At 42.5% G+C, this 236,591-nt stretch overlaps 4 protein-coding genes across 8 annotated transcripts; 1 reads left to right on the top strand and 3 right to left on the bottom strand.

The window, feature by feature from the left end:
- Positions 1–60,552: 60,552 nt before the first annotated feature.
- Positions 60,553–111,334, bottom strand: Slc17a8 (solute carrier family 17 member 8). 2 transcript variants are annotated; one of them, XM_059245445.1, is made up of 12 exons: positions 111,223–111,334; positions 94,440–94,692; positions 87,716–87,834; positions 85,948–86,062; positions 84,616–84,703; positions 79,894–79,980; positions 79,429–79,568; positions 78,517–78,666; positions 77,274–77,406; positions 68,895–69,005; positions 62,785–62,912; positions 60,553–61,021 (listed from the first exon to the last, which is right to left on the bottom strand). In XM_059245445.1, exons 1-12 carry the CDS (start codon positions 111,249–111,251, stop codon positions 60,677–60,679), a joined length of 1,698 nt encoding a protein of 565 aa, XP_059101428.1. In that variant the 5' UTR covers positions 111,252–111,334; the 3' UTR covers positions 60,553–60,676. The 2 variants fall into 2 exon arrangements, with proteins under 2 accessions (XP_059101428.1, XP_059101430.1); XM_059245447.1 differs by lacking the exon at positions 111,223–111,334 and adding an exon at positions 105,770–106,068.
- Positions 111,335–123,720: 12,386 nt separating this feature from the next.
- On the bottom strand, positions 123,721–181,758 carry Scyl2 (SCY1 like pseudokinase 2). 4 transcript variants are annotated; one of them, XM_059245668.1, is made up of 18 exons: positions 181,499–181,758; positions 170,281–170,485; positions 160,474–160,631; positions 157,309–157,453; positions 155,020–155,169; positions 153,794–154,015; positions 152,977–153,093; positions 152,055–152,180; positions 150,699–150,875; positions 147,543–147,665; positions 146,323–146,436; positions 142,998–143,130; positions 141,996–142,114; positions 140,968–141,068; positions 131,326–131,392; positions 131,109–131,204; positions 128,666–128,785; positions 123,721–125,787 (listed from the first exon to the last, which is right to left on the bottom strand). In XM_059245668.1, exons 2-18 carry the CDS (start codon positions 170,455–170,457, stop codon positions 125,128–125,130), a joined length of 2,805 nt encoding a protein of 934 aa, XP_059101651.1. In that variant the 5' UTR covers positions 170,458–170,485; positions 181,499–181,758; the 3' UTR covers positions 123,721–125,127. The 4 variants fall into 4 exon arrangements, with proteins under 4 accessions (XP_059101651.1, XP_059101653.1, XP_059101652.1 ...); XM_059245670.1 differs by having other exon boundaries at positions 131,109–131,201; XM_059245669.1 differs by lacking the exon at positions 181,499–181,758 and adding an exon at positions 181,158–181,382.
- Positions 181,440–191,663, top strand: Depdc4 (DEP domain containing 4). The gene is given in 5 exon segments (XM_059245672.1): positions 181,440–181,983; positions 188,695–188,826; positions 188,828–188,877; positions 191,415–191,440; positions 191,443–191,663. Coding segments are annotated over 4 exon segments (396 nt in total). The 5' UTR covers positions 181,440–181,983; positions 188,695–188,712; the 3' UTR covers positions 191,649–191,663.
- Positions 191,664–202,474: 10,811 nt separating this feature from the next.
- Positions 202,475–225,841, bottom strand: Actr6 (actin related protein 6). Its single transcript, XM_059245314.1, has 11 exons — positions 225,682–225,841; positions 221,554–221,671; positions 220,547–220,615; positions 218,328–218,451; positions 217,076–217,211; positions 216,913–216,969; positions 213,372–213,470; positions 213,196–213,274; positions 206,840–207,011; positions 205,231–205,369; positions 202,475–203,054 (listed from the first exon to the last, which is right to left on the bottom strand). Exons 1-11 carry the CDS (start codon positions 225,747–225,749, stop codon positions 202,925–202,927), a joined length of 1,191 nt encoding a protein of 396 aa, XP_059101297.1. The 5' UTR covers positions 225,750–225,841; the 3' UTR covers positions 202,475–202,924.
- Positions 225,842–236,591: the final 10,750 nt, after the last annotated feature.

Here is a 236,591-nt window from a genome sequence, read left to right as displayed (position 1 = left end):
GAACTCACTATGGAACACAGGCTGGCCTTGAACTCACAATGGAACACAACGGCCTTGGACTCCTAACCTCCAGACTACTGAGATTACAGGTATGAACCCCCATACCTGGCAGAGGATATGGTTTTAAGGGCAGTTTTTAGAGATGAGCATTTCTGTAGCTCACCCGAAGAGACACCAACTGCACCCACTGTGAGGATCCAGACAATCCTGATGCATGTGGTAAACCAAGGGTGTAGCCTTCCTGAGCTCTAGAAAAACTCGACTACCAAACCCATGATTGAAGAAGATAGGAGACTTTTGGATGATACCCCAATCTAAGTTAGAGGACACCAAGAGACATAACCTTCGCTCCAAAGCAAAACCTAAGTCATCGGAGAAATACAACATGGTCAATTTAGCTGCATTCAGCTTGGGAGGTTTTTCTGAGCACAGGGCAAGAAAGGAAGTTTCTTTAGAAGCATTGGAAGTCAGGTCAGACCCTTCAACAGAATCCAACAAGGAGAGAAAGCCAATCTCTCCACCAACCTTCAGGTGTTTTGAATGAGAAGTATCCACCCATAGGCTTATGTGTTTGAATGGTTGTTGTCCGGTGGAGTGATTTGGGGAGTGACGGAACCATTAAGAGGCGGAACCTTGTCGGAGGAAGTACGTCACTGTGGGCGGGCTTTCAGAGTTTACAACTTTACTCTCTCGGCTGGCTTCCTTCCCATGGTTGGTGATGTGATCTCTCTTGCTCCGGCCCCCTGATGCCATGCCTCCCCAGTCATTGAGGACTCTTCTTCTGAAAGTGTAAGCCAGAATAAACTGCTTTTTCCATTATTTGTTTTATGACAGCAAAAGAAAAGGAACCAATACAACTCTCATCCTCAAATAACTGCCCCATATCGTAGTAGACCTTAGAACCCATGAGCGCCCAGGAGCTTTCTGAGAAAAGTTGTGAAATAGGAGCAGCACCATAACCCATACAGAAATGCCTAGCAGTGAAATCATGACTTCCGGGTGAGTAATGTTCTTTCTGAGGGACAAAAAAAAAAAAAAAAAAAAAAATCTAGTGGAAGGTGAAGCCAGAGCAGACTTGATGCATATGAATAGACACAGGCCCTTCCAAAATTCCTGGGGACTATGATTGATTGAGAAGACAGGCTTTGATAGGGAGCTGGAGGCCCCAGGGAATAAGCCAGGAAATGCTGAAACCAATACAGAAATCTCATTCATGCTTGCAAGCCAGTTTAGAGCTAGAGAAATTCAATCTTACCTCTGTTAGCTATCAGTTATATAAATACACATCCAACACACGTGTATAAAACACACATAGAAGTCATGTACCCCAAATGTACATATATATATATATATATATATATGTGTGTGTGTGTGTGTGTGTGTGTGTGTGTGTGTGTGTGTGTCTATAGACTATTTATTGCCCCCAGTTCAAGTAATGACTATTTTGGAGTTACTCCCATCTCTAGAAGAGAATATTCCACAATGCTAAAAGCTGCTAATTGTTCCTAATTTGCAACCCAAATGTATACATTTGGTGCTGGCTCTGACTTTGGGTTTCTCCCTGTACTCCCCTTTCTTACTTCCACAGTTTGGTTTAATCTGGTTGGAGTCAAATTGTCATTATGTTTCCCAATCTGGTCCTGAACTCCTGGGCCTCAAGGGTCCTCCTGCTTTGTGTAGCTAGTACCACAGACATGCCGCTGTTCCCATCATCTACAGTTTTTAACCTTGTGTGTGTTCACAAGGCTAAAATGCATACTTGACGGCCTATTGCATCTCTCTAGCATTTTATAGATGTGCTCTTCTTCATTTCCATTCCTAGACATTCCACTGTATGTTCGTATAAACACAGTATCTTAAATTCAAGTGGCAGGCACATAGTAGCCCCCAAGAAATGTTGGCTCACTTCAACTATTAGTGTTTATTATTTTTCTTGCATAGTTTTGCCAAGTTCTGATATATCTGGTGTGTTCCCTTGGGAATTGGCACAGAGATTACATTCTCTTGTTATCATGAGCCTTTGGATACAATTTGTCATTGGGTCATCCAAGCAAAAGCTCAGTTCCTCTAAGTCTGCATCCCTTGGTTGATTATTGCTCACTGGGGGGCCACAGTGTTGGCATCCCTGACCAGCTAGTGAGAGAGCTGTCTAGCCTCAAATAGTTAGCAGGGTCCACTCAAACCTATTTCACTGGGCTCAACTAACCCCCAAAAGGGGCCTTTAGAAAGGAAACTCTTTAATTTTGGAAATGTTACATGAGTACATGATGTTTATAGTTTGTTTTGGGTAGCTATAGCAAAATGCCTGTGTTTGAATAACTTGCAAAATAAAAAATGATTTATTTGGTTCATGCCAGTGGTAGCTAGATTAGGGCTAATAGCCTAGCAAGAGCATCCTGCTGTATCACAACGTAGTTGAGGGATGGAAAAATAAACTGCCTTATGTAGAAGGGGCCACTAAAATATGATTTTCTGCATATGTACATATATATATGAATTCATTTTAATTTCTAGAGACTTTAAGATTTTAAACACTTAAAATTTTTCTATGTTGAGTTTAATGTTAGTTGTTGCTAGTGTTCACCCGGTCAACACTACACCCTGCCTTGTCTTGTAGTCTATTTCTACAAATAGGAGGTTCCTTCTTGGTGTCAAATGGCACAGGCAGAGAAAGCAGTCTGTCATCCAAGAGTGAATGCAGACACACCGGGCATCAGCCACAGGCGGGTGACATGTGATAGCCCCAAGGAAGCAGACATACTAGGACCAGAGCTAACTGTTTTACCCTAATAATGAATTAAGCAACTACAGACCGAGAGCCTAAGAAGGTTCTGAAGTCAGTATTAAAAGCCCAGATAGCAGGAAGCACTTCCATTGCACATGTTTCTGTACACAGAAATGACTAAATAGAGAATTAGCACAGACAGGGAAGACCACCTCAATTTCTGCACACCCACTCATAACCTCCTTCCTCAGTTCCCCACTCCCCACCCTTGCCCCGGGATGGGCTGAGTGCAGAATGGATGGATCAGCACCCTCGCTGTGTTAATTTAGTCATCCTCAATTAATAATTTAGCTAACTTAATACACGAACTGTTTTTCCTGGAACCCTTCCTGTCAAGGCCCTCCTCGACACACTCCGAGTCTGTTTCCATGGTGATTGTACCTGCTCTTGGTTGACAATAGAGATGGGCCATCAGCATCCTTAGCATCCTTTCCCTCACAATTTCAGTACCATTGCCAACAAGCAATACTTCCTGATTCTCTAGGCGACAAGCCTTTTCTTATTTAATTAAAATATATCTCTCTGATTGGTAATAAGGTTTTTACAAGTTTTGTTTTTTTTTAACACCTTCATTGGCAATATGGGATGGTTTCCAGTTTCCATTTGTCTTTGCCAGTTTTCTGCTGAGGTGTTCATCTTTCTGTTGACTTAGAAGAGATTTTTGTTGTTGTTGTTGAATATATTCACTTTTTGGTATATTTACTATGTGGCTTTTGAATTATCTTTTTTTTTTTTTAAAGATTTATTTATTATGTATACAGTATTCTGCTTGCATGTGTCCCTGCAGGCCAGAAGAGGGCGCCAGATCTCATTACAGATGGTTGTGAGCCACCATGTGGTTGCTGGGAATTGAACTCAGGACCTTTGGAAGAGCAAGCAGTGCTCTTAACCTCTGAGCCATCTCTCCAGCCCGCTTTTGAATTATCTTTAACCAAAAAGTTTTCTATTCAGTGTGGTTAAGTATATTGATTTTAAAGCTGATTTTTACTGCTTGTTATTTTTAGTTTATGTTACAGGATAGACTTTCTCTGAATTGCTTATTGAGAACATCTTGCTATCATTGTTGCCTTATAATTTGTCTTTTGACCCTGACTGTAGTTCTCTGTTGATTGCTTGGTTACATTTTTTAACCAATATCATTCTTTCCTATTCTTTTCAAAGATATCCTGAAATATTCCATCAAATTGTTCTCTATCATAAATTATATTATACTACCTTTTAAATTACACATATACACATATATATTATTTTTGAAAACCCTGTACATATATATATGCATTTATATATATTTATATATAAATATATATATATATATTTATATTTATATATATAAATGCATTTTTATCTTATTGACTCCACCTCCTCTCACCAACACCCCCAGGGCCCATCAACCTGTCTCCCTCTCAAATTCAAGTCTCCTTTTTATTGTTATTATTGATAGCCCATGAGTCCAGTTTGTGCTGAACGTGTGCAAATGGATGTGGGGCTCTCCAATAGGTCATGGGTGGCCTGCCAGCAGTCACATCCTCAGAGAAGACTTACTCTTCCTCCCTCAGCAGCCATCAACTTCTAATAGCTCTTCTGCTAGAGGAGAGGGCTCGGGGACTCATCCTCAATCCATGCTGGACTTTTGATGGGCTTGATCTGGTGCAGGTATTGTACAGGCTGTGAGTGACGCATGCATAGCTACGTCATGGCTAGAAGATGGCATTTCACAGCTCTCCTTGCCTCTCCTGACTTTTACATTCTTTCTGCCTACCCTTCTAGTGTTTTCTGAGGCTGAGAAGGTTGATACAGACCCATCTACAGCTGAACAAGTGGCTCAGCTGTCTAGTGAATTTTATTTATATGACATATTACCTTTTAAAGGTTTTTCTGGGCATTCGAAATGGTACCAAATTTATTTAGAGGAGAGTATTTACAGGTTTTGTAATATTTTGGTTTATTCTTTTGTAGGGCATTGGTACGTCTCCATTTACTCAACTGTCTTCTTACAGTTCAGTTTTGCAGATTTTATTTTCGTCTACCTCCCAACTTGCCAATGGATGCTTCCCGTGTCAGTCTTCTTCCTTTTTCTTGTGTATCGTTAATAACTTCACTTCACTGACTTTATGTTCGTTATTTCACCAAATGACAAACCGTTAGACGACAGGAATCAGCTCTAGCAGGGGTGTGATTTGTATCAGTTACTTTTTCTTTTGCTGTGGTAAAATAACACAACCAGAAGCAACTTAAGAAGAAAGTTGATCTGTCTTACGGTTCCAGGAGCATTACATTCCCCCACACACACACACACACAGAGAAAGCAGACAGAGCAAGAAGGAAGGACATGTGATAAGTATAGACACCCTCAAACCTCACTCCGTGATGACTGCCTCCAGCAAACCTGTGCCCCCTCAAAGTTCCATTCCCTCCTCCAAACAACACAAGGAGGACAAAGTGTTCAAATTCGTGAGCCCGTGGGCGACCTTTCTCCTTCAAACCACCCCTTGCACATGCAGAAGTGACAGCTGTGGTCTTGTGGGAAAACCCCAGAGAACAAAACATGAGGAGATCAGGGATACGGTCCCTGTTCTGAGTTCTTTCGTGTGTGGCCTGGAATGGATCACTCAACCCCGATCTGCTCAAAGCCACTGCTGCACAAAGTTTTCAAACCTGAATTTTTTTAAATCTGCAAAGATTAAAGAGGCAACCTTCCCTAGACTTCAGCACTTGTGTATAGGGTGACATGAACAAAAAATGTTCGCCATACTCCCAAAGTCAGGGGCAGCAGAACCGTCCATCACCATGAGAATGGGTACAATAAATAAACATTATATGGGCACTATGTAGTAATTTAAATTGCTATAAACTGAACAAAACTATTACAAAGTGAACCAGGGCTTCATGTATTCATGTGGATATGTGAGAACCATCCTATGGAACAGAAGAATCAGCTATATGAAGAGCGATATATGTGATCTGATGTAATTTATATATGTCTAAAGATTTGCAAAACGCATCATATTATCACTCCACTGCAGGGCTCAGAAAGCTGTGACATGAGAGCCAGGGGCCTGCTCCGCCCTTTGGTCTTCTGCTGCTGTAAAAGTACAATGGCAGAGTTGAGTAGGTGCGAAACACTCCACATGCTCTGCAAAGCCTGAAATATTATTCACTTGCTCTCTGCCCTTCACAGAAGAAGTTTGCCCTCCCTGCTCTCTTTATACATGTACATGAAAGCAAAGGGCTCTATCACTCAGCATGTGAGTGAGTTGAGTGCATAGAGCATTTCTATAACATCCTCAGTGCCGACCTTACACTGAGCAACAATACAAGGGAGTTAATTATATTACTCTGCTGTTTGCATGTTAGAAATATTTCATATGAAAAGACTGCATGAACTTATGTATACACTATATACAATTATATATCCACATATACATGTGATGAAAATGACTGGCTGAATCCTAATACAGTATAGAAAGCGTGCTCAACTGTAAAGATATGGAAGCTCACATGGAGCTTCACTCTTACCCTCCTAAAAGCTTTGAGAGAAAGTAATTCCTTCCTGCAAAATGTTTCAACAGACATAACTGGGATCGGTGAGGGTATGCTGGATATTTTGAGTGACTCAATGGATATGGCTTTAAGAAGAATACTCTGGGGGCTGGAGAGATGGTTCAGTGGTTAAGAGCATTTGCTTGCTCCTGCAGAGGACCTGGGTTCAGTTCTAAGTACCCACTTCAGGTAGCTCATCATCATCCATTAGTTCAGCTCCATGGGATTCAACACCCTCTTCAGGCCCCTGTGGGCATTTGAACTCAGGTGCACACATGCACACAAATAAAAATGATAAAAATACATCCTTTAAAAAAAATAGTACTCTAGAGGCTAGAGATGACTCAGTGTTTGCTGTTCTAGCAGATGACTTGGATTAGTTCCCTCTACACATGGGGTGGCTCACAACCATCTGTAACCCCACATCTGGGGGACCTGAGCACCCCTCCCCTGACAGGTACCTGGACATGGTGCACACATGTCCATACAGGTTATAGTGGTTAATTTTCTGTTGCTGTGAGAAAATACCACAAAAGCAGCTTATGGATGAAAGAGTTTGTTTGGGTTTATGGTTCCAGAGAGATAAAGGCGCCATGATGGTGGAATAGAGGCATGGTAACAAGCGGCAGGCACAGTGACAGGAACAGGAAGCTGAGAGCTCATATCTCAACCAAAGCAGAGAAAACAAACGAGGAATGGCATGTGGCTTTGACATCTCCAAGCCCACCCCCAGTGATAACCTTCTTCCAGCAAGGCCACGCCTCCTAAACCTTCCCAAACATCACCACCACATGCTTAACTCCTTGAGATTATGGGAGACACTGCTTATTCCAAACACCACATAGGGAAGACACTCATATACATAAAATAAAAAGAAGTATATATATTTAAAAAGAAGAGTGCTTTAATGGAAATGTTAGATGCAGAAGTAAAGCTGTGAACAAGGGAGGAAAAATTAGGAAATTGTTGGTAAACTAAGATGGTTGGTGTACACGCCAGAGTGGCATCTATAAACACCGAGAGGCAGGAACCTAAAACAGTCAAAGGAGGGTGAAGGAGAGGAAGAAGCCTGATAATACAAAGAGTAAGCCTTGGGTCTTGGTGGAAGCAGAACAGAATGTATATTTTATTTGATGTCTATTCCTACGACACTGTAATCAAAGATTTAATTTAAGGCCTGCAGAATGACTTCAAAAGTGGTATGTGCTGTTTGTCTTTATTGTGATATGACACATAGTTGCTCATGGCATAGACCCCCACTTTCTAGTTATCAAAATTCACTTGTTTAGATACTACGTGTCACAGGAAGTTTGTGGTATAAACAGAGACTCCAATTTAGCATATGCCATTTGTAAATGGAGACCTTGAAAAGATGCTGTCCCAATTAAACAGCTCTGGCTGGTGGAGAGCAACTTCAGATCTCGGGAGATGCATGTAAAAGGTGATCATATGTGTGGACTCACTGTGTACAGTCACACACAAAGGTACTGGTAACTGTCCTGTGAACACAGCTGCTGTGGAACGTAGACCTCATGAAGCGTCTGTGGGATTCCCTCTTCAAAGCTTAATGCATCATCGTGACTCCATGGTCAGAGGGAGACTAAGAATCAGTGCAAAGGTATGTTGTTAAGGAGAAAGAGAATGACATCTAGGAAAAAAAACATTTCTAACTGTCTAGGTACTTACCCATGGGCAAATAAACTCCACAGTACATTGACATATCTTTTAGGCATGAATGAGCTCTAAAAGGCTAACTCATTCAATCTTTCTCTGTCTCTGTCTCTATCTTTCTCTGTGACTCTGTGTCTCTATCTGTCCCACTGTCTCTGTCTCTGTCTTTGTCTCTCTCTGTCTCTCTGTCTGTCTGTCTCTCTCTCACTCACTCACTCTCTTTCTCTGACACACACGGTATTCAAGCAAATTGTATTAGTGAATGCAATGACCTCTTGAGCCAGAGTTAACCTTGACAGTCCTCCCATAAATAAGTGGTCTGTTTTACAACCCTTGAAAGGGCTGTCACTGTGACTTGATTTTATGAATAGAAATGTACTCCTTCTGAGGTTAGACTTCAAGTGGGCATTGGATTTCTATTTTTCCCCTTGGAATGCTAAGATTGCCATATCAAGAAGAAAGTGTCTCGGCCAACATGGAGTCCACATGTGTGGAAGCAAAGACTTCGCTAACTTAACTTGGCATAGTTAACAGTAGTAATGCAATTCAATTCAGGCAAAAACACTTAAAAAGGTGCAGAATTAAGACATTAAATTAGAGGATAGAGAAACAGCTTGTCATATGATTATCTACAACCCCTCCCAACGATATGACAAATTGGCCATTGTTTTATCTAGGCTAAAGTGAGCATTTTCTTAAAAGTACTATATTCTTTAAAAAAAACAGCATCTCAATGTCAGTTTCTAACTCATGCACTCATTTATCGTCAATATACATTTATTGACTCTGTCAGACAACCAGATATATGAAAGCATAAAATTTGTCATTATTATTATTATCATAACAGAAAAAAACACAGATCCCAGCAGGAGTATAATTTGGGCATTCATTCACCCAATTCATTGATACTCTATTATGGTCCAAGTTTTGATTTAAGTATTGGAAATACAGTTGTGGGTAAAGCAAAGAGCTTGCTCACATTCCAGCAGAAGACAAATAATACACAAGTAAGCAACGGTGATCATAATAAAATAAAGGAGATAAATATAGAGGGATCTAGGTGGATACCAGAGAAGGTGACCAGAGAAGAGTTCTCTTAAAAGTGGGTTCTTAAAGTGTTGCGTACCTTCGGAGAAGACCACGCCCATTGGGTTAAACCACTCCATTCCATTGGCCATTAGACTAAATGGCAGAATTTCAACAACAGGTCTTTAAACCAAACACCGTTATTTGTGAAGGACAGAGAGAAAGACACACAAAAGCGAACTAAGGCCAGGCAAGGGCTACAAGCCTGTGCTTGGAGTGTTGGAAGAAGAATTCAAGTCCAGGTATGTGGAGATGAGACATTCAGGGAAGGACGCTAAGAGATGAGGCCCAAGCAGGCAGCGCCCCATGGCTGCGGGAGTGTGAAACTTATCCTAAGGGGAAGTCTTTGGTAGTTTTTCAACATGAGTGTGACTCAGAGAATGAGGGAGTCTTTCAGAGGATAGATTCTGCTGTCTAGTATTGAAAGGGGACTGGAGAGATGGCTCAAGAGTTAAGAGTACTTGTTGCTCTTGCAGAGGACCTGGGCTTGCCTCCCAGCACCCACATGGGCTTGATTCCTAGCACCCATATGGTGGTTCACAGTCATTTATAACTCCAGCTCCTAGGGAATCTAATGCCTTCTTCTGACCTCCATGGGTGCCAGGCATATATGTGGTGCACATAAGTAAATTAAAGAAAGAAAGAAGAGAAAAATAAAAAAGTGTAGCCATTAGAGAGGGGGAATGGCGTGTTGGAAGTGGGTATAGGAACGGTACATTCTGAGAGACGTTAAATAGCTCAGATCAGCGGAAGAATGGCCAGTTGAGAAATTGTGTCAGAAAAATAAGTTACTACTTTAGAGATGAAAACAAAGATTTATGTCCATCATTATCCTTGGAAATCAGCTTCAAATGGATTTGACTTCAAAATTTATCAAAACTAGTTGACAGAATAATGGGAAGCTACATTATTATCTTTATAATATTGGGGATTAAGGACTAATTTACTAAGATACAAGTAGGAAAATAGTAACTTTGGCAACATTAACATGCAGCACAGAAGTCAAAACACTATAAACAAGGCTAAAATCTGAAACTAGAAGATATTTTTTAACACAAATAACAGCCCAACCATTAGAACAAACAATATATAAATAATTCTTATAAATAAAATCAGAAAAGATAAACAATCCAAGGCAGAAATTGGCAAAGAATACAAAGAGGATTGACCAAAGTGGAAACACAAGTGGCCAAGAAGCACACACGTGCACACACACGCGCACACACACACACACACAACTAAACTAATTAACAACTAGAAAAATTAAAAATTAGTATAACTAGCTACTGTTTTACTTATGAAGTTGTCTAAAGATTTAAGTTTGATAAGTATACAAAGATGAGGAAAGCATGTGTGAATAGATATTCTCGCACACCACTGGTGAGGGTATGGTGTCTAGTCTCTTGGGAGGGCTCTTTAGCAGTGTGCATTTGAACAAGATGCAACTCCAATTCCTAGGCACTCTCCCTAAAACCTTAACCCACGATGCAAAGATTCTCATTGTGGTTCAGAAACTACAGTTTCTAATGGTGGAAAGTGAAAGTCATCTAAGTGCTTATGGAGGGCAGAATGGACAAACTCCCTGTGGCCTGGTCTCTTACATATTTCATTAAGGAAGTTTGAGGTGGTATTGCATGCCTTGGCCCTGAAAGAAAAAAGTAAAGGAGAGTAGGGTTGGGGTAGGTCATGAGAGATACTAGACTTAGTTACACTGTTACAATGTTCTCTAAAACCTGAATCCACCAGGGTATATCAATTCTCTGAGATACAGCACCATGTCTTCCAATTTGCCAACTGTATATTTGAATACTATAAGCAGGTATATTTATACACTTTGAAAGAATTTTTAGAGGGTAGGAGTGCAGCTCAATGATAGTATAGCAACTATAAGACCTTGTGTTCGAACTAGTAGCCAACTAATATCCGATTTGCCTTAAGGTCCAGTTCACAAGAGGGAGCCCATGCCTGACACTGTTTGAGTAACCAAGACCCTGATACTAGATAGCCCAGAAACTTAGGATAAAACCAAACACTACTGTCTAAAAACATGTGTCAATGAAGTGACTCTTACATTCATAGATCAGTGCCTTATCCAGTCATCATAGAGAGGCTTCCTCAAGCAGCAGATGGGAACAGATGCAGAGACCTCCAGCGAGACATTCTGTAGAGAGATACTCTAAATTGGACATCTCCATAAAATCCCTCCCCTCAGAGCTCAGGGAATCCTATGAACAAGAAGCCTGAGAGACTGTAAGAGCCCGAGGGGATGGAGGACACCAGGAGTACAAGGCCTTTTGATTCAACTAAGCAAGGTGCATATGAGTTCACCCAGACTGAAGCAGCAAGCACAGGGTCTACCTGGGTCTGCACCAGGTCCTCTGTGTATATAGTATAGTTTTCAGCTTGGAACTGTATGAGACTCCTGACTGTGAGAACGAGTGGGTCTCTGACTTGTACCTGCTCTTGGGACTCTTCTCCTCCTGTTGGGTTGCTGTGTCCAACTTCAATATGACAGTTTTTGCTTCATCTTATTATATTTTAGTTTGTCATGTTTGGTTGTTATCTCTTAGAAGCCTGATCTTTCCCAATGAAAGATGAAAGGGAGTGGATCCGGAGGGAGGGGGAGATGAGGAGGAACTGGGAGGAGTAGAGAGAGGGGAAATTGTAATCAGAATATACGGTATGAGAAAATAATCTATTTTCTTTTCCTTTTTTTTTTTTTTTTCAAAATAGGGTTCCTTCGTGTAGCCCTGGCTATCCTGGAACTAGCTCTGTAGACCAGGCTGGCCTCAAACTCACAGAGATCCACCTGCCTCTGCTTCCCAAGTGCTAGGATTAAAGGCATGCCCCACCAACACCTGGCAAAATAGTCTGTTTTCAACAAATAAAAAAAAAGACTGTGTGTTCAACCTAGAGTACCACACACAAAATAAATTAGAATTTTAAACATAATAAAAGTAAAAGTATTTTTTTTAATTGTGCAGCATTTTAGTGCTGGAATGAAAATTAAAAATTTCTATGGAAAAGCATAAAATGCACATTGAAAAATAATAAATTTTTGATAGAAGAAGTTTTAGGTTCAAGGAAAATTGAACAGAAAGTTCCCAGCTACTCTCTACCTCCAAATAGGCACAGCTAACCCCCTACCATCTGCATCCTCCACCAGAGTGGTACATACTTCATGAACTGATGAACCTATATTAACATGTCGTTATCTGGCAAATACCATCATTTGCCTTAAGGTTCACTCTTAGTGTTATATATCCTACAGATTAAATATTCTCTGTAAAGTGTATGTACTTTAAATATAGTGTCAAAGGATACCTGGATCCTAGCACCCAATCATGGCCTCAGATTCAGAGCCAAGAACCCTATGGAACAAGAGGCTTCCAAACAAGTACTTTAGAAAGATATTGCTATACCCAACCCTGGACAACAGTCAATTTTTGCTTCTCCAGGCCTGCAATGTGGACTGTTGTCTATGCTGAGAACTCCCACAGCTCTCGGGCAACTGACAGTTGCTTGATTTCTAGTCCATCAGGGACCATCTCAGCCCCAAAGAGCGGGCCATCCTCTGGTCGGTGACATTCTTCATCAAGACTCTTCTCTCTGTAGACTAGTGAATTACTGACCACACCGTCCAGATAACCATGTCAAATAGATCTACGTGACTTCAAAATGCAGAGCTCTGCTCTTTCTCCTTCCTTTGAACTGGTGACATTAACTAAAATGAGAGAGATTCAGGTGGGTAAGATGGCTCAGAGGAGAAAGGCATTGCTGTGTAGGCCTGGCCACCTGAATTCAATCCCTGAAAACCATATAATGGTGGCAAGAGAGAACCAGCTCCACAAAATTGCCCTCTGACCTCCACACAGGCCTCATCCCCCTACGTGGACACAACAAACAATAATATATTTTTAAAAATTTCAATATAAGAGACTCAAGTTACCCCAGGTTCACTGAGAATAGGAGAAGTTCATCTCAACCCACTTTAAACGGGAGTGGGGATTTCAAAGTTGTATTAGGACTTCGTCTTGAAAAATAAAAATTAGTAACATTCATTTTCTATGTACACATATTACTTTGAATCATCAGGACCCTGTTATAGTTCTTGGGCCTAATAAACTGTGTTATCTTTTATCCTACAAGCTGTACTGTATTAATGCTGTCATGATACAAATGTACAAAGTGGAGAGAGGGTTTTTTAAAAACACATATTTCTTTATGGACAAAACTGGAAAGGGGCAAATAAGGGAAGAAATAACTCAAGGTGGAGAGCCAAGGGGTTGGGCTTGGAGAGAGAGGGGAGAGCGAGAGGGATGGAGGGAGAGAGAGAAAGGCAATTTTGTGTGACGGTGGTTGTGTCCTTATGCAGCTTAGAACTCAGGACACTCACAACATGTTGCCTTTTAGCTCCATCTCTGCTTACAGATAATACATGGACAATAAGAAATAGCCAGTACAGAGTGAGTTCCAGGAAGGCGCAAAGATACACAGAGGAACCCTGTCTCAAAAAACAAAACAAAACAAAAGAAGAAATAGCCAGGAGAATTGCTGGGGGCATACCTTAGTGATAGAGCATGTACTTATAGTGCACAAGGCCCTGGGTTCAAATCCTGGCCCTACCACCCTCCCCCTCAATACTAGGGGGAAACACATTTTTTTACTTCATGATCCATGTCACCAGAACTAAAGGGAAAAGGAGATTGGAAGCGAGGTGGGGAAAGCTTGACCCATCAAGGAAAGAACCTCATTTCCTTGCTTTTTGCCGTGAGAACCTTTAAAACTCTGTCATATCAAGATAAGCATTGCTGCAGCATCCATCACCCTCCGCGGCCTCTGTGAGCCACAGAGCTGGGATCCCTTCCAGAATGTCCCTAAATCACAGCACCACGCTGTGATCATTCCGGGCTTTAATTAAGATGCTGATAACGGAGGTATCCCATCAGCTCTTGTGGCCTGTGGGTCAGAGCACAGAGTGCTGCGCTTTCCACTTCCTGTGCTGATAATGCAGTCGTTAGAAAATGCCCTGTGCGTGAGGTTTTAGGAATCGCCAAAACATTTGTGGGTTTTAATAACCAGTCCTGTCTAACTGAAATGGCTGCCGGCTGTCCATGTGGGGTTTTTCCCAGACGGCAGCAAGATCAGGGGAGCGAGGGACAGAGCCACGCTCCAACTCCAATGCTACTCCTTCTTAGCTGTCCGTCCACGGAGAGGTTACTCATCCTTCTGGGGTCTTGTTTTCCTTATCTATAAAATGGGCACTCACAAGACTTCCACACCACACAGCGCTCTTGTGAGAAGGAAACAGGCAGTTTAGGGGAAGCCTGCGACATTTAGTAGACATGGAATTAGAGTTGGCTTCACCTCTCTCTCTCTCTCTCTCTCTCTCTCTCTCTCTCTCTCTCTCTCTCACACACACACACACACACACACACACACACACACACACACCTCCATTTCTTCTGTTTTCCTGACAGGGTCCTCAGGCCTCATAACCCCTGTGTGTTCTTTACACTGTGCCCTGATCTTGGAGTTAAGCCAAGGATGGTGCCACGCTCCTTCTCCCTCTGCAGGAGAGCTGCGAGCTGCGAAATGCTCCTAGAGATCACTAGAGAGACTACCAAGAGTCTCTGGACAGCAGAGCTCTGTCCTGCCTGGAACCTCAGCTGTGAGCTGGGAGTTACATCAGTCATGTTCGTTGCAACACCGTCAGCCAAACAGAAGGGTCCAGGGTGCAGATGGCACAGGTCCACCCTCTGGTAGGGGGAGGGAGTGACCTAGAGATGAAAAGTGTCTATCGTTTTAGAAAATCAAAGCCAGGAACACAATGACAGCCACCCAACTGTCTTTCCCTACCTCTCACACCCATTTTTAAGGGAAAGAAACACACACACACACACACACACACACACATACACACATACACACACACACACACACACACACACACACACACACACGCCACTTTATTAAGGTGTGGTTGACATAAAAAGATGTAAAACCATCACCATAATCTATGCCATAAACCTATTCATCATCCTCCATGGTTTCTTCCTCATTGTTGTCTTAGTAACATGAACTGAAGGGTCCCCAGGCCTGACTGTCTGCAACACTGCTAGACTGGTTTGAAGAGAACACCTCAGTGCACAGGGGTGCGCTGCTCAGACTAAGAACCCGAGGCGAGTCATCTGTTAGCCCCCTCCCCCTCCTCTCTAAATCAAAGTCCAATTAGGAGGAATTATCTGAGCTCCTTAGCCTGTGCCACTACATCGGTGAACAGACAAGCAGGCCTTATCTACAGCTTTGGTCCAGGGGCGCTTTAATAATGAAGTCCTTCATCATTTTTTTCCCCCGATCTTTCTAATATTTCTGATACTAGTGTTAGAAATGGAAAGCAATAGAGGAGTGTGTAACTGAAGTTGAAAGAGAAAGCTCTCTGAAGTCACCCCTCTAAGGAAAATATTCATGGCATTGAAATGTAGTCTTAGTGTTCGTTCTTCAATCCGTGGTCACCAGACAGTACTACCAAACGGACACGGAGATCTGGCAAATGACCAAAAGGTAGCACACCACTCAGGTCAGGTTTTCTGTGGAATCAGACTTGAACCATTTTGGGAAACTTACTACCTACAGTGCTGCCCTCTGGGAGACCAGAATGTGGAAAGTTTATCATTTATCAATTATTGTTCAATAAGAAAGCAACCTCGGTTTTCATCTTTACAATAGCTTTCTCTTCCGGTGCTCCAGCATTCTTACATCAACCCCTGCTAACTCTGGAGTTTGTTTGTTGACCAAAATCACGGGTATCTAAGAGAAGCCTGCAAGCCATGTTCTTTCTCCGCTACCTTGAGTTACACACTCCGTCTTCCAGACCGACGAGGTACTTACTTGGATTGTCTTAGATCAGAGATGGCCACGGCCCTGGGAGGGTTCGGAGCCTGGTCCTCCTTTCCAAAGCCCAGAAACTTCACTGCTGGTGCTCAGAATTCACTTCTGCTCTGGGGTAAGATAAGGAGACAGTGGGGTGGGCAGGAAGAGGAGAGACTCGAGGAGAAGCCTGAGTGACCACAGGCGGCCTTCCGGCATAAGCTGCAGCATCTTTCCCTTGGCTCCACGCCCCGTGGACACAGATTAGTCATTAACAATCCTTCTCCGCTAAATGGTATAAACACAGAGAGGAACCTCAGAGAGTTTCGAAATTCCCGGCACCATCCAGAGATTGGAGCCCCACAGCTCGGCACAATCCAGAGATCGGAGCCCCACAGCTCACCTTTCCCGACAGTCTGCTGGTGGTTTTCTGAGGGTCTCGGGAGCCCAGATTTCTGCTATGTCCCCTCCCTCACTTGGCAGTCTCATAGTTCTGTTACTTCCCAGAAATGAAAGCTAGAAAAGATGAGCCTGCCTGAGTCTTCTTCCTCCCAGGCTTCCCGCATCAAGTTGTAAGCGATGCCTTCTGATTCTGCCTTTGGGGTGCCTCCTCTTTCCAAGCCGCCCTGCTCCTCTGCTAGGTCGGGCCTACCCCAGCTTCCTTTCTGAAGAACAACGGTAGCCCATCGCTTCCTTTTCTCTTCTCTTTTTCGGTCTTCCAATTGCATTGAGCATGGGCTTTCGTTCGGACGCACACTCAGTAGCCCTCAACATCGAATAAGGCATTTGTTGGGCTTTTCTCAGATTTGGTTTCAACCTGTGAACTGATGCACCTAAAGAAGCTATCTAAGGGGATGTGTTGGCAATCAATTGTATGAGTAGTTAAAAGGTTTGCCATGTGCCCAGCATATAGCAACTTCTCAATCACTTTGCACCATTAATTTTTTTCTCTTCATTACTTGCAAAGAGCATTATCTATTATGTGCCCAGCAACATACTAGGTGACCTAATCAGAACTCCCAGGTGGGTTCTCACCACCTGAAAAGCACATATAAAATGTCAGACATTTGGGAACCCCTTGATCTCCGGTCACCTCTTCCTATCTGGTTTTCTAGGACTTTCTCACATCCTGTATCTCAGGGATCCCAACTTCTGCTCATCTGCATCAAGCTCCTGTCTCTACAAGTTCAAGCACGCTTTTTCCAGATAATCTTTACATCGCCCTCTTTCCATAGCCGTACATCATCTAGCCCCATTCTCCATCTGCCCCACTCTGTCCAACAAACTCCCCTGCCCCGGATGCTTTCAGCCTTATTTCTACTTTAGTTTCCACTCAATTCTTCTATAAAGGCAGAATTTCAAGGAGGCAGGCACAGGAGCAGGCATATTGCTTCATGGTTTACCATGAAGTCTCTCCGGAAAGCATTGCATCACCACTTGTAATTCAGTCAATGAAGGAGCTGAGAAACTAGCAAGTTTTCAAAGTGGCATGGCTGCCATCTGTGTGTGTGTGTGTGTGTGTGTGTGTGTGTGCCTGTGTATCTGTGTGTGTACTTGTGTGTTTGTCTGTGTGTGTGCTTGTATGTGTGTGTCTCTGTGTCCTGGTGTGAAGTCTGTTTAATGGGCGATCTACACTCAAATCTATTAGAAATGTTACATCATAGCTGGGTAGCGGTGGCACACGCCTTTAATCCCAGCACTCGGGAGGCAGAGGCAGACAGATCTCTGTGAGTTCAAGGCCAGCCTGGTCTACAAAGCAAATTCCAGGAAAGGTGCAAAGCTACACAGAGAAACCCTGTCTCGAAAAAAAAAAAAATGTTACATCATGCTTCTCTTTTGCACAGTTAGGTCTTATGCACCACCACCACCACCGCCCCCCCCCCCACACACACACTTTGGTACCTTCCCAGTGTCCTACAGCGCACTGCTCTGACCCTGTCAAGTTTCCTTTGTTTGGAGAAGCATCGTGCCAATACTTCCTGTACTCCTCAACTCAGACCTGCCCCAGCAACTCCAAGCCCAGCTCTTCTTGGTGGGGGAAAAAAAAATCACTTTATGATTTTTGTTCTCTGGCATTAGTGGAAGTGATGGCTGAAGACTTGTGCCAACCACTTGGGTTTAATTCCTAGCGCTGCCACTTATGACCTTGGTGACCTTAAGCCTTAGGCTTTCTCTTAACAGCTCTGGGTCTCAGTTTCTCATTCCTATGTGTTCCATGGAGGGATTTTAAAGAGTAAAGGGATCAATGTGTGCAGGGTGCTGGTATCACGGGGGTTGTCTCTTGTAAGAAGGTTCTCAGCAAAGAGTAGATTGCTAGAATTTTCTCTGGAAGTTTGCCCAACAGGACCATATGCTCCCTAAGTCCAGAGGGCTTCCCCTCTTTTGGATCACTGGTTCTGTACAAAGTAGCACCGGCCATTACATAAGTGCTTTCTCAAAAAATTCAACAAGTATGTGTTTCAACTTCACACCATTAAATTAATCTACCAGAAAAATCTTTTAAAACTTACCTTCAAAATATGTACACCAAACCTCACACCTCTTCACCCCCTCCGCTGTCGTCGCTCCGGTCTGAGCCTGGCTGGTTTCTTCTGGGTTCACAGCACAGGCTCCCAGCTGCTCTCTATTTCCACATTCTCTGCTGCTCATTACGGCACTATGGCTAGAGTAATGCCACTAAAACAAAAGCACCATCCCTAAATGGGCTATCTTTATCAAGCCCCAACCCTCGCCCCTCAAGGCTCAGAGAGTGTCAATAAAGAAGAGGTGGAAAGAATGTAAGAGCTGGAAGATGGTGAGGGATGCCAGGAAATACTGTTTTCTAAATATGACATGGCTATGGGACTGTGATTGCTTGAACCCCATCAATCCGGTCAAAATTCAGTGCAGGCAAATGTCTTAGTTAAGTTTCTGTTGCTCTGAAGAGACACCATAACCATGGAAACTCTTATAAAGAAAACATTTCATTGGAATGACTCACTTAAAGTTTCAGAAGTTCAGTCCATTATTATCATGATGGGGAGCATGGCAGTGTGTAGGCAGACGTGATGCTGGAGCTGAGAGTGCTGCATCTTGCAGGAAACAGGACTGATGGTCACATTGAGGGAAGCTTGAGCAAAAGAGACCTCGAAGCCCGCCCCCACAGTGACACACTTTCTCCAACAAAGCCATACCTCCTAATAGTGCTACTCCCTTTGGGGACCATTTTCTTTCAAACCACCACAGCCAGGGAGTGCTCTCTAGGCCCTGCCCATTACTGAGCCACTCTTGGCAGTTGATAGCTGCTGGAGGAAAGAATCGTTCCTCTATGGGAGTATAACCACTGGTAGCTTTCCTGTACCCCTGTGGTCAGCCTCATACCCCTTACCCCATATGGGCAACACTAACTGGATTTAGTGTGTCATAAAAAAAAAAAAAAAAGACCTGAAGTTGGGAGGGACATAATAAAAGGCCACAGGGGAAGTTGAAAGGGAAATGGGGGTGGACGTGATTATATTTCATCGTGTGTATGTACTCTTGAGACTCTCAAGAATGAAGAAAAACACTTAAAAACATCATACCACTGCTTTGCTCAAAACTCCCGTGGGTTTTCATCTCCTCCAGACCAAAGATCATACTTCTTACTGTGACCTACAAAGACCTACATTCCCCACCCCACCTCCTCTGTGACATCTCCCTAGTGTCTTCAATCACTTGCTCTAGACCCATGGCTTCCTTCCCACTCATTGAACCCATAAAGCATCGTCTCTGATCACCCTAGCTGTTTCGTTGACTGTTTACATCCCTTCAGAGAGGGGAGGGTCACATGACCTTTACCTGAATATCAATCCGCTCTCTAACTATGTTGCCTTAATTGTACACAGCCTGAGGCAAGGAGGGACTAGCGTATATTGAGGATAGAACACTAGGAGAAGGGGGCTCCATCTATTCAGCTGTGAGGAAGCCATCACCCCACTGAGTAAAGACTGTCTGGTTCAGTCTTTGTGGGAGAGTTGCCCACACCCCCATAGGTAACCCCTTCTCACCTATGCTCTGTAAGTAAGCCCAAGGACTTCCTGATTCCCCAGAGGGAACTTTGGTAGAATTGAGGCTCAATTTGTTGTAGGTTCTGTTTACGTTTATTGTTTTCCCCTAGGGGGAAAAAGTTAACAACAAGGCCCCTGTGTAATCTGTTCCATAGCCTGGAATGCTCTTTGGCCAGCTATCTGCCATCATGTCCTAGCTTTCCACTCACTTAGCTGAGAGGCCTCTCTAGACATACAGGCTATGAGTGCATGTTTCTTCCTGCTCCTGCCCATTCCGATCTCCTTCTTCCCTTGCTTTACTTTCCCTCCCAGCACATGACATGTATTTACTTATTTAATGTCTGTCTCACCACACGAAACATGGACAGATAATCTCTGTCTTGCTTGTTGCTGTGCCTTTGAGCTCCAGCTGTGAGAAACAACGTGTGGGTGGGAAGTAGGAGGTCCCAGAGCCCAACCCTGGAACCACAGGCAAATACTCACATATAGACAATAAAATAAATATAAAAACTATTTTAAAGTGGGGGTGGCATCTGGGGAATGGCATTTGAGGCCCTCTTCTAGTCTCCTCATGTATATATACACACATGCATGCATGTCCCCCTGCACACACACACACATACACACACACACACACACACACACACACACACACACACACACAAGCTATATAACACAAGTCATGGCTCGGCAAGAGTTAGACATTTCAAGACGTGGCTAAGAACCTGTTCCTCCATTCTCCATATAACTTAGTCTTGTTCAGTTTATGCTTGTGGATCTGACTGTACTTCTCAAGCACCTGCATCTGATACTCTGCAGCCTCCATTTGGAAACTCGCGATAATTCCTAATAAGAGGCCTCATATTTTTGGTTTGTATGGAGTCCAATAAACGGCGTGGCCAGTCTCATCCATTAATTCTAACAATAGAGTCTCCCTTTTGTTTGGTACTTTCAAGAACTAAAGCAGAAGACTCTCAACCTGGTGGGTAGAGCCAGGCCTGCTTTGAGAGTTTATGACACATACTATTCACAGATTCGGCTGTGCTTGGGAGCCAAAGAACCACACAAAAAGGGATCGCTAGCAGCCTCGGATTTTCCTTCTTCTCACGGCCATTGTTTCAGCCCTAAGTGCAATCAATTGATTAAACTACATTTAACTCATTTTTTAAAAGGCGGGGTGACCCACTTTATGCTATGTTACTATGCGGGTTAATTGGATGTGAAATATTCACGGCAAGTACTCAATAAAAGACATAGTAGAAAGATGAAGGTCACTGCAAGGCTTGAGTGCTGTATTGTGTCCACCCTGCATTTAAAAAAACAAAAGTTGCTGAAAGATTATTAATGGACAGGACAAATGAACACACGAGGGTATATTTAGAAAGGTCTCTGTCTCTTTGGGAAATATGGCTGACAGTCCTTTCGGATAAATAAAGTACTCATCAGAAAGCAAGGCTTTAGGCCCTCTAGCTGTACTCTGCATTCACACGATTCTTTTTGTGTCTCAGAGCTGAGAATAAGCCAGACTACAGAGCAGTATCTGATATCAGGAAAATCATGGAGCTCAGCTTCTTAGAAAAGGCTCTGAAACGGAGGAGCTCACCAACCTATACACTGATAGTAAGCATCCTTCAAGCATCTACTTATTTAAGGCTTTGAACACCACTTGTAGAATTCCCCAGTTAGACACAGCCCACATGGACGCGCTCTCTCTCCCCTGTACTCCCAAAGAATGCCACCATACTCAGAGCACTTCTGTGTTTTTATTCAGAACTATTTATTCCCTTATCTGTCTCCTCCAGTAGCTGACATCTTGAAGCTGAGAACTGTGTTCCACGGCTGCTGATGTTTTTCATCTGGCCCCTAGTCTTAAAATAGTACCCCACCTGCCCTAGGTACTCAATGAATCTCTATAGATAAGGAGAAGAATGAATTGCATGTACTATATAAACAGCGCCTACAAATCAATAAGAGACCAACAACAACAAAGAGAACTGAGTAAGGTATGTGGAGACAATGGACAGAAAAATAAGTAAAATGATCTGCTAAGCATATAAAGACATTTGATCATAACCGGAATAATAATGGCAGATAAAAAGATTTTAAGTGTCTTCTGGATGCATTAAAGAACATCCAAACTCAATTATAACAAGAGGAGTGCAAATTCAGACCACTCTGAGGTGTCATCTTGCAATGATCAGGTGAGCAAAGGCATAAAGAAGTTCACTCACGTGTCAACGTGACAAGGGAACAGCTCTTCCATATTTTGCTGATGCGGATGGAATTCTCCAAGAGAATAAACTGCAAGTGTGCAAAAGCTTTCCCCTGGCAATTCCTCGTCTAGGCATTTATCCTGAAAGATATGCACTCGTGAGTATGAAAGTAGATTTCACTGTCCAGCTAACTTCGCTCTGGCATGTGCCACACCCGCTTGTCAGAGCCCTTGGCCACTCACTTCACAGCAAGCGCTGTCGTCTGAGATCCAGGCCTTTCCCAAGAACCTCCAGACTTGCACAATTCATCAGGCCAAGAGGCAGCCACCTGTGACTACCAGGGTCCTCTGGGACCATACTTCAGCACTGTGGCCAGCATCACTCTGATTAATCAGTGTCCACGTGTAACAGTTGTTAACTATTTGGATATCACTCCTATGTTCAAGGTTGTTCACGGCAACACACAGGGTGCTAGCCAAACTTAGGGAACAGTCTAATCAGCAGACAGAGCCGACTGGAGCCAGCTCTGTGCCACACTGATCGGCGTATTTAATCCTCACAGTCACCCAAAGTGGAGTTATTGTGACAGTTTCCATTCTGTAGTGATAGAGCTAGCACACAAAGAAGTGGGTGGCCATGTCCTTAGAGCTAGGAAGTGACGAAGAATTCTGCCAGGTAATGTCATTCCAAAGCCCACACTCTTAAAATCAAATGTGTGTCGGAAAGGGTTTAATAAAATAAATTAGGATTTATCCTGGGAATGGAATGTCACATACCAGCTGAAGTTCTTTATAATGCACAGCAGAGTGCTAAGCAAGCTGTACTGCTGAAAAGAAAATACATAATAACATAGCCATCCAGTTTGTGCATAACACACATGTACGGATGAACACATGCCTATCACAAAGTGCATATGTATCATATGCAAATACATGCATAAGTGTTGTCGAATATTATTTTGACTAGGTAAAAATGTGTTATGTTTGTTTATGCTGTGGAATACTACTTTAACTGTGTAAAGGTGTGTTACATTTGTTTATGCTGCATTTGTTTAACATGTTAAGGATGTGTGTTTAGCTGTGTAAAGATGTGTTACATTTGCTTCACTTTGCCTGCCTCAGACACCTGATTGGTCTAACAAAGAGCTGAATGGCCAATGGGTATGCAGAGAAAGGATAAGCCAGGCTGGCAAGCAGAAACAATAAATAGGAGGAGAAATCTAGGATAGGGAGGAATGAGAGAAGGAGGAGGAGAGAATGTGGGAAACGCCCTGGGCAAGAAGCCACGCAGCCACCAGCCAGCAGACATGAGAAGCAGTGAAAGACAGAAGTAAGAAAGGAAATAAGCCCCGAGGCAAAAGGTAGATAAAGAGAAACAGGTTAATTTAAGTTAAAGGAGCTAGCCGGAAACAAGCCTAAGCTAGGCCGAGCATTCAAAACTAAAAATAAATCTCCGTGTCCTGATTTAGGAGCTGGTTGGTGACCTAAATGAAAATGCCTGGTACACATAAGTGTATGTAAAAGATCACAGATTGGATGTGTAGAACATGTCTAGAATGATGTCTACAAAACTGCCAACACTAGTCATCTGCCTCTAGAGGATGGTGGATTAGGAAAAATAAGAGCTCTGTGTGTGTGTGTGTGTGTGTGTGTGTGTGTGTGTGTGTGTGTGTGTCTTTTCCGCTATTTGAATTTCATAGCATATCTATGTTTCATAAATTAAACATGTTAACAATATTTAAATGGGTAATGACAAGCACATAAACACTCTGAGACAGAAAGTTAAAAAAGGGCTTAGAGAGAAAGAAAAACAATACACAGGCCAAGTAAGTGCAGCTGAATGTCCAACCCGGTTAGAGGAGGAAGTGTGTGAGGAGCTTTAGGGAGCAGGGGAAGGGCGTCCTCAGGAAGAAACAGGGGTAAGGAGACTGTGACAATTAGCAGTGAGTCACAAATGACTTGGAGGTCACTAGAGGTGCCACTCCAAGGACTCAGGGCAGTGGACCTGTGAGCGAGCTGGGGTCCAGAGTGGCTGGCAGGATGCACATGAGAAGTCAGCCCATAGGTCCCCATCCTACGGACAGAGGAATACAAACACAAACTAAAAATGTCCACACCTCATCCAGTCCGCACAGCCAGGGCTGATAAGGATACGCTCTGGCACTATCCCCAAGAGACAAGGCAAGAAACAATGAAGTAATTGAAGGTTTGGGAGAAAATAGGACCAAAAAAAAAAAAAACGGCTCAAGGAGCTGAGATTGTTGGTTTTGCGGAAGGACAATTACTGGCCGCTACTTGATGACGGCCTCTCCATTCATTGTCGGGGGGAATGGTGACCAGCTGTTCCGTGGCACCACAAAGAGGACAAAGAGGGAAAGGGATTCAATGCAGCGTGAGCGATTTAAATGGAACTCTGAAAAATCTTTGTCAGAGGGAAAAAAAAAAAAAACCCTAAAACTAAAGTTGTTAAGCACTGAGGGAAAAGATTCTGGCAGAAGACTTGGACCTGCCATCCTCTCTCCTAAGGATGCAGAAATCAACCTGGCTTTGAATTCCAGTTCTAAAAGTCAAGCCGTTCCACATTTCTATATGAGTTTCTTCATCTGAAACAGTAGGAAAACACTGGACCCAGAGCAAGACCGTGTGTTGGGAAAAGTTGTCATAGGATTTATGAGAGAGCCTGTGTTTAGAACCCCTACATTTAGAAAGGGACCTAGCATGTAGTAAATTCTCAATAAAGAGTATCTGTTGTTCTGTGTAACAAAGAAGGTATTTAATTCACAACAAATGTCTGAAGTTGCCCTGGCCAGTGGGGTCCTCAACGGGGACCTAAAGGGAGGACCGGCGAATGAGAGGGACAAGAGACACAAAGAATGAGAGCAAGACAGGATGTCTGATCAAGCTCCAAAATTTTATTTTTTCTCTTAAGGCATATATAGGCAGGGACAAAGTGGGGTGCAAGCAGGAAGGGACTTAGTAATGGGAGTTGCAAGCAGGAAGGGACTTAATTATGGGCTGTTCGGTCAGCAGGGAATGTTGCTCTGGGAGTTACCTATCTACCTTTGTCTAACTGCCTAATTGCCTAACTGCAGCTCAGTCACCTGATTTCTGAGAAGAGGTTCTGGTATCTGTGGGAAGAGGTTCTGGTGCTATGGAGACTTGAGCAAGGCCTAGATCTACGAAAAGAGGAGAGAAGCCCAAATATGGCAGCATGGGTGTCAAGGGTCGCTTAGGCTTATGGCTCCCGTCGTTAAGTTCTCTAGACAGATGCGGAAAATGTTCCCCGAAGGTGTCTTTAACTCAAGAAAATATTCCGAGTGCCTCCTAAGTTTATGCACACAGCTTCCACCATGATTCTGTACTCAGACAGGGTCTCACATATTCCAGGTTAGTCTGGAACTTTCTAGGTTGCCGAGGACGACCCTGAGCTTCTGATCCTCTTGCTTTCACAAACACCACCACGCCCAATTCAGGTGATGGTGGGAATAGAAGCCAGGGCCTTGTGCTGGCTAGGCCAGCCCTCTACCAGCTGAACCCCATCCCTAGCCCTGATGCACACTGTACCACAAGGAAGGCGTAACCTTTCTGAAATTGATAGTTGACTAGTCACCTCATTTATTTGCTTGTAAGAACTTCAGTGTTAGCCATTTTTCCCAAAATTTACATTTCCAACAGCTCAGCTCTCTGTAACACCAAAGTAGAAAGCAACCATTTGTTTTGTTTTGTTTCCTAATGGTTTGGACTGCAGCTCACAGTGATAAGTAAATTTCATATTGCAACGTGGTACAAATGCACATTCATCCAACAACGATTGAAATGGAAACCTACAGGAAAACACAACTTCCATTTTTGATCTACTTTGTATCTTCTGTTTTATTTTATTCTTTGTTTTTTAAAAATATGTTTTGATCCCCTAAATTGATTATGTTACCTATCAATTACTATGACCCACAGTTTGAAAAGCTTGCATAGATTTAATGGCATCGGGCAAAGTTTTTGTGTTTTCTGCAGTGCCCAGGAATTCATGCATGTAAGACAAGCACTCTACCACTGAACTACATCCTCAATTAAGGACAACTTTCTTAATTACTCTGAGGATCTACTTATTCATCAGTTAAAGGAGAATTGAATGGTTTTTGTCTCAGTGTCTCACAGAGTTCAGATCAGGATACAAAATAAGTGTGCATAGCCTGTCATTAGAGTAGCTGTGTGAAGTCCCGACCTAAGTTGAGCTCAGGTGACAGTCCAGAGACCCTCTAGCTCTTCTGTGGCACTTAAATTGTCCTCACAGAAGGCAGGCCAGAAATGCTGATGAGAACTTAGGAGCCATGTAAACGGGAACAGAAGTGGAAGAGACTGAGACACACACTGCTGCTCACAGCCTGAACTCAGCTTAAAACTTCACCGCGAAGGGGCCACAGAGAGAAGAAGACAATGTTGTGTATCCTTCATCATGAAGGCGGAATAGAACAGGGCATGTTCCGGGAAAGTATTCGTTCCAAACGGCAAAAATGAAAAACAAAAATGCATTAAACATTTTGTTTCTTAAAGAATAAATATGCATTGGATGCTGAAAAATCAGAGTCAAAGAACTCTTTCTCCCACTAAGCAAAAGATGCATCATTATTGTTCAAAATAAATTGTTCCAGAAAAACTACTTGGGCATTTTACCCTATAAACATGAGCCTACATTAACCTGACACTTAACATTATGCGCCTTGGTCCTGAAGAAACTAAATGAAGGTGTTTTCAAATTCTGTGCTGGATCATGTTTATAAGTTCTAACAAGTCAGGCAGGATAGTCAATGAATGGTCATGGTGGAGGCGGCCCTCCTCCACAAAAGCCATACCACAGCCCAAGGGGGAAGAGTTTATGCATTTGCTGCACATGTACAGAGAGAGAGAGACAGAGACAGAGACAGACAGACAGATGACAGACAGAAACAGACTAATTGAGAAGAAAACAAAAGCTACTGGATGACAGACCTCTGGAAGCAGAAGGAGCAGTAAATATGGAGGCAAAATTAAGATTTTAAAGCACCCAGCACCCAAAGATATAGGATGCCAAGACCACTGTTCTTGTGTGTGTGTGTGTGTGTGTGTGTGTGTCCTAATTTATTTTTTTTAATTTTTCTGTATTAAGAAATTTTCTACTCACTCCTCATGCTATCCACAGACCCCTGTCCTCCCTCCTCCCACCCCCAGCCCTCCCCCCCAAGCCACCCCGCATCCCCACCATGGATTACTGGCTTGGCCTCCATGGCTTACTCAGTGTGTGTTCTTGTACAGCCCAGGACCACCTCTTATGGGTAGCATCACCCAAAGCGGGCTGAGCCTTCCACTGATCATTTAATCAAGAGAATGCCCAGAGACATGCCCATTGGTCAATGGAGAGAATTTCTCCATCGAGGTTCCTTCTTCTTTAGTGACTCAGGTTTGTGTAAAGTTGACAAAAACTGATCAGGACAACCGTCATGCTCCAAATACAGCCGGACACAGAAACAATGCTAATAGATAGTATCTGTAATAGGAAATCTAATTACACTTGGTTTTTCATGTAACCCAAGTTCTTTGTACTACTGAATTCTTCAGAAAGTGCTGCACATACATGCAAGTCCTTGCAATCCCTGCTGCCTTTACTGTGCTTATTCCGACTTTGTTTCTGGGAAGTAGAAGAGAATTAAAAAGAATGCCTGCCCTATCCAACCTTGAATGATGGGCAGATTTCCCAGGGAGTAGCAACTTCTAGAAAGTTGGGCTTGTAGGCACAAAGTACCTAAATCTTAGAAAGGAGTTTGGTACCCCAAGCACAGTGTGAGAAACTGCTGAGCCACAGGAGCCCAGGCCGGGATAATGGGTGGCCAAATGATGGATGGTGTGGATGATATCTTCCAGTTGGAAAGACTTTGGCTGCAAGTAAGATCTTGCCACAACCCTGGAAAAGAGTCCTGATGAGAAACAAGTTTAGTGATTAGAGAGAGGGCTCCATGGATAAAGCACTTGCCACACGAGCATGGGGATGGAAACTTGGATCCTCTAGGGAGGCAGAGCAGCCTGCCTGCCTGTAATCCAAGTCCCTGGAGCAAACTGTCCAGCTAGACCGAATCCCTTCTGGTTCAGTGACAGACCCTACCTTAGGAAATAAAGTGGAAGGTGGTCGGGGAAGACACCTGACTTCAACATTTGACTTCCACACACACAGGTGTTTGCACTGCATACTTATGCATGCGTAAGCACACACATACACACACACACACACACACACACACACACACACACACACACACACCCCATATCCTTGCTAGCATTTGGTGTTGTTGATTTTCCGGGTGCTAACCATTCTGACCGTCTTGAGTCTTTGGTAGATGTCAACCTGATTGCTCATCCACCCAACACCTTGGAGGTAAGTGTACCCTTGTGGCTGTAATCTTGCCTCCTGAGCTGTGCTCTGCTTCTTCCATGACAGGTAAGTTTTCCCTGGTGCAGCCCACCAACCAGACCCTACCCTTTGGGTATGTACTCCCAGGTTGCTGTCGTCCATGGAGGGCATGGACAGTAGGCAGAAGGTCAGCTGCTCGTCTGATCTATGGGGGATCACATTTCAGAACCAAACGCGGGCCCTTACGACTGCCGTTTATCATCGTCCGTTGTACCGGGAAGACGTGGTGCTCTGGGGAGACACCCGCTGCAGAATGATGAATCACTGCAGATCTGTGTCAACCCAGCCCTCTCTTTCCTGTTCCGAGGCAAAGGAAGTGAGTGTATCTGTATCAGGTCTGACAATCAGATAGCATAGATGAAGCTGGAAAGACCAATGGCCTGCTAGTTTATCAAAGCTCATTTTGAAATTGCTATCCTTCCCTGATATTGTATTTAACAAAGGCAATAAGATGATCATTAGAACAAGGCCCGGCATTGCTTTATTAAAAAAAAAAAAACTGGATCATTACTCATTGTATTTTAATTACCTAGTTTAATTTTGTCATGGATGCCGCCTTTAATTTTCTTCCTCTGAAGAAAATTCTTGGAAGTTGCTCCCATCATTTCTGATTTTATTACCTATCTATGAAAATTATATACTTGGCTTATTAATGCTTTAAACTGATTTTTAATTCAGTCCTAACATCAATCTCTATTAATCATTTTGGTAGTATTGGCTTTGTGAAATCATAGTCGATGATCAACTACAACTACTATGGGTTTTTTAAAAATTAATAACTAATTTGTTAAATTACTACCTTTAAAATATGAAGCACCTACCAGCAAATGTGTACTTCCCTGTACGTAACTGCTGAGCATATTTTATCAAAAAAAAAAAAAAAAAAGAGTTTCTATCCATATAATAAAATAAGTGAATGTGTCCCTTGTAGCCATACACAAACTCTAAAGTTATCGTAAATGGAGTCCATTTCTCCTCGGGAGATGTACCAGGAAGTGGATAGGAGGATTAGAAAAATGAAGCTGGTCCATGGGCAACAGTGGAGACAGAATATATATATATATATATACACACATATACATATACACACACACACACACACACACACACACACACACACACACACACATGCATATATATGGCCAGTGAGCAGGTGAGGAGAAATCATTTCTCTCAGCTCCTTCAAAAGCACAAGATATCCTGTACCCTGCATTTAACAGACCATATTTATGAACTCAGGAACCTCAATGCATTGTCTGATGAGGATGAGGGTAGCTGTGGGCACAACCCCTTCCTTCTCAGTCCGTCACGACTGCACTAACTCATTCATTCAGTTGGTCCATATGTACAGAGCCTCGGCTCTGTGGCAGTCCCCGCCTGTTCAACAGTGCAGAGTCTGATGTATTTCCTGTCTAAATACATCCCATCATCTAGTAAAAAGACTGAAGTGGAAAAAAAGTATAAAATTTCAAAACAGCTGAAAAGAACAGAGGTCAATATTAATTTAAACCTCCATGGCTTTAAGTAGGAGAATCAAAGAAAATTGGATAGACATCGGTATTCGTTACTTTTCTCATCACAGAAGCAAAACACCTGGCAAAAAGGAACTCAAGTATGGGAGGGTCTCTTCTGACTCATAGTTCAAGGCTACAATCAATCATGGCGGGGAAGCCATGACAGCCAGAGCGTAAGGCAGCTGGTACATCAGGTCCATGGTGAGAAAACAGAGAGAGATGAACGCTGGTGTTCAACTTAACTCCTCCTCCTTAACTCCTCCATAGGGACGGTGCCGCCCACACTCAAGGCTGGTCTTCCCCTCTCAGCCCTTTCAGGAAACATTTGCACAGAGACTCAGGGCTGTCTCTCTACGGTGACTCTAACTCCCACCAGTTGACAATGAAGATGGATGGTCACGTCATCCTGTTTGTCATGTCTTGACTGCCACTGTCACATAACTATCTTAACACTTACACAGACTTTTCAAGGTGGATACCGCTGTCTTTGTGCACAGATAAGGTAGCTGACACTGGGTAGGGGCTTGTCTAAAGCCAAAGGTTAGCAAATCCAAATAGTGACCTTTGGACAGAGGCTCACCAGTCTGCCGGTATTGCACTCTCTCTCTCTAGAGAAATCTCTGGGAAGGAGTTTGGTGGTGGTGGTTGATTTTGATCTTTGGGGGGGGGTCTGCCATCCAGCTCTCAAATAAGTCATAGTCTTAATTATAAATGCCGGGTCTTAGCTTGGCTTGTTTCTTGCCAGCTTTTCTTAACTTTAAATAATCCCATCTACCTTTTGCCTCTGGGCTTTTTCCTTTTCTTACTTCTGTAAATCTTACTTTCACTCTTACTCTGTGACTGGCTGGGTGGCTGGGTGGCTGGCCCCAACATCCTCCTCTTCGTTTTCTCTTGCTCTTTCTTCCTTTCCTCCCAGATTTCTCCTTCTATTTATTCTCTCTGCCTGCCAACCCCACCTAGCCTTTCTCCTGCCTCATTATAGGCCATTCAGCTCTTTATTAGACCATAAGGTATTTTAGACAGGCGAAGTAACACAGTCTCACCGAGTTAAACAAACACAACATAAAAGAATGCAACACATCTTTGCATCATTAAACCAATGTTCCAGAGCATAAACAAATGTAGCACATCTTAAAGTAATATTCTACAATAGTTTGTCCTCCACTAAGAACCAGGGGCTCTAGGATTCCCTGCCAGGCAGTAAGACATGCCCACCAGCCTAAGCAGAAAACCCCACAAGACAGTGTCCCACATCACTCTTATTTATTATTGGCCAAAGTCATCTAAGCGCCCACCTATGCGTGCTCCCATTCTGCCCCTCCTGCCTAGCTAATGGAAGACAACCTTCATGGTAGCTGGATTGGGAGAAGGCAATCATGGTTCCTTCCCGATTAGATATCAGAAAACAAAACAAACAAACAAACAAACAAAACCCACAGTAACCCGCATAACTATGTGGCTGTTCTTACTGATCTCAGTAATTGTCACTGTGCTCCATAAATACACGAATGAGAAGGTGAGAGGAGAAAAGAGCAAAATGATAGGAAAGGGGGACTAGATCTGGACCTTGGGTCCTCTAGTTTCCCACCCACTGACTCTCTCTCCATCACACTGTCGGGTCTACAGGAGTCTTGGATCTTACCAGCCCCAGTCCGTGGTAATTCTCCAATGTCTGAGCTCAACTCCTGCATTAACCAGCACAGCAGAAGGAGACAGGCCTACGGAATATCAGTTTATTTCTTAATGTTTCATAGGGTTTGCCAGGTACTTTTAAACACTATGAAAATGGTTTTCATGTATAAATGATCTCCATTTCTTCTGAACTATTATCTCAGACATCATTTATGTTGCCCTGTCATTAATGTTCACATGACAAATTGCTTCACTAAGTTTATTGATATGCCTTTTTATGCTAAATATATAATTCTGATGTCTCCCTCTTTGCTCTAAAGAAACTTCCAAGTTTAATCTGCCTAATTTTAGTTTAATCCATTAATCTATTTTACTCGATCAACAGTTGTGTGGGAAATCAATAGTTTGATGGCCTTGCTCCTCCTTCAGAGGGCTTTTGATTTCCTTCTTCTTCATCATAACTGCTTTCTCTACACATTTACTAAAGTGTGTTTCACTATGCATATCTTTTGGAAGTAAGAAGCATATACATAAACATAATGAACAGCTAAATCATCTTATTGTAAAGATTATAGGGTCTGAGGCTCAAAATACCTCTAACAGCAGAAAGTGAATAAATTATGCTTTCTGAGCCTCAGTTTCTACTCCTATATAGTGAGACTAAGAACCCCCATGTGAGCCGAGCGGTGGTGGCACACGCTTTTAATCCCAGCACTCGGGAGGAAGAGCCAGGCGGATCTCTGTGAGTTCGAGGCCAGCTTGGTCTGCAGAGCGAGATGGACAGGCACCAAAACTACACAGAGAAATCCTGTCTTTAAAAACCAAAAAAAAAAAAAAAGAAAGAAAAAGAAAAAGAAAAGAAAAAAAGAACCCCCACGTGGCATGTTTATGAAGATTGAGATTATATATAAGAAGCCCCTGGCACTGCCTGGCATACAGTTTTTGATAGTTACTACTTATATTTTGAAAGGTATCTAACTATACAACGGAGCTTTTCATCCAGTTCCTGAGATGGGTTGGGCTGGGTACCAATGGAAGTCAAGACATTTTTAAAAGCTGAAATTTTAAATTAATTTCAAACTGCTTCCTCTCCATCTCCTCTCGGATTCCTAGCCATGTTCCATCTCCCCTTGTTGCCTCGTGGTCAGGCCCTCTTGTCTAATTATAAACTCAATTTTGGCTTGTTAGCAACAAAGATTTTTCTCAGGCTCTGTTCTATAAACAATACCAAGAAATCCCAGATGCTTTGGAAACCAGAAGGGATCTCCCAGTCTGCAGTTTCGTTTTCTTGGTTCCCCCCCCCCTTTAATCTGAAAGATACCACAAATGACCGTGGCTTTAGAACTTGTGTATTTATTTGGTATCAACAGGCACAGCACACTAAGCTTTTCTGTTCTACAGCAGCTTCACATTGTCTTGCAATACTCTCCTCCTTACCTGCCTCACCTCTGGCAAAGTCTTTGCAGGCTGAAAGGAATCTCATTCCCCATTTATGTACTGTTCCTAGCTCAGTGGCAAATGTGTACAATAGATGCTCAAAAATATTTGCTGACTATCACACAGATACTCGATGCAGTGTTTATCACAGAACTATTCACAACAGCTAAGTTATTAAACTGACCTGGTGTCTATCAGTGGAGGAATGGATGAAGAAAATGTGATATGTATACACAATGGAAATTTTTCCAGCCACAAAGAAGAGCAAATTTATGTCATTTTGCAGAATCATGGATACAACTGGAGATAATCATAGTAAGGGAATTAAGCCAGCCTCAGGAAGACAAATATTGTGTTTTCTTTTCCATGTAGTTCTTGGATTCCATACAGACACATTAAATCACATGTGTATACATGACATGAAAGTAAAAGCATACATGTCTAGGGGACCCAAGGGGACTGATGGGAAGGAAATGGGAAAGATGGGAGAGCATATAAGGAATATGCCCAATGTAAAATAATACATACTTATATGAAAATTTCTTCTCTAACACAGTACCATGTGTAATGAATATATACAACAAAAATTTTTAATGAATTTGTTGCATCAGTAACTAGAACAGTCAATTAAAAGCTATGAATGAATGAATGTCACTCACTAAGTCTACTTGAGATATATAAAACTTTAAAAACAGTATCAACTTAAACATTATTTTTAACCTTAAGCTACAAAACACAAGCTTTTTCAAATCACAGAGGCATACTTGCAGCTAAGACAATGACAATTTTATTCATGACTGTTCTTGTGATTATTTTCAAACAATATTACTAACACAAATGTATTGAGTTCAGAGGGTGTTCTCGCATGGAGTCCTGGTTCGGTACTATCTCTCTAGTGATGGGAGCCTGAGCTCTGTAAAGCCCATGGGTGAAGGCTGGTCTGCGTTCTTTCTGGGGCTGAGGCACAGCAGCATGACTAAGGTAGGAGCCCTGAGGGGAGTCTTGGGAAATAATGCTTCCCAAACTAGACTCACAGGTGACAACCGAGTGTATTTGCTGAAGGTGCTCTGAGTGGACTTGTTTGGAAGATTTGTTCTGGCATTCCCACAGGTACCCAAATGTGCAGGTGTGGAAGGCCCTCATGTAAAATGGCGTAGTGTTTGCCTATAACCTCCCCCACACTGTCCTGTATACTTTCAATTAGCTTGAGATTACTTAAGTACCTACTACAACATAAATGTTGCTACATTGCATTGTCTATGGCATAATCACAAGATAAAAAATATCTATATGTGTTCAGTTCAGATAAAAAATATTTTGTGTTATGGTTGATCAGATCCAGAGGTGTAGAACTGATGGATCCAGGGTACCACCATGCTGCCCCGTGTGAACTGTTCCATTCCAGGGTGCTTTCTCTGTCATGCACAATGTTTGATCCCACAGATAATCAGTTATCCTCCCTACCCCTTATCTAAAATCCAGTCTCATGGAGCCTTTCCTTGTGTATAATGTAATTTTAATATAAATTTAATGTAATTTAATATAAATTTGAGGTGTCCAGGCTTGGATAATGGAACTTGGCGCTCTCTGTCTCCCTCCTTATAAAGATACTCCATCTATCTTCACTTACCTTTATAAATACCCAGATTTCTTCTATTCTGCCTTCTCTTTTTAGCGGTCCTACTTCTATCCTAAACCCTAATAACCCATAGAGCTTTTTTTCCTAAACAAAGGCATTCCCTTCACTTAGAAGATTTTCATATCAACTGGTAAAGAGTTTCTTTTGTGACTTGAGAAGAAATTTCTAATTGATATCAAACAGCGATTCTTGCCTTTCTACTTAGGACTACTGAATTTTAGCTGGGCACATAGACACTCATAATAAAAACTGTCTGTCTCGGTCTCCCTTGCAGCTAGGTGTAGCCGTGGAATAGATTCAGAATGGATGTACATGACGGTGCATGGAGTGTGTGTGCCCTTGTCTTCCTTTTACCTCCTGTGTGATGGCTGAAGTGATGACGGAAGCCGGAGCAACACCATCAAGGACAGTGTAAGTGAAGAATAAGAAAACAGATCTGGAGAGAGAACGCAGTATATAAATGGACCTGCGTTCAATCCCCAGCACCACTCTCTCAACACACACACACACACACACACACACACACACACACACACACACACACACACAAGCATGATGTTATCCCATTGGGGAGGAGGAGGAGGAAGGTGGATGCTTAGGGCTTGCTGGCCAACCAGCCTCGCCTACTTGGCAAGTTCCAGGCCAGTGAGGAACCCAGTCAAAACAAAACAAAACAACAACAACGACAAAAAGGTAGACGATACTGGAGGAAGAACATCTGAGATTGTCCTCTAACATCCAAGTGCCCCAGTGCACAAGGATACACACACACACACACACACACACACACACACACACACCACAGTGAGAGACAGAAAGCCTGAGTCACACTGCAGAGCTCCTTTTCCATCATTACACCAAGGAGGAACGGAGAGGAGGCACTTTTCCTTGTTTAGGCTGTTTTATCAGTTCTCGGTGGCAGGCGCTAGAACAGTCCCCTACCTAATGCTAGTCAAACACTGGCAAACATCAGCAGCATCAGTGGATATGATGACAAGCATTCTAATTGGATTATCTGTTCATTTATTTCCTTTCTCTTTTTTGTTTTGCTCTTTCATGAAAAAATCACCCCACGGGCTTTTAACAAGTCAACAGACCTTTGCTGTTTTTGTTACAAATAAGAAAATTTGCATTTTACATGCACTTAGCTATTTTTCAACTAATTCTAATTAATGTAGCATGCTTCTAAATTTAACTTTAGCTTACATTGAAGTTCCATTTAAATGTTCTGTTTAGATTTCAGCAAGCTTACACGTTGTACTCCCTCAAGACTTTCCTCCTTTTTTTTTAAATAATAAAATGTCTTCAAACATTCAGAAACAAATATACATATTTTAAGCCTCAAGGAATCAAAAGCCAGGGATGGGCAAATGGCTCGGTGGGTAAGACGGCTTCCCTGAAAACCTGAGTTTGAATTCAACAGCACCACGTAAAGCCAGTTGTGGCTGCATGTGCCGGTAACCCCGGCATTGTGGGGCAGAAACAGGCAGATTTTAGATACTCACTGACCAGCCAGCCCAGCCCAAACGGCATTGTTCAGGTTCGGGGAGAGACCCTGTCTCAGAGAAATGAGGCTGACAATAATACAGAGAGGCACTTTATGTCATCCTTTGGCTTCCAAACATATACATAAAGGCATGTGCGCCTATACATACACACACACACACACACACACACACACACACACACACACACACACACACACACGGTGGGGGGGGGTGCTATGGTAAGCTTTGTGTATAAATTATTCCTCCACACATTTCTATATCTCCACAGCCTATCTGGTCATAAACCACATATAAAAATCTTTGTATTTTCAAACTTTTGGTTAGTAACAATCTCATGAAGGTTGTTTTTCCTTTTCACAAATTCGGTCAGTGATGCAGGAAGATTTTTATGTTTAACCTTAGGTGTCTCGGTTTGAATATCCTTTAGGATTCTATCTAGTAAGAGAAGTTGATGTGTTGTGCTGTACACACATTTTCAACTTTCAACTTTGTTAAGTTTCTCTTCATACTGGCCCTACCTGTTTATACCCCATTTCACTACATCTCTAGCATATGGTATTGTCAGGGTTTTTTTATTTTTCTTAATATAATACGTTCAGAATAACAGTTCTCTCATTTTGATTTGCATTTCTTTGATTGTTTTTTAGATTTCTTTGCCATTAAGGTTTTTTATTCAATTATTTTCTTCTAATTTTTTTTATTGCCTACTTTATTACTGGGTTGTTTGGCTCTCGGTTGATATGTAGCTATTCTTTACATATCTTTTGAGATATATGTACTAACAATATCTTCTGTCTTTTAATTTGACCCACAGAATTTTAACATTGCAGTGTTAACTCCTTTTCCTTCTGAGTTACGGTTCTGTCTTCTGATTAAAAATTCCTCTTTTATGAGAACATTCTTTTTTATTTTAAACCAGTCATTTTAAACTTTTACTTTTCAAACACAGGGATTTGATTTTGGGGGAAAAGTAAATGAAAATTTTAAATGTAAAAGTTCTGATTCTAAGTGTAACAAATGATAGCATTTTGAGAAATTGTTAGAAGAAAAAAATAAACTTTTGAAAAAGTAGAAAAGACCGAAGAAAATAGAGGCCAATGTAGTAGAAAGAATTCTGTCATGTGTGTCTGTGTGTGTCTGTATGTCTCTGTGTGTCTGTGTGTGTGTGTGTGTGTATGTCTGTATGTCTGTGTGTGTGTGTGTATGTCTGTGTCTCAGTGTGTTTCTGGATGTCTGTGTGCTCGTGTGTGTGTGTGTGTGTGTGTGTGTGTGTGTGTGTATGCCTGTGTCTCTGTGTGTGTGTCTGTGTGTGTCTCTGTGTGTATGTCTGTGTGTCTCTGTATGTCTGTATGTCTGTGTGTGTGTATGTCTGTATCTGTGTGTGTGTCTGTGTGTGTGTGTGTGTATGTGTGTGTCTCTGTGTGTATGTCTGTGTGTCTCTGTATGTCTGTATGTCTGTGTGTGTGTATGTCTGTATCTGTGTGTGTCCGTGTATATCTGTGTGTCTGTGTGTGTGTGTCTGTGTCTGTGTGTGATATGACTTTTTTTATGTCAGATTTTAAGTCCTTTTGGACCCTCTCCCCATTCCTTCATGTGACATGATTGTGATGCTCGGTGCTTGTGTTGAAATCAGCTCACACCCTCCTGAGGCTCTGTACACACTCGTGTGTTCTTCCAGCCTTGGCTATTTGCCTTTCTGTCCAGCAGTCCCAAAGATGGCTCATGTCCCAGATACTGCCGTCACCACCTCATATCCTAACGTCTCCAATTTTCTCTCCTCAGAGACAAGGTCTGGTCGCGGAGCACAGATTGAGTATGACAGAACCCCACTGAGACTGCTTCTCCAAGCCAATCATTGCTGTCCAAACGAGCTGTCAGTACAAAAAACAAGTCAGGGAGACTGGGTGCCAGTGCTTGCTGGCTGATGTGGGACAGCCACTGGGTGATCGTATGCAATCACTACTCCTCAGAGCAGCAACTGTGGAAGAAAGGAGGCAGGAAACTAATCTGCAAGCTCACGTCCATCCGCTGCCTCATCCATGAGCCACTTCATGGCACTGAATTCAATTTTTGAAGAAGTCAGAAAAAAATGCCCATGTTAAAAGACAGAGAAGAATCTGCCAAGGTGGGTACGACAAGACCGGCCCCGCAGATATTAGCACTCCATATCACAGCAGATCATGATTCAGCACTGTGGCAAAGGAAACAATGGGAAGGATCAACTTTAAAAACACCCCATGGGATGGCGTAGCGGAAGATCCATATCCCCATGCACACACCCCACCTCGCAGATTGTGCAGCTCTGGGCACAAACCCTATGGAGTTCGGGTGGTGATGTTGTGTGGGTGATGAGTTCATCAGTTATAACAAATGTGGCATTACGATGGGGGACGTTGATGATGGAGGAGGCTGCTACGTCAGGGAAGGCATACGTAGGAATCTCCTATAGCCTGCTTTTCACGTCGCTGCAATGTTCAAACTGCTCTAAACCTTAAAGTCACTTGAGGAAAACACAATTTGAAACGACCAATTTAACTTTTAAATTTGCAACTGTCCATATATTAGCGAAAGACACTGGAGGGGGAAACACGGGAACCACAGTGTTTGAAAAATGTGTATTTTTTTTGAATTTCTGGGATCTGCCATCATACTTTCTTCCCCTACCACCACATTGTCCTAATCAAGAATCTGTTTGAAGTCGTTTGAGTAAGCAGAATGAGCGTCTCTAGATTCCACGCTCACAAAATTCACTTGGCTCCCAGAAGATAACTGCCTGTCAGCATCAAGCTAAGCTGATGAATAACTGTGACAACACCACACACCAAATTAGCGAACTGGCTGGCTTCAAATCGCTCTCCCAGCGCCCGCTCTTGTCAAGTATTTAATTGCGAATGGAAACGATAAGTTATTCCTCTTCCGTCACTTAGAATAAACACTTACAAGCTCTCTGATACTACACTGTATTTACTCTTTTGTGGAGCCTCTGGTGACCTAAAGGACCTGAGGTCAGGGGATACGTTATGTGAGATAGCTGTGAGTTTCTGGAAATGCTCAAGGTAAACTAATTTAGCACAAGCGGGAAGAAAGGGCATGAGAAAGAGTTCTGAAGTTAGACAGAGTTTGGTGTTGAATATTGACCCCACTTAAAAACTGCAAAATTAAGCAAGTCTCTCCTTTTCTGAGTCTGTTTTCCATCAGTCAGATGGAGATAAAACTATCAACTCCACAGAACTGCTCTGAGAACTGAAATTATGCCTATTAAGAGCTAGCCCACTGCCTCGCACATCACTAAATGGCTTACAGGCTTGGTCCTTCTAAGTCCAACAATGGCTGTCTACCAACCGAAGGTCCAATAATCCAGTAGTTGTTCAGTTCATGAGACTGAATGTCTCAAGTGGTCTTCAGTGTGTGCAGGAATCCAGAAGATGTAGGCTCTAATATCAGTGAAGGAATGGACTTGCTAATGAGGGTAAGAGCAAGCCAGCAAAGAGAATGAGTTTTCTTCTTCCATGTCCTTATACTATATAAGCTGCCAGCAGAAGCTGTGGCCCAGATTAGAGGTGGGTCTTCTCATCTCAAAAGATCCAGGTTACAACTGGGTCCTCCCACTTCAAATAATTTAATTAAGAAAAAATCCTTCATAGGTGCCCCCAGCCACTTGGGTTTTAGTTAATTCTCGATGTAGTCAAGTTGACAGCCAAGAACAGCTATCACAACCACTATACAGAAAAATGATCAATAATCAAACAGTATTTTTTTACTTTAAGAATATTGTTGCCGAGCAATGGTGGCACACGTCTTTAATCCCAGTACTTGGGGGGCAGAGCCAGGCAGATCTCTGTGAGTTTGAGGCCAGCCTAGTCTACAGAGCGAGACCCAGGACAGGCACCAAAATTACACAGAGAAATCCTGTCTCAAAAAACAAAAACAAAAAACAAAAAACAAAACAAAAGAAGAATATTGTCTTGGTTAGGGTTTCTATTGCTATGAAGACCATAGCAACTCTTAGAAAGGAAAATATTTCATTGGGGCTAGCTCACAGTTTCACAGTTCTAATCCATTATCCTCATGGCAGGATGATACGGTGTTGGAGAGGAGCTGAGATGTCTACACCTTGATCCGAGGCAGCTGAAGCAACTGTGCCACACTGAGAGTAGCTTGAGCAAAGGAGACATCAAAGCCCACTTTCACAGTGACACACTTCCTCCAATCAGGTCACACCTCCTAAATAGTGCTACTCCCTATAAGGCCATTTTCTTTCAAACTACCACAAATATTAACCAGGTATTTCACATTTAGCAGTTTCTCATGAGAATATCATTGGATTGATGTAGAAATATTTATGAATAAAGGTTGTGACATTATTTTAAACTCACAGAAACAGAAAGGGTAAAGGTGTCTGTCCAACAATGGAAGACTAGCTTAAATGTTACTTCATAGACACATCATCAGAGACATTATACAGCTATTGAAATTACTCTTTCTAAAATCTGTTGATAACATGGAGAAATATTCAAAATATCAGAAGATAAGACAGACAGGTTGGCACATGCCTTTAATCCCAGCACTCAAGAAGCAGAGGCAGGTGGGTCTCGGTGAGTTTGAGGCCAGCCTGGTCTACAAACAGAGTTCCAGGACAGCCAAAAACCCTGTCTCAAACAACAACAACAAAAGTACCAGAAGATAATACACAGGGAAGCTTGTCTGAATTCCAAAGCCTAACAGAAAAAGATGTTTTTACTAATGTTAAGTTTTTTAAGTGGAATAAACATGTATGTATTTGTTTACATATAAGCCTATAAAATAATTAGTAGGGAAGAAAAAAATAATCTAAGACAAATAGGCCAAGTGTCTAACAATGACAAAGAGGATTGTGGTAAAGTATTGTCTTTTTATATTTTAGATATCATATAGATAACCTGTATCATCATGAGTTACTTTTATTGTTTACTTATGCTTAGGCCAAAAATCATGTGCTCACCTCTGACCTTCCTCCTTTTTCCATAACCCACATCTAATCTACTAGCAGAGATGTCCACTATCTACCTTCAATCCTGATGCTATCCACTCACTTTTTACCTCTTCACCTTTGTTGATCCAACGTTCCAAAGTTGGTCGCCTGGATTCTGCCGCAGCCTTACTTTGTGTCTTTCTACCTACCTGCCTGAAGAACGGGAGGGAGGGCATGTGGAATTGTGGGGAATAAAATACCCACTTAGAAAGCAAGACATCGAGAGGGACCGTCTCTGATGGGGAAGTTGGGGCCAATGATTAAACATACTTCTAAGGAAGTCTGCCACACATCTGAAGTGGCTTTCCTAGTCTGTGTTCAAGTGGCATATCATCAGCTCACGTTAACCAACAAACCGCAGAGTAAAAACCTCTTCTCCATGGTAACGTTGAGTTGGGGAAGTGGTGCTTTGGCCTGCCCTGTGGTTAGGTCCATCCTGATAGTACGCAGGGAAAAGTAGGAAACAAGATGGCATGTGAAGAGCAGGAAATGACCAACAGGAGTCCTCGGAAAGCTAAGGTAGGACTCTGAATGCAGAGTCTTGAGCCACGGTATTTCAATATGAAGTGCTGTGTTTATATCAGCCTCCCCACCACCCCCACTAAGGCTCAAGGAACATTCTGGAAGAGGCGGGCATGGAAATATTTTAAGACTCAGAAGCTGTGGAGGACTGGTGGGGAACAGGATCTTCTAGACATGACTGAGCCATTGCACTCATGAACAAGACCTGTACAAGATCCAGCCAGCCAATGTGCCAGCATGGGGAAGATGAAGCTTTACTTGACTCTACTTCTAGCTGGGAAGCCACTGGCAATGAATGGCTGCTGAGGGAGAGAGGGTAGGTTTCTTCAGGCGTGTTGCCTTTAGTAGGCTGCCAATGGCCGGGTGGACAGCTCTATACCATGCACACATGGGTAGCACCGATTGGACCCAGTGGGCTGTTTAAGAAGGAAGATTAGGAGGAGGAAGAAGAGCAGAAGGAGGAGGAGAAAGAAGAGATGAAGTCAGGAAAGGGCATGGTTGGAGAGGGCCCAGGAGAAGTTGGAGGAAGAAGTGCAATATGGATATGCTCAAACTATATTGCATATATGTATGAAACTTCCAAAGACCGCATTTTAAAATTTTAAATGTAAAAAAAAATGTGTTATTAGTCCAGATACTTAAACGTCGTATTAAATTTTTTTTTTAGGAGTAGTTAAGGGGGAGGACCTGAAAATCTAGAGAACCTAAGGACAGTCACTCAAGAGTGTATTTACATTCATTTAGTAATCTACTGTCAAGGAAAAGGTTGAATGTTGCCAATGTCATTTTCTTTTCAGTGCTGGGGACTGAACCAGAGGCTCACATATGCGAGGCAAGGGTTTCCTCGCTGAACCACAGCCCCAGAGCAGCACACAGTCCTCTAATTGCTGTCAGGTGACGATGACATGAGCAGGCATGTCGTCTCACTTCCTTGTCCTCTGCGTGTAACGTAGCATCTTCCAGAAAACAGGTGCCCAAGATCACTTATGAGGTAAGTGGGCAGGGAGCGAGGGGGAGAGTTTTCAATGGTAGGAAGGAGGGCCAGCGCTTCCCCGAGGAGGGCCAGTGCTTCCCGGGGCTATGCCCTCCCCAGCCTAAGCGCTCTCCTGTGTTGACTCACCTGCCTGACATCAGACCCGGAGTTCCCTAGCTTCTGCTCCCTGCTGTGGTTACAGCCTGTCTCACAGTTACATGGTGGGAAGAGGCTCCCTAATGAAGCTGGTAAGAGGACAGATGTTCCTAACGTTTAAAGACTATGTTCATCCGACCTTGCTCTTACGTCAGCTGTCCAGATGCCTGGCTAATGAGAAGGCGTAGGGGGCACCAGGGGCTAGAAACTCCAGGAAGGCGTCTCTTTTTATTCCGTTACTTGAACAACCAGAACGACAGGCTGAGTCCAAGCAAAGTCATTACCTGGTGAATTCAGGCCTTGCCACAAGCGGCTCACCTCAGCGGCTTCTTTATTCCTTGGTAATTAACCTGGCATAGGTCTATGGAGTTTTCTCAAATGTCTTTGAGAACATTCTCTTTCATTTAGTCATCCTAACGCATATTTGTTGAGAACCTACTATGTGCAGGCACCTTTGCTAAGTGTCCCGGCCGGTAGTATCCCAAACAAAGCCACTGTTCTCATGGAAGTCCTGTTGCCTCGTAATCAGGGCAGACGAGTAATCCGTATTTCACAGCACAAGAAATGAGGGTTCAGAGAGGCCAAGGGCTCTGTTTGACCGTAGCCTCGAGAATGGCCCAAGCAGAGGGCTAAAGCGATTAGGTTCTGACCCTTGCTACTATAAAGATTATGCCTTATAATGGAGTGTTCTGATGAACTACTTTATGATATTTTAGTTTCTTCTCTGCTTATAAACTACTTGTTAATGTGTCACAAACATTGGGAAGGTTCTGGAACCCTCCATCCCCGGTGGCCTTGTGCTTAGAAGATCCAGTCCAGGGAGAGAGGTGGACCCGTCAGGAATGGGGCAGGCATCCTTGAGTTCTTTCTCTCCCTCCAGTCTCTTAGGAAATGTTATCCAAAATCCACCTCTGCCCACCATTGCTACCACCTGGTTTAAACTGCAGGAGCTCTCATCTGCATTACCAAAGAGTCTGGCCCGCCCTGCCCTTCCTTCTCATCCGCCACTCAGCCAGCGGATCCTTTTCATATGTAGTCTGGATCCTGCCATTTCTCCTCCTGACACCTCTCCAGGCTCCCTCTTCACTGGAGGGCGCCATGTCTGTCTGTACGGTGGTCTGTAAGGCCTCACACCGCCTAGCATCCATCTCACTCACCTCAGCATCCACCATTCTCCACTTGGTGCTCATGTTTCTAGTAAGAGTGTTGTGCTCAGTGTCCCTCACATCCAAAGGGATTTTTCTACCTCACAGCCTCCGCCTCTCTCTTTTCTATCTTATAATTTTCATCCAGGATGTCTCCATCTCCTCGAAGCCTTTGTGTGAGGACTGCCTTCCTTTACCACTGCTCCTGAACTTGCCCCTGGATGCTTCTAAGCCCCCTTCACTTGCTCTACATTTTTCCCACCACATTCATCACCCTTAAAAAATGATCATTATGTCTATTATCTTTACTTCTCCACAAATGCAGGAATTTTTTTCTTTTAAATATTTATACATTCCTAGAAGTTAGAGTGTTATGCCTGCTATTACTAGATATCAACCATTAAATACACGCTGTCATCGTGCCTGTCATTATCAACCATTGACGAATGTCAAAGGAGAGAAATGATGAGGCCCTTGAAGACAGAGCTTCCCACACCATCAGTTAAAGAAAGGCCACAGACTTTCATAGTCAAAGATGACTAAGATTTGAATCCCGGGTCCGCCATGTACTCGAAACCTTGGGCAAATTACTTAACCTCCGTGTGTCTTCATCTCTTGAATATTACACGGGAAAGATCAAGCCTGTCCCAAGAGGTTGCGGTACAGGTAGTGCTGACACAGAAGTGTCAAAGGTCTTCTTTGAACTGAGAACAATTAGTGTTCAATCTCTCAAACCAGCGATTTCTGTTTACCTCAGCCAGACTTTATTTCACAGAGGTTCTGAGTCTGTTCTTCTGCTCCCCGGGCGCTGGTCAGACAGCTGTTCCATGAAGAGGTGGCTGACAGAACCTTGGGCCTCCTAAGACATTGCTTCACCCTTCCTCATAGCTCAGCGAATCTGTAGCTGCCCGTTACTGAGCCCTTTGAAAGCCTACAGATAATAACGGGAGATAAATAAAACCTTTGCCACTCTCCGCTGCCTCGGTGTAATACAAGAGCTGCCAAAATGAGTTGCAACAGGAACCTTTGAACAGCCCAGCAAATGGTATGTGCTGATAAACGTTTATTTAGAATGAAGCGCCTTTTCCGGGAATTTCTCAGTAATTACCCAAATGTCCCAAGACCCTCTTAGATGGACATTTGGAGTTGTTGACCCTAAGCTTCTCATCACCAGCCATTCCCCTTAGTTTCCCCCACAGTCTCCCCCACATAAATCCCAGGCTTCCAACCCTTTTTCCCCTACCAAATACACTGATGCATTACATAACCATTTCTGTGTTTTTTGAAATGGTCTAACGGATGGGCCTGGTCAAAGATCTATACTCATTGGGACTCTTAATCCCCATGGGTTAGGCTCACAGTGCAAGCCACACTTCCAGCCAAGCACAAAAATGTCTGGTGTTTTATACAGACTGAGCCAGCAGCCACTTGGTTTAAAAACATGTTTACTCACTCATTTTACATATATTTATTGAATACCTACATTCTGCTGGGCACAATTCTATGTGCCATAGATGTAGTCGTAAAGGGGACACACAAGTGATTCCTCCCCTTTATGTGCTCTCCACTCTAACGAAGAAGATCGAATATGTACCGGAAGTCCCTAAATGGAGCCCAGTCATATGTTTGAGCTTAACACAGAAGCCCAGGGAAGCTGATGCGCAGGAGAAACCCAAAGAAATGGAGCCGGAACAAAGTGAAGAGGGTCCGAGGGTGTGTTGAGGACCAGCTTTTACTCTAAATGAAAAGAAAGCCATTGGGAGGTTTTTAAGGGGAAAAAAAATAAAGCATGATCCAATCTTCCTGTGTGTGTGTATGTGTGCACATGCCATGCAGAGACCAGAGCAGGACTTCAGTGTCTTTCTCTATTGCTCTGCCTTACTAGGTAGGGTCTTTTTTGGTTTTTGTTTGTTTGTTTGTTTGTTTGATTTTTGTATTTTCAAGACTAGGCAGGGTCTTTAACTGAACCAAGAGCTCTTTGTTTTGTATGGGCTAATTGTCTGGCAAGCTCTCAGGATCCAGCTCTCAGTATACAATTCTCAGTATCTACCTGCCTCAGCCCCTGTCCAACCAATGCTGAGGTTACAGGCATGCCTAGCCATGCACAGCTTTTTATGTGCATTCTGGAAATTAAAACTCTTTGTACTTGCAAAGCAAGTATCCTTAGCCACTGAGCCATCTCCCAAGCCCCCATAATCTTTCATTTTAATAATCATCCTTCTAATAACTGTAGGAACCCAATGAGATATTTCTATCATATCCTTAAAATACTGAAAAGGGCCCATGGTACAGTAGTCAAAAACTTTCTTGAAGAGGCAGGCTTAAGCATTGTTTACATATAATGTCTAAAAAACAGAAACAAACCAAATTCCTATCAACTGATGCATAAAAATAATGTACAGTGCATCCATACAGTGAAATATTATTCAGCCAGGAAAAGGCTATAGTATAGGTGGACCTCAAAAGCACGCTAAGTGAAAGAAGCCATACCCAAAAGACCATACTTTGTAGGATGCTACTTACAAGAATGGTCACAATGGGCAAACCCATAGAGATAGGAAGTAGGTAGGGAATGGGAGGATGATTAATGAGTACAGTGTTTCTTGTGTGGTGATTAAAAGTCACACACTCAACATGTGTAACATATCTCATCTGTTGTTGTTGGGGGGGCTTGTTTATTTGTTGTGGTTTTGGTTCACCTTTTTATTGATTTATTTCATGTGTATAATGGTTTGCCTGCATGTGTGCCTGGTGCCCAAAGTGATTAAAAGAGGGTGTGGGGTCCCTGGAACTGGAGTTAGTGATGGTTGTGAACCACCATGTGGGTGTCAGGAGTCAAAACTGGGACGTTTGTGAGAACAATGCTCTGAACCTTTGGGTCATCTCATCGGCCTCTTGGTCTTTTGTTTATTTGTTTGTGTTTGTTTTTGTTTTTGAGATAGGGTCTTGCTGACTAACTTGGTACTTGCTGTGTAACCCAGACAGGCCTCAAATTCAAGACAATACTCCTGTCTCGGTCTCCAAGTGATGGGATTAAAGGCATTTGGGAATACGATCTCAGTTCTTTTCTATTTTAAAATATTTTTAATAATTCTTTGAGATTTCATAGAGTGTATTTTATCATATCCACCCATATTCTTCTTCCTAACTCCTCCCACATCCACCGCTTTCCATACCTTCCCCAACTCCATATCCTCTTTAACCCAACAAGTCCAATTTGAGCTGCCTACATTCTTCTGTAGAACATAGAAGACACGACGTTGTGAGACTATGAGAACGGGCTTCAAGAGGCCCCGCAGCTCCTCTTGTCTCTTGCTCATAACACTGACCCAAGTCCACCCTGTTAAGATGCCAGGTTCACCAGAATGGAGTGTGAGGGTTCGGTCACACAGGGTGGAACAGGGGAACCACAGTCCACAGGCAGCATCAAATACCTGTGAGAGGCCAACTCACAGCCCAGCATCAGATGATTGCAGTCACAGGACTGAGCCCAGGGCAGGCCAGCAGAAGAACCATCTCCCTGAGCACCGCCCCGATTCCTGACCCAGAGAATTAGGAGCAAGTAAATAGGTTTGTGCGCTGAAAACAGAGAAACTTAGCGGCAGTTCGTCATGCAACTGAAGAATAATATACAGCTCTTCAGGGTTGTTGTCGCAAATATGTTGATGAATTCACCCATAAAAAGCATAGTCTTCAGCAGTTCTAAAATATGTAATATATATATACATATACATATACATATACATATATACATATATATACATATATATATATTACGGCCTTTATCAGAGAGAAAGAGAAGCTCATGAAGCTGTGTTGGACCAGTGGACCTTAGAAACCCCTCCTCAAAGTGAACTCTTTCATCAAGCATAATCAAACCACATGGAGCCACAAGCCCTAGAAAAAAAGAAAAGAGTCATTTGACTCAACTCCCATTTCAATGAAGGATTTTAAAATTCTCATAGCAATCGGGATAATATTTATTATCAGAACTGATTATGAAACTTATTCCCAAAGAAGATTTTAAAATGAAACATCCATGAACTCCACAGTGTTCTGATCCCATGAGGCGGAAATACCAAGGAAGCATTACATCATTCTTAAAAATGTAGACTGAGTGATGATCTTTGACCATGAACCCTTGGAAGCAACTTTGAACAAATGGAAGTCTTAAAAACATGAAAAGCTATTTTGTTTTAAAAAAAAAGTTATATAATTAGTAAAAAGCTTACTCATGCTGTGCATAATCATTTAACCCAGAGAGAAACGAGATTCACTTTGATTATATAAATAGCCCTATTTTGAACAATTCTTTAAGTAGTAGTATTTAGCCAGTCTTTATAACTGTTTATTCCCAGTACCTCAGAATATTTTCCATGTCTCAAAGACATTTCCATTATCTCCTTAGAGCAGTGCTTCTCAACCTGCCTAGTGCTGTGGCCCTTTATTACAGTTCCTCATGCTGTGGCGACCCCCAACCATAAAATTATTTCATTGCTACTTCATACCTGCAATTTTGCGACTGTTACGAATTATAATGTAAATATCTGACATGCAAGATATCTGATATGTGACCCCCTCCCCACAGGTTGAGAACCACTGACCTGGAATGTTATTCATCGTGCTTGGGTACATACTGTAATCAAGTGTTGCATAGTTTGAGAAGAAACTATGCCAGAACTTTCAAATTGAGTTCAGCCTTTTAATTTCAGTGGCTTATCATTGCCATCTGGAATGGTAAGGATGGGTCTAAAAGGGATATTACCGGAGATATTCTTACCTGCCTAACTACCTGTGACTACAAGCCACACTTCTGTGACCTAGGAAAGGAGGGAAAAGGTGGTGCAGAGAAGGCTGAGAAGACGTGAAAAGTTCAAATGAAGGAAGGAAGCAGTGAAAACGTGATAGGGAATAAACAAAAAGAGAAGAAAAAGAGCTAAGAAGGAAGACTGGGTGCTTGAGTCAAAGAACCGGGCTTCCAGAAAAGGCAGCTCTAGCTACACGTTTTTGTCTGCAGCTCACTCTGGGCCAACTTCAGCCTCTGTTGCATCAAGTCAACACTAAGAGTACAGCAGCTGGTGATGAGTACGGAGAGAAATGAACAGATCCGCTGACATTCCGATCACACTGTCTGGATGTGGTCATGAGTCTCACCCATGCGCCACCAAAAGGGAAGTCTGGAGGTCTCACCTCAACACACTGGAAGTTTCTATCGTACAGGCTCCTCCATGCAGAACACCAAATGCTTATCCAGCTTCAGGATGCGACGACATCATTTTTCCTTCCTTGTGATGTTCCTCAACAAGAGAAAGGTGCAGTAACCAGTGTGGGAGCTTCACCAAACATTCCTACTGCCACACTGGCTTTGAAAGAAAAATGAATCGTGCACTGACTGAGGTTTGATGCTGTCCATCTCCATTAGAGACAGGTGCTCCTGAGGGGTTCTACCATGTAAATGGCTGACAAGGTCAAAGTTCTCCCATGTTAATGGTATGTCTTAGTGGTCAAAGTTCTCCCATGATAATAGTATGTCTTAGTGGTCAAAGTTCTCCCATGTTAATGGTATGTCTTAGTGGTCAAAGTTCTCCCATGTTAATGGTATGTCTTAGTGGTCAAAGTTCTCCCATGATAATGGCATGTCTTAGTGGTTTCTTGCAAACATTATTTCAGAGTCTGGGCATCATATTACAATACTCGCGTATTTACAAAGGGGGAGGAGCTGATAATTATACTGGGTACACATGTGTTTAAAGTGCTTTTAAAAGGCCTGGAATTTCAGTCACCTGCCTGTCTATTTCAAATCTCACTCATCTGTCTGTCTATTTCAAATCTAAAGAAATGCTCTACAAAGCCTCCTTGAAATCAGTTCCTCTCTTCACTGACAATGCTTTGGGCTTGTGTTGACACCGTGCCTCCCAGGGAGGGGGTCATAAGACAGAAAGCATCTGTTCATCTCATAGCTTGGTACCAAGGATATAGGGCTCTTTCAATCCACCTTGAGGGCACCCTTTCAGGGACCTAAGACCTCCCATTGGACCCCACCTACTAAGCTCCACCCCCTCTGATAGTGCTGTGCTGAGGAGCAAGCCCTTAACACACAGGCCTTTGAGGAACAGTCAGACACAAACCAACACTGTCTGTTCTGTTATCACAGCTAATAAATGTAACACGTTACTCAGTGGATGGTAGACAATGTCGACAGGCAAACTCAGGAACTTTCCTTTGAGAATACCTCTCATGGACAAAGGCAAGGATTTATAATCAAGAACACCATTGTTATCATTTACAATGATGAAAAAAATCTAGAACTAGCAACCTAAAACAGCTAGCCTGGATGCCTAACGTGAAACAATTTTAGTCCGCCATTATATAAATCACATCCCCACTGGTGAGAATACAAAGCAGTTAGAACTTGTATTTATAAATGGTGGTAAAGTAAAAATAGTACAGCCGCTGTGGAAAATTGTTCGGCACCTTATTAAAAGGTTAGATACACATGTATTCTGTAACCTAGAACTACTTGCCAGAAAAACACATGTGCACAAGAAGACAATAGTGTTTATTGGAGCTCTATCCATAAAAGCTATGCATACACTGAATAAATAAACATAAATGTAAAAATAAAAATTTTAAAAGTAACATGTAGAGAGTGTTAGAAGACACCAAATGCCCTCTGCTGGCCTCGATGCACATGAATATGTACACACATCACACACACTTATGCACATACATTCATACAGATACATACAGGAAGGGAAGGAAGAAGGAAGGGAGGGAGGGAGGGAGGGAGGGAGGGAGGAAGGGAGGAAGGAAGGAAGGGAAGAAGGAAGAAAAGAATAAGGAAAAGTTCATTGCATAATGAATTGGAAAGAACAAGATGTAAAACTGTGCATCTTAATTTTATTCAAAAATATGACTATGTAGAAAAGATATTGAAGGCATATGGGCTTGAATGTTAAGAGTAAGTTTAATGTTGGTAGTTAATTTTTATTACCTTCAGTATATTGTTATGTGTTTTGAACTTTTTCTATAAAAACTAAGTATTAGGGCTGAGCATGATTATGCACACTTTGGATCCCAACACCCAGGAAATAGAGTCAAGAGAATCTCTGTGAGTTCAAGGCCAGACAAGTCTAGATAGTGAGCTCTTGGCCATCCAGGCCTACAAAGCAAGACCCTGTCTCTAAAATTAAAATAAACAAAACAATATATATTATATTTTCTTAGGGGCAAACCTTTGTTTTCAAATGTCATGTATTGTATGGTCTATGTACACAAAAGCTCAGCATAGGTGAGTCTGTAATCAGGATATATTATATATTAAAAAAAATCTATTTTCAGTAAAAGGAAAACAAACAAACAAAAACAAAAACACTCAACTTGGTTTTCTTTGAACTCTCCCTGATTTCCAGTCCCACACCCTGGTCTCAATGCTCTTTCTAAATTATCCAACAGTCTCCTGACAGACCATTCTCGGAATTCTCTTTGTCCCAGCCCCATCCAATGGTCTCCTGACAGACCATACTCTGGATTCCCTTTGTCCAACCCCATTGTTTCACCTCTGGCTGTTTCCTCCCTTTCTAGGGAGTAGAATTCTATTTTTGTCTCACAAATAAGATCTCTTCTCTTCTGAACTGAGGGTTTTTCTGCCCCCGGGAGGCTTAGTTTCCTCCAGGCATCTTCTTGTTTGTATTGCAAAGTTTCCGCATCTGTGAGAAGCTCCTTGCCTGGATGTCACTAGAGCAAGGAAGGCAGTAAAAATCCTGCCCTTTATTGAACATAAACCACCTGGGGGTTTTGCGATCACCTGGGCATTAAAACGACTCTTGTCAGAATCACTATGACCCCCCACGTTTGCTAATGTCAATGGTCTGTTCTGTCTTTTCTTACTTGAACTGGGAAAGGCTTGGGTACAACTGCCCAGCTCTCTCCCATGTCATGCCAGCTCCTCTCGGCTGAGGGCCACTGTCTGGGTGGCCCCTACCCCACCTTACTTTTTCCGTTCCTTCTACCGGCTCCAGCTCATCTTCCCGGGCTCTTGAAGTTGAAGCTTTCTCAGGATGCAACTGTGTCCTCTGTTCTGAAGTCTTGATGACCTCACCGGATCTCATCACTGTATACCAACCATGTGTGACACGAAGCTGACTCATGAAAGGCAGCTCCTGCTCTCACTTCCGCCCTGAACTCCAGGCTGTGTTTACACTGCCCACCCAACAGCACCAATAGACGAGTAGACCTCCAAACTCAAACCTAACGTCTGATTCCTCCCCCACCCCTCCCCCCACCATCAGCATATCTACTCCTCCCCTGGTTTCCTGCCTCTCAGGAAATGTTCCCTCTTCCATCAAAGTTTGTTCAGAACCCAGGTCTTAGAATTCCTAGCCACTCCCCCATGACCGTGCATGCACTGGCAAGATGCTTAGTCATCCCAGGGCCTTTTGTCTTATGTAATCCGTGTGCTTTGTGATGATTTAATCTATGTGCATGCATGGTGTAGCTACAGATAGAACCTATAAAAAGAGGGTTCCACCTATCCCTCCCCTCTCTTCCTGCATGATCTTTCCATAGGCCTAAGCACCTCCTTCTGTTCCCTTCCCTTAATAAACTCTTATAGTGGGCATTGTTGTACCTCATGGTTTTCTCCAACAGTAAACAACACCACTTAATAAATAACACTAGCCACCTTAAGAAACTTGCTGATTTATACATAGATATAGATATAGATATAGATGTAGATGTAGATGTAGATGTAGATGTAGATGTAGATATAGATATAGATATAGATATAGATATAGATATAATGCCAAACATTGTCCCCTCTGGAAGTCTTTATTCCTGCTTTCACCTCTGCCTAGAACCCTTGTCCAAACACATTCTTGACTCACAGCCTTCAGTTCTCTGATCAAGGTCCATGTTAGCCCTCAATACTTAATAAAACACGTTCTCCTTAGCTCTCTCATCCCTTGTGCCCTAGTTCATGCTTTTTCCTACCAATCTCTGACATGTGGTGATATATTAGTCAGCCACCTACTTTTTATATCTGTCCTCTAAATGTAAACAATGCAAAGCGTGTGTGATAGGATTCTGCCCCCACTCCAGCTGCATGACCGCACATGCGCAGTTCAGGAGCTAAGCAAGGGGTCTTGCGTCTTATGTCATCAGTGTGTGCTGGTGATTACATGCATATACAGCGTGGTCATGCAATCATGCAATCAGCACACGTGTGCATAGCTCTGTAAGCTTACCTGTGCATGTGTACAAGAATCCTTAAAGAGCCAGACACAGACTCCTCCCCCTTCTCTCTGCTCGGTTCTCTCCTGCCCCCACTCTCTCTCTGTCTCTCTGTCTCTCTGTCTCTCTCTGTCTCTGTCTCTCTCTCTGTCTCTCTGTCTCTCTGTCTCTCTGTCTCTCTCTCTCTCTGTCTCTCTCTCTCTCTCTCTCTCTCTCTCTCTCTCTTCCCCTCTCTCTCCCCCTTTCAGGTTTAACCCACCTCCTCCTCCTTGTAATTACCATAACTACCCGGTAGCTGGTAGCTGGGGAAACAGGAAACAGGCGCCCCTGGCTCTGGGGCCTCACTCCAGCTGAGTGTCCCTGAGAAGAGGAAGCCCACCAGCTCATCTGGTTTTCACCTGTGCCTGTCCTTGGGCCTGGACTAAACTGCCAGGCTCCTTCTCTCAGGGTTTTCCCTTCACACTAAAATAAGCAGGACTCTGTCCTGACGCTGAGAATACCATTGTCTGGAGATACCGCCACATAGAGAAGCTGAGGAAACCGAAGCAAATATGAAGAACTAAGTCGAAGATTAAACTAAAATTAGGCCAAAATGTGAATTTAATCCTAAATTCGATATTTAATTAATTCACTCATTGGGTGAAATCTCATATTTAATTAGTCTGAATTAAGAATTAGGGCTGCTGTTTAGTACAACGATGTAGCATGTGTTTACCGTTTATGGGGTTCTATGTTCAATCCTCAGCACAAAAAAATTAAAAAGACTAATTTATTAATCTTGGAAAAGTTTGTTTCTGTGTTTATGTATGAGCATCTGCATGTATATAGGTGCACCGTGTGTCTTCCTGGTGCCTTCAGAGGCCAAAAAAAGGGTGTTGGGATCCCTGGAACAGAAGTTACAGGAAGTTGTGAGCCATGAACAGGGTGCTGAGAACAGACTCTTGGCCTCGGTGAGAGCAGTAAATCTTTCTACTACTGAGCCACATCATCTACATCTCCAGCCCCAAATTTATTAATCTTATTTGAAAATTAAGGAGCTAGATGTGATGGCGGATGCTTATTATCCTAGCATTCAGGAAACGGAGGCAAGAGGATTGCTATGTGTTCAAGACTAGTGTTGGCTACAGAGTGGGTATCAAGACTCCCGGGACCATATATCATTATTCCCACCAGCAGTGAAAAGGGTTCCTTCTGCCGACATCCTCACTAACATTTGCTGATTTCTCGATGACAGCCATTCTGACCCTGGCGAGACAGAGCTCAAGGTGGTTTGGGTTCTCATGACCCCGATGGCTAGTGAAATGTTTGCTAGCCATTTACATCTCTTCTCTCCAGAACTCTCTTCAGCTCTATGGCTCATTTTCGTACTGAGTTGTTTGTTTTGTGATGCTTTTGTTTCCAGTTCTTTGTATAGTCTAGATATTAACAGTGTATGGGATGCAGAGTTGCCCTCAAATCCAATCAGAAAGCAGTTGCCCCCCTCCCCCGCCCCGCCCCGGATTGTCAAGGCAGCACTACATCAGTAGAAATATCTTCTTGGCAAAGTGAAGTGGCTCTAGGTAAGATACTCAAAAAGGTCTTTTAAAAACTATTTAGTTTATACTCATAGACGAATGCTGCCATAAGCCTTAATCAAATGGGTGTCTCTCTGCCATGAGCGGTGGTGAGTGCAGAGACACGTAACTGTGCAAGGTGCTGAGAATAAGTGAATATGGAGTGCTCAACCATAAAGACGTTTATTCCGCTACCTCTAAAATGCATGAAACATTGTCTGAGAGGGGGCAGAAAAGTTGTAAGAGCCAGAAGATAGGAGGGAGGGCTATGGAACGCTGTCTTCTGGGCGGGATAACAGCCATTCCGATCATCCACGCCATTCAACCGTGCTTATCATCCACTGAGCCTGCATTGGAGTGGCCTTGTCAACAGCCGACCACCCCTGGAGGAGGAGATCCAGGGGCCCTCGAAATAGAATAGTTAAGACATACTATTTTCAAAGGAGTTTTCCCAAATGATTTCTGTATTTTCATAATGTAATTTTTATACTATGGCATCTCTATTGTTACACTTTTATTTTTCATTATCTGTCACTTTAGCGTAGCATATTTTACTTGTAGTCATAAAGGGGAAATGAGTGTTTTACACAAACATGAGTAGAAAGTGTCAGGCTTAATGAGCAAAAAAAATTGATACATAGCTATAAAATAATTAAGTTCTAGTGTTTTCCACTAATACACTATAAATATCACTTTATTATTTTTTTTTTAGCTTGTAGCAGTGCTGAGACTCTGTAGCTAACCTCTGAGCCACACCCTCAGCCCCCAGACACTGCTTTACTGTAGCCGATTATTTTAGAAGTAAATCTATAGTCAGTTTGCTTTTCTCTCTGGTGTAGCATGTTATTTTTAATATTCTTTTGTATATATGAAATAATTATTCTTAGAACTTTCTTGAATGGGCATGTTAATATATCATTCTTTTCATTCATTTTTGTATATTAGAATTCCTTCCTCTGTCACAGATTAACTAAAATAAAACTTGTAATATTTTTATAATCACTACCACCCCATTTGCTTGTTTTGAATAGGAATCTCAAATACACGTATTTTTTTTTCTTAAAAAAAAAATACAAGGGTGAAAACTTCAGCAGACAACCAGAAATATTTTTATGAAGACAGCAGAAATGAAATAAGAGCCAAAAAAATTCTAAAACTGAAAAAAAAAACTCAGATTAGGAACACAATGGAAAAGCTTGTAGCAGATGAGATCTTGCTAAAGAGAGAAATAAAAAACAAAACTAAAGAAAATAATTCAGAAGAAGATATCTTGATGGACACATAAATGAGCAAAAGGTTCTGAAGAGATGGAAGTCTTGAGTTGAGAAAGCAGAAAACAAGCAAGTGACATGTTAGTGGGGGGATCCCATAGGGAGAAATGTTTAAGTAGGGGAAAGGAAGGGGAAGAGAAATGGGGGGGCAGGCAGTGGGAAGGGACAACCAACGTAAGGATGGATGAAAAAGCCGTGAGGAACCCTGATACTTGGTAAGCTAATTTAAAAATAAAGCGAGGTGTCATGGCACTCATCTTTTCTTAATCCAAGCATTCCAAAGACAGAGGCACTTAGTTAGTTATTTGTTAGTTAGTTAGTTAGTTAGTTAGCTAGTTAGTTAGTTAGTTTGTTAGTTAATTATATGTGCTTGAATGGGAGATGCCTTGCATGGCTAGATAAAGCTGATCTCCGATGTCATAGGTTAGTGAGTGAAAATTTCAGTGCCAGCATGCGCTACCTCCCTATGAGTTGCTGGACAGGGTGCCCCCTGGGGTCTCTGAAACAATACAGGCAATTACCACTGCTGCCAGCTGTCCACCAAAACGAGATGGTAAGATCCCATTGCCAAAGGCACTACGTATTCTCAACCCAGGACATACAGAAATCAAGTTGGAACGAAGCTACACGCTTCCTCCTACAGGCTACACTTTACAATGCTAGAAGGTTCCATGCAGGCTGCCTGCTAGTGGGGAGGTGTGGGTGGGGCGCTGTCAACAGCTTATTGTGTCCTACACTCAAACTGCCAGTTGAGATGTGGTTACTTGTGCATCAGTGGTATGGCAATTGTGGGGGCAACCAATAACTTTCTGGTTGGAATTGAGGTCCACTTCACAGTAGGAAATTCATGCCTTGCACTGTAAAATCGGCCAAGAAATATAGGTCCTACTGAGGAAGCCACTGCTACTGCTTTGCTAAATGGAAGGATGTGCCTATCGAATTGCCTTCTAAATCATATTTATGCCTATGTATTAATGTAGCTGTCAGCTTTAGTCAAGAGACGGTAACTTCAGAGATGCATTACTGATCAAAGCAACAGCTGAATGCTCAATCATAAGTGTGACATCTATATCACCCTCTCCAAGATGCAAGGAGCACTGTGGAAGAGGAGGCAGAAATAAATACAAGAGCCAGGGGAACGGTAGAAAGTTGTGGAATGCTGTCTTCCAGGCACGCTATGGCTGCTGCACTCTCAAATTCATGGCAGCTAGAATTACCTGCACAAGATCTGTACAAATTTGAGACAAATCCAACATCCTCCCCATTCACAGAGTAGGGAGGAACTCACAAGGGCCCACCCCTCCCGGAGGATCTACAAGTAGTCACTGGTTGCTAGGGGAGAAGGGACATTTGTAAGTGCCACTGATAAGGTGCCAGGCTCTTGTAAGCAGGCCTAACAAAAAAGTTTTTGGATCCTAAAACAACAATAAAATTAATGTAGAAGGGGACTAGATGGGAGGAGAGAGACGATCAGAAAGAGGGTGCATGATCAGAGTATTGGGGTGATATGATCAAAAGACATTGTATGTGTGTGTTAATGAAACTGTCATAATGAAACCCATTGTTATGAATAATTAATATATGGTAATAATTTTTCAGATAAAGCAGCACCTTGAGAGATGATGGTGGAGTTTTCCAAAGCTGTGTCAGACATGGATCTACAAATGGAAAAATAAACTAAAGGAACTTGGCAGAGAAAAGAGAGAACTCTGGAGGTTTTCTTACATCAAGGAAGTCTCTGACAGTTCTTGCTTGAACAGAGGATGACGTCATTAAGCAAGAAAAGATGAAAGAAAAGGAAAAACAGGTTTGTTGAGTTTGAGAGGCTGTGGCATGAAACAGAAATGCTGGGCTCCATATTGGATTTAACAACCAGGAAAACCTAACAATAGTCCATTGTGTTTAAAACACTATCAATTCTTCTTCTTCTCAATTTCAGGAATAGCCAAAGCTGCAACTATTTGTAAAAGTGCAATCAAGACTTTATTTCAGTAATCCAGCATCCTCAGGACCCCTCCTGCTGGAGAATCAACACTCCATCTCCAAAGGGTAGCTCTGCAAATGGACAACAAGGGCAAGATGCACAAAAGCTGGCGACTGTCACTTGTCAACGCTGTTCAAGTATAATTAGTGACCCTGTGCAATCTGCGTGGAAGAAACATCACCACAAGGCAACATGCTGTATAGCATTTAATGCCATGGTCCAGCCCACCATTAAAAAAAACTACTGTACATGCAAGTTATAAGCAAAACGTGGTATTTCTGCATGACGTCACCACTAACAGATTGTGTCACAGTCTACAGCACTGCCTTCATGATCATCATGAGGCTTTTCCATACATATAATTATTATGCTTAATTATCACACAAAGGAATAAACACTGGCTATTACTTTCTAGTTTTGTTTTGTTTTGTTTTGTTTTTTTACTTAGAAAACAGTGCAATTTTCATAATAAACTCTGTGGCCAGTGGATGAAAGAACACAGCATTCTTTCTTTACAAATGACATGGTCGCCCAGGAGTTAAAGATCATGATGATGTGACAGCTATTTTTTCTTAGGTACTTTATGCCAGGAACTGCTCTAGGGGACTTACATGGATTCATGCAATAAGGAGATTTAACAACATCTGATAACACAAATTATATACAAATAATCAAAAGAATATTATTTAATGGGAATCAGCCATTCTCTTTTAAAGTCTAACATTAGTCTTTTTATCAAGCACATTATAACTCCTTAAGTATAACAAGGGACCAGAAATAAAGTGGGACAAACTGGAGAAATATGATACTATAATATACTACAAGTAAATCTGTATTTTTTCATCACATTGAATTTTCCTTCTGAAAATATAAACAAAATTTTCAAAGCAGGAAAATAATTTTATTTTCTAATAACCTCTGATATGCCACCATTGCATTTTGAATTCTATCTGAGAGTTTCATGTTATTGCCTTACACAATCACAGATGAATTTTCCAACACCAATTACAAGCCCGGTGTCTCGGACATTTTGACTGCAGAATTTCTGTGAAACTACTGCTATCTTTTTATTTTCAATGAACATTCCAGGTACATTCATTACAAATATTTTGGGCATAACGTTATGCCATCTGACCACACTTCCTGTTCTACTCACTGTCAGAGAAAGCTGGCCACACACGTTTGCTTAAACAAGACTCTTTCCAGAGACCAGTGGCTAAAACTCTCCTGAGACCACTTCTTAGATTACTAAATGTTTTAGGGGCTAATAGTTAACTTGGGACATTATTTGACAACATTCTTGATACTGTAGAGGGTTTAAATTTAATAGCCAACTCTTCATATACATCTTTTGTTTTGTTTTGTTGTTTTGAGACAGGGTTTCTCTGTGTAGCTTTGGTGCCTGTCCTCTATCTCGCTCTGTAGACCAGGCTGGCCTCGAACTCACAGAGATCCGCTTGGCTCTGCCTCCTGAGTTCTGGGATCAAAGGCATGAGCCACCACCACCTGGTCCATATACTTCTTTTAAACCATTCCAGGAAACTGAGCTATCTTGCTTAGCTTTATTCTTTGTTGTTTTGTTTTGTTTTGTTTTAACCAGTCTGTGACTTTTAAAGAAAAAAAGCTATTGATTCACCAAATTGTTTGGTCCATCAGGTAATATAGGACCTTAGTGGTTTTGAGTCTAGAATTTTATAAGTTTGGATCCCCTCTGCCCCATTAGTCTAAATATTTACACACACACACACACACACACACACACACACACACGCACGCACATCCTTGACCAAACTTGGAATTGCCCACAAAACAGCTGATTCCGTTTTCAGTTTTTGTCATTGAAAATGTCCCCACACTGAGCTAAAACTCCCACTCATCTGCCAGTCTCAGTCTTGGCCTTGAGAGGACGACCTGGGGCGGGTCATCCTATTCCTTTAGCGTCCCTAGCTGTAAAATGGGTACAATAACTACGTGTAATAGGGTGCGGAGGTTAAGTAAGTATGTTCATAAAGCACCTGGCACAACAGAGAGACTCCGTGAGTGGTTCCCTTCATTAAGTTGGGGAAACTCTCCTCTGCACGAATATCTTAGGAGATGTGCTGACAACCACCGTGTACTCGTCTCCAGGCCAAAGAGGGAATTCCTTCAAAGTCTGTTTGAGCAACAAGCTACTCCTTATATTTCTAGCCATTGCTTTCTGAATAACTAGTTCTTTGAGAGAACACTCGAGAGCCAACAGCCACCCTACCCCACCCCACAAAAAATATGATCAACTATTTTACCAGCTGAGAGCAAGAGCCATTCTCTTATCTCTGGAAGAAGGCATTTCTCTTTTCTTCTTTTCTGCTGTTGACTTAATCTCCTCTCCCCACTACCTCCAGCGTCCCATGATTTGGCCCCCTGGCAAGCCGAGGTATGGGAAAGGCAATGGGTATGGATGCTTCTGGTTGTAAGCTGAGGAGAAGCTGGGCGTTAGGATGTTTCTGAGAAGTCCTCTTCTTCATTCTGGTAGGATAACGCCTCTTCCCCGTCAAAGGCAGCTTCTCTCTGTTGTCTCCACCCGCTCCTCTGGGCCTCGCAATTCTGGATGGTGGCTCCGTACGACATCTTCTTTCTGGGACTTACAATAGCCTCATGGTTGAGTTCTGTCTCCTCGGCTAATTCATCTTGGTCAATGATTCCACATTTCTCCTCAGAGAGACTCTCCGGGTCAGCCCAGTCCTGTTTCTCCCCAGAAGCAAAGACCCCGTAGAAGACGACACCGCTGTAGTGTACCAGGGCTGCTATGAGGAACACGTTCTGCCATTCCTCCCGGGTCTAAGAAAGGAAAGAGCCAATTACTGCTTTAAGCAGAGAGATTACCGGTGAGCCCTAGAGTCCTTTCCTGGGATGAAAACATCCACTCCTCAAAGGCTACAGTGTGCTTCTGGGTAGACATATGATAGAGTCAACATCCAGAATCTATACTTAATTTGAGTGCTTGAAAATGAAAATGAAAGACTACAATGAATGCCAAGATAATATATATATATATATATATATATATATATATATATATATATATATGTATGTATGTAAAAAAAATACAGGTCACATGTAGTTGAGGAGATGGCTCAGGGGGTTTAAGTGCCCTGGATGTTCTTACAGAGGACCCAGGTTCAATACCTAGCACCCACATGGTGGCTCATGACTATCTGTAACCCCAGCTCCAGGGGATCTGATGCCCTCTTCTGGCTTCCATGATATATATGGTATATGGTATACATATACACAAGCAGACAAAAAACTCACTCACATAGAATAAATGTAAATATATTTTTAAAGATAAAAATAAGTTTAAAAACTACAAAGGGCTGGGCGGCGGTGGCACACGCCTTTAATCCCAGCACTCGGGAGGCAAAGCCAGCAGATCTCTGTGAGTTCGAGGCCAGCCTGGGCTACAAAGCAAGATCCAGGGCAGGCAACAAAACTGCACAGAGAAATTCTGTCTTGAAAAACAAAAAACAAACAAACAAACAACAACAACAAAAAAGGTTCAATAAAAACTAAGCACCACACCCTTGAAGATTCAGGATTTATAGACTATGTTTATGGGTGTTTGTCTGTGTAACACATGTGTGCCTGGTACCCATGGAGACCAGAAGAGGGCATAATGGTTAAGCGCCCTGGATGTTCTTATAGGGGGCCCAACTTCAATTCCCAGCACACAGAGGTGGCTCACAATCATCTACCTATAATGCTAGCTCTAGGGGATCTGATGCTGGAGTTACTAATGGTTGGGAGCCATGTGGGTACAGGGAAGAGAATCCTGGACCTCTCAAAGAGCAACAAGTGTGCTGAGCCTCTGAATCATCTCTCCTGCCCCCTTGAGGGTTCTTTTTTTATTTAAATAACATTTTTTCATTTACTTTATATACCAACCGAAGTTTCCCCTCCCTCCTCTTCTCCTGTTGCCCCACACCACCACCACCCCACACACCCCACCCCACCCCGCTCCTCCTCAGTCTCCATTCAGAAAGGGGCAGGTCTTCCATGGGCTTGAACAAAGCATGCACATCACAGGACCTAGCTCCTCACCTTGTGCCAAGGCTGGGCAAGGTGGTTCTTAAGAAAGCCCATTAACGTCTTGTTTATTTTCTCCTAAACAAGGAGGGAAGCTGTACCACTACTTCATGTGTGACAGGCTAAGTAATGACTGGACATGGGCTAACCCGTTTTAGCACTTAGAATCATAAAACAGTCTTAAATAAAACCTCCATTCCGGGTTGGCTCGCCTGAGTTTCTTCTTTGTGTCTCTAAACAATCTCTATGCCCTTTACTTCTTTCCTCCAGACATTTATTTCTCAGCTTAGAAGATGTAGAGCTAGATAACAATTAGTCCTGGTGCCATCAATAAACAATGGAGCAAAGGAGGGAAGGGAGGGGAAGACGAGGAGGGAAGAAGAGAAGGAGGCAGTTGTCCGAGACTCAATCACAGACAAGGATACACATACACACCGGGGTAGGTCACTGAGTTCTCAGGTTTGTGCAGTGCTTCTGCCCTGATGTTGTAGCCCCACAGCCACAAAGGAGGTCATTACCTTGTGCTTGGTCATGGCGCCGACAATGAGGGGACAGACCATTCCAGACAGGGTTCCCACTCCGTTAGAGATCCCCATGAGAATGCTGGCATAGCGTGGAGCGATGTCCAGGTGGTTGACATTAAAACCTACGGCAGAGCCCAAACCTCAGTATCAGAGAGGAGAACAGAATTCCTAAGACCCTTGGGGAAATGTGTGGCTTGCCCCCAGGTGCAACCATTTGATCTTCTCTAGTATATGTTTAACAGATATTCTACCAAGAGGGCCGGGCTGGACATTGCCAGGCTGTGCCTACACAAAGCAGAACTGTCCGTGTTGATTAGTGATGCTTCTACAGCAGTGAGAATTATAGAAAATGTGCCCAGCACATCTGGAACTCTAAAACCCAAAAACTCTAGACCCTTAAGAGGTCTAGAATGTATCCATCTGAAGCAAACAATCAAAAGCAATAGAAAAGAACCTTATCTTCCCATATGGTCTCTCCCAGTCCACCACTAGAAATCCTAAAAGTCCTCCATAAATGAGTCTGCCTTAGTGGCCACCCACATAATTTATTTTAAAAAATGACATTTCTAACTATTCATAATTATTCATATGTTTATTTTCATAAACATAGACGAGACTCTGAATAATTTACAAAGGATTTTCATGTTTCAAATGTATATGTTTGGGTTCATAGCTTATTTCCATCATGTAATCAAGTAGAGGGATAATATTGCTATTTATCTGTAACATGCTGTGACATGACACAGGAGAAATACAGATGTGAACACCTGTGGTGAACAACTGCACTATTCTAACCACACAGTTCCATGGTGAGGACACACTATTCTAACCACACAGTTCCATGGTGAGAACTTCACTATTCTAACCACACAGTTCCCTGGTGAGAACACACTATTCTAACCACACAGTTCCATGGTGAGGACACACTATTCTAACCACACAGTTCCATGGTGAGAAAACACTATTCTAACCACACAGTTCCATGGTGAGAACACACTATTCTAACCACACAGTTCCATGGTGAGGACACACTATTCTAACCACACAGTTCCATGGTGAGAACACACTATTCTAACCACACAGTTCCATGGTGAGGACACACTATTCTAACCACACAGTTCCATGGTGAGGACACACTATTCTAACCACACAGTTCCGTGGTGAACAGCTGCACTATTCTAACCACACAGTTCCATGGTGAGAAAACACTATTCTAACCACACAGTTCCATGGTGAGAAAACACTATTCTAAACACACAGTTCTGTGGTGAACAGCTGCACTATTCTAACCACACAGTTCCATGGTGAGCACTTCACTATTCTAACCACACAGTTCCATGGTGAGGACACACTATTCTAACCACACAGTTCCATGGTGAGAACACACTATTCTAACCACACAGTTCCATGGTGAGCACTTCACTATTCTAACCACACAGTTCCATGGTGAGGACACACTATTCTAACCATACAGTTCCATGGTGAGAACACACTATTCTAACCACACAGTTCCGTGGTGAGCACTACACTATTCTAACCACACAGTTCCATGGTGAGGACACACTATTCTAACCACACAGTTCCATGGTGAGGACACACTATTCTAACCATACAGTTCCATGGTGAGAACACACTATTCTAACCACACAGTTCCGTGGTGAGCACTACACTATTCTAACCACACAGTTCCATGGTGAGAACACACTATTCTAACCACACAACACTTGTTGGGCTTCTGCTCTTCCAGGGCAGCATCTCCCTGTCTCCCCTGCACTAAGGTCTTCTACCAGAGAGAATGTTGCTGGAAGCGGTGAAATGACAAACACCCCCCTGCATTTCCACTCTCAAGAGAAAGGTGTGAATCAAAAGGAGGAGGAGCATGGCTAAGCCTTGAAAGAGCCAAATCCCCAGAACCCGAGTCCACCCATATAGCCCAGTTCATTAGACCTCAGCTCTGGTAGCTCACCTCAGATGCTAATCTGGATTTAACTCTCTTGGCCCTCAGTTTCTCCATCTGTAAACTGCAGTGATCATTCTTAGAAAACCATTGCACGAATTAAACTAAATAACAAGGGATGTTAAGTACATGGTAACTAGAAGTGAAAGCCAAGTTCATGCTTTTCTACTTCTAAATTGTTCTGATTTCACTTTTTATTTATTTTATGTATTTAGAGATTGTGTCGTAAACTCACAGAGTTAAGCTACCTTCTCGCCTCAGCCTCCCGAGAGCCTGGAATCACAGTCATGCACCATGTCTAGCTACATGGATGGATGTAAGGTCCAGGCAGCCGTCTGTCCCGTTGCCCACTGTCTTCCCTGCACTAGTGAAGTGTCTGGCCTATAGGAATCATTCAAACGCTCGTGTTTATTTTCCAGTTGAAGCTACTGAAAGTACAGCAAAGGATGATGGGTATTGCTCAGTCATGCTTCTGCTTTGTTTCGTTTTGTGAGGTACCTTTTACATATTAAATTTGTCCTTTGACAATTTAAAAAAAAAACAGAGTTCAATTATTTTATTTCTAGGTATGTGTATGTGTGCATGTGTGTGCACATGAGCACAGATACCTGCAGAAGCCAGAAGAGGGCATCAGATCCCCTGGAGCTGGAGTTACAGATGGTTATGAGTCTCCTGACGTGGATGCTGGCACCAGAGCTCAGGCGCTCTGCCAGAGCAGCAAGCACTCTTACCTGCCGAGCCGTCTCTCCAAACCCACCCCGTTCTCCAACAGTTTCATCCAGGTATATAACGCACACTGACTACTCTCACCTGCATCTACCCCGCGCTCCTCTACAAACCTCCTTCTCACATTCCTGTTGGTTTCGTTCTGTGACCTGCTGAGTTTGAACAGGCTGCCTGTCTGAACACAGGATTGGAGCTGTCCACTGAAGCCTGCTGGGCTCAGCGGTGAATGTACAACAGAAAACAACGCTTCCCAGCTCCCAGAGTCTACCAGGATAGCTAAGAGTTGAGGAGCGAAGGGTAGGGCCCCACCAGCCCTTCACCCATTCACGACTGATGGGTGGTTTAGTTTTAATCCCCTGTTCTGTGGGGGAAAAAAACACCTGAAAACAGATTTAAAAGAAAATTGTCATCTAATCTGGGTAATTTTTCTCTACTTATATTCAAGGAGAAATTTTTAAAAATGTGTTCTGAGTTCGAGGCCAGCCTGGGCTACCAAGTGAGCTCCAGGGAAGGCGCAAAGCTACGCAGAGAAACCCTGTCTCGAAAAAACAACAACAACAAAAATGTGTTCTGTAATAAATACACCTTCGTGTTCAGCTCAAAGTACCAGACAACTGGAACACAAAACAGCTGCAATATTAGTTAATCTTGCTGTGGTTTGAAGGTAATTAATACTTTATTAGAAAAGAAACTAGAGATAAGAGCCAATTAGTGTGATTGTTGAGCATTCTGTTCTGAGACAAAGCCAGCCTGGACATTCGCATCCAGCTAAAGAGAATTTGAGGAAAGCTGTTTCTATCTATACACTGCTGGTGTTCAGATGGGAAAATCACTGAGAAACTGAGACATTGATAGATTTTTGTAGCACATGAAAATATTGCATGCAGTTGGGGCGGTGGGCAACTGAGGAAGACTGGAAATAGGAGACGTGGCCTTCCCTAGGGAAGAGCATATCAGTTGGTTGTCTAATACCAAACAGTCAGCCATGAAAACATACATACAGGTAGCATTATATGGACTGAACAGTTATATTATATAGGAATATATATATATGAACACAGTAAGAATTCGTTTAAAAATTAGGCCATGAATTTTAAAGAGAGTGGGGAGTTGCATGTGGAAGGATTTAAAGCAATGGTTCTCAACCTGTAGGTCGCGACCCCTTTGGCAATATTTACATTATAATTAATAAGAGTAGCAAAATTACAGTTATGAAGTAGCAATGGAAATTTCATGGTTGGAGGTCACCACACCATGAGGAACTGTATTAAAGGGTCACAGCATTAAGAAGGTTGAGAACCACTGCTCTAGAGAGAGGAAAGGGAAAAGGGGAAATGTTGCTATTAGATTATAATCTCAAAAAAAAAAACTTTTAAAGGGGTAAAAAAGTGGTCAACATGGGATAAATGCTTTAAGGCAGTTGCTGTGATTGGAAGAATGGATTTGTGACTTGCTTTATTTTAACCTCTGCTTGAGAATTAATTGGTGATCCTGAAGAAAAGAAGCAATACAAACTTGGAGGTTTTCATATCTCTGAGGACAGGATATGAACCTCTCTTGTATGGTAGACTCATCAAGGGAAGCTTTTCCTCCCCATCCTACTAGAAACACATCTGGATTGCTGTATTCTTGCTATTCAGCATGTAGATTGCCACCAGGAAAGACGGCACACACTTGTAATCCTGGTACTGGGAGGCAGAGGAAGGAAGAGCCAGAGTTCAAGGCTAGCGTGAGCTACATAAGAAGTCCAACATCCAGCTGAGCTACATAGAAAAACTGAGGGTGTCGCTGGGTGATAGAGGACTTGCCTAGAATGTACAAAGCCCTGTGTTCCTCCCAAAAACTGAAAGGAAAAAAAAAAGTGTGGATATGAATCTGAATCACTCTGCAGAGCTTGTTGGGAAAGCAGACTCTCGGGCCCCACACTGGACCTTTATTATTCAGAAACTGTATTCTGTTAGGCCCTGGGTACCTTCTCTGTATGTGAACGTTTGGGAAGCATTGAGCTCGCACTACGCAAAGTAATTGAACAATGATAACAGTAAGTACCTAAAACTTTGCTCCTCATCCAACATTGTGATAAGACCTTTGAGTAACTTACTTTCCCTAGAACATAAATTCTATGAGGGCAAAAAATTGGAATTGCTCATTGCAATGTCCCCAGTGCTGACAAGAACTGTGACGTGGTCATTAGTGTGAGAGAAGGAAGGAAAGACCTCGGGCGCCCTCCCAACAACCTACCGCTGTGTCGCCAGCCTCCAATCTCCAGATCAGAATTTTAAAATTTCAGCAAGTTATTTATACACAAAGAGAAGTCAAGAAAGATCTCAGACCCAGTTCTGTGTACTTCCAAACCCAAATTCTTGGCTTCCAGCTCTTTCTTTTTCCCTAATATACCCACTAATAAACTCTGTTTATTTTGATAGATACTTCAAGCCTCTGTCTTCAGGTAGTTTGGGAAACAGATTCAATATTTCCCTGTTCTGGTATATTTCCATTCTGTTTGATAGTTAAGGTAGCCAGGGATAAAGAAGGACTTGGAGACAGGCAGGTCTGTGTCTGCCACTAACTGTGTGACATTATTATCATTATTATTATTCAGTAAAATAATGAAAAACTCAGTTAAATGTTGCTATCATCATTTGCTTGAAAATGTTGTGGGGCAGATGCAATTATAGAAACAGATAACCAGTTTTACATTTTCATTGGGCTCCACATAGGGATTTTCTGGAGTCTGTAAGGATGGTACTTTGCACACTGTCCTCTCCATACCGTAAACTGTCTGCTCCTGTCAAATGAAGATACTAATAACATCAAAACCCCCTAGGGTAGTTGTGAGAACAGCTGGTAGAGGGTTTTGAGCATCCTCAGCATCGAATCCATGCTTGATCACAGTAAGCCCACATGATCATTATTATTATTATTCCTACGTGTTCTGAAGGATTTCTACCCCACCTCAGATCTGCACATTCTTGTTTGGAAAATTAAAGGAATGAAGTAGACAGAAGCTCATTGAAAACTATAGAAATTGCCCTAAACACTCCCAATGTTTGTGATCACATGTCAAATGGCCTGGCCATTTGAACTAAAATTACCAATCCTTTAATGGGAAGTGAGTCTGTCAGGTAGGGTGAACTGGGGCTAGCCTGGGATACATGCCTGGGTTCTGCTTATGCCTCAGGGAAATCAGCTGCACTTATGAATTTTCCCCCTGACAGAGTTAGTAGGGATAATCCCAGCTAGAATGGGCTCTAAGCACATTCCTGGTGGATCATATGTCATCCCACTTGATGAAACTGTGGCCCTGTTCCTTAGGAATCCCTGGGCTGCTAAATAAAGGTGCTACAATTTCCTTGTCTTCCTTCCTCCTAAGACTTAGTGAATCGACATACTCAATTCAGAAACCCAGAGAATGTTTTACCTGAAATAGCAAAGCCACTAAATCCTACAGCGAGCACCAGGAAGGAGATAGCCACTCCTTTGGTGTGGGAAAAGCCAACCACCAGAAGCAGGGTCGCCTCCATGCCGAAGCCTGCAACAGAAACAGAAGAAGCGTCGTGTTTCTGTCAGTCTGCCAAGCTGTTGAGTTAGCGTGTGAACCTAACCCATATTTCATGAACCCGAGTTTTTAGTGCATACATCCTAGCTCAGTATCTACAATATTCCCCAATGTTCATGATTGCATGACCATGCCATTGCCTAGGTGTTCTGTGAACTTTCTACCTTATCCTGGTGAACCCTGAACAACAACAAATGGTCCCAGTATGTTCAGTGATGGTCCCAGGATGAGAGGTGTGAGTAGTTAATCCTTGGGCAGTTGCTCCTGCTGGTCTGAATGCTGTATATACAGCCCACTAACTCCTTTTGTTCACATAAGTGTGGCATTCTCCATAAAAATAACATGACAACACTCCTCTAATATTTTCTTCTAAAAACAAAAAAACTATAATAATCTTCTGAAATAAAAGTTCCTTAGTCAGGCAGGTATGGTGGCTCAGGCCTGGAGACTGAGGCCAAGTTAAAATGACCACAGATTTAAGGATCACCTGGGCTATATCACGAATTTAAAGTCAATCAAATAGTGAGACCCTGTTTCAATAAAAAAAAAAAAAAAGAAGGACCAAGCAGATTTCAGTACTTAGAAGGTAGAGGCAGTTAGAGCTCTGTGAGTTCAAGACCAGCCTGGTCTACATAGTGAATGCCAGGCCAGCCAAGGCTACATGGTAAGACCCTATCTTGAAAGGAAGGAAGGAAGGAAGGAAGGAAGGAAGGAAGGAAGGAAGGAAGAAGGAAAGAGAGGGAGGGAAGGAGGAAAGGAAGAACAGAGAAGACAAAAGGAAAGGAGGGGAGAAGAGGAGAGGGGAGGGAAGAGAGGAGAAGAGAAGACAAGAGGAGGGGAGGGGAGGGGAGAGGAGGGGAGAGGAAAGGAGAGGAGGGAAGAGGAGAGAGAATGCTGCTGATAGCCCAGTGGTAGAAGGCTCACCTGCCATGCACAAGACTCTAGGCTCCATCTCTAGTAGGAAAAGGGAAGGAGTAAATAAATAAATAAAACAAAGGGATGTCTCAGTGCTAGTGAAGCCCAAGTCAAAAACTTCCATTTCACTAGTTCACCGAGGCTTCAGGCCTCGGAAAAAGGGTGAGACGCTTGCAGAGAAAGTAGAGTAGGGGGACATACTTCCTGTTCTTTTCATCCAGAATCAGTGATTCCAGCATAAGAAAAAAGAGATAATTATAAAGATGTGTATTCCCATCAGAGAGAGGGAGAGGGGGAGGGGGAGAGAGAGAGCGAGAGAGAGAGAGAGAGAGAGAGAGAGAGAGAGAGAGAGAGAGAGAGAGAGAGAGAGAGAGAGAGAGAGTAAGAGAGCGCTCATCTAACAGCAGACAGAGAGATGACATAAATACCACGTGCAGTTCACAAAGGGTGGGGAGTACTTAGAGGCTTCATTCTGGAAACTAGCTGCCGAGTCCACGCATCTCCACATGATGATCCTACGGTTACTTCCGGGGCAACATGGCAAACCGAGTGTCTGTTCCTCTTGCTTTCACGCCTACGGACCCAAAGCAAACCACCCCTCCTAGGTCTTCCTCCCCTTCTCTGATTAGTCTCCAGCCTAGCCGTGTTTAGGGCCTCCTCAACGATGGAGTCAGAGAGCCTGACTTCAGATTCTGCCTCCAAACCGTGACTCGTGGACCCTTGGAGTGGTTATGGTATCTCTTCAGCTCCTCGTATTAAAAGCAGAGCTGACCAGACAGCCGAAAGGAACGCTGGAAGAGGAAAGGAAGTTGGGAACGCAAGACACTGAAGTAACACATGGGTGCACACGTGGTCGCCAGACAACCAAGCAGAAGCGTCAGAACCAGCCGGGCGGTGGTGGCGCACGCCTTTAATCCCAGCACTCGGGAGGCAGAGCCAGGCAGATCTCTGTGAGTTCGAGGCCAGCCTGGACTACCAAGTGAGTTCCAGGAAAGGCGCAAAGCTACACAGAGAAACCCTGTCTCGAAAAACAAACAAAAAAAAAAAAAACAAAAAAAAAAAAAAACAAAAAAAAAAAAAAAAAAAAAAGAAAAAGAAAAAAAGAAAGAAAAACCAGAAACCAGTAGCATCAGAACCACCGTAGACACTCTTTAATCCTCAGTTTTCACATACAATTCCGTGTATTCAGCCTCGGAAGTTACTATCAAATCTTACCTCTGCTTTCTCCATCTCCGCCTTTGTCTTAATTCAGGGCTCTATCACCTGTCACCTGATTGGTGGCCTTCCCTCTGACTTCTTCTGACTCATTTGCCACACAGTCTTCCTAAACCACGTGCTCAGTGGGACTCTGTGTTTGCCAGGGGCCCCGGCATCACCAGCACAGTCTAGTAACAGCCCTTCTTGCTCCACTAGTTCCCTGTCCGCCAATCTCTCCTCTGCTCCCCGTCCTATCCTGAAGCGGCCTGCCGCGGAGCAGCAACACAGCCCTCCAGCTGCTTCCCAACCCACAGCATCCTCAGCTCCACCAGTAAAGCCGTCTTCCTCCTCTTTCTCCTCTTCCTTTGCTCTTATTTTCTAGAACGTATCAATCATGCCTTATAAGTTTGTAATTTGCATTTTACCTCTCCTACAAAATTATACATTTTTATGCATGCTAGACAAGCTAGGTGGACACTCACCACTGTGTTACAGCCCTAATCCTTGGCTTTTTGCAACAAGGTCTTGCTATGTAGCCTAGGCTGACCTGATGCTCTTCTGCCTCCACCTCCTGAGTGCTAGGATTTATGGGTGTGTTTCACAACCCCCAGCTTACAAAATTGTACACTTTTTGGCATGTGTGTGTATGACTTGCACATGGTATGCATGCACGTCTTTGTGTGTTCCCGTCTGTGGGTACACACGTGTGCACAGGCCTGTGGAGTCCAGAGGCTGACACGGGGTGTATTCCTAGACCACTGTCCACTTCCTGAGGCAGGCTGTCTCACTGGACAACAAAGCCCACAGTTCAGTTACTCTAGCTTGCCAACTTGCCTCAGGGACCCTCTGCCAAGCAGACATGCCTGCCCAGCTATCTTCTATGTGAGTGATAGGGACCTGAACTCTGCTCCTCACACTTCTATGGTAAGAACTTTATCCACTAAGCCATTTCCCCATCCTAGAACTACACTCTTAACACAGAACCAAGCTAGCATGTAATAGGCACTGAACAAATAACAATTAATTGGTGCCAAGGAAAGATAATGGGATAAAAATACAGAATCATATACTGGGCTGGTGGGAAAAAGCCATCAATGGTCGTATCCAACAGTGGACCCTACATGGTGCAATAAGGCCTGCCACATAACACATAAACATTGGTGCAAAGTGGCATGGATGTTATAGAGGTAACAAACCACTCCCTGATTGGATGTGAGGCCTCTTCCATAGGAGGAAATTTATGTCTGATTGTAGCTGGAGAATTTCTCTCCAGCTCCTGCCAAGTCCCAGCAGTCCCGGAGCCCACTTATAAAATAAACACACCAACTCATATTATTTAAACTGCTCGGCCATTAGCTCAGGCCTACCATTGTCTAGCTCTTACTCTTATACTCAGCCCATTTCTGTTAATCTGTATGTTGCCACGTGTTCCGTGGCTTTACCTGTTGCCTCTACATGATGTTCCCTGAAGGGCAGCTGGTGTCTCCTCCCCCTGCCTTCCTCTCCTTTTCTTCTCTCCTCTCTGTTAGTCCCGCCTATACTTCCTGTCTGGCTACTGGCCAATCAGTGTTTTATTTATACAGAGCAATATCCACAGCATCTGATTCTGTAAATCTGGTCAAAGTGCTTCACTAAGGAGGTCATAGGTCTTGGGGAGGAGCCTATTACTGCTGCTTTGCTAAATGGACATTTTATGAGGCTGCATTCTTTCATGCTTATACCCATAGACTAGTGCTGATTTTTGTCAGAAAGGCTTTTTTTTTTTTCCAGCAGATCACTCCCTACCCACTCCAACACAAGGCTCAAAGAACATCACAGAAAAATGGCACCAAAAAAAAAAATGTTCGAGCTGGAGGAGGAGGAAGGCTGTGAAACACTGTCTTCTGGACTTGTGACTATTGCACTCGTAAACCGGGAACAGCTGAAGCTACTTGGAAAATATCTACACAAGATCAAGCCAGTCAACATTCCAATGTAGATGCAGGAGGGGAACTCCTAGCTGAAAAGCTTTTGGCAATTAATGACTTCTGGGAGAGGGGGAGTCATTTTTCTTCAAGAGTATGGCTGTTGGTAAGCTATCCATGGTCCAGCAAATAACTCGCACCCATATGCATGTAAGCAACCATAATCACACTCCATGGAAAATTTAAAAAAGACATAAAAGAAGGAAAGGGACATGTTAGTAAGAAGGAGAATTTCTGAGAAGTAAGACATGAATAAAAGAGAGAATTAGGATGAACTTGATCAAAATACATTATACATATGTATGAAATTGTCCAAAAATAATTTTAAAACAAAATTATTTCTATAGAGAGAGGGGGGAATGAAATACTGTTAATTGCTTTTCTAAATTCATCTTTTTTTTTTCAAAGCTACTATAGAGAAGGCAAAGCATTAGTATTTCTTTCAGTCGGAGATCTAAGAAGAACCACCTAAGGGTGAAAGCATCATGCTTTTGAAACCGTGGATTTGTGAGCCAGAGAGATTGCTCAGTGGGTACAGGACTTGCTGCCCAGCATAGGAACCCGAGTTCAGATCCCCAGTATAGCACCCACATGATAGCGAGGCATGGCAGTGCACATCTGCAACCCCAGCACTGGGGGAGGGGACACATCTGGATACCAGTGGCTCCACCAGCTAATCAGCGAGCTCTGGGGTGAAAGTCCCTGTCTCCAAAATGAGTTGATGAGTGATAAAGAAAGACACCTAACATTGACCTCTGTCCTCCGTACATGGACACACACAAACATACACACACCCCCATGCACACACATACACCATCTACACACAAATATTTTGGGGGAAGGAATTGAGCTTGGGATATAATAACTCAGGGATAGATGCTTGCCTGGGGGCTACATATGAGGGTGGGATTAAAACTCCAGTCCAGACATTAAGCCCTTCTGGTGAACAGTTTTAGAACTAGAGCTCTACATTTTCATGGCAAAAATGGGTTAGATCTGTTCCTTGGTTTAAATCAATTTCCTAGATGACTTTATGTTTACTCCTTCAGAATAGGGCATGTTACAGTAACAGTGAAGGTCCATTAAGGGAAAGCTAATATGTTTCCTTGTGGTTAAGAGAATAGAATCTCGGGCTGGAGAAATGGCTCAGAGGTTAAGGGCACTGCTTGCTCTTCCAAAGGTCCTGAGTTCAATTCCCAGCAACCACATGATGGCTCACAACCATCTGTAATGAGATCTGGTACCCTCTTTCTGGCCTCAGGGATACATTATACATAATAAATAAATAAATCTTAAAAAAAAAAAGAATTCTTAAAAAAAAAAAAAGAAGCCGGGCCGTGGTGGCGCACGCCTTTAATCCCAGCACTCGGGAGGCAGAGGCAGGCGGATCTCTGTGAGTTCGAGGCCAGCCTGGGCTACCAAGTGAGTCCCAGGAAAGGCGCAAAGCTACACAGAGAAACCCTGTCTCGAAAAACCAAAAAAAAAAAAAAAAAAAAAAAAAAAAAAAAAAAAAAAAAAAAAAAAAAAGAGAATAGAATCTCTGCCCTGAGGGGAGATGTAAAATTCCAGTTGGGCAGGTCAGTCACCTGGCTAAGAGACCACCCCTCAGAAAGCTGGATCTACCTTAAGCTATATTGAAAAGGTAGGAGAAATAATTACCCCTTTAATGAGGTAATAATATATTTTTAAAAATATAAATATTTTTATTAATTCTTTGAGAATTTCATATAATGTATTTTGATTATATTTACCCCAACTCCTCCTTTTAATTCCTCCAAAACCCATCCCTACCTTCCTACATCAACTCTGTGTCCTTTTTAAATGTTTACTAATCTGTGGTTTAATTTGTGCTGTCCATACACTTCTAAGTATGGAACCATGCACCTAAAGCACAGGCAACCTACCCCGACCAACACCCTTAAAGAAAACTGACACTCCTCATACTGGGAACCAAAGATAATAAGAGTTGAGACGCCAAAAACCTACTTCAGAATCCTACATTGAAAAAGGATCAGTGACCATGAGGAACTCCCAGATAAGCAGATTATGAAGCAAGGAAATACATTCAGGACCTAGATTTAAAAGTTACCAACATGGATTATTGGCAATTTGGAAGGCATATTTTAAGACATGGGAGGCATTTTCAGAAAGAAAATTGAGATTCTGAAGAAGAACCAAACAGAAATGCTGGAAATGAATTAGTTGGCCAAATGAAACACAGTGAGAAACATCATCAACAGATATGACCAAGCAGAAGAGAAAAACGTCAGAGACAGAGGACAGGGTCAAGACATCAGACACATGTAAGGAAACAAAACTAACTAAGCATAATCAAAATCCTCAAGAACTCTAAGATACATTCAAGAGACTGAACCTAAGGACCCACAAGGTAAAGGGAGCAGTTGAGATAAAGTTAAAAAAAAAAAAGAATGGAAAATGTATTTGATAAATTTATAGCAGAATGGTTCCCAAATCTAGAGGAAAAGTAAGCATCTAAACACAAGAAGTATCTAGACCCTCAAACAGATATGGCCAGAAAAGAACCTATCCACATCATGTCATAGGCAGATGTTAAAACTACAAAGCAAAGAAATGATATTAAAAACCACAAAGGAAATGTCAACTTGCCTACAAATGGAAGCATATCAGAACATTAGATTTCTTGCCATCAAACCTAAAACTCAGGAGAGCATCAGATGATGTTCCAAGACCTGAAAGTAACTTCCAACCAAGCTTGCTATATCCAGCAAAGTAATCTTTTTAGTTGATGGAAAAATCTGAAGATACCAAGGTAAACACAAACAGCAATAGGACAATCATGTCAACATTGAAGAAAATACTGAAAGGAATACTATACTCAGAAGAAGAAGAAAATCTCATTTATTCATCTGTAGATTGGCCTACTCATGCTTCATGATCCAATCACTTCTCAATGGTGCTGCGAGCTGGGGACCAGATCTTCAACACATCATCCTTTGAGGTCATTCATATCTAAACTCTTGATGCCTGGTAGAGACTAGTGGGGTAAAAAAAGAATGTGAGCAGAACTCACAGTGAAGAGGATATTAGTGAACAACATCACAGACACAAGATATGTTCACATCTGTCCAGGACGAAGGTGAGCTAGTTCGGAATGAGACAGAGGAGTGAGATACCTGCTATTTCCTCAGCTTCCAGTTGCTGATGTAACAAATGGCCATAAGGCTAACAACTCAAGACAACACATATCATCATACAGTTGTGTCAGTCAGGAGTCCTAAGTAGGCCATTCTGAGATAAAAGCAAGCTGTCAGCAAAGCTGTGTTCATGGTGAAGACTTTAGGGGTGAATCTGTTCCTGCCTCTGCTGGCTTCGAGAGTCTGCTCATGATTCTTAGCCTGTAGCTGCATCCCTCTGGCCCAATTCTACCGCCATGACCCTTGACCCCCTGCTTCCTCTATTAAGAAAACTTGTACCTAGGTTAGTGCATAGCACTGAAAGTGTTTGAGAGTGCACACTCCAAAAACAAACTAGATGAGCTCAGAAAAAAATGGAGAGGTTGAAAAGTGAATCGGTATAAACATCGCAGAGGTTCACGACTAGTTTCGCTGACTTTTTATGTGATATCCTTTGTGTTTTACCCAAATATATATGTACACATAAGTTGAAGAAAAGAAGAAGGAGGAGGAGGAGGAGAAGGAGAAGAAGGAGAAGAAGGAGGAGAAGGAGAAGAAAAGGAAGTAACCTATGTAAGCAAATAATAAGTGGAAGGATGTGTGGAAAAGATAAACAGCAAGCAGATACATAACCGGAAGTTATATTACTTTGGCTTCAGAATAGAAGGAAAAAGTGTTTCTTGGGTTTTAAGTGTGTCCTGATCCATCAGCAACCAACTAAGTTGTCCTAACCCCAGATTGTACTGGCTACATGGCCACATGGCAACATTGTAGGGATATGGCAAACAACACTCAACTATCTACAAGGAGATGGACTCAGAGGTCTTCAAGATCCATTACAATGTCTAGGCTCAGTCTGACTGAGCCTGACGGAGCCCAATCTCAGAAGCTACCCAGACTTGAGTTGAGTTAGTTCTTGGATGGGAGACAATGGGCTGCCTCTAAAGCTGGCTCTGCAATTCTGTTTGCTCTAAGTCTCCAGAAACCACTTGAGCCCCTCGGCACAGTACCTCCACAATTCATGATCTTTCTGACAGCAGTTGTGGTTAAAATCTTCCTGCTTCTTAAATAATCCGCCAGTTGTCCTCCAATAGGCACCACAATGGTCATCACCATGTGTGGGACAGCTGACAAGAGACCCACCTAGAAGGAAAGGAAACAAAGACCCAACTTAAATTCTTCTGAGAGAGCATCACAAGTCCCTGCTCACCCCCACTACACAGCCCCACAGCCATTACCAACTTTAACCATCTACTGTGGGATCTCAGGAGGTCTGAATTTCATAATCATTAAGAACAAATAGGTGATGATTCTGTGTACGGACCAACTGTCTTCCCACCCAACTGGAAGTTCCATAGAGCCAGAGACAAGTCTTACTTATCACAAGGCTCCCGTATCTAGAACAAGGCCTAGTGGAGAAAAAACATACTTGGTATCCACCATCACACGCCTCTGCTGGTTCTTCCAGTCTCTGCTTGACAGCACCTGAGCTAGTCAGACATCTACCTATGCCTGGCTGCAGCTCTTTCTCTTGAAGAAAGGAAGCTTTATTGTTTCATGATGATTATATTGTTCCACTATCAAAACCTCCCTGATTTTGATGTTTCACTTTGATGTTTCACTATCAAAACCTCGCCTCCCAGGCGACCTAATGATGATGGCTGGAGACACTGAAGGAGCCTCTTTCTAAACTATCCCAAGCAACCGTTACTGCTACATTTACCATTATGAAAAAAGGGACTGGTCTGAAACATTAGCCTCAATGTTCCTTCTGCTACCCAATTAGCAGCTTATTGCATCTATTTATTTGGGGGGAAGAGGTCCGGTCATAGTACACATTGCTGAGGTCAGAGGACAACTTCCAGGAATTGATTCATTCTTTCTACCACCTGAGTCCTTGGGGACCAAACCCAAGTAATCAGACTTAACCATAAGCACCTTTACCTGCTGAGCCATCTCGCTAACCTATGAGTAGTTTAGGAAGAGAAAAACCCACTCCATCAAATACTTTTACCTTTGAACTAATATTCAGTGTTTGCATTAGCTTCAGAAGCACCCTGAGTTTAGATAGAGGCACCGTCATTAAACACAGATTAATACATCTTTGAGCCTTACTAAAAAGAAATTAAATAGTCTACATGTCGCAGAACTTTGTGAATGATAGCCATTTTAATTATTATATGATGTAAAGTTATTCTCAATCAGATTGAGACAGTTCAAATTCAAGAGCATTGGAAGCATCTGTATGTTTACCTTACTGATTGCAAACCCAAAGACCTCTTCAAAGTAAGCAGGCTGACTTATTAAGAGCAAATAGAAGGTCCAGCTTCTGCAGAAGTTGGCCACAATGATTGCGTAGACAGGCAAGGATGTGAAGAACCTTTTCCATGGTGTGTTGAATTTCTAGGGAGTGAAAAAAGACCATGACCTTTTGAGTGAAGTGTAAGACGGTGTACAGAGCACTGAGGGATAAGTGTTCACAGATAAGCACAGGGAAAACCAGAAATGTTAGGAACACAGGCTTGTTTCTTCAACAGAAAGGATGTATATACCTGTTTTCCATCCAGAAGGCTGGGAGTGGATATGATTAATAACCTGGTGATCTATGCTATCCATAGGGACAGGCATCACCCAAATCTCCCAGACTACTATGTTTATCACAGACCCTCCCTCCCTAGACCTTTATCTTGAGCATTGCTTCTCAGTCAATAGAACCCGTCCTTATGGAAGATGTCACATGTACTTTATAGCCCGGTGACCTCTACACTATCTGCATGACTGAGACCACACCAGATCATAGAACCCATCTTCATGGTAGAGGTCACATGTACTTTGCAAAAAGAGTTCCCATGTAGTCATACCTTAAGCTTTATTGTTCACGTGGTATTAAGATAATTGTTACCAGGAAACTTTTTTCCAAAATTGTACTGTACTTAAATATGTCTAAAACAAACTGCCCAGTGTCAGACTCTAGAAGTTTGAGCTGGCAATGGCTGGTTCAAAGTGCTGAACTGGATTTCCTTCTTGCCTTTTGTGGGTCATTCCTCTGTCAGCCTTAGTGTTTGCAGGGACCTCCCCACCCCACCACGCCCCAGAAGGTAGCACAGTCGTGCAGAGAAACAGATGTGGGGAAGAGAGCGGACTTCACCTTCCATCTGTACTTACACTCGGACTGGCCAAGTTGGCCCCTTCTCCTATACTTGTCTCTATGTACGTCTTTTCCGAGTTGGATATCGTCGGGTGAGCTGCTGGGCACTCATAAGCCTGCAGCAGCCAAAATATGTACCAAATAATCCCGAACATACCTGCAGACAAAAAAACAAAGGCTCAGTGGCGCGGCCTCATTGGCTTCCATCCCTATGGTTGTTCATTGTTCTGATAATATGTGTTCACTCAGAAGTATCTTGGTGGTTTTTAATCTTCTTTGATTGGGACTCAAAGGAAGGCACTATTCTGCTTGTTTTAAATGCCAAGTTCAATGTAAGTATTAAATTGATCACAAGCAGGCTTCCCAATTGTATAATGAACTTCTCTTTGTATTTCTATTTTCACAGAGCAAACCCTTAACCGTATACCCTAATACAGTAAAATATATCTATCTGTGTCACCCCAGGAAACCAAATCACTCACCGTAGATGTAAAAGACAGAGGCCCAGCCAATGTACTGCACCAATACTCCCGCAAGGGGCATAGCCACCACTGCCCCAGCGTAGGAACCTGGAAGCAGAGAAGATTGAGGGACACTGACCAGTCATCACACAAGCCTGGTTAGCCCAGGCAGAGCGTGTGTGGTGAAGTCCGCGTCAGATGGCTCCATGACAACAGTCAGGGGATCCCAGGGGACGTTACAGCTGTTGTTAGTGTGCAGGAGACTAAGGCCCCATCTCTGCGACGGAGCTATACCCCTGCCCCCAAGCGGGCCTTAAAACAGAGAGTCCGGGAGAGGAAAGTCTTCAGGATGCTCTTTGTAATGTCACTGGGAGACACACCCAAGGATTAGACAAAGTTTGCTTGGCCACCACAGTTTAGAATGCCATGAGCAAACAGAATCCGGAGATGAGAAAAGGATAAGAAAATGAATAAATTTAAAAATTTATAAATTAATAAAATTAAATAAAAAATTAATACAGCCAGGTGAAAGGACCAAGCAGATGCCATAACAGGCTGCTCAGTCTTCTCTCGGAGATCAGGCCTCAATTTCAGTTTCCTGAGACTTGAGCAAGCAGTTTCTGGGAGGGCCATGAACAAAAGACTGCTCAAAGTTCAGCCAGATGTTTACTGTCTGAGGCCCCTCACCAACTTAGAGTTATGTGCAGTACTTGCTTGGCCAGCCAGCCCCCATGGTGGCTCAAGGACAAAGCCTGGGACTTGTGCTGGACTGCCCCCAAAGTAATAAATTGTAACCACCAACCAGTAAATTCAAAGGTTACATACCCTCACCCAATTAAAAGAGAGCAGAGATAAAAATAAACCAATCCGAGTTGCACCCGTGCAAAACTCCCCCAACCCCCCTGAAGGGCTTGTGGATTTTGCCTTTAAAAAGCTAGCCACACAAAGAAAAAGCAAGTTCCTCCTGGCCTCATGACTACGAGTGAGTGCTTTGGATCGAGCTTCCCTGCCCGCGGCTTGTAAACAAACAGAAATAAACCACGCTATCGCATTCTGTACCTAAGGTCTCTGGTGGAATCTTTGGGGTCACAATCTGGGCATAACACCAGGCACAGTGCTGGGTGCTAAAGATGGAAAGAACAGGAATGTGGAGCCTGTTTTCAGAGCTCCCAGGACCCCACCTAGATGCTTTCATAGCCTTTTCAAAAATAAAAGAACACACACACACACACACACACACACACACACACACACACACACAGGAGTGGGAGGGACTTCTGAGTTCTGTTCTCACGAGCCACATTAATTTCCTCTCTCCCCCAGTTTCCTCAACGCTAAAACAATGGGCTGTGACTTCATGTCTTCTAGTCTCTTCCAACTCCAGTATCTTTTAAGACTAAGAATGGATTAACCTCAAGCCTAAGTTCCTTTTTAATGACATTTCCCCTCGACTGTTCTCTGAAAGAAAGCCACACCTTAGCTGGGAAATACAATAAGGCCTGCAACCTTGACCAGGTATCCTTCCTTGAATCAAACCATTTTTGAATCAGCCCTTTGAAGGCTGTAAAAGCCACTCCGAGAATGGGGAGCGGCTACTAGTCACTCTCATTTTGCTGGCAAATCAAAATGAAAGGTCTTGTCAATCAACTGTCATTAAAAATAAGGCCAAGGGTCACACCACCCACAGCATGTGGGCAGTCTTCCATCTTCTGGGGTTGGTTGCAACTTTTGTAGGGTGGAGATACACTCTGGCAATCAAGAGGATAGACAAGTAGACGTCTCAGCCAGGCACTCTTTCAAACTAGACACAAAACAGGGACACGGACACTATCTCCCACCAAACTCCCAGGGGATAGTTCATGGCAACAATGATGATTTAAAGGAGATAAGGAGACAATAAAAAAGAAAATTAATGGGGCTAGAGACGGATCAGAGGTTAAGTGTATTGGCTATTCTTCCAGAGAACCCTGGTTCAATCTCTAATACCTGCATGGAAGCTCACAGCCATCTACAAGTCCAGTCTCAGGTAACCCATTGCCACCAGGCATGCACATGGCATATAAACATACGCACAGACAAAACATCCATACACATAACATAAATCATTTTCAAAAGAAAAATAAGGACACTCATATTAATAGAGAGGAAGTTTGATTTTTCTCCTTGGTAAAGAAGTTCAAATCAGCTTATCCTAGGAAGGACATGATAGCTTGAAAGAACTGGGTAGACAGGATGGGTTAAGGCCCCTGCCACCAAGCCTAAGGACCTGAGTTCAATCCCACATGGTAGAAGATGAGAACATCTACATATGCCCTGGCACGCGCGCACACGTGCGCACACACACACACACACACACACACACACACACACAAATAAAAATAAATAACAGATAAATAAATAATTTGAAAAACAAATCAGATTGCTGGGTATGGTGGTGCACACCTTGTAATCACATCCCTAGGAAAGCAGAGGCAGGAGGGTTATGAGTTGGAGGCTAGAAGGCTGGCCTGGGCTACACAGCCGAACCCTGTCTCAAAAAACCCTCCACAGATCAAATTCCCACAGACAATTTGAACAGCTGCTTATGCACCAAACCATCCTCATAACTGAAAAAAACAGCTGAACTATGCAAGGAAATGCTAAGGAGGCTTAAAGAGAAACAAAATGAACAGCTTTAAGAATTCTTTAATGATGAATAAAAAAATCGGATATGTGGGGTCATGCTGATAAAAATAATGGCTCACAGAGGCGGTGAAGTGGGAATTCAGACATTTCGCAAACCAGCTCCACAAAGAAAGGGACTTTAGTTCCTTTGGTAAAAAACCTAAAATCCAATGGTTACCCAGACTGTAGCAGTAACTGGCATTCAGTGACCCAATCTTCTCTCGGTGGTTGAAAATGAACCCCAGGTCAACAGGAGGGTGGGATGTTTTGTATCCTTTTAGAATAAGAACCAGGGAACAGAGCTTGGTGATGCACCATGGAATCCCAGCACTCTGCAGATGAACGCAGAAGGATCAAGAATTCAAGGTCCGAAGGGACTGTGAAACTCTGTCTCAAAAAATGGAGCAGGACTGGGGGAGATGACGCAGAGGGCAAAGTACTTGCTGCACAAGCGTGAGGATCGGAATTCGAACCCCCCAAACCTTTGTAGAACTGGCATGGTGGTGAGCGCCTGTAATCCCAGGGTTCCTGCACCAAGATGGGAGGCAGAGGCGGAGAGGCTGGAAGCCTGAAGTCCTGCTAGCCTGGCATGCGCAATAACAAAAAACGACAAGAGACCCTCTCGCACACAAGGTGGAAGGTAAGACTGATACCAGAGGTTTCTGGGGCTGGGCAGACTTATGCACATGTACCATAGCATATGCGCACACACACACACACCACCACCACCTCAACCACTGCCGCCACCACCTACACACATACATGCATACAAAAAATAAAAACCAGTAGTTAAGACTCAAAAAACCAGGGGCTAGAGAGCTAGATCGCTCAGCAGTTAAAAGCACTCTCTTCCCTTGCAGAGGACCCAGGTTCGTTTGGTTCCCACAGCACACGGATGGCTGCTAACAGTCTTCAGTAACTCCAGTTCCAGGGGATCCAGTGCCCCTCTTTGGCCCCCTCAGGCCCCAGGAACGCATGTGGTACATGGACATGTGCAGGCAAAACATTTACACAATAATATATTTAACTCTTTTATAAAAGAGTCAAAAATTAATTAGAAGTAAAAGTAAACAAAAATGTTTACAAAACACTTCCTAAGAACACTTAAATAAAATGTATTCTAAACATAATAATTATAACAGTAGCTTTTTTCATAGTAAATGATTCTTTTTAAGGCTGAAACCAGTTTTGGAAAAACTTATTTTCATAACCATCCTATAATGCAACAATAATGGTCTGTCTGTAGAAAAATAAGTCATACATACCTAAGTTCTAATCCTGACTGCCTGGCCATATTGTAACTTCTGTGGACTAAGGTACTTTTGCCTTCCTGGGCCCCTTCCTCTATAAAAATAAATGCACTTTATAACTGTGCTGGTGGCTCTCATTTCTCTCGCTGGTCAGCACTGAGATAACCCGACAGGACACTGACTCCTCCCAGCCATGCTTAGAAGAGAACCTTGGTGATATAAAGTTCAGAGACCCAAGAATTGAAGTCATGTCAATACTTGGGGACCTCTGGTCTGCTTTCAGATGAATGGACTCCACTTCATTTTCTATCTGGAATACAATGCCCACAACTAAGTCTCTCGGTGACAATGTGTACATGACAGTTATGGGTAGTAAGGAAAGTCCCATATTGTGAACCAAGCGGTCTCAGCTCAGCTCCATGACTGAGGACCTTTGCAACCTCAAATTAGACATTGTATTTTTGTTTCATTATGAACGTGGGTTCAGAACTTGGTAATCCCATCTCTTCCACTTTAAAATATTTTATTATACTCTTATCTATTTATTTTACGTGCCTATGAGCGGCGTACATAAGCCATGGCACAGGGTGGAGGTCAGAGGACAACCTATGGACTTGGATTCTCTTTTTCTACCACATGGGTCCCAGGAACTGAACATTCCAGGACCTGGGACAGCTCAGTGAGCTTTAGACCCAACACCAGCAACTATCTATCTTACACATTCTGTCATGTGGGGAAAACAGGTTCTTTTGAAGATTCTGTGCAGACTTCTCAGTTACTTGAAGCCAAAAAGCCCTCCTAAACCAACTTATGATTCTAACATGCTTACCACAAAAGGAAGTTGTGGCCAATCGGCTTCTCTCCAGGGGAGGCGCCCACTTACTCCACATCCCATGGCAGGCTGGGTAGGTCACACCCTGGCAGAAAGGTTAAACATGGGATAATTGAATTTTATTCCAATTCCTTTCCGTGTTTAAAATGCAAATGCTGCTGCTTCACACAAGCTACAATATGAAAATACAATTTGTGTACATTGCCAAATATAAAGCCTATGTTCCCTTCAAGTATTAATGCTGAAATCTAATCCCCGGTGTGGTAGTGTTTGAATATGGGCATTCAGAATAACACGGGCACCAAGGTGGAGGCCTCATGAGTAGCATTAGTGTCCATACAGGAGAGACCCTGGCAGCACTTTTGCCCTCCCCTTGATGTGAGAACACAGAGATGACTATCAGTCTGTGACCCAGGAAGCAGGCCCTCATCAGTCACTGAACATGTTGGCAACACAGAGCTAGGACTTCCCATGCTCCAGAACCATGAGAAACAAATGCCTGTTGTGTGTGGTGCTGTGTTACTGACCCCCAAACAGATTTTAATTAGTTAATTTTTTTTTTAATTTAACTAAATTTGACTCATAACACCAATCCGGATATTCAAAAATATAGTTCAAATATTAATGTGGTGGAAAGTCAGAGAGATGTCGTATCTGTATTTCATGTTATTAAAGAGTATGGGTGTAGGAAGTGACTTCCACAGTCAGCCAGCTCATCTCCTCATTTCTGGGCACAAAATCTGAGGCTCGGATGCCTTAAGACCAGGTTTTAGCATTGGTCTTTGCAATTATGAATGTCGTATTCTTTCTGCCACATCAGTAGTTATCAAGGTGCAGTGTATGTCCTTCCAACAGGACTAAAGTGGTATTGGAGACTCAACAAACTGAATGTTTCTGTCTTTTCTTCTTATAGAGGGTAACCGGGGACTGAGCACGAGGCTTTGCACATGCCAGACAAGCGTTCTATCACTAATATACCCTTAGCTACTTTTAAGACTTATTTTGCAACAGGGCCTCCCTAAGTTCCCTGGGAAAGCTTAAAACTTGAGATCCTCCTGCCTCAGCCCCTTCAGTAACTGAGATTACAGGCCTGCACCACAGAGCCCGACTACATTCTTAGTTACCACTGGTACACATATATCCTATATGTGATGTTTTATGTCAAAATGTAACCAGCATACCCAAGATGTGGTTTCAAAGGTGCAAAAAGGGAGTCCTATACAGAACCTGAAAAACTGAGAAAAGGGGTTTTCTTCAAGAGCTGAAAATTCTAAAATACCATGCTTTCTCTGGCAAGGCTGAAAACTGTAAAGAAAATGTGTCTCCTACCTCCACCAGACCCTGCAAAATCCTCACACACATGACACAGCCGTAATGTACCCTGGCTGCAGAAGGGATGAATATGTTCAGAGTTGATGTCAGGAAGATGGCAACTCCAAAGACCCTAGGGGACCAAAGCACTGTATTATTGGACAGGATGACGGTGGATGCAGTACTTCCGTCAAACATCAGAAAACAGCTTAGAGGTTCATGAACGGTCATGATGGAAATTAAGAGAAATTAATTCTGAGAAATAGACAGTATACTAGAATCTATTATGTCCCCAGCTAGTCCCTAGGCCGCTTTGATTCTCAGCTTCCAGTCCATGGACCATTTGTGGTCACATTCCTGAAAGCACAGGGATGCCCAACTTGCATGAGGCCCTAGAAGGCCACAGGATGACTGTGCCAAGGTGAATTTCCTGTAGACCTACATCCAACCAGGTTTCATCCAAGTGACCCTTCCTATTTGTGACTTCTGTGTGTTTGGGGCTGTGCCTCCTGCTTCCCACTCTGCTCTCCATGGACCAGAAGAGGATACTGACAATCCAGGAAAGAGCTGGAGACCTGTGACCGAGCTGTGAACTTGTCTCACTCCGTATCTCCTCACAGCTACTTACTCTCTCCACCTTACCAACACACACACACACACACACACACACACACACACACACACACACACGCACACACACACACATGATATATATACATATATATCAATCATATTACAGCCCAGGATATAGTTACATTCATACATTCGTGTAAATGAGACCAGTTTTGGAAACCAATACTTAACTCTCATAGATAATGTATTTAGGTGTTTTATTGTCTTTCTATTCTTTAGTTATATTCTCTTCTGTTCTTCTCTTTTTCAAATAAAATTCCTATTGGTAAATCACTATCACCATCTAAGTTGTGATTTCAGAGACTGAAAATAAACTGCCTTACAAAATTTGATATACTTCATGAAGATGACTTATGCAATGTCTCATGACAAATATACTGGAAAGACCTGGATATTTGGTCCACTCTTTTTCTGGACCATGATTCCGTCTATGGCATCTCCCCGAGATGGACACACTCTTCTCATGGAAGACATGTAGGGACAAGGAACTCACTTCCTTCATAGACGGTTCACTCTGTTCTGGAGGGACTGCACCCCATACCACTGCTAAAGCGTTTAGAATGTCACGAGCATCTTGTGGTGTAAAGACAAGTCCTCAGTGATCACATGACAGCACACCTGCTATGCTGGTGACATTAACATAAACACACGGAAGTACAGAACGCCACTACCTCCAAAACACGACTTAATCTACTGTCTCATTTCTCAGATGAGGAAACTCCCCCAGAAAAGGGTAGGAAGTGGTTCAGTAGAGATAATTCACTGATCCAGTGAGGGATCAAGTACGCTTCCCCTGACTCACAAATAATTATTCTTCTTACCACATAATTACTTAGTGAGCTACAAGGTAAATTACATTGGGGGGGGCAAGCAAACAAAAAACCAGTGCCATTTGGGATCAGTGTCTCTGAACTGTATCTGCCTTCATGGTTCCTGCTCTCCACTCTGCACCCCTACTCTGAGAACAAGCACAGAGACTTACTTAATAGAGGCACAAGGCCCTGTTATAGCCTAGGCAGTATTCATCGCGTCCACTATTCTTTTTTTTTTTTTCTCTCCCCAGAGCTGAGGACCGAACCCAGGGCCTTGCGCTTGCTAGGCAAATGCTCAACCACTGAGCTAAATCTCCAACCCCGGTGTCCGCTATTCTTACCGGTTAGCAGCAAACTTGTTTGAAATGAAGCCACCGGGAATCTGTGTCACAATATAACCCCAGAAGAAAGATCCATGGATAAGGCCCACCGTCTCTGGATCCCAGTTAAACTGCGCCATCTGAAAACAAGAAGCAGACGCAGTTGTGTTTGCAAGGGACAGCTGATACCATTTGTCACCATGTGACAGCATGTGGGGTCTTCCTTTTTCCGAGGATATTTCTGGAAGACGTCTTGATTGCTTGGGGTACAGCAGTGGGAATATGAAACAAAGGGTCCCTGGTCTTACACATTTACCTTCTAGTGAGAGGGAAGAGATGCACAAATTTAAGTACCTACCCACACGTGTGTAAAATGTGACATACCAAATAGCCATGTGTACTAAGGAAAAAATAAAACAGTTTGTGAAGGAAACAAGAAACACGTTCTGGAGTTAGCATGTGATTTATTGGGTTGTTCAGATGCCAGTGGGCTGACAACCTAACAGTAACTACACTCTTAGATCTCTCAAGTCCTTTTATTCTTTTCATCTTTTTAATATTTTTAAGAGCTACAGATGTATTTTAGTGGTTAAAGCACTCAATCTCCAAAAATGGAAAAAAAAATTATCATTGTATTGTCAAATGTATTTTGCTGGGGATGTAGGTCAGTGGTAAAGTAACTACCTTGCTGTGTGAGGCCCTAGATTTAATCCCCAGGATAAATAATAAACAAACAAATACTTCTTTTTGTCATTGTTTTAAGACAGGGTCTCATTATGTAACTCAGGCTGGCCTCAAACTTGTGATCCCCCAGCCTCAGCCTCCTGATTTCTGGGATTGCAGATATGCACCACCATGCCTGGATGAGTCTCAATTCTACCGGCTGTTAACTGTCCATGACACCATGTCCTTGTCACACTTTTCTCTCTGAGAAGATGGTGTTTCTGGTCTGTGAAAGGAATGATACCTATCAAAGAGCAGGGACTTGCTGAGAAGTAACTTTAAGAATCACCTAAGTCCCCCTGAATAATAAGGGCCAAACAAGAACTCGAACACTTTACTGACTAAGATAAGCAAATGGCCAATAGCCATACAGATAACCATTGGGAATTGGTAAATATCACTAATCTTCAGGGAAATACAATTATCTCATCATATTTGTTAGGATGGTTTATATATCCCCACACTGAGGTTTGTGTGTGTGTGTGTGTGTGTGTGTGTGTGTGTGTGTGTGTGTGTGTGTACATATACAAAGAGGAGGCAAAGGAGAATTGGTGAGAATGTGAAGAAACCGGAATGTTCTGTGCTGCTGATGGGAATGAGGGATGGTGCAATCATTCATAAAACAGTATAGAATTTCCCCACAAACTTAAAAACCAAAATAAAAATGTGACTCAACATTTATGCTTTGAAGAAGTATTTATCCAAAAGATATCAGTACTCTCATGTTCACAATATCTGAGCTATGGAAACAACCTGGATATCCACTGACAAATAAATTTGAACCGTGTGGCATGTGCTTTCAATGGAAAGAGGACATTATGTAATATTCAACAGCCTGGGTGGAACTGGAAGACGATGTCAAAGGAAATAAGCCAGACATATAAAGAGAAATCCTGGATGATTCCACCTACATGAAGTATCTGAAATAGCCAAATTAATAGAATTAAAGGGGGAATAGTGATTTTTCAGAGACCGGGGGTAGGGAAATGGAGAGTTATCAATCAATGGATAAAGTATTTCCCTCAAGCCAGTGAATAAGCTTTGGAGATCAACACTATACCTACAGTCAATGAGAATGCCTTGTACACTTAAATTTTTATCAAGAGGGCTGCTCTCAGTTGGACCAGCTGGCACAGGCCTACAGTCACAGCCACTGAGGAGGCTGAAGCAGGGGGATCAAGCTTAAGACCTACTTGGACTACAGAGTGAATTCAGGGCTAGCCTGGACAACTTAGTGAGAACCTGTCTCCAATGAAGAGTAAAATAATGGTGGGAACTATAGCTTAGAGGTTCTTTCTTAGTTCTTTCTCTACCCAAAAAGCTACCCACAATCAAAGACCTGCCACCTGAAAATGCAACTTTATTTGGAAACTAGGTCTTTGCAAGTGTGAAAAGGTTGAGGGTCTTGAAATGAGATAGCCAGAATTATCCAGCTGAACCCTTAATCTAAAGACAAGTGTCCTAAAAAAGGGGGAGACAGAGGGAAATGGGAGTCCAAAGAGAAGTCACATTGGGGATGGGGCTCTGGAGATGAAGGCAGTGACGGGGTGATTCAGTCATATGCCCGGTGCTCCTGCCATGGCCAGAGATGGCAAAGTCAAGGAGATACTCTCTGCAAGGGATAAGAGAGACAGGAGCTCCTGCCAACCCTTTGACTTCTGACTTCTGGTCTCCCCAAAACTATGAGAGAATAAATGTGTGTTGTTTTAAGATACCAAGTTGCGGTAATGATTGTCCTAGGAAGCTCACAGAGGTGCTTAATAGAAATAACCTTATTGATTTATTTTTTAATTTATTTATTTATTACGTATACAGTGTTCTGCCTGCTTGTATGCCTGTAGGCCAGAAGAGGGCACCAGACCTCATTACAGATGGTTGTGAGCCACCATGTGGTTGCTGGGAATTGAACTCAGGACCTTTAGAAGAGCAGCCAGTGCTCTTAACCTCTGAGCCATCTCTCCAGCCCATCTTACTGATTTATAAACAGTCCTTTTCGTTCCGTTACAATAAGGGCCGTGAGGGCTAGCAAAAGATCGCCAGGAGTGGTGTTTTGTGTCTCCCTGTTTACCCTCCTTCCGAGGGCGTTCTGTTTCCCTGGCCATAGGATACTTCCTTTCTGCCTGTGGCAGCTGATGGACACCAGAAGAGAGAGCCAAACCACGGGATCACAGGGTTCAGTTGTGGGGACAGAGAGAAGCCAGGTAAAAAAGCAGAAGGTAGTCTGTGAGGAGACATGGGAAACTGGAGCAGACTGGGAGAAGCAGTTGAGAGAGCCTGTGAGGCACACAAGCTAGAGACCTTAGCAAAGAACTTTCCAGTTCTCCCCTGAGGTAAAACAGTCTACATCTCCCACGGGGGCTATGTTCTTCTCAAGAATTACCCAAAGATGCCTTTCCTCCCTTGGGAGAGGGCATGCTGGACCTCAGTTCCCAACCCCCAAGATGGATCACCCACACCAGCTTCCACAGCCGACCTGCTTTCTGCACTTCATGGGATTCCTCTGGAGTCTTCTGCAATCCTCTTGTCAATCTGAGTCATTCTCACTGAGCTTCTAGTCTCTGTGACCAGCATTCCCTGACCAGGGCACAAGGACATCTTCTCCAAGGCCCAAGAGCTAATGAGCAATGAAGTCTGAAAGCGGCTCTGAGGAGAAGTCCATCACTGAAACCCTAAAGACTAAAGTGAGCAATGAGAAATAGTTGCAGAGTTCCTCAGTCTCCAGTTGTTTTTTGCTCAACATATGCCAGAGACAGTAACTGCGAATGCTTTAACTTATAAATTTTCGAGGAAGGAGTGCCAAGGGTTGAACCCAGGGCTTCACCTACGCTAAGCACATGCTCTGCCCCTAAGCTGCAACATCACAGCAACTCACGATGGTAGACTAAAATGTCACTATCCACACATCAGCTAAATCATCCCGTGTGACAATTGTAGAAAGCATGCCACGGACGTATTTGAAAGACTTAACCTGTTCACGGCAATTACCCTGCCCCACAAATGTGGCTTCCAAAACTATCTGTGGAAAATACCTAAACACCGAAACAGAAACACCAGCCATTTCTGGCTGATACCTAACTTGTGCTGTGTGGACAAGAGAACAGCCTGCCATACATTGGTGTTGCTTGCTAGAGTGTGATCAATTGTTGTTGTTTGTTTGGGGCGCGGTTTTTATTCTCATTATCAAGGGGATGGTTATTGTTTGGGGTCCTATTTGGGCATCAGACTTTTCCTTTTTTTTCCCTCTCTTTCATTGGTTTTAGGTTTGTTTGTTTGTTTGTTTGTTTTGAAACATGGTCTTGTTATATAACCTAGTTTGTCTTTGAACTCACTATTTAACTGAAGCTGGCCTTGAACTCAACCCTGTCCCCCTGCCTCAGTCTCCTGAGTACTAAGACTGTAGGCATAAGCCACCATGCCTAGTTCCTAAACTCCTACTCTTGATGCCAGACAGAATGATATGAAGCATATTTTAGATCTCGATCAGACCCTCTAGGCGACGTTACAGAAACTGGAGGGCCCACGTGAGCATTGCTCCTTCATGTGATCAAAATGTCTTCTCTCTGCCCTAATTTCTCACACTCGATTGACCCATTGGCTTTTCAGGTAACAGACGCAAACTGCATGTCGTTTGTGCTGCAGCAGGCAAGTTCTAATCAGCCAGCCTTGCTCTCAAAAGGCTGAAAGAATGCATGTGATACACATCTGAAACCCCACCAACAGTCCTTTTTTAAAATGCATTGAATGTTTCTCTCCCTTTGTCTCACCTCCTCACTCCACCACCATCCCCCCAAATAAACAGGCTATCTTTTTCAGACAGACACAGATGAGGCATCAAAAGCAGACTAAAGCATCTCCATGGTGCTGCTTTGCTCTGGCAGAACAATCTCTGAGAAAGAAAGAGGAAAGCCTGCATGCCGGCTAAAGACCTCTTTTTCACGAACTGACATCCAATTTCCCCAAGCCAGTCCTTGGCAGGAGACTGTTCTGGGTGATGCTAACAGATGTGACATCAAAGAGAAGACTGCCATGTTGTCAGCTGAGGAAACAGTACCTCCCATGTCCCTCCCTCAGAGTCACACAGCACTCAGAAACAGTCCAGGCTTCATGTTGCACAGTGTCTTCTTACTACGAAACCATGTAAGCAACACATGGCTTCCCAGACACCAAAGTGGGAAACTCTGATCTAAGCATGCATCCAAACCAGACATCCAGAGAACTACCAGGTGTCTCTCCGAGAAGGGCCAGTCTCTACCACAGTCACTTCATGCCCGTGTTCAATTCAGTGAAGCAGGCAGTTACAGGGCTGTCTACAGGGACATTTGTTCATCCTATAATTTATGAGGCCTACCTAGGTTAGAATAAAACTAGACTTATGTTTCTAGTATTCATTACAAAAAACAGTTTATTAAATAACATCGGTGCTTCAACACATCACCACCAGCCCGAGAACTTTTACCAGGCCTCTTTCCATTGGACAGTAATCATTCTGAGATCTGTGGAGGAATCCAGTGTATCCGTGAACTCAGATGGGGAAAAGACAAGGGCTTTTTTTCCAAACTTAATATATAATATTTTTATTAAGAGTTTGTTTTCATGAAAATATTTTGCAAAACAATTTCTTGATTTGTATAGTATCTGGGGTAAAACTTTGGAATAGAATGCTCTGGGATGAGTTGCTTTGGTTCGAGTTTCTAGAACATTCCATATCCCTGGAATTCCATGTAATGCAGCAAAGTTGTAGTCAAGTGTTTTAGTAAACCACAGAAAAGTCAGTACTTTTACCTTCACTACCTGCTGACTGAAATTTAGAATTTCTGAAAATATAAACACAAGTTAAAAACCTGGTAAAATTAGTCCCACTACTGTGTCCTGAGTGACAGCCAGAAACATGTTCAAATTACAGCATAGTTGTTGCCATGATCACAAAGTGCAGTTTATACTTCAATTAAAATTATAGCAATTTCGGAAACTTTGCTAGATTTTGCATTCGGATGTACTGGTAAGAAAGCCCATGATTGGGCTGGAGAGATGGCTCAGAGGTTAAGAGTACTGACTGCTTTTCCAGAGGTCCTGAGTTCAATTCCCAGCAACCACATGGTGGCTCACAAACATCTATAGTGAGATATGGCGCCCTCTTCTGGCCTGCAGGGACACATGTAGGGAGAACATTGTATACATAATAAATAAATAAATCTTTAAAAAAAAAAAAAAAAAAAAAGCCGGGCGGTGGTGGCGCACGCCTTTAATCCCAGCACTCGGGAGGCAGAGCCAGGTGGATCTCTGTGAGTTCGAGGCCAGCCTGGGCTACCAAGTGAGTTCCAGGAAAAGGCGCAAAGCTGCACAGAGAAACCCTGTCTCGAAAAACAAAAAAAAAAAAAAGAAAGCCCATGATTCTATATCATAAATTTAAATATGTTCTTCTACATTTTAATATAATCACCTCCCTTTATAATCCTTTGTCTACTATGCTAAGAATTTCAAACATTATCTTTGATCAAAGGTTCACCAGGTTGTTCACAGGATTCAAAGGGGTTTATAGCACAGAAAAGTGAGGGTCACATGTCTCAGTTCCTAACACACCATGATTCGTCTGTCTGTCTCCCTTGTTGTCCTTTACATACAGTGTTCCTTTTTCTTCAAACATCCTTCTTCCTACCCCACCAAATCTGTGTCTGGTTCTGCCATCACTTTCTCTGGAAAGTCACAACACCAAAATCTTGGTATGCTCACTCCTACAGGAGCCTAAGAATCTAGTGCAGCCATATTAACCTAGTAAGTGGCACACCAAATTGTCACATATACTTACATATGTCTCCTGGAGTCCAAGGTCCCTGTTGGTGTCATTAAGCATTCTTTCCCTGTCACCATGCCAGGGCCCAGTATGAGGTTGTCACTCTATATGTTTGTTACATCAATTCATGAATTGCTGTCTTTGCTTTTACACAACTATCACACACACACACACACACACACACACACACACACACACACACACACCCTCCTGCTTTAGCTCCATACTGACCTGAATTTCTGGCTTCCCATCCACATACACAGTGCTATTGTTGACCATTTCCACGATGGCCACTCCAAGGTTGCACCGAATCCCGAAGGAAATGCAGAATCCCAGCCCACTCATGATGGCGATGATGTACCGCTTGGGGATGCCACAGCAGCTGCAGTCACAGACTGGGAGACGTGGCCTGGATGTCTGCACGGGCCTTCCTTCTTCATCCAGCTCAATGTTATCTTCTTCTTCATTGGTCCCATCGATTTTTCTGCATCACACAAAGAATGGAGAGAGAATAAGAGCCAGTGTTCAAGGTGAGGGAGAATGCACAAAGTAAAAATAAAAATGGGGCCATGGAACAAATGGAAGAACCCCATGGAAGGGTGCAGCTTGTATTTTAAAAGTTGTTACCATCATCGTTATTATTAAAGGAGAGAGTAATGGCTAAAATGACTAATGCTCTGGACATTGCATTGGGCTTTCATGGCACCAAATCATCCAGACCTGCTGGGGTTGGCCGTGTGCCCCTGTCATCTCAGCATGGGGCAGTGGGGACAGGGGGGTCTCAAGTGCAAGCCTGAGGAACAGAGCAAGTCTGATTGCAGCCTGGACTGCAGAGTGAGGCCTTATAGAAAGAAGAAAAAAAAAAGTCTTTTACATTTCATTCAAACACAATGAGGCAGAGTACCCTTGTGGCATTTATAGAGGAGGAAATCTCACTTGAGGAGGCTTTCAAGCCCAGATTTCAAATTCTATGTCCTTAACAACATGACACCATGAATTCCTACTGAAAGAAAAATGGGACAACCACATGGCATGACCCAACCATTTGGGTCACAAAACCTTTATTTTAAGGTCACATAAACTTGTTAAGATGATATACAGAAAAAAAGCCACTTGCAGAATATTTTCACTGACTTCTATAGGCTCAAGGGATAGCATGTCCTTCTAACTAATTACTGTGTTCTAAAGCAGTGGTTCTCAACCTGTGGGTCGTGACCCTTTCACAGGGGTTGCATATCAGATACTTATATTACGGTTCATCATAGTAGCAAAATTACAGATATGAAGCATCAACGAAAATAACTTTATGGTTGGGGGGGGTCACACATGACATGAGGAACCACTTTAAAGGGCTGTAGCATTAGGAAGGCTGAGAACCACCAGTCTAAAGCAATAAAAGTAATTGAGCAAACAACACTATCAATTATGAAAGGAGAGTTGTTTGTGAACTGAGGAGATGGTTCAGTTGGTAAAGTGTTTGCTATACAAGCACGAGGAGACAAGTTTGGGTCCCCAGCAGCCACAAATCTAGACGTTCTAGAGCACGTCTGTAATCCCATTGTTGAGGTAGGAGGTAAAGGCGCGTAGACAAATTGATGAGTTCCAGGTTCAGCAAAGACTCTACCTCAAAAATAAGGTGGAAGGCAGACAAGGAGGCTCAGAAGGGAAAAGTACTTGCCAGGCAAGCCTGAGGACTTGAGGTCAATCCCCAAGTGCCCCTGGTGGAAAGAGAGAACCAAGTCCTAGAGGTTGTCCTCTCATTTTGACATGCACACAGTGGCAAGAACATGCACGTGCTCGCTCTCTCTCTCTCTCTCTCTCTCTCTCTCTCTCTCTCTCTCTCTCTCTTCTCCTCTCTCTAACAATGATATTTATAAACAAACACAATAAAGAATAAAGTGCATAGTTATTAAAGAAGACACTCAAAATCAACCTGACCTCCTCTCTCTCTCTCTCTCTCTCTCTCTCTCTCTCTCTCTCTCTCTCTCTCTCTCTCTCTCTCTCGCACACACACACACACACACACACACACACACACACATGGATACACACATACAACACAAGAAGAGCTATTTACAACCTGTGATACTATAATCCTTCTGAGTGTGATTCTCAGTTTTCATCAATTAATATAAGTAGCTAATATAATTAGTAACAAAATAGTTAATTTCCAAAACAAAAGTTCCCTTTCCGCACTGATGCATACAGGAGATGATTTTCACAGCTTCTTTTGCTAAGATTCGAAGCACATATATGGAAGAAAAACAAACAATCCTTGGATTCAAATCAGCAAAGCAGACATTTACTAGGCGCCTACTGCATGCCGGGGACTGTGCTGCTGGCGAAGAATAGTGATGAATGTGCCCTGTTCCCCACACTCCTCCCGCATTTACGCTGGTAGGGAAGGAAGACACACACGTACACAGTGATAGTCACTGGGTGACACACTGTAGTGTGATCTGAAGGTTTTCATAACCTGGCCCCCTCCCTTTCTGTCCACAGATAGCACGTGGTCTGAATGCTCCCCAGACACCCCCACTCCCTCCTCAATTTCCCTCAACACTTATCTCCCATGTCTAGTCCTGTCTTACAGTCTACTTCCTGGAAGACCCCAACGAGTATGCGCATCCTCTTGTACATGGTATCTGCTAAGATATCCTTCCCAAGGAGCCACACAACAGTATGGGGGTCATGGAAGTAATTCAAATGGTCAAAAAGGGGTAAGGATCCCCAACTGAAGAAAAGGTGGTCTCTTTGAGTAGCAGGACCCAGAGCTGCCTGACCTGAAGCCATTTCCTTATAACACAGCCCAGGCATAGACTGGGTGTCTAGATCTGGGAGGACACTGAGCACTGGGCCGAGTCTCCCTTGTGAAAAGTGATAGCTGACCTGCCGCTTTAAGAGACCACAGAGTCAGAAGCAAATGTAGCGACCTCTTGATCTGTCTGTGAGTCATTTGCTCAGCCTGGATGGTGGTGGGAAGACATCAAACTGATGAGGATTTAATTTTTACCAAGTAAGGGATAAAAATCAGATTGACTTGTTTCAAAAATATTAAAAAAAAAAAAATAGTGGGAAGGTGTAGCTTAGTGAAAGAGTTCTTGCCTGGTATGTATAAAGCTGTGGGTTTCGTTCTCCACGCTACCAAAAACAAAAACATAACAATGATAAAGTTAAAAAATAATTATACCAGGCCTAGTGAAACATACCTTTACTCTCAGGACTCTGGAGATAGAGAGAGGTATATTTCAGTGAGTTCAAAGCCACCCTCGGTCTACATAGTGAGTTCCTCAACAGCAAGAGCTACGTAGTATAACCCAGTCTCAGAAATAAAATAAATTACTGGGCTTTTGTTGTGTTTTGTTGTTGGTTTAGCTTGGTGTTTTTATATAGGCAAGCTCAAAGAGGAAGACTGAGAGACAAATCACCAGATAACCAGACAACCTATATGTGATGCCTAGCCGTGTGACTTTAGGCAGGTACCTTGGCTATTATGAATCTCCCATTTCTTCTTCTGTATAATAAATATAATATATTAGCCAGGCAGTGGTGGCCCATGCCTTTATTCCCAGCACTCGGGAGGCAGAGCCAGGCGGATCTCTGTGAGTTCGAGGCCAGCCTGGTCTACAGAGCAGGATCCAGGACAGGCACCAAAATTACACAGAGAAATCCTGTCTCAAAAAAACCAAATATATATGTGTGTGTGTGTGTGTGTGTGTGTGTGTGTGTGTGTGTGTGTATAATATGTTACAGAACTGTTAGTATTTTACACTACAAAGGATAAGACATTACAGCCAGTAAAGGAGTAAACATTGACTAAATGAGAGGAGGGTCTGTGCCATCCTTAGTATTTCATGTGTTGCTCTAGCTTCTGCTTTGTTCATTTTGTGCTAAGCACATTCTCTGCATCACCTGCCACTGTAAGATTTTACAATCCTCTGTCTGAATGCTTACTACATCAATTTAGAGAGTTTTTGCTTTCTTCTGTGTAGGGGGTGGAGAGTAAATATTCCACATCATGCATGTGTGCATGAATGAATGAAGACCTGCCCTACCTGGTGGGCTGTGAGCATGCAGAGGGCGGGAGTCATCTCCTTGTCTTTAGTTCCACAGTTCCTGGAGACAATGAATCCTCCTTCAACAGAGTGGAATTGGAGGTTAGCCCCCATCACTCCAGACTTGCAGCCCTTAGAGACACAGGATGAAAAATCTATTCATTCCCGCCCCCAAATAATCTCTACAGGAAGGATGGGGGTACGTTTGGTCAAGAATAAGGAAAAAAAAAAAGAATTCCATTCTTAAGGAATAGAGGGCTTTAATTATCCGTAATAGCTGTTTCCACCGCTCGGGTTTCTCTCCATCTTTGCCTGTGGTCCTTCTTTTAGATTAGAGAGTCTTCATTCTTCCCAGGAGGACAGCCAGCATTGTTGATTCTCCAAATATAGAAAACTGCAGACGGGGCTGGGGCCCTTTACGCGCTAGGGAGGTTCCTTCCATTGTTCTCGTGTGCAATTGTCCAGTAAGCATCTAAGCCCTGGGGTCTGACTGCGCAAGATATTCTGACCAGCCTTCGAGCATTTTCAGAACAGTTAACTCGTCAGCGAGTCCAAATGTTCTGTGGAGTGTGAAGAAGGTTTTGCACTTGGGAGGAAATTGCTCAATATCAATCACACACACTGAGTAGAGCACACAGATCACTTAACGAGTGTTTAAATTCCACTCACTTGCCAGTTTGGGGCAAGTATTTCTGGTGAGATCCCAAGTAAGAGAAGGGTAAGTCCTCTCAAGACTGTGTTGTGGACTAAAGGAGTGTATACACACACACACACACACACACACACACACACACACACACACACACACACGTGTGTATATATATAGTTATTGTTTGGATGTAAAATGTTCTCTGCAGGCTCATATGCTCAAACACTTGATCCCTGGATGTCAGTGTTATCTGGGGAAGTTGAGGAACCTTTAGAAGGCCCAGTTGGAGGAAGAGACTCACCAAGTGGCCTAAACCTTGCGGTCCAGAACCCAGCCCTGCTTCCTGATCTACCCAGATGTGAGCAAGCAGCCTCACACTCCGACCTCCACGGCCACAATCCACTCCGGCCACCACGCCTTCCCCACCATGTACCTTCAAGCCGGGAGCCAAAGAAGACCTCTCCTCCCTTTAAATTGCTTTTTGGAGGGTATTTGGTGACAGCGGTAATCCAATCAGCAAGACGTATACTTTAAAAATAAAAGTTCACAGGTGCCTGGAGGGGGAGTGGCGGTCAGTGCCTTCAACTTCCCCTGTCTCAGCGAATAGCCAGCCACTCACTGAGCATATGGGAAAAACAAACAAACAAACAACAATAACAGTTCTGGGGCAAACGTGCCTCTGCAAGAGGGCAAATAACACCGATTAGTAGGACAGCCAGGATAAAACGCCGCAGAAGGGGGGCTTCAACAAGTGTATTTTGTCACAGCTCTGGAAGTTGCAGGTCCAAGGTTAAGGTTTGGGCCAGCCTGGTCTCTTCTGCATCCCCTGCTTTGGCTTGCAGATGGACTCCTGCCCCTGGTGTCCTCACACGGCCTTTCCTCTACACCTCCATGTCCCTTAAGTGTTTCTAAATGCCTCCTTATGAGGACACTGACATACTGGATTAGGATCCACCATACTATCCATCAGTTTCAGAGATTCCGAGGTCAGTCTATGCTGTTTTGTACTCTCTCTCTTTGCTGCCCCCTCTTCCCAGCAGGGTTGCTGTTTCTGCCCCAGTGTGAGTGTTTGAAAACTTAGTCTCTGTGTGTCGTCGCTGCTTTTCATTCTAAGACCTTATGCCACTGGTGACATGCCAACAGCTCTGCAGCCATATCTGGCCACATCTGGCATGCGTGGTGTGCATGTGCGCAGCTGGAGAGTATTTGTGGGATCTGGATTAACTGCCAGAGTTTAAAACTCATAGGTTGGTCTGGAGATAATGGAGTTTGGGTTTATTTTGAAAATTTTGAAGACCTAGAATTGTTAAGTCCACACTCTCTCCTGGCTGCAAATGGGTCTCCCATGTGTTGCAGTCCCCACTACTCCCTATTGCCATACTATATACTCACAGGACACTTACAGCTAAAACTCAAAAGAAAAAAATATATTTAGTATTTTTAACCCACGTCACTGTCAAAAGTAGAAAAATAAAAATCACATTTAGGAGCAGATAAATTCAGTAAACTAATGTTATCCACAGCTGCCCAGTGTCTTAACTGCCTCTTAAGATTCTGATCTTGAAGACAAAACTGCTTTACCTGGAGTCTCAGGTAGTCTCAGGAGGGGTGAAGAGGAGGAGGGAGGAGGAGGAGGGGGGAGAAAGGAGGAGGAGGAAGAAGAGGAGGGAAGAGGAAGAGAAGGGGGAGGGGGAAGATGAGGAAGGGGAAGGAGGAGGAGGAAGAGAACGAGGAGGAGGGGGAGGAGGGTAAGAAGAGGAAGGAAGGGGAGGGGAAGAAGGGGGAGGAGGGAGGAGGAGGGAACAAGAGGATGGCAGAGGCAGGAAGAATGACAAGGACAGTAGTGGCTGTGCAATGGAGAAGGGGCCATGCTCTGTGGTCACTGCCAGAGGACTTGGAAGCAAATTATAATTGGTACCAACAGACAGGAAGAGGGAGTAGTGATGTTCCATCCAGAACAACCTAGAGGCATCACATAGCACGTTGTACACTGCTTTTCTTCTGCAGGTAGAGCACCCAGGCTTGGACCTGCTTCCCTCACTTCCAATCCACTTTATCAGTCTGTTGATTGCAACTAAAGCCCTTTGAGTGACGGAGCGTGCTGCTGGATGGAAGTGGAGAGCGCTTCTGTGTGTTGATACATTAAGTACGTCTGTGTCCAAAATAAACACGGCCTGTGTGGGTTCTTTATGTATTGCACTTAAAAGAAGCATTTAAAGAATTTAGCTATTATAGATATGCATTGGAGAATTTGGAAAAATACTAAAAAAGAATCTTGAGACCAGAAAATAAAGCCAGGGACAGTGGCCTACGCCCTTAATAAAAGCTACTCAAAAGACGGATGAGAGGACTGAGCCCAGGAGTCTGAGACTTGGCAATAACATAGGGAGATCTGGTGGGGTGCTGTGCAGGTCCTGTCCCATGAGCCTATGACCCCAGCTACTCAGAAGGCTGGTTTAACGTCAGCCTGGGCTATTGGCCTTGTCTCAGCAGCAGGGTAACAACAAACTTCCAGGACTAGCGCATAGCCCTAGAGTAGAGCACGTTTCACAGGAGCAAGGCCCCGAGTTCATTTGCTGGGAAGAGAAGGAGGAGGATGAAGGAGAGATCCGCCTGGCTCTGCCTCCCAAGTGCTGGGGTTAAAGGCATGCGCCACCACCACCCGGCTCCTCCATCACATTTTCTTATGGACCAGCTGTCTTTCCATAAATTGTAGCTCAGGCTCACCCAAACTCCTTGACTCACTCTGCTTTTAGAGAGCGCTGCCCCACAGAGGTAGACTAAAATGAAGCAAGAGGGTCAGGGAAGTGGGTGAGGGAAGGGAGGTGAGCTAGGATAGCTCTCCTGGGAAGAGGGGTGTGCGAAAGCCAGGAAAGAAGTGCCAGAGAGCTACATAGTACCCAGTGGACTGAAGTAGAATTTCTGGGGACACTGTGAGCTTTGGTGAAGTGTGATCTGACATGGCTTAATAGAATCACCTGGTGTAGCCTAAGGTCATGCAGATAAAGGATGTCACAACAGTTGGGACCCAGGCTCACTTGATCTCAGAGCATCTTGAATACATAGTTCTTTGTTGATGGGACAGTAAGTCATGTGTAGCACATCTGTTTATTACACAAATGCAACACTAGCCTGCGTGAGGCCCTGGGTTCAATTCCCAGTATCCCCCTATGCGCGCGCGCGCGCGCGCGCGCACACACACACACACACACACACACTCATACACATGCATACACATTCTCACACACACTCATACATACACTCACACATGCATGCACACGCATGCATACACACTCATACACACATACATTCTCACATACTCACATGCACGCACACACTCATACACACATACACTCACACACACAGTCATACATACACTCACACACACACTGGTGATGTCGCAGAAGCAGAGTGTAGAATAATGGCCATCAGAGGTTAGGAAGGGAAGAGAAAGAAGGGGGGCATGGGAGGACAGCAAAGGAGGTGACCATAGTTGATAGTAACTTATTATCTATCTTCTAAAGAGGCTTTCCCTAATGCAAAGAATGCTGGATGCTTAAGGAGCTGGGAATGCTAAATTACCTTGATATGAAAATTACATTGTAAATATATTGAATCACACACTATATGAATATGCACAATTATTGTGTCAATTAAAAATAAAGTGGCAAGAAGAATTTGGTCATAGAACTTCTGGTCTGAAGCCCAGGCTGCATTACCTGTAAGGTCTGTGCCCTCAGACAGTTTACTCAACCTCTTGATTTCTTCATCTATAAAACTGAAGCAGTAGTAGGGGCTTTTAATAGTATTAAATAAATGCCAGTGTCTGGAATATGGTATGCATTTGCCGTAATTATTATCTTTTTATAGATGAACAATCATGGGATGCCCTCATCATCACTGAAGCTGAGCACATTTGCATGCCAATTTGGGGACATGCCTTCCAAGTCCAGGGCCTTCTGTGTCCACCAGACACTCCCAGGCTCCACTGTAAGAGCGGGCATCTTCGTTCACTCCACACTTCTAAACTATTATTATGCCTTTGGCTGAGCAATTGTTCAGCAGCTTCTTTCCAGAAGCCACTCCCCGGGAAGAGCTAATGATGCCTGCCTGTAATCAACCTCATGCGTGAACTCTCAAAGGCTCCCCTGCTTGGCGGCCACTCCCCTAACCAGGAGGAGCAGTCCATGATTTAAAAAAAAAAATCTCAAGAATTCCATTGAGATGGCACTCTCAGTCTTAAATATTATGGCAGGACTGTGCCTATAATTCCCTTCCCCTGAGGAGTTAACAGCAGGGCTTCTACCTTCCCAATGCCCTTGTAAACAGAAAACCGCTCTTGCTTTGTTTTACTGTTCAGCTTAGATGCTATCACCTGCTTTTATGCGAAAAGGCGGAAATGTCCCCCGTCTGCTGGACTCTTGGAAGGACACTTTGCAAACAATCATCTTACAGACTCGTGGCAGAGCTGGTCTGCATAATTATGACGCAAAGACAGCTAGCGATCACAGCTCAAGTTCTAATCTTCCCTCTTTGCCCTGCCAGCAATTTCCCCCAAGCCGCATCCCCCCCTCCCCCGCCCCCGCCCCATGAACACACTGAATCTTGGGTTTGGCTTGTCTATTCTAAAGCCATCCCATATTATGTCAGCAATGACACTGTCCAGCATGTGTTTAGTGTGCTCTCCACCTAGCCTTGCGCAAGCTGTTCTATGGTACAGGTCTCCAGGCAGACAGTTCTCAACCTGTGGGTCGCGCCCCCCGCCTCTGGGGGTCGCATATCAGGTATTTACATTATGATTCATCGCAGTGGTAAAATTACGGTTATGAAGCAGCAGCGAAATAATGTTATGGTTGGGGGTCGCCACAGCATGAAGAACTGTGTTAAAGAGTTGCAGCAGCATTAGGAAGGTTGAGAACCACGGCCCCAGGCACTTCTCAAAGAGCCTCAGACGCCCACAGTTCCATTTCCAGGTAAGGCTGTGTGACCTGGAAGTTCAGTTATGAACCTGAGCCAGCTGACTCGGTACACTAAGTTCTCTCCATGTGCGTCATCCTGCCAAAGTGTAGAAACAGCTCGTAGGATAGACATTTCCTATTTTCAAAAAAATGATACATTTTCAAAAAAAGCAATCAGAGGAAAGTTGCTTAAGATTAAATATGTTTATAATGAGATAGGAAACAAACACTCCTTCTTCTTATTGATGAAATCTAACGGATAATAATTGAGGGCAAAATCTGACCATACGTCACTCAGGGGAAGAATGAAATCATGGGACCTCAGCTTAACTGAGGTTCAAAGTTACCATTTCTGATGACTCAGTACTTTGGGTCAAGTCTTCACAAACTCGAGGGTGTGGCTACAGAGGTGACCCTGGCCCAAAGTCAGCGTTTCATTCCTGACATTGCCAGATTTCTCTGCTAGCCCTTGGGTGAGCTCATTACACTGTGAGCTATCTTTGCACATTTAGAATGAAGTGAGGGCCACCACAATAAGATGCCACCTGGAGCGAGGGCAAGCAGAGGGACGAAACACTCCTTTAAAAACATTATAGTCATTTTCTATATTTGTCTGGTTCCTGTGCTATCACTGAGACAAGTTTTCATCTGCACTTGATGCTCTGGCATCTCAGAGGGAAGCCTTTCTGTTTTTAATTACTAAAGGAAGAAGGCTGCTCAGTCCATTCCTCTTCTGGGAGGACCCCTGATCCGGAGTAACACAATTACAACTCAGCACCAAGAGGAACATATGGGGAAAAATACAAGAGATGGGAAGAATCTCAGACACCATCCAGATTACCCACAAGTGACCTTTTTAAGCACTAAAGCTTTGACATTTGTGTTAAAAAAAAAAAAAGTAAAAGAAGAAGCCAAAACACATTTTTCACATGAGGACTAGAAATAATTATTCAAACACACCATATATATATATATATATATATATATATATATATATATATATATATATATTCACATTTCCTATATTGAGAAATAACACAATCATGTTACTGTGCACATAAGGACTACTGATTAATTCATCCACAAAACCTGAGAAGACATTTACTATTATCTAAAAAAAAAAAAAAAGAACAAATGAAAATGTGACAATTCATTCATACATGGCAAACTCTCCTGCTATTAGGAATATATTTTACATTAAAATATTTATTTGGGGCACAGACTAAAATCTCTTTGAATTCACTGACAGTCTTTAAATTTTCCCACTGCCCCTACATACAGTTTTCTGTCCAATGTTTTAAGTTGCCATCTTCAAACTACCTCGCAACCACTCTCCTTTTTGAGAATGATATTATGAAGAGCCGTTTCATATATTTTTGTGTTGTATATTTTGTGTTTAAAACCAAAAGGAAAAAAAAAACTACTGCAAAAAATATTTGACTATCAGAGTGAACATCTCAAGTTATTTCAGCCCAAAGCACAACTATATCATTACTATTGAGTTAACATGAAATACTGCCTCCAAAAATTCTTTTTGATTTGATGACAAGCATAGCATGTATAACAATACCACCAGCTGTGAGTACTAGTCTTAACAGGTAAACAGAGTGCTTGACTTGGTGTTTTCCGAACTTGAGCTAACAACACTCCCACCCCCATCCTGGTGTTGGGGATGGAACCCCGGGACTTGAGCATGCTAGGCAAAACCCAGTACTTTCTGATGCATCTTTTTGTCTCCAAGCATAAATTTGGCTCTAGAAGAAACCCCAGAAACCATCTAATGTGACCCACCCCCTTTCCCATTAAAATGCGGTTTTATAAACACAACGCAAAATATCTCAGACGGTGGCAATCTGAGGGCACTCAGAAATAAGCCTCAAGTTTGAGTTCAGAGTTTACCTTCGTAAGATCCCCAGCGAATCTCCCACAGCATTCTTCACGCCTTCCTTCCCAGGTTTCAGAATTTTCTCTTTGAAGGTATCAAATGCTTTAAATGGCATTTTGAATCGGGGTGAGGGGCACCTCTGAGCCCTCCGCAGGCGGCCTCAGGAGCTGTCGTCCTCTCTCATCTCCAGCTCAGGGGCATTGTGCTTGCCCTTGAGAAACACTCCAAATTCAGTTCTCATGGGGGGAAACTACTTGAAATCAGAAAGAAGGGGAAGCCCAGCCCAGGTGTTCCAAGAAGAGAGAAAACCCTCTCCTCTTGCTCCAGAATAAACAAGGCTGGGGTGGGGAAGTAGGTGGGGAGGGGGGGAGGGTTGCTAGTTAGGAATCCAGCCCCTTGCAAAAGCTACAGGCTGAACAGCCAGCAGCCTGTGGCCGCTGTCTTGGGCAGCCACACTCAGACTGAGCCCAGCCCGTCTCCCTGGCTGCAGCTGGAGAAGCTGAAATGTGCTCCGGTGCACATGGGGTCCTGAGACCAGCAGCAACAGCAGCCTCGGAGGCCAGCTCCAGCCCCTCCTGCCTCCCTCAGCTTGCTGCGGCTGCTGTCAGCTTCTTGCCCGGAGTGATGCTGTAGAAACCAGCACAACACCTGCCCCTTTATTAATGGGCTGTCAGCCAGGGCAGGAGCCCAGAGTGAAGTTTATGAAACATTTACAAGCCCTCTCCTTTTCTGAGGTCCAGCCCCACACACAGGCTCTCAGTCACCACTTCATGCCTTTTATTCCCTTCAGGGTAGCGGGAAGGCAGCTTTTCAGCAGTGGCACAAGCTTGGATGTTGTTCAAGGAACCTGCTGCACTTTAGGCTCAGTGCATACCCCAGGCCACAGCGTCTATGAGGGGTGATGCACAGATGCCTTTAGGACTAAGCAGGGACACCTGAGTTTGTCCCACAGCCTGCTCTGACTTCCTTGTCACTTGTCTCAAGATAAGTAAAAGCTTCATTGCAGCACCTGAAACTTCTCCAGGGACCCTGCCCCCCTGTTCCTTTCCCTCTGCTCTCCATAGCAACCCTAGCTAGAACTCAGCGAGCTCCCTTTTGCTTCGGGGGTTTCCTCAAGGGATACCCCTTGCCGAGGTAACCTTTCTTGCCCCTTCTACACAGCTTCCAGAGATTCCTGTCTCTCAGAGGCATCGTTTCAAAGCCTCATAGACTGGGAGAACTGGCCGTCTTCCATGCCACCAAACTGCCTGGACCTGGAAGATAGTGGTTGTGGCCTAACCACCTTCTGGGCCTTCGTGTGGAAATAGCCAGTTGCTTCCACATTACGGGCTTCAAGATGATGCCTCCATTACTAATGCTGCCGTGAGGAAACAGCTTTGTCTTGGAAGCTCTGATGCTCCAAGCCCAAGATTGCTGTGAGACACCCCATGCGTGGGTAGACCCTCAGGATCCCAGCAACTATTTCCACAAGGCTGCATGTGTTCTCTACACACTGCAGTCCAAATCCTTCTCCAGATCTGAACTGGCTTCAATTAGCGGTGGGTCTTAAGAGGCTCAGGAGAACTAGTGCCTCCCAAAGTCTTCCTGTAGTCAAAGCTGTATTATGCACTCCCCCCACACACCATAGTAATTGCCCTACTGTGGCTTATGTGCAGTGATTTCTTGTTTTTCCCAATTGTAGTGACGGGAAACTGAGTCAAAACGAAGTTAGCTGGGTCTGAGATCACACAGCTCATTATTAGCATACCCAAACAGCATTGTCTCTTTCTTCCAAAGTGGACAGTACAATGAGTCTTTGTAAAATTTACCAACTTGTATACTCATCTCCATGAAGCCATTTTAGAATATTTCTATCACCTACCTAGATCTCTCATACTCACTGTTAATTTAATCTCTATCCACACACACACACACACACACACACACACACACACACACACACCCCTTCTGGCCCTTGCCAGTCACACATGTACTGTTTCTGTAGATTTACCTTTTCTGGCCATTTCCTATCAATAGAATCGTGTGTGATTTGGTCTCTTGTGGCTGGCTTCTTTCAGTATGTGAGATGTCCAACTGACAGCATGTATCAGTTCCTTTTTGCTGTTACTGACATTTCATTATGTGGATATACTGTAAATGTATAACATATACAGTAACATTTCATTGTATGGATACACCACACATTGTCCATCTATGGATTTATTGATGGGCATTTCGCTATTCTTATTTTGATTGTTAAGAATAAAACTACTATGAAAATTTGTATATGACTCTCTGTTTTTATTTCTCTTGGGTAAATGCTTAAAATTCCTAGGTGATATGAAAATGTACATTTCACCTCTTAAGGAATCGCCAAATTATTTTCAAAATGGCCAAAGTATTTGACAGTCCCTCTAACACATCTGATGGTTCCCATTTCTCCATATCCGTGCCAAGGTTTGCTGACGTTTTTCAGTATAGCCATTGCAGTGGGTATAACAGCATCCCACTGTGCTTTTGATCGGCATTTCCCTGATGACTGATGACACTGACCATCTTTTCACATGCTTAGGAGCCATTGGCATCTTTTTGTGTGGGGGGAGGTGAAATTTCTATTCAGACACTTTACGTATTTTAAGTGGGTTTTGTCTGTTGATTAATAATGCCGTGGGTATGTGTTCTGGGCACAGGGTCTTTGTGAGATAGGAGTTTTGCAAATGTTCCCTAGTCTGTTTGTCTTTTCACTTTCTCCCTTCTCTATATATGTTGAAGTGATGAGGTAAAAATTGACCCATTTTTTTTTCTTTTACGAACTTTGCTTAAGCTGTTCTGAGTCCTCACAGGTTTTCTCCTGTGTTTCATTCTCTGAGCATTATTGTTTCAGCACTTAAGTTTGAGTCCATGGCCCCTGTTGAGTTCATCTTTATGCAAATTCGTCATGTGAAGATCCAATTGTTTTAGCATCGTTTGTTAGGAATGCTATTCTTTCTTTTTTTAATGCATGTGTGTGTGCATGCATGTGAACATGTGTGCATGTGCATGTGGAAACTAGATGACAGCTTTGTATCATCCTCAAGACACCCTCCACCTCCTCTGAGGTAGGGTTTCTCACTGGCCAGCAGTTGACCTAGTAAGCTAGACTAGCCAGCCAGCAGCTCACCTAGGAGGCTAGACTAGCCAGTCAGCAAGCCCTAGGAACCCTCTTGCCTCACCTACTCACTGGGATTACAAGTGCATACCACCGGGCTGGGTATTTACACATGGTTTCTGAAGACTGAAGTCAGGTCCTCATGCTGAAAAGCAAATGCTGTAACAGCCGAGCCATCCCCTCAGCCCAGAAATGCTCCTTCCCCCAATGAATTGCATTAGCACGTTGATTTTAAATATCAATTGAACAAGACTGTGAAGATCTTTGCACTCTGAATTTTGTTCCATCAATCTGTATGCCTACTTAATACATCAGTATCACACTGTCTTGACTCTCGCGTTATAAGCTTTGGATGAGAAAAATGAAAAGTCCTTCAGTCCTTCAACTTTGCTCTTTGAAAAAGTTGCCTTGGTCCATTCTAGATATTTTGCGTATGAGCTTTAGGAACAGCTTTTCAGTTTACACACACACACACACACACACACACACACACACACACATACATACACACACACCTGCCCAGCCCTGTGCTCTTAAAGGGATATTTTCTTGTCACCAGCCTTGCTAATACAATCCTGCATGGTACAGAGCCTGAAGGCCCCAGGAAACCACATGTCTTCTACCATCTATCCCCTCAAAGATCATTCATTTGTCCAAAGCAAAGGCAAGCCAATAAAACATGATAAGTAGTCTCTTCCACAGAAAACACCCCTTAGCAGAGCTTCTATGTACTCTCCAACTCCCAAATAGTTTCAGGCTACTTATATCTTACATGCTGGGAGCAGAACTCAGCAAAGACCGCATGAGTCTCTAAGGGCCTGGTCTCTGAGAGCACCAGCCATTCCTGCCGAAAGCACTGGACATGAGTCTGTTGGTGCTGTGGACGGTTGATGATAATAATCACTATGATGTTTGGAACATTTTCCAGGTGCCAGACTTCAAGCACTTACTATTCACTGGTTCATTTAATCCCCACAATGACCCTGAGTAGGCTCTATCATTATGTGGCACCCAATGAGAAAATCGAGGCACAGAGGGTTTAAATAAACTTGCTGAGGCTCACACAGCTAAGAAACTTAGCTGCTGGGATCAGAGGCCTGGCTTTAGAACTCATCTCTTAACTCTGTATAGACCTGTTGTTTGAGCATGCAGACAGTGTTCTAGTTTGGATTGGAAGTGCCCACAAAAAAAAAAAAAAATTGCAGTTAAATTATAATCTCCAAAATAAAGATATTTAAAATAGGCCTAATTAAAATGAAGTGCTGAATGGTGTTGACATAATTTGCAGAACTTTATCAGGTTTTATAACTTTATAAGTAATACAGGAAAATATTTCTCTTACAAACTTCTGCATCATTAACATTTTACTAAAAAATGTAGAAAAACAGTCTGTGTATGGCTATGACTATACATGTTAAAGTTCTATTTGAAGGAAATACAATTCATATGAATTTTTTTGTTTTTAATGTTTGAGACAGGGTCTCACTATGTAGACCAGGCTGACCTCAAACTCACAAAAACCAACCTGCCTCTGCCTCCCAAGTGCTGGACTAAAGACATGTGCCACCACCACACGGCGCTGTATGGAATTTTTTAAAGTTATATTGTATCTCAGTGAGCCAGGGGCTGTCTCCCTTTGCTATAATTCAAAACTTAAAGAGTTGTACTTGGTTCTACCAATTTCCATTCATTGTGACACACAGGAAACTTAATTTTTAACTAATTATCTTTCAAAATTGTGTGCTTTCTAAGTCATATAGTTATACTATTGATTCCACTTCATAATTTTTTTTTTGCTATAGGATACTAAAATTCCCATTGAAAGATGGGGGGGAAAGGCAGCTAAATAAAGAACTAAACAGCAAACCAATAAAAAAGCATTTCTCTATGGCCTCTGCTTCAGTTCCTACCTCTGGGTTCCTGCCTTGAGTTCCTGCCCTGACTTCCATCAGTGATGGATTGTAACCTGGAAAGTAAGATTAAATAAACACTTTCCTCCCTCACAACCCAAATGTGTATGTGCTAAAGGCCTGCTCCTCAGCTTGGTGTTACCAGTCCTGAGGAGGCAGGGCCAAATGGGAGGTCTTTAGGTCATTTGGATGCGTGAAGAAAAATGTGGAGCCCTGATCCTTTCCTCTTTTTCTTTTGTTTCTCAGCCAAAAGGTAAGTGATGTTGTTCTGGTACATACTTTCACCGTAACATTCCATCATAGACTCAAAGAAAAAGGACCCATTGATCATTAACTAACGCATACAAAATCAGAAGCCAAAATAAATGTTCTCATTTATTGGTGGGTTACATTAGCTATTCAGCTGTAGGAGCAGGAAGTTAGGACTCACATGACCAAACTTCTCAGGACTGAGCTCATTTTCTTCACAGATTCTTTTCTTCCTTTTCTTGAGGGTCTTCTGGGTGGCTTTTTAGGTGACAGTGATACCGTGTAAACAATGGTATTTCCCTTAAAGAAACAAAGAAACCTGAACGAGGGAAGAGTCCCTCCGGTGTAAGCGAGGATGCAGGCAGCAGCCTGCAGCCTGCAGAGAAGAGTGGAAGAGGACTTCTATGTGACAGGGGGGTGGCAGAAGCTTTCAGGATGTGACAGTGAAGCCAACCAAAGCACGTGGAAACAAGGGCATCGTGCAGAGCTTGCAGTGTGTGTCCTGTTGTATGAACTTGGTCATGTGGGAATCTGGTGCACCTTACTGCGCACCTAATGGTAGTTAAGTTTATAGAAGTTTTTTTTTTAAATACAACAGGGTGCTAGTGTTCAAGATTGCACCCTAACACATTTGTTTTCATTAAAGTGTTTGGACTGAAATTAAACTAATAGTAAAGTGAAAATAAGTTAACACATGTGGTGATATATTGTGTACCCCAATACATTATGTACCCAATAAACTTATCTGGGGATTAGAGGACAGAGCCAGCCACTAGATTAGACATAGAGGCCAGGCAGTGATGGCACACACCCTTAATCCTAATGGGAGGCAGAGATCCATCCGAATCTCTGTGAGTTCAAGGCCACAGTGGGAACAGAGCCAGGCAGTGGTGGCACAAGCCTTTAATCCCAGCACTGGGAAGGAAGGAAGACGGCAGGACACAGAAAGGTATATAAGGTGTGAGTAAACAGGAACTCGCTCTCTTTAGACTGAGGATTTAGTAGAGGTAAGAACTTGTGGCTGGCTCTGCTTCTCTGATCTCTCAAGCTTTCGCCCCAATAGCTGGCTCTTGGTTTTTTATTAATAAGACTGTTTAGCAATTCCCGTTACAAACACAAAGCATTGATTTCCTAGATCCTGACTTAGGATTTTTACCATCGCCCCCAGACTGGATGAGATACTCCATCAGGAGGCTAATCCTTATCTTTTCAGTTTCCTGGTCTCACTCTTAGAAACTAGAATAGAAAAGAGGGTATAATAGAGATCATCAAACAAGCAATCATTCCCATTTGACAGATAAGGAATCTGAAGTCTATTCAAGAATTTGTCCAAAGTTAGTGCTTTTTTTGTGAAGCAATATGTAAACCTAATGACAAATTCTGTTTACTCTGCCAAACTTCTCTCACCAATTTCACTGGAGTCCAGTCAGTGCTGGAGTTTGATTAACGTGGACCTCAAGAATTTACTTAGAAAAAGACTCTCTGGGAGGGATGGAGATGCCATAAATACAGTAGTCATGTATGAAATTCTCAAAAAAGTACCCATTTTAGGAGTACTGCTCAGCAGAGAAAAACAATGACATCATGAAATTTGCAGGAAAATGGATGGAACTAGAAAATACCATCCTGAGTGAGGTAACCCAGACTCAGAAGGACAAACATGGTATGTACTCACTCATATGAGGATACTAGATATAAAGCAAAGGGCAATCAGACTGCAACCCAAAGATCCAGAGAGGATACCTAGCAGGGGGGACCCTAGGATGACAGTGGCTTATAATAAGTTTTGGTTTTGCCCAATCACTGGGCAAGCTTTAGTGAAACATTTCACTATTAGGATAAGAATTTGTACTGTATCAAGCTGATGAAAGAAAATGTTGCCCGTACTTCCAGTAGGGGAGGCTAAAATCTTTTTACCTTATATATTAGCCTATAGAAAAATGTCTCCCGTAAATCAAACAGTGAAGAGGAAGATGATTAGGAATCTCACTTACACAACTTAAGTAAAACATAGCTCAATGAACAGATGAAGATAGGTTTCTTCAGTATCCCAGAATGTAATCAATATTTATATGCATAATTCAGCTATCATTTGGCTTAAAAGGGCATAATGGGAAATGTTATCATTTTTACTATTTTCTACAGAGAAAATATTTCACTGTTTAAAATTTTTTAAAAAATTTTAAAAAAAAGAAGAAGAAGTTCTGTGTCCAGGCCAGCAGTCACATGTTGTATGAGCCACACTCTCCACTCAGCATCTGAGAAGTTGCTGATGTTCAGCCCCAGGCTGGCAAATGAGACGGAAAATGTCCGAGAGTTTCTTACTCCTCTGCAAGGCAAAGGAACCTGATGGAGACCGTACGAACAGAAAACACATTTAGTACATCTTATCCGCTTCGTGATTCCTTCTACATTTGGCACATCTTATCTGCTGAATGATTCCTTCTATGAGCTATTAAGCTTCTAATAGTTAGTGCTCTTAAAAAAGAAAAGAATCCATTTTATTATAAAAAGAAAAGGGCTGGAGAGATATCTTAGTGCTGCTCTTCCGGAGGACCCAAGTTACATTGGGAAGATCACAACCACCTGTAACTCTAATGCCCTTTTTTGGTCTCCATGAGCACCTGCACACACATGAAACACACACACACACACACACACACACACACACACACACACACACACACACGGGGTGGGGGGGGGAGGGTGGCGCGGCAGGCCGAGGAGAGACAGAGAAAAAATTTTTTTGTTTTTCAAGACAGGATTTCTCTGTGTAGCTTTGCGCCTTTCCTGGAACTTGCTTTGTAGCCCAGGCTGGCCTCAAACTCACAGAGAGCTGCCTGGCTCTGCCTCCTGCGTGCTGGGATTAAAGGCATGTGCTACTACCGCCCAGCTCCGAAAAAATTTTTTTTAAATAAAATTATTTATTGTATTCAATTTATAAAACACTTTTAACTTCATACTTTCCGCTTTGTATCCTTTTACGCTTTGTAATGTCACACAGAACTTCCCACAGGCACACCACTGCATCTCATGTTGAAAGCAAAGGAATGGAGATGGCCGATGACGTGCATCAGGCAGACATGGGACAAGAATCACACTCGCAGGCTGGCAAGGTGGCTCGGGGAAAGCACTTGTTGTGCCAGCTGGATCCATCCAGTTCAATCCCCAGAACCCATGTTAAAAAAAAAAAAAAGTCTGATGGTACGGCACGTGTCATCCCAGCATTCCTCGGGAGAGATGGGAGATGGAGACAGGAGTATTACCCAGAGGCCCATGGCAGGATGGCAGGAACAAGACAGACTCTGCCTCAGCAAGGTGGAAGAAGAAAAGGGACTCACAAAAGAGGTCCTGTGACTTCCAAATGAGCACCAGTGGCATGTGCAAACATGTGCCCCCCCCCCCCGGTTTTTTATAAAAGAACTCGTACTTATGAGCCAAGGGTAGTGGCATGTGCCTTTAACTCTACCACCTGGGAAGCAGAGGCAGGAGGAGGGGCCAACCAGTCAGAGCCTGTCTCAAAAGCAAAAACAAATAAATCACTGCCCTGGTTCCCTTGCTTGCTGCCTTTGGTTGTTTCTTTGTTTTGTTTTTCGAGACAGGGTTTCTCTGTGTAGTTCTGGTGCCTGTCCTGGATCTCGTGCTGTAGACCAGGCTGGCCTTGAACTCAGAGATCTGCCTGGCTCTGCTGGGATTAAAGGTGTGCGCCACCACCGCTCAGCGACCTTGGTTGTTTAAAACATATTTCTCATTCCCGTTTAGAAGGCATCACTCTCCCCAACAAAATACAGTGATATCTTACACTACTACCTGGTGGTAATGACAGTGGGATCTCCTTTCTTTCTCCTGTTTCACCAGCTGCCTGTGGACTGTGAGCAAACACTGGCGGGAGGTGTGCTGAGCTCCTCCCCACCCCCTTGAAGAAATGGGAAGATTTTGGCTCCTTTGACCATGTATCGGTCTACCATAGGGGGAAAAAATTGGCTTTGCCGAATGACTTTAAAAATGTCAAAGATACTTAGGTGGCATCCAAAACCAAAATAAATTATAAAATCTAGTAAATTTAGTAAATTCAGTTATGTCAATAATAATCCAAAATGAAAGGCTAGAAAAAGTCGAGATCGCAAGGCATATTGAAATGTTTTTGTCACCTCCACTTTTCAATTTAGTGAGAGAGAGAGAGAGAGAGAGAGACAGACAGACAGACAGACAGAGACAAAGACAGAGACAGACAGACAGACAGACAGACAGACAGAGACAGGCAGGCAGGCAGGCAGCCTGGCAGACAACTTGAGTATGGAGGTCAGAGGACCGCTTGCCTGAGCAGGCTCTCTCCTATCACGTGGACGCCAGGCATCAGAGGCCATCAGGCGCCTTCCCTGCTAAGCCATCCCACTGGCCTGCCTCTGCTGTGCCGGAGGTACAGGCACAACCCTGAGTGACCAGACCATTTTTCTTAAGGTCCTGTTCTAACCACAAGTCAAATATCCCTGATGACCAGGTTTTCCACAGCCTATTCATGTTCCAAGAACCCACCTGGAAAACAGGCTGATCACTTGGGAAACAGTGACATCTTCTGGTAGTTTGTAGATGAAATAGATTCATTCACAGCATACATTTCCCTCCAGAAAAATGAGCCCCTGTTTTCAAATAATGTTATTTATCCTATCTACATACCTACCAAAACCCTGTGAATTCTTAAATTTCCAAAATACTCAGACTGTTGATGGTGAGCTACAAATAACACTGTTGATTGTTTATTTTTCTATTTGATTTGTTGTTGCCTTAATACAACATAGTTTAAGCTAACATTCATCCCTCTTTTCCTTTATCATCAAAAGTTATTGGAAGAGAGCTGGGGCGATAGGTCAGTTGGCACAAGTACTTTGCCACACAAGCATGAGGACCAGAACTGTGATACCCAGAGGGCACAGTGGCCAGCTGTAACCCCAGCACACTGGAGACAGGGTAACCCAGAGCAAACTCTCTCAAGTGAGAGATGCTGCCTCAGTGTAAGACGGAGTGACTGAGGAAGACAGCCAGTGTGAGCCTCTGGTATCTATACCCTTATACAGGTGCACCCACCCACACATGTGAACACACGCATATACACATGCACACCACACCCACAACGTACACACAGAAAAAGTTACTTGAAACCAGGTGTCATGGTTCACACTTGTTATCCCAGCATTGGAGAGACAGAAGCAAGTGGAAGGTCAGGATCTCAAGGCCAACCTGGGCTACAATGTGAAACAGAAGCTATTTGGCCAAGCGATACAGTGGTGCACTCCTGTGATCTCAGCACTTAAGGAGGCTGAGGCAGGAGGATCTCAAGTTTTAGTCCAGCCTAGAATACATAGCAAGGCTGTGTTAAAAAAAAAATATAGTAATATTAAACAAATTTGGTCAACTCAACATGACCTCCAATTTTAGAAGGACTTTGGGAGTTATCTAGACAAACCCCATCCCCAGTATCTCCGATTTAATCTGATAAAGTGTGATTCCCCAGTAACCACTGATAGCACAAGCACTCTTTTGAAAGGGCTCTACGTACCCAGGCTCGGGCCCTATCTCCTCTTCAAGAGCTCACCTAGGTGCCTGCTCTCTGGCTCCCAACCACAGCCTATGTGGCAGTTCTTCAGACTGACTGCTTACTCAACTACCTGTACAATTGCAAGTACTACCTGTACTGAGGGCAAGGCTACAGCCTGTTTATATTCATGCCCCAAGATTCTCACAATTCCAAGTGCGTTACACCTCAGAGGCTTAGTTTCTGAAGAACGAATGCATTCAAATTGTGCTCAATGGGACATTTATTTTTCATTCCAGCAGTTTGAAGGTGTATGCCCATTGTCAGGAAGCTGTGAAAGTCCAGGGCACACGCCAGGGACTTGACACACTTCACTACCGGACCTGTGCTTGGGAGATGTGACCCTGAATTTGCCTGAGAAAACCTGCCTTGCTTTGGGAAAGACACATATTTAACACTCACTCTGTGTAAATATTTGCTCTAATTCCAATGCAGGAGTGTCCAGGAGCATCACGTGATTCTATTTTTAAGAAAGTAAATCATGGCCTGGAAATGCAGCTCAGTGGTTGAGGGAGCATACTGCTTATGGGGGACCTAAGTTTGGTTTCCAGCACCCACAATTCTGGCTCACAAACACCTGGAACTCCAGAGGATCTGATGTACTCTTCTGGCCTCCAAGAACACACTCATGTGTACAAAGACACCCAGCACACACATACACACATAATTTAAAATATTTATATAAAAAAGGAAATCACAGCAAAGAAGGATAAACACACACACACACACACACACACACACACACACACACACAAAGCCAGAGGGTAAGCACTGACCCCTGTCATATAGTGAAACCCTGTATGTTCAGTATAGTACCCTGAAAATTTGGCCGGCCCTTTTTGCTGTCCATACCTGATTTGCTAATTAAAGATTCTAAAAAGAACAGAGTAATTAGTGAGTTGCTTCGAAGCACATTTACTCACGTTCGTTTCTCTGCTGTTGTGATAAAAATGGCCTGACAAAAAGCAGGAGAGGAGGGGTCTGTTCATCTCACAGTTCCGGGTTATAGTTTATCATGGTGGGGAAACTAAGGCAGGAAACAGCTAGTCACATCATATCCAGTCAGGGGCAGAAAAAAAAAAAACCAAATGCTTCCTTGCTTCTGCTCAGTCAATTTCTCTGTCTTTACACCATTCAGAATCCCCTGCCTAGTGAATGGTGCTCCCCACAGTGGGTTGAGTCCTCCCAGGCCATTTACTTAAGACATGTCCATGGGCCAATTACATGCAGACAATCCTTCACTGAGACTCATCACCTGGGATGACTCCGGGTTGTATCAAGTTGACAATTAAACCTACACTCCTCATGAGCTGAAGCCTGACATTTGTCCTTCCTGAACTCAAAGCAGCTATCCCATGTCAGAGCAAGTCAGTCATTCCTGGCACCCGGTATTGGTTTCGTAACACAGCTCAAAGCTAAATGTGACAAAGGTAACAGCCCAGGGTCCAAACTCAGCCACCCAGGCACAGAGGGCGCAAGTGGGGTTAATTCAGAACTTCCAGAGAAGTGGATGCTTAATTTGGAGCCTATTCATGAACATTTCTAAAAGTAAGATTTTGAAGCTTGCTCTCTGGTGTGTGTGTGTGTGTTGATGCTGATAGAATGTCAGTCACAGAATCATAATGGCTGAAACTGAAATGGAAAATAACTCCTTAGATGAGGACCCGTGAGGTTGCCAGCCTCCGTGGGAACCTTGCCCTCTATTTACAAGAATGACCTTGAGTAACTAACTGGCCTTCATGACCAATGCCTGTAATCCCAGAACCCAAGAGGCTGATGTGGAAGGTCACGAGTTCAAGACAGCAAGACTTTGTCTCCAAATAATTAAGTGAACACAAGGAGAAGGTTTTTTTTTGTTGGTGGTGGTGTTTTGTTTTGTTTTGGACAATTTTGGCTGTTTAACTCCTGAACAAACAAGCAACTTTGGCCTAATTCACAAAAGAAAAACCAACAGCACACAAATACACCTTTATCTGGCTCCAAAGTCCAGCAAGTGCATGCTTTTAGCACGCCTTCAGCATACCTCACTTCGGCGACGGTTCATCACCACAGTTAGAAAGGCTAGCAGGCTTAGACACCCAAGTAACAATTTAAACTTGCATCGCTGCCGATTCTTATGTTCAAATTCCGGATATGTCTCTACACTGTACCTTTGCAGAAAAGTCAAACACTGGGTTTATTAGCAACCTAGACCACTGCACAAAGGGACATACTAAAAAGGGAGTGTGGTGGCAGTGATGGTGGTGGTGGTGGCGGCAGCGGCGGCGGCGGCGGCGGCGGCGGCGGTGGCAGCGGCGGTGTTGAAATTATCAAATAGATCTAAAGCAGCCAAACCATAGTTCCACTACCATCAGCACATTCCAAGCAATTTCACAATTGTTCTTCCTTTGAGGTGCTGTATCTCTCTGCTGCCCATGAACTTACTACGTAGCCCAGGCTGGCCTCCAGTGCACGGTACTCTACCCGTCTCAGCCTCCCAAATGCTGGGGTTGCATACCTGAGCCACCATGCCCAATTCAGAACTTTTCAAAGAGGAAGTCTTACTATAGAACATGCAGATACTAACTATTCCATGCCTTTTGCTAGAGTGCACGTATACCATGGACCCACTTTAAAATAGTTTTTAGAGCAGAATCAAGGTCGTGCAGGAGACAGGAATCACACTAATTTTTAATATTAAAAAAATTTTAATTATTCTTTGACAATTACATGTATAATGTATTGATGACTCTCACCCATCAAAGCCCCCCACAAGTCCCATTCTCACAGCCATGGGTTTTTTGTTCATTTGTTTAGTTTTGTTCTGTGACCCACTGAGTTTAACCAGGGCCATTCACATAAGATGGGTGGAAGCTATCTAATGACTACATTAACTGAAGACAATTCCTCCTTCATCAGCATCCATCAGTTGTTTCCCAAGGAGGGGTAGGGCCCTGAGAACCTCATAAACAAGAAACTGTTAATAATCATTAGCTAGAAGCTGGCCAACTAAAAGAGTAAGACGAAAAAAGACACCCAAGCAGCAGGTGCTTTAAAAAGTGCTAGGCACTGAGGAAAAGGTTTCCTTTTATTTTTTTATTTTATTTATTTATTTATTTTTGGTTTTTGGTTTTTCGAGACAGGGTTTCTCTGTGTAGCTTTGCGCCTTTCCTGGAACTCGCTTTGGAGACCAGGCTGGCCTCGAACTCACAGAGATCCGCCTGCCTCTGCCTCCCGAGTGCTGGGATTAAAGGCGTGCGCCACCACCACCCTGCAAGGTTTCCTTTTAAAGCAGAGTACCAGAGATGGGGAGGCTCAACCCTGCTACTACACTCCCAATTTGTTTCCACCATAACGAAGAATTTGCTGGAGGGCATGGGCCAGAGTGGCAGAGTTGGATCTGCCCCACAGTAGCTCAGAGGCACCTCAGCTCCCCTGCTTAGAGCTAGGTTCCCTTAAGGGATAGTGCCCTCTCCTGATGAAGCCTCCCTGCTTACAGCCAAGCTCCCATGCAGAGCTCCAGTGCCCTCTCGTGATAAAGCCTAGTGTTTGTCAGCAAAGAGGAAGTCTAGCGCATCCAGCTCTGGCGGAGTTTGGAGCTTGGAGTGAAGCTGAACCATGCCAGTTTGCTGCTGAGAACAGCTCCCATGCATAACTGCACCATCTAAGACAGAGGCTGCCAGCTATGTGTGGAGACCGAGTAGTCTGAATTGAAATGTGCTAAACGTAAAACACGTGTAAATTCTTGAAGAGCCAAAAAGCAATGAAAATATCCCAGTGATTTGTTTTATCAATCCATACCCAGACAGTATTTTGGGAAAAGTTAAATATGAATTTTACTTTTTAAAATGGGAACACTGAAACCACACATGTGGCTTGCTGCTGTGGAATAATCCTTTTGTACACTGTGAAGATTTGTCACTAGGACTGGTTTAATGAAAAGCTGATTGGCCACTAGCCAGGCAGGAATTATAGGTGAGACAACCAAACTAGGAGAAGGATGGGAAGAAGGGAGAAGTCAGGGGCGACACCAGCCAGCCACCAAGGAAGCAAGGCATGTAGAAAATGAGGTAGCAATAAGCCGGGCGGTGGTGGCGCACGCCTTTAATCCCAGCACTCGGGAGGCAGAGCCAGGCGGATCTCTGTAAGTTCGAGGCCAGCCTGGGCTACCAAGTGAGTTCCAGGAAAGGCGCAAAACTACACAGAGAAACCCTGTCTCGAAAAACCAAAAAAAAAAAAAAGAAAATGAGGTAGCAAGCCATGAGCCATGTGGCAAAGCATAGATAAGAAATATGGGTTAAGTGTAAGAGCTACCTGGTAACAAGCCTGAGCTATCGGCTGAGCATTTATAATTGAGCCTCTGAGTGATTGAGAGCAGCTCTGGGACAGGAAAACTCCACCTACAGCTCATAGCCTAGGTACACACTCCAGGTTGCAGGAACACCTGGAACTTGGAATAGAAAACATTTCTAATACCCAGCAAGCACCATTTAGTGAAATGGCTGCTCCTGCTGTACTCTCCTCCCCAGGTTTACCAACTTTAATTCCATGACATTTGGGTGATGCCAGATCCACTGACCGAGGTCCCCCAGTCCTCTTCACCTGTCATTGAAATCAATAGCCCTGACACTTGAGTTTGCCCAGCAACTTCCTATTTTAAGACAAGAGATTGAAATGCTTTGTTTCTGAAATGGACTTAAGAATGTCTAGCAATTTAAAAATTGGGTTCATAAAGAAACACATTAGCCTAAATACAGGGCAACCTCACAACAGGAGCAGCAATACCACCATTCAATTGATAGAAACAACGTAAATTCCCATTGATAAAGTGGGAAGAACTGTAGGAACAACTCTGTTAGAAACATAAAGCACAGTTCTCAATGAATTTTTTTTTAAGGCAGGCTCTCTTGTAGCAAGTTTGGCCTTGTATTCTTGCAGCCAAGGATAACCATGAAATTTCTGATCCTCCTGCCTCCAACTCCAGATTGATAAGATTACAGGCATGCACCACCACGAGAGGTTTATATAATACTGAAGATAAACCCTAGGGCTTTGTATACATTAAGCAAGTACTCTATCAACTGAGCCCCAAGGGGATTATTTATTTATTTATATTTATTTATTTATTATGCATAGTGTTCTGCCTGCATGCCTGCAGGCCAGAAGAGGGCACCAGATTTCATTACAGATGGTTGTAAACCATTATGTGGCTGCTGGGAATTGAACTCAGGACTTCTGGAAGAACAGCCGGTACTCTTAACCTCTGAACCATCTCTCCAGCCCCAAGAAGCAACTTTTAAAAATAATTTTAGCCGGGCAGTGGTGGCGCACGCCTTTAATCCCAGCACTCGGGAGGCAGAGCCAGGCGAATTTCTGTGAGTTCGAGGCCAGCCTGGGCTACCAAGTGAGTTCCAGGAAAGGCGCAAAGCTACACAGAGAAACCCTGTCCTGAAAAACCAAAAAAAAAAAAAAAAAAAAAAAAAAAATTAAATGTCGGGGGAGGGCACACCTACATCGGTGGGTAGGTATGTGAATGGAAGCTGACACCACCCACCCTCCTTTGAGACAGGCCTTCTCACTGGACTAGAGTGCTCCAATTAGGCTGGGCTGCTTGGCCTGCAAGCCCCAGGGTCCTCCTGTCTCCACCTCCTCACTACTGGGATTTTCCATGCATTCTATTGACCGAACCATGATCCTCACACAAGGCAAGCACTTTACTGATAGAACTATACCCCCATCCCAATAATCAACATTTAAACTAGCATATATTAATTACACATAACAGGTTTCATTGACATTTCCATTCACGTACATAATTTGTCATTCACGCCCTTGTTACCTTCTCTAGCCCACCCCCCACTCCTAATGCCCTTCTGCCCAACCACCCCTTTCCTCCAACCCTACCCCCATGAGTGTTTCACTAGGGTTATTTACAGGAACATGGGGTTTTATAATGGCTACACCACTAGAGTTCCACTCCTATGGACTATGCAAATGTCTCTCCCTTCCTCATTGACTATGTGTGAGTCCTCAGGGAGGGGAGGCCAATAAGCAACATTTAACACTTGAAAGTTACTTAAGAATTTATATTGTGTTTTTCAAGTAATCAACCAGCATATTTAAAGTCATATAGAGATGATTATATTATTTCCTTCTAATAAGCAGTTCAACACTAATATCAAGTAACTTTATAAAATAAAAAGGCTGGAGATATGACTCAGTGCTTAAGAATGGTTAAGTGGTTGCTTTTCCAGAGAACCTGACATTGAATCCCAGTCACACGATGGCCCGCAAACATCTTAACTCCAGGCCCCAGATAGCTGTGGTGACTTGAATGAGAAAGGCTCCCGTAAGTTCCTATATTTGAAGCTTGGTCCCCAATTGATACAACAGTTAGCGAAGGATTAGGAGGGGTGGCCCTGTGGGAGGTGTCACTGGGTTGGGCTTTGAGACTCCAAAAGCCAACACAATTTCCTGTACGCTTGCTTACCCTCCCTCCGTCCCTGTCTCCCTTCTACCTCTCTGCCTCAAGCTTGTGGGTCAGGCAATGTGTGCTCAGCTACTGCTCCAGCACCATGCTCCCACCATGATGGGGGACCGCGAGTCCCCAATTAAACGCTTCCTTTTATAAGTTGCGTTGGTTATGGTGTTGGTCATGGAATAACTGAAATGGGATCCAGTGCCCTCTTCTGGCCTTTCCCGGCACTGCATGCACGTGGTGTGCCTATACCCGTGCAGGCAAAACACCCAAAAATAAAAATTTCAAAAGAATTTCTCAGTAAACAGTAGCTATGGAATTGTTACAAAGAAATGTTCAACAACAATTTTATTCCATATAAAACATTTCCCAAAAGAAATATTACTATTGTGTTTGAAACAAGTCAGGTGAAGTTGTGAATGTATTTGACAAAAACGCCTTTTTCTTTCTTGGATGAATCCTTGGCATCCGACCAGTCCTTCTGAAGTCAAACTAGACAGGTGCCAGGTGTGAACGCCGACCTGCACTTCTGAAGTGTGCTTTTCACTGGATGCTGTCAGCACTGGTGATGGCGGGAAACTACTTTGTAATCAACTACTGCAGAGTCCGTACATCACGTGCACATGTGATTAGGTTTCAATGAACATTCAGCCATTTAATAAACTTAGTATCAGCACACTAAACTTCATATGATTTATTTTAAATGATTGCTGGTTCCAGATAATTAAAAACCACAAACTGTATGGCAGCAACTATAATACATATACAGTTTTTTTTTTAAGGAGTTCTTTATCACGTAACAGTGGAATATAATTTTTAAAAATACAAATGACATTTATAGCATAAGGCTCTGTGGTAGAATCAGCAAATTAAAGATAAACATCAGAGAAAAGTTCTGAAAAGTGAGGCGTGTCCTGTTAGAATTGACTTCTTCCTTTCTAACAGTGACTGATTTACAGACACTAATAGGTCCAAACAAAAAGTTTCTGGAACTCCTAGAAAATAATTAAACTTTAGTAGTAGTAACTAACAAGGTTGGACTATCATGGCAAGCTAACATTTAATCTGTTGGTATCCAATGGCTCATTTTTAGAGTTTATTACACTCAAAACAATATGGCAGAAATCTCAAAAGTTTACTCATTAAATATAGTTTAATTTTTTTTTTTTTTTTTACAAATCTCCTTTTGAAAATGTAATTCATATATGCTGCAACTTCAGAAGTTTGAATTCAAACTCAAGTATGAGGGCAGTAGCCAGGAAAGCCGTATCCGGGTGCTCTGTCTGTTTTCTGTACAAGTCAGTACATGGCTCTCCTGTGATACAACATGAAAAGGTGATCCTAAACATATTCAAGTAAAGGCAGAAAATACATTGCTAGTTGAGGCAGATCATGCTAAAATATAATTCACAATGATTAGTTTGCACATTTAAGATGGTTAATAGTTTTAACCAATGAAATTAACATAAATTAGATTTGCAGCATTTTTACTGTCTTTTGTATGAAGCCTAAGATGCTTTGAAAAATAAGACTGGAAAAAGCAAATGACCCACCACTTTCTCTTCATGTTACCACCCAGTCATAGAATTGCAAACAAATCAACACAGCATCAGGATTCTTCACATTACATGAGGAAAAATGAACACAAAGTAGATAACTGGTGAATGGCCAGTTACCATCAACTCAAGCTTTTTAATAACATGAAGATTTACAAGCCAAAATAAACATCTGATTTAAAAACTGCTACTCCAGATAACTCGGTTGTCCTTTTGCACTTTGAGACTGGTAAGAACTGGATCTTTAAAAACCTGAAGAGGAGTTTGTCAGAGGAGAAAATCCTCCTCAGTGCTTTAAAACAATTCAACTGGTTAGGATCCACACAACTCCTGCGCTGGCTGGCATGGAAGCAGGTGTTCTGTCAGAGAAACAATCCATCTGCCCAGAAGCAGTTTCCTCCAGCCAGCTGCACACTGGTAGACATCTGCTTACCCATGATTGAAACTGCCGTGACCCTCCACAGAGCAGCTCGGGACACCTCACCCGAAAAGATCTTTCAAATCATTGCTAGCTGAACTGCTACTGGTCATGGTAGTTGGTGGCTGTGCAAAGTTCTGTGGGTTAAAGAACGGATTACCCTGCATCCCAAAGGCAGCCTGTCCCATCACATTCACCTGTGTGCCCATTGCTGCGCTGCCCATGCCTGGGGAACCTTGAGGAGGTACAAACTGATTCAGCCACTGATTTGGTTTCTGTTGGGAGAGCTGGTTCATGCTAACTTTGGGTTTCTGAGGGCCAAAGAGATTATTAAGGGCAGACATATCAGCTGGTCTCTGTTGCACCTGCTTCACAGCAGCAGGAGGACCGCTCAAAGAGCTATAGTTTGACAGAGTGGGCGGGGCTCCCAGAGTCAGTGTGCTCACTCCAGCTGTGCTCACTCCAGCTGTGCTCGTACCGCTGAAGAAGTTCTGGTTCGGACTGACCGGCATGCTGAACCCTGAAGTCTGAAAGCCCATGTTGGCATTTAGGCCATTTGTCAAATTTCTCTTTGTATTATCAATTGGTGTAGAAAACATCATGTTGAGGCCCGTGGAAGGAACAGACGTGAAGGTACTTGAAGCAGAAAGCTTAGGAGTGCTAACAGAAAGGCTGGTCAAAGAGGTCATGTTGTCCATCAGCGTATCTGTCAAGTCCTTAGTCTGAAAAATAGGAGTGAATTACTTTCCCTCCAAGAAACACAAATTACTTTATTAGTAAGCACTGCACAGAGCACATGCTAACTAGGGAGCACTGGACAGATGTGGTACATGCTAACTAGTGAGCATGGACAGAGACCATGATAAAGGACAAATTACAGTTAAGCTGATGATCTACACCAAGTCAGTAAACCACCACCTATGCAGCACATAACGGCTCCTACTTATTTTTGTATAGTTTTTGTAAGCAATACTGGCAATCGACTTGATGACAGCCATGGTAAATTTAAACTACAATTATGTGAAATGCCCCCAGGCAGAATTGACTCTTTTCCTTAAAACTGTAGCATAAAATAATAGAAAATTCTCCCATTTATTTTGAATTTCATCATTTTTCTCTATTCTATAGGTACTACAACAAAAACTCTACCCAGTCCAGAATGATGCCATGGCACTCATCATCATACTTCACTTCTAGCCAGAATCTCAGACAATCTCATCCATTACTCTGAGACTGGCTACAGAATCTACAGTTAGTCCAACTGAGACCTAACTATCTGAGCTTTCTTACAGAACCCCACAGAGATACTGTCGCCCCCTGAACATCAGGAAGCAATTCTAAGAAAACGATGCCCCCTTTCCCCAAAGGTTTCATGTTTCTGAGGGTTATGGATAATGGTTATAAGGTAGGGGGTGGAAGAAAACATTAGACTCGGTACTCCCCTAAAAAAAGGGGGTGATGGTGGATAGGTATAGGGTATTAAGGTAGATTATTGTATATACTAGTAAACTAATCTAGTAAAATATCAGCCTTAGATAATTGCACTGCTATGGATTCTTGCATATTGATATAAATGTAAACTTTTTATATTCTTATTCCAGATAATTTGTATGTTGATACAAATACAGAAACATATTTGCTGTAATGTACATATATTTCTACTTTTATTTGAAATGTTTTGTATATTGATACAAATGTAAAATTATATTTGTCATACTGTATGTATGTTCTACCTCTGTTTAGGATATTTGGTATATTGATACATATTTAGGATTATTGTCATATTGCATATTGTACTATACATTCCTATCTCTGTTATAAATATCTTGTGTATTGTCACAATTTTGAAGTCATTGTCCTTTTACTGTACATTTGCTTACAGACTGTTTACCCTGTTTACATGAAGCCTTAGTCTTTAGGTTATCTAGATTTATAGACTTACAGATTTATAGTCACCTATGATTGTCATCTCTATAGTTATATGTTAGTTAGGTTCTCCAGACTTACAGAAACATATGTCAGATGGATAAGTAGTCTTCAAACACTTTATAGACCTGGTGAATATGGCATTTAAATGTTCTGATAACTTGGAATTCTGTTGATGTGAGACATGACTGCTCCTGGAAGCACTGATTTGATCAAGAGAGAATGTTGGGCTTCTGAGGCATTTCTGTTTGGAAGTTTGTCGTCTTCTTGGCACAAAATGGCCTACTGGGCAAAGAACTGCCCTTGCCTCGACTGCTGACAGTAAAATGGTCCGACAGATACTCTAGGCTGGAGCCAATTTGAATGCACCAATGATGCTGAGAAACTTTAGGTGACTGTCCAGGCTGCCAGCTGTCTCTGTCTATTCTCGAAAGACTCCCGAAAGTTGCTTGCATCCTTCTCCCATTTCTCAGGTATTATTATATTCTTTCTCAGGTCTTTGATGGGATTGGAGACTAACAGTTATAGTTACAATCTTCTTGTATCTTAGCTAGAACATATTAAGTATTAGATTCAGGTTCTTCAGGATAGGACATCTTTTGGAATAATCTTTGTAACATGCCATTTACCTATGCTCCAGACTTCTCTGGATTTCAGTATGTGTCTCTTGTTTGACATTGTTCGCATTGGTTGTAGTTCCATCTTGTCTAGGTCATTATCCCTTATTCCTCCTGGACAATATTGGATAATCATTCCTATTCTATATAGTTTTGTATTAGGTTAGAACATTTTTAGACAAAAGGGGGAGATGTAGTGGGTAGCTGTTCCAGCTTTGACCTGGAAGTACTACCCCACTAAGGCTTCAGTAACTGTCACGCCTACAAGGCGGGGCTGAGACAGGAGCCCTTAAGACCAGAGATCCAGATGTGTCGGCTCTCTTGGTTCCTGGTAATCCTGAATGTTGGATGGAAGACCAAGCTGATTCTCCAGAGAACACTGCTGAATTGTACTTCACCTCTCCCGGATTCTGTAACCTATCCCATTACTTGTTGTAAGTAAAAACCCCAAATAAACCCCCCTTTTAACCACGTGGAGTTACCTTAATACTTCCACCAATAATTCTCAGTTTTGCCCCTTAGCCCACACACATTTTTTCATCTGAGGAAGCACTGTGGTGATTAAGACATAGGGAGAACAGGTATAGTAAGTTAAAATACTTCCGAGCCATACCACTGAGTGTAAACTCTGCAGGCAGGACCCGTCCCCAGGGCAGCAGCACCAGTGTCTGAACAGTGCCCAGAACACAGAGGGAATCAATGTGGTCAGGCGATGTTGATGTCTCTTCCTAACCCAAAGCCAGTTAGAATGGAAAAGCCAGAAACAGGCAGATTCTTCCATCTGTGAAACACTTAAGGACGTGAATAGACTATTCCTGATAATGGCACTACTAGTTCACATCTTTTCTTACAAACCACCTAATCACCCCATTTCCTCTTGGGTAACAGCACTGAGACTAATCACTGCATTGGGGCAGGTTATTCAGGAAGCCTAAGTCACACTCTTGAGTTACTACTTTATCACATCATCCTTTAAACGCATCTGTACAGACACTAGTTGCTCACCACTCTGCTCCTCACTACTAAGGATGCCTGAAACTACGCAAAAGGAACGCACCTGTTTGATGGGCGCCATGGGAGTGTGGACTTGGGGCTTCAGCGGCTGCTGGCTTTTCAGCTTCTGGGCCTGCTCCTGTTCTTTTGCCAATTTCTGTTTTTCTTCAAGTGTAAGTGATGCCTTAGAGCAAAGCAGAACAACAAAGTCAACCACAACTTTCTACTCCATCTGCAGAACAAGATTTCTAAAACAGGAGCTAGACTCCAGTGTAGCAGCACACACCTTTAATCCCAGCACTCGGGAGGCAGAGGATCTCAGTGAGTTCAAGACTAGCCTATCTACAGAACAAGTTCTAGGACAGCCAAGCCCTCACAGAGAAACCCTGTCTCAAAAAGAAAGGAGCTAGAGGGATGGCTAAGCAGTTGGAAGACCTAAGTTCGGACTCCAGAACCAAGTACAGCTAGACACAGCAGCACGCATCTGTGATCCCAGCCTGGCTACACAGCCGTGAACAAGAAACCTCATCTTGTCTCAAGGCAGAAAGCAATCACTGACACCTGAGTTTCCTCTGACTGCCACATACACACCACCACAGGTATGCACGCGCGTGAACACGCATGTGCGTACACACACACACACACACACACACACACACACACACACACACACAAGCAAGTGAGATGGCTCAGCAGGTAAAGGAGGTTGCCACCAAGTCAGATGCCCTGGGTTCAATCCCTGGGTCTTCCATGGTGAAAAGGCAACATATGACTCTCACAGTTGTTCTGACCATCACACCAATGCCCTGGCATGCACACACACACACACACACACACACACACACACAATAAATACATAAATATAATAAATTTAAGTAAAACATGAACTGGGGAGCTCAGTGCTAGAGCACTTGCCTAGAATTTCCAAGGCCCTCAGTTCAATCTCAATACCACAAAAATTTGTAAGTAAATACATGACTAAGAAAGCATTAAATAAACATGCTCCTTTGCTATGAATGTCTGCCTCGAGTTGTGTGTCTTTATACTCCTATTTTGCTAAACAGCAAGTTCATAAGACTTTCTTTTACAGTTCTGTAAGTCTCGGTGTTGTCTATTAGCTCTATACACAGATAATTGTATTTTGTAAATAAATACAAGAATGAACTCAATGGTAGTAAGAAATTTATTTTGACTTATTGGATATAAACCAATATTTCAATCGGAAAGTATTACCTAATGGTTTACTATTCAAAACCATAAGGACAGTAAATCTTTAAAAAGGAAACAGAACAAAACCTGTACTCAGATTTTAGGTGCCTGCAAAGTAAAATTGTATCTAACTGAAATTTTTCTTTAAAATATCATTCCCCACTAATAAGGCATATCAACATTATATATCGTTAGTAAAATAAATCAAGAAGAGTCCCACATCATTTTTATAGGATTCTTGCCAAAAGTGTGTAGCCTGGGCTGGGGAAACGGCTCAGCAGGTAAGGATGCTTGCCATCAGGTCTGATAACCTGAGTTTGATACCTAGGACTCACAAACAAGGAGAGAACTGACTTCTACAAGCTGTCCTCTGATCTCCATGCGCACATCATGGCATGTGCATGCCCACATATATACACACACAAAGTAAAAGACTAAGTACAGGTATAACCTTAGTCTAATTGTGAAGAAATATCAGGTAATTCCAAACTGAGCATCATGCTACCCAATACCTGATGGGTTAGTCTCTGAATATGTCAGGGAAAGAGAGGTGTGGTGTCCTCTAACTCCTGCACATAAAAGTGAAGGCAGGAAACCAGGAAGTCAAGGCTAGCCCCTGGCTACAGAGCAAGTTCAAGACTAGCCTGAGCAATATCAAAAACAAAACCCCACCTTGAACGAATATCTGAAGGCCATAAAAGTTAGGGATCACCATGGAATAGAAACCACAGAAAGGATAACAGCCTGGCATTCATACTGACAGCAGTAAGAAGAGACTTCGAACACTGAGAAGCTGGGGCTGGAGAGACGGCTCGCTGGCTAGAAAGGGTCACCTGCTCTCCCAGTGGACCCGAGTTCAGCTCCCCACATCTGCATCAGGCAGCTCACAGCTCCCTCTAACTCCAGCACCAGAGGATCCAATACCTGCTCTTGCCTCTGTGGGCACCTGCACTCATGTGTACAAACCTCCCACCACTACAAATACACACAATTAAAAAAATAAAATTGTAATTAGTGATAAGCAGTAATTCAGGAGGAGAAGACAGGCAGCAAACTGCAAGTGACGGCCAGCCAGGCAGAGTCAAGCAATGGAGATAAGGCACCGTGTGTGTGTGTGTGTGTGTGTGTGTGTGTGTGTGTGTGTGTGTGTCAAGTAGCAAAAGAACTCAAAACAGCTTACACACATTCCTTCCTAACACAGTTCATAGAGTTAGACTACACAGCATTTCCCAGCAAATATATACAGTTTATAGGAAGTCTCACAATAGAAATATATTTTTTAAAGTAGAGAAACTTACTCTTTTCTGTTTATTCTGCAGCCCATCTTCTTTATTTTCTGATTCACCACCAGTTAGAAGGTCTGCTCCAATGTTGTTGAAGACCTTGTCAATCTGCTGAAATACAAGTCCAACACTTGAAGATACCCCAATAAATGTCATTTTATTCCTTAAAGATTAAAGGACTCTTAAATGAGACACTCTCAAACATTTTCTGTAAAAATAAATGTCTTCTTACCTGACTTCCAGCATGGGTAACGCTTGTCTCCTCGGAAGCGTTCATTTGATTTCCTATGTCCAAAGACCTACAAGATGGACAGAATTATGGAAAGGTAGTTAAAAGAAACTAACTTTATTCCTTAGCTCAGATTTTCCCACTATTTTCTATGGTTAGTCTGCTTGCACAAATAACAACATGATGATGATAACATCTAGGTCCATGAAAGCCTCGTGACCTGAATTCAGCCCCCAGAACCCATGTAAAAAAGCAGATGTGGTGGCATGCATCTGTAAATCCAGCAATCCTACAGCAAGACAGGGGGCAAAGACCAGAGAATCAACTGAAGCTCTAGGGCCAGCTATCCTGTAGTATACAGCACAGCAGAAACAGAAACCCTGTGTAGGGTCCTGGCCCCCAGTTTGAGTAGCTGTTGCCTTGCTTGCTGACCTTGACCTTGATGTTCTCCCTATGCTAATTCTCTGCCAGTTTCCACCCTCCTGAATGCTTAAGGGAAGTTCCTTGTTTGTGTATCCTGCATATTGAGTGTTAACAGCTTAGATGCAAGATTGTAAACATCAGTAGCAAACTTCTGCCCTCTGCGGTTCTCCCATTGTGCTGTAAACCTGTATTTAAGGTTTCCCCCCTCTTTCAATAAATGGCATTCTGCTGAGGCGAATGACCCGCTGTCTTTTGTCTCTGTTTTTCGATCCACAGCCCCTCGCTCGGACATGGTGAATGGGTGGTGGTAGTGCGGGCGTTACTGCTACAAATGGAGGTCCCACCAAGATCCGAGAAAGAAGGGACAAGCTGATAGACACCTGAAGGTAAGGCTGGCCAGCAGTTTCAAGAATAGAAAAAAGAGAAGAGAAAGGTGAATTGATATGGGTGCAGCTAGCTCACAGTTGCTCCTCAAGGAACAGTTAATTGGACTGCTGAGGTGGCAAGGCACTGTCATTAAGAGCAAGATGGCTAAAGATTTCATTCAAATCCTCCAGAATGTTAGTCCTTGGTTTCTGGTCTCCGGAGGATTTAATATATCAGACTGGGAACAGATTAAGATTGACTTACAAAAATATTCGCATAAAGAAGGGCCTGATTCCATAGCCTTAGCTACTTTTTCTTTGTGGCGCTTGGTTAAAGATGCGTTGCTTAGTGATATTAAAGTTCAAGAACAATTAACCGAAGCTAAAGCTGTGTTGGAGGAGTCTCAGATAGAGGAGGCTCTGAGATCCCTTCAAACTTCCAATGTTTCTGACTCTGCAGAGTCGTTTTCAGAGGGTGATGATGTAGAAGTCAGATTAGAAAAAGATACTAGATGCTTAAGAGGGTAATCACAGAAGAATTCTTAAAAGGATAGACCTCCAGCCCGTAACCCTAACTTTTGCAACACAGAGGTCCTTCCTTCCGCACCCATAGAGGGGTTAACGGGGGGGGGGGGGGGGGGGGGGGGTTATCCGGTTATAGAGACTCAAAATGCTGAAGGTCAGATTCAAAGGGAACACAATCCTCTAGATTTTAAAAGCATTAAACAGCTTAAAGAAGCTGTAATGTCATATGGGCCCCATGCTCCTTTTACCACAGCTATACTTGAATCTTCTTCTGCCTTAAATTGTACCCCTAGCGATTGGATGCAGTTGTGTCGTGCTGCTCTCTCTTTGGGGGAGGATTATTTAATTTGGAGGAGTGAGTTTCAAGAACATTGTCAAACTACAGCTAATAGAAATGCCACTGCAGGTTTTCCAGCTCGTAATCTTGAGATGCTCACAGGTACAGGGCAGTATACCACTTTACAAGCACAGATTTTGTATGAGCCCGCAGTTTACGCACAGATTAGCATAACCGCTACCAGAGCATGGAAAGGGCTGCCCAATAAAGCTGCTGGTGAACCATTATCTAAAGTCATTCGGGGTCATCAGAACCATTTGCAGAGTTTGTAGATCGCCTGCTTCAATTAGCAGGGAGAGTATTTGGGGATGTTGATCAAACCATGCCAACAGTAAAGCAATTGGCCTTTGAAAATGCCAATGAATATTGTAAGGAGGCCATTAGGCCTCATAAAAATAAGAGCTTAAATGATTATCTTAAGCTATGTAGAGATACAGACAGGCATCACATTATAGGACAGGTAATGGCTTCAGCCATTAGTGGGAAATACTCTGGAGGAGTCTGCCAAAAAACCTGTTTTGGATGCGGCCAGCAAGGTCATGTTAAGAAAAATTGTCCTCAAGCCCAAGCAGTGGCAAAGACACCGGGACTTTGCCTCCATGTCAAAAGGGCCGTCACTGGAGTAAGGAGTGCCAATCCCAGGGAAATCCGTTACCGCCTTTGGGAAACGGGCAGTGGGGTCCACTCTAGACCCCCACAGCCAGGTGTATGGAACCCTGGATACACCTGTCCCAACCTCAGTTTCCCACCATCCCAACCAGTTCATTCCTCGAAGGAATCCCTTTCTGTCCAAGACCTTATCAGAGGCACCCCTGGAAGCGGAGGATTGGACCTCTGCGCCTCCGCTAGAGCAGTATTAACACCTCAGATGGGCCCCCAGGCTCTCAGTACTGGAGTCATGGGCCCACTACCTGCAGGGTCTTTAGGCCTGATTTTGGGCAGTAGTAGTGCTCTTATGCAAGGTATTAAGAGTAAGTCCAGAAGTGACAGATAAAGACTCTGAAGGTGAAATTAGAATCATGGTTGAGGCTGGTAAGGGGGTGACAATTATTCCCCAGAGTGCTTGCATAGCACAATTGCTTTTGATGCCTCGCTTCCAAACTAATAATCCTTTTCTTAAACCACATAGAGGTGAAGGTGGATTTGCCTCTACGGGCCCTCTAGCCTGCTGGGTTTCCACCTTAGAACAAAGACCCATGCTAAACTTAAAAATTAATGATTGTAATTTTCAGGGTCTCTTAGATACTGGTGCTGACACTTCAGTTATCTCTATAAAACACTGGCCCAAAGGTTGGGCCCTTAAAGATTTCACCTCTAACCTACAAGGTATCGGCACAGCTCAGATGCCATTACAGAGCAGGCTACTCTTAAATTGGAAGGATGAGGAAGGTCATGTGGGAACTTTTCAACCCTTTGTGCTACCTGACATTCCAGTGAACTTGTGGGGACGGGATGTGTTAGACGGTATGGCGGCAGTGCTTACTACATAGCCTGTACAACAGATGCTGAAGCGTCAGGGCTACTGCCCAGGCACAGGCTTAGGAAAAATGTTGCAAGGAGATCCACTACCTGTGGCAGACAAAAGCTGTGTTACTAGATGTTCTGGGGATACTAGAGAATTAGGGTCTTTTCCATAGGGGTCACTGTACAGCAGCCTTCGATAATACAACTGATAAAAATCACTTGGAAAAGTGATGACCCTGTGTGGGTGGAACAGTGGCCCCCTACTAAAGAAAAATTGGAGGCTGTGAATGCATCAGTTAAGGAACAGTTAGATGCTGGGCATATCATTCCTTCCACTTCACGTTGGAACTCACCTATATTTATTATTAAGAAGTCAGAAAAATGGAGGCTATTATAGGATCTTAAAGCTGTAAATAAAACCATGCTTCTCATGGGAGCAACACAGCCTGGCTTGCCTGCCCCTGTGGCAATTCCTAAACATTGGCATTTAATTGTGGCTGACTTGAGGGATTTTTTTCACCATTCCTTTGCATCCCGAGGACAGTCCTAGCTTCGCCTTTAGTGTTCCATCAGAAAATCTCAAAGAACCTTATCAGAGATCTCAGTGGGTGGTCTTGCCCCAAGGAATGGCCAATAGCGCTACTATATGTCAAATTTATGTGTCTTTGGCCATAGCATCAGTTCAAAAAGTTTTTCCAGATGTTCATATAATTCACTACGTGGATGATATTTTATTGGCTGCTAAAGATAAAAAGTTTTGATGCCTTTTCTAAATTACAAGAGGTTCTTATCCTGGCTAATTTACAAATAGCCCCAGAAAAGGTACAGGTATCCTTTCCCTATCATTATTTAGGTCATGAATTGTTAAGAACAGGCATATGTCCACAAAAAAGTACTCTGCCTATGAATCAGCTATGCACCCTTCATGATTTCCAAACCTTTCTGGGAGATATTCAATGGCTTCAGTCCACTTTAAAGATCCCAACAGGTCAACTTCGTCCTCTGTATGATGTCTTAAAGGGCGACCCTGACCCTTTATCTGCCAGTGAATTAACAGCTGAGGGGCGTACAGCCCTACAATGTGTGCAAGAGGCCCTGGAGCAGGCTCATGTGCAATATATAGATCTTTTTCTCCCTTATTGTATTTGATATTTTGTTTTTCTCATTCACCTACTGGAGTGTTTTGGCAAACAGGTCCTATTCTATGGGTACATTCCCCAGCTTCTCCAGCAAAAACCATTACTCCTTATCCACAGGCTATTGCTCAGATTATATTTAAGGGAATCAAGATCAGTGTTCAAACTTTTGGTAAGGAGCCAGATATTGTGGTGACCCCATACACCCAGTCTTAAATAGCATGGTTGCAAGCTAATGATAATGACTGGGCCATATTGACATGCTCCATGCAGGGTCAGTTTGATACTCACTACCCCTCCAATGATGTGTGTAAGTTTTTTAAATTGCATCCTGTTATATTTCCCAAGATAGTACAGACGACTCCTATTCCTCAGGCCCGTGTGGTATTTACTGATGGCACTTCACATGGTTTTGCTGTGGTAGTTTCTGCTAACATAGTGAAGAGAATGAAAGTCCAGGGCACTTCTGCCCAGATGGCAGAGGTACAGGCACTGTTGCTTGCTTTACAGATGTTTTCTGATGAGCTTTTAAACATTTATACTGATAGCCAATATGTGGCACATGCAGTTATGCCTTTGGAGGCAGCAGCCTACATACCATCCATCTCTCCCATTCATGAATACTTATGCAAGTGCAAGAACTCATATGGTCCTGCTCACATAACCTTTATGTGAGCCATATTAGAGCTCATACTCAATTGCCTGGACCTCTAAGTGAAGGTAACCAGAGGGCTGATGCCATTGCTCATATGGCTGTTACATTAGTTTGTTCTGCCTTTGAAAAGGCTACTCAGTTGCATCAATGTTATCATCTTAATGCTGGATCTCTTCGTCATCATACGGGCATAACCCTGGAACAAGCCATCCAGATAGTTAAATCATGTCCTATTTGTGCTGAATTTTTACCTGTTCCTCATTTGAGAGTTAATCATTGAGGACTTTTACCTAATCATGTGTGGCAAATGGACATCACACACACTTTGGAAAAATCACAATATGTCCATGTGTCTATTGATACATATTGCTCTGTAATTTTTGCTTCTGCCCATTTAGGGGAAAAGGTTAAAGATGTAAAGAATCATAGTCTTCATGCTTTTGCTTAGATGGGAGTGGCAAAATGCATAAAGACTGATAATGGTCCCGCCTACAGCAGTACAGGATTTTCAAAATTCTGCCAAGATTTTTCTGTCATTAATAAGACTGGTATTCCTTATAATCCTCAAGGACAGGCTATAGTAGAACGCTGCCATCATACCTTAAAAACATATACTGCTGCTGGGTGTTGGTGGCACACGCCTTTAATTCCAGCACTGGGAGGCAGAGACAGGCGGATCTCTGAGTTCAAGGCCAACTTGGTCTACAGAGCAAGATCCAGGAAAGGCACAAAGCTACACAGAGAAACCCTGTCTTGAAAAACCAAAAAAAAACAAAAACAAAAAACAAAACAAACAAACAAACAAAAAAAACACATATTGCTAAAGTAAAAAGGGGGGGAGGTAGGGGCTCATCTCTCCTCTCCACATTCTATTCTTTCCCTTGTTTTATATATTTTAAATTTTTTATCAGTGGATTCTGCTGGAGTATCCACTGCAGATAAGCACTGGAGGACTCCTGTTGCAAATCATCCTCTGGTGCAATGGAAGGATCTTTCTACTGGCACTTGGAGGGGACCCGATCCAGTGTTCGTGTGGGCCCGGGGTTCTGTTTGTGTCTTTCTGCAGGACAATGAGGTTCCTCTTTGGGTTCCTGAGCGCTGTGTACACCCTGTGGCTGCTGCTGAAGCCCAATATGGCAGAGACCTATTGGGCCTTTGTAAAAAACTCTCCCCTTCTGACGTCAATGGGGATTGAGAGCCCAATACGGCCGGCCTTGGCAAGCATTAACATAAGCCTAGGAACTGTAGCCATGCGGTTGGATTCTCCAGAAGGTAATGAATGGTAACTGCTTGTTCAAGTATGTTTGAGAATGTGTCACCCAGACACCTTAGAGAATAAGGATAACCCTGAAGGTCACTGACCTCCATTTGTTAACAGTAGCATGCCAGCTAAGCCTTTTCACATTTTGCAACCCTCTTCAAGCTGGTGTAGTACCTACTTTTCAGGAGTGGCTCTGTGCAACATTTAATGGCCTCCTGAAATTCATCTAACCACTTTTGAAGATACCTTAAAATTTGTGAGCCTGAATGTAGGCATTATGAGACCATTAGTTCTGCTCCTTTTGAGCTGTCTGTTTTTTCTTTATGGTTCTTAGTTGTTCTTTTGCAGAGCTGCCAGCTAAAGTCATGCAGGGATCAAGAAAAATGGGCCTTGGCGGTTCGTGTTCCAGGAGTTGTGTCTATGCCAGTAGATGCTCACATGCTCCAGAAGAGAACTTGACATCACTGCTGCTGTTGTTGCTGTTATAGCAGTGGCGGCCACTGCTACTACTGTTTATGGGATTGCCATTTCATATTGGTTACTACAGCTAGCACAATGGAGACCCTGGCAGCATAAGTAGCTACCACAGTTAATTACTCTTTCATTCTATTGGGCATGATAAATTTAACTCAATAGTTATATACATTTCGATTGGCTTTGAAAGTTATAAAATTTATAAACTCAAGTTCCATTTGCTTTTGGGATACCATCTTATGAGGACTCCAATTTGCAGTAAGGCTCGAAGGAAGGAAATGGCTCAATTACCTTTAGCCTACTGGCTACAGTGGGTTAGGACTTCTGTTGGTCTTTTCTGTATCAAACGCATAGATTGCAAGCCCAGCGCCACTTTGAGATCTTTGGCAGCAGTTAACTCTACAGCTCATGTGGTTGAGTCTGTATGATAATGAGTATTCAGAGACAGGTAATGCCTGGGAGGCGCTCACCAACCTAAGGTGAGAGCCTGTGTGGCCTGGGCAGGCGTCTCCATGATGGGTAAGGTGACCTGCCGACATCCCACGCAACCTAAGTCAGAAGCTCATTTTTTAGTAAAAAGGGGGGACCTGTAGGGCCCTGGCCCCCAGTTTGGGTAACTGTTGCCTTGCTTGCTGACCTTGACCTTGATATCCTCCCTATGCTAATTCTCTGCCAGTTTCCACCCTCCTGAATGCTTAAGGGAAGTTCCTTGTTTGTGTATCCTGCATATTGAATGTTAACAGCTTAGATGCAAGATTGTAAACATCAGTAGCGAACTTCTGCCCTCTGGGGTTCTCCCATTGTGCTATAAGCCTGTATTTAAGACCTCCTCCCTCCTGCAATAAATGGCATTCGGCATTCTGCTGAGGCGAATGACCCGCTGCCTTTTGTCTCTGTTTTTTGATCCACAGCCCCTCGCTCGTACATGGTGAATGGGTGGTGGTACCGTGGCCATTATCGCTACAACCCTGCTTCAACAATGTGAAAGGAGAGAGCCTCCTCCTCTGAACGTGCAGTGGCTTGCATGCATCAGCAATCATGTACACACACCACAAACACTCGTATTCTCTCTCTCTCTCTCTCTCAAAAAAAAAGATAAACAAATAAATAAAGACTTTGAAAATATCTCTACATTGGTTTTTTTGTTTGTTTGAATTCAACATTTAGGATTTGGGCCAGCAGGCTTGGAGAGATGGCTCAGCAGTTAAGAGCACTTGCTGCTGTTCCAGATGGCCTACAATTCAGTTCCCAGTACCCACATCAGATGACTCCCACACACCTGTAATTCCAGATTCCGAGGAATCTAATGCTCTATTCTCACATAAACACTGGTATACATACATTCATATAAGAAGTCAATAAACCTTGGGGAAAATATTTAGACCAGTGTGGGAGCCCATTTTCAGGTTTCCTAGTGACTTTACACAGCAGGTCTGCACAGAGAGGATGAATGGACCACAGGCCTGAGTACAGGTGTTTTGTAACTAGCGAGGGGGAGGGTCTTTCGCTTTACCCCTTGGCATTGTTATAAATAGACCTTAGGAATTAAGTTTTGGCCAGTGGATAAGGATCCAGGCCCTCCTGAGTCTATCTTGTGTCTTTTCTGTTTTCTCTTCCCTCTCTATTTCTAACTAAGTCTTTTATCCCTTATTCCTCAAGAAATCCTGGGGTAAGTAAGTGTGGGGACTGGTCTCCAACAGCCTAGCAAGATGGCTCAGCAGGTAAAAGCACTTGTGTGTGCCAAGCCTGCCAAGCAGATCTCAATTCCCTTGGACCTACACAGTGGAAGGGAAAACTAAGTCCTACAAGTTGTCCCCTGACCTCCACACATGCCATGCATGAGCGACTCATATGAATCACATACACCTTAAAAAAACAAAAACCAAAATATCTTTTACTTTAAAAAAAAATTAAGATTTACTAGCAAAAATATAAGAATTAAAAACTTTAAAAGATTAGTGAATATACCAGTATTCCATGATACAAGGGAAGCCAGTTATTACTATTGAAGATTTTAATATCACTGTGAGACAGGATGTGATATAGGCTGTTGATTAAATTGAGAATACAACAAGAAATGTTGTAGCCACTGTGATATGACCAGATGTATGGCTTGAAAAGGAAGAAGGACTCACACAGGAAAAAAAGACTGCCTGGCCCATCCAATATAAATACTAAATATTAAAATTTTGTTTCAGGCTGAAGGTATAACTTAATGGCAAAGTTCATGTTTAATATGTGCAAGGCTCTACATTCAATGCCCAGCAACAAAAAGTAATTGCTGTTTCCACCTAAAATGCATTAATTTTATAGCTTTAATGCATCAAGCCTCACATACACCTACAACACAGGGAACAGAGACACAAGGGTTGTTCGGCCTACTACATCATGAGTATTCACTCCTTGAAGTCTTTACCTTACACACTGGGACAGAAGAGTTACACCTGGGGACCTTGCTCATGGTCATACACTTTGCTGATTTTGAGATGCTTCTTGGGGAACGCTAAACTCACGTGTTTTACACTGGAGCAAATAGAGTAAACTTTTTGACTTGAATAAAATAGTTCCAATGAACAACCTCCATCTTTGTCTTTTGAATACCAGTGTTTTCTGTAGTAATTCTTAAAAATCCTCTAAAAGTAAAGGGGCAAATGCTGAAATACTACATGCTTACATATTTCTGGGGCTAGAGAAGAGATGAAACAATCGTAATATTAGGGGTTCACAGATCCCAAAAATACCCATGCCCTTGTTCTTGTTCTATGTCCTTGATGCCGACAGCATATTTTCTCAGAAACAAAGTTTTCCTCAAGTAGAAAAAGTGCTAAGATCATATTATATTCCATATCCACACTTTCAACAATGTCCTATTGTAATGATTTCAAGTTACTAATCTGTTGGAAAATTTTTAAATGTTTCATGTATAATCAAATGAAAATCCATCAATCTCCCTACTCAATATTCTGGAAAACCAATCACGAGCTGTCCTGGATCTCACTGCTCACCTCTGCTGCTCCTGCATCATGTGAAGCTGCTCCAGCTTAGTCCTGTGCTCAGACTCCAGTCTGCTCAGCATCTCCTTTATGACGGCAATGAAAGAGCTGAACTGGCAGAGTAAGAGATGGATATGGTGAGGATGTAATTAGTTAAGACAAGTCAGTAAGTTAATCCTAAGTCTCCACTCCCCAGTGGAACAGGACTCACTCAGAGCACCAAAGACACAAAGGCAGTCCATTTAAATTCAGAACACAAACACAAGCTTTCTGTCTTTGTACGGAAATGACATTATGGCTGATAAAGCGTTTAAGTTCTGGGATTTTAAATTTTATTCTATTTTATTTTATGTACATGAATGTTTTGCCCGCACATATGTATGGGCACCATGTGCACGCCTGGTGTCCACAGAGTTCAAAAGAAGGTGTCAGATCCCCTGGGTCCAATGGTTGTGAACCACCATGTGGGTACAAAGAACCAAACTCAGGTCCTCTGCCAGAGCAACAAATGCTCTCTCTCTCTTGCCCCTGGAAATGCTTTAAAACATCCTCAATCAGACAGAGAAAATGACAAAGACTCGGGATCTGTTCTGGGTATATTATCCTATTCTTCATATTCAGTGTTTCCCATTTGCCAACCCTAACCTGATACCCAGGGTAAACAGGAAGCATTAAATCTAGAAGCAAAGGTCAAAGGCTTACTTTACTACTTGAGATACAATGTTCAGTCTAATTAACTGTACATTTCTTCTCCTTCACAACTCTGCCTGTTCAGAACTCTTCTCCATTGCCCAAACCTTCCTCTCCCCCAGCTCTTCATTCTCCATTGCTCTTATTCACTTTTCCATCCTAATTGTAAGTCTTCCCTATCTACCAGTGATCCTCAAACAATGACTTTGCTCAGCCCTTTACATGTTTCATTAGACACCAGGTTTCTATTGTTTTCTGTATTGTTTTCACCTGTGTTTGTAATATAATAAAAGCACATAATTCAAGTAGCAAAAAGAAAAAGAAATTAAATACACATAAAATATTCCCACCTGATTGAGATTAAGGTTGTTTTCAATACTCAGGGGAATGAGATGAGGCAGTACTTTTCCAGCCAGCTGCTCTTTGGTGATTCCCAATTTCTTATGAGTAAAAGTACATTTATAAATACCTGAGAGAAAACAGTGTAATAAACTTTAGAAACCATGAACATACGGTATCTATAGAAAGCCATTAGTAACAAATCTCCTCCTCTTACAATGAGAATGCTCTCTTCCATGTGGACCACAGTGACTCAGCTGCACTATCAGCCCAGATGTATAAAACACCATGGCATATTTCTCCTGTGCTCTTTTGGTATAAGAACACAGAATGGTTGGGTGGTGGCGGCACACGTCTTTAATCCCAGCACTCGGGAGGCAGAGGCAGGAGGTATCTGCGAGTTCGAGGCCAGCCTGGGCTACAGAGTGAGTTCCAGGACAGGCACCAAAACTACACAGAGAAACCCTGTCTCAAAAATACAAAAGCGCACACAGAATGACAACACAAAACGAAAGGCTTGGTTATGATAATCCAGCAATCAGGTTACAGAATAATGCCTTACCCTGAAAGCGTCTATTTCAGAACTCTATGTCAAGGTGTTTAAATATAAATACAATGAAGAACAGTCTACACTTTCATTTCTTCTGATAGTACAACTCAGTGTAGCAGCTTGGCCTCTTGTACTTTATACTACTTTATGGAAGAAAATTACACACTATCACATCAACCAAAATTATCTCCTTCCCACTCCCCAACCCTAGGAATCAAATCCAGGACTTGCCCATATGAGTCAAGTGCTAGAGCCTCAGCATTCTATTCTATAAATGTCAAGAGTCTACTTCTTTTGCTATTAAAACAGAAAAGTTATATTGTAGCATTTATCTAATCATTTTACAACTCCATAATGTCATATACACAAAAATAGAGTGCAACGGTTTTACAGAATGAACATTTTATTACGAAACTATTATATAAGATAGGATGATACCAAATGACATGAAGTTTTCAGCTACCTAAAATTCCCATGAGGACTGCAGGCTCCTTGGAGGGAATCTGTTGTAGGAAGGGTAGGATATCGTCAAGGACAAACCATTTATCCAAGTACTCCAATATCTTTCCTAAACACACTAATGAATTCACACGGACCTATTAAGAGAGAAATGGAATGTAAGTTTGTCAGGTAAAGTTTCTACGTGTAAAATGAAATACTTTAAGTATAAATTTAGTCTTCAAATAGACATATGCTAAAAATCTCAATATAAAGTAGATTTTATAAGCATGGCTTTATTGACATAAGAAATTTGATGGACAGTGGTGGCACACCCCTTTAATCACAGCACTTGGGAGGCAGAGAAAGGCAAATCTTAAGTTCAAGGCCAGCCTGGTCTATAGAGTGAGTTCCAGGACAACCAGGGCTACACAGAAAAACTCTGCCTCGAAAACCGGAATACAACAAACAAAAAAATAACTAAACAAAGCAACGCACTCATTCACTGATTTCCCACGTTACAGAAAGCACTGCAGACTGCTTCAACCAAGATCCTAGTAGATAAACAAGGACCAGCTTCAGCCGGGAACAGTCGCTCATGGTTGTCCCTCACGGCTCACTCATTCCTTCCTATGGTGCCAGGGAACGAGACCCTTATACCTATCACCCAAGCTGTCAATGGCGACAATCCCAGTCCTCCAGGACTTTAAAGGCTTTTATATGTGTTTATAGCAAAACTTAACTATAAAAGAGAATATATTCCATCAATAGCCAATTTCACAGTGACTCAGCTACTTAAAGGGAGGTTTAACTCATTCTTAGAACTATATATTTTAACTGAAATTGTCCATATTAATCTATGGCCATTCCACTCGGGATGCTTCCAGTCTTCTATGAAATTATCCATGTCTGTCTTACACAAAACTTTATACTTCTAAATACATCTTTAATATACTTACTAAAATTCAACATTTGTGAGCTCCTGTAAAATTTTTATATTCATTCAGCTTTTGATATACATCAGACCCTAGATTTAGCTGGAACTGGTTGCATTTATTGAATGATTTATGTGGGTGGTTGTGCGCATACTACAGTGTGCATGTCAAGTCAGAGATGACTGGCCAGAGTCTTCTTCCAGCAAGGAGATTGTGGGATCAAACTCAGGTGGTCAGGTGTGGCAGCATGCACTTTACCTGCCAAGTCATCTTCCTGGATATTTAACTAGCATTTGTTACCACAGGATACCTCGGCCAGCTCTGTTGTCACAGGACTGTAATCCCAGCTATTCAGGATGGGAGCAGGAAGAGCTCAAGCTCAAGGCCAGCCTGGGTAATTCAGAAAGACCATGTCCTAAGGTAAAGAAGTGGGCTGGGGCTTGGCACAGTGATGCATACCTATAACCCCAACACTCGAGAGGTAAAAGCAAATCAGAATTCAAAGGTCAGCCAATATAGGAAGTTTAAGGCTAGATTCAGCCTGGGCTACTTTAAAAACAAAAACCGCACATGAAGCGGGGGATGGGGGGGGGACGACTAGGAATACAGTTCATTGGGAGTAATTTTCTAGCATGTGCAAGACCACAGATTTGGAACACCAAGTCCCTCCCCACCCGCCCACCCAAGCAAGAGTACCTTTAAGTCATGTCCATAGTATTAATTAAAGCATATCAATTAAACTCCGGTCTAAAAAAATCTAAGCAGAAAATAATTCTACTGATTAACAGTTGTACAGGAAAATGAAAATTTATCCATTTGTTTAACTATTTTCTGAAATTTAAGCAGAATACTATGAATTCAAAATACTATCTGAAGGTTTAACCTGTTCTCAGAGTCAGTTTATTATAGTAAAGAATTAATGCATCTATTGGATATAAATCAAAAATGCTACTTTAATTTTATTTTCCTTTACGATGCACAAAACATTAGATAAACCACAAATATACCTCCCAAAACACTGTACCTAGCTATGTACTGTTTTTTCTTCATTTTCAAGCAATTTTAATCAATGATTTACGATTTAGATATTTCCTAGTTAAAATTGCCAGACCCTTAGAGAATAAGTCTATAAATACACTACAGAAATTCCTATTTGCCACACAAAGGTAAGCTGGGAGCATTGGAAGTTCCATGTAAAATGCGTTTTTAAAAGTAACATATAAAATGCAAATTCATTCCAGAATTATTACTCTAAAATGTATTCACTGTACATCCTCATCAGCACCGTCTTTTTTTTTTTTGATTTATTTATTTATTATGTATACAGTCTGCATGTGTCAGGCCAGAAGAGGGCATCAGCTCTCATTATAGATAGTTGTGAGCCACCATGTGGTTGTTGGAAATTGAACTCAGGACCTCTAGGAGCACAGTCAATGCTCTTAACCTCTGAGACATCTCTCCAGCCCTAGCACCCTGTCTTGAAGGACCAGGGCCAGTTAGCACTTTTAGTAGGCACAGACACCAATGGGCACTAGTGTAGATCACCAAGTGTCTTGCACCCTACTTTTACACACCCCTTCACATTTATACAGAACCGAAGTAGAATACTTGAAGACTTGTATTAAGAGAAATTTATAATGGCATAAATAAACCATAAGGTTTCTGAAATGGCATTTTAAAAACTGAGCTTTTACCATCTATTTTGAAAAGTCAATCATAAAATCAGGGCTTCCTAGATGTATTAGGACATGCTCAAGGCCATAGGCAGTAACAAAAGCAGGATAAAACCCATTTCACTCCATGCTTGCATTTCAGTAATGGCTTTCTTCTACTACTTCAGTATTTATATCTTCCATATCAGAGCTTTTCTACCAAGGAACATCAACTGAAATGGAGTAGATGTCTAGAAAGTACAATTGTGTCACATTGCCTTTACCTGTAAGTCTATTCAGCTACTAATGTGTATTCTTCTAATTCACACACCACAAGATAAAGATGGATGGGTAAAATGATCAAGCTTTATAAAAGGCAAATTCATTAAGTTCTGGGAGATAGAAATTTCATAAAGGGCTGAAAAGAGGGTTCAGCAGGCAAAGGAACTGCCAAACTGACCATGTGAGTTTGATCCCTGGAACCACATGGTAGAGGGAGAGGACCAACTCCCACAAACTGTCCTGACTTCCACATGCTCACTACAACACTCAAACACATGCATGCACACATGATCTCACACACAAACAACACACAGCAAATATGTGTAAAAATAAGTTACATGAAAAAATTTATAATACTATATATAGGTTACCTACAACTAAGACAAATTCCATAAATAAACCATAAGCTAGTTATCACTCAAGGGGAAAATGCTGTCAACACTGAGCAGTGAAAGATGAACATTAATATCTAACTACTTACAGCCAGGGAAGATGTTTGTAAACAGGCATTTTTAATTCTTGGAATCAAAGCATTTTTCATGGACGGGTAGTCTATAAGATTTGCAAAAGTTGGAATGATGTTTAGACAGAGCTCCTGTTGAAAAAATAAATTGGATCAGTCTCAAGGAAAGGTGCTCGGCCTCCTCTCACATACTGGGCTAACTTGTCACAGTATAAAATGAACTCCCATATGCTTTACATTATTTAGTCCTTACAGCAATTTTTTAAAAAAATAAGTTATAATCACTTGAAAAATGGCGTGCTACACAGGGCTATAACCACAACTAGTTCTGTACTGTTTTGTTTTCCCTTGAGACATGGTCTTTATGTAGCCCAGGCTGGCCTCAGTTTGCCACCCTCCTGCTTTTGTCTAAGTCCTGGGATTACAGATCAGATTACAGGCCAGCACCCCCAACTGTATGGGGCTGTAACTCCAGAGAGCTGAAAGTAGAGGCAAGTACAGCTTCCACTTGTCCTGTGATTAATTACGAGGGGAAAAATTCAACCTCACACTCTTAAGTAAACTTGGAGAAAGAGAGAAATGCATCAAAAACGTGACTTAAGTACATGGTATGCAAGGCAGTACCAACCTATAATCCCAGCCACAGTGTTTGAGACAAGATATCATGTAGCCTAAGCTAGCCTTGAATTCCTGGTCTTTTTGCCTCTACACCTCAAGTGCTGGGATTACAAGTATATGCTACCACACGGAACTCCAACTTTTTTTTTTCTTTTTTAATTGTGTGCCGGAATGTGGGTTTACACCTATGTGAATGCAGGTGCCAGGAGAGTCCAGAACAAAGTACTGGAACTGGAGTTACAGGCAGTTGTGAGCAGCCTGACATGGGTGCTGGGAACCAAACTCGTGTTCTCTGTAAGGTGGGTGGGGTGGCACACATCTTTAATCCTAGCATTTAGGAGAAGGGAGCAGCTGGAGGGAGCTCTGTGAACGAGTCCAGCCTGAGCTACACAGTAAGACATCTCCAAACACCAGCACCTACTGTTAGCATCTCTGCAGCCCCTACTACTCTTTAGTTAAGTCAATCTACACGAACAACAGTGCATCAGCAGGGCAATACAATAAACACATTCACTACTGAGTATACACACAACATGAAGATTGAATTCTGTAATATGCTTTACTATTTCTTTCTCCTACCTTAAGACCATCATGAAGGAAAAACAAACCAGGTACTGTACCTGGATCTGAATGGAAGGAGCCTCCAGAGCTCTGTAGACCATGGGCAGGACACTGTTCTTTATCTCATCGGGAGGGGTTTTTGTTAGGAGCAAATCCATTTTTTGTAGAAAAATTAACAAAATCTGTGTGAGAAAAGGGAAGATGTATCAAAATCTAGAATCTTTAAGAAATTTAATATATGTTAAAATTTAGTATTTTCAGAAGAATAAGTTATGTATTTTGACACTCACCATGTTGCTAGCCTGAAGGCATGGAAGACAAAAACACACACATCAAGTCTCTTACATTTCTGTAAGCACAACACTTCAAACTATTTACAACTTACTCATTTAAATAAAGACTAGCCTCCAATATGTCTACAGTAACATATTACTTCACTAAGTTTCAACTATCCAGAAAACTACTAGGTTTAAAAAAATAAAATAAAAGCAAAGTTAGATGTCTCAAAAGGGAAAATGTTATCACTCAGTTTCTATGCAAGTAAGAAATGAAAAGATCCATAAGGAAAATTTCTAGAAATAAACATTTTTAATTGTTCCTAATATTTTTTCCTAGCTGCCTCTTCATACCTAAATTGTAAATAAACAAACCAAAACACTTAGATGAGTTTTTTTAATTATGTATTTGTATACGTATGATTGTTTTGCCTGCAATATGTTTGTGTCTACATGGACACCAGAAAGCGGTACTGGAGTTACAGATGGCTGTGAGTTGTCATGTGGGTGCTGGGAATCAAACTCAGGTTCTCTGGAAGAGGAGCAGTTCTCAGCTGCTGAGCCACTGCTCCAAGCCCCAGAATACTTAGTTTTGCCAATGCTCAATTAAAAATTTTTCAGGAGGGCTTATTAACTGAAAAAGTAAGAGGAAAAAGAATACCAAGTTACCTTAGTTTGGTTTCATGGTGCTGTAATAAAAACCATAACCACAGCAATTTAGAAGATAAAGGGTTTATTTGGATCACAATCCCAGGTCCAATGTCTAAGAAAGTCATGGCAGCAGGAACCTGAAGTAGCTAGTCAGTCAGTCTCTCTCTCTCTCTCTGTCTCTCTCTCTCTGTCTGTCTCTCTCTCTCTCTGTCTCTCTCTCTCTCTCTGTCTCTCTCTCTCTGTCTCTCTCTCTCTGTCTCTCTCTCTCTGTCTCTCTCTCTCTCTGTCTCTCTCTCTCTCTGTCTCTCTCTCTCTCTCTCTCACACACACACACACACACACACACACACACCTGCTTGCCAGTGCTCAGGCACACAGACACAGAGACAGACACAGACAGACACAGACACAGACAGACAGACACAGAGACAGACACAGACACAGACAGACAGACACAGACAGACAGACACAGAGACAGAAACAAAGACAGACACAGAGACAGACACAGAGACAGACACAGAGACAGACACAGACAGACACAGCTCAACTCTCTTTTTCATTTGGCACAGGACATAGCCTATGAAATTGCTGTTGCCCACATAAGCACAGCCCCAGGAGAACCTGATCTGGACAATTGTCACAGTGAGAGTCTCTTCTCAGAGTCCACACAGTATCCAGCCAATCAAACTTTAGCATCATAAAAAGAATGGGGTCAAATGGGGACTGAGATCATGTGTCTTGGGATTTGGGCACGACTGAACAATTTAGGTAGTGTGATGCCACCAACTTTTCCTCTCGACACCATGACAACCGAAGGGAGCCCTGCTTTAAAGCTTATGCCTCTGTCCTGTGACTTGTCCCTGGTTCGGAGGGACACCCCCACAGCCTGCCTTCTAAAGTCCCCTCTTTAAGGAAGAGAAACTGAGGGTGAACTACAAGAACTGGCAGCAGGCCTCGTGGCACACCTTTAATCCCAGCACTCAGGAGGCAGGGGAGTGTTTGAGGTTAGCCTGGGCTACATAGTGTCAAGTGAGTCAGAGCTATGTGGTGCAAACCCATCTCAAAACAGGGGGGTAGGGATAGCCGGGTGATGGAAGAGGAGGATCGCTCACAGGCATGCTGCTCGAAGGCGTCCTGATGATATTTAACACCTTACATGCTCATTTTAAAATCAAAAGACAAATGCTGCCTTTTCAAGGAAGATCTACAAAGCGTCACAAAGCCATTGCATCAGAATTAACAGCTGATGACTAAGCTACCGTCACCCAGCAGCACAAACACCTAATGGTATTTAGTATCTGCCCACAACTCTCCACTTGAGAAATGTGGACAGCAATAGCTTTCACATGATAATGACGAATCCGTATACTAGAAAGGAGATAAACCCAGATCCACAGCCAGGCACGCAACCCCACTGTTCTTAAACTTAAGACAACTTTGTTTCTGACAAATATACACTGTAATAAAACCTATATAATTTATTTCACGTACACATACACATACATATAGAATTCGCATTTTTCACATGGATATACAGATTTTATACACACACACACACACACTATTCCCAGAGGAAAGTTTATTACCAAAAAAATAAAGAGAGACAACGGACACAAATCATCTGCCAATTCACTACTGGAATAGCAAACCAAATAAAAACATCTAAAACTAGAAACATAAATGTTTTTCCAACTGCTATCTTTCAATAGAACTATGTAACACATGCAAAATTTGATTACAATTCAATGATTCAAATTTATGCCAAGTAGCTTTCTGTCTAGTAAAAAAAATCTTATACTTACCTCAACTTTTTTTAATCATTTAAAATTTTTATTTTTATCTGATGTATATGGGTGTTTTGCCTGAATTTATATCTGTGTCTGGCTCCCAGGATCCAGACTTCGATCCACTAGGACAGGAGTTACAGATGGTGTGAACGACCATGTGGGTGCTGGGAACTGAGCCAGGTCCTCCGAGACAGCAGCCAGTGCTCTTAAGTGCTAACCCATTTCTCTAGCCCCTACTTACTCAGTTTTTATTTTGTTTTGTTGAGACTAGGTTTCTCTGTGTAGTTGTGGCTGTCCTGGATCTCACTCTGTAGCCCAGGCTGGCCTCGAACTCACAGAGATCCGCCTGGCTCTGCCTCCCGAGTGCTGGGATTAAAGGCGTGTGTCACCACCGCCTGGCAACTTACTCAATTTTCAAAAGCTCAAAATGTCACTGATTTGTTTTTTGTGGTAGTAGTTCTCACTAGAACTGTATAAACATTCAGAAGTACTCACAACATACCTGGATTGGCTCCTGCTGTTTAAATACAGGACCAAGTTCAGGTAGAATTAATCTGACATATTCTTCTTTGGTGCATTCCTCAGCAATCAGTAAAACATTAGGCAGAACAAAGGGGACCATATCCGGGTTTACAAACTCTGAAGTCAAAGCAGGCAAAATCCTCTGCACGATGACACGCTAAAAGGGGAAACAGAAACTTTATAAAACAAACGGATTTCAGAATTTCAGTATTCACACTGCAGTGTGAAGTGGCCATACAGTTCATGGCTGAAACTAAAATATTTTTAGAGAAAAAATAAGACTCTGTTGCTAGCTACAATAAAACAGCACAGGCTTGCACTATCAGGAGAACAACGGGATACATGATCATCCCCCTTTAGCAAATCTCTAACTAGTGTTCACTGAGTGTTTCTCCTCTTAATCCTGCCATTACTACTGATTCCCATCACCTAGCTAATAGCGTTATCCTGACTTTCTGTCAGTTCACAGATGGCAACCCTGCCTCTGTTTAGTCTAATGGCCTTCGGAGGAATGACGACACTGTTTTCTGTTCACTCTCCAAAGAGCCTACATAAAGGGTAGACAGACACCGGCTGTGACTGGTGAAGCTTTGGAAGTGATTAGTCAGGAGTTCATAGTTTTACAAATAGCATCCTCCTTAGCATTCATCAACTACGTTTTTCTTTTTAAGATGGTGTCTCACTACGTAGTCTGGCTAGCTGAGAACTCAGAGACCCACTGCCCTGCCTCCCAGGTGCTGGGAGGAAAGATAAGGCGTGTGCTACCAGACCTGGCCTCCTCACCGCCTTTAATAATAGTCTGCATTCATTGTTTAGTAAGTCAGAGAACGAGTGAAGGAACTGGGGAGGTTTGAACTGGAGAGGTTTGCACCAACACAATGCATCCCTTAACTACGGATGAGGCAGTGGGCTCCACTGTGGCTGTTTACAGTTGACATCTTTTTGGACACGTAATGTCCAGCACAGGTAGCCTTAACGCAGGTAGCCTCCTAATTTTTTTGTTTTGTTTGTTTTTCGAGACAGGGTTTCTCTGTGTAGTTTTGATGCCTGTCCTGGATCTCACTCTGTAGACCAGACTGGCCTTGAACTCACAGAGATCCGCCTGGCTCTGCCTCCTGAGTGCTGGGATTAAAGGAGTGCGCCACCACCGCCTGGCTAGCATCCTAATTTTTTAAATCCTATTTATTTTTGTACCATAACTAAGCTTTTATGTTACTGTCATTTATGTAGCTCAGGTAAAGTTGTTTTATGTCTTTGGAAGAGTGGTTTATAGTAAATCAAAGTAAACATTAAATAAAAATCTCCTGACTACGTAAAAAAAAAACTGGTAACAAACCTTGGGCAGCTTTGGTAGAACCTTCGGCAATCCTTTGAAGAACTGTGATTTCTGAAGATTATCTCTTTGGAATAAGGTATCAAAATATTGAAGTGTGACTGCACCAACATCATCAAAAAAGGGAATCTAAAAGGACGAACATCGGTTAAAATTACTCACATCTAAAATGTCCACAACAAAGTGAAAAAATATTCAAAAACATTCAGCAGTACTCTAAACATTACACTAAAAAAATTCTAACTAGAAAACTCCAAATAAGAAATTAACTTTTCAAATTCAAATCAGCAGTACCTGTGAGTCAGCTGAGCAGGAACATTATTTATAAATACTGAAATTTCAAACAGCTTGAGAATTGAGTCTGGAAAGATGGCTCCGCGGTTAAGAGCATGTGCTGCCTTCCCAAGGACACGACTTAAATTCCCAGAATAAACATGGGACAACTTTTGAATTCATACACATACCTTCACACGGACACAGACACACACACACACACACACACCCCTTCACACGGACGGACAGACGGACACACACACACACACACACACACACACACACACACCTTCACACAGACACACATAAATACACCATTAAAAATAAATAAACTGTTTAAAATAAAATACCTTGGAAGCATGATGAGTACTAGTTATCTGCTAAGTTAAAGACCATGCTTTAACTTCTCTGGGCATCCAGAATGTCTGCCTCTCTAATTGTAAGTATCAGGATTTCCGTGCATTTAAAATCTTGATTTTCTTCACAACTATGTGCATCAATTACTTAGCTATTTCACGCTAAAAGCTGAAGTTTTAGTACCCTCAAGAACCCAGCATCTAAGAAGCGAGTGACGCAGTGTTGGTCTCCCCTGTGTCGCCTTCCTCCAATCGCAGTCTCTGCCCACCGTCTACTAGAACCTCGCTGTACTCACCTTTGTCATCTGATCTGCGTCGGGCCTTACAGTCGGAGTGACGTTTAGCAACAGTTTCACGTGATCACGAACTTCCTCAGGTATACTTGTAAGGGAGCTAGATCCTAAACGACTCAACTATTCAGAAGAGCAAAAACACATGAGCACAGACATTCTCCTCAGTCCATCTGCTGACTGCACAAACACTAACTTTTCTTCCAACATAGCTAAAAACATCTTTAATACTGGAAAGTATTTCCATTGCTAAAGTAAGATGGGCAGCATTTTAGATACTCTAGTAAATGCCATGATGAAAGTTGTAATGACCAACTTTCAGAAACCTTTACAGAAATTATTTTTACTGAATTGATTTTACACAAAGTACTTTTAGGAAGGTTCTGCAGACACCATCTCCTACAAAGGAATACATGAGATCAAGCCAGTCAACACTCCAGCATGTGGGAGAAGGACTCCTGCGCCCTCACCCGTGTCCCAGGAGCTACGGACAGCTGCTGGGAAAGGGAAGTCTGTTCTAGGGATGGCCCCTGACATGCCTGTAACATGCCTGTAACATGCCAGTGGATGTTGAGTATATGGCCGGCACAAACCAAACTTGATGGGTTACTACAAATCAAAAACGGAACAAGAGTTGTGAGGGCAGTTGGGAAGATGGGGTGGATCTGGGAAGATTCAGGGGAAGGAAAGGAATGAATATGATCAAAATATATGAAATTCTTAAAGAAGTAATAAATATATTTATTTTTAAGAAGAATTTTCTGTCTGTATTTTAGAAAAAAAAGCCGAGGAGACATGTAAACAAGTACTGACAGACAAATACCTGATCCAACTGTCTACTGAAACTCTTGTAAATATCTTGCTTGTTGACTTCAAATATAGGTTTTCCTTTATTAAAGACAGCATACATAACAGTTCCTAAAGAATACATATCACTGGCTGTTTCACAGCTCACGGAGAGGATGTACTCGGGAGCCAAGTATTCAGGATTTGGAAGACACAATGACGGTAAGTTTGGGTCCCACTCTTTACAAGGAAACTTGGGCTATAAGAAGACAGAAACAGGATGACAAGGTCAGAATGTCGAGTAACAGCGAAGGCTTTACTATTTTTAAATTTGCATTGACCTGGCCAGGTATGGTGGCGAAGCCTTTAATGCCAGCACTCAGGAGGCAGTGCAGGTGGATCTCTGTGAGTTTGAGGCCAGCTTGGTCTACAGAGTGAGATCCAGGACAGCCAGAACTATACAGAGAAACCCTGTTTCAAAAAAGAAACACCAACAACAATTTGTATTGAGTCAAGCAAGTGAAAATGCTACTACCACCTTTAACTCTAAAATTCCCAAATCACCAAATCCAGAAAATGCATTCGATAAACACCTAAGCTGTAACTGGGGCCCTGTCCCACTCGATGTCATAAGGAACCAATCAACGCAGGGCATGGCAGGCCTAAAGCAGTGTTTCTAAGTGTGAATGGACAGGTATCCTGAATCCCTGGGAAATTAGTGCTTGGGAGCAGAGAAGTGGAGCTCCCATCCCAGCTGCACACTCGGCACCCACCTAAACACACTGTCCCCATACTAAGTAAACGCATGGAACCTTAGAAAATAAAAGATAATAAACAGAATGTAATCTATGCACGTATGAAATTGCCAAAGGACAAATTCAACCAATTTCTTAAATTAATAAAATACTTCAATAAATGTCAGCACATAATCGCTGTTATTGCCCCTGTGACCCGAGGAAGATCCTATATTCTCACAAATAGGCACCTGGTGTTAAGAGTTACAACATCAGTTTATATATTTAGATTTCTAAGGAAGAAATTCCTGTTTAACTAAGTTGACCCTTTGCTGGAGACAGCTACAGAATTAATCATCTGGAGAATACTCTCGGGCACAACCAACCCCGGGAGTTCTCTCTACAGTTAGACGTACTCTGGTAAAGAGTCTCACACTCTACCAGACTGCTGACATGTTCTAGTTCACTGCAGAGCCTATCACAGATTTCCAGGATTTAAAACAAATCCAAACAGGAAAGCCGTCATTACCTCTTGTTCAGAAGGATTGCTTGATGACACACAAAAATCAAAACCCATTATTTTCCAGGCTCCACTTTTATTCAAAATTATATTTTCAGGAGTAACATTTCCATGAACCATTTTCACACTGCTATGCAAAAACGACAATCCTTCAGAAACCTGGAAGTGAAAAAAAACAAAACAAAACTACTCTTGAAAAAAATGACTTTATATTGAACACAAGACCTGCCGGCTCCCCTAGTAGTTTTCACAAGTCAGCTAGCAATCAAACTAGTGAGGGAAATCTTGCAACAAACTCAAGCACATCTATCTATTAAGAAGTTCTTTTTTTAGCTGGGTGTGATGGCCCACACCTTTAATCCCAGCACTCTGGGAGGCAGAGGCAGGCAGAACTCTGAGTTTAAGACCAGTCTTGTCTACAGAGCGAGTTCCAGGACATCCAGGGCTATACAGAAAAACCAGTCTCAAAAAAAAAAAAAAAGGGGGGGGGGAGGTTCCATTTTATAATAACAGAAAGAGAAGTTTCTGCTGCCTAAATTTATTCATTTCCAGAGTTTGAAACATAAAAATTCTCATTTAGTAACAGATAGTTAATATTTTTGTGCAGTTACACTTAATATTTAAAATCCAACTTTTCTAAGTAGTAAGTACTATACTTAGTTTTTAAATGTTTAATGTGCACTCACTGTCCCACTGATTAAATGTAATGTCTGTGTGAAGTTGACTATGGAGCCCGGTAAACAAACAGAAGGCTGTCTGTACAGGAAGGTCTGGCCAGTGAGTGCTCTCAGACTTCCAAGAAACCTCTGTTTCCGGTCTCTTTTCCTGGCTCCTCCATTCGATCCCCCAGATGTTTCTTTAGGGCTCTCACGTTTGCATCACCCACCTGCTGACTGCTCCCTGTGGACCCAGCTGGGCCTCCGCTCACACCTAGACTTCCTTACCTGACCACTTTCTCTCCCCTCCACTCTCTTGTAAGCCTGAGTCTCACTCAGAGCAACCCGAAGCTGAGTTTCTACCCCAAACTTAGTTCACTTCTCCTACAATGCTTTCCATACTAGTTAATACTCACTTGTTTTCTACTTGCTAAGGACAAAAGCCCAAGTTATCTCCTGGTTTTTCTGTCTTTTTTAGTTTAGCCAGTCAGCCAGCCATGGTGGTACATGTCTTCAACCCCACAACCCCAGTACTCTGGAAGCAGAGGCAGGGGGATCTCTGTTGAGTTCAAAGGCCAGCTTGGTCTACATAGAAAATTCCAGGCCAGCCAGGATTACACACTAAGACCCTGTCTCAATAATAAATAAAACAACATATATGCAAATCATCTTATTTCCACTTTAAAATATCCCTGGATACACTGCAGGGTCCCCCACCTCCAATAAAACAAACAAAATCAACCATTTCAAAATGTATTAATGACCAAAAAACTACAGACCTCTCAGAAAGACAATGGAGACATTTCAGGACATAAGTTCTCCCGTCCTGGATGTAACATCAAAAGTACAGAAGGTGGGCATGACGGCTCCTCAGGTAAAGGCACTCACTGTCAAACCTGACGAGCCGAGTTCCACCCAGAACACACAGGAGAACCTATGCCCACAAGCTGTCTCTGACCTCCACACATGCCCTCCCCACTCAACACACAACGAGAAATCAGAAACTGTTTTTAAAACAATAAAATCTTTCAAAGAAACTCAGAATTTCCTAGTGAGTCTACTTCACGGTGCTAAAGGTTTTCTTTCTCTGGAAGGCAGAGGAAAAAAAATCGTAAAATTGAAGCATGTATGAGAAGACTAATAATATCTCTCAATATATTCTAAATTTCCTTAAAGTTATTTTATCCTTACTAAATATCTTTATTTTCATTTTTAAAGTTTTGTTTATGAAATGAATTTACAGGATTCAAAAGAATTAAAAAGAACTTATCCAACAGCCAATAAGTGGCCTTCCTCAAAGGTTAATATATATATATATATATATATATATATATATATATCAGTTTTATATATTTAAAATAACTTAGCAAGGCACTGTGGTTCAAGGCTAGTCTGGCTTATATAGCAAGTACCAGGCCAGTCAGGGCAACATAGTGAGCCCTGGTTTGTTTGTTTGTTTATGGTAGTACATAAAACAGAACTTAAGCCTAATGATAAAAACAACAATTCTAAGTTACGGAAATAATTTTCAAATTATTGTCAAGGGCCAAAACTACATAAAACAGTTTACATGGTAGATAAATTTGAAATAGTGAAAAATTGTAAGGAAAAAACTTGTTTCATATTAAATGAAACTACATACCTGAAGCAGGCCATACTTAGTTTCTACATCATAAAGTTTATAATCCTTAATGTCTGGAGATATTGAAGAGGGTAGGTTTTCCCAGTTACCAAGAACATTGGCTAAACTGGCAAACACTGGTTCTGTACAAAATGCCAAGCAATCCCTGTTTCAAAACAGAAAAAGAGTTACTATCATTGTACACATTATACAAATTAAATACAAATGAAATAGCAGATAACCTATCAAGTGTTAGTAAGAAACTTTGTGGTTTCTAACCCAGCATGATTATGACACCCCTCAACCAACAAAGTCACATTTACACACAAATCACACTGGATAAATGCTTCAGTCTTTTAAATTAAGTTCTGTGACAACTGAGATACACTTTATGTTAAATTTTAAAAGTCAGGAGGTAAACTATTTCAATTTTTCTTTTTAAATGATTGCCTAAAAGCCAAAAAACTGACTCAAAAACTACTCATTAAACCTATTATACACTTACACGGAAGGCTGTAATTCTCAGAATATGCTCAGAGAGAGCTGCAGCTTCTCACGTCTGCCACAGGAGCAAGTGGGGGGGAGACAGGTCCCCAGTCTTTCTTCAACCAAAACTGCTTCATTCTATCTATTCTGCCCACCAGTTTGAAAGGATTCAATAGTTTTTAAGTTTCAAATACTGTTTTCCTGATTTGTAAGATTTTAATGTTCAGAGAATGTTCCCAGGGATACTGACTATGCCCATGTGAGAGAATGTTACCATGGATACCAACAGTCTATGCCCATGTGAGAGAATGTTACCATGGATACCAACAGCCTGTGCCCGTGTGTGGTTACCACAGTTAGCAACAGTCACATACTGATCACCTCAAGCTTGGAAGACAGGTCAGATCTGGCTAAGCCCTAGCTTTCCTATTTCTTGTCCTGGTGATGCTGCACACTGTCTCTCTGAGCCTCTCTCTGTCCACTTGTCCTGGAGGGCTATGGTAAGAACCAAATGAGACAATCGTGCAAAACATAAGGCAGAGCACCAGTGGCTGTTGTGCATGCACACTAAATTTAGCCCTGCCATCATAATTACCGGGCATTCAGGGCCCAAGTCCCAACACTTTAGGTCTTTATGCTTAGCAATGAAAACTTACAGAGGACCAAGGCTAAGCCAAGCTGCAGTGCCAAGATGCCAGTCATTTCACAGCGGCTATGCACTCTTCTGTGTCTGCCATATACTGCTTAACTTCTGCTCTGAGCCCAAGCAATGCAGGATCTAAAGCTATCATCTCAATCTTAGTAATATGTTTAAAGTGAAGTTGTTTTCTAGAAGTGCCCCTCCTCCTATCATTAATGTTTACCACAATCTCTAATAAACCTCACAACTAAATGTCAGGAAGTAATCTCTGAATTGTGTCTCTTCCTGATGACAAATAAATTCCTAATTTTAAAGCCAGCAAGATGCCTCAACAGGTAGAACTTGTTATGCAAGTACCTGAGTTCAATCTGACCTGAGTCAACTGACCTGAGTTCAATTCCCAGAACCCACACAACGGTGGAAGAACTGATTCCACAAAATTGCCCTCTGACCTACACCACACACATCACGACATGTGTGCCAACACATCCATATCACACACACCCAAGTTAATACAAAAAATGTTTTTAAGTTCCCAATTCTTTTTTTTTTTTTTTTTTTTTTTTTTTTTTGGTTTTTCAAGAAAGGTTTTCTCTTTGTAGCTTTGTGCCTTTCCTGGAACTCACTTGGTAGACCAGGCTGGCCTCGAACTCACAGAGATCCGCCTGCCTCTGCCTCCCGAGTGCTGGGATTAAAGGCGTGCACCACCACCGCCCGGCGAGTTCCCTATTCTAGAATGTTTAAATCACTGTCTAAGAAGCTATAGGGATAAACCCTTCTCGCCTCAAGAAACTTCAAATGTATTATGAGATATAAGACAAATAGATCACATTAACATAACAAAGACATTTTTATAATAAGAGATGTGAGCATACTTCTTGGTAGGCACAACATAGTATGATAAACAGACAGCCAGCCAGAGCAAGCATAGGCTCAGAAACCAAGCTCCTAACTCCCAGGTCTGCCATCCAAGCCAGAGTTTAAAAAGTATTTCCAGCCCTCTAATCTGTGTAATTATAAAGCTTACATGAGTTAAGGGACGCAAAGCATCTAGCACAATTTTGCACATGGTAAATGTCTGTGTCTTTGTATGCAGTCGTGAGCGGAGAGCGTTCCTGCGGATTTCAAACAATGAACTTTCAGAAACAGAACATAACACAGACAAAAGGAAAGCTGCCCCAGCTAAGGCAGATGGGATGCTTGGAATCCTCTAGTTGCCTCCTCCTGCCTTATCCTTACGTCCTAAAGAACACATAACACAACTGGCTGACAACGTAAGACTTTCTGAATTAAGACAGAAACAATGGGCTAAGGAGGAGGGAGGAACCAAGTTTGAATAACTGATTATGAATATGTAGAAAAATTTTCAAAGCTAGGGTATTTAAAGGATTGGTCCAGTCAAGATGCATAAATCTTATTTTCTGATTATCTCAGCAACATCTCCCAAGCTAATCTTTAAGTAAAAGTAATGGTAAAATAAGTGAGGACCACAGACTGGCATACTGGGCATAAAGGTTTAATGTCCAGAGCAGCACTTGACACACATGCAAAGTGATGGCCAAACAATTAGTGAAAAGGAGACCGCAAATCCCAGCCAACAGCAAGACCGTCTACTTTCAGGCAGTGGCTGTATTCCACAGCTCCCCTGGGTCCACTGTGACTCCTCGAGGCAATTGCAGACTCCTGACGATACGGAAGTGCTAACTCCTCATGACACTCGCAGAGGCTCGCTCCCTCATTAGAGCTCACTGGCTGCTCCTCAGAGGACCAGGCTCCCTCCGCTCCCTGCACCAAAGGGTGCACAACCACCGTACCCACTTCCAGGGTGACGCCCTCTTCTGGCCTCTGCGGGCTGTACACACAGTGCACATAAACTCACAGGCAACACACATACACATAAAATAGACACACAATAATATAAATTCTAGGGTAATAAATGGTCCATAAGATCCCAACACTTACTTTTCAAGAAATTTTGTTGATAATATTTGAAATAGACCAAATAGTTACTTTTAACTCTTTATTCAGGACATTTCCTGTAGGAATTTTCAAAATTTTACCTTGACTCTTCTAAAGGATGCTGGACAGTAAGAAGTCGAGGGTGGCGTAGCCGGGTGAGCTGCTGGACTCCTCGTTTTAAAGAATCGATGATTTGATCCTTTTCAAATTTTTGATATTTATCAATCAGCTTTTTATCAAAGACAAAAACAGCCACTTCCTAATTAAAAAAAAAGTAGCTAATTTTATTAGAAAATATATGAAAGCAGTAAAATCATATCTGAGTGACCTAACAGTCTATAAACAAATAACTAAAACTAGTATCATGGAAATTTTAGCAATACTGCAATAACAAACTGATCAAAAATCTAAGTAAAAACATAAATAAATCTGAACATATTTAGAAGTATAAGACCCCAGGTCCTCAAATAATGAGAACATTGGGAAAGCCCCATCTTGAAATTGTCTTGTAAGACATCCACACAAACTATGTAACACTCATTTCCCCTATGTAGTACTCTTAAACAAAAGTGTTTCAAAATTCAAAATGCTGCTCATAATAACTCTCCAGCATTAAATTTAAAAAATGTTAAAGAGTCTCATATAGCCCAGGCTATGTAGGTTAAAGAGGCCTCTACTTTGTCTGCCCCTTTCTGAATGGAGACGGGAGAGGAGCGGATGGGGAGAAGGGTAGATGGAAGGTGGGGAGGGGGGGAGGGCGGAGGAGAGGGGGAAACTGATCAGTATGTGAAAAAATGTTAATTGAATAAAATGTTTAAAAAGGATGCCTCTACTTGAAGGGCACTGGGTCTACAGGTCTGTACCACCACACCCAGCTCCAACCAATCTTGTGAAGAACTCTTCACAGGCTCTCGTTAGGAATGATTATTTACCCAAACCCTTACCCATTTGTAAGGAGCTCTTCCGTGTGAATGACCTATCCTCCTTCCTCTCCCCGTCCTCTATGGCAGTCACTGGACGGTCCCTAGTCAAGGAACCGTTCCCCCACTTCTCAGACCATTAACAGTTTTTTCATTTTTTGGCTTTATATTACACACACACACACACACACACACACACCACTAAAGCCTACATCCTCTTTGCCATTTTCTCAGAAACACAAGACAAGCAAGGAAAATTGTTCTATTTACACAGTCTATGTGAGTCTAGAAACAGCGCCATCAACAGGTGACCGCCTCTCCAGAAAGCTGAGAGCAAATTGGCACAGAATAGTGGGTGTTTGCCAAGACTCTCTGATCTTGAGTCTTTAAAGTCCCCTTCAAAAGCCTCAAATTAAACTGCTCCGTCACTATCAAAAGCCCGGAGTGCCTCCCATTCTACTAATTTGTCTCTTCTAATTATTTTCTGGGCTTTTGGTTTTTGCTTAGATATTAGGATTACTGTTTTTACAAGTTAGTCTGGAAGCCTAATTCATCTCAAGACTTTACTGAAAAATCCCAAATCAATAGTTTTCTCAAATGTAACAAATTGGACGCTCCACATACATAGAGGTTAAGGACTTCAGAGAAGGAAAGCCTTAAAGAGAGGCGACACAGAGACAACCTAGGAACTCCAAGCACTTGAAAACCAAGACATGGGCCATAATAAAACAGAACACAGCACTCAATATACTTATACAGGTTCAGACCAGAGTTTTGAGAAGTTTCCCTCCCAACAACCAGCTACCATTGAAGTTTTCAAACAGGAAAAGGGAAGACTTGATCCCTGAAGATCAAATAACACACTATAGAAAGAAATGGCCACAATCCCTGACACACTATAAGCATCATGGAATACCCCTAACTTAAACACCAACACCTATCCTTTGTTTCTTTTCTACTACAAGTATCAGTTTTCTGCTAATACTCATCTGATCAATGCTATACACCTGAGCAATGATCTGCACATTCAAGATCAATAGCATCTGTGAAAGAAACAGGTAAGTGCCATCGTGTCAATTTAGTAGGGACATTAATATATTAGGATTGTGTAAAATGGCATGGTATAAATCTAATGCCACTCCAATGTCAAAGACACTTAATACCCGAGAATGTAACTAACAGTGGTTAAGGGTCCGATTTCCAGGGCCAGTAAAAATGGCTCTGTGGTTACAGCCACCTGTCTCCAAACCTGTCCATCTGTGTTCGATCCCTGGGACCAGTGGTGGAAAGGCAGAATTATCATAGTATGTCCTCTGACCTGCACATGTGTGCCATGGCAAGTGTGCCCACATTCATTGTCTGTCACCCCTCTAAGCAAATATAGTTGTTGTTTTTTTTTGTTTGTTTTTTTTTTTAAAGAATCCAATTTCTTGAAGCATGCAAGTCCAAACTGGAATACCACTCTTGCCGCTTTTTCTTACACTGACCTTGAACTCAAATCCTGGCTATTGTTATTTCAAACCACAGTACTACAGGAGGAAATGAAGTGAGGAATAAACTTATGCAACAAGCCCTCTAGCTAAACTTGCAGGCATTAGTCTACCAAAGACTGAACATATAAAGTGTTTCTCAAGTCAGCCGATTAGTTACAGAAACAGGGAACATTTGCAGTTATGTGTCACGTACTGGGCTAAGTACTTTTCAGGGATTATCCAATTCTTCACAGTAGCCCATCAGACATTTTATAGTCGTCCCATTAAAAAAAACGACACTGGCGAATGAATGTTGTAAAGACTCCACAATAAGAAAGATGAAGAGTCTGAGCCCAGGGCATCTAGTCTTTAATTCTAGAGCAAACACACCATTCTGTCAGCTCAGAAATAACACAGGATAAATAAGGAGAATTCATAAGATACATACCTTTGGGGTAGGTGTCAATGAAGTTGAATGACAGCTTTAAATTTTATATACAGGTTGCATAACCCTTATACAAAGAAAACTGTTTGGGACCAGGGTTGTTCCTGATACAGACACAGGATGTTACAAATGTGTGAGCTCTCTTGAGGATGGGATGCACGCGAGTCTAGGCATGAAGTCCACTATGTTTACATACACTTTACACACAGCCTGAAGAGAATTCTTTAAACAGTATTTAGGCACTTGTATTTTAATGCAATCTGCTACATGAAATCAGGTGTAGAATTTTCTACTTAACGCATGTCACTCAAATTGTTAGAGGTGGAACATGTTGGGTTTAGGTTTTTAGACTAGGGATGCTCAAACTGTACATCTGCAACATCTTACCTCTTTGACTATTAAGAAATACAGCACAACCAGAAAGAAAAAGTCTCATAGGATCCTAACTAAATCTAAAAACAAGTGGCCTCAAAGTCTATGTTCCTACCTCACTGTTCACTTGTATTCATGTGGAAAGAATTATTTCAGTAAGTGCTCTTCTACAACACCTTTTATAAATGCATCTAATTTAAGTGTGTTTTTCACAGTGTCTTTTTAAAACGTATCACATGAAATGGCTCTGGCACTCACTCTTGCCATTTCCCTGCTCTTACAGAAGAACACTCCAGTTAAGGAGGAAAAAGGAACAATTCTATCAGAAGATCCTAAATTTCCTGCTCTAGGTCAGGGGACAGATTCCTCCCCCACAGATCACAAGAGCTTATCAACTAGCTTGAAAACTTTTCTTCTTCAGTTAATTACAATTAATCAATTTCAACAAAATTGTATTGTTAACTGTGTCAGGCCTCTTGATAACTCTGTAAATTAAATACCTATACTTTTAAACTTTTGACTGGAGTATATCAATGTCATTCCCAGCTTATATTTTTATTATTTTACTATCATATTGAGCAATCCTAATTTGAAGATCTGAAACCTAAAATGTTCCTAAATTGAAACCTGGATGTTCAGAAAATTTCAGAGTTCAGATCTGAAAGGTACTCAACCAGTAAAGTCTACAAATATTCCAAAACCCAAAAAAACCTCTAAAATCTGAAATACTTCTGGTCACACAAGCCCATGAAATGGCGATTAGTCAGTACTCGCCATTCTGCTAACACTCACCACTTCCATAAAAATCCCTTTATCTGTGGCCTTGCAGATATTCCAAGTTTTTGTAACACAAAACAATGTAATAGACTTTAGCAATGTCTTAGACCTAAAAGATTCTCAAATGTTTAGTGTCTACCAATTATCACTGAAGACAAGCAATTAGCACAATTTTTATATTTATTTTGAATTAACTTTTTCATCGTATCAGTATACAAAGTTTCAAGTATACAAGAAAAATGAAACCGTATTATTCACTACATGATTAGGCAAGAGAAGCTGGGTGGGTGTGGCTGGCACACACACCTGTACCTCTGCACTCACTCGGCTGAGGTAAGAAAGGATCACCAGGTTGAGGTGAGCCTAGCCTAAACAACAAAACCCTCTTTCAAAAACACAAAAATTAAAAAGCAAAACAAAAAGCTTGGGCACAGGGTATATAGGTGGCACACTCACATGTACTCATATGCATAAAAATAAATAAATCTTTCTTTAAAGTGAAAATTCAGAAAGTGGTATTCCATTGTTTACTCACTGCATACATTAAAAGTACTGTTTTCCCCTGTGACTAGATTGGGTTCTGCCCTAGGGCCTATGACCAATGTTATTATTCTAAACGAGCATCTGCTTAATGCCTGGACCTGTAGACCAGAGCACCTCTCAACCCCATCAGAGAAGCTTCTCTTTGCAGTAGATGGCGATTAATAGAGACCTCAATTGGTCAACATCTAAAGAGTGTAGAGACTATGCAGTGCTCAGCCACAAATGAGGCAAACATGTCCCATCCCTCCCTCCCAAAGCTCAGGGAGGAACAGGTGGTGTATTAGTCAGGGAATGACTTCCAGGCTGCAGTCCAACAAGGGCTGGCTGTGAATGGAAAGTCCAAGAGTCTAGTAGCTGCTCAGTCCCCCAAGGCTGAGTGTCTCAGCTCTGGGACTGCTGGGGTTTTGAAAGAAATAAATGTGTTGATGGAGGTGAGGGCAAGCAGGCCAAGACCAAACTCCACTGTCCTTATACAGGCTTCCGTAGAAGGTGTGGCCCTGATTAAAGGTGTGCCTTCCAGCCTCAAGATCCGAATCACAAGTGTTTCCTCCAGTTCTGGATTACAGTTCATTCCAGTTATAGTCAAGTTGACAACCAAGAATAGCCATTACAGGTGGGAAGATTGTAAGAGCCAGAAGTAGTTGGTAACACCAAGGAAAGTGTTTTCCAGAACACAACAAGGCATATGAGCTCCCAGCAACTTCAACAGTGTGCACAAGACCTATGCAAGCTCCAGGCAGGCAAAAATCAGTACAAAGAGGGAAAGTGGGCATCAGCTCCTGCCACCAGCCGAGGAGCCAGTGGCACTGGACAGCTGCTGGGAGAGGGAGAGTCCGTTTTCTCTGACAGTGTGACACCTGGGAGGTCAACCCATGCCAGAGTAGGCCCCGCTCCACGACTAGCTGGGAAACACAAACTGGACTGCATCGGGAAAGAAAAACAGGAAGAAATCTCAAAGTTGGGAAGGAAGTGATGCGAGGTGGGAGAGGATGGTTATGGGAGGAATTGAGAGAATGAATGTGTTCAAAACACATTGTATGAAATTCTCATAGAATAAGAAAATTAAGTACTATTTTCTTATTAGCCTAACTTTAAATAAAAAACTATAAAATTATTGGGGAAAAAAATGGCCAGGTGTGGTAACACACTATAACACTAACGCCCCAGAAGCTGAAGCAGGAGGACCTGATTTATAACTTTTAAAGCTCCTTGCTTACCGTAAAGCTGAAGTCTGCCAAAAACAATATAGTTCAAGAAATAAATCTAAATTATATAATGGAGTGTGCAGCCATCTCAGAGCCACCAGGGATGTTTGTTCAAACTCATTTTTTTTTTTTTTAAGGTTTTTTGAGACAGACTTTCTCTGTAACAGCCCTGGCTGTCCTGGAACTCACTCTGTAGACCAGGCTGGCCGTGAACTCATAGAGATCCACCTGCCCCTGGCTCTGTAAAAGTATGCAGAGAGCGAGTAAGAGAGATGTCTCGGTAAATAAAGGCATTTGCTGCCAAGACTGGTGACCTAAGTCTCACGTGGTAAAAGGAGAAAATCAACTCCCTCAAGCTGTCCTCTGACTTCCGTGTGCACACGCACACAATGTAATTTTTAAAATCTTAAGTAGAGGCTAGGTATATAAAGAAAACAAATTATCATGTTTTAATTACTTAAATTAGGAGCCTTGAAAGTTCTAACAACCCTAACACATAAAGCAATAGCATACCAATTTTAAAGGATGTATGTATGCATATAGTAAACACTTTTCATTTATACAGTTTGGCACAAAAATTCTCATTCTTAACTATCTTTTTTAAAAACAATTCAAAGATCAGAAAAGCCAATAAAATAAAAATAAATAATTGTTCCAGAAAACTTCTCATATATTCTTTAGAGTACGTAATATGTTTGAAAAGAATATCTATGTTCAGATAATCATTTTAAACTAAACATGAAACTCTAGAGACTCAGTTACTATACAGACTCAATGAGATAAAAACCTTAAAAGTTTAGGAGATAATAAATATTTCACTGAATTTTCAAAACTTAAATAGATACTCCGCCCAAATATCTGGAACTAAAAAGAGTAACTGTGACAAGGTTGGTAGGGATGTAGAGACTAACAGCTGGTCAAAGTCTACAAGGGTCCAACCACTGAAAAAGCTGGTACAGAACATACAGAGCAGTGTTGGATTCCACCAGAATGTGTCAGGTACATCTGTGGTGGTTTGAAAGAAAATGGCCCCCAAAAGGAGTGGCACTATTAGGAGATGTGACCTTGTTGGAATGGGTGTGGCCTTGTTGAGAAAGTGAATCACTGTGCAGACAGGCTTTGAGGTCTCATATATGCTCAAGCCACACCCAGTGAGACAGACCACTTCCTGTTGCCTTTGGATCAAGGTGTAAGAACTCTCAGCTACTTCTCCAGCACCATGTCTGCCTGCATGCTGCCTTGCTTCCTGCCATGACCATAATGGACTGAACCTCTGAACTGTAAGTGAACCACCACAATGAAATGTTCTTCTTTATAAGTGTTGCTGTGGTCATGGTGTCTCTCCACAGCAATAGAAACCCCAACTAAGACAACATCTAAGAGCATTCCAACAGTTCTTAGGTAAAGAAAAACTGCCAACCCCATATGACAGCATACACCAATAATCCCAGCACGAGGAAGACAGAGTGAGAAATACTATGGGTTGAAAACCACGGGGTTGCAGACACCAAAGACAAATAACTCAAAACTGTATTTCCATTTGGTTTTGTTTGCTTTGCTTTGTCTTATTTGTCTTTTGCTTGTTTTGTTCTGATTTTGGGGGTTTGTTGCTGTTGTCTAAGACAGAGAACATAAGCTAGGTGGGTAGAAAGGATCTGGAAGGAGTTGACAGGAAATATGATCAAAATGTATTTTGTGAAAAAAGTTAATTAAAAAAACCCAGAAACTATGTCATCCACACACACTGGTTTATCCAGATACTTCCCACTCCCCAAAGCAACACATTAAGGAAAGAATGGACTAGAGCAAAGCCTCCTGGGAGAAGCCAACTCACACATCATCAACGGCTGACAGCAGGCTGCGGCTCTGGCATCTGTGCCTGGTCTCCTGCTCTACGAGCAGCAACAGAAGCTTCCACCTCACTTTAACATGTGAACCCTAACATCAACACCAGCCCCTAAACTCTCTAGTGAGGCATAAGACACTAATAAAAATGTGTTCTGTAAGTCTGGCATGGATTTTCATCTTATTCATAGTCACTGCATAACAATGTGTTAGTCATCAAAGTACACGACAGTACCCCCCAAAATTATACTGCCTAATAATATCCAAGTTGTCATAGTTTATTAATGACACTACGATATTCCTACAATGAAGAAATCAATACTTCTTACAATATATCTTAGTCATTCAGCAATATATGGCTGAAAATGGCTACAGTAGCAGTCTGTACTAATGCTGTAGAAGACTATCCATTTACAACTTCATTACGATTTCTCAGCTAGGCCACACTTAGTAACCACTCACTTTTCAGATAGACTTAGTGAGTTGAAAGAGAAAACAAGGTTCAAAACTGACAATTGAAATCAATCATCATTTAAGAGAAAGATCAACTTTGGATCTCAACAGATTTCCAACCAAATGGCAATAAAGAAAAGAAAATAATATTTCTACAGAAATTTAAACCTGGATTTTGGTTTAGTTTTGCTTTTCAAGACAGGGTTTCTCTGTGTATCCCTGGCTGTCCTACAACTTACTCTATAGACCAGACTGGCCTCAGATTCAGAGATCCGCCTGCCTCTGCCTCCTAAGTGCTGGGATTAAAGGCATATGCCACCACTGCCCAGCTAAACCTGGATATTTCCAAAAGAAACTGCTAATAAACTGTAACACCAATTGCGGTACAATTGCCAACAAGCCTGAGGACCTGACTTCCAACCCCAGGACCCACACAGTAGAAGGAAAGAGCCATCAAATACATGTTGTCCTCCACCACAGGGGCACAGCTGCATATGAAAAATAAACAAAAAGTTACCCATATTTCTTAATTGTAACAGGAGCTGGCGCAACAGCTCAGTGTTTAACAGCACATACTGCTTGCTCTTCCAAAGGACTCAAATTCGGTTCCAGTACCCATGTAAGGAGGCTCACAACCACCTGTAACTCCAGCTCCAGGGGCTGTTGCCTCTGGCCTCTGAAGGTCTATGCATTCATGTGCCAACACCCACGGCACAAATGCACATAATCAAATAATTAAATAACCATCCTTTACATTTCTAAAAACATCTCCTGGTGTCTTAAGCCAATTTTTTCAATATAACTCATTCAAACTACTCCATTAAAATAGTTAATTTGAAAACATTTTAAAACAAGACATATACCCAAACATACAGCTTATTATATCCCACAGCTGTACCTCTCTGGTGGTGGTAAAAGCTATCAGGTTTAACAATACACTCAAATAAATAAATATGGACAAACAAAATAAAAATGAGAAATCTATTTTCTATAATTCTATAGACTAGAAGAGCAAATAACACAGCAACTAGGCTGAGGTACAACTCTGGAGAAGTCCTCACCAAACACATCTGAAACCCATATTCCACTCCCTAATGCTATTACCCAACAAAAGTACTACGTAAGGCATACTTAACGTTGGCAAAAATTAACAGGGTGTTATGCCAGTAACTACTGAGAGACAGTAAAACAATTGACAGACTGAGAGTTTATCCTAAAACATACACTACACTGAATATTACCATCTAACATGCTAACATGACAAATTGCAAGATGATATACAAACGATGAATCTGCAACCAGGAGACCCAGGAGGTTTGTCAAAGCATTTGCTCTGATTTCATAAAACAAGCCCTGAAGAGTCCACTGAAGACGCCATCAAAGGCTGGAACGATGGCCAGCGCATAGAGTGCCGGCTGTGAGAACCTGAGGACCCCAGTGTATCGCCCGCAAGCAACACGTGCCTGCCAGGGGGAGGAGACAAGTCGATGGATGCCCAGAGACGACTGGCCAGCCAGCCTAGACACCCAGTGAGCACTGGGCTCAATGGGAGGCCCTGTCTCCAAAGATAACCCAGAGAGTGACTGAGGAAGACATGCCATTGCTGACCTCCAGCCTCTTCACACACGTCCACCCAAACCACACACAAAGACGTCATTCAGAACTACTGGCACTCCTTCTTATAATGCCCACATGTGGGTAGACAGGACATTCAAGTTCTAGGGCATCCCCAACTACAGACAGCTGGAGTATGAGGACAGCCTGAACTAACTGTCTCAGGGGAGCCATTCAAGAACTTTTGGCATTTCTTAATAGAAAAATGAACTCACTCTGGTATTTGGTATGTGTAGTTTTTCATATTACATTAGTAACTAACCTGTTTTGTTGACTTCTTTGTGCCATTAAAAATCTTCCATGCCAGCCCGTTGCCACCACTGGCAATGTGTCGACCCACATCAAATTCTCTAGTGACAGGATTTCCCATAACAGCACTAGTGACATCAGCTGTTACTTTTGTAACAGTACTCTTCAACTTATTAAGCATGGACTCCATGGCTGCAGTACTTGGTAGTTCAAGTTACCTAGAAACACAAAAAATTATGGAAAAACTGAAAAGTTTTTACTTGTCTTAGGCACACATTCATAGTAACTTTTTTAAATGTACCCCTCCCTGAAAAGACCACTACAACACCATATAAAGTTGTAAGATGACTTTTTTGTCTTCAGAAAAATGTAACCATGAGTAGAAATTTTAGTCCAGAACACACTGTTCACAGTAAAAACAAAATAAAAACTTAAAGAACCCAATGTCTCATTCAGCAATAAATCGTGTGTGTGTGTGTGTGTGTGTGTGTGTGTGTGTGTGTGTGTGTGTGTGTGTTACTATTGAACCCTGAAATGATCTGAGACCATTTAAAAGAAAAGTAGTGCTTGGTACAGTGATGTGACCCATAGTCCCAGTTACTCATGACACTGAGTCAGGAGAATCCCTTTAGTCCAGGAGTTCAAAATCAACCTGAGCAGCATTAGTCCGAAATCATCTCAAAACAGCAAACAAGCCGTGCCCGTGGTTCACACCTATGAAACAAGCTCTTGGAAGGCTAAGGCAGGAGACCTGCTACAAACCGAGCCAGTCTGGCCTACAGAGTGAGACATGCCTCGGAAGAGGAAGAGGAGAACAATGATATATATTGTTTGTTTTTGCTCTTTTGGGGAGGCCCACCACCCAGCTCCCAAATAGATCACACAAGGAGGCTTATTCTTAATTATAAATGCCCGACCTCAGCATGGCTTGTTTCTTGCCAGCTTTCCTTAACTTGAATTATCCCTTCTACCTTTTGCCTCTGGGCTTTTCCCATTCTGTTATGTAAATCTTGCTCTTACTCCGAGGCTCGCTGTGTAACAGGGTGGCTGGAGTCCTCCTCCTTTGGCGGCTACTTTTTCTTTCTCCCAGATTTCTCCTTCTATTTATTCTCTCTGCCTGCCAGTCCCGCCTCTCCTTTCTCCTCCCTTGCTATTGGCCATTCAGATCTTTATTAGACCATCAGGTGTTTCAGACAGGGAAAAGTAACACAGCTTCACAGAGTTAAACAAATGCAACATAAACAAGAGCAACACACCCTAAAATAATATTCTATGCCAGGTGGTGGTGGTGCACGCCTTTAATCTCAGCACTCGGGAGGCAGAGGCAGGTGGATATCTGTGAGTTCGAGGAACGGTGCCAAAGCTACACAGAGAAACCCTGTCCCGGAAAAAAATAAATAATAATAGTAATACTATTCCGTAACACAACGATGAGCAGCAGAACAGAAAAACACTGATGGGGGGGGGGGGGGTTAAAATGAAAAAAAAAAAATGTACAAAAGCTAGGGAGATGGCCGAGTAGGTAAACCGTGTCACACAAGCCCGACAACCCTAGAACACACATGAAAAACAGCTACAGTAGAGAGCATCCATGCTTCCAGCACCGCTACAGGAGAGACAGAGACAGGAGGATACCCAAGAGCTCTGGGCCAGCTAGCTGGGCATAGAGCAAACAAAAAATACCCTGCCTCCAAGAGACAGAAGACTAGAGCCAGCCCCGGAGGCTGTCCTCCGGCCACCACTGGCACGCCACAGTGAGCCTTCTCATTCTCTTCCCACCCTCACACCTCCTCCTTCCTTCCTTCCTTCCTCCCTCCCTCCCTCCCTCCCTCCCTCCCTCCTTCTTGCAAGCCACACACAAATAGATAAGCATGGGGTCATAAAATGTACGTAAATTTTATGAGACTTTGGCCGGGCAGTGCTGCACGCCTTTAATCCCAGCACTTGGGAGGCAGAGCCAGGCGGATCTCTGTGAGTTCAAGGCCAGCCTGGGCTACAGAGCGAGATCCAGGACAGGCATCTCTACACACAGAAACCCTGTCTCAATAAATAAATAAATAAATTATGAGGATTTGATATAATGCAGTGTTTTTGATGATCATTTATTAGTAATTGCTTAGTAAACATAATCATCAGTAACTTTTTGTTAATGATTAACAATTGTTACATTTAACGTTTCTCATTTAAAAATGTTATCTGCTGTCTCAAGGAAGTTTTCTTCAAACTAGAGCATCCCTAAGTCTATAATTACAGGAAATTTTTTCAGAGAAGACATGGGCTTAGTGTGGGAGGCCAGCTCCCACCTTTTGACGGGTTCTTATGAGAGAGGGATAAGAAAATATTAGAGACCTACCTAACGGGAAGGAAGACGGAAACACAGGACAGTTTCAGGAGGGCCTGGATCAGCACCCTACAGCCTTTTCCGTTTATTCAAAAGAGCCAAGGGGTGGGGCAAAAGACCTCCCCCTTGCAAGATCAAAGCACACCGCACAGCCACGTGTAGACCCTTCCAAACACCTGGTAACCACGCCCATGGTCAAATCATCCCCTTATGTAGCCCTGCTGGGTAAAGCAAGCTCCAATTCTTGGACCCTGAGTCAGTTTTCACTAGGAACCTCTGTGGGTCTCCACAGCTTAGACAATTCAAAGTAGAAGTTTCTAACCTAAAGTCAGATAAAGAATTCAGAGAGCGAGCCAGGCATGATGATGAATGCCTTTATTCCCAGAATTTGAGAGGCAGAGGCAGGTGGATATCTGTAAATTCGAGCCAGTCTCGTGTACATAGAGAGCTCCACGACAGCCAGAGCTACATGGAGATTCTGTCTCAAAAAAGTAAAGAAAAAAAAACCCAGAGAGAATTGGAGGTATCATTAGAACCCCATGTTAGATTTTGTTTATTTAAGCATTGAGAGATAGTCCTCAGCATAGTTTTATAAATCATTTTTTTTAAAGATTTATTTATTTATTATGTATACAGTATTCTGCCTGCATGTGTCCCTGCACGCCAGAAGAGGGCATCAGATCTCATTACAAGTGGTTGTGAGCCACCAGGTGGTTGCTGGGAATTGAACTCAGGACCTCTGGCAGTTGGTGCTCTTAACCACTGAGCCATCTCTCCAGCCCTAAATCTTTTTAAATGATTTCAAATTCCATCAGTTTCCTTTCTAGCCCTAAATATTTACACTGTGTATTAATATTACTCTATCAGCTGACTATAATGAAAGAGAAAACAAAGAGTAAGTCTGCCCTCTTCATTTGCAGCACCAAAGACCTGTAATCCCCAAATTTAGAGATGGAAAAATATTTCAAAAAATAATATGCAGTTCTTTTCCAAATTTCATCGAACTATACAAAGTTCCAAGAACTCAGTAAACCACAGAAAAGGATAAAACACAAAGAAAAACATGCCTAAAACAATCACACGGAGTAACTCAAAATCAGGGACTAAGTCTTAAAGTGTCCACAGAAAACATGTCTCGGAATTTACACCATAAACTGTGGAGGTACAGCATAACTGAACGAGGTCTGTTCAGTGCTGAAGTACTGCACTGAGGCTGGAGAGGTGGCTGGGATGGCTGCTGCTCCTCCAGAGGACCTGGGTTCAGTTTCCAGCACCCACTGGTGGCTCACAACCATGCTTAATCCAGTCCCAGGAGATCCAACACCCTCTTCTCTGTGGCCACCAGACACACTTATGGTGCACACACATCCACATTCAGGCAAAACACTCACACATAAAACAAATCTTATTTTTTTAAAAAAAGTAATAGTTTACCACAAACTACATAGGTTAGGAGAAAAACTTTCAAAAATCAAAGTAAAATAAAGACATCCAGGAAAAAATAACTTTTAAATTCCAATGAAGAGGTAGCAATATCAAACTACTTAAAAAGAAAGATTCATCTATAAGCTGCTTAGAGGAAAATACACTAAAAATACAAAGGTATGTGAAAGTCCAACAAAATGGCAGAGATATACTAATACAGGCACAACAGACTACAACACAAATAGGACATTTTATAATAACAAAGCTATCAATTCACCATCAACTGTGAGTGTCTATATACCCAAAAAGACAGCTTTGAAATAAATGCAGAAAAAAATGGACAGAATTAAAAGAAAAAAAAATCCACCATTTTTGTTGGCGACATCAAGAGTTCTTAAGCCTGGCCTTGAGGCACAGGCCTGTAATCACAGCTACCTAGAAGCTGAGGGAGAGGATTACAAGTTCAAGGCTAGCCTGGGAAACTTAGTGAGACCCTATCTCAAATTAAAAAGTAGAAAGGGGGCTACAGATATAGCCCAAAGGCAATACTTATCTAGCATGTAGAAGGCCCTAGATTATTCTATCCTAGTAACACTAACACACACACACATACACACACACACGGGAGTGGGGGTGGTCTAGCTCAGTAACAGACAGACCAAATAAAGAGAAACATCACACTATTAACTCATGACTAGGCATAAAGCTCAGCGGCAGCAAGCGTATGTACCTATGTTCAAGACGCTGAGTTCAATATCTGGTACCACACAATAACAAAAACTGTAGGTCCTATACATCTCTGGGATGATATTTACCTAAACACCATGGCTCGGATTAAATAAAGCACAACCACACTATACAACAATCTAGAAATTAGATCTCTGCAACTATTTCAGCTCTTAAAATCTTCAGATACCATCAACCTAAAAACACACAAAATGTATTTATTGGATACATAAGCAAAATATTTGAAGACCATTGGACTAAAGGAGCATTTGCCTGTATTCTGCTTGCTCTGTTAGTTATATTTATGCAAATATAACCTACTTTTTGCTATTAAAAATTTGAACTACGTAAGTGGAAATAGATTCACTTTCCCTTTTTAATGTAATGCTGCATTTTGTAAGCAGTCAAAAAATATTGCTATTGGCCTTATGAAAACACTTATTTGCTGTGCCAAGCTGCTCTCTGTGAACATCTGCTGCTGACTTTGATAAGGTACAGGAATACAAAATCCTATTCAAAACCAACTGATTCACTCTTCTAGCTCTGCCAGACTAGCACCACATGCATGTTCTGCACATCATTATACAGCAGGATACAGACAGATGTAAATGGAAATATTTCTGTTCTTTAGGTGATCAGTCCTGCAGTAGACCAGACTGCCAAGATTCCAGCAATGAATCAGAGAATGAATGTGCCATGTTATAGAAACATTAAGAGGAGCTTAAAGGGCTGGAGAGATGGCTTGGGTGTTAAGAGCACGTCACTCTTGCAGAGAACCCAACTTTGGTTCCTAGCACTCACATGGTAGCTCACAACGATCTATAATTTCAGAGATCTATCACCCTCCTCTCTCTTCCATGGACACCAGGCACATGATACATATACATACATGCAGGCAAAATACTCACATACATAAGATATAAATAAATCTAAAAACAAAACATTTAAAAAAAAGATGAGCTCAAAATGTTTCAGGTGGGAACAAAAAGGGGCAGAATATTAAAGAAAGGACTATTGTGTGTCATGATACAGAAAAGATCATAATGTACACTGAAAATGACAAAAATACTTAGGATGAAAACAAAAGACAGTTTCAAAATCTGATTTGATGTTCAAATCTGAGGTACCTATCGAGCATCCAAACAGAATCAACACTAATTACACAGGCAGGTGTTGGAGCCCACCGAGGTTTCCTAGTGGCTTTACCCAGCAGGACTGCATAAGAGGATGATTGGACCACAGGCCTAGGTACCAGGGGTTTGGAAGGGTCTACACTTGGTTGATTCTAGCAGGGGGAGGTCCTTTTGCCTCGCCCCTTGGCATTGTTATAAAAAGCCCTTTGGTATAAAGTTCTGGACTTGTGGGTTTTGACCCAGGCCCTCCCGAGGCTATCCTGTGTTTCTCTTTCCTCTCCTCGTCGTCTAGGTATCTCTTTCTAGCTAAATATTTCCCACTTCTCCCTGCTCAAGAGTACCTTGGTTGTAAAAGTGGGGGCTGGTCCTCCACAGGCAGGAGACACAGAAACTAATCAATCAATTATTGAAAAACCCCTTATGTGACTGATACCATTCTAAGAAACTGAGGGGAGGGGAATAAAGGAAAACGAACTATGAAGGATTCATTCTTCAGACAAGTGATAAAATGTTACATACTTGACATGCAGTGTTACAGAGCAAAGTCATAGGGGCCAAAGACTTCCCCAGAGTAAAGTTAAAGATGCTTGTTTTTAAGGTGTGCAGCAACGACTAGAGAATGGGAAGGATACAGGATAAAAACAAAGCCATTCAGACAAAAGCAGGAAGAAAATATGGCAAAGAACACCAGAAAATCCAGACTATCCAGAGCAATGAATGATAAGAACAAACCAGGTTCTGAGAAGTCACAGAAGGCTCCCTGGCATTGCATAGATGACTAATCAATTCATCCAACAGAGCAGAAGATACACTGGGTGGAGGCTGGGAGCATGGGAAGGCTGGAGAGACCTTCACCATGTATTCAGAGATGATACACAGTTTAGAAGGCAAAAAACCAAGAGAACCAAGGAAACTACATGTGGAAACAGAGACAGAGATGGCTAGCTACATAGAAATGTCTTTTATAATTATGAAATAACTACGTTATGCAACTTTGTTACACTTCACATTTCAAACTGTTGAACCAAGGAAACAGCAGTGAGGAAGGACAAAGAAAAGATAAACAAGTTCTGCTTAGAGTAACAAGAACCTAGTGACTTCACAAAGGGACGAGACAAAGCCAAGACTCCCAGTCTTCACCTTCAATCCAGTTCCAAACTCCAAGTGGAAAAGAAGCCATTTACCAAGCCAGGGCCTTTGTGTAAGTGTTGGTAGGGGAGGGAGAACTCAATTTTGGATCTGTATAATTGTGCAAATGACAATATAAGGAAATATAGGGTTTTTGATACAGAAGCCCCAAAACTGAGACAGGTGTCTGCACTGAAGGAAAAACTTTAAGCACCATGAGTAAGTACAGAAGACTGTTGCCTTGGGAAGGGTCATCCAAAGAAACTCAAGGAAAAGCACATAGCCGGGCGGTGGTGGCACACGTCTTTAATCCCAGCCCTCGGGAGGCAGAGCCAAGCGGATCTCTGAGTTCGAGGCCAGCCTGGGCTACAGAGTGAGTTCCAGGAAAAGCGCAAAGCTACACAGAGAAACCCTGTCTCGAAAAACAAAAAACAACAACAACAACAAAAACCAAAGTAAGTGGAACAGGCGGCCAAGGGCAGGATTGTTTTCAGTGAATCTATGTATGAAATACAGCCTGAAACAAACACAAAACAAAATGAAAGCAGCACAGTAAATTACAACCTAAACTTACATGAGATTTGGTTGGTTGGCTTTTGCTTTGTTTACTTGAAACAGGGTCTCACCATTTAGTCCTGGCTGGCCTCAAATTCACCAAGATCCACCAAGCTCTGCTTCCTGAATGCTGGGATTAAAAGTGTGCAGTGCTAGCCTGGTAGAAACTTGACCCATGTAGGTTGGATCTTTTCTAAAAATGATAGCTTTTCAATTTTTATTTGATTAATGAGAAGAGAAATGAGCTGATTTTTTTCCTAAAAGACAAAATTATAAATGAGAGGAATGTTTGTTCATATCCAAGCCATTTCTTCACATCCACTAAGATGTCACCTGAAACTCAACCATCTTCCCCCTGCCACTTAAAGCTCAGTGACTATGAATCTGAGTGAAGTAACTTCAGGCTTGGTCCCCAATGTCTCCCTCTACCATCTGGCTTCAACGGAACCAAGAGGTCAATCTGCTGTAACACTAGACTGCATATACACCTGGCAAAAGTGGGTAGCATGTTACACAGGGAATTAATTGATCATGAACACTAGATACAACCAAAAAAAGTAATACGTAAAATAACATTATGCTAGAATAACTCTTACATCTCAAATAACTAGAGTCCTTTACTGCCCAAGAGTATTAAAAACTACAACTAGCTTGCATTTTTGTTCAATGTATTACAATAAAAATGTTACTTAAAATAAATTTGACAATTAAAATACTTGTACTTACACAGTGTTGGGAGATGAAAGCAAGGGAGGGAGAGGGGAGGGGCAGATGGAAGAAGGGAAGGAAAGGAGGAGGAAGAGACAGAGAGAGAAACCCATCATGCCCAGTGGCAGAAGGATCAGGAGCTCAGGTCCTGTCTCAGCTAAACAGTTAAGTTCAGGGCCAGCCTGGTCTACATGAGAGCCTTCCTAAAAACCTAGGCCTGCCAAACTTGACCCAAGTTCCATCCCTAGGACCAACATGGTGGAAGAAAATAACCTACTGCGGTAATTTGTCCTGACCCCAACATGTACACCATAGCACAAGTACCAACACAGTGCACATACCAAATCAATGCAATTTTTAAAAAATTGTGTATAAACTTAAAACAAAGGGGACAGGAGGGAGGGAGAGGAGGAAAGGAAGGGGAAGAAGGGAAGAAAGGGAGGAAGGGAAGAGGGAGGAGGGAGGAGAAGAAAACAGAAGGAAGGAAAGGGAAAAATCGAAGTGTAATGTAGCACAATGTGTGAAAATGAACTCGTGAAACACCTAAGAGTTCTACAACACAAAGGTTTCAAACTGGTAAACATCTAAATCCCTGGGTAACCGCATCCTATGAACTGTCCCGACTCTAAGAATAGAATCAGAAACTGCAGTGTGTAAGCTGCACTTAGAGCATCTGGGCCTTGATCAAACTCTCTAGATGATTCTGACACGCAGCAATGTACGAGAATCGAAGGCTTTACGTATACAATAGCCAATACCAATGCTATTACTCTGTGTAATGGTTACCATCGCTTGTCAACATCATTGGACCTGGGGTCAACTAAGGTGGGTATGTGAGGGGATTTCGTGGAAGAATGAACTGTGGGGATGAAGTAGGCAACTCCTTCCAGCAGCAGCCCTGATCTACAGAGATCGGAGGGTAAAGCAGGGCTGATTTTCCCTGCCCACTTTCATGCCTCGCAGGCGACTAAATCTACCCTGCTCTGCCACTGCTGTCGCCGTTCCCTGCTGACGGCAGAACCCAGACTCTTCAGCCTCCCAACCGAGACTGAAGCAAGCTGCCCTCCACGAATATTCCAAACCTACACCAGAATGGGCCTACAGATACGCAGCCTTGGGGACTGAACAGCTACCAGGTTAGGCACTCTAACATGCATACAGCCAATGTTGGAACTGCCTAGCTCCTATTGAGGAAGCCAACCTAATAATCGTCTTTACAATATACTTTGAACCCCAACTAATACATTAGTCTACCTAACCTAATTTCTAATCTATGAAAAGGGAGGGAAAGTCACCCACACTTCCTAATGACTGTTGTGGTTATTAAAGATAATGATACAACTAGAATACTTAGTACATTTCTGGTGCACTTAGTAAGCACTCAGTGAATTCACTCGTTTAACAAACATTCATGCCGTATCAGGAGATGAGGGACATAACTATAGGAACCCCGAGATGGTGTCCTGAGAACACTTAGTGAGGAGAATTTATACTGATCAAGTCTCCCTGAAGTGAACAATGTGATAACAGGCATTAACCGGAAGCATAGGAAAAGAAGAGCATCTCCAGGCTCTCGTGGTCACTGCTGGGAAGTATAACCAACAGCCACGTACTGGAAGGAGGAACAGAAAGACAAGACAGTAGACACAGTGACAAGGGAGGAAAAGAATGCCAAAGGCAGTGTAGAGATGAAGCTGGAAGAGCACACAGAGGGGACAGCTGTGCAGGGCTTTACAGAGCAAAAATTTTCCAGGTAATTCTAGAACCAATGAGAAGAAGCAATTGTGATCAGATCTATAGTTTGAAAATATCGATTCTAGCATAGAAACTCCAAGAGTTAACAACTCTAGATGCTAGAGACTTAATGGAGTGGGAGAGAAAAGATGGTGCATAGAACTAGAAGGGAATGCTGAAGACGAAGACAATGGGAACTCAAGAAATGTTTAAAAGGTAAAGTCAATAGGATTTCATAAGAAATGGAGAAATAGGCATGATAGAGACTTGACAGATTTCAACTCCTATAGAAGGGGATAGAAACACAGTAAGAGGACCCTACTTTTTCCTTGAGAGGATAGATCACAAATTTCAACTACATCAAAATGGTATTTCCAAATACAGAATGGATTTGTATGGCAATGTCCTATTGTGTGGAATTACAACACACGAGTATTAGTTGTTTACGGCTCTTACAGACAAAATGAAGAATTTTCCCACATGAGTAAGGTATATCTGAACAGAATAAAGCCCCATATCTTCAGTTGGGTTCCTTTCCCTTACACAACCCCCTTCTCCTCCAGCCTTTATTAAGGAGGGAAAAGCCTTCAAAGATGAAAAGGAATCTTTCTAGCAATCACCAGTCAGGCAATGGTTGACTGACTTGCAGCATTTTTGTTAAATTACTTCTTCCAAACAGAGGCATACTACCTAGATAACTTAAATAAAGCTTTTTAAAGTGTCACCACACAATCCCTGGATTTGATGTGCAAAAACCACAGCTGGAACTTACAATCAAATCACTTGTAAGTCGCTGCCCTGGAGTCTCATCAATCCTGTTAGAGAGGCAGATTTGGTAACAGTGGTGGCCTTAATTACTGATCACAGGCAACGTGTCCAGTTGAATCCCAAGAAGTTTCTGCAAGCTTTATCTGTCTAAACCTTTATCCTTTCTCTGTAGCTTAAACAAACAAGCGCACCGGAGCCCCCGATGGGGATTTTATTCTCACAAACCTTATCTGCCCCACCCACCTCACACACAATAACCGTCCAGTCCAGAAAGACAACTACCGTCTGAGAAGGGCGAGCGGAGTGCGGGGGCCTTAGTTGGTGACCCAGGTTACCAGAACCGAGTCTCAGAAACAAGGGGGCCTGTCTCACCAGTCCCGGTGCAGTGTCCAATTTCCCAAAAGGATAGCGAGATCTCCACCGCGGAAACCCGAGCTCCGGCTCCGGCTTGGGGAACTCTCCCAGGAGCCGGCGACCCCGGCACCGAGTCTCCCGTCGCCCGAAGGCCTCGCCTGGAGTCACCGGCCTCTGAGATCCGCTCCCTCCCGCTTGTCGCTACCTGGGTCGGTCTCCCCGGGCCACCCACCGCCGGCCCGCTCGACCCGGCCCGTCACTAGGCAACAGTCGCTAGCCGCGAGGCTCGGGGAGGCCGTAGCCCACTTGCTGGCCGCAGACCCGGGTCGCCCGGCGCCCGCGATCGGTGGGTCACTCACCTCGCAGCCGGCTACCTGGAGGGGCGGTGCTGGGGCCCGTCCCCCGCCCGCTCCCTCAATGCCTCCGGGCTGTGGCTGCTCGGGCCGCGCGCCTGGCCGCCACCGAACGCTTACTCCATCTCCTCCGCCACTCCCGCGGCCGCAGAACCCCGAGACCGAGGAGGAGTAAAGGGGGAAAGGGAGGGAAGGGACCGGGGAGGAAGAGCACCGGAGGGGGAAGAGCACCGAAAGACCTGCCCGCTCCTACATGACGTCACTTCCGGGTGGCTCGGAAGGGGAGGGGCTTGGCTTCCCTCCGCCCCCCCGCGAGGCGGCGGGGGCGGGGCTCCCGGGCCGTGGGGCGGAGCCCGGGCGTCCGCCAACCGCCCTACTTTTGACTCTCCGGTTCAGAAGACTTGGAAGACCGGACGAACTTCCCAGGCCCAGGCTGGGCAGGCCAAGTTTCCGGAGCCATAGAAGGGGATTCTCCAAGAAAGCGAGGACAGGTAGCCAAATGCATAATGGAAATGGGTGACAGAAGCGGCTGGTTGGTTGGACTCTGCAGCTCCGGTTCTGGCCCCACCCCTTTCTTGTTTCCCAAACCACCTGTCCTGGCAGGTCTAGGGACTGGGGTACTGAGCACTCAGCCTTCTCTCTTACTTTTGTAAAGTGCCCTTAGAACTTCAGGAAAGCCGTGCTCCTCACACGGGGCCGTGATGAAATGCACATTCTGATGCAGAGTTAGGATCGGATATTCTGCGTTTCTGCGAAGTTCTCAGATTAGCCCAGTGCCGCTGTTCCACAATTACAGCAACCAGGACTCTTTATCCTGCTTGCTTGATGAAAGAGGTAAATTGTTCAGAAAATATACCTGGACTTCACTGCTCACAGCCTCTCAGTCTCCCCGCTACCCATTCAGGTAGCCCCTCCGTGGTCCCACCACCCTCATGCTGCCCTCTGTCTCCCCTGTCTCTGCTCTGCCTATGTTTCAGGCTAAAATGTCTTAAGATGGGCAAGAGGACAGCTTCTATTACAAGAATTTGAAGATGATGGAGTGTGTGCGTGCGTGCGTGTGTATGTGTGTGCGCTGCCTAGGAGTATTTATATGTTTGTGTGTGTACAACTGTATATATTCTTGCCAGACATGCATCAGGCTAGAGGTTAACCTTAGATGTTGTTCCTCAGGAGCTGTCCTTGTTTTTTGAGGTAGAGTCTCTCAATAGAACGTGGGGCTTTGCCTTTCTCCATCTCCCCAGCTCTCAAATTAGAAGCTCTCACCACCAACCCTGGCTTTTTATGTGGGTTCAGGAGATTCAACTCAGGTCTTCATGCTTAGAAGAGAAGCATTTCACTAGCTGAGCTCTGTCTTTCCAGCCCCAAAGTGATGGACTTTAATTTCTGTCATTTTGTCATGAGCATCATATATCTTATTGTGTGTTGGCAATACTGCTTCTAATTCTTCATAGTCAAGGAAGGAAGGGCATAGATTCATGTATTCTACTCCCAAAACATCTAGAAATAATGTTCTGTATCTTTCAACTTACTCCTTTTTCATTCTTAATTTTCTTTTAGTTCAAAATTTATTGGGGTGGGGAGAACTAGTGAATCATTATATTAAACATGGACCTCTTTTGGAGTGATAAAATGGTCTGGGATTAGATGGTAGAGGTGATTGTACAATGTTGCCAATGCACTGAGAAACACTGAATTGAACACTTTGAAGGGATCCTTGTTGGCAAGCCTAATCCTTTGCAGATCTTGTGAGGGTAGCCACAGCTAAGTTCATGAATACAGCCATGTCATTCTGGAAGATAAGGTTCCACTGCACTCTTCCCCATCCTCTGGCTCTTACACTCTTTCTTTCCCTTCTTCTATGATGTATCCTGAGCCTTGGGGGACAGGGGACAGGTGATAGATGTCCGGTTAAGGGCTTATTCTCAACACTCTCCCCAGATGAGTCTGCAGGGACCACTGTCCACTGGATATTGTAACTGTAATTCTTGCTTGATAACTGTTTTATTCTATGTAATTTTACTATGTTAAAGTTAAAACCTTCCTTTTTTATTAGACAGAAAAGGGGAAGTGCTGTGGGATGTGTTTCTGTACGCTGTGAATATGTGCTGCTTTGATTGGTTGATAAATAAAGCTGTTTGGCCAATTGGCGAGGCAGAATAAGGTTAGGCAGGACATTGGAATGGAAGAGACAGGAGCAGAAAGGAGAGTAAAGAGAGATGCCAGCCCGCCACCCAAGGAGCCACAAGATGCCAGCAGACCGGTAACACCATGGCCATGTGGCAACATATAGATTAATAGGAATAGGTTAAGTTATAAGAGCTAGCTAACAAGAAGCCTGACCATAGGCCACACAGTTTGTAAATAATATAAACCTCTGTGTGTTTACTTGAGACCAAGCAGCTGCTGGATGTGGGTGGGAGAGATTTGTCCCGACCACGGGGCCAGGCAGGACTGGAGAAACTTCCGGCTACCGTACGTTGGGGGCAGGCAATACCCACAGAAGCCAGAAAAGGATGTCAGATCCCCTGGAGCTGTAGTTACAGACAGTTGTGAGCTGGCTGATGTTGATGCTGGGAACCAAACTCAGGTCTTCTGGAAGTGCAGCTAGTTCTCTTAATCACTAAGCCATCTCTCCAGGCCCTTTCAGCAAACTTTAAGCAAGACACACACACACACACACACACACACACACACACACACACACACACACTTGCTTCTGAATTCTCTCTAACACTATCATAGGGGACATGCCACACACACTTTCTCTTGTTATTTGAAGGATCTCTCTCTCTCTCTCTCTCTCTCTCTTACACACACACACACACACACACACCACACACACACACACTCTTCTGTAGTCCCTCTAACGCTATCATGGGGGACAGCTCACCACACTTTCTCCCATATCCCTTCTAGTGGTATCATGGGAGACATATTACACAAACTGTTTAAAATTTATACTGAGAAACTTTATGTTTTATGTTTCTCATTTTAAAACTGACATGGCCAAGGTTGTCTAGAGGCTCAGAACAGTAATCAACTCTATCATACTGACTGTGTTAACCTTAAAATTATTAAATACACTGACCCTTTATTTTGAAGCCTAATCTGTCTTTTTAATGATAATTTAATAAAGTTAATAGCTGTATATACTGTTATAGACTGCTTAATTCTTTTGAAAATGAGAGATACATAAATCAATTTTATTAAATTAAAACTTAGACTTGAAGTTGTGATTCAAAATTCCTAAGTCCTCTTTTCACAGGCCAGAAGAAAATTTATTTAAAATCCTCTAGCACAAGAGACTGATGAGGAAAGGATTGGGGGCCTTATTCATACAACCAGTGGAGCCCAAGCTGTACCCTCCAAACGCCATAGTTCACACTGTTCTCCAGATTTCTAAAGAAGGAATGAACTATCAGGGTTTTGTTGTTAGTTTTTTCAGAACTTTATAAAGAAGAATGACTTTTTTAAAAATGGAGTTTTAAGATCAGTTTAGGTTCACAGCCAAATCGAGTGGAATTTTCACATTTATTGCTAACCCCTCTCCCACTGTATTAGTTAGTCTTGTTATTGATATGAACAAAATACACAAAAGCATAACTTAAAGGTGAGAATATTTACTCTCAACCATGGCTTGAGAGATTCCAGTCTTGGTGTTCGGCTGCATTGATTCTGCATGTGTGCTGAGGCAGAAAACCATATTGCAATAACATGTGCCAGAGGAGGCTTGCTCACCTCACAGTGGACAGGAATCAGAGAGGAGGGCACCAAAGATTGGGCATAACCTTCAAAGGCATACCCCAGTCACTCACTGCTTCCAGCGAGGCTCTACCTTCGAAAGTTCCCAGCACCTCCCAATATAGTTTCATCACTTGAGGAACAAGCAATTCACATGGGAGTCTGAGGGAGACATTTCATATTCAAACTACAACACCTACTGTCAGTACCCTGTACTGTACCAGAGTGGCACATTCGTTAACAGTAATGAACTACATGGCATGTCGTTATCACTCAAAGCCCATAGTTCACATGAGAGTCCGTGATTGGTGTTCTATGCTGTATAGGTGTGAACCAATATAAAATGGCATGTAGCTATACTATGCTGTCGCAGACACTCCTGTCACTGTCCTAAAAGCCCTCTGCACTTCACCCACTCATCCCTCTCTTCATTTAACTCCTAACAACCACTAATATTTGACTGTTTAGCAGAACTGGCTTTTTAGATGTGCTAAAATTAGTGTGTGTGATGTGCTGATTCTGCGTCTGTGCCCTACATAGTGATTACATCAGGCAACACAGGTGAAGCAATATGGCCCCAGAGCCCTGTTTACTTTAACAAAAGACATAACCAGCTAAACCAGAAGTTTGTCTATTCTCCCAACAGAAACAAACAAATTCAATCCCAGATCTTAATCTTAGTGATCTAAGACCATCCTTGTGAATATATCCATTGTCCATTGTACAAACTCCTCCAAAAAAAATGCATTGCTCTTTCCTGTTCTCAGAGCAATGTATCCAGGATATCTGTGGTTTCACTCATGTTTTCATCTACTTGTCTTTCAATCCTTGTCATGCTACTGATCGTGGAAAGAAACACACACACACACAATCACTGGGGCAGTGTCGTGGTTAGGGCTTCTATTGCTGTGAAAAGACACCATGATCACGGCAACTCTTATAAAAGAAAACATTTAACGGGGCTGGCTTACAGTTCAGAGCTTTAGTCCACTATTGTCATGGCAGGAAGCATGGTGGCGTGCAGGCAGATACGGTGCTGGACAAGGGGCTGTGAGTTCTACATCTGGGTCCTCAGGCAGCAGGAAGGAAGAGTGAGTCAGAAAGAATAAGTGAGTTGAGCTTCTTAAACCTCAAAGCTACCCCCCACTCCACCCTCACCACCCTCCCATGACACATTTCCTCCAACAAAGCCACACCTATTCCAACAAGGCCACACCTCCTAATTTTGCCACTCCCTAGGAGCCTAAGGAGGCCATTTTCATCCAGACCACCACAGGCAGTCAGGAAAGATACAGCCATGTTTCATTAATGGTTACAACCTTTATTGCATTTTGCCAAATCATCACAGAATCAAAAATATACAGGGTGCCCAAAGAAGTTGTGTAGGGAAGGAAGAAGGAACTAGAAGAGACTCGAAGGAAGACTGGTATTTAGAGTATATTGGTATTTAAAGCCTTAGCATCCATGACCCCTCTTCATAAAATAAAGTTTTGCACTACCCTGGATATACAAAATGTCTTGGTTTGGGTTTTTATTGCTGTGAAGAGACACCACGACCATGGCAACTTTTACAAAGAAAACATTGAATTGAGGAGGTAGCTTACAGTTTGAGAGGTTCAGTCCATTGTCATCCTGACAGGGAGCACGGAGAAGTGCAGGCAGACGTAGTGCTGGCTACATCTTGCCTAGAAAGCAGCAGGAAGTTGACTGACTCACTGGGCCGTATCCTGAGCATAGGAAACCTCAAAGCCCGCCCCCACAGTGACACACTTCCTCCAACAAGGCTGTACTCATGCCAACAAGGCCACACCTCCTAATAGTGTCACTCCCTATGAGCTTATGGGGGGTCAAATACATTCAAACTACCACACAAGGACACAAAATATAGTATAAAAATCAGGTTTTTACTGTTAATAATAGATATATTTTTAAAGTTATTTGCTATACTGTGATTTTACCATTTATTAAAGATGAAAGCAAATTTGCTTACTAGTGAAATGTAAGTTCTTGTTTATTTATTTATTTTTTTATTTTTATTTTTTGGTTTTTCGAGGTAGGGTTTCTCTGTGTAGCTTTGCGCCTCTCCTGGAACTCACTTGGTAGCCCAGGCTGGCCTCGAACTCACAGAGATCCGCCTGGCTCTGCCTCCCGAGTGCTGGGATTAAAGGCGTGCGCCACCACCGCCCGGCTCTTGTTTATTTTTACTCAAGACAGAGCAGTTGCCCAGCATGATCTAGTTTCAATCCCTAATACAACCAAAACATTAAATAAAGACAAAATAACTTTTCCTATGACTCCCTCTTGAGGGCATGGAGTACGTCTAGAAATGCTTAAGTAAAGTTGGATATAATTTGTTAGAACAGACATTACTACTTTCTACTTATTGACCCTTTCTCTGTGCTAAACAATGTCTTACACATTTTATATTTATAATTTCACAGTAGACCCATAAGATGAGGGGCACAACTCTTATTTTAGTTTGGGAAAGTGGGAATCAAAAGTATTGCATTGAAAAGGGGACAGAAGGAAGGAAGGAAAGAAGGCAGAGAGGGAAGGAAAATTGTCATGCTGGTGTGGTTTATGAAATATTTTTATTTCATCTTTGTTATATATGCACATGATCTAAAGCATTCAGAAAGGCCTACTGGTTTTTATTTTAAAAAAAAGAACCATTTTTTATGCTTTTCCCCTCACCCATCTTCTCTCCTCAGAGGTAGCTATTTGCACTCAGGTATGAATAACATGTTTATATTGCTGCTTTATGAGAGTTCAGTTTGCGGAATATATTTTCTACAATGTAAAACATGGTGTGGTGGTTTGAAAGGAAGTTGCCCCCATAGACTCATAGGGAGTGGCACTATCAGGAGGTGTGGCCTTGCTGGAGGAAGTATGTCTCAGTCACTTCCTGCTGCCTGCAGGTCCAGATGTAGAACTCTCAGCTTCTTCTCCAGCATCATGTCTGCCTACACGTATTGCCATGCTTTCCATCATGACAATAATGGACTCTGCAACTGTAAACCAGCACCAGTTAAATGTTTTCCTTTATAAGAATTACTGTGGTCTCTTCACAGCAATAGAAACCCTAAGACACATGGGTTGGGCCATTTTCTTTATTGTGTCAATCAACAAATTTAAATTTTCCCTAGCATAAGAAAATTCAGCCAGGCGGTGTGGTGCACTCCTTTAATCCCAGCACTCGGGAGGCAGAGGCAGGCAGATCTTTGTGAGTTTGAGGCCAGCCTGGTCTATAGAGCAAGATCCAGGACAGGTGCAAAGCTACACAGAGAAACCTTGTCTCGAAAAACCAAATAAACAAACAAACAAAAAAACAAAACCAAAATTCATTATATTACTCATAAAGTCACTTTTCTAAACAATAGTTTAGAAATGGAATAATTTTATTATATTGTTTGGACATGTGTTTTTATTTGTTAATCTTGATTTCTCCCTCCCCTGTGAAGGAGGTCGGGAAATAACAAATGTCGTCGCATCCTGTTCAATGTTTATACTTTCTACTCTGTAAAAACACCTTGGTGCCTCCAGTTGAAGTGCAAACTTCCCAGCTAAGGAAAGAGGAAGATCTTGTCATTTCTGTCACACAGCAAGCGAGAGAGGGAGGTGATTCCCAACTTAAGTCTACCTGAGTGAGTGTAGCCAAAATTATACATTGTCAAATAATTCATAACTAAAATACTCGACCATGTGTTTGTCCTTGATACTTTAAGATATGAGAATATATCTGTAGTACAAGCTGATCTCGTTTCTGGTTTATGAATTAACAACTGACTTTTCAGCTGGGCACACACCTTTAATCCCAGCACTCAGTAGGCAAAGGCAGGCAGATCTCCGTGAGTGTGAAGCCAGCCTGGTCTACATAGCAAGACCTTGTCAACAAAAAAGGAGGAGGAAGAGAAAAAAAAAAGGAGAAAGAGAAGAAAAGAGGAGGAGGAGGAGAAGGATAGATAGAAAGAAAGCAAAAGGGGAAATCTGAATTTTCATTTTATCTAACAAAGCCAGTACTGGTTATGAAGTATGTGATCATTAGAAATCAGAGTGGATTCATGTGTGTGGTTCCATCCTCTCCCATATCATCCAAATTTATCATGTTCACTTTATGATGCTAAAATAATGTGACCATCACAGTTTCTACTAGGTTGTTTATTCTCTCCCCACAAGAATCCAGTCTAGTAGAGGTGGTAGACATGAAAGAAAACAATGCAGTCTCCTGAGGCCACCATCAAACCCGCCTCCTTCATGGAGAAGAGTCCCAGGGAGACCTATAATCTGAATGAGACTATCTTCATTTTACTCCCAATTCTAAGAGATTTGTTGTTTCTAGTAAACCAGTAGCTGGGAGATACTAGAACCTTGGCTTTGGTTGGGATTCCAGCAGAGTGCTAACACGTTTTCCCATGTGAACCAAATGAGAAATAAACCTCCAAAGCTGAGGAACCAGTAAGTTTCAGATCTGGGAAGGGTGAGGTGGTGGAAGATTTGTGGAACCACATAGTTGACGGCCATCCTGCTCACATATGGAAGATTTCTCTATTTCAGAACAGGACAAGAAAGTCCCAGAAAAAGGCCTGGGTCTCCCCTGCCTCTGAGCCAGGGACAGCATAGGGGGTACCAAAAAGAGTGGGTTTCAGATGCCTCTGAAGTCTGCTTCCATTAGCCTCTAGTTAGAAAGGGGAGGTTATCTGAAAGAAAAGGCAATCAAACTGCCCTTACAATCCTCATCTGTGATCCCAAGACCTAGAAGATAATGAGTCCCACAGATCATGAGAATGCACTATTTTCATCTGTTAGGAGAGAAGGAAGGGGGGAGGAATAGATACTCAAGGATACAAATTCACAGAGGGTTGGGGGCATAGTTCAGAAGTAAGAGTGTATGCCTAACATGCACAAGGCCCTGGGTTTGATCCCAGCTCAGGAAAGAAAATTATATATCGTTCAGGACTCCATTCAAAGAAAATGTTTGAGGAAATACTTTAGTCAGAGTACAAATAAGTAACTAGAGCCCCGAGATGGGGAAAGATAAGAAGAGGCAGAAAAACCAGGAGGCGATGTCTTTGCTCTATTGTTTGTTTTTGCTTCTTGCCCACTGTGTATGCACACAGGCATTCCCAGTAGATATGGTTAAGATTGTGGGGATGTGCAAAAGTTAAAGAATAATACAGGTGTTGTATAATAACTATATGCTAATAATCTTATAAGAAATACCAATCTATCTCAACCACCATAGGAGGTATATGGTATCTCTGGGCTGGAAGGGCAACAGATGTAGAGAAAGGGATTAAAGACCTCCTACAGTCTTTGAGTTACAGGAGACCTGGGAGTGAGTGGCTGGCTCCTGAGTTCTCATGTTATTGGGGTAGGTAGGCAAAGAGAAAATATTAGGCTAAACTGTAAGTCTGGGATTGTGGAAAAGTTTGATACATGTTGGTCTAAGAATCTGAAAATCTCTAAAACTTAAAATTTAGAGACTCTCATGATGCTTGAAATCTGTGCAAATATTTCCACATTTGAAAAACTCCAAGATCTAAACTACCTCCAGTTCCAAGCATCACAAATAACAGGGAGCGAACCTGTCTCTTATTTTCAGATAATAACAGAACTACATCCATGTCCAGGAAAGAGAAGGAGAGCCACTGACGGATTGAAAGAGAAAACATTAAACACTATCTAAGAAAATTGAAAATAAATAATAAAAAGTGACCACAAATAAAAGTGCTTTCAGTTCTAAAATATAGTAGGTATGCAGATGTGTGTTGGTTATTTGGGGAGAAAAAAGCCATTTTCTCTGTCATTTGTTCAGTAAAATGTTCTAGAGCAGTGCTTCTCAACCTTCCTAACGCTGCGACCCTCTAATACAGCTCCTCATGCTGTGGTGACCCCCAACCATAACATTATTTTTGTTGCTACTTCATAACTGTAATTTTGCTGTTATAAATCATAATGTAAATATCTGTGTTTTCCAGTGGTCTTAGGTGACTCCCATGAAAGGGTCATTCGACCCCTAGAGGGGTTGAGAACCATTATGCTAGAGAGACATTCACTCTCAGAAAACAGTTTCTTCCTTGGATTTAAAGATAAGCTTGATTTTGTTGGGTTTCAGCCAACTGTGCCCAAGCTCGAAGTAAATGCTAACTATGGACTTATTTGTTGTGCATTTTTCTTCCAGGACCAACGACTGGCTTACCACAGCAATTGACTGGAATATTTCCCTGACCAGTTCATTGGTACTCTTACTCAGCAGTTAGGGCAAAGCAAAACTGAATTAACAAGATGTAATATTCAAAAGAAGATTCTCTTTGAAGTCCTAATAAAATATTACCAACACAGATCCTGCCTGTTAACTGATAGATATACTGACATTCATTTAGGAATTATGGAACTTCTAGATAACATAGTTTGAATTTTTAGAGATCTATTTTTGTGTATATGTAGGGTGTAGGTATGAGCACCTGAGTGCATATGCCCAGTAAGGCCAGAAAAAGGAATTGGGTCCCCTGAAGCTGGAATTAACAGGTGCTTATAAGCCACCAGAGTGGGTGCTGGGAACTGAATCCAGATCCTCTGAAAAAGCAGTAGGCATTCTTAACTACTAATCCATCTTTTTATCCCCAGGCTGTTTAAATGTTTATCTTTCTTATAATAAAACATTTTGAGGTTAGAGAGTTGGCTCAATGGTTAAGATCACTTGTTGCTCTTATGGAGGACCGGGGTTTGATTCCCAACACCCACATGGCAGTTCACAACCATCCGTGACTCTAGTCCCAGGGTATCCAACACATTCAACTGACCTTCATGGGCATTAGGCACACACATGGATGCAGACACTAGTCACATGCATACATGCAGGAAAAATGCTCATACATATAAAATAATAAGCTTTTTTTTGATACAGGGTCTCACCATGGAACTGAGGTGGAGCTCACTATGTAGATCAGGCTAGCCCTCCAATTCATTGAGCTCCTCCTACCTCTGCCTGTGCTGGGATCAAAGGCATGTGCCACCATAGCCAGAAAATAAATCCTAAAAAAAAAGAAAGGAAGGAGGCTGCAAATCTAGTACACCACCACAGCATTTGAACTGGCCAAGTAAATAGATGACATACACTATCATCATTTTTAAATTTTTATTTTATTATTGTAACTGAAAGTTTTCCTGTGTCTCGCCCAGTCCACGGCAGCTCAGACCCAAGTAGACACACACGCTTATATTAATTAAAACCGCTCCGCCATTAGCTCAGACTCACCACTGACTAGTTCTTACACTTAAACTCAGCTCACTTCTGTTCATCTATATGTCACATGTGTTCCGTGGCTTTACCTGTGTGCCATTACATGCTGCTCCCTGGATGGCAGGCTGGTGTCTCCTGACTCAGCTTTCCTCTTCCTAGAATTCTCCTTGTCTGTTTATCCCGCCTATACTTCCTACCTGGCTACTGGCCAATCAGTGTTTTATTTATCAACCAATCAGAGCAATACCTATTCACAGCATACAGAACATCCCACAGCATATGATTATTGAGGAGATGCATGTGCCATGTCACACATGTGGAGAGCAGATCATAGGACAACATTCAGGTATCGGTTCTCTCCGTCCACATTTACCTGGGTCTGGAGATCAAACACGGGTCACCCGGCTTGCACAGCAAGCACCTGGACCCACTAAGCCACCTCCTCAGACCCATCTTTTATTATTTTTTTAAAACTTGTATTGTTTTATTTTTCATTTTCATAACACATGTAACAGAAAATAATCAGACAGCAGAGACACCAGAAGCAACACAACCGTACCTAAAGATTGTCGTTGTAACAATGGAGAAGATTCATGACGGTTCTTAATTTTATGACTATTGCATCCGATTCTGACACCTGTAAGTTGCAAGCGCGGGTCAAAAGAACTGAAATAGCAATCTTACAATCTCTCACCAGATCTTTCCTTTAGGAACCACTCAAACTAATACTCATTTTTCTTTTTACGGTGTGATACCAGAAGAGTGGTCCTGGAAACTCTTGCCAAAGCAGAACTTGTAAGCCAACTGGTTATCAAAAGCGCAGCCCGAGCAGCTGCTCTGGCCTCGGCTGGAGTACCACTCCGAGCCTTTCAGTCTATCTCAGTGTTTTCCCTGGGCACACGTACTGCTAAACTATTTGTGTTAAGCAAAAAGGCAAATAATTTACTTCATTTACTAAATACTTACAACGTGCAAAGCTTTAAGGAATGACTAATGTCTCCTCATGGCCAGTAAAGAGAAGAAAGCGGACTTAAAGCAACCTGGGTATTTATAAGTATATTGATTAATGTATTCAATCAATTTATTATGCATGGCTAAGCATTGTTCTACTGGCTTAGACTATAATCTATCAGTGAATAAAATGCAACAACCCAAGCCCTCAGGGAATTTATACCTAAAAGCTGGAAGGCAGATAATAAAGATAGAACATCAAATCCAACAGAATGATAAAAAGTGATAAATGTCATAGAACAAAGGAAAAGAGCAATTTACAAGGGATGATGGGGAAGAGGTAGCCAGGGGCTGACAGTTTAACTAGTGTGACCAAGGTTGAGCTCAAGAAGGAACAAAGTCTGAGCAGCTACTGGAAGGGGAGTGAGTCCACTAGGCAGCTGGGAGTCGGGGGTTAGGATGAGAGAATCGCTTCCAGAACAGATGTCCTCAGTGTGATGTGTGCATGGGTACTGAAAATGGCAATTAGTGAAAAGCAGAACGGATGGGATGAGATGAGATGAGAAAGATGGCAGTGGGTACCCCAGGCCCAGTGAGGCCGTCACAGGAGTATCACTGGAGAGTTTGAGCCACACAGTGCCTGACATGACTGGCATTTATGAAGACAGAGGGTAGATGATAGAGAAGGGATAAGAGCAAGCACACATTTTAGGAGGCATTGAAATGATATGGGCAGGAGGTGCAAATGAATTTGCCTCTTCGTGTACATGACATGGCTGCTTTGAAGGGCATGGTTATTGGTTTGGTTCTTTTGTTCTTTTTCCTACTGTTCCTGCCATCACAAGTGGCAGTATTGTAAAGAACCATATTGGTTCACTTTTTGTAGTACGCCACTATGAGAGAAAGGGAACTTGGTGTGAGCTAGAGGAAGTTGGGGTGTAGGACCCAGGAAGCAGGGTTCGTAGAGATTAGACTAAGGAGGTATTTCAGGAGCCTGAGTTGGGAATCTTTATAACAGGGTGTACGCCTGCTCCTGTAAGAGGCTATCTCACTCATGTTTTCTACCGTCCAGAGCTGTTTTCTTGCAGCCATACCCAGGACCCACTTCTTCACAGTTCTCTGGATCCCAGCTCCAATGCTTCCCTTCAGAAAGGTGAAAGCGTCCTTTACTGGCCAAAACAGCTGCCTTCTTTGCTCCAACCTCTGTCCTGCTTTATGTTTTCTTTTTGCACATAAATCCATACCTAAAATGATGTATTTGCAGATGTATTTTTCATTGTCTTTCTGTCCTCTGAGATATAATTTCATTAATAATGATATTAATAATAATGAATAGTATATAATATAATTAATAACAATAAGCATATTTACCACCTAGAACAGGACCCTGCACAAAACAATCACTCGGGTTTTATGATTGATTAAGTGGACACCTGCAAGGCTAAGAAGCGCCTATGGGAAGGGTGTGGGGCCGGGGGTACCACTCAGTGCTATAGCAGTTGCTTAGCACATGTGAGGCCCTGGACTTGATCCCAGCAACAAAATTTTAAAAAGAAAGGGGGAAAATAGAGTCTAAAGTAAAAGGGAAAGGCAGCCTGAGATTGGGGTGAAGGCGCTGTCTGGACATGAGCTGGCCCTGGTGACTAAGAAGGGGTGGCCTCTGTGACCGTGTGAGCAGAGGAGGTATAGCCCCCAGGCTAGCGCTGCTCTCTTGAATTACCTTTGGCACAACTGAAATTGGAAAAGGAGTGTTGACCCAACTTAGAAAAATGTTTCAGTGTGTGTTAGAGCCACCGTGGACGAACAGAACATCTCATGATGATTTAAAGCTCTACAGGCAAACAGCATCATCAAAGTATACGTAAACTCTATTATTCCCAACGAGCATTTCTCTAACAATTCATTAGCCTAAGTTCAAATAGAGTACATGGCCGGGAGGCAGTGGCACAGCACTTTAAACCCTGAGCCAGGCGGATCTTTGTGAGTTCGAGGCCAGCCTGATCTAAAAAAAAAAAAAAAAAGAGTACATGAATAAAGGTAGAAAATTGAGTTTAAGAATATTAAAAATATTTCCTACTCTTTACATTACCATGCCTTCTACCACCCACCCTCTCATCTGGAATCTTCCTCTACCATTTACCCAAAAATAGATGTATTATTCTTTCCTATGTTGAATTCATGACAAAAAAAAATCATATTAAGTATTTGAGAATCCTTGTTTTTATGTAGTCACAAGTTACCTTATTGGATGTGCTTAGTATGAAAATTAAGAAGTTTCGCCAGGCAGTAGTAGTGCACGCCTTTAAATCCCAGCACTCAGGAGGCAGAGGCATGCAGATCTTGTGAGTTTGAGGCCAGCCTGGGCTACAGAGCGAGTTCCAGGACATGCTCCAAAGCTACACAGAGAAACCCTGTCTCCAAAAAAAAAAAAAAAAGTTTCTATATGGAGAAGATCCAGATGTCAAGTACTGAATTCAACTTACTCCTTTATTATTATTACTAGTAGTGGGGATTATATATATATATATTATTTTTGAAACATAATTTTATGTAGCCCAGAAGTGCCTTGAGTGCACGTCTATGCAGCCAAGAGTGATCTTGAACTCCTGATCCTCCTGCCTCTATCGGCCTCTTAAGTTCTAAGATGAAAGGTGTATGCCACCATGTCCTTCTCCTCCTTTATTCTCAAGTGATTATTGTGGTCAAGTATGGTAGATGTCAGTAGTGATTATGGGAGCCAGGGAGATGGCTCAGTCAGTGTCAGGACCTGGGTTTGGCCCTTCGCCCCCACTCCGAGTATCCACTAATAGGATGGAGAAGGGAGGATCTGTAGGTCTTGCTGGCCAGCCTAGCTAGCTAAATCTGTGAGCTCCAAGTTCAATGAGAGACTTGTCTCAAAAAATAAGGTAGAGAGCCACTGAGGAAGCTGACCAGCGCCAATCTCTGGTCTCCATGTACATACACACCCATACATGTACACGCAACACATACAGACACAAATTTAAAAATTATGTAAAAAGTTAATAAAGGTGGTAATATTAAGGATTTTTAAATTATTATTTCTAAGATATTTTTCCCTGTCTTTTTTTTTTTTTTTTTTTTTGGTTTTTCGAGACAGGGTTTCTCTGTATAGTTTTGGTGCCTTTCCTGGATCTCACTCTGTAGACCAGCTGGCCTCGAACTCACAGAGATTCGCCTGGCTCTGCCTCCCGAGTGCTGGGATTAAAGGCATGCGCCACCACTGCCCGGCTCCCTGTGTCATTTTTTAAAGTCCTTTTTGATCGCCTTTATTGTTAAGAAGGTAAAAGCATATAGAGAGAGACAGGGTAATTTGTCTGTTCAGGGTAACTGTTCAGGCTGGCCTTGAACTTGCTATGTAGCCATGGATGCCTTCAAACTTGTGATATTCCTAGTTCCACCCCCCAGTGCTGAGATTAGAAAAACATGTACCACCACACCTGGTTCAGCATATATACAAAATTTTTATTATCTATTTTGTGGGTATGTCTGTGCACATGCATGTGGGTGCTCTGTGATGGAGTCCAAGGAGTCAGCATCTCTGGAGCTGGAGTTACAAACAGCTGTGGGTTAGTAACGGTGCTCACTCGAGTCCACTCTAAGAGTAGTACACGCTTCTACTCACTGATCCAGCTGTCATGTTTCCATCCTATTTTTAAATAACAGTTTCCTATGGGAAAACTAAATACCACAATAGGTTTAGTTTTTAGCACCCACCTGATGGCTTACAACTCTCTGTAACTCCAGCTCCAGGGGATCTGTGTAGGCAGAAGTTTCTGTCCTGCAAGCCACTCCCAAGTAACCACACAGAGGCTTAACATTAGTTATAAATGCTCAACAGATAGCTCAGACTTGTTACTAGCTAACTCTTACATTTAAATTAACCCATATTTCTTATCTATGCTTTGCCATGTGGCTTGGTACCTTTTTTCAGTACAGCATGCCCATCTTACTTCTCTCTGTCTGCTCGAGACTCCCCTGACCCTGCCCTTCTTCCTCCTAGCATTCTCAGTTTGACTTTCCCGCCTAAACTTATCCGGTTCAGCTATTGGCCAGTCAGCTTCTTTATTAAACCAATCACAGCAACATATATTCACACAATGTAAAGGAACACTCCACAGATGTAGATGAATTGCTAAATGGTCTTATTAATAAAAAATAAAACACAGAGCCAGAAATTGGGGTTAAAGCTGAAAGATCAGAGGAAAGGACAAGCTACAAGCCAACCTCATCTCACAGACTTTCAGTCTCCAAAGAGACCTACTTCCTGTCTACCCATGCCTATATGCCTTTCTGTTCTGCCATCTCATTTCCTCTATGCCCGGCTATATCACTTCCTCTTCCTGCCCAGCTCTGTCACTTCCTGTCTGTCTGTGCAGATCTCCAGACCTTTATGGTTAACTAGTGTTAGAATTTAAGGCATGTGCCACCATGCCTGGCTCTGTTTCCAGTGTGGCCTTGAACTCACAGAGATCCAGACCGATCCCTGCCTCCTGAGTGATAGTATTAAAGGCAATGTGCTACCATTGCCTGACTTCTATGTCTACTGTAGTGGCTGTTTTTTTCCTCTGATCCTCAGATAAACTTTATTGGGGGATACAGATAAAATATCACCACACACAGATCTGATGCCCTCTTATGGCTTCTTTGGATTCTAGGCAGCACACTCATTCATGAATGTGGTGCACATACATACATGCAGGCAACATACTTCTGCACAGAAAGTAAATAAGTGTTTTTATAAGTTTTTAAGTAGAAAATTTTTAAAAACTAAATATTTTAAAATCGTAAGTTTCTAAAAACCATAATTTCACCCATTCTCTCTCTCCCCTTTTTGGCACCCAGAGTTCTTGTCTTTCCCCCTTCACTGTTTCTCACTCTCACTGTTTCCTTGGTCTTTACCACACTGGTTACTTCACTCTCTGGCATCATTCTCTTTATATGGCATAGGTTACAGATTCAGTTTCTGCTGAAAGTTGCACAGAAAAAGACAGCATTTTGTAATCATATTTTGTCACTAGACATGAGGAAAATGGAGTTTGAAATATTGTGGTGATATATTGTGCACCCCAATAAATCTTATCTGGGGATCAGAGATAGAGCTGGCCACTAGATTAGACACAGAGGCCAGACAGTGGTGGCGCACACACTCTTAATCCTATCATTCAGGAGACATGGTGGATGCGTGTGTCATATCTGCCTGCCTTCCTGTCTGACCCTAACAAAGAATTTTGTCCTGTATTTATTGAACATCCCAGAAAACACAGTATGAGGAAAGAATGAGGAATTATTTGCAGAAAAATTTTAATAGAGTTTTACAAGGGACTTATTCCTATTGACCCAGAATAGCACTCAAAACTTCAAACAAATGATGCTTCCAAAATTTATGGTGGATTTTGTTTACTTTAATTCAACCTATTGACTGGTTTCAGTAAATGATTACCACAAAACACACACACACACACACACAGAGTCACTTATACCTATTCTGGGTTTGGACATGTCAGAATAAATACATAGTTAAAGATTAAAGCTAAGTGTTTAGCTTAGGTTGTAAAAACTGATTACCTGGGTGTCCAAACATCCGAAGTTGGTTACATTGTTTCCTGAAAGACCAGTTAAACAAGTTGAATACACAGTCGGGGAGCAGATTGAGTACATAGTTTTAAATGGTCTCAAAGCTTATTTTTAACTTAGTTGCAAGGTCTGGCAGAAGCTCAGTTTCTGAACCGAAAGGTCTTCTCAGAAAGCCATCTCCACAGTGTATTTTGTGAAATATTGTGCATTTCTGTGCATATGCATTTTTCTAGTGAAAGATTCATACTATCACCCAGATTATCAGTGGACACTGGGACTGGGCTAGGGTCAACATTGTGGTCTCTTCAGAGACACAACAAAGTTCTGAATTGACATATATGTATATATTTTCAAACCTTGCTTTTCCTTTGTTGATAAATTATAAATCTAATATCCTGATGTTCTATTACAATAAGAACAATAAGCTATAGGATTTCTGGGTTTCTTCCAGCTTGAAAAAGCAGAAAACAAAACATGATACATTGACATAATGATACAAAGATTAACTTTGTGTGTATGTGTGGTTATTTTCAGAATTAGGAGTTATTAATATACTTCCAATGGGTCAACTGAGAGGCTAGTTCATGATAAATTAGGAGAGCATTGTAAATGTGCAGTCATACCCCCACCTCACCCTCCGAGGCAGGCGCAGAAATCTTGACAGGAACTGGTAGGAAATCTCTAGTCATCACTATGACTGACTTGGACCAATAGTCCAATGGTATTACTCTGTCATTGGATCCTCTACTTAGATTAGACAAGCTTTAAGCAAATATCTTTTTGAGCCTCAGTTTTCTCTTTTCAATTTCTAAATTAAAATTATCCCAAATTTGATCATCTCTGAAAAGAAATTTGTAAAGAATAAAACTAACAAAAGATAAAAAATAGGGCATGGTGGTGCGCACCTTTAGTCCCAACACTTGTGAGGCAAAGGCAGGAGGCTCTCTGTGAGTTCAAGGCCAGACTGCTCTACATATGAGTTCTATACAACCAGGGCTACAGAGAGACCCTGTTTCAAAATTTTAACTAATTAATGAGTTAGTTAATTAAAATAAAAATAGAACGGGACTGGAGAGGCGGTTAGGAGTCCCTGCTGAACAATCAAGGAGACTGGAATTTGAATCCCAGCACCCATATAGTAAATCAGGCATCCTGCACACCCTATAACCCCAGTTTCAAAGGGAATGAAGCTTAACGGATCACTGGGGCTTCCAGCCTGGCTGAGAAAACATGAGTCCTAGTCGAGAGACCCCGCCTCAAAGGAACAAGTGAGGAAATAAGACTCCCAACGTGTCTTCTGGCCTCTGTGTGCGCACAGGTACATGCACCCACATACACATGTAGTCACACATACTCAAACTTACCAGGCATGGTGCCTGATGCCTGTAAATCCCAGTACTCAGAAGGCTAAGGTAGGAGGGTAGCCATGAGTTTGAGGCCAGCCTGGGCCACATGGGACTCTGTAGACCAGGCTGGCCTCAAACTCAATAGATCCATTTGCCGCTGCCTCCCAAGTACTGGATTAAAATTGCATATCTTAACTACTAACCCTCTGTCAGATATACAGCTGACAAAGGTTTCTACCACCACCACCACCACCACCACCACCACCACCACCACCACCACCACCACCACCCCCCCATTCTGCAGGCTGCTTCTTTGAGATGATGGTGGCCTATGCTATTCAGAAGCTTTTTAATTTCACAAGGTCCCATTTATCAGTGGTTGGTTGAAAGTTCTTTCCTGTGCCTCTAAGTTGATACATATTCCCTATTTTTTCCTGTAATAGATTTGGGAATCGAGTCTTATGCTGAGGTCCTTGATCCATTTGTAGTTGGGTATTGTCCAGGGTAAGAGATAAACATCTAGTTTCATTCTTCACACAGCTATCTATCCTTGTGTTAAGGCATTTGCTTTTTCTATTTTTGACAGTTCTGACCTCTACAAATACAAGACTCCATGTGTTCTTGTCTGTCACTCATATAGTCCAAGCAACCTATCAGACCCATTTGCTAATGTCACTGTGTTGTGTGACAGTATTTGGGAAGAGGCATAGACAAATGTCACCCAGATAGGGAACAACAACAGACCAAAGTAACAATATTGCCAAAGTCCAACCTGGTGAACCAATGAATTTATTGGGGTTAATTACAGGAATATGGGTGAGGGATACATAGAGGAGCATGGATGTTTCAAAGGTAGCTATGTCACTGAAAAGCCCACCCCAGCATGACTAATAACTCAGAAAAAGCTGATACCTTGGAGTGTTCTACATAACTTGCAGGTCAGAGTATCTTCCTCAGCAGGCATTACTGTTTACACATGCTGGGGTGGAAAAGGCCTTGTGAATCTGCTAAGTTTTAAGGACTTTTTGAGACTTTTGAGTTGTTTACTGTTTGAGTCTTAATGAGCCTCTTTGGTTTTTGAGTTTTAAAGAGCTTCCCTCAAGGATGGCATGTTTTAACTCAAGGAAATTGCCATCTCATTGTTTAAACTGGAAAGCAATTGCTTCGGCAGTGCCGAACTCAAAGCCAGGGCCTTGAGCGTGGCAGGCAAGTGTTTTGTCACTAAACTTCATATCCTAATATGTTTACTGTGGGTCACATAAAAGAACGTTTAAAACAAAGCACTACGTCTTGGCAGAACAGTGGTGACCACAAACACTATAAACATCTTCACTCCTTTAAACTTATACTAAGTAAAAAATAAACATTATACATACATATTTAATATAGGTCTTTCCAACTTTATTATGTACAAATAAGAATAACAAACTTTAAATAAAATACTTAGAGGTTACTGCAGCCACAAACCCAGATTGTGGAGATATCCAATCTGCTGGAATAACAGACCCTCCCAGTGCAGGAAAGGAGAACTAGGTTTGATCTGTATGTAAAAGTTTATGGTTTCTGCATCACAGGTGTGGCACAAGTCACTGACTGAGGACATTTTTTTACCTGCTTTTCAGTCTCTGAATGTGGTAGCAGGGAGGCAGGTGATGCTGCCTTTACACCCAGAATATTATCAAGAAGGTGAAACTTTACGATAAACTTCCTGGCAGGATTCACAAAGAAGGGGCAGCACAGCTGGCCTGTGGTCAGAGTCAGTTGACTTTCAAGGACGTGGCCATCAGTTTCTCCAAGGAGGAATGGGAATGCCTACACACTTCTCAGAGGGATTTGTACAGAGAGGTCATGTTAGAGAACTACAGCAACCTGGTTTCGGTAGGCCTTTCTAGTCACCTGTCTTGAACAAAACAAAGAACCCAGATGGTGAACACAGAGGAAGCAGAAGGCACAGAACCAGACTTCTCAGGTGGTCCAGAAAGGTAAGTGTGTAAAGATGCTTCCCTTCAAATCCAATGACCAGAGTTTAATCCCCAGGACCAGACAGTGGAAAGAGGCTTCTAAAAAGTACCATCTAATCATATGCATAACACACACACACACACACACACACACACACACACACACACAGTCAATATTAAAAACAACAACAACAACTTAGTTCTAAGAGCAGAATCTTACCAGTCTGCAATCACTTCAGCCAATCACAGTCAAAACTACTTTACAAAGGATCTTCTAGGCAAAATTGGCTGGTGAGAGATTTAAATCTGTTTTCAAGGATGAAGAATGAAACACTCTTCACTTTCTCACGACAAACAATCTATTCTCAGACACAGTGTAAGCACTGTTGGAGTAGTCTACTGAAATGTGGGCTGAACCACGCTTTACTATAATACAATAACCACCTACCTAAGACACCTGTAATGTGAACATCAGCCATGACTCAGAATATTTATATAAGTTGAAGACTATCTTACGATGAAAAGTAACACAGTCCATAACCTCCTTTAAAAGGAACTTTGAAATTAACGTAAGACTTTCACTCAGAAATGTTTCTTAAATATCAAATTTCTCTTCACAGACACTGTGTCCGTTTTCTTCATAATCTTCTCTTGTAACCACCATATCTTCAAAGTCATCATTTTCTGATATCAATTTTCCACCTTCCCAGGAGTAAGTAATAGGGCTGAAATAGAGATGACATAAATGAATGCAGCAGCCAGCTGACAGTTTACAGAGCAAACATTGACAGCAAACGAAAGCCGGCAAGTTCTGCTCAACTCAGTGGCATCTCATTTCCGGTGTCGAGATGAGCTCTTCCTCAGCGGTACAGAGCAGTGGACTGTGTCCCCTGTGACCCCTCTACTTTTGTGAAAACCCCAGTACATGACCAAAAGCTGGAGATGAGTAAGGGGAAAAATGTTCTAACTCTGGACCTAAAGCGAAGATGTGTTAACCCTAATGATTCTCACAGCAGCCACGGGATAGCCAGTCCCGCTGTAAAGCAGGGAACAGGCGGCGCCAAGGTTGCCCTGCTGCTGTGCCATGTGGACGGACCTAGCAACTGTCTCAGCGTCCCTCAGTCTGTACTGTTGCTGCTATAAGACACTGCTAACAATCACACAGTAGGACAGATGGGAGGTAAACTAAGTGAGGCACTCGGTTTGGCTTTGCTGTCTACAGCCACGGATGATTTGTGCTGACTCAGCTCCATGCTTCCTCTTCCCCAGCTGAGGTCAGAGCAGGTGGAGAGAACGGTCTTTACCTCCTGCATTTGCAGATTTTGTTAGCAGGGTTATTTTTGTCTTTATGTTTGTACCTGCGTTTGTCTTCTGAAAGGAAAGATGTGCAATCACAATTCACTGAACTAAAGAACAAATGCTAGCTGTGCCAATCCCTTGGCCTCAGATGTGTGTGCGTGCAGGACAAAAAAACCACGTTAACAAGTATACGATTGTTACTGCTGACCAAATTACTCCAGCATTTAACAATTCTGTAATCCTTTTACCCAGTAGCTACCAATGCAAGTTTTATAGGTGGTGCACATCTGTAATCCCAGCACTTGGGAGCATGGGCATGATTGCCAGTTTAGGGTCTGTTGGGAGTACATAACAAGCAATACCGAGACTCAAAAAACAAAAACAAAGGAAAATAAAAAGTGATGTAGATGAGGGCCTTCTATTAACTTCTATTGGCTTTGAAAAATACTTTAGTGTTTAAAAAAAAAAACCTTTCAATTTAATTAGAATAGGATCTTATCTGTAACTCTGCCACTAATACTAGGCAAGCTTTGAGTTAGCCATGGTACGGTGGTGCACGCTTTTAATCTTAGAACCAGGAGGCAGAGACAGAGGCAAGAGTAATCCCTATGCATTCGAGGCCATCCTGGTCTACAGAGTGAGTCCGAGGCCAGCCAGTGAGATGATCTCCAACAAAGAAAGAACTATTGTTGGGCAGGTGAGGTAGCTGGCTCACTAGTTAAGTTCTTGCTACCTCAGCCTGCAAATCCAAACTTAATCCCTGGAACTAGGTAGAAGGAAAAAACCAGCTCCTTAGAGCTGTCCTCTGACCTCCACACACATGTTGTAACACACCCCAACCCCCGCCGCCAAAACACATACGTAACAATAAAATAAAAGCTCTTCTGATTCAGATAACAGAACTGGGCTTTACTCTGGCCACTGCTATGAACTGACCACATGAATCAGGGGCTCACAAGGTCTTCTCTCTCCAATGTCCAATGCAAAGCTCTGAGTAGGATGGTGTTTAAGCCCATTCCCACAGCTCTACAGTCTACCTTATCTGCTTACGTTGAAAGGATACTACCTGCCCTTTTTCATAAAGAGTAATAGACATTAAAAGAGATTTCAGTTTTTTTGTTTGTTTTGTTTTTTTAAACAGTCTCACATAGACCAGGCTAGCTTCAAAACTGCTCAGTAGCTGAGCTTGGCATTGAATTCCTGCTTTTTCTATCTCTGAGTTCCCAAAGGTGGGATTACAGGAAAGCATCACCATACCTGTCTTTACAAAAATTTTTAACGAAAAAAAAAAAAAAAAATCTAGTCAACTCTAAAAGTTCACTGAAAACATTTAGAACTTAAAAATCCTTGGAACTAGGACTCACACATATGGAAAGAGCTCATGTCACTGAGAACATATCGTGTGTCCAATGTTGTGGTTGGCACTTTACATGGCATCTCTTATAACTCACTTAAGATTTAAATTTTCATTTTTGAGAGAAAGAAACAAGGATCCACTAGGGATGAATCGGCCAGGATCCACACAGCGGCAAGCTTTAAGCTCACATCTTCCACAGCCACCTTCCCGCGGCTGGCTTTGCTGTCTTCTGCACCGACACTTACTTTTCAGGCAGCACGACAGAAACATCATAATCTGTTGGTGTCAGACAGCGGACTTCTGAGTACACCCGATCTCTGAATCCCGGGAAAAGTGAATTTCCTCCCGTCAAGACAATGTTCTTAAAGAAGTGTGGCTGCATTTCTTTAAAGGAGAAAAAGGAAAACAGTGTGAGAAAACCGACTTGTCGGCCGGGCAGTCGTGGTGGTGGCGGCGGCGCAGGCCTTTAATCCCAGCACTCGGGAGGCAGAGGCAGGCAGGTCTCTGTGACTTTGAGTTTTTCAGGAAAGGTACAAAGCTACACAGAGAAACCCTGTCTCAAAAAACCAAAAAAAAAAAAAAAAAAAATGAAAAGAAAACCTACTTGTCCCTGGAAAGACGGCTGAGCACATAGGCAAGCAGCAACCAGGGTTAAGGATGGGAAACTACCTCGGGGTCCACTGTTAAGTTTTTAAAATTGTTCTGTTTTCACTATTAAAGTCTTCTTGCTGTTGTTCAGACAAAGACTGGCTAGCCTTCTCTAGAATACTGGATTATGGACATGTACCACCACACCTAGCCACACTTTAAGATTCGTGGTAAGGTGACGGTTCACACAGGTGGAGACACTAAAGACAGTAAAACATGACCTCACAAACCTTCACTCTGGAAAGTTAAGGCGGGTGAACTACTCCTGATTATATATGCATGGAAGCCACATATAAATAACTTGCTGCACCAGACAAACATTTGGATATTTATCATCCTTCTCTCCTCAAACCAAGGGGGTCTTTCTTAGAGACGAGATTATAAACTTCTGCACTAAAAAGGCCTTCCTCGGTATGTTTAACTTGTTGGTTCAAATTTCCATGTTCTCAAACTAAAACAAGATACATCTGTTACATAATACTAACCTTTGATGGGGAAAAACACTCAATCTACAGCCTTTACATAAAGAATCTAGGTATGAACGAACACACTAGAAGTATGTGATGGCAAACACCAGGCATCATAAGGTGAACCAGTATTAACCCTCAGAGCAGCCAGGAGTGGTGGCGCACGCCTTTAATCCCAGCACTCGGGAGGCAGAGCCAGGCAGATCTCAGAGTTCGAGGCCAGCCTGGTCTACAGAGCCAGTTCCAGGACAGCCAGGGCTAGACAGAGAAACCCTGCCTCGAAAAACAAAAAAACAAAAAAAACCTTTACATTTTAATTCTATGTAAATTTGAGTTAAAACTTTCAGTGGAGCCTTAAAGTGCATGCCTAGAATTTTAACATCCAGAATCCTGAAGCTGGGAGGTCATGAGTTCTAGGCCAGTCTGAGCTACATAAGATGACTGTGCCTCAAAAATTAAAAAATAGAAACAGCAGATCTTTCTAAAATGAACAGAACAATTCAACACTTAAGATATGTTCATGCTTAAATAGACCATAATTATTTCTGCAAAATACACTTTATGACCCAGAACCAATCAACCAAGAATCAATTAAGTGCATTATAGGGTCTGGAAATGTCTGCTGACAATACAGGTGTCACTGTTCGAAATTAAGAAACAGTACTGTGATCGTGAGTACTGTGATCGTGACTTTTCACAACTACTCCTCTTCGCGGTTTTACTCTAATCGTTAGCGTACCTTCGGGTAGGTTCTGGATTGAATAGACAATCGCCTCTGGGATCCCCATCTCCTGAATGCCGATGTCAGAAGGGTTGAAGAGGATCTCGGGAACAGCAAACCTCTCGTTGGCAAGACGAAGGATCTGTTCCCCAGACTTGTACTTCCCGCTCAGCACCATCTCTTCTCTCGGCTGAGAGCAAAGGAAGACAAGGAGTCTGAGCTACGGTACTTTGTTCACGTGACAGATAACAGTTAGAAATACATAATGGTAGTGAAGTAACCATGTTCTTATTAGATGTCTCGAGATTCCCAAAAGTTAGAAAAATGTTTTCTTTCCTGTTGTCATAGCATACAAATAAAAATTAGCTCAAGAGGCAGAGACAGAAAGATCTCTGAGTTTGAGGCTAGCCTGGGCTACATAATGAGTTCCAGCATGGCTGGGGCGAGGGTGGGGTGGGGGGGCTGTCTAAAAAAAAGGCTACTGTGGCCATTCAACCCTGCAGCCAATCTACCAGCTTTACTCCATATGTTTTTAAAAGAAAGGAAAGGAGAACACAGAAGAGGAAACCATAGTTGACCTGTAACAGGGCAGTGATTCCACTGCTAACTAAAGACTATGCAGCAACAGCATCTACCCTCCTGTGTTCCTGCCCCTGTGGCTGCCTGTGCTCCCGCAGATGGTTCTAGACAGAGACAGACAGAGACAGAGACAGAGAGAGAGAGACAGACACACACACACACACACACACACACACACACACACACACACACACGTAGCAGTAAGTAGACTCGGTGGCCTAAAAAAAGAAAACCATGCTTTGTTGGGAAGGAAGAGGATAGGGAAGAATAGGAGAGGAAAGAAGGGGGAGTTTCGAAAATGCATTATACACATGTATGAAATTCTCAGATAGTAACAAATCAATTGATTTCCAAAAAGTTAGGCAAAGATATTCTTTCTACTCACTGAAATGTCCCCTATAACGCCAACTTGTATTGGGTCTATAGCAGACACAAACTGTACATGAACTATGTCCATTCTCTCCTTCACGTTCTGCTAGCCCACCCACTCGGTGAGCTGTGATCCTGAAGGGGCCGGAAAAAGAATCTCCTCCTGTTACGTCCGTGTCATTAAAATGTCAGTCCTGTTCAGCCTTAGAGTCATCCTTTCTTCTAGATTCAGCTATAGTCCTTCACTTCATCTAGCTGACAGATCCAGTTTCCACCATAACAGTACATTATATAAGTATAAACATACTCGAAAGATGTGCAAATTTATGTATTACTAATGAGGAATATATATATGTTTTAACAAAAACGTTTGTGTTTATTTACATATATATGTAAAATTTACATTTATATATACAAAATTGTTTCCTTACTACATATGTGGTCCTTCCGAACCTATAGTGTTCATGACATAGCTACTACCTAGTATAGCACACACTATCTAGTCTATAATAGCTATTCAATAAATTTCTGGACAATGGCATGCAAAAATAATACATGCCATTAACTGCATTAGACATTTTATGTGCCTTATTCCACAAGTTTCACATAACACTAAGACGGGTACATTGTCATTTCACTCATGATATAATTAGGCTCAGGAAGGTCACGTGACTAGCCAAAACATACCAGAAATATTCCTTTACATCATAACCTGGATATGAGTAATTCAGCTTACATTTGGGAACACTCTGCTCATAACGAATTTTAAACAAAACTTTCCAGAAAATTACACAACATTCCCAGGAAAACAAGGAAACTAGAAATATAAACCACTTCTAACCCAATTACATAATTGTTGTAGCAATAGTATCATTCTCCACAGAATTATGTCTGAGGTAGAATGGGAAATATTCTTTATAAATTCACACATGAACTTACAACTAACGGTAAGCCTGGCATGGTGTATACACCTGTAATCCCAGCACTTGGGACGCTCAAGCAGGAGGACTGTGCAAGTCTGAGGCCAGTCTACGCTACAGTACGAGACCCTGTTCAAAACACACACACACACACACACACACACACACACACACACACACACACACACAGACAGGCACACATGCATGCATGCACATGCTGACATTAGATTCAGTTTAAGGATAACTCATTTTGTCAATAATGGAAAACTCCCTGAGACCAAGGCAGACTGGAGGACATGAAAGGTTTCTAGCCTGTTTAAAGCCCTGATTTCGGGAGGATCAGGCCGGCTGACCAAACAGCTAGCTGGGAAAAGAGCCAGCACACAGTGTCCTTGCTGAATGTCGGTGCTAATGCCATCAGTCATTTAATATTTAATCTGGAAGTACAAGTAGTTTCTGCTTAAGAGTACAATTCCAAAACTTTTTCTGGACACAGACCAAGAGATTTATAAGGCAGCAGTGGGGAGCTGGTTAGGAAAACCTATGATTTAATATATGGCCCTCATACATTTATTTCTAGTACCACTAAAGAGACCATCAGTTCGTGTCATAATGGTTCTGCAGAAAGTGGTAATCACTAAGTTAAAGGAATATTCTCAATTTAGGTTTGACCATTTACACTTTAGCAGGCATCCTCTTTCTGAGAAGAGATAAAATTAGAAGTTCTGTTGTTTGTCATTAACCTTCTATTATTGACCTTAGTATGTTTGTATGTTGTTATCGTTCCTTCTACCAGCAAGAGAAAATCAAAGCCTCAGGTTTCCCAAGCTTTCCTGACTAATGTACCCCAGTTCAAATGACCAATATCCTAAGTGTGGTGGTTTAAATAGGAACAGCCCCTATAAGCTCATAGATTTGAATGCTTTGTTACCAGAGAGTGGCACTATTGGGAGGTATAGTTTTGTTGGAGGAAGTGTGTCACTGGAGGTGGGCTTTGAGGTTTCAAATACTCAAATCAGGCTCAGTGTCTCTCTCTTCCAGCTGGCTGCTGACCCAGATGTAGAACCCTTAGCTAACTCTCCAGCATGTCTGCCTGCATGACACTATGCTTCCCATCATGATAATGGACTAAACTTCTGAACTGTAAACCCCAATTAAATGTTTTCTTTATAAGAGTTGCTGTGGTCATGGTGTTTCTTCACAGCAATAGAAATCCTAACTAAGGCACTAAGTATGAAGGCTCACAAACATTTTTCTTATTTCATGCAAGTGTTTTCTAATTTCATATTTTTTTTTCTAGCAGGAAACAACAAAATAAAGTACTAAAGAAACTGAAATTTTATATTTAAACTTACTATATATCCATTAACTTTCATATAAATGACTAAATATGATTGTATATAGGTATAAATTTTAACATTAATCAATAAAGAGTAAACCATTCTTTTTAAAAACTATGCTTATTCTGCCGGGCAGTGGTGGCGCATGCCTTTAATCCCAGCACTCAGGAGGCAAAGGCAGGCAGATCTCTGTGAGTTCGAGGCCAGCCTGGTCTAAAGGGCGAGACCCAGGACAGGCACCAAAACTACACAGAGAAACCTTGTCTCGAAAAACCAGTGTGTGTGTGTGTGTGTGTGTGTGTGTGTGTGTGTGTGTGTGTGTGTATTCTAATAGCTCATCTAGCAAGAGCCCAATTCAACTAACTTTATGTTCTCATCTGGTAAAGTGGACATTACATATGAAAATCACTAACAATTAGTGTGGGAGCCTAGGAAGCCATGAGTGTGTAAAAAGTGGATGAAGCCCTGAGTGTGTACTGTGGACATGACACAGCCACGTCAAGGATCAATGCCTCAACACATAGGAACTGGCAAAGCCTTCCCCACATGGTCAGGGCTGAAATGGCAAAGCCTTCTCCACATGGTCAGGGCTGAAATGGCAAAACCTTCCCCACATGGTCAGGACTGAAATGGCAAAACCTTCCTTCCCCATGAGGGTCAGGGTTTGAACGGCAAAGCCTTCCTCTGATCCAAGCAGGAGTGATTCCTAAAAATTGACCAGTGTGTGCAAAAACTAGCAACTACAGCTTCCTCCACTCCAACGTTTACAGCCAGAGACTGCTGTAACAGACACCTCCCAGCTGTGCTGAATAAACACACTGAGGTTCCAGATTGCTGTGGTAGTTAGCGCCACTCCACAGTGTACACAGCCCAACCTACCCCAGCCAGATTCCCGTACATTCTCCACTCCCTGGCCACCCCGACTCAGGTCAAGACACCGAGCCATACAGCTCCCAGCGAAGTCTATGCGAAGTTAAAGAAGTGCCAGCCTAACTAGACTTTGTTCACAGGTCACAGGTCAACAAAGACCTGCCAATAACCTTAACAGCACTTCCCCCCAACACTGCAAAGACGAACTACTACGACAGTGAACTACTGTGCAATTTTGAGAGCAACCTCAACAATGCAGGCCCAGCAAGCAGGTGCTGGTCAGGGAAGAGACTGGCAGAGTCAAGAGGATTCTGATAATCTAATGGAGGTCACTCACAGGGCAGGAGGAAAGTTCCTAAAAAGACAAAGATTCCTAGTTGACTGACTGTTATCCAGAAAAAATGAAGTTTTCTGACTTAGGAACTAGAACTCCTAGTAAGAAGAGAAACCATACAGATTTTAATGTTTATTTACTTTTTAATTATGCGTATAAGTGTGTCGGGGGACTATGCACATGGGTGCAGGTGTTTAAGGAGGCTGGAGTTACAGGGTGGCTGTGAGCCACCTGACATGGGTGCTAGGAACCGAACTCGGGTCCTCTGAAGAGTAGTACATGCTTTTAACAACTGAGCCATCTCTCCAGCCCCAACCATACAGATTTTTAATGCCCTCATGACTCCAGGGATCTGTCAGGTTATGCAGTCCCCATTTCTGCAGAAACAGACAACTTTACCACGTGTCTCATGTTCTCCCAGCATCTCTTTAATCACTAGATTATAATTACATATAAAAATGTGTAAAATTAGATAATGTATAAAAATTAGACATAAAAATGATCAAGTGTGTCTAACGAGACAGTTCCACAGTCTAAATGTTTGGGACAATTTTCCTTCCTGCAATTTAATCTGTATTTCACCTCTGTAATATGGAAAGAGAAATTTCAGGCATGCTAAGTACAAATACTCACATAAAAAACAAATACCCATTAAGTAGCTTGATGCAACTTTACAAATAAATTATTCCTTTTAAAATATGATGTTCATCATTCACACACAGTCTTTTGAAACTGTAAAACTAGGTTAGTGTTATATTCTATATAGACTGCAGGTATGCATATCTTTCTATAGACTGCTTATTAAACATTACGTTTTTGGGTGAATCCATGCTAATCATGTAGTTCTACTTTGTTTTCATTACTATTTATTACAAAAATATACTAAAAATTGTCTTCCTTATAGTAGACTGTTGCCAATTTCCCACTATTCTAAATGAATACTATCATGTCTCCTTACGCTTCTTAGTAGAAAATTTTAACTTCCCAAGAGTCTCTAGCAAGCCATTAACTAGAAGGTCAGACTTCACAGTCAGCAAACACAGACTAGTCTTTTCCTGAGCTGATCAGAGACAAGGGGAAATTATCTTGATATTCAAGATAAACTGCTGCTTACCACTGGGAATGTGCAATGGAGTTTGTCCTGCACAACAATCTAATTCTACTGGAACAAACGTGAGTAAATTCAGTCGGGTCATCCACAGTAATCTTTTTCACAACAGGAAAATAACCAATTTCTAACTGGATTTAAAAGTATTTTTGTTGTTGTTGTTGTTTTTAAAGACAGGGTTTCTCTGTGTAGCTTTGGTGCCTGTCCTGGAATTCACTCTGTAGACCAGGCTGGCCTCGAACTCAGATCTGCCTGCCTCTGCCTCCCAAGTGCTGGGACTAAAGGTGTGTGCCATCACCACTAGGCTTAAAATAATTCTTAAACAATATTATTTAATATAATACAGACAATGACCTGTTTTCTCTAAAATTTATCACATGTTATCATTTGACTCGTTTCTTTTCCTAAATAAATTCAGTGAGAAACTCATTAATTAAATGTATGCACTTGTGTCTTAAAGACTGGCTACCAAACGGACTGCCTGAAAGAAGGCAGTCACTGTAAGACCCTGTCAATCCAGCTAGCTGTGAAGTGCTTTGCAAATCTGGCTGAGGTCGTCATCACTTGAGAAGATATATGGAGGATTTTGTTGTTTATAGTTACCTTACAGAGGCTGGGGAGATATAGCGTAGCACTTAAGAGAACTGGCTTCTCTTCTAGAGGACCCAGGTTCAGTTCCCAGCACCTATCTACACAGTGGCTCACAACCGTCTATAACTCCAATTCCAGGTGGTCTGACCACCTCTTCTGGCCTCTATGGGCACTGCACAAGCATGCTACACAGACATACATGCAGCAAAATACCCATATGTGGCAAATAAAAATATAAAACAAAAAAGAAATTTAAAAATTACCTTACAAAAGCCCTTTTTAATTGTACTGAAGTCAGGTAAAACATAGTCAATCATCACTGTATTATCTTCTCCTTTTAGCCTGAAAAAAACAAAAATAGATTTATAAAAATTTGTAGTTGTTCACATCACCTGAAAATCAACTTCCCACATATCAGATTACATTACATTATACATACTTTGCGATATCCATGTCTCTGTAAAAATCCTGAGACACATAGCAAACGTCTTCTTTCACTTGATTAATCACGTGAGTTTCATCCATAACATGCAGCTGCCTAACAGAGACAAAAATATCTATGTGAGGGCTGGCAAGGTGTTTCAACATATCATGACACTTGCCCTCGAGCTTGATGAGATGAGTTCGATCCCTGGGACCTACAAGTTGGAGGAGAGAATCGACTCCCACAGGTTGTCCTCTGACCTTCATGCAGGCATGTACATGCATATATACCATGCATCCCCCCCAAACAAACGTAGTTTATAAATAAAATTTGAAATGAGATGCAATTGAACCTAACTTTAAAGTACCACTTAAATTTCTTTTAAAGATTTTTAATGCAAACGTGTATTTTGCTTGCATGTATATCTGTAAACTTGTGTGCAGTGCTCACGGAGGCCAGAGAAGGGAACTGGAACTAGAGTTATGAACAGTTGTTAGCCTACATGTGGTTGCTGGGAATTGAACTCAGGTCCTCTGGAAGAGCAGCCAGTGCTCTTAACCACTGAACCATCTCTCCAGCACCTAACTTATTTTTCTAGGGCTGGTGCGTGGAATTTTAAGAAACATTAAAATACTATGGTTTTTTTTTGTGTGTGTCTAGGTGTCGAAACAGTTTTACACTGTTGTCCAGGTTGGTACATGTCATAGTTAGGGTTTCTGTTGCTGCTATAAAACACCAGGACCAGAAAGCAAGTTGGAGAGGAAAGGGTTTATTTGGCTTACACTTCAGCATTGCTGTTCATCACTGAAGGAAGTCAGGACAGGATCCTGGAGGCAGGAGCTGACACAGAGGCCATGAAGGGGTGCTGCTTACAGGTTTGCTTAGCCCACCTTCTTATAGAACCCAGGATTAACCAGCCCAAGGATGGTACCACCTACCATGGCCTAGGCCCTCATCCATTGATCACTAAATGAAAAAAATGCCTTACAGCTGGATTTTATAGAGGCATTTCCCCAATTGAGGCTCCTTTCTCTGATGACTCTAAGCTTACATCAAGTTGACACACAAAACCAGCCAGTACAGGACAGAACTATGTGGCCCAGGCTGGCTCTGAAATCATGAAAATCATCCTGTCTCAGACTTTTGAGTGCTAGTGTTACAGGTATAGACTACCATGCCCAGTTTGAAATATTAATTTCTTGAATGTGTAAAACAAATCTTAACCTTACAGAACATTCTCATTTTATATTTCATTTGTACAGTGTTCTTTTAAAGAGCATCATTTGTATAGTGTTCTTTTAAAGAGCAAGTGTTAGTTCAGTCATGTAGAAGGGAAGAATGCCTTCCTTGTCTTTTCTGATCATGAAGTATCATGAGTCAGCACACAGTACACAGAATATAGACGATCTGAGGAGTAAACCATAGAAAATACAGAAAACGGGAATTTTTTTTAATGAGGTCATTTCCTTTGAATATTTGTCTTTGCATACAGACTTTATTATTATAGCTACGTTTATTTTATATTTCCAATTAAATATTACCCCACAAATATTTTCCTGCTATTATTCTTTTTTGTTTTCAGACAGGGTCTCAATGTGTAGACCCTGGCTGTCCTAAAACTCGCTGTGTAGACCAGGCTGGCCTCAAACTCAGAGTTCTACCTGCCCCTGACTCCTGGGCATATGTGCCACCATGCCCAGCTACATTAGTCTGCTGCCACTGACTGAAAGCTGTAGAGCTAAGCCACCGTGGAGCCAACCTCTGGGAACTGAAGACATAAGGAACCTCATAAGGAACCTCCCAGATTAACTTGATTATCTTGCATATTTTGTTACACTAACTCAAAGCTGACCAACGCAATATAGTGCATTTGTTTCAATTTGTTTCTAAGATTTATGGCAAGCTCAGTCCTTTGTATTTCTAAAGCTTTTGACTATATATGAGGTTTAAAGCTTTTCTAGACTTAAAAGCCATCTAAATCTATCCTGAGGACCACAGAGGTGGCTCAGTGAGAGCATAAAGGTACTTGACACAAACCCCACAGCTGAGAGTCAATCTAAGATCACACATAACAGGAGAGAAGTGACTCCTAAGAGCTGACACACTGACACACACACACACACACACACACACACACACGCACGCACGCACGCACGCACGCACTAAACTAAACACATCTATCCTGAGAGTGGTTACTAGAGCCTGGCAAGGCTACGGAGGAGGTGGAGCAAAGAAGACAACAGATGTGGCTAGGGGGAGTAACTTCTAATGCTCTGGAACAACAGGACAACTATGGTTCAAAATACTTCAATTTTTCAAAATGGTCAGTAAAGATTTTTAAAATTCCCAACCCAATTAGGTGATACCCTAATTATCCTGATCTGTATATAGAGATAGATAATGATATATGTCATATATATATATCAACACACAGTGCCCATTGATTATACCTATATGTATTTTTAAAATTTAACAACATACATACCTTGAAAATCTCAAATTTCTTCTTATTTATTTATTGTGTGTGTACAAGCAGACACACGCAGGTGTGTCATGGCACGGGTGTCAGAGGGCAACTCTGTGAAGTCAGCTTTTTCCTTCCATCAGTTGGTCTTGAGGATCAAACTCAGGTTCTCAGGCTTGCGGGCAAGCACCTTTTCCATCCAAGCCACCTTACCTTGCCAGGCCAAAACATAGTTCAAAAGACCCTTACCCTGTTCTTCTGCTCAGTGACTTTCCGCTCACACAGATGTGGTCACTTTTACAGTTGATTGCGTCATGCTCATGATTTGTATACATTACTGAACGCTTTTGTTCAATTATTTTAAGTTGTTCATAGGAAAACGCATACTTTGCACACTTTGTTACTTGTGCTTCAGATGTTTTCCTGTGTTTATTTTTAAACTAAGTCTTTTGTGGAGGGTGGAGTTGAGACAGGGTCTCACTGCGTAGCCCAGGGATAGCCAATGAACTCACTGTGTTGCCCAGACTAATATTGAACTCTTCATCTCCCAAGTGCTGGGATTATAGGTATGTGCCACAGTGCCTACCCCTGTTATCTCAAATCCTCATTGGCCTTAACCTTTTCTCCCTTTCCAGTTTGTGTCTTCTCACCCGACTGGGAAGGGAATTAAACACAACATTCTGAAGTCAAGCCCAGCTGACCTGGTTCAATGGTACATAAGATTTACATAATATTGTAAATGCTGTCCAGGAGTTTTGAAATTTAGACTTACACTTTAAGCAAGGGAAGACAGGTTTAACCACAGCAAAAGGAACGCATCGATGTTATGAACTTGGTAATTAAGAAAAAGCATAGCAGCAGGGCGGTGGTGGTGCACACCTTTAATCTGCACTCAGGAGGCAGAGGCAGGTGGATCTCTGTGAGTTCGAGGCTAGCCTGGTCTACAAGTGAGTTTCAGGACAGCCAGGACTACAGAGACCCCCGTTTTGAAACCCCCCTTCCCCTCAAAAAAAAAAAAAAAAGGAAAAAGAAAGTCAACCTCTAGTTGGGCATGGTGGTGCCATCCTCCCCAAGTTCAAAGCCAATGATTACCTGTAGGATATGATCTCTTTTAGATGGTTCGTTAAGAGTTTTCCACCCACGTTTATCCTAAAAGAGAATTCAACTTTGATTCAGTTATCACACAGTTCACCCTAATAAATAACAAGAAATTGACATAAGATTGTAAATAAAATGAAAATTGCACATAGCTCACCGAATAATTGCTTCCTTTTTCTTTTTACTTCGACAGTAAGGAACGATGTGTGTGAAGGAGTAACCACTGTCTACAATGATGCAGCATAACTCAGAAGGATTATCTCGGAAGTATCTGTGTGCACTGAGAGCACCAGCTGTTAAAAGGGTGGTGAGGGAAAAAGGAACACGTTAAAACTATCATTATTTTAAAACAGAAGAAGGAAAGCAGCCAACTCAGGCAGACACAATAACAAAAAGCTGCCTTTAAGCCAAGCGAGATGGCACATGCTCTTAATCCCAGCACACGGGAAGCGGAGCTCCAGGGCAGCAAGGGCTATAGAGAGAGACCTCACTTCAAAACGAAACTTAACACACAACATCAAAACCACACAAACTAACAAAAAAGCCTTTAATTTTTAAGAAATTTGTTAACTCATAATAGCATTTATAACTCTTTTTTTAGATTTTATGTATTATATATGTATGTATATACAAACGTATTTAGGTTTTTTTGAGACAGGGTTTCTCTGTGTAGCCCTGGCTGTTCTGGAACTTGCTCTGTAGAGCCCCTGGCTCTGCCTCCCCAGTGCTGGGATTAAAGGTGTGTTCCACCTGGTCCAGCTTGGATTGTCTTTCTAATTTTGTGTATGTGTCTGTGTGTGTGTGTGTGAGTGCAAGTGTCTACAGATGCCAAAGCACTGGAGTTAGGACTGATGGTAGCTGCCTAGCACGGGTCACGGGAAGCAAAGTTGGGTCCTCTGTAAGAGCAGTGGGCACTCAACCACTGCGCCTTCTCTCTAGTCATTTCGTAACTGTCTTAAAATCTCAATGTTTAAACTTTTAAAAGTCACACTTACATGGCAAACAGAAAAAGGAAAGAATATGACCTGTCGTCACTGCTGACTTTGTTTGGAAGGAGGGAAAGGAGACAGAACTAACTCTACAGGTTAGGTGGACCTGGAACTCACAACTTAGCCTCTTTTTACTTTATGATGGTAGACTATCACTCACTTGCTTAGATTGGCCTTGAAAACACATCTAATCCAGGCCAACTGTGAATTCTCAGTCCTCCTGCCCTACCCTCCCAAACTGCCAGCCAGAATTATAGGCCTGTGCCACGAGGCCAAACTAAAATTCTATGCTTCAAATAAAAATTCTGTTTTATTTCCTTCAGATCTAAAAACTGCCCCCTACTACTCAGGATCTTAAGTTTCTTTACCCCATTCATAACCATACTCATAATTTAATTTCAATAAAACTTTTTAACTTACCATTTACTCTTAATACTGCTTGGAACTGATATTCTTCAAATAGAATTTCATTCATTGATTCTTGAATTGAAGTGAAGTTAAAATACGGTTCTGTTATAATGATATTAGTATCTAAAAAATCAACCTATGGGAGAAAAAAAGATCCCCAAAGTTTTATAATCTATATGGATAATCAAATTTGTTTTATATGTGTTATGTGTGTGAATATATAACAAAATTATCTAATCTTCATAAAAACAATACTGACTATAATCCTCATTTAATACATGAACCAAGTCATAGAAAAACTGAATATGTTACCCAGGTTCATACAGCCACTTAGGGCCATAGCTAATATTTCACCTCAGGAGAAGCTAGTTATAATCTTATCTCAATAAAATAGAAACATAGGACTGCCAAAGTGTCAAACCATAAAAGACAAAAGGACTGATGTAACCCAAACAGGGGAGCCACTGTTACTGTGTTATTCACAGAAAAAAGGCAAGAAGTTTCCAGAGACCTTTCTGGAGAAAGGTCTGCAAAAAACTCAACAGGATTGAACTTGAACTCAACTTGAACCCTGGCGATTCAAAGTTCCAGTTCTGGACCCAGGACACCACCTCCCCAGTGACGCTGTTCTTATGACAGTGTCTACCAGCTGATCCAGGGTCCTTTGTCTTCAGTGCTAGCCTGAGTGAAGGAGACGGTGGTGCAGCTTCCTGGCAACTAGACATCTTAGTTGGATTTTTCCCTTGGGCTTTTTGCCCTTTCAACATCCTATTCTTGAGGTAGATTAAAACTTAAGCATCCTCTCAGTTGGTCTATAGTTATAGTTGTTAAAAACATAAAATCAGGGCTGGAGAGATGGCTCAGCAATTGAGCACTGGGTGCTCTTCCAGAGAACTCAGGTTCAAACCCCAGCCAGGGGATGTGATGTCGTCTTTATACTACATGTCTGTGGTGCATAGACATGTATGCAGGTAAAACACCCCTACAAAGTAAAACACATCAATTGAAAGAAAAGAATCATGACACTCTCAGGGACTGGAGAGATGGAGCAGTGGTTAAGAGCTCTTGCTGCTCTTCCAGAGGACCAGAATTCAGTTCTCAGCATCACGGCTCACAACCATCTGTAACTCTAGCTCCAAAGGATCCAACACCTTCCATGGTCTCTGTAGGCACCTGCACACATATGGCATATGCTCACACAGATACAAACATACACATATACACATACACACACACACAAATAATAATAAAAATCTTTAAAAAAAAGTTCTTATAACTGCCATATATTCAGATGTATAAGCAAACATCTTCTTGTGAAACAAAAGGGTATGGTGTATGTCTGATATAGTGGAAATATCAGGCTGAGGAGGCAGCTGAGTGCTGGAGAAGTCACCCAGCATACAAATGTAGCTGGAGTTTTCTCCAGTCTTGCCTGACCCACAGTTAGGACAAATCTCTCTCACTGGCCAGTCCCGCAGCCGCTCAGACCCAACTGAGTAAACATAAAGAGACTTATATTGCTTACAGACTGTATGGCTGTGGCAGGCTCCCTGTTATCTAATTCTTATATCTTAAATTAACCCATTTCTATAAATCTATACCTTGCCACATGGCTCATGGCTTACTAGTATCTTACATGTTGGTACTCATGGCAGTAGATGGTAGCGTCTCCTGACTCAGCCTTCCTGTTCCCAGAATTCTCCTCTCTCCTTGTCCCACCTATACTTCCTGCCTGGCTACTGGCCAATCAGTGTTTTATTTATTAACCAATCAGAGCAACACATTCACATCATGGAGAACATCCCACAGCACACAAATGTCATGGGTTTGATTCCCCGGCTCAAGAAAGGAGAGTAAAAACAGGAAGTCAAAATTTACTATTGACCTTCTCACAGATTATCTGCACTCCATTTAGGCTTCAACTTGGAGGTTTTAGTTATCTGCATTTTCTAAATAGTTAGAAGACCACACTAGGTGTGATGGTGTATGCCTTTAATACCAGCACTCAGGAGGCAGAGTTTGAGGCTAGTCAGTTCTACATAGCAAGTTCCAGTCCAGCCAGGGCTACACAGGAAGACCCTGCCTCCAAAATTAAATCAATAAAATCTAGGAAAATCTATATCCAAGTGCCTTAAATGAATACAATTATAAGTTTATAAATGTGAACTCCGATTTTTTCATTTGAATTAAGATACAGAAGTAGAATTTTAATACATACTCTAACTTGTTACCTGATACATCTCTTTTCCAAAAAGATAATCCCAAACTTGTCGCTGGACGTCCCAATTCACCAAGTAGCCCTAAAGTTAAAAATAAAACAACAAAACCCTTTAGTTATCAGAAATACTTTAATAATTTTTAAACATAAGGTTAAGGGTGATGCTTGAGGGAATGGAGGAGCTTGCCTCACAAGCCTGGCGACCTGCATTCCATCCCCACAACTGACAGAGACAAAAGAGAATTGACTGTAGAAGTCTGTCTTCTGATCTCCACATCCAAACCGTGGGATGGCATGACATCCTGCTCATACCACACTCCCACACACAAACTTTAAAAAAATCAGATTAACCTGTTCTAAATCCCTGAGCTCTAGCTCTGGATGGTCACCTTTTCCTATCTAATGTTGTACAACTGTCAATCAATAATAGAGGTGCTGTTCTACTTTTAAACATTCAAAAGCTTACGATGAACCATACCTAAGATGTCATTGATTCCAATAGTGCACCAATCTATAAGGCATGTATACAACCTGTTTTAATACAAATAAAATTCAGTATTCTAATGAGTAACTAAATCATGGTTGTTTTTACTAAAACAATTTAAGTTCAGTTTGTCATTTTAATTAGATCTTAATTGAAACTGAAACAAACTTTTGTAGCCATCTGAAAATATTTTCACTTGTACCTCGTAGCTCCAGCCCCAGGCTGACACCTGTGACCCTGCCAGCACCTGCCTCTCCTCCACATACACACGTCATTAAAAATACCGAGTTTGATCCCCAGAACCTGTAGTGGCTCACACACTTTTAATCCTAGCATCCCTATTGGAGAGATGGGAAGGGGAAACAGGAGAGTCCTGAAGAAGCTTCAGAGTCAGCTGGCCTAGAGTACACAGCACAAAGACAGGAACAAGACCGACTTCAACAAGACAGACAGTGAGAACTCTGGAAAGCTGTACTCTGACCTCCCCTGCCCCGCCCCCCAACACATATGCACACAATAAAACATAATTGCATTACCTTTTGAAAAGGAAGAATGTAAAAGAGTCCTGAAGGGTCTTTTATTTCATCAATCTGGTTAGCAGTAAAGGTTTTAAGACGCGCTGTTTTTGATCTGAACTGACAATTGGGAATAACCCTAGAAGCAAAGAAATAAAGAATTATCTTCCAAATACTTAGTTTCTAAAAAGCACTAGCACTCAGTCATCACCCCTGTGTTAAAGGACTACTATATTCATAAACCAGTGTTTCTCATTGTCTCCAAGTAACTAAAAGAACGCCTTTGGGTTGTTGTGTTTAAGGCATTGGGGTTCAACAGGTTCCAAACTGAACCCTTGTCTTTCTCAAAGGATCTTAAAGAACCCTTAGGGATAGCTGTGGTCTTGCTGTTGCATAGATAAGGGCCAATGATGTGGCTTCTTTTCTTTTTTACTTTTATTTTAACTCATTTGGAGAATAAACAAAAACTTAATGAAAATTAAAGAATGAACTCCCAGCAGCAGGAAGAGAACTTAAAAAAAAAAAAAAAAAGTCACTGGGCCATTTTTTTTTTTTTTAAAGAAGTAGATTGAAGAATAATACAGAAGTATAGCATGGAAAATAAATATCAGATATTTTACTATTTTATAACTACAAGTTAGTGCAGAGGCTGCCCTTACAAAGCATCTCAAAAAGAGATGTTCCCTTAGCAAGACTGAAGCTTTTTGTCTCTGGCAGTCCTTATTTCTAGCTGGATTTTTTTTTTCCAGCTTTAAAGTAGACATTCTTAATAAAGTTAAAATTTTGTTTCCAAGAAGGTAGATTCTCAATCACCACCAGTATTCCACAGAGTACAAAATTACGAACTACTTAAAATTGATTTGCATTTATTTTCTGTGGGTTTGTTTTTTTTTTTTTTTTTTTTTTTTTTTTTGGTTTTTCGAGACAGGGTTTCTCTGTGTAGCTTTGCGCCTTTCCTGGAACTCGCTTTGGAGACCAGGCTGGCCTCGAACTCACAGAGATCCGCCTGCCTCTGCCTCCCGAGTGCTGGGATTAAAGGCGTGCGCCACCACTGTTTGTTTTTTAATGAGACAGGGTCTCACTTCTGGAGCTCTATGATGCCTGGAACTTGATATGTAGACCAGGCCAGCCTCCAGCTGCCTCCCCAGTGCTGGGATTAAAGGCATGCACCACTGTGTCAGGCAGACACTACCTGTAAAGATGGGTGCTCACTGTCCCCTTTTTTTAATTGTTGCTGAGTTTTAATCCACAGCAGTCCGAATCAGCAACTGCAACTCCCCCACTACCAGCAGCAAGCATTAGCAAGGGCCATAGCCAGAGGGAATTTTGTTCCCTCAGGCTCCAACTCTCGCAAAGGTAGGAAGGGAACTTAACTAAACCTCTGTCCCTCTAACGAACTCAAGATTCAAAGGTTGAGGTGGAATTCTGCCTTCAGAGAGGCTGAATAGCAAGTAGCTCACCACCTCTCCTTGCTCACCTCCTCCAAAAAGCGCTCATGCTTCTCTTCACCCTCCACTTAAAAACCCCTTTTCACCTGGCTCCTCCCTACCACTTCCTGTCAGCTAGTTGCTGACTCTAACGACAGGTGAATTTTATTTAATCAAACACATCTTTGCACCATTAAACAAATGTTCCAGAGCAGAAACAAAAGTAACACACCTTAAAACAATAGTCTACAACAGTGCTAACCTCCAGGAGCTCACAATCTAGATAGGAAGACAAATCACAGCCAGGATCGTGTGTGTATGCATACACTCATACACACATGCTATAGAGATATATCAACATGTTCTTTTTCTGCCTGTTTAAATGTTCTTGGGAGGCATAATTTTAAGATCAGCATGGTGCTCTATTGCCAGATATTTGGGCACCTGGGGCAAGACCATCACTGGAGCCAGGAGCTGGAAACTGGCCTGTACAACCCAGTGAGATACTGTCTCTCAGAAGAAACTGGTGTGGCTCAGTTGTAAAGCACCTAGGTTTGACCCTAATGCCAAAAAGAATGCCAGCAACCAAAGAGAAGCTGCTCTGCTGCCAACCTCAGGGTGGCATGCTAATAGACTTAGCCAATTGGCTATTCTTGACTAGTTAGCTTGCGGAATTCCCTTCATACACTTTATTTTGCTAACTGTACAGCATCTATAAACAAAGCTTAACATTCCTGTACTTACTCTTCTGAAGTATCTTTAAATAATTCCTTAAGTGCTAACAAAATGGCTGTCAAAGAATATGAACAATGATACACACTGATGAATGTTTGCAGAGAAAATCACAATTTATGTTCATATTCTTCTCAATTTCTTTGTTATTATATACTAAGATAAAGTAAAAACTATCACAATGAAGATGGACAAAACAAACCAACAGAAGGAAAAGAGCCTAAGAGAAGGCACAAGAATCAGAGACTAACTTATTCGCACACTCAGAAATCTCTCAGAAATACTAAACTGGAAGTCATAAGCACAGAGGACATGATGCAGACCTGTGCATGTGGACTTGGTCTCTATGAGTTCATCTGAGTTATGCTCATGTCGATTTAGAGGGCCATGTTTTCTTGATGTTCTTCATCCCCTCTGGCTCTTACACTCTTTCCACCTCCTCTTTTGTGGGGTTTCCCGAGCTTCAAGAGGAGGGATTTGATGGAGACATCCCATTTAGGGCTGAGTGTTCCAAGGCCTCTCACTCTCTGTGTAATGTCTGGCTGTGGGTCTTGATTTCTACCTTTAACAAGATATCAGGTAGCCAGGAGTGGTAGGTCATGACTATAATTCCAGCACTCACAAGGCTGAGACTGGATTGTCATGAGTTTGAGGACAGCCTAGACTACACAATGAATTCCAAGGAAGCCCAGGCCACAGTGTGAGACCCTGTCTCAATAAAGAAATATAAGGGGGAGGAGGCTGTAATTCAGTGGTACAGCACTTGCCTCGAATTTGCTAGGCCCTTGATTCATTCTCGAGCACATTTAAAACAAAACAAAAAAGAATCCCTTTCTATGTGCTATTCACATGCATCTGTTTCCTTATTTATGTGTATGGGTATTTTTCCTGGATGTGGGATCTCCAAGGACTGGCATTGCAGACAATGGTTAACTTTCATGTTGGTCCTGGAATTGAACCTAGGGCCTCTAGAAGAGCAGAAAGAGCTCTTAACCATTGACCTATCTCTCACTGGGGAAAAAAGAAAAAAAAAAAACACCAAAAAACAAAACAAACAAAAACTTACATAGAGCCTTATTTTAATAAAAGTCTTCCACCAGCACTGAAGCTGTAAGAATTCAGTCAAACAGACTGGCCTAAGTATTACAATGCTTGCTCACCATACAAGGGCTCAATACCTAGCGTTTAAAAAAGAAAGAAAGAAAGAAAGAAAGAAAGAAAGAAAGAAAGAAAGAAAGAAAGAAAAAAATTATTCGGTCAAATGCCCACTTAGGCCTGAAGTGATGGCCCTCAGCTGTAATCCTAGCACTCAGGTGTGGGCAGGAGGATCTGAAGTTTAAGCACCTGAAGTTTAGCACCAGGTGGATTACACCTGGTGCTCGTGCTACGGGGCAGCTGGGGGTGTGGCTCTGTGGTCGGGTACTTACCTATACAAGGTCCTGGGTTTGAGCTCTAGCACTGGGAAAAGCCTATTATGTATTCAAACATACATTTTACGAAACACATCTGAAGATGCCACTGTAGTGTCCCTGGTTCTACCAACCAAGTCATTCAAGTTGGCTGCCTAACGCCTTCAAATTCCCTGGATTCCAACGGTGTTGAACGTTTTACCATTTTGGCGGTTGGGGAGCATTGAACCTTTTGGGGGATCCGATGAAAACCTGTAATTGCACTTCTCCAGAAGGCAAGCATGCCCAACACGTTGGCCAACTATTTCTGACATTTCATGAACTTTTGTCTTTGGTTCCCCCTCAGTCAACCTCGAGAAACCTATTTCCTGTTATCAAACGAAACATACATTCCACTTCCGGAACCCCGCAGCCCTAAACGAAAATCAAAATCACTTTTCAGCTCAGAGCAGCAAACCCCCCAACCCCAGCTGCAAAGTGAGCATCCCCGGACGCAGGCGGGAGCCGCGCGAGGGCGTCTGCGCATCACTCAGAGTCGGAAAGCACAGCCTGGGAATCCCTCGGGGACGACGAACACTTACGAGACACTGTCATGGCTGTAACCGATTTTGGCGTTGTAGGCTCCGTTATCCAGCACTAAAGTCGTCATTTCGGGACCCACCACCCCGCAGCCCAGCGGCTTTTACCCGCTTGGGTCCCCTCTGCGCGGGCTTCTTCCGGTACTCTATGGTTGAATAGGGGCGGAGCCGTAGCGTAAGCTTCCGGGTTGCTCTGGCAACGGAGTACGCCGGAAGTCAGACAGCGGAGCAACTCTCCCTGTCCGCGAGCATCCAGTTTTCAAACCCATCCGTTTTTAGGGAGCAGCGACATTCAATAGTAGAGACTACTAAGTACTTTTCCCTCCCTTTTCCTATTTCTCTTTACTGCGCACACTGGCGAATGAAAGCTTTTTGTCACCTCTGTGGTGGACTGTGTGTGCGTGCCTCTGTGTGTGTGTGTGTGTGTGTGTGTGTGTGTGTGTGTGTTCAATTAGAATTGTCGAGACACGCCTGTTCTTGAAGAATAGAGTAGAAAACCATATGCAGCGTGGAACTGGATATGAGGTCTCTCCAGGCCGACCTTCATTTCTTGGCACTTGTCATCAGGTTGTAGGATTTGGTCACAATAAATTATGTATTTATCTGCCTTGTTTGTTTTTGTTTTGTTTGTTTTTGTTCTGTTTTTGTTTTTTTAAACTCACAGTTGCACCCCCCCCCCCCAACTAACCCTCAGCCTACTCGGCTCTTCAGGACTTAGTTCATGTATCCTATCCACAAAGGACTTCCCGACATCTGGCATGCTCCCTCTCTGTTCTGATTCCTGGAATTAGATGTCCTTCCTGCATGTTTCTATAAAATGGAAGGCTTGTGTTTCATAATGTTAAGAAAAAGGATTTTGGAGCCCGGCATGGTGGCGCATGCCTTTAATCCCAGCACTTGGGAGGCAGAGGCTGGTGGATCTCTGGGAGTTCAAAACCAGCTTGGTCTACAGAGTGAGTTCCAGGGCAGCCAGAGACGCATAACAGACAGACCTTGTCTCAAAAAAGAAAAAAATTGGATGGTAATCTAAACTCTGCTACAAAATGGCTGAATACTTTTGAGTAATGACTGATAAAAAGGAATGTACATCCGCTGCGTAAGAGTAAGCTGTTCCAGTTTATTTACACATATTAACTAGTCTTTACAAGTCCAGGAGATACACAGCTAAGAGTGTAGCCTCTAAATTCAAGCTGTGACTATGACATTAAATGTTTAAGCAACTTAATCAGCCTTGGGTTATCTCAAGTACAAAATAAAGTAATATGAGTCATACTATGTTATATAATTGTTTGATGTTAGTGTTAAAAGTCAAGTACCTGTCAATAGATATTGTTATCTTTTCCATTTAATATTTATTTTGAAATAGGGTTTAATGTAGCTCAGGCTGGCTTCAAATTTACCCTATAGAAGGGTGTTCTTGAACTTGGGATCTTCCTGTCTCTACCTGCAGGAATTCTGGAATTACAGTCCTGTACCACCTTGCCTGGATTGTGTGGTTCCTTAGGAAAAACCCAGGGCTTCATGCATGCTGGGCAAGCATTCTATCAATTAAGCTGTCATCATTTTCTTTTAGTATATGATCATCCTCTGTCAATCTGCCTAACTGTCAAACTCCTTCAAATCAAGCAGTCTATCTATTGACATCTATATTGATTTATATTAAAAGCCAGGTGGTGGTGGCACACACCTTTAATTCCAGCACTTGTTTTTTTTTTTTTTTCAAGACAGGGTTTCCCTGTGTAGCTTTGCGCCTTTCCTGGAACTCACTTGGTAGCCCAGGCTGGCCTCGAACTCACAGAGATCCGCCTGGCTCTGCCTCCGAGTGCTGGGATTAAAGGCGTGCGCCACCACCGCCCGGCTTAATTCCAGCACTTGGGAGGCAGAGCCAGGCTGATCCCTGTGAGTTTGAGGCCAGCCTGGTCTACAGAGTGAGTTCCAGGACAGTTAAGGCTACACAAAGAAAGGAAACCCTGTCCCACCCCCCCAAAAAAAGAAAGAAAGAAAGAAAGAAAGAAAGAAAGAAAGAAAGAAAGAAAGAAAAAGAAAGAAAGAAAGAAAGAAAAAGTTAATTAGGTGTGGGAGCCTGTTCTTGGGTTCCTCGTGGCTTTACCCAGCAGGTCCACATAGAGGATGATTAGGACCAGGGACCTGAGTGCAGGTGTCTGAGATGGTCTGCACTTGGCTGTGCTGGGGGAGGAGGTCTTTTGCGCCACCCCTTGGCGTCTCTATAAAAACCCTGGGGCAGAGACAGTCAGGGCCCGTTGGAAAAGGTTCCAGGCCCTCTCGAGGCTACCCTTTATTTTCTATCTGTTTATCTCCGCAAGATTCTCCGCAATAAATTCTTCTATCTAATATTTCCTGCTGCTCGCACTCAAGAAAACTCTGGGGAACTGTGGGGGTGGTGGGTAAACGCCCACAATTAGGTGTGGAAATGAAACCCAGTGGTAGAGTGCTTTTAAAGGTCTTGGGTTTTGATCACCAGGAACAAAAAAAAAAAAAAAAAAAAAGGAAAACTGAATGTCTAAAGTTAATTTTTTTCCATCATACTATTTTTATCCAACTCAACACTGAAGTGATAAGACCTCAGGCTGAGGCAGGAGGATCACCTCTTCCCGTCCCACCTGGGCTACATAGCAAGTTCAAGGATGTCACTATGTGTAGCGTTCTAGTCTCAAAACCAACAAAATAAAAACTCCCTCCAAACAAAAAAGGGATCAGCATGTTTACTCCAATCAAGTCATACAAATCTTTTAAATCTTGTATCATACAGCAGCCATTATTTCTATTTGTTCCTCATCCTTCAACTATGCTCTTGCAATCCTGTTTCTACCGCGCTCCAGTTTTTTCTCATTTAAACTTCTTTCTGCCTTTCCTCACCATTTACGGGCTTCTTGATCAAGATGATTCTTATTCTTGGCTTTAGTTGTCATTGAGTACAGGTGCTTCCTAAACCAGAATTTTCCATCTGAAATGTTTCAACTCCTAAATCCCAAGGAAGCCTTAAAGACAGAAAATTGAACAATAAATATCTTCAACAATCACTTGTCACCCACTTTTCACATCTCAGTTATTGACGTTCTTCCAAAATCCACCCAGTGCTCCAAGCTAAAAACCCCAATTACTGTCCACTCATCTTTGACTAAATCTCCGGAATCTATGATTCATCTTGCTTCATCTCTACCGACGCTTATCTCTTGCCTGAAATAATGCCACCAGCTTTTCTCAATGCCCTTCCAGCCTCCATTCTCTTTTCTCTTCTGAAATGAAAGCATAATTAGCAAGCATTTTTATAAATCAGAGCTCTGATCAGCCTCCTGTGATGGTTTATATTGACTGCCAACTTGACAGGATATGGAATTACCTTGAAGACAAATTTCTGGGCTTGTATGTGAGGGATTAATTCTAGTTCGGTTCATTGTGATATGAAGACCCATCTGAATTTCCATACTGAAGTGGTTAACTGCTTTCTGGTTCGTGGCTGTGGATACCATGTAGATGGATACCATACTTGCCTCCATCACCTGCCACCATGACTTTCCTGCCTTGACTGTACCCTCCAACTGTGAGCCAATCATAAACACTTCCTCCCTTAACTGAATTTTGTCAGTTATTGTTATACAGCAATGATAAAGGTAAGTGATACAGAATATTGGTACCAAGAAGTGGGACTGTTCCTGTGATAACCTAGCCGTATAACTCTTAGGCCTTTGGAACTGATTTGCAAGAGGAGTGTGGATAGTTTTGGAACTTTGGGGTAGAAAAGCCCTGGCATACTATAAGCAGAGCATGATAGTCCATTCTTGAAGAATTTTTGAAGACCAAAATACCAAGAGAAATGTAGGCAGTGATGGCCCAGATCATGAGGATTTGGAGGAGAACTAGGACACTCGGAGGGGACAGGGCTAACGTTCATTCATCTTATGTCCTGACAAATAATCTAGCCATTTTTCTGCCCATGTTCTCAGAGTTAATGTGAGGCTGAATACAGGAGTAATGGGCTAATTGGTTGGCAGAACTCATTTCTAGATAGGTTAGCATTCCGGCTGTGAACAATCATTGCTTACTTCTCTTACCTAGTCTATAGCATGTGTGTGTGTGTGTGTGTGTGTGTGAGAGAGAGGGGGGGGGCAAAAAGTGAATTTGAAAGACATGTAAAATGTGCATTTTGGCAGGAAGCTTTGCACTGCAAAAGTTATTCCGAGGGCAAGACCCCACCCACTGAAGGCTCCATCTCACAAAAATACACATTCATTTGAAGTGAGAGCCCAAACGGAGAGCTACTGAAAGGATCCCATGCCTCAAGGATAGCAGTTCTCAATCCGTGGGGCTCGACTCCTTTGGGTGATAGAGGCAGGTGGATCTCTGAGTTTCAGCCAGCCTGATCTACACTGTGAGTTCTAAGACAGTCGGGGCTAGATAGAGAAAGCCTGTCTCAAAATAATTTTCATTACATGTATGTAGTGTTCGGGCACATGTGTCTGTAAAGTGCCTTTATCTGCTGAGCCATCTCCTCAATCTTATTTTACAATCCAAACCAGTAATAGAGGTATGGTAGTAAATGCCTAACAACTAGATCTCTGAGGATGGAAAGAAGCCTTGGTTTGTAGTGTTTGGTAATTTTTATTATGCGAATAGACTACCATTATCATAGCTGATTTCAACCCATACTGCAGTCACAAAACAAGAGTCACAGTTGGGAAGATGTAGACAATTGATTCTTAGGAGCAAGCCGAACCAGCTTCAGCACAAATAAAAGCTCTGGCTCTCTTCACCTTCACACTTTGCACACCCCCTTCCCATCCTTTAGCACAAATAATTGAAAGTGTGTAAATCCAAATTTTCTTATTGTTTTCTACATTTTAAAAATATTTTTATGTGCTTCAGTGTTTTGCTTGCATGTATGTCTGTGTGGTGGTGCTAGATCCCCTTGAACTGGAGTTACAGTTATGAATTGCCATGTGGGTGTTGGGAATTGAACCCAGGTCCTCTGGAAGAGCAGTCAATGTTCTTAACCACTGAGCCATCTTCCCAGCCCTTTTAAAAATGTAATCTTTCTTTCTTTCTTTCTTTCCTCTTTTTCTGACTTTCAAGACAGGGTTTCTCAATGTAACAGCCCTGGCTGTCCTCGAACTTGCTCAGTAGATGAGTGTGGAAGGCCTGCTCCCACCTTTTGAAGGGTTCTTATGAGAGAGGGATAAGAAAATATTAGATAGAAAGCGAGACCTAGATGACGAGAAGAAAAATGGAAACACAGGATAGCATCAGGAGGGCCTGGATCAGTACCCAACAGCCCTTTCCATTTATTCAAAAGGGCTTTTTATAACAATGCCAAGGGGTGGGGAAAAAAGACTTCCCTCCTGCAAGATCAAAGCACACTGCACAGCCAAGTGTAGACCCTTCCAAACACCTGGTAACTATAACCATGGTCAAATCATCCCCTTATGCAGCCCTGCTGGGTAAAGCAAGCTCAGATTCTTGGACCCTGAGTAAGTTCTCACTAGGAAACCTCTGTGGGTCTCCACAGATGAGGCTGGCCTTGAACTCACAGAGATCCACCTGTTTCTGCCTCCCGAGTGCTGGGATTAAAGGCGTGTAAATCCAACTTTTTTTTTTTTAAAGATTCATTTATTATGTATACAGCATGTATGACCGTAGGCCAGAAGAGGGCACCAGATCTCATTACAGAGAGTTGTGAGCCACCATATGGTTGCTGGGAATTGAACTCAGGACCTCTGGAAGAACAGCCAGTGCTCTTAACCTCTGAGCCATCTCTCCAGCCCTAAATCCAACTTTTAAAAGAGTGTTTAAGCATAAGCATCATCTAAGTCTATAATGAATATATATAAGACTTAGGTTCTTGTATTAATATTATTTCACAAATCTATGACCTATGTGCCCGTTAAGTTTTTGTTCACTCTGCACAAACTAGAGTCACCTGAGAAAAGAGAACGTCCTTTGAAGAACTGCTTCTGTCAGACTGGTTGATGAACCTGTCTATGGGGTATTTGCTCGATTGCTGATTCTGGGGGGGGGGGGGGGTTGTGCCATTCCTGGGCAGGTGGGCCTGGGTTGTATAAGTAGTTGAGCAAGCCAGAGGAAGCAAGCCGGTAAGCGGTGTTCCTCTTCTGTGGTCTGTACTTCAGATCTTGCCTCCAGGTTTCTTCGTGGAGCTCCAGCCCAGGCTTCCATCAATGATGGAATGTAACCTCTCACCCAAAAAAACCTTCGCTCACACAAGTTGGTTGTGGTCAGTGTTTTATAATATCAACAGAGAGGCAAATTAGGGCACTGTTCATTATGAATTTGTTAGGACAATCATGTTTCCAACTTTTTAAAAATTATGCTTTTTTTTTTTTCTTTTCTTTTGTGGTCCTATGGATCAAACCCAGAGCCTTGTGTATTCGAGGCAAGTGCTCTGCCACTGAATTAAAACTTATAGTCCGCAAGTTGAAAGCCAATTAGCAAACATGTTAATTAATTTTAAAGCACTACTAAATTTATACTAGTTTGAGGTACTGTGTGTTCTCTCAGGGAAGAGCCAATGTGAACCGGTTATCACTTATTTTCCATAATGAAACTGCAACCGTAATTAATGACAAGTTCTATAGCAGTTGCTATTCTGAGAAGGAACTTTCGTGCTGTTCTAACTACAACCTTAGATCACCAACCGTTTATAGCGGTGACTTTCACACTCCAGTGCTTTGTCATACTTGGGTCCCATCTGTTTCACTCACTCTTTCCCGCCTAGTGAGTTACCGATAGCTCTCATTCTGTTGTGTCCCACAGCTCTTTTCTGAGTCGCTTTATTGGCTTGAGTGATTTTTACATCATGGTGAAGGCTCGTGCCACCCCTGGGCTCAGAAAGGCTCAGTACCCTTCCTTTCCTGTTGTGTAAAATTCTGACAAGCTGTCTTTCAAACCCAAGTCTTTAATGCCAAAGTCAGTTATTTTTTTTTTTCAAGCAAATTAAAGTGTCTTGTTTGTCTTTTGAAATAATACCTCTGGATGAAAAAAAAAAAAAAAAAGAGGAACGAGGACATGACAGCTGTGGGTATGGTTGAGGAGAAACTTTTATTGCAGAGATGAGGAAGAAAACAGCCAGAGGGTTCAGATTGAACCAGGCCAGTAGAATGATCTGGGCCGTGAGAGGAGACTGGGGTACGGAGAACAAGCAGACCAAGAGGACCCAGTAGCCAAAAATCTCTGCGGTTATACAGGGATCAGGCTGCGGGAAGGGAAGCGAAGCCCCGCCCCTGAGCAGGAGAGGCTCAGGGTAGGGGGCGTGGCGAAAAGTGCTGGGAGGAGCCACCGGTATGAAGACTTGTCCTGGGTTCCTTTGAGACCCGGCCACCTCTACAGCAAACCCTTCTGTTTTCGTGAAGCTTTCTGTTCTTTGTGTTCCGGCAGTGCTCTGCTTTCTTCTAATAAGGATAACGAATAGTAACACCAGTGTGCGTCAAACTATGTGCACGATCTCATTGAGGCCTCACAAACTACCCAAGGTGGATACTATTATCTCCTACAGGTGAAATAACAGCCTGGAAAAGCATTTCAAAAAAAAAAAAATCTTGCCCAAGTTTACACAACGAAAGTGTCTGAGGCAACACTTGAGCTAGAGTTGTGACAGCGCTGGATCTTGGTCATGCGACTCTACATCCACACTAGGATGTTCGCTCTTTGGCAGCAAAAACAGTTTTTACCTTTCAGTTTAGGCAACCCTAGTTTTTTTTTTTTTGTTGTTGTTTTGTTTTAAATATCCGAAACATGTTTATGGGGATGGTTTTCCACTTACCTCAGAGTGCTTTTTTATCCTGACATCTTTCTGTCAGCCTTGCTCTTCCTCCTGGAGGCAGGCAGAGAAGAACAGGGGAGCTAAAATAGGAAAAAATGTCTGTACTTGGGGCTAAGGGCTGGGGTGGCTTTTCAGCAGCCTGGGCATCTCACAGCCCTGAACAAGGAGTTGGGGCTCCTCAGCAGGAGCTGCTTCCTGCTTCCCCTCTCCTTTCTGGAGAGGGATGGAGGCGTCCCTTTGAAGAGGTGTCTTGTTATAGGGAGGTTGTCACTACCAGAAAGCCCCAGATATTTTTAAAGGCCTTGTTTTATAGTATATGATTAAATGTTAAAGTGATTCATCAACCCACATGCTATCTTTTCCATTTTCAAGGTGCGCCTTTCTGGCTCTCTCTCTCTCTTTCTCTCTCTGGCTCTCTCCCCCTCTCCCTCTTGTTCTCCACTCAGCCTCTCTCATTGTCCTCAAGCTCCAGGCCTTCTAAGGCCCTTCAGTCCCAACCTGCTGATTGGCTATTACTGCAGGCACGTGGAGTCATCGTACTTCCACATCCCCGTTTTTCAAAACAAGTCAGGTCGTTAGATTATGCATAAACTATCCCCCCAAACCCATAAACCTTCCTGAGACACCCTCGGGAGGTAGTGCAATTTCTTTTCCTTTTTTAGACATAACTCTCTCCTCACTTATGTCTCTGAGAAACACCGAGTTGTGGCTGGGTGACATGGAGGGATAGAATGTAGCAGCTTTTCCTATTTCAACAATTTCCTTTTTTTTTTTAATAGAGAAAATTTCAAATGACTTTTACATACTCATTTATTTAGATACAAAAACCTAGATAAGCTGATATGATTACCCTATATTCTTCTACTGTTTTATATCTCAGCTGTATTTTTATAATTCTCTAGTTCATTTTCATTTTCCCTAGCTTACTTTGAAAATAATCCTTTCACACACACACACACACACACACACACACACACACACACACATCCATATCTGAGTTGACTGAAGGTGCAGCGATTTCCCGTATCTGCCTATAACTTTTAAAAATTCCCATTAAAAATGAACAGTTATTAACTTTGCGTGGGGGATAGCATTCTGTCGCTGGGCTACACCCCCAGCTCTTTGCAGGTTTTTGTTCTGTTTTGTTAATCTCATCAAGTCGCTCAGTTCTGGCCATGAACTTGCCTTTATTAGTTACAGTTATAGGCATGCACTGTCATGCATTTTTAAGCTTTTAAAATTAAGTTTTCACACTATAGCAGAGTTATATTTGACATTTGAGTTCTATGTCCACATAAAACAGGTGTATCGGGTGGGTAGTGGTGGCGCCCGCCTTTAATTCCAGCACTTAGCGGGGAAGAGGCAGGTGGAGCCCTGTGAGTTCAAAGCCAGCCTGGTCTACAGAGTGAGTTCTAGGACAGCCAGAGCTACACAAAGAAACCCTGTCTCGAAAAACCAACAAACCAAACAACAACAACAACAACAACAAAAAACCCCCAAAAAAACAAAAACAAAAACAAAAAACAAACCCAGGTGTATCTCTCAATAAACCAGAAGATAAATGTCCTTTTAGGTATGTTTTTAAAATCAAAGTGGTCCAAAAATTTTTTAAAGAGGCTAAAGATTAATTTCACCCATCTCTTTCCTCACTTTTACATATACATGTGTGCACTCCAAGTGCATATAAACTAAAACTTCTAGCGTAGGCAGAAAACTGCTAGAGTCAGAGCTATTATGACTCTGTAAGAAGCTCAGGGCAGAGGAGGAAAGGTACCTGTGGGTGTTGGCAGTTTGAATTGCACTAGACTGTCCAGTCTGTACTGTCCTCAGAGACTGATCTGGACCTTAGGAATGTTTTTAACGTCCTTGTATTCTGTTTTGTTTGTTGTCCTGTACTTGTTTATTCTCATAGTTCATAATCAGGACAGAGCTAGTTAAAAAAAAAAAGGAAAAGAAAAAAAAAACATTTGTTACCTGTAAACCTCAATCAAATGTTGCTTTTAACATTTATTCTTCTGTAAATACATCGGATTTCCACCTACAATTATTTTTAAGATAAGACACTATGTTGGCTGAGGAAAGGGGTTGGGCCTGGGGATGAGGAACATTATCTTATCGAAGCACAGGCACCAAGACAAGCAGTGTTCCAGGAGGAGACTGTGGATGATGAGTCACCTGGCCAGGGACAGGACGTGGCCAGCTGTAGGCGGCTGTCTCTAGTCTAGTAAAGCTCTGAGGCACAACACCTGACTGTCATGCCAGCCCCCAAGGAGGAGTCGCCCCATAACAGGCATTTTTATGAGTTGTTAAGGATCACATGTCCACGTAGTTCAATTTCTGCTTTGGAGTTAGTTTCTTTTTTTTTTTTTTTTTTTTGGTTTTTCAAGACAGGGTTTCTCTGAGTAGCTTTGTGCCTTTCCTGGAACTCGCTTTGGAGACCAGGCTGGCCTCGAACTCACAGAGATCCGCCTGCCTCTGCCTCCCGAGTGCTGGGATTAAAGGCGTGCGCCACCACCGCCCGGCCTGGAGTTAGTTTTTAAAACCTGATTTTTTTTTTTTTTTTTGAGAGAGAGTGTTGCTATGTAGATCATGATGGCCTCAAACTTACAGCAATCTTCCTGCCTCTGTTGCCAAAGTGCTGATCACCTTTGCGTCATCCTACCCAGCTCGACTACTTCCAAGTATCTCAGATGGCTTTCATCCATACACAGTATTTGTGGCAAATTCTTCTTTGCTAACCTGGCATGCTTCATGCATTGCTAACTATAACAAGGTTGTTTTTTTTTTTTATACCCACCTCAAATGGCTGCATTTATATCTTTTCCCCAAACCTGCTTCTATAACAGATGACCAGCAAAAAATGGCCCAGACACAGCAACAAGTACCTACTTCAGCTCATGCTCAACCATCTACGAGAGCAGACTCTATATTTTAAAGATGATTAAAAGTGAGGCTAACTGGCTGGGGAAACTGGCTTAGCAGACAATACATTTGTTACGAAAGCATGAGGACTTGAATGGAATCTGCATGAAACCAGGTGTCTGTATTCCCAGCACTCTTTAGGCAAGATGAGGGAGGCAACAAGAGAATCCTAAGAGAGCCAGTTAACCTGGAGTCTGCA

Source organism: Peromyscus eremicus, chromosome 18 (assembly GCF_949786415.1).
Source record: "Peromyscus eremicus chromosome 18, PerEre_H2_v1, whole genome shotgun sequence".
Classification (NCBI taxonomy): Eukaryota; Metazoa; Chordata; class Mammalia; order Rodentia; family Cricetidae; genus Peromyscus; species Peromyscus eremicus.
This window is presented reverse-complemented; position numbering and strand designations above follow the sequence as displayed.

Excerpts from the sequence above, each read along its gene's own strand:
- Actr6 (XM_059245314.1), bottom strand. The coding sequence starts at position 225,749 with ATGACGACTTTAGTGCTGGATAACGGAGCCTACAACGCCAAAATCGGT. Across the intron at positions 217,212-218,327 it reads AGCAGTATTAAGAGTAAATG|CTGGTGCTCTCAGTGCACAC; the intron begins GTAAGTTAAAAA and ends CCCTTTTAACAG. Across the intron at positions 213,471-216,912 it reads AAAGAGATCATATCCTACAG|GCAGCTGCATGTTATGGATG; the intron begins GTAATCATTGGC and ends TGTCTCTGTTAG.
- Scyl2 (XM_059245668.1), bottom strand. The coding sequence starts at position 170,457 with ATGGAGTCCATGCTTAATAAGTTGAAGAGTACTGTTACAAAAGTAACA. Across the intron at positions 155,170-157,308 it reads CTAAGTATGGCCTGCTTCAG|GTTTCTGAAGGATTGTCGTT; the intron begins GTATGTAGTTTC and ends TTTCACTTCCAG. Across the intron at positions 125,788-128,665 it reads CCATGGCGCCCATCAAACAG|ACTAAGGACTTGACAGATAC; the intron begins GTGCGTTCCTTT and ends CCTATTTTTCAG.
- Slc17a8 (XM_059245447.1), bottom strand. The coding sequence starts at position 105,870 with ATGCCATTTAAAGCATTTGATACCTTCAAAGAGAAAATTCTGAAACCT. Across the intron at positions 77,407-78,516 it reads TTGGGTTTGCAATCAGTAAG|GTGGGTCTCTTGTCAGCTGT; the intron begins GTAAACATACAG and ends CTTTCCTTCTAG. Across the intron at positions 62,913-68,894 it reads TAGTGGCTTTGCTATTTCAG|GTTTTAATGTCAACCACCTG; the intron begins GTAAAACATTCT and ends GCTCTGCCGTAG.